This window comes from Malaclemys terrapin, chromosome 7 (assembly GCF_027887155.1).
Source record: "Malaclemys terrapin pileata isolate rMalTer1 chromosome 7, rMalTer1.hap1, whole genome shotgun sequence".
Taxonomy (NCBI): domain Eukaryota; kingdom Metazoa; phylum Chordata; order Testudines; family Emydidae; genus Malaclemys; species Malaclemys terrapin.
Window position 1 is genome coordinate 59,835,729 of NC_071511.1, and position 226,409 is coordinate 60,062,137.

The 226,409-nt window shown below is 47.0% G+C and overlaps 1 protein-coding gene across 2 annotated transcripts; it reads right to left on the reverse strand.

Annotated features, from left to right (window-relative positions):
* Nucleotides 1-50,689: 50,689 nt before the first annotated feature.
* On the reverse strand, nucleotides 50,690-182,771 carry FRMPD2 (FERM and PDZ domain containing 2). Of its 2 annotated transcripts, XM_054033323.1 has the most exons (46): nucleotides 182,648-182,771; nucleotides 179,542-179,699; nucleotides 177,371-177,436; nucleotides 175,794-175,979; nucleotides 173,915-174,032; nucleotides 172,190-172,315; nucleotides 167,370-167,454; nucleotides 164,771-164,921; nucleotides 161,897-161,968; nucleotides 157,589-157,763; nucleotides 156,698-156,848; nucleotides 156,461-156,599; nucleotides 154,894-155,046; nucleotides 151,404-151,589; nucleotides 149,953-150,109; nucleotides 146,177-146,387; nucleotides 143,758-143,861; nucleotides 142,238-142,336; nucleotides 139,497-139,604; nucleotides 139,268-139,384; nucleotides 137,591-137,826; nucleotides 135,651-135,755; nucleotides 133,739-133,832; nucleotides 133,168-133,253; nucleotides 132,850-132,997; nucleotides 130,808-131,022; nucleotides 123,598-123,696; nucleotides 121,531-121,898; nucleotides 117,335-117,620; nucleotides 116,889-117,047; nucleotides 115,912-116,086; nucleotides 114,788-114,998; nucleotides 103,067-103,104; nucleotides 95,671-95,757; nucleotides 95,140-95,204; nucleotides 93,268-93,429; nucleotides 84,237-84,405; nucleotides 82,297-82,385; nucleotides 80,124-80,197; nucleotides 78,221-78,339; nucleotides 67,053-67,201; nucleotides 60,149-60,239; nucleotides 58,025-58,359; nucleotides 53,729-53,944; nucleotides 53,423-53,485; nucleotides 50,690-52,897 (listed from the first exon to the last, which is right to left on the reverse strand). In XM_054033323.1, exons 1-46 carry the CDS (start codon nucleotides 182,769-182,771, stop codon nucleotides 52,817-52,819), a joined length of 6,606 nt encoding a protein of 2,201 aa, XP_053889298.1. In that variant the 3' UTR covers nucleotides 50,690-52,816. The 2 variants fall into 2 exon arrangements, with proteins under 2 accessions (XP_053889298.1, XP_053889296.1); XM_054033321.1 differs by lacking the exons at nucleotides 130,808-131,022; nucleotides 132,850-132,997; nucleotides 133,168-133,253; ... (21 more) ...; nucleotides 179,542-179,699; nucleotides 182,648-182,771 and adding an exon at nucleotides 126,853-126,932.
* Nucleotides 182,772-226,409: the final 43,638 nt, after the last annotated feature.

Genomic DNA, 226,409 nt, shown 5'->3' on the forward strand with positions numbered 1-226,409 from the left:
AGAAAAGTACTATTATTAGAAAAATTTGAATAAACCTAGTTTAATTTGCATTAATTGTGAGGGGTTTGGGTCTCTTCTGTTCACCTCTGGTGTTGGGAGGGATCAAGGCTGGGGAAGTCGGGAGCTGGGAGAGACATGTTCAAAGGAGGCTGGTGATGTAGGGTGACAGAGAGGGAGGGGGTGTGGCAGGTGCTCAGATGGGCTACAAAAAGGAGCCCTATATCGCCAGTGGCATGTGGCTCCTATTGAGTTCAGGGCTTGTGGAGACAAGGATCTGGAGTTATCAAGTTCATCTCCAGATTGATTTCCATTTGTCACAGATCAAAGCATGGTATCTTGGATGCATCCTCAGCTCTAGGGAGACAAGATCCCTCCACCAGGGACACCCGCTCCCTGAATCAGCTGGGACGTGCCTGTGGAGTGCAGCTGTCACATGGGGTATGCACAGAGAGGCAGGCAGTGAAATAGGTAGCTCACTGAGAGCTTTAACAATAGGCCCAGGACCTTGAAGTGGGTCTTCGGCCTGTCAATGTGCAGCATGGAGCACCTGCGCAACGTCGTCTGGAGGAAGCAGATTGTTTTGTATTTTTGACCACCTGGAACTGCTGGGTGGTCTGTGCAGGTAGAGTGCAGCAGTCGCCTAGATTAAACCCTGTATTATTGTCCTAGGCTGGTGGCCAAGGGGAAAAGGTATGTCCTTCTGGCCAACGGAAGAGAGATAAAATATATTTCTGGTCACTGCAGCTACTTTGGTGCCAGGGGCAAGAGAGGGAGTTCAAGAGGACAACACCTCATCAATTTGAGGGCAGATGTCCTCCAATGAGGGTGATGTCATAGCTCCAGTTAGTTCCCTGAAGTGCTTTCCCTTCTGCCTTATTTTGATCCAACTGCTTTCCATCCAGACCTTTATTTCTACCAGGCAATGGGATAGTGGCATCATCTGTGATAAATGTTGCAGAGGGGGTAGACAGGGCTGGGTGTTCTAAGCAGATTACTGGAAGCTAATTCTACGTGTCTCTAGTGGACTGATCAGTGGAATGTGTTAAATAGGAGAGGGGACAGGAGTGATTTGTCACATAGTCAATGAGAAAACCCTATGGTAAGATTTTGTTTTTGTAAGTCACAAAAAGACCCACCAGGGCCACTGAAACATTTAACCTCAGATCATAGTGTCCTGCTAAATAAACAGGTCTTTAGGCACTTTTCAAAGAGGTCAGATCTAGAGAACTTCATAGGCCAGGGACCAGAGGCAAAGCCATGGACTACGAATCTTCTACTCCAGTGGGCTCTCTGAACCAAAAAGCCCCACTCAGGGGGCTCCCAAAGCACCTGCAAACTGTATGGCAGGTAGAGCTGAGTAAACTTTTTTTCAGATGAAACTTTTTTCCCAGCAAAAAATGCTAATTCAGGCCAACGGAAACATTCATAAATTAGTGCGGATCCGGACATATTGTTTCAATAAAAACAAAAACAAAAACCCTAAAAAAAAATTTCCAACCATCAAAATGTTTCATTTCAATATTTTTCAAAATGGCCCATTTTAATTCGTTACTTTTTTGTTTAGAAATTTCCTCCAATTTGATTTTACAGTTGTTAAAGTTACATTTAAGAAGCTCAAGTTCTAAATGAAACCTTTTGTTTTGAGTTGAGCAAAATGTTTCATTCAACCTGAATAAACATTTTTCGATGTTTTGATTTGCCAGGTTTATGTAGAAAAAATGCCAGTTCGGGTTGAATGGTAGCGGGTGACAGCACAACGGAAGCAGGGACTAAAGTATGATTTGTATCATGCCACGTGCCCTAGGTGTACACGGAGATTCACAGGTAGCTCCCTGACCCTGAAGACATTTCAGCCATCGGGTCCCGATCCTACAAAGCGATGTATCTACATCGACCCACATGCCCATGTGGAATCCGATATAAAGTCCATACTGCTTCAGGCCAGGCCTGTCCAGCTCCCTTTGACCCTAAGGGGTTAGATGATTGTGTATAGGGTGCAAGTAGCTCAGTAAGGTAATGGGGACTCAGACTGTACAGGTTCCTGCTATGAATGGGCATGGTACAGCAAGACACTGGAATCTCTCCTTCCACACAGGTAGGGCCTCCCAGATTCAAAACCTGAGGTTTAAAGGGTCTCTGGAAGTATTTACAAGGCACACTCGTCTTTCATCTCCTCTCAGATACTTTCACATGAGGCTCTCGTGTCCTTACCCCCTCTGGTGTGTCTGTCAGCTCTTGAAGAGGCAGCAAAACCAAACCAAGCAAAGGAAATTAAAACATCAAAGCAACAGGAAGGGCAGGACCCAAAGTCAAACTTTCCCTTGGGAGGTTTTTGCTCTCTCGTCTTTAATTCCAGAGGGTCGCACACTTCGTTGCTTCTGCAAGCCAAGCACATTCCACAGCCCAGCAGCTCCTTGCCTTCCTCCAATCCCCCCACAAGCTCCCTATGGGCAGCCCTCCCATCCCTCTCTATTCCAGGCACTCTGCAATGCCTCACCCACTCATGTTGGGGGCTCTGTCCTTTTCCCATGTCCTCCATTCCCTTTATCCCCACCCCAAAGCCAGAGGTGTTTGCTGATCATGATCGGAAGGTGAAGGAAGTTCACTTCAAGCACTTGGCCTTTCGCAAAGTTAGTTTGATAGCAGCCTAAGAAAGGCGCTGTTTGTTAAAGTAGAGGCTCCCAGCCTTTTCCAGACAGCAACCCCAACCCCACGGTACAACAGAAAACAGTTCTGAGCTGCCCCCTCCCAAAGTTTCATGTTCTCCTCCAATTAGCCATAACAAAAATATGGGTGGCAGCAATGCCCCTGGATCCGGTAGTGTCTCCTTATGGGGGAGGGGGGCACTACCCTGAGACTGAATATGCCTGGCCTGGAAAACAAACCACCAGTAGGACACAGGCTGTCTCTGAACAGCAGTCTGCCGTTCCACCTCATGAGATGCCGGGCAGCTCCGGGAAGTGCTGAGCGCTATCAGCTCCCACTGAGGTGAGGCCGCTCAGGACTTCTAGCGGTTGCCCCTCACCTTGTAGGATAGAGCTCTCAGAGCTATAGCCACTTTTTCTTGCTCCATTCACTCATTGGAGGGTTAAACTTCATCAGAAATCGCATGCTAATTTCCACCCTTGAGATATTATTAGTATAAACCATCTGTGGAATAGTAGAATTGATGCTTCCCTGTCAAAGAGAATGATTGATAAACTCCATTATATCCATACAGTTAAATACCTACACTTCAAGCCATTTGACTTCTATCCCATGCTCAGCTGGTGAAACGGCTCCCCCTACCGAACCTACCAAAGCTATTCTGATTATACCAGTGTGCCTCAAGGCTGTTTGCCAGAGCACGTTTTTGTGGGTAATCTTCAAGCAAACAAAATGTGGGCCAGATGAGTTGGCACACGTGTGTCAGGAGGGCATGTTGTGTACCCGCTTCCACTACATCCCAGCTGTTGGCCAGAGGATGCCCGGTTTGCAATGCACCATCATTAGTCTCATTAGTTTCATGCTGCAAGTCACAACAGTCATCCAAAAACAAGATGTTTTCACTTACAGGCTGAGAAGCTGACTGGGTTTTTTTTTTCCTTTCTGTGTTATCAGTATTGTACAAGATGATGGTGAAATGTGCCAGATTACATCTTGGAGACTGAAACCACTCGGGGTAGGAAAGTTGGTGGCCTGGGTTCAATTTCTGGGTCAGTTGCAGATTCCGTGTGTGTTCTTGGGCAAATCTCTCTGTAAAATGGGGATACTATTCCCTGGCTTCACAGCTGTACAGCGAGGTAATGCCAGTAGTGAGCATGAGCTGCTCAGATGCTATGGTGACGAGGGCCATGTGGTATCTACATCGATAGATCAGGAGCACAGTGTCTAATCCCATGTCTCGGTGGAAAAACTGCCAGGATTTCAGTAGGGCTGGCACAGGCCCTAAGGGAAGAGTCATCCTGTTACTTCTTTCTTTATCACCGAATTCCTATGGGTGGTCAGTGAAGGGTGTGTGAGGGCAGGCATGTGTTTGCAATGTACTGTATCCTCTGGGACATAACAATACATAAACCGAAGATTGCACATCACGCCACAGGCCCAACACCCCATCCACTGGGAACACACATAGGATAAGAGTTAAAAAAACACACACTGGAAGAGGAAAAGTGTCCTGCCTGCTCCCTTCAGCCAAAGAGGCTTGTTATAATCTGTTGACTGAACTCCTTTCGGCTTTGGTTCTCAGGCACCCTCGTGGTCTGCTCATTCTTCCTGTTATCCTACAGCAGGCGAGATCAGCCGAGCTGGCAGCCCCCAGGCTTGTACATCAGAGAGCTGGTGGCTGGTCCCCAGTTGACTGACTTCCCCAAAAGGCTTTACCATGTGCCCGGGAGGTGAGCGGGGTACTGAATGGGGAGATCCATGGCATTGGGGGAGTGGGGGGACACTGACAGTGTGGGTGTTGGGCTGTGAATTCAGTGCAGGTGGTGTATTAGAGACACTGACAAAAGAAAATAAATAAGAGCCACAAACCAGCCCTCTCCCTGCCCCCGGACTAACCCCACACTCCCGTGGGGGTTTCACGGGGACTGGGAAATCATGCGCATCGTGCACTGGACTTGGAACTGGCGCTGGGTGGATGCAGAAGGGAGTTGAAAGCAGGAGCAAGACAGGGCAGCACGTCTTGTCCCCCCAGCTTTCAGCCCAGAGGGACAACGTGGCCTTTTGTGCCAAATTGGGGGGTCAAGGGGTCCAACATTCCAAAGCTGCTGCTCATCAGAGCCTCTCACCCCGGTTCCAGCTCAGATCAGCCAAGACTGAAGATGTGTCACTCTAGCAAAGGAGGGACAGGGCCACGGAGAACTGCATGGGGAATTTTGCTGGGGTCACCGCCCTACCAGCCTGGCAATCCATCTGTCAGAGTACCCACCCCACTAGCATACAGGAGCGAGGGAGAGACCAGCCCCACCAACTCCCCATCCCCCAGCCTGGAGCAGCAGGACAAGGGAGGCCGAGAGCCCAGAAGGGAGGTGGAATGCCTTGGCGTAGGGGGAGAGCACAGAGAGGGGATTGAGGATTCCCGGGCAAAGGGGGCAGAAACAGAATGGGCATGACCGAGGGGTAAAAGGCACCGGCAGGGAACACAGGGAGGCAGGGGATAAAGAGGCAAATGGTGGGGTGTCGGGAGGAACAGAGCTGAGTTACCTGTGGGGAGCGGAAGGGGAGCAAGAGACTGGAGGGGAGTGCAGGAGAGAGGGACAGGAGACAGAGGCTTCTGGGGGGCAGGGTGAGAGCACAAGGCAGAGGAGAGACTAAGGGAATTAGAGGTTTGGGGAGAGGAGAGTATGACTGGAGAGGCAGTGTGGCCTACTGGACAGGGCTGTGGACTGGGACTCAGAAGACCTGGGGTCTGCTCCAGCAGCTGCCTCTGACCTTGGACAAGTCGTTTCCCTTCTGTTTCCCCATTGGCCTTGTCTATTACATTTGTAAGGTTTTTGGGGCAGGTCTTCTCACTATCTTCACTGCAGTGTTAGCCCGGTGATCGGCACCAGGACAGCCTTGCCCAGGCGTGAGCAGCCATCCTGAAAAGCCCAAGTGACCATGTCCTCACTGGTGCTGCACTGCCCTGTGTGTGGTGCTAGGATATCTGGGAGCACATCCCAGGGATCTTAGCGCTGCCGTGAGCTGAGCCGCTCTGACACTTTCCCAGTGAGGTGTGGTAGAACTTGTCTGTCCCTGTAGGCACAGGAGAGAATTGTGGGAAGGCACTGAGGATTACCAGCAGTCGTGTAGTTTAGATAATGTCCTCACTACAAAGTGGGCAGGTTACCAACCCGAGTGCAAGCAGCAGCTGGGCTTTAGCCTATAGCCCAGCCAGCGCACATTTACTACAGCTATGTCCTCTCCCCCCCCCCCCCCCCGACCCACACCTGTAGCACACACCATAAAGGTGAAGGGGAGAGACAAATCACGTCATTCGCTGCTTCAGCCTCCACATCCAAACAGCAGGGCCTGAAAGGAGGCGATTTTACCCAGGAGAGACTATAAGGGAACAAAACCTAGCTTTGTTGCATGTTCATCTCCAGGGACATTTATACGACAATACAGTTCTTTTAGGGGAAGAGAAATTTACTGACATTTGACACTGCCAGGATCTGGGGACAGCGTGGAGGCAGGGTATATAACAGACGCGCCATGAGGACAGCACACAACTGGGCGGGGTGTGAGCGACAGACAGGCTGCAGGAATTTTACTAGATGTTCTAGTGTTTTACTAGATTGACTCAGGCAGAGTTAAATTTATGGCGCAAGGCTTTGAAATGGAAACTGTTTGCACAGGCCAGATCAGCCTGTTTTGAGCATGGCTTAGCCCTAGCAAGAGGCGCCGCCTCGGAAGCTCAAAGTGGCTCCGGACACAACGCAAGAAATAGGCAGAATTGGTAAATGCCAGTTTGGTTTCACTAGCACAAAGAGACCTGAGATCGCGGACATGCCTCCCAAGGACCTATAATGAGACCTGCGCAAGTTGCCATTTCATGTGAGTGAGCAACTCTCCTGTCACTTACAGCAGTTTTACACCATTGATTTAAAAGGATTCACTCCTGATTTACCTCAGACTAAATGAGAGGCGAAATCAGGTCATATACATAAATATACATACACACAAAGGGAAAACAGCTGGCTTTGTGGACTGGGCCTTGGGAGACCAGGGTTCAGTTTCTAGTTATGCCAGAGACTCCCTTTCTATTGGCTTGGGCAAGTCACAGAGTTTAAGGTTGAAGGGACCACCAGATCATCCTGTCTGGCCTCCTGCACCTCACAGGCCACCAACGCCACCCAGCACCTACACACTAACCCAACAGTAGAAACGAGACCATAGACGCTAAATGTTTTCTTGTTTCAGTTTTCATCAAAAAGGTTAGTAGCAATTGGATGTCTAACATAATGTATGCCAGTAAAAATGAGGTAGGGTCAGAGGCTAAAATAGGAAAATTACTTAGACAAGTTAGATGTCTTCAAGTCACCAAGGCCTGATGAAATGCATCCTAGAATACTCAAGGAGCTGACTGCAAAGTTATCTGAGCCATTAGCGATTATCTTCAAAAAAGTCTTGGAAGATGGGAGAGATTCCACAGGACTGAAAAAGGGGAATATGGACAATCTGGGGAATTACAGACAAATCAGCTTAATTTCTGTACCCGGAAAGATAATGGAGCAGATAATTAAGCAATCTATTTGCAGACCCCTAAAAGATAATACAGTGATAAGAAACAGTCAGCATGGGTTTGTCAAGAACAAATCATGTCAAACCAACCTGGTAGCTTTCTTTTGACAGGGTAACAAGCCTTTTGGATGGGGGACGGAGGGGAGGAAGTGGTAGATGTGTTATATCTTGACTTTAGTAAGGCTTTTGATACTGTCTCACGTGACCTTCTCATAAACAAACTAGGGAAATACAACCTAGATGGAGCTACTATAAGGTGGGTGCATAACTGGTTGGAAAACCATTTCCAGAGAGTAGTTATCAGTGGTTCACAGTCAAGCTGGAAGGGCATAATGAGTGGGGTCCCACAGGGATCAGTTCTGGGTCCGGTTTTGTTCAATATCTTCATCAATGATTTAGATAATGACAAAAATGCTGAGAGACGGCGCAGCGAGTGACATTGCTTGTTGTAGGGACCCATACCAGGTGGCCTGCCCCTTAAGGCCTACAGTCCTGGGGCCAGCCAACCCTGCTTACTAAGGAAGCACACCTGAACAGCGCTCACTTGGTTCCCCTACAAAGAGTAGTAGAAAGCTGAGTGGCGGGGTGTACTGCTAGAGGTAGGTAGACTCCAGCAGAGAATCCTGGGGCTGAGACTGCAGGCAGAAAAGGTCTGGGAAGAGCCCTGATAAGAGGGTAAATACATGGACTTGAGGAGACTTTAGTTTGAATTTGATTTGGTGGGAAAGAGCCCAGGAGTAGGAAAAGGCTCCAGCCAGGTAGGGAATTCCTACTGAGGCAGGGAATTCCTGCAGAGAGCAGATTTGTGGACAAGAGAAGCCCCTGAGTTTTGTTTTCAGTTAATGTCAGTTAATTAGACTGTGGGAGAAGGGTCATCACTAAACAAAAATAGCCAGTGTGGAGTTCATTTGAGGAGCCAAGAGGGAAACTGAGGCAAGGGGCTGCTTACAGGGCTGCACTGGGGCTACTTGTTCCCAGGACTCATGAGGATCAGAGCTCAGAGGGGAATCTCAGCTGCCCCTTGCTCTCCCCCAGGAGGGGGCAGAAGTGATGGCAAAGCCTCTGACAGGTTTCACATCAGACGCTGTCTGATGGGCTGCCCGGGCAATGAGCACTGAACTCCCACAAACACCACACCAGTTGCCATTAAACAGGAAATTGCAGAGAAACTGCAGGGAGCGAGAAGAAGCTTCTGCAAGGAAGACCCTGATACCGGGGAGTTGAGTAGTCACAGTCAGGCGAATTACACCCAGCTCTGCCACGGAGGGCTGAGAACTCCCTACCTAAAAGGAATGAGACACTGCACTGGGGTTGGGGCCTGGAGGGCCAGTGTGGACCCACCAGATAAATAAACTGGATCCTAGAAGGGGCGTGATTCAATTACCTTTGGATTGAGTGGATTATTAAGGGGCCCTGAAGAGGGGGAAACAGAGGCAGGGTGCCACTGAGTAACCTCTAGCCACAAAGGGGTGCTCAGGAGGCGGCCTGGCCCTGCTACAATGCCTCTATATGGGCTTAGGCTCCTAAAGCATTTAGGTGCTTTTGAAAATGTTACCTTAAGTCCCATTTTCAAAAGTGACTCAGGCACTTAGGATCCTAAATCCCATACTTTCCATGAGATTTAAGGGCCTTTGCAAATCCTAGCCTAAGGAAGTTGGGCATCCAACTCCCATTAAATGTCAATAGAATTTGGGTGCCTAACTCCTTTAGGCTCTTTTGAAAATCCCAACCTTAGGCTTCTAAGGGCCTGAAGTCACTTTTGAAAATGGGACTTAGGTGCTTTGGAAAACCTAGCCTTGGGGTCTTGGCTTTAGACTCCCAGTTTTAAGACGACAGCCTGCCAGGGCAGAAGATCCAGCTTCTCCACCATAAGATCCTAAGAAAGGCCAGACTGTGCCTGATAAACATAAGGTCCATAGGAGCCACACTGAGCTGGGGATGCTCCAGGAATGATTGTGCATCTCAGGAAGCCCAGAGGGAATGCGCATGTTCCACCATCTCCTAGGATACTGTGACAGACCCAGACCAGTGGGGTACAGGAGTCTGGTAGAGGCAAATATAGTGGTCACTGGATGAGTAGTTTTCTGTTCCCTGAGTGACCAGAGAAGGGGCTGCACTAGAGTAATCAGGAACCTGCTAGAACCAGTTAAGGCAGGCAGGCTAATTAAGACACCTGGAGCCAATTAAGAAGAAGCTGCTAGAATCAATTAAGGCAGGCTAATCAGGGCACCTGGGTTTTAAAAAGGAGCTCACTTCAGTTTGTGGTGTGAGTATGAGGAGCTAGGAGCAAGAGATGCGAGGAGCTGAGAGGGTGTGCTGCTGGAGGACTGAGGAGTACAAGCGTTATCAGACACCAGGAGGAAGGTCCTGTGGTGAGAATAAGGAAGGTGTTTGGAGGAAGTAGCCCAGGGAGTTGTAGCTGTCATGCAGCTGTTACAGGAGGCACTATAGACAGCTGTAGTCCACAGGGCCCTGGGCTGGAACCCAGAGTAGAGGGTGGACCTGGGTTCCTCCCAATTGACCTGGACTGTGGGTTCTTCCAGAGTGGAAGGTCTCTGGGTTGTTCCCCAACCCACATGGTGAATCTCTGAGGCAAGAAAATCTGCCAATAAGCGCAGGACCCACCAAGATAGAGGAGGAACTTTGTCACAATACCAAGATGTGGGCACCCTGTATGACAGCCTCTCCCTGACAGGTAAGAAGGAGAGGTGAAAAGCCAGGTCTCTTGCCCATCTCCTTGGGTTTTCTTCTCCACGCCACTAGGGTGCTAGGAAGAAGCAGTCCTTGCATTCTCCCAAGCAAAGAGCTGGATGGTACACTGTTTTCCTGCACCAGGACAAAGTCAAAATCTGTCTTTTTTTTCCCCCCAGATCCTGAAAATTTTTGAGATTGAGTCAACCATAACATTTTTTTCCAGTGTTGATCCTTATTTTAACTATAAATTAATGTAAATTTCTAAACAAAAAGTTGTTTCAAGCAGAAAAACAGACCTTTGCATTTAGGAAATGTCCAAACTGACGCTTTTTCAGGAACAGTTTCGAGTCCAGCTAATATGGACCCACGTGTACAAACTCCATACAAACGTGCCTGAGCAGAGAAGATCCTACCCCTCCTTGTCTCGACCAGTAGCCTGTCTCCAGCAACCACCAGTAAGGGGTGGAGGACACTATACTGCATCCAGCCAAAGGTATAGCACTGCCCAGGGGGATGGGGATTGCTCTCCGACTCTACAGGCTCTCATCTTATATCTTGAAGCATGAAATTTGATTATCCTCATAATCCCAGGGGACATAGCTACTGATATGTCTAGCCATTCTAAAACCCAGTCACAAGGCTTAACTTGTCCTGCAGCAGAGAACACCATAGGCCAACTATGCTCTACATACAGTAGCCTCTCTTTCTATGTGAATGCCTTTGAATGTCATTGACAGACCCCTTCTCTTTTCTTAGGGGATGGGGTGCAAGGAGAGGCTCGATTAGTTTGCCCTCTCTCCTCCCTGATTTTGAATTCCTCAGCCTAATGGTTCTCCTTTCCAGGCTAAATAAACCATCCTGGATTTTTGCCACTCTCATCAGATGTAAATCTAGCCCATGCCTCCCATCTGGTTATGTAAAAAATGGGGAGGGAAGGCAGATCCCCAGCTGATGTAAATCAGCATCAGTCCACGGAAGTCAATGGAACCATGCTGATTTACTCCAGCTGAGGATCTAGCCTGTTCCATGTAGAAAGTGACACAGGGTGATGATAACCATGCTGCTTTGGCGAAGGTCCAAGAGAACTTCATGTAGGAGTCAGTCGGCATCTGAGTGACATTAGCAAAGACACATCCAGTTCCCAGTTGGGGAAAACCTGTGTCAGCCATAGGCCATAAAGAAATCCCAGATTTCACAAAACAGATCAACACTGGCAAAAGAAAGCTGGGAGGCAAAAAGAACGTGCATGTAAAGGAAGCCATGGTAAGACTGCTTTTTACCCGGCCACCTGAATGGCCGGCTGCCTTCAATAACATAAACCCGTTGACAAGAATGGAAAGTGCATTTGAACACCAGAATTACAGCAACCACAAATATTTCCAGGCAGATGCAGATGAATTTTGCACCAAAAGTAGAGAATGGAAAGATACAAGATTTGGAGAAAATGAAAGGCAGACACTCTGAAATAACAAATAGTGTCCCCCAGAAAACTGTTTGAAAGAACAAGCTGGTAAATCAGTGTCGTTGTTCAGAATCATTTAAAGTTGCTCAAAAAAACAGGAATTATTTTCCTAAAAAAAAAATTTCAAACAAAATGAAAAATTTTCATTCCATTCAAAAGGTTTTGGTTGACTTCACCAATATTTCATCACAACTATCTGAAATTAAAAGGTTTCACTTGGATTCCAAACAAATGGAATGAAACCCGAATTTTTTTTGTTTTGAGGGGGTGGAGGGTTGGTTCCCCCTTTCTTCTTCTTTCCCTTTCCCTTTTTGAAAAGGTAAAAAGAGGGGAAAGTGTTTTGAGTCAAATTTTTAAATGAAAATATTTAATTTTGAATGATTTTGTTGAAAAATCAGACCATTTTGAACAATAATCAAAATTATACACACGCTCCATTTTTTCCCCATGAGTATTTCTCTGCCTCTGCACCTTTCCCCACTCCCTTTGTCTTCAAATTTCCATGCTGATTTTCCACTGGATAGTTCTTCTCTGAGCCTTTTCTTGTTGAACACAAACCCAATATCCATTTCAGTTCTAGTTGAACTTTGCACAGCCATACATGTTCAAAAATTAGGAGAACTCACCTTCAGAAAGCACGGTGGGAAATATCAGGTCTTCAACAATCTTTCTGTTCCTATCAACCTTCCTCAGTGCTGAAAGGGACTTGGATACCTCCTTGAATGGCTGAGGGAAAGAATCATCATAGACAAGTCTCCGAGCAGCAGCCGTGTTAGTCTGTATCCACAAAAAGAACAGGAGTACTTGTGGCACCTTAGAAACAAATTTATTTGAGCATAAACTTTCGTGAGCTACAACCCACTTCATCATATGCATAGAATGGAACATATAGTAAGAAGATATATATATATATATAGATATATATATATATAGATATATATACACACATATACAGAGAACATGAAAAAGTGGAAGTAGCCATACCAACTCTAAGAGGCTAATTAATTAAGATGAGGTATTATCAGCAGGTACCATGCCATATTGAATCTAAGTATCCTCACACCTTCTTGTCACCTGTCTAAAATGGGCCATCTTGATTATCACTACAAAAGTTTTTTTTTTTCTCCTGCTGATAATACCTCATCTTAATTAATTAGCCTCTTAGAGTTGGTATGGCTACTTCCACTTTTTCATGTTCTCTGTATATGTGTGTGTGTGTGTGTGTGTGTGTGTGTGTATATCTTCCTACTATATGTTCCATTCTATGCATATGATGAAGTGGGTTGTAGCTCACGAAAGCTTATGCTCAAATAAATTTGTTTCTAAGGTGCCACAAGTACTCCCATTCTTTTATCATAGACAAGATGTCCTCTTATGATGTCCTTATGACATCATCTGCTGCGGTCAGCCAATCAGAGCCCATGCGGTGTGTGGCTAATGCTTAACACAAAGTTTTCCCCATGGCTGGCCAAGAACAACCCGTGTTTCAGGGCCCTGGTTTGGGGGCAAGGTCCCCATGCGTGGAGTTGTATGATCAGTAGGAGGACTCCAAGCAGAGCCAGATTACTCTGCATTTGCTCTTACCAGAAGGAGCAGGCCTAGAATTAAACAGATCTCAAGTACTTTGCCCTTGGAAAGATTGAAGGGTCTCAGCACCACAGTGGAAGCAACACTAGAAAAGAAGCCACACGAGCAGTTCTCTGGCAAGGATTGCAGGCCCCCCACCCCCACCCCGGTAAAGTACTGTGTTTGGCCCTTGCTGTCAGTCTGTTGAGAAACTCGGCTGCTTTTTCTGGTCTTGGCCACAGTGTGGGTGGTTTCCATATGAAATCAGAGTGATGTGTGTGTTATGAAATAGCTCAGCCACAAAAATATTCCTAAATCATCTTCTGTTTCCCTGACTTCACTCCTAATTTGCACCATCCCATTCCAGACATCCTAAACACTTTCTCAAGGCAGAATCCTACGGAAATACCCTTGTCTCGTTTTGAATCTCCACATTTTGATCGACAGATTTTCCATATCACCCCAACTGAGCCTGAAGTTTTAATAAAGTGGGGTAGGGGTGCTGGAACTAGGGGTGCGAGGGATGCGGCAGCACCCTCTGGCTTGAAGTGGTTTCCATCATATACAGGGCTTACAGTTTGGTTCAATGGCTCTCAGCATCCCCACCACGCTAACTGTTCTAACACCACTGATATGGGGTCACCTTGCACTGCTAGGGTTGTTCCTATATGTCCCAGAGTACATTCTTTCGGGGAAAGTAAAGGGCAGGGGGGGAATGTCCTGTTCGATCTCTGACTTGCCTCCATCTAGTTCCATGGTGCTATCATCCGTTCTTCTAAACCACACGTGGAATTGTTTAAAATGCTTTGACACTTTTGCATTTCCTTTGGACATTTCTGGGGTTAAGTGAAAATTAAAGGCTGAATCACAGGAAGGGGCTAAGCCGGAGGACCTCATGGAGACCTCTCCTCCTGCATTTCAATGCGGGGGGAAAGAGTTCATCCCACTAGGGAACAGGCTTGCAGCCTGCAAACCCCATGGATTTCTCCAGGTTCTGCTTACCAGGAGGCCAGGGCCATCTGTGCAGACGTCCCATGCCTCTGCTCTGGGTCTCCAGCATACACTCACTGGCACAAGAGCTCCCAGAGCGGTAGTATGTTTCTTCCCTGAGCTCTCATGCCATCACAGTCCCAGCTGTTCCTCCCCAGTTTTCCTACTTCATGGTCCTTGCCCATTCACAGATCCCAAAGAGCCCTTGGCAGGGGCCAGGGGAAGGGAAGAGATGCTGGTTTGAAAAGGGCTGATTCCCCTTTCCAAACAGCGTGGGAAGATCCACATACAGATGAGCCCTTTTACACATGGATCTTAGTGGCATGTTCAAGGCCAAAGTCATGAGTATATTCGTGTGTTATATGCTAGGACACTGCAGAGATACAGGGCCCTTCTCTGAGTCATCCTGACAGCCAGACCAGGTGGGTGCTATTGGCTTCAACCTAGAATATAAAAAGGGTTTGTGTGCGACCCTAAAGCAAAGGGAAATAATGGCAGGGACACTGTTCAGGGTCATGAGCCTGCTAGGAATCTGATGCAAAGAACCAGCTATCAGGATCTCATGCCTTTTTAAGGTTACCTGAGGTGTCCAGGGTGAATTGCTACCACCTGCTTACAGCTTGAGGGAGCCTTGTTTGTACTCAACAGGGGAAACCTTCCCCAAGTACTGGCTGCTGGCAGCACAAGCGCCCCACCCTGGGCTCTTCAAGCCCTGCTCTTTCTCGCTCAGCAGGCTAGCAATTTTCTGTCTGATAAGGTATTTCTCACCCCATGGTCAGTCCAGGCAATGGGATCCACCTTTCTTGAGACACCCTCATTGGCAGAGTTTCTCTTCTGTAATGGATCCAAGCTTTACTGTTTCTTCATCTCTTGCACAGTCATAGACCATTGTCTCTTGCCGCAGGAGGTCCCCTATCTCAGAGACTTTTCTTGGGATCTTTTGTCTTTGTAAATTCTCAAGCCCCTTCCCTGGTCCTGGCGGTAAACAAAGTGCAGGCTTCATAAACGTCCATTGTTCTGTGACTCCCTCTCGTCAGGTGTATACATTTTACTTCCAACAGATTTGGAACACAATATCCTCCATGTTGCATACCTCTAAAATTATTTCAAACATCTCACAATAACCATGGCAATCAGCCGATTCTTAGCTTTCGCCAGAGACCGCACACGACCCTCTTTCATTCTAATACCGAGAAGATGGTTGGACACAGATATGATATACCTGCCAGGGCACGCCTGGGTCACAGTCAGCTCTTGGGAATCTCAAGGAAATATTTGGCCACACTAACTTGGCTTTCACCAGGCTCCACAGGCTTAGTTTGCCAGCTTGGGAACTGACATGTGCGGAGTTTGCTACAGACGGCGCCACTGCTGTTCCTTGCATGCAGGAGAAAAAACATGCTGAGAATTGCAAGGACAGCCTAGCAAGAAAAAGATGAATATGAAGAGTGCAGTTCCAGTCTTCTGTGATTTCAAGCAGTGAATGAGATTCTGCATCACATATGGTCTAGTGGTGGGGAAACCCCCTAAGGTCCAGAATGTGGCTTTGGTTTGGATAAGCATCCAAAAGAAAGGGGTTGCCATAGAATTCAGAGCTCATAACTCTCATGCCTTAATGGTTAACCAAAAGACTGTTGATATCCTCCAGCCCACAGCAACATAGTACCCTTGCTAATGTGCTGGGACATTAGTTTGCTACTGCCATAAAGGGAATAGCATCTGCAACAGAACAACCAGCACCATTCCCACTACCATCTCGATTGCCCTTAAGGGTCTCCTATCTGCACATCACACAGATCCCTTGTGCCTTAGCTTGTGAAGCCCAATGAGAGCCTGACCCAATGTGGAATGAGAGCAAGCAGGCATCGTACTTTGAACTCTTCCTGGAACTGACATGAAAATGCAGCAACACAGACATCTTGTACGCTTGGAGGCCTGAGAGAAGAGATCTGGCCCAAGCAAGCAAAGAAATCAGGACTACTGAATGGAGTGGACTCCCACTCCTGCACTGATGACTTGGAGTGGGATAGCTGGAGATGGTTCTGGGCATGTGTAACTAGCAGAGTTCCCAATTACCCTGCTGATAACCCAAGCAGACACTGACCTAGCCAGTAACACAAGCTAATATTTTCCTTCAGATACACTGTTCCCAAGCTCGTTCTCCACAAAGCACACGAGCTTCATGTCCATCAAATGGAAAACTGCACTCAGTAGTGTTCGGAGTTTCCATTTGCTGTGGAGCCCTCCTGGAGGTTCCAGGACCACGCAAGGTCGTTTGCTGTACTACTAGTTCTGCCTCATGCAGCTGGAAGCTGATTTCTCCTGATGTGGGTGACCCAAAAAAGACAGGACCTCACCCTCCACTGAAGGGGGTGAACTGCCGCCCACCCAGCAGGATGGGGAGAGAGCTGCTGTTCCAAGGGCATCAGAAGCAGCAAGGTGAAAAGCACGGCGATCAGCCTGCCCCAGGGCAGTCCCTCCACGCTGCTATAGTCACATACAAGTTGCTTGTGCCTGCTGCTTTCCCAGTGGATGAAATGTAATATGCAGCGGTGGCACAAGTACAATTGCTAGTTGTGGTACTATCATCAATCACCCAATACACAGTAATTAATAAGGCCTACTTCAAACAATGCCGCTGGGGCTTTTTTATTAAATCAAAAGGTCTGTCAAATTCTGACAGATGCGCAACAAATTGAGAGGGAAGAGAGACAGTCTGCCCAAGGGCCCATCCACTCCGTTGCTGGCAGTTCATTTACAGTCGTCCCTTTTGTTCCTCAGCAAAGGATACAGCCTGTCACAAATAACTATGTACCCCTTTGCTTCTTCAATCCACATCTCCAGCAGTGTCACTGGCTTCCCTGGAGGGCCATCGAAACTGAGAGCTCCAGTCTGAATTCCTTAAAGAACTCAGAACATTCATGACACAAATAGCTTCCCCCTCCCCACCCCAATCCACCTTCCCTAACTCAGCTACTTCCTCATCTTCACCTTCCTTCCAAACACCATTCATTATTAAAGGGCCACCCTCTACCTGAAATCTAAGCAGTTTTTAAATGAGTCAATAGCAGTGTCAGGTATTAGGTCAGCCCCTCCTAGTAACTTCTGTGGTTTTATAATCACATCTTCCTTTTAAAAAAACAAACAAAAAAACGTTAAAAAGCAACAGAGGGTCCTGTGGTACCTTTAAGACTAACAGAAGTATTGGAGCATAATAAGACTTGCGTCTGATGAAGTGGGCAATCACCCACGAAAGCTTATGCTCCAATACTTCTGTTAGTCTTAAAGATGCCACAGGACCCTCTGTTGCTTTTTACAGATTCAGACTAACACGGCTACCCCTCTGATACTTAAAAAAAACTTTGTCTCTGTACTGCCGCTGTGTGAAAATCCCAAATGGGGAAATGGCTGACTATGCAAAGGAAACACAGATTCACAGACTTTAAGGCCAGAAGGGACCATCGTGATCATCTAGTCTGACCTCCTGCACATCACAGGTCACAGAACGTCACCCACTCCTGAAATAGACCCCTAACCTCTGGCTGAGTTACTGACGTCCTCAAATCATGGTTTAAAGACTACAAGAGACAGAGAATCCATCATTACACTAGTTTAAACCTGTAAGTGACCCGTGCCCCATGCTGCAGAGGAAGGTGAAAACCACCCCAGGGTCTCTGCCATCTGACCAGGGGGAAAATTCTTTCCCGACCCCAAATACGGCGATCAGTTAGACCCTGAGCATGTGGGCAAGACCCATCAGCCAGACACCTGGGAAAGAATTCTCTGTGGTAACTCAGAGCTCACCCCATCTTATGCCCCATCACCAATCATTGGAGCTATTTACTGCTAGCAGTCGCAGATTGGCTACGTGCCATTGTAGGTTGTCTCATCAGACCATCCCCTCCATAAACTTATCAAGCTCAGTCTTGAAGCTCAGTAGGTTTTTGCCCCCACTGCTCCCCTTGGAAGGCTGTTCCAGAGCTTCACTCCTCTGATGGTTAGAAACCTTCTAATTTCATGCCTAAACCTGTTGATGGCCAGTTTATATCCATTTGTTCTTATGTCCACATTGGGGCTTAACTTAAATACCTCCTCTTCCTCACTGGTATTTATGAGGGAAATTAACTATACACAAAAACCCTGGTTCTCATCTAATTTGCATCAGACTTACACTCCTGCAATTCTATTGCCAGTCTCATGATATTTGGTATTTTTCCTAAAGCCTGAACTGTGGGACTTCAAATATTGCAAGAGAATCTCAGCTTTCATTTGCAGAAAAGAATTATTAAAAAGGAAAGTTTTGTAAAGAGGCAATAAGAATCAGTGGTGTTACACCTGATTTATAGCAGTGCAAATGAGAAGAGAATTGGCTGTCATAGCAAACAAACTGGAAACAGAAAGAATAAATATTTATTCTGAGATGTGTGTCAATTGGAACAATAGTAAGCGCAACATTTTCAGAGAGACGCAGACAGGTCTCTTTAATATCAAGAACCTTGCTCAAATTTTCAAGGTAACTATGCAGCACTGACCTGCTCTGTTTACCTAATTAAATCTTAATTAGATAATTAAGCTTAATTAAACTTTCTCTGACTCTGGTGTAAATCAGGAGTAACTCCCCTGAAGTCAGTGTGGTTACAACATGTGCAAGTGAGACAATGAGGCCACTTTGGAATCTCATTTTCAGAAAATCAAAATTGTATTCCCTTAATTAAAGATGTTAGCCAAATTCAGATCTGTTATAATCAAGTAATTCCAGAGTAACTCCATCATTATTGCTTGTATTTATACAACCAAGATCAGGGCCCCATTGTGCTAGGCACTGCACATATACAGAGTTAAGAGACAATCCCTGCCCTGAAGAGCTCACAAACAGAACAAAAGGGAGAAATAGTTCCCCATCTGTAAAATGGGCATAACAGTCCTAAGGCACACAGAGATTAATAACTTGACCAAGGTCATGCAGGAACTCTATGGCAGAGCCACCAATCAAACCTAGATTTCATACGTCCCTAATCACCAGACCATTTTTCCTCTCCATTAAAGGGCAATGAGGTTACACACAATTTACACTGATCAGAATTTAGCCCCATGCAATTGCATACAATGTCTATTATGCCTTTGCAACGGCATGAAGATTGGGAACAGGTGATATGGACTTGGCCAACTTCTTCATACAATGAAAATACGGCCATAAAGAATGAGAGGGGAAATACTTTCCTCCACAGAAATGTGTGCAAAGAAAACAAGGGTATTCTTAGCTGCAAACCCACTTTCCTGAATTTGGCTGCTTTGCAAAGAAGTGAGAAAGCTCAGAAGGTTTTGGGGGGTGTTTTTTGTTTTCGGAGGAGTGAATCATGACAAGATTCTGGAAACTTGGTACCTTCCTGTCTCCCAGCCCTGGCCCAGTGCCCGACCTGTACATGGAAGGAGTGAAAAGCTTTTCAGTTCCTTCAGTCCAATTGAGGAGGCTGGAGTGCACAAGTTGCCACATGTGCGCTGTTCGGACGTCTCAGCACAGCTGGAAATAGTGCCTGTCACAGAATAGAGGAGCTCATTACCGCTGATGCTGAGCTTCCCAAGGATTAGCTGTCTGGGAGTTTATTTATAAACTGATCAAAGCCGTGAAATGGGGCGGACTGGCTAATGCTTGGGTATTCCCTAATGCAGCTCAAAGCAAACTGGAGGAAGAGCGAATGAGGAGGAGTTTGAAAGCCACAAGGAAGAGAGGCTTCCAGGCCTGAGGTTTCTAACCCCCCTATTAATCAGCAGTCTTTTCACCATTAAATTTTGGTTCCACACGGCAGCTGGACCCATGTCAGGGATCTGGTCCTTCAACAGCGCCCCCTTGGGGTGTGGACAGGGTTGTAGACTCTCTCTGAATCTGGTTACTCAAGTGGGATGCTCAGGAGGGGATGGAGTCTCAGACCTCCAGCCAAGTCCTTCTGGATGCTCACCCTTTCTGGGGAGTCAGGGGAACCACACAAACAACTGAGGAACAGGCCAATAAACGAAGGAAAAGGAAACATGCAGTCAGCGCCTGCAGGGTTACTCCCTCCCTTCCTTCCGAGGGGCCTTGCCGGGCTGCAGTAAGGCACAGAGTCCAACAGAGGAGAATGGTAGAGCCCCTTTCATCTCAGGGGACTTGGGCCATCTTTAGGCAAGGGAGTAGGTTCTGCCCTGTGCCAGGCCAGGCCTCTCCCTGGGAGCTGGGAAACTCGGCACTCTGCTCCCCGCCAGAGCCGCCAGCTACTGAGTTGCGCTTTCCCCCTCTTGAACTCCTCCTCCGTTCTTGACATGACTTGCAGATGCAGTGGGGCAGGGCCACTCCAGCCAAAAGCAATTCCTTAACCCCTTCCTGCCAGGTGCAGGGTTTATATGCCCTATCACAACTCCCCATAGAGAAAATACCTCCCCGGTGCAGCAACGTGAGTTTACACCAGCTGAGCATCTGGCCCAAGGAAACACTCTACCCGGTGCTTCAAAAAATGGCACTAGGCACCTCTTGAGCCCATGTTCGATAGTGTATAAAACACACATGAAAGCTCAGGGAAATGACTCATTTTTCATGATACTCAAAACAGTGCAAGTCAAGAGAGCTGCCTCTGCTCTTGTTCTCTCTGGAATGACGCAGGCACTGAGCGCCTGCAGCTTCCATTGAGTTCAGTGGGATTTAGGGGGCTTAGGGTTGGAAAGTTTGGCCTGAATTTATGGGAATTAGAATTCCTCCCCCACACACACACACAGCATGATGTGCTACAGAGAACGATGCAAGTGATCGTCGAACTTCCACCACAAAGTGACTGCAGTGTGGGTCACAGACGGGCTAGGTGACAATTGCCATGTCATTACCATTTGCTAAACGAAGGGCATGTTTAGGGATACAGGAACTGACTCAAACCTTTCCTTAAAAGTCTAACCACATTTTTGCCTTCTGAGTTTTATTTTGTTCTTGACCAGAGGAACAGCATGGGAGATGAATTCTAATCTAGAGTCTTGGTGTGGGATGATATCTAAATACACTCACGCGTTCAAAACCAAATCCCCTACAATGGCATAGACATTACAAAGAGTGTAAACTCTTGGGTGCAGAGACCGGGTCTTTCAATTGTGTTTGTACAACACCTAGCACAGTGGAGCTCCAGTCCTGATTGTGGCCTCTGGGCACCACGGTTAATATTAAATCAAATAAATTGTTATGAGCTAATGCACAGAACACACCCAGAATACGGAAACATGCCTCCAGACGCAAGGACTAAATCCCATAATGAACCCCCTTCAGACCCTACAAAAATAAGAATGACTTTCTGAATTTGCCAGTACAATCAGACACCATAGCGTTCCTCAGCATCTCGCCGAGCTGGATGCAGACCCCTGGCTTTCCAATTCTATTATGACTCAGAGGATCTCAGTTAAAACGGGTTCTGCAGCTCATTTTGCACTGGACCTTTCTGGAGGTTCAAAAGAGCCTGGTTTCTCTTTTTGTTAATAATTTTCCTTTTTCACGAATGTCTCTGCAGCCTCTGGTTCCAACCGTATGTCTGAATTGGACATACTGTGCCAGTGCATCACAAGATCAGCTGGGAGCATAGCACAGTCCCGATAAAACACCAGCTCCTCTAGAATTCTTTGTATCCTAAAACAGTTACTAACAGCAGCTTTAGCTTCATATGATGGCTGTATCCCAGAAAGTCAGTGGGCCAAATTCTGCTCTCAGTTAACCAGCGTGAATCTGAATGAACTCTAGCCAAATAAATGGAGCTGCTCCAGATTTACACAGGTCTAACTGAGATCAGGATCTGTCCCAATGTCTTAGACTACTCTATTCATTTCTGAGAGTGGATGTGTCAGATTTGGTTGCTGATACAATGGGCCAAATTGATCATCAGTGTAACACCCCGGACTTCATTAGTGTTATGCCAAGAGTGAGGGTGGCAGAACAGGCTGAGGCTTTAGTGGTGTTAAATCATTTTGCACGTGTTCGATAATTTAGGGAATACAGAGAAGAGAACAAACCTATTATCATCATACCCACAATCAAACTAGCGATGAGGGAAATTTCCCTCCACACATTTGTAGAACTGAATATAAACCAAGCTTTTGGAGCGTCTCCACTATTGGAATGAGATGTTCTTTTACTCTCAGTTTCCAGCTGGGTCTGTAGGCTAAGAAACCACATGCTAAGAAACCACAAGCTGAGACTCTCACATACTGCAGCTCACCATGACCAGAGATTGGTCATGTCCCCCAGAAGGAGTAGATGTGTTACAAGATCAGTGGGCATCACCACACAGACTTTTGAGCCGGCACCTCAAAATGCACCCCCTTTGCTACTGCACATGTCCAAACTTCTCTGAACATACCTCCGGAGCATGTGCCAGGGGGCATGATAAGAAGAATCAGGCCAGATGGAGGTGGATGCAGAGGGCAGACGATGACAAAGCATTGTACCGCCCTGCAAGAGATGTAAAGAGATGTCTGGGTCTCAGCGGCTCTTAACTATCTCCCACATTCCGGCTAGCCCTGTGCGTTGCTGTTAACATCACAGCTGTAGAACATTATCATGCACACAGAGGCCCTCGTGGGACTTCAAAACAACCGGGGGGTCTGGTGCTATTCTGTAATTAGCGTGAACTTCGGGAAGTGTGAGGCTGGACAGCACAAAGGTGTCGTGACATCTGTTACATCTGTTAGCGTAAGAGCATTCTTAGGGCTTCTGTGTGCGGCAGCTAAACCCCCCCTCTGCCAGCTCCCTTTGCCCCGACAGCTTTCCCTCATTAAGGGATTAAGGATGTTATTGTAATATTGTTCATAATGTATACAATCTGCAGCACCCCATCTGTTTTCTGCACTTGGTATCTAATCAGCAAGACCTCCATTTATGTTTGCCTTGGAGATATCCAGGCAGGATACCAAAGGGTTCTTGGACAGAAAGGAAATAACAGAGGGCTGGTGTAATGCACTAATTAAAAACTCCAAGGTCAGGCGAGAGGAATCCAGAATGCCGTGGGGAGATGAGACTCCAGCGATGGACACCCCTGCCCTTCTGTTAATGGGGCAAACGCGATCAAAGCCTCATGATCGTCACATCTCCGTGAGCTTGCTCGGCTCCTGACATTCTCAGCCAAGCATTGAGGAGAGATGACACGCTTTACTTAGCGCACGAAGGGTTGTAAGGAGAGCTAGAAGCTTGCTAGAGCAGGGAGTTCATGCCGTTAGTCAGTTACTGACAAGTCACAGCTGACAGAGTCAAACCCTCCCCGCATTGACCATTCAGTTGTCTCATTGTCTTGGCCTCAAGAGCTCTGATTGGATGTGAAAATGTAACATTCGGAGGCAGAGCGTATCCACATTCAGTTTTTACTTTGCCTTGACATGCTGGCATGGACTTCCTGTCACATCACTGACAGTAAACCGAGTGGAGGAAAACAGGAGTTAGGGGTATTGTGGTAGCATCTGATTGTGAATCAGGGGCCTATTGCTCTAGGCGCTGATCACAGATGTAATAAATAGCAGAGCCCCTACCCCAGAAAACGTAGAGAAGAGACAACAGTTAAATAAAACAAACAAACAAGCAACGAAGGTGATTGGGATCAGTGTAAGTATCAGCTGTTACGGTGTGACAGCCGATAGCTTGGCCAACACACTCGCTCTTGGGTTCTCCACAGCTGAAAGCATGAGCTGGTACAACTTGAACAAAAGAGAGAGAGAGCACGAGTGAGTGCCAGGCTTGGTAGCTGGGGCTGGGACAGACTCACTCCTGTGCAGATCGGACACAAAGGGGGATGGGTAGCGCACAGCCTCCAGGAGGTCACAAACCACTCCAGCTGCATAGCCATCGCCCAGTGTTCAGCAGGCATCATGGCAGAGGTGAATTTTAAGGCGAGATTTGAAGGAAGACAATGCAAGGGCTCCGGCTGCTCCCAGGGCTAATCTGGAGGGTTTAGCAAGCGTGCTGGTACCAGACAAGCAACTGTGTCAATGTTTATTGGTACAAAAGACAGTCTGACTCAAGATCTTAGATTCTAACTGACCCAAACTTCAGAGCATTCAAAATACAGACCCAGCACTGGAGTTTGCAAGTCACCCCTGGCCCAGGCCTCTCTCTTTCCTACTGCGAGGGGCCCTGCAGTTCCTGCCTTTATCCTGGGCTGGCTCCAGATCTGACTGCACCTGAACCCAAAGGTGTTTGAAAACCCAGGGCATTTAGCAGCTCAAACACATGTCTGATTGCGAGCCTGCATCTTTGTGAGGACCTGAGATGGGGATTCTGGAGTTTCCCTCCCCTCTCCCCCAGGAAAAGGTAATGCTGAAGCTCTTTAAAGTCAGAAAGGGTAATGGGTTTATTCCAGACAGAGCTGGAGACTGTCCCAAACCAGCACCCCTCAACTTTGGGGATCCAGGTGAAGAAGAGCCAGGGCTGAACCCTTCTTGCGATCGGTTTTGCAGAGTCCCACTGTGAGAGGTCTTCCAATGCCTACCTATTCCTAACCCTCCCCTCCATGGAGACACGTACCTCCCCCGTCTGTCCACAGAGGACATGCCAGCTGAGGAACAGAATACAGGCGAGTGGGTTTACCTCCAAGAGCAGAGCAGGGCAAATATGTACTATTGATTCTAATGCTCCCTTTTGCCTTTCAGAGCCAAAAACGTGACCCTGGGATTTGTGCTGTTCCCTAGTGGATAGAGCACTGGACTGGGCCTCAGGAGACTTTGGGTCTATTCCTGGCTTGCTGGGTGTCCCTGGGCAAACCACATCCCCTCTGTGCCTCAGTTTCCTCCATCTGCAAAACAGGTATAATGCTACTAACCTCCTTTTCAAAGCGCTTTGAGAACTGCTGACGAAAGAGAGATAAGAATTAGGTATTACACAACGGTAAGTCCGGGAAGCACTGAAGTACCATTATCTAGACATCAGAGGCAACACTGGAGAGTTTATCAGGGTGCCCACCATGGCAGTACAGGAGTTTGGGGCCACATCTTCAGGTATGCAGGTGCCAAACTCCCGTTCTTTTAACCAGGAGCTCAGCACCTCATGCTTTTGAGAATCTGGGCCTGGGGTCCGATTTAACGGTGAGATTAGCGAACCCAGGATCGTGTCCCTTCTTAGTCCTACTACGAGGCCTCTTTCTCCACAGCATTCTGCCAGGCCCAAGGCCTCCTTGCAGCGCCTGAGGCAGGACACTCTAATCCAGCGCAGAGCACCAAGGAGTCCTAAGTCGGCTAGCTGTTGAGCGTGGTCCGGCTGCCTGTCTCAGTCACATGTTAATCAGGGAAGGGTAATTTCTGAGAGTGTTAATGAATACAAATTACTCCCCAGGTTCAAGCTGAGGACCGCAGTCCATTATTTTATCTCTCCACGATAACAGCCTGATTATCTCGCCATGAGAGGCTCCTGTCAGGGCGCTCAAGGATGGCCACGTTTGATGAAGACAAATGATCGCCTTCAAAGGAGCACCGCGCCTTCCCTTGGCTTAATAGCTCACTGACACTGAGCATGGATTTAATCAGAGCCCCAGCATCTCTCATGCCTGGGCCTTGAAGTTGGGTAATTGGAGGCAGGTGCTAAGTACAATTTAAATGAAATGTCTAGTTAATAAGGACAGTTTACAACAAGCAACTTCTCCCCCTCCTTGGGGAATGTGGAAGCAGCCAGCTGTGCAGAGGAACAGAATGACTTAATTTCTCAGCCCTGCCTCATTGCCCCCTAACTCTTTGCTGGTTGCTCCAAGTTCTCCTCTGGGACAATGTTGGGGAGCCACAGGAATCTCACAGCTCAGCACACTTCAGTGCTGGAGGGGGAAGCCAAGTTGACATCCAGAGAGAAAGTCAAGCCAGAGGATTTGTGGCAGCATCTGCCTTTTGAACACCCCAGCATCCCTGAGTAGAGCTGAACCTAGGAACAGAGCACAGTGTCTTGCTAAAACATGTGCACTAGCTCAGCCACAAGATATGGGCTGGATGCAGGAATCACTGGGTGACATCCTCTGACCTGTGTTATGCAGGAAATCAGCCTAAATAGTCACAACGGTCCCTTCCGATCTTAAAAATCTATGCAAATAAACAGGGCTTTGGAGCAGAGCCCGGAGCAGCTCCGGAGCAGTGGAGCTGCAGGTTTTTGCCTGGAGCTGGAGCGGAGCCAGAGCACAGCTCCAAAGCCCTACAAATAAACAATTTCAGACTCGATGAACAAGATGGGAAATCCATTCTCCCACTGTCTCCTTAAGGGAGCATGAAGAAAGACTGATGGAGAGGTATTTTTTCCATGTAATAGCGCGTTAATCTGCAGAACTCACTGCCACAGGGTATTATTGAAGCAAACGGGTCTGCAAGTTTCCAGTCAATTATATGAACAATAATTGTGTCTGCCACTGTGATGCTAGAGGTCTCAATTCTCAAAAAATATATTTGAATTAGAAATAGTACAGAGAATGGCAACAAAAATGATTAGTTTCCATCTGAGGAGAGATTAAAAAGACTGGGACTGTTCAGTTTAGAAAAGAGACAGCTGAGGAGAGATGTGATAGAGATCTGTAAAATCAGGAATAGGGTGGAGAAAGTGAATAGTGAAGGGTTATTTACCCCTACACCAGAACCAGGATTCCCTGATGAAATTAATAGGCAGCAGGTTTTAAATCAACAAAAGGAAGTACTTCTTCACACAGCACACAGTCAACCTGTGGAATTCATTGCCAGGGGATGTTGCGAAGGCCAAAAGTATAACAGGGTTCAAAAAAACTAGATAAGTTCATGGAGGATAGGTCCATCAGTGGCTATGAGCCAGGATGGTCAGGGATGCACCCCCATGCTCTGGGTATCCCTAAGCCTCCGACTGCCAGAAGCTGGGACTGGATGACAGAAGATGGATCACTCAAAATTACTCTGTTCAGTTCATTCCCTCTGAAGCACCTGGCATTGGTCACTGTTGACAGTCAGGATACAGGGATAGGTATTGGTCTGACCCAGTCTGGCCGTTCTTACGTTCACACTCAGCCCTCACTCTTTGTGAGATGATCACTATCACAATCTAACTGCCCCCTGACAATCCTGAAGGAGGCAGCCACAGGTTAGTGCCTCCTCTCACCATGGAAACACGAGAGGGAAGTGTCCTCACAAGGTGATTTCCGAGATCCTCCAAGGAAACAGTCCATAAAACAAACCACTTGCTTCTTCGTTGCTTTCCTGCGGCCATCTGACACTAACCTTGAGACCCAGGGAAGGGATCTGAGAGGGAAAGTAATGATTAAAGAGACATCTGAGGAGACAGTGATCATTCTCTAATATGTTTCAACAGGCCAAGATGCTTGCACAGCCCTGACAGTCCAAGGAGCAGGCCTGGAGGAGGGGGGGGTCCTCAGGAGAAGACATGATTGGTGAGGGAGGTGCAAGGACACAGAATACTTTTAATTATACGGGGGGGGGGGGACTTTTAAGTAGCAATTAAGGACTCTGAGAAGCCAGAGCTGATCTGTTCCTCTTCCGGACCTCAGGGCGTAGGCCAGGGTTGAGCCTGGTTGGGTGGATCAGAACCTGCTTCCTCCCACAGGAATTGCCCCTCTGCACTTAACCGGAATTTTTCAGAAGCTCAGGTTAACATTTTTGCAGCTTCCTCTGAAGAGAGTTTTTCCAAACACCACAATGTGTCTGGCTCAGTCAGAATTCGGGGGCTCCAGGGACTTTGTGTCCCCAACCAGAGGTGGATTAAGGTTTCCTGGGGCCCTGGGCTAGAGCAAGTGGGGGGCCCTCCCCATCCCTTCCACCTGCAGTCCCCTCAACCTGTGGCCCCGCCCACAGCTCCACCCCCTTCTGCCCTTTCCCTGGGGCTCAGCCCTCTTCCACCCAGGATCTCCCCATTCTGTCCCCCCCCCCCCCCCACTGCAACCCCACAACCCATTTGCTACTTTCTGGCACATTTTGCAGCCCCAAGACAGAGAAGCTCTGTCCCCCTGTCACTGCTATAGGCCGCAGCGGGGAGTGAAAGCTCCTCCAGTCGTGGGGCTACAGAGAGGGTCCCGGAGCTGGGGCTTTCCCCACCACCCCCTGCGCTTCTGCAGGGGACCAGGGTCGGGGCACTGGGGGCTTACCCTGCTGCCCCCCAGCTTCTTCCAGGGATGGGGGGTACTGGGGCTTCCACCATCCCCTGGCTTCTGCTGAGGAGCAGGGTCGGGGCGCGGGGGCTTCCCCCACTGCGCCTGCCTGCCCAGCACTGCTACCAGGAAGCAGAGTCAGGGAGCAGGGGCTTTCCCTGCCCCGCCTGCCCAGCAGCTGGGGGCCTGGGCCCCCATAGTTGGCCAGGCCCCCTAGGCATGGGCACCCTAGGCCCAGTAGCTAATCCACCACTGTCCCCAACTCTCACAATTTTATCATGAGACTCATGATAGTTGCTGGGTTTCTTTTATTTGGAGCCCCAGCTCCTGGTTTCCTGTGATTATGGGGGATCTCAACTTTCTTTTAAAATAAAAAAAAAGTTTCTAGCCCTGCTGGTTGCGGAGAAAAGTTTGAAAACACGACCTCTAATGACAGCAACACGAGAAGGCAAAGAAAAACCAGTCTGTCTCCTTTTAGAAATCTCATGCTTTTTAAGTCAATGTCATGATATTTTGAGCTAGGGCTGTGACCCGTTATTTCCAAACACACACTGAGCATAGCCTTTTTATGGGTGAGCCGAGCTGAGTGAATCAGCGTCAACGAATTTGTTGGACGACTTCAGGCTTTGTTCCTCTGCCTCCACTGGTGAATAGACAGGAGATCAAACAGGATTTCTACTATGTATTGCTGGGGCTGGAGAGTAGGGAACCCGGAGAGGGTGTTTTGATTGTAATTACAAAAGCATAACAAGATACAATGGCTCGACGCATTACCTCCATCCCAAAGTTATACGTTGAAGCTAACAGATTCCAACTGCAAGTAAGACCCACACTTCTAGTAGATTAACCACTGCAGCAGATCCCCAAGGGTAGGGGTAACATTCTCCCTCCCTTGACATATTGTGTGTAAACTGGGTTGTTTTACACCAAAAAGGACTGCAGGACCCGAACCACTAATCCTGGCCCTTCTGAAGTCAATGGGAGTTTTGCCATCGACTTCTGCAGGGCCAGGTTTCACTCTATCAGCCATTAAGGAAATACCCTGCCAGGGGCTTAAGAGAAAAGCCGGTGTCTCCAGCAGTCTCAAGTTCCCTCCGATAGCGTTAATCTTTCGCTTCCCTTCTTCCAGGCCAAGTTGCAATTCAGCCAGCTGCCTCCCAGAGATAAGGGGTTTTTTATCTCCACCTGACATGAAAATAGCATCGTACTCACTCTGGGGCACTTAAGTGTAGCACCTAATATTTGTCTTTGTTGAATTTCATTTTGCTGTCTATAGCCCAGTTCTCCACTTTATCAGGATTCTTTTGAATCTTAAAAAGCAGCAAAGAATCCTGGGGCACCTTATAGACTAACAGACGAATAGGAGCATGAGCTTTCGTGACATGCATCCGAAGAAGTGGGTATTCACCCACGAAAGCTCATGCTCCAATACGTCTGTTAGACTATAAGGTGCCCCAGGACTCTTTGCTGCTTTTACAGATCCAGACTAACACGGCTACCCCTCTGATACTTTTGAATCTTAGTTCTCCAATGTATTGGCAGCCCCGCCTAGCTGTGTGTCATCTGGCCATTATTAACCTAGATGACCTAGAAGTGAAGGGCTGAGTTGCCAGCCCCTCCAGATAGCTGGTTCACTCTGCATGTGTTGTACACTCCTGTCACTGGTGAAGTAAGCTCAGTGAATCCATGTCTCTCCTGACTCATATGGAAGAGAATGGCGACATCTAGTGGACAATCCCAAACTTTTTCTTCTCCCTCTCACCTTCCTCCCCTCTCTCCCCCCACCCCCATTATCTATTCATCCTGGGGGTAAGCAAAAAGGGGCGGGTGGAAGTATCCTCAGCTGAAAGATGCTGATCACAAATTTTTCATCAAAAATTTTTTTTAAAGGGTCTTCAATAGAAATAAGTTTAAGTGAAAAAATTCCTTGGAAATTTTCTGATTCAATGGAAAAATCAAAACTGGAAAGAGTTGGATTTTGGTTAAAACATTTTTTACTTTCCTTAGACTGGATATTTTTTTTTTTTTTTACCAAAAAACAGGTTTGTTTGTTTTTCAAAAGCAGACACATTTTGTTTGGTTTTCTTATTTTGGTTTAGTTTTCCTTGAAATTAAAATTAGAAATAAAAAGAATTTTTTTTTATCTTCCCCCCGCATACAAAAAGTCATATCCATCCGAGAGTTTCCACTGAAATCACTGGGCTCTGGATCAAATCACCACAGGGCCAGATCATGCCCTCAATATGGGCATACAATTCCTATTGAATCAGTGAGGTTAACACACTGTATAAAGGGCACTGTCCTAAGTGGCAAAGGACTTATTACTGTAGTTGCACATAACATAACATAGCTGAGATTTGAAGCACAAAGTACACAATAAATACCAGGCTGGCATATGTCCCCTGGGTCTTGCCACTTGTACTTAGCCCTGCCTTGAGTGCAGGGGACGGGACTAGAAGACCTCTTGAGGTCCCTCCCAGGCCTATGATTCTAAGGTGTGTCTGCCTTACATCAGAAAGGCAATTGGATCTAATATAGTGCCCAGTTCTGATTCTGGCTTTACAGCAGCATAGCTCTGTAGAGCTCAGTGGAGTCACTCCAGATTCACAGCAAGGAAGGGGAGGGGGAATATGAGTTCCCAGAGTTTCCCCCTATACTTAGAAAGGAAACAATTGTGCTAACTGTTGGCAAACGCTAACTTAATAATGGCAGCCACCGTACATATCATCCAGTCAGACATAAGGTCAATTCATGTCCATCCCTTCTCCAATGAGATTGAGCCAATGGGCCTCATTCTCCACTGTGTTACCTTGATTTTATGCTGATGTAAGCGGGGGAATGGTCCTGCTATTGTGGGAACTCTCCTGGCTTATACACTATCCCGCTGAAATGGGTTAGCAAAAGGGGCTGAGTCCTCGCTCCCACTTCCTTTACCCAGAGGCCTGCCTGACCTCAAGGGCTCCCCTTCCACTCTCCTGTGTGGCAGAGTCCTCGTAACCCCAACAAGGCTGGTCCAGGATTCCTGGGGGGCTTGACCCCCAACCTTGTCATGGTCACTTAGGGCAGGGGGTAGGGTGTCCCCACTCCAAGGTGCTCTCTTCGCACTTCCCTGACCCACTGTTCATTACATACAGTTCAAAACAAATTCAATTTATTTAAACAGCAGTCAATTTTTGGAAAAATAGGAAAGGTTAAAGGAAAACACAACTCCGCTCTGTGGCACAGGGACATCACAAACAGCTGGTTCTGGAATGTAAGGGCAATTCACAGTCTGTTCCTCACACGGCCCAGACCTCCTTCTCAGGCCCTGGCTGTGCTGCAGGGATGCTGTGGGTCAGACGCTTGCTCTGGGGGTGGCCACACGCCTTCAGGCTCTAGGTCACAGGGTTCTTCATCCCAGTTTTAATCCCACCCCCCTCCTCAGGGTTACGATCCCCCTCCGATCCCCCTCCAAGTCTGGCCTGCAAGGCATCTTGGTGGGGACAGCTCCCTGCGCTGGGCCTGCTGCCCAGGGTCCCCCTTGCTCTCCCCAGCTACTCACCGCACCCGGCTCTGGACTGCTCTAGCCCCAGCTCCAACTCCACCACTCTGCCTCAGCACTGCTGCTGCTCTGCCTCCAGCTCCCTGGGCTGCTTCTCTGGCCCCCCTGGCTCTGGTTGCTGCAGCTCCCCTCCCAGCACAGGTCTCTGCTCTGTGGGCTGCTTCTGTGGTTCTCTCTGGCTGGCACAGCTCTGCTCCCCAGTTCAGGCCCCTGCTCTCTCCTTAGCTCGGCCCCTACTCTGTCTGACCCAGGCAATTCCGGCTCACACAGAGGACGGACACCCGCCTCCTGACTCCCTCATTAGCCTGCCCGCCCTGTCAATCAAGCTGACCTTTGGCCTCTCTCCACAGGCATTGGCCTCTCCCCATTCCCCCTGGAGACTGTCAGTCTTAGGGTCCTGATTTCCCATCGACCCTTCTCCTTTCTTGTGGTACTGGGAACTAGCCAACCAAAAAACCCCCACTGAGTTTCAGTAAGGGGCCAACAGTCCCCTTACACTGGGGTAACTCCACTGGTGAAATGCAATTGTAAGCGGGGGAATGGTCCCACTATTGTGGGGAACTTTCCTGGCTTCTGCACTATCCCGGTGAAGTGGGCTGGCGAAAGGATCCGAGTCCTCGCTCCCACTTCCTTTACCCAGAAGCCTCCCTGCCTTTGAGGACTCCCCTTCCACTCTCCTGTCTGGCAGAGTCCTCGTAAACCCCGACAAGGCTGGGCCCAGGATTCCTGGGGGGCTCGACCCCCAACCCTGCTGTGGTCACCCAGGACTGGGGCTAGGGTATCCCCACTCCGGGGTACTCTCTTTGCACTGGGCACCTCCCTGACCCACTGATCATTTCATACAATTTAAAGCAAATACAAGTTGTTTAATTAACAATTAATTTTAAAAAAGAATAAGGAAAAATGGGAAAAGTTAAAGGAAAACACATCACCCCGCTCTGTGGCAGGGAACATTACAAACAGTGTCTCTGGAACGTCAGGGCAGGTCACAATCTGTTCCTTGTAGGTTTCAGGCTCCTTCTCAGGCCCTGGCTGTGCTGCAGAGACGCTGCAGGTCGGACACTTGCTCTGGAGGTGGCCACACGCTCTCAGGCTCTAGGTGGCAGGACCCTTCTTCCCAGCGTTGCCCCCGCCCTGCAAGGGTTACGATCCCCCCTCCAAGTCTGGCCTGCAAGGCCTCTTGGCTGAGGCGTCTCCCTGCGCTGGGCCCACTGCCCAGGGTCTCCCTCACTCTCCCCAGCTGCTCACTGCACCCGGCTCCGGACTGCTCCAGCTCCAGCTCCACTCTGCCTCAGCGTGGCTGCTGCTGCTGCTGCTCTGCCTCCAGCTCCCTGGGCTGCTTCTCTGGCCCCCCTGGCTCTGGTGGCTACAGCTCTGCTCCCTGGACAGGTCTGCTCTGCAGGCTGCTTCTGTGACTCTGCGCCCAGCTCTGACCTGCTTCCTGGCTGCTTGTCTGGCCCCTCTGGCTCTGGTTACTGCAGCTCTGCTCCCAGGGCAGCTCTGCTCTCTCTGAGCTGTGCTCTGGCTTTGGGGCTGCAGCTCTGCTCCCCAGCTCAGCTCGGGCCCCTGCTCTCTCCTTAGCTCGGCCCCACTCTGTCTGACCCAGGCAATTCCAGCTCACACGGAGGACGGGACCCCCTGGCCTCCTGTCATGCTGATTAGCCTGCCCGCCCTGTCAATCAGGCTGACCTGGAGCAATGGCCTCTCCCCATTGTTCCTGGGGACTGTCAGTCTCAGGCTCCTGATTTGCCATCGACCCTTCCCCTTTTAGTGCTGGGAGCTAGCCAACCAAAACACCCCCACTGAATGTTAGTAAGGGGGCAACAGTCCCCTTACACAATGAAAGCTCAGCCCTCACACTCCCATTCAGCAGTGACTTCCCCAGACAAGTAAGTTACATGCTGAGTCAACCTGGTCAGAATGCCAAGGCCCAGGGGACACAGGCCAGCCTGATAAGGCACAAGCAGCAGCTGCCTCTGAAATTGATCAGGAGCCTGGCAGCTGCTCATTAGAAATCAGGTTTGGATGCCTGACTCCAACATTTAGCTCAGAGATGCACCTGAAAGTGATCACGAAAGGGCGGTGACTGCTAGAGAAGCACATGGAACCCTGCCTTGGGTTTATGCCAGTCTGGGGAGCGGTGGGAAGTGCTGCTGTGTCCCTCAGTGTTAAAGGTGAGCGATCCGGTTGGGTTTGTGCCCTTAGATACAGGAAGGAGGATGTAAGAGTTTCCTCATTCCCACCCTTTTTTCCCTTTAAGCCTAGAATTCTGAGGACTCACCAATGCCCTTCACTTTATAGCACCTTCTCACAGTGTCATGGAAGGGACAGATGAGTCTTTAATAAAGACAACGCACCCAGGGTCTGTCAGGCACTATATTAAATCGGTGGCTGGAGGCTGTCTCACCAGCCCAAAAGGACCAGTTCCCCAGTCAAGTCTATACCTAGTCCATACCTCCAGGCACAACTTATTGGTCAGACACAATGCTCACAAGTAACATCAAGCAAAGAAAAGCCCTTCCCCGGGCCAATGCTGGCCGCAGTCTCAAGCAGCTTCCCCCTGACCGGCCTCCCACAGGTCTGCCCTCCCTGACATCTTCCTCTGCCCTCCTCCTCTCTGATCACAGGCTGCTCTTCTATCCCATCAGGCCTGGGTTTGGGGTACGTGCTCCCTATCTTGTGACCCTTTTTTCCCCCGGAGAGGCCTGACCCAAGCGCAGCATGGAGGCCCATCCTCCTTAAAGGGCCAGCTCACTCTGCAGCAGTGCCCACAGATAAATCAAAGGCCTCCCTATCTTCTCTAAGGGCTTTGAGATCCTGGCATGAAAGGCAGAATAGTCAGAAATATTATCGACCATCATCATCCTCTTCTTTACCAATGCCTGCTAAGGTCTGTAATAGGAGGAGAAATAAGGGTCAGGAAAGAAAAAAAATAGAGGAAACTAACAAAATGATTGGTTGAGTTTTTTCAAAGGGGATTGCCCGGGCTGAGCCAGCATCCCTCTGCAAGGCCTGATTTCCAAAGGGGGTGCTCAGCATTTTCTGAAAATTAGGCCCCTTTAAGGAGTCTCAGGTCCCACCCACCCACCCCCATCACTAGTCCCTTTTAAAAGTCATTGGCCATTGCTTCAGTCCACTTGCTACTTTGTATTTCAGCAAGGAAGGGCTGGAGGCAAGGGCTAAAGCAGGGGTTCAGGGTGAAACTCAGTGAGTAAGATGGGGGCAATTGTGCCTAGTGGGTAGAGCAGGCATTAGACCTAGTGGTGAGAGTAAGGGTTGGCACCAAGGGCCAGAACCAGGGTCAGATGCCAGAGCCGAGCCTCCCAGCCGGAGTCAGGAGTTGGAGCTGAGGGTCAGAGCCAGGTTATCTGGAGTGAGGTGAGGCCGGAGCAGGGCTGGCCCAAGGGTGGGAACAAGGCAGGTGTAGAAGCTATCACAGTCCCGGGCAAATGCTTTGACCAGCTACTGAATGGCTGCTGCAGCTGGGTTTAAGAGCTGCTCTGTGGACTCTTCCCTTCAATCAGACAGGGCAGCCAATCAAGCAGCCTGCCACAGGCCAGCTGCACTCATTAGGCTGCCCAGCGACTGGCTCTGCTACAGGCCCCGATTCCTGACGGTCTTGGCCCCATTGAACTCAATGGCTAAACTCCCAGCCCCTACAAGGTAATCTGGATTTCACCCAGGTTTAAGGTTCCCTGTTCCACAGGGCTCTGCCTCTCTCTGCTCCAGCCCCAATCTGCACTAGTGCCACGACAAGGAACACCATTGCTGTTAACCTTATCACCACTGCCAGCCCTCTCGTGTAGCCCAGCTACCCACCTTCCCAGGGGACTCAGCCTGCCACTGTTATGTGCCACCATGGCCCTATTGTTAGTGCTAGGTGATCTCATTCATTCTAGTGGGCCCAAAACACATATCCTGCATGTGGCAAGATCCCATCTGACAGGCCATTGGCAGCACCCTTGTTACCAGGGGACATCACTGATAAAGTTTGCAGAGGACACAAATTGGAGTGGTAAATAATGAAGAGGTCACTGACTCAGAGCGATCTGGGTCACTGGGTGAGCTGGGCACAAGCAAACTGTGTTTTCTAATATGGCTAAATGTAAATGTAGACATCTGGGATCAAAGAATTTAGGCCTTACTTAAAGGTTGGGGGACTCTATCCTGGGAAGCAGAGACGCTGATAAAGATTTGGGGGTTGTGGTGGATAATCAGCTGAACACGAGCTCACAGCGGGACGCTCTGGCCAAAGTAGCTAATGCAATCCTGGGATGCATAAACAGGGGAATCTTGAGTAGGAGCAGAGAGGTTGTTTTACCTCTATCTTGGCACTGATGTGACTGCTGCTGGAATCCTGTGTCCAGTTCCGGTGCCTCCAATTCAGGAAGGATGTTGACAAATTGGAGAGGGGTCAGAGAAGAGCCACTAGAATGATCAAAGGATTAGAAAAGCTGCTTTATAGAGATCAACTCAAGGAGCTTAATCTATTTAACTTAACGAAGAGAAGGTTAAGAGGTGACTTGTTCACAGTCTATAAGTACCTACATAGGGAACAAATATTTTATAATGGGCTCTTCAGCCTAGCAGAGAAAGGTCTAAAACGATCCAACGGCTGGAAGTTGAAGCTAGACAAATTCAGACTGGAAACAAGGCTTACATTTTTAACAGTGAGAGTAATTAACCATTGGAACAATTTACCAAGGGTCATGGTGGATTTTCCATCACTGACAGTTTCTAAATCAAGACTCGATGTGTTACTAAAAGATCTGCTCTAGGAATTATTGTGGGGCAGTTCTCTGGCCTGTGCTGGCGTGGAGCACTCTGCAATGGGAAGTTGCTATGTCCGATTAGACCCGTTGGCAAGAACAGCATCACTCTGCAGGGACTGGGAACCTCAAAGGGAGTTAGGTGCCTACACTGATCGGTGTCTGAGCATCTCCATCGGCTGGTGACAGGGGCCTGACCACCCCGGGTGTCGTTGCGCTCCCCCTACCACTAGCTTTGTCTGGGCTAAGGTCGAAGGGCTGGTGCTAGATGGTGTCACCGGGCTTGGTCTAAAACTCCAGCAAAGCAAAACTAGTGACACTTTAGCTCGTACTAAGCGGGTTGAGTTAAACCCCAGGAGGAGTCTGGGCTGTACGACTTAGTCCTGCTCCACACACACACTGCACTGGCAGAATCCAGCTTTTCCCAGTGCAGACAGAGGTGGGTCTGTACTCACCTGCTGATAAAACCAGCAGCTGTTGTGAAATAGATAATCCCCTTTTCGGAGCAGCACAAGCCCCTGGCCGGCAGAGTTATAGCACCACAGCAGCCAGGTGGATGCACATTATAGAGGCATAGCAGCTACCGCAGTAAAAGTAACTAGGAAGTGCTAATGTGCAGGATATTTTGCACTCCTATAGCATCTTTCTCCAAGGCTCTTTCAGCACGTTGCAAACATTTGCTAAGCCTCATATGCCCCCTGTGAGGTGAGCGAGTATTATCCCCATTTGACAGATGGGGAAATTGAGGCACAGCAAGGTAAAGGGCTCGCCTCCCAGCAAGTTGGATTCTCCATCACAAAGCAATTTTTAAATCAAGACTTTTGGATTTTAAATCCAAGATTTTTGGAAAATATCTGCTCTAGTTCAAACAGGAATTAAGTCAGGGGAGTCCCTGGTCTGTGTTATGATCACCATGGTCTCTTCTGGCTTTAGAACCTAGGAGTTCTGAGCACAGTGAGGGAGGGACCCCAGGAGTCTTGGCCAGAGATGTGCAACACTAAGCAGTGTCATTTAGCGACACAGTTTCTTCCCCTTTGCTCCAAGGGGATACACATTTCCAGCGCTCACCCTGAGTTTTGGGTTCAAACCAACCCAAGAGCCCAAACCAAAAGTCACTTAAAACCACTGAGCTTCCCCTAGCTCCTTGTAAAACGCACGGGTGCAAGTTTCAGCTGGTTTCCATGACCAAAAGGATACAGCTTGGGCTGGTAGTTAAGCATTGGCGAGAGCTGGGTTTGGTTCCTGGCTCTGCTGTGAACTCCCTGTATGACCGAAGACAAGTCCATTGTTCTGTTAGTGCCCCATTTATAGAGCGGGGATAATGCTGATACATACGAACATAAGAATGTCCATACTGGGTCGGACCAAAGGTCCATCTAGCCCAGTATCCTGTCTTCCGACAGTGGCCAATGCCAAGTGCCCCAGGGGGAATGAACAGAACAGTTAATACCTCCTCTTCCTCTCTAGTTTGGGAGCCCTTAAGGGAAGGGCTGTATCTTGCTGGGTGTTTGTATGGCGCCTGGCACAGTAGAACCTTTCGGTGCCCTGTCATGTGATTATTAATAGTAACAGGTTCCTCTGCTGCCCCCAGGCTGAGTTGGTGATGAAATCCAAGGCCAGGTGAGCATGCTTTAAAACCTCATTGCAAACATTTTGCAGTTTTGGACCCAGCTCCCAGCCAATCAGAAATGCCTGCCCCTGTCTGAGTTAGCAACGAAAGAAAGAAGAGTTAAAGTAAATATAGGTGTGAAGGGCAATTATATGAATTCAAAGAAATTTGGACGCCATTTCTTGATACATTTAGATAAAGAATCCTGAGATAGCACAAATAATACCAGACTTCCATTCCACCTGACCTCTCTGCTTTTGCCCTCCCTCTTGCAGCCCCACCCCAATTCCCTCCTTCACTTTTTTTTGTTGATTTTTGTATCTTTTTTTGTTTGTTTCTACCCACCTTACCATGTTATATCTATATCCAATATTGCTGGTTTTGCATTGTCTGGTTTTACAGCTTTGGCAAGTAAGATAATTGCCCAATTTAATCAGTGACGTGGAATGAGCAGCCTTTGGTAAATACGGAAGCTGTCAGTCAGTTTACCTTATTGTATTTCTTATTGTTTGTTTCTTTATGCTGGTTTGTGGCTAATGAGCTAGGAGCCGTGGACAGGAAGTATATAATTCCCATTGTGCCTGTCACTGGGTCAGGGCTGTACAGCCCGAGGGTATCTTTGTCTTATTTTACATCAAATGGTTTAATTCACAAGCTAAGTAGCTGCAATATTCAGAGCAGGATCTCAAAGATCCCAGGCCCCGGGCTGCACTGACTGGTTTGGTGCATGACAGACAGAGCAGCAAGTTCTGTGCTGGCCACCTACCCCCTCTGAAAGTGCAGGGTACAGCTTGTACTGCTGGGATAGAAATGAGACATGGGATCCAACCCCAGACAACACAGAGCCCAGACATGAGCAGGTCTCACACACCTCTGAGATGCACCTCGGGGGCCTGCTGCTTTTGTAACCTCTGCCAACACTTGAAGGACTTGTCAGACCATCTAGTCTCATTGAATCGAAGTGCATCAATCTCTGCCTTTGATTCAGTCTCCGCACATCAGCACCAAAATGACAGACAACTTCAAAGGTGTCCACCCTAACGTGGACTCCGTAATTGACCGGAATAAGCTATATAAACATTGTTATAGCTCTATGTCTGCCCTAGGGGACGACACTAATATAAATAGATCAGTTCCAAAACCTACATAGTTTATTGGTGCAAAAGTTGTGTGTAAACCAGCCCTTATTACAAGTGCATTTATAAGGCACATGCCAATCACAAAGCCTCTAGGCAATTAAAAGAACAGATTAGTAACTGATTCCCAGTCCTGTGCTTTGTCTGTTTCAAGTGCGAGCGCTAATGATGGGTATGTCTACACTGCAATCCTAGGGTGTCATTGCAGCTTGTGTAGATGTAGCTGAGCTAGTTTTTATCTAGCTAGCTCCTGTACTGGAGCAGGCTTCAACACGGGCTGTACAAGCTTGCCAGAAACTCTGGGTAATTACTAATGGGGCTAGTTCGCACTGAGGCACATGTTGCCAAGGCTCCACGGCTCTGTGATCCGAGCTAGCTCAATTAAAGCTCAATCAGTCTATGCGAGCCGCAGTCGCACCCTGTGCCTGCAATGTAGACATACTGCAGATGTTTCTAGTGAAGAGACCTTAGCAGAGGTGTCTAAATGCTGCTGTAGCACTACAAATCCACTACAAGTAGGCAGCCAATCCCCACATTAATCCCCATTTCAAGGATCTCGGCAACACCATCCCCAGGAGCAGCTAAGACACAAGGGCCCCCCTCCTCCAATCCTTGCTCAGGGCAAAGGCCTGACTATCCAGGCGGCGGCTGCACCAGAGCCAAAGGTCAGGAGAACTGGGGGGGGGGGGGGGGGGAGGGGAGGAGGGAGAGACCCGGGAAGCCCGGTTAAATGTTTGAGAACCTGCACTAAAAATGCCTCAGCCGGAGGCAGAGCTTAAGCATCAGGCTTACGAATGGTTCATCTAAAAACACCCATCAGGAGGAAATAAAAGAGAGCTTCATAAAACCAGCCTGTGAAATGCCCAATAGGAATTTTCCCTTTGTAATGTCCGATCATTTCTAAACAAGACTGAAGCGGGAAAAAACACCTCTCAATTCCAAAAGCTGCCAATGCTCCAGTGTCTAGGCGCTGAATATGACCACAGTTAATGGTGTTAGTGTTTGTTATGGGCCAAAAGGTGGCAGTGTTTACTAACTGTTATAATCTGGCAACATTGGTGGCATTTACATTTATTTGCTAATTGTTCTGCCATGGGAGACAATTATCATTAACTCAGGCTACGGCCCCCAACCTAGAAGACACATAGGGAAAAGGGGCTGAACATTGCCCCCTGGGTTTTTACATAAGTTCCCAGGTAGCTTATTCAAGGTGTTACTGCAGGTGACCCAGGTGTCTAACATGCCAACCCCAATATTTATCCACTGCAGTCTGGGTTATCCTTTCTCAAGAGGATAAAATTGCCCCCTTCTCTCAGAGGCAGAGATAAAATCCAGGGTTCCTGAACACTAATATTCTACTGGTGCTTGGTGAATAGTTTGGGTAACCCACTGGGAAAATGTGTCCAGTAGCTGCGCTACAGTAGGGTCAGTAATTACTCCTGTAGCTTAATCATTAATGTCAAAGGTAGGGCTCTGAAGATCAAGGGGTTCAAACTCTGCTGGTGCTCTCTGTGGGGGGTGGCATTGTTGCATGTGATTCACACGGCAAGACCTCTTCACATCAGGTTACTTTGATCAGCAGCATAACAAGGTGCAAATCCCCAAAACCCACGTGTTTTGCACTTCTGGCATTTGTTGCATGGTGCTTGAGTAACCCTGCTGCCAGTCTTTTTTGTGAACGAAAACAGCTGGGTTTCAATTAGCTAGGGGTTCCTGCTGAAAACCTAAATACCGCTGGCTTGAGCTCCCCTGCAGAAACCTGGGGAAATTAAATTACATCCCCTGGGCACCCTTGATAAGCTATGCTTCCCCCTTACAAACACTGAGCTTAGGGATTTCAAACAAAGAGGACTTTACTGGAGGAGAAGGTAGAAAGGGAGACAGAGAATAAACTTGGGAAAGCCAGCAGTTAATAAATCTGCAATATCTACAAGGTCAGACTCCCACCACCCAGGGTGTCTAGGCAATAGCCTTAGTCCTCCTTCCCTCATTGTGAAGACTACTGAGGCAATGCCTTCTACCATTAGGCACTCCCTTCCTCTACTTACCATTTGTTAGCCAGAGTTCAAAACTCAGGCAGGTCCACCTCCAGTCCCAAAGAGCAGTGCTGCCTCCAGGCACTCTACCATCTAACCCAGCTGAAGCAATTGCAGTTTTGGTGCTAAATATGGAGGCACACACTAGAGTCCCTCAAACAGGCAGCTGTTCTCTGCCAGTTCAGCCCAAACCACCTTACCATCATCTCTCACCTTGAAGTTGCCTTGAAGCCATCTGCAAAGCCCCCTCTTACCCAGGAAAACTGTTTTTATGCTATTAAGCTGCTTCTACAACATCACTTTTTTTAAAAAGTCTTTAGAAGAGTTCAATAGCATATAGGACTCTGAATAAAATCCTTACCCTGGGGAATGCATTTACTTACACCAGAAACTAACAATACCTCTCCTTTCTTTGTTGGCTTTGTCCAGACTCTGTCACCCAACCATAACAAACTGTCCTTTTGGTTAGAGTGACCACTCACCTCATTCACATTTGGTGCAGTTCACTGGTCCTTTAGTTTCCTGATAGAGATACTAAGGTTGTATTACCCCCAAATATAAAACTTACCTGAATTTTGACAAAAATGCCCCCAAACTGTCACATAACGGGGGAAATGCAAATGAGGCCTGGCCAACTCAGTCATTTCCTCTTGCTCACCAATAGATGGAAGCAGAGAGCTCCCTCCCCTAAGAAGTTTTTGTCCCTTGGTGTTCTCAAGCAGCTCTGAGCTGCTCTTCTCCCTGTTCACCAACAGGTGTCAGTAGCAAGCTCATGACTCTCCAGGGCTTCCAGCCACAGGCTTAACCTAGTGTAACTGGCTGGTCAGTGTGTGTGTTATATGTTCCCCTCTGTGCTTAATCTATAGAGGATGTGAGGCCTTGACAGCTCTGAGTTTGAGGCCCTGGCCCTTCAGCACAAACTGTAAAGACTCCTAGTTCTGGAGGTCATTGCCCAGCCTTTCTGTAACGGGTTGGATCACAGAAACCCCCTGGGGCTGCCAATTGATATGTCAAGTCTACTTCTACCCCTGCTTTCCCTGCCAGCTTGGGACTCCAGCACCCTGTCTTGTTGAGCCAGACACGCCAGTCTGCTCCAACATAGACCCAGGGTCTGAACCACATGTCCCAAAACTGCAGACGTAACTGAAAGCAACTTGAGAAGTGTTCCTGTCCTTAACACTCAGATGCCCAACTCCCAATGGGGTCCAAACCCCAAATAAATCTGTTTTACCCTATATAAAGCTTATACAGGGTAAACTCATAAATTGTTTGCCCTCTAAACACTGATAGAGAGGTATGCACAGCTGTTTGCCCCCTACCCCAGGTATTAATACATACTCTGGGTTAATTAATAAGTAAAAAGTGATTTTATTAAATACAGAAAGTAGGATTTAAGTGGTTCCAAGTAGTAACAGACAGAACAAAATGAATTACCAAGTAAAATAAAATAAAACACACAAATCTAGGCCTAATACAGTAATAAAACTGAATACAGATAAAATCTCACCCTCAGAGATGTTTCAATAAGTTTCTTTCACAGACTGGACGCCTTCCTAGTCTGGGCACAATCCTTTTCCCTGGTACTGCCCTTGTTCCAGCTCAGGTGATAGCTAGGGGATTTCTTATGATGGCTCCCCTCTGTGTTCTGTTCCACCCACTTACATATATTTTGCATAAGGCGGGATTCCTTTGTCCCTCTCTGGATTCCCATCCCTCCTTCTCAATGGAACAGCACAAGGTTAAAGATGGATTCCAGTTCAGGTGACATGATCACATGTCACTGTAAGACTTCATTACCCACTTGCCAGCACACAAGTAAACAGGAAGACTTACAAGTAAAACAGAGCCATCTACAGTCAATTGTCCTGGTTAATGGGAACTATCAAGATTCCAAACCACCATTAATGGCACACACTTTGCATAACTACAATAGGACCTCAGTGTTATATTTCATATTCGTAGTTTCAGATACAAGAGTGATACATTTATACAAATAGGATGATCACACTCAGTAGATTATAATCTTTGTAATGATACCTTACAAGAGACCTTTTGCATGAAGCATATTTTAGTTACATTATATTCACATTCATCAGCATACTTTCATAAAATCATAGAGTGCAGCGTCACAGCCCAGCCCTTAGTGTTGGCCAAGAGGGCATCCAGTCACCATCTTTTTAGGTGTCCCACACTGGTGGGTTTATACGTAGTGATGAGTAAGGCTGCATGTCTGTCATGGAGGTCACAGAAGTCATGGATTCCATGACTTTCTGAGACCTCCATGACTTCTGTAATGCCCGAGCTGGGCAGCCCCTGGGCCAGCAGCAGCAGTTTGGGTATTTGGGAGGGCTCAGGACTGGGGGTTGGAGTGCGGGGTGGTGCTTACCTCTGGGGGGCTCCTTGGCTTCCACCAGCATATCCCTGCAGCTCCTAGGTGGAGGGGCGAGGGGGCTCCGTGCACTGCAGTTCCCGGCCAATGGGAGCTGTGTAGCTGGCGCTTGTGGCAAGAGCCTCATGTGGAGCCCCCCTGGCTGCCCCTCCCCCTAGGAGCTGCAGGGACATGCCAGTCGGAGCCGGGTAGGGAGCCTGTCAACCCCACCAAACCCTGCCCCCAGCACCAGCAGGGGTCCCCGCCTGCCCCCCCAGCACCCCAGTGCCCCTGGACCGCCCCCCGCCCCCGAGCACCTGCAGCCCCCTGGTCCAAGTTTTAGCTAGAGGTATATAGTAAAAGTCATGGACAGGCCAGGGGCCGTGAATTTTTGTTGACTTCCCATGACCTGTCCATGACTTTTACTAAAAATACCCATGACTAAAATGTAACCTTAATGATGGGGGTATCCCTCAGACTGGCCAGGATGGGGGCGTGCAGTGGGCAGACTTGCTGGGTGGCCAGCTCCTGGCAGTATCTAACTTCCAGAAGGCCACGAGAGGCTACAGAAAGTTTTAGGAAGTGAGCTCCAGATCCTCAAAGGTACAAAGACACCTAACACCCATTGATTCACCCCAGAAGTAAGGTTTCAGAGTAGCAGCCCTGTTAGTCTGTATCCGCAAAAAGAAGAACAGGAGTACTTGTGGCACCTTAGAGACTAACAAATTTATTAGAGGAAGTGGGCTGTAGTCCACGAAAGCTTATGCTCTAATAAATTTGTTAGTCTCTAAGGTGCCACAAGTACTCCTGTTCTTCTTTTTCCCAGAAGTAAGGTGACAACATACCTCTGAGGAGCTAGGCCTGAGCGATGACCCAGGCTCCTTCACACTGGTTCCCTCCAGCTGTCAGAGATGCTGCCATGTCTTACCAGAGAGAGCTGCTCTGGCTGTACTTACTTTCAGTAATTTGTAAGCAGAGATCAGATGTTACAGCCACCAAGAACTAACTGAGGCCCATCTCAGCTTCTCACACCTTCATGAGGATGGGCACAGCCAGAAGCACCAGCAGCAGCAGCATAGCTTCTCCCTCTTATTCCCAGGCCGGGGCAGCCCCCGCTTCTCCCTGACTCTGGGGTCACCAAAGCTGGAGAAGAATTAAGCAGGCAACAACTCTGTTTAGTGGCACTTATGGGGGTGGCAGGACATGGTCCTTGCTCCCAAATGTTAAAATCAGGGAAATCAGAAGTTAAGAGGACAGACTTGTGCATTCATGTCCACCTCTGTTTTGCCTGCAACTCTATTGATATAAACCCCAAAGCTGAATGCAATAGGAATCTTCTCCTCACCCCCTCCCTAAGTTTGGGGGTGGGCAGGGGGTGCATTCAGGGCTAGAGAACAACAGCACAGCAATCCCTAGGGGAGCAGGATTCCTTAGCCAGTGCTGCATTACGGCAACCATCACTATTCATGGTTCTATACGTCTCACCATCCATGTACCAACTAGCCATCTGTGTTACGGGGTATGGCCTGGGTACAGAACATACGCTCCCCATCTCGCCACTACCATTCACAGTCGGACACTTGCTATTCCCTAACTCAAGGCCCCAAGTCAGTTTGTCCATGGTGGATGCTTGGGCTGGGCCACAGGTGCCTCCACAGCACTGGTTCCCTGGCACTGCACCAGCTGCAGCACCAAGAGCTTCCAACAGCCTATGAGCAGCCATCAGTTCGTCGCTCTTGCCAGCTTGTTCCATTTTCAGTGCCTGCACAGGCATGTTTATTTTAAGGGTTCTGTCACCTAAAATACCCCCAAGGCACTGTATTGCATGAACAATAATACACTCTAACAGCAGGTCCAGTGGCCCAGCTGTGAGACATCCCTGCTTTCCATCCACTAAACCTAGCCCCATTCCCCCACAAATCACTATAAGTAGCTACCTAGAAGAAGGGGGTGCAAGCTGGGGGTGCTAAATGGTCATGGATATACCGACCCACCCAGAGAGCGCTGTGAGCAGTCACAGAGGGACCCGGATGGTCCAGAATGGTCTGAGGGAAAGAGAGCCACAAATCACTACCTTACCACTGACCACAGACTGAGTCTCAGGAGAGCAAGTGAGGACACCCCAGCTGAGCTCAGTTGCCTCATGGGACATAAGGAGAAAGATGGTCCTGCAGGTACCTTGCTCTCACATGATTATGGGGGACACTGGCTCCCTTCTGCCTCTAGCCAAATGGCAGACCTATGCCTACCGTGATGACAGAGGAAGGCTGGATTTAAGGTTAAGGCATTGAACAGGAAGGCTGGAGATCTGGGATCATTTCCCAGCTCTGCCACAGACTCTCTGTATGACTGCGGGCAGGTCAGCTAACCTCTCAGTGCCTCAGTTCCCCACGTGTAATAAATCTTCCTTCCCATGTGCTGCTGTCTTGTCTCCTTAGGTGTGAGCGCTTAAGGGCCGGGACTGTCCCTTGCTACATGTAAGTGCAGCACCGAGCATGATGGGGTCTTGATCTCTGCTGGGGCTTCTCGATGCTACTGGAATATAAATAACATTAAGTCAATGGGTGTTTTGCCTAAGCAAAGACTGCAGGACTGGGCCCATCATGTGTGTTTGACTAAGTTCAGCCTTGGGAATAGAGTGTAATCCATGAGGCTCTTGGCTAGCATGGCTGCGTGTGGTGTAAGGGTCATGGTAATTTATCTCTGAACCAGAAGATTCATGTGGCAAATGAGGAGCCTAGCTACAAAACTAACAGAGCAGGAATGCTATCGATTTAGACAATAGGGAAACCACTAAGTGGGAATACAGCCAGCATATTTCACCCCAAAGTAGGTGGAGAATGACAGGCTGGTTGTAAATTACAATCTTCTCAAGGATTAGTAGAACTAAAATCAGTCAGTTGTTTCTTATCGCAAAGAAATATCGACTACTGAATTAGCAGGGGGTGGAAGCATGACCCGTTGTATTTCTTTCTGATAAACACCGCGGAGCATCAAAGTAATCATTTCTCTGCTTTGCACTCTGATCAGCATTTTTGAAAGGGCAATTTGCACAGAACTACCACAAAGTCTACTCATCTGACAGCCAGCTGCAAATTCCCATTTAGAATGTGATGTACACTGAAGACTCAAGTCCTTTCTTACAGCCATGAGTATCTCTCTCAGCGAGCTCTGCAAGGGCAGTGAATGTATTTTATGAGAGCTGGCAATAGGCAAACAGGTCTGTGGCATCAGGACTATCCCTAAACAGTGTTGATGTTAGGGGCAGGGTGGTATGTGCCATTCCAGCATTTATCCTCACTCAGAAACCTGCTTTCCATATGCCTGCTGATCCACAGCAGCAACTTTGGCCTCATAACAATTCTCCCCTCTTTCCTTCTAGAGGTGGAGCTGCTGACAAGATGGCCGTCATTCAACAGCAGCCATTGTCCCAGATGCTCAAAGGTATTTAGGCTCCCAACTTTCATTGATTTTAGTGGATGTTATGCACCTAAACACCTCTAAGGATGTGGATCTAAAAGTCCATATTCAGGTACATCATGAATCGAGGTGTCTAAATTTAGATTTAGACTCTTAAGTTTAAAAGTATTGACTCCCTCACAGCTGAAGTTCCTTGAGGTTATACTGCACTTAGATGATCTTCCAGCTGCCATCTTAGGTATATCTATGTTGGTACTTCTATGGGCCCCACCTTCATAGTATGTGAGCACCTCATAATTTTTAATTATAATTAATTTTTTTTTAATTAATGGAGATATCCCATCTCCTAGAACTGGAAGGGACCTTGAAAGGTCATTGAGTTCAGCCCCCTGCCTTCACTAGCAGGACCAAGTACTGATTTTGCCCCAGATCCCCAAGTGGCCCCCTCAAGGATTGAACTCACAACTGTGGGTTTAACAGGCCAATGCTCAACCCACTGAGCTATCCCTCCCCCTAATAATACAGCAAGCAGACCTATAAGGTAGGGAAATACTGTCCCATGGTACACATGGGGAACAGAGTCCCAGAGAGGCTAAGTGACTTGCCCACAGTGTGATGAATTGGGGCTGTATCTGGTCAACTGATGAATTCTGATTGATACTGGGAAATCTGCTCTGTCATGAATGCCTACATGTATGAGGATCCGCTGCTGTTTCCAGGTCCTGTAGCAGATACACCCCAGACCAACACAATGGGAAATAGTTAAGGTTAATGACAGCACTTAACCGTTACAAAAGGTTATGCTAAAAAAGCAGCTGAATCCTTAGAAAAATGAGCCTAGCATACTCCCCTGAAGGGTGGGGAAAAGGTAGGAGCAGTGGAAAGTTACCAGGAGACCAGAAAAGGCCAGGAGACCAGGAGGGTTTAAATAAACAAACACACAGGAACAGGGGCCAGACAGGAAGAGCTAGTGAGAGGAGCAGGAGAGAGCAAGAGCAGAAGCTGGGCAGGGGCTCCCTGAGGGAGAGAAAGACCAGCTAGCATGCCACATCCTGCCTTCCTGGGCCCAGATGTTCCCCCCAGGACTCACAGGGGAAGGGTGAGCTGCAAAGGGAGGGCCATGGTGGTTTCAGATGTGTATTATTTTGTATGAGCTGTACTCTGATGAGCTTTACAGGACGAAGGATAAAAGAGCAGAAAGGCGGTAGACTGTGCAAAGCATGCGCACGTTGACTGCATCTGTCAAGGCTGGATCCCCACTTTGAACTTTAGGGTACAAATGTAGGGGCCTGCATGAAAACTTCTAAGCTTAACTACCAGCTTAGCTCTGGTTCGGCTGCCACCATTTCAATGGATTCCATTCCTGGGAAACCTTGAAAAACCTTCACCAATTCCCTGGTGAATACAGGTCCAAACCCCTTGGATTTTAAAACAAGGAGAAATTAACCATTCCCCCTCCTTCCTCCCACCAACTCCTGGTGAATACAGTTCCAACCCCCCTGGGATCTACAACAGGGAAAAATTAACCATCCCCCCTCCTTCCTCCCACCAACTCCTGGTGAATCAAGATCCAAACCCCTTGGATCTTAAAACAAGGAAAAATCAATCAGGTTCTAAAAAAGAAGGCTTTTAATTAAAGAAAAAGGTAAAAATCATCTCTGTAAAATCAGTATGGAAATTAACCTTACAGGGTAATCAAACTTAAAGAGCTCAGAGGACTCCCCTCTAGTCTCAGGTTCAAAGTACAGCAAACAAAGATAAACACTCTAGTAAAAGGTACATTTACAAGTTGAGAAAACAAAGGAAAACTAACACGCCTTGCCTGGCTATTTACTTACAAGTTTGAAATAGGAGAGACTTGTTTAGAAAGATGTGGAGAACCTGGATTGATGTCTGGTCCCTCTCAGTCCCGAGAACGAACACACTCCCAAACAAAGAACACAAACAACAGCCTTCCCCCCCCCCAAGATTTGAAAGTATCTTGTCCCCTTATTGGTCCTTTAGGTCAGATGCCAGCCAGGTTACCTGAGCTTCTTAACCCTTTACAGGGAAAAGGATTTTGGAGTCTCTGGCCAGGAGGGATTTTTATAGTACTGTACACAGGACAGCTATTACCCTTCCCTTTATAGTTATGACAGCATCATAGCTACCGCACTCCCTTATGAGAGTTAAATAGTAAGCCATATGCTTCCCACCTTGGGGGGAGGGGGGGAGGAGCTCTGGGAGAGGGCTGGGGTTAAGTAGGAGATCACTGGTGCAGGTGGTCTGAGGCACCGTGTTTCTGAGGAGGAGGTAACACACAGAGTCAGAGCCCATGAAATGCGCCAGAGAGGAACCAGTGCTTCAGTCTACTGAGACTCCAGGAGCTTGAAACGTCCCAGGGGACGCAGAGCACAGAAGCTGATATTCCCCTCCCAGGGGTCCTCGTCTGTAGCTGGACGGGGGATGCTCACTAGGGTGTGCAACACAAGATCTCTCAGGACAGCTGTGGCAAAGCAAGGAATTGAATCTAGGTCACCTGAGCCCAGTGGCTAGTCACTGAATCACTGGACAATCCATCCTCTCTTGAGCTTGGCTTTTAGCCATGTTGAAGGAGGAAGTTGAGGAGAGGTTGTGCGTCAATGCCCTTGGGAGCAATGGGGGAACGTACACAACAGCAGCCTCTGCTGCACCCTTTACAAGGGTGCAATGTGTACTCCTCCAACTGCCGGGGCTACTCCTCCTCAGGCCTCCCCTCTCTGGCACCTAGCGGGCGTCTGGGGCTGCTGTGTCCTCCACTCCCTGAACACCATGAGCAGCAAACATGAACAGGTTGTGCCTACGCCTTTGCATTCTCTGACCCCAGCTGATTGCATTCACAACCTATTCCTGGCCATTTGCAACTTGCTCAGTATGTGTCCACATTATCCCTCTCTTGCTTCCTGACAGGTGCCCACTCTGCAGCATCGACCCTGTGCCATCAACTCTGCTGATGTCCCATCAAATGGAGGTGCAGTACAGGCCCTGTCTAGATGTGCATAGTATTAACTGAAGTGGCTTTAGGTCTCTCGATGAACAAGGCCCTATTTTCTGTTCTAGTTCTGATGGCCATTTGTTGTACCTCAGACTGCGCTTTCTGGAGGGATAGCTCTCTCCCGCCATGCTGTCCATGCTAAGCATCCCAGAGGATAGGAAGACCAACTCTGTAGAACGGTGTAGCCCTAACACTAAAGTACATTTTGCCTATGTACAGATGGCAGGATTGGACCCATTACTATAGCACTTGTCGCAGAGGTTAAGATGTTGAGGAATCAATCTTTGACAACGTAGGAACTCAGGGGTTGCCAGAATGGATTAGACCCAGATCCATCTAGTCCAGCATCCTGTCTCGGACTGTGGCTGTAGCAGCTGCTTCAGAGGAAGGTACAAGAAGTGGGGGCATATGTAGGACAGTATGCCCTCAGGGAATCAGAGAAATGTAGGGCTCAAAGGGACATCAAGAGGTCATTTAGACCATCCCTCACGCTGAGGCAGGATTAGGTATCCCTGGCCCATCCCTGACAGGTGTTTGTCCAACCTGTTCTTAAAAACTTCCAATGACGGAGATTCCACAACCTCCCTAGGTCACCTGTTCCACTGTTTGACTATCCTCAGAGCTAGAATGTTTCCTTCTAACCCCCAGGATTTAGAAGTTGTTTTATGCCCCAAGGCATGAGGGCTTATATCACTCCCAAACCTCTTGTTGCTAGTTTAAACTCTACTATTATTATATCTATTTCATAGCAAGAGACTGAAATGAAACGCAAGCCGGTTTTGTCAAACATCTCTTACTTTAATATCTCTGTAAAACAGGAAACATTTATATGTTCAAACAGCTGTAAAGATGATGCACGCGTAAAAAGTGGAGCAACACAGGTTACCACCAAGATTGTCTTTACAAATCCAATAGGTTTGTTCACAGCCATGTTTGTACAAAGTCCAAAACATTTCCATTGTGAAACTGGTTTAAATCAGTTTAGTACAAAAAGTGAATTGTGCATTAGGTTGTGCAATTTTATCTTACATAGCAATACATGTACAGTGCAGTAAATAAAACCAAAGTGAAAGGCCAAAACCCAATAGAGGTAACAAATTTATGAACACTTGGCTAACGATGCTTGACAAATCTGTGCAAATAACGGCTATTCTAGATGCAGCATGCAGAGAGTAAAACAAATTCATAATGCATGGAGAATAATGCTTTCTAGAAGGCTCAAACTCAGTTAATTCAAGATAGAACACCAGGTTCTGTTCTCATTTACAGCAGTGTAAATCTGGAGTTGCTCCACTAACTTAATAGGAGTTCTATCACTGTGACTGAATCAGCGTCTGGCTTACACTGTAAATTCTACTCCCGTTACTCTTGGGTAAACCCACTGGAGCTGGGGGCAGAAAGGAGAAATTGACATGGAATCTTAGAAGAACTTTATAAGGATGCATTTTTCTGAAAGTCAGATTTTAAATTGTATTTAATGCCATATTCCTCTTCCGCCATAAATCTATCACTCTGATCCATAATAAAATGAAACAAGAGTATTTATTATCTTGTAGCTTGCAGAGTGGCTTTGTATGCAAATATCTCTTAATATTACTACTGTCTTGAAGTCAAGGAAGCAGTTTTTATACACACATTGCTGTTAATATATTTCACCACTGTGTTGCCTATTTTTAACAAAAGGTAATCTTCTGTTGCATTGCTAATAATTCTACTTCCATAAATATAACCCTCTAGGCAAACGAGTTACAATAATATCATAGCAGTAGTTTGCAATTTACAAACATGAACAAATGAACCCCCACAATGCCCCAGGCTGTGAGGTAGGTAAGATATCCCAGAGAATTTTCCAGTTTAATGCAGATTTCAGTCTCATGGGATGAATTGGAGGAGAGGGGAAAGCAGGAGAGATTTGCTCAAACTGGAACTCTCAGAAAGTGAACCAGCTTTCACGAAAAAGTGTATAGTACAACAGAGCTATTTAATGTTGCTTAAGGACCAGATTCAACCCCCATGCCCCCAAATTCAATGGAGCTTTCCATCAACTTGAACTGGAGTTGGATCAGGCCCTAAATAAGGGACTATTAGATAGCAAATCAATGGGAAGGGAAGAATTGCACGTTTAGTGTGACAGTTCTATATACACACACTCACAGAGCTGGTTTAGTAATACTTTCCTTTTGACATGGGTACAGAATGAAAGGAGCTAATGATATCTACATAGCTGATATTGCTAGGGGAAAACCGCCATCCATTCCAATTGTTGGAGCTCTGCCTGCTCTGAAAGTAGCTCACTAGAGCTTTGGGGTCATGTCCTGCCATCAACTTATTTATGAAAACTTCCACCAATGGCAGTGGGCCCTAAAGCTAGAATGATGGCAGAAAATAGCTCTAAGTTGTTCAAACAACCAGAAGCAAATGAATTGGCACCCCCACTTGAGAGCATCACTGGGAGCAGAGAATATTGATTCAAAATACAGGAGCAAAAGTCTAGAGTGACATAGGAGAGACAACTGACCTTCAACTTGAAACAGTCATGGTCTCAGAGCTTCCTAGCTGCCCTTCCGATATTAAAGCTAACTGAATACAGCTGCAGTCCATGATAGGGTACGTTACTTCCTAGCCACCAGCCAAAGTCATTCTCCTGGCCACCAATATGCTGTTACGCAGAACATCCAAATTACTCTCTGAGGCAACTTATCAGTGATGCTGATCAATTCTCAAGCCAGTGAGCCAGCGTATAAATAATTTACCAACCTATTTTATGCTGGTTTAGAAATGCTTTAGAAATCAACATTTCCTAACACAGCGTGACAAGTGCACGCAGTACAGCGCCTGTCCATGCTGGTCTGACAGCCCGTTAGAATAAGTCTCAAGTAAGAGGGCGGTCTCCAAGATGAGTGGCAATAGCAGAGGTTCTTATTGGAGGAGATGGGATTCCATGGTTTCAATGTTCTGCAGCACTTGCAGCACTACTTCGTAGCAGAATAGGTACTGGTCCTGGACATGTGGAGAAAACAGCATGGAGTCACCCAGTTACATTCCGTAGACACATAGAAAAGACTGCCTGGCTTGGGAGCACATCTGTAACATGAATATAATCTAGGGCTGCATGAAACTTAGGGCTGCAAGAAACCCACTTTCTTGCATTCTGTCCTCCTTAGCCTTAAGGTCAGTGCTTAATTTCTAATGAAAGAGGTACTGGGGCTCAAGCAATTTTTTTACATTCAGAACTGATGCAGCAAGCCCAGAGGTGCTGGGGCTCTGAACTGCCGGGCCCAGAGGTGCCGGGGCTCTGATCTGCCAAGCCCAGCGGTGCCGAGGCTATGAACTGCCAAGCCTAGAGGTGGCGGGGCTCAGCCCTCGCAAGCCCTGGCACAAATTAAGCTCTGTTTATGGCCCCGATTCAGCAGAGAACTTGAGTACATATTTAAGTCTCATGAACTTCAATAGAAGTGAAGCATGTGCCTTGCTGAATCAGGGACGTTAGAAAAAGTTGGCCTGGTCTCAAGGTGGAGACCTTACCTTGGTCTGAATCATGCCAAATCGCTGATGCCTCAGCTCTCTCACTATCTGCTTGATGTTGAACTGTCAGGAGAGAACAGTGTTATTTCATTGCAGGCCAAGTTATTAAAAAGAATATGCTTGATGGGGAAGTGTAAGGTTGTTCCTTCCCTGCTTTAGTATTAATTATTGTCCCTACACTCAACAGGAATCAGAACTTAATACCATTTCCTTTCGAAAACTGACTTGAGTTGATTTACCCTGGGACGAATTGGTGTCCCTTCACAAATAAACCCATGGTAAATGATTTGGTTTAGATATACTCACACATAGATCTTTTTCAATGCAGCTCAGCAAAATATCAATACAAAGCAGAACCCCGCTCCTTCCAATCCCAGCGCTGCAGTGGGCCGTTATGGGGCCCGTCTGGTGAATTTTTCTCATGTAGCGAATGAATTTGACGAGATGCTCTATCAGTCTGGGAGTACCGTGATCTGGCCAAGTGGTAAACTGCAAGTGTTTTACGAAGCGTCTCTCTCCTGTCTGGAAAAGAGCAATCACCAATGTGAATTTCATTTAGGAGTTACTCCTGTAAAGTCAACGAGAAAACTAAGGACTGTGGCTTCCCACGTGGAATAAGCAATAAAGAAAAAGAGACTCTGCTTTCAAGACAGGTAGGGAGAGACTAGGATTAACCATTCTAAACAATCACAGAGACACTGTGGTGCTTTAATATTTTTAAGTGCTCTGAGATCCTCAGATAGGAAGGGCTATGAAAGTGCTACAAGTTATAACAAGCCATATCCTGAAGCTTTGTAAGGACTTTGGCCAAATGTTAAAAGTATTAAAATTTCAATTTCAAGTAATCATTTTTCCTTCCTGCTCAACAGGCATTTAATGTCTGATGTGCACTTCGATTTCCTCAGCAGTAATACATTGTTGCACCTGTATAAGTACCCTTGGGCTCGCCGAGGTTTCACACAGGCATTAAAGAAGAATAAATAGGCTTCCATGGGTCAGTGACTGATCTTCCTTATGCCAGTGTAAATGAGATCAGCTTCTTTGGCACAGTCTACTTCTCTTCATGGTTTGAGCATTGGGCATCTGCACTGATTTTGTAAATCTGGCCCGTAGTTCAAAGGTAATGAACTAAATGTGTTCACCAAGCGTACAAACAATTGCTAGGTAGAGATCTCTACTTCAGTGTTTTCCATAATACCTATCACTGTTAGCAGCCATAATGGACATCTTGGGATACTGAAGGCGTGGATAATGGGAATAGTGCTTTGGACAAAAGACCTTCATCAGAACCTTTACCCAGAACTCAAAATGAACCTTTTGGACTCAAAACTGTTCCATTAACTTCTGTCCACCCCATGGGATCCCTGCATCTCATGGTTCTGGCTAGGGCAGACAGTGAAATGTCCTGGGAAGACCACCCTAACTGTATTTCTATGCCAAATGGAAGCAGGACGGACTGGACATCTTGGCCAAGAGCCTGTTCTCATCCAGCAGATTCAGGAATCTCCAAACGTTTGGACATCACTAGAGCCCTACCAAATTCACAGTCCATTTTGGTCAATTTCACAGTCATAGGATTTGAAAAATCATAAATTTCATGATTTCAGCAATTTAAATCTGAAATTTCATGGTGTTGTAATGATAGGGGTCCTGACCGAAAAAGGAGTTGTGGAGGGTTGCAAAGGTATTGTAAGGGGGGGTTGTGGTACTGCTACCTTTACTTCTGTGCTGCTGCTGACAGTGGCACTATCTTCAGAGCTGGGCAGCTGGAGAGTGGCGCCTGAAGGCAGAGCCGCCACCAGCAGCAGCACAGAAGTAAGGATAGCATGGTATGGTATTGCCACCCTTACTTTTGCTCTGCTGCTGCTGGGGCGCTGCCTTCAGAGCTGGGCCCTCAGTCAGCAGCTGCCACTCTCAAGCCATCCAGCTCTGAAGGCAGTGCAGAAGTAAGGGTAGCAATATCGCAACCCCCCCTAAAATAACCTTGCGATCCCCCTGCAACTCCCCTTTGGGTCAAGACCCCCAATTTGAGAAACGCTGGTCTCCCCCATGAAATCTGTATAGTATAGGGCAGGGATCTCAAACTCAAATCACCACAAGAGCCACATGAGGACTAGTACATTGGCCCGAGGGCCGCATCACTGAAACCTTTTCATACAATGATACAAAAGTATAGTCAAAAATGAAAAAAATTAAGAGTAATATTGTATGCTATTAAAAGTCAGTGTATTAACTTTTTAAAAACTGTAATGCAAAAAGTCAGTGCTAATTTTGACAGTCATTTCATTTTTGGCCACTTAGCTGGCAGCATTTTGCATCAACCAGAGCATCAATATTAGATTTGGTATCCTGAGACTAAACCAATCTCAGTGTTGCTTGCAAATGTTTGTCAGTGAGCCTTAACCTTAACACAGATTTGTTAATCTTCATGGAAGAGAAGAACTGTTCATATATATCTGTACTTCCAAACATTGCCATTATCCTTGCGGAAGCAGAGAATAACATGGGAAATCTTTCTTGTGAAAGAAACTGGTAGAATTCTGGAATTCCAACATCTGTATACTTCTGCTTCAAAATGGTATCACACTAAAGCTCCACTAACACCATCTGCATTTCCTCTGCAACATTGTCAATTTCCACAGCAAATGGTGTGGAAAAAAGTTGAAAATGTGGTTCAAGTGCCTTGAAATCTTTAAACCGCACATCAAACTGTTTGCGTAAGTTAGAAATGATATCTGCATATTCTTTCAAGGATTTGGGTTCAACTTTTCCTAAGGAATTCAGAATCGAGAAATGGACCAAATTGCCAGCAGTCAGCTGTTTCCCTCACAAAGTAAGCTTGATTTTGAATGACTTACCACTGTCATACATCTATGGCTATCACCTGTTTTCTACCCTGAAGCTTCAAGTTCAGTGCATTCAGGTGATGAGTACATCTGTTCGAAAAGCAAGGTTGCCGATAAAAGTGGAATCAGCAAGCTATGGAACCTCCTTGTTTTTCATTTTCATGAAGGAATCAATTTCCTCGCTAAGAGCAAAAAAATGCTTCAAAACATTTCCATGACTCAGCCATCTAACTTCAGTGTGATACAGAAGTTCCCCACATTCGCTGTCCATACATTGACTTCAGTGGAGCCAGGATTTCACTCTAAACAATTAGGGACAAATCTGGCAAACTCCTGTTGAGACAGATCCTTTGAGGAGCTGAGCATGCCCAACTGGAATTTAGGATGTTCAGGTGGTACTTGGTGTATTGCAGGATGTTGCACAAGTGACATTTTTCCTGAGTAAAAATCCTGAATCTCAGGATTTGATATATGGTCAGCATTTAAAAAAATATATATAATAAAACAACAACTGGCCGACCTTTATAGCCTATAGGATTTCTATTTAAGTATGTACAATAGAGTACCTGAATTTGAATGTATCTTATTTAAGACACTGAAGTTAAGCCAATGCATGAATTTAATTTTAATTAATAAAAATCTTAGTATGTTTGCAGACAATTCATAAACAGGAAGAAGGCTATAATGACTGAATAGTTCACCCAACTCTGCTGTCAAACAAGCACCTTCTCCTGTTATAATGAGAGCATAAATGTCCCCGCATCTGCCTCTGGCCCCACCCCCACCTCACCCCTTCCATGAGGCCCCATCCCTGCCCTGCATCTTCCCACCCCTTCCACATCCCCATTCCAACCCCTACCCCAAAGTCCCCACACCAGCTCTGCCCCCTCCCTGCCCCTATTCCAACCCCTTCCCCAAATCCCCGCCCCGGTCCTCCTCTTCTCCACTTCCTTCCCTGAGCGCGCCGTGTCCCCGCTCCTCCCCCATCCCTCCTGGAAAGTCCTAAGCACCACCAAACAGCTGTTTGGCAGTGGGAAGCGCTAGGAGGTAGGCAGAGGAGCGGGGATACGGCACACTTGAGGGAGGACTGGGGGGAGGGGAGTTTGGCTGCCAATGGGTGCAGAGCACCCACTAATTTTTCCCTGTGGGTGCTCCAACCCCGGAGCACCCACAGAGTTGGCATCTATAGCAATCCACAGGAAATAACTCCGCGGGCTGCATGCATCCTGCGGTCGCGTGTTTGAGACCCCTGGTAAAAGCATGCAGAAGACCAGATTTCTCATCAGGAGACCAGATTTCACGGTCCGTGATCCATTTTTCATGACCGCGAATTTGGTAAGGCCCTAGACATCACACGTGGCTGCTTCTCTGAACTGAGTGTGGATTGCCCATCAGTGTAGCCAAAGAACCGCCCCCTCCCCCAACCACCACAGTTGTCCTTACTGAGGACACAGATTTATAAAGGTTCTAATCCGAGCACATCCTGCAAGTGCCCTCAACACCCACTGCCATTAAAGCCCTTCAGTCCCTGTCCTGAAAACTGCAGGGTCAGATCTACTGTTTCTGCACAGAGCTAAGGAAAAATCATCCACTCTATGTGCACTCGTATAATTCAGGTTTTGATAAAGCTGAAAAATAACCAGAAAATGCTACAGAAGAAACTTACTCAACGCTGCTCTAAATACTGCCAGGGAGATACAATACGTAGTGTCTGAGTCCCCCTCTTCAGGCATACAATAAAATATATTTAATTTACCTGCTTGTTAATTATTTCTATTATTCGGATGATAAAATATTCCAAGATCTGGCAGTTGTCCAGCCTCAGATGGAATTCACTGAGGTCTAGAGAGTCCTGTGGAGGTTCAGGCCAGTATCTGTGACACTTGACTTTTCCAAGCTCCACTTCTTTTGTCATCATGGCAATCACATCTGACTCATTCTCCCAAATCATTTGCCAGAAATCAGCCACAGTGCAAGGGAGAGGCCCTTGTGTTGAAATATAGAAATGTTCCTCTTCTCCAATATGCGTTCGGATGTAACTTGCATTAATATAGCCCCTGGTTGCTCCAAGAGGAACCCGTGTCGCATCATCTGGACAGAAAGAAAAAGTCCTCTGAAGTTTTGCTATTTCAGCTGGAGATCCAAATTCATGTCTCTATCTAGGATCTAAGGGGAGCTTGAATATCAAGCAGTTGAATGTTGTCTCAGTGATATTCATGGTGCATTTGGCTGGCCAAACAGCACTAATATCCCTGTTAGCAGGCAATTCCTACAATCGTATTACATGATTCATCTCTTCCTGCTAAGAACTATATTGTTTCTTTAATGCACTTCTGTCACAATCTGACAAGTCTTATAACAGGGTCCTATGGTAATAGTCCAAAACGCTGCAGCTCACCCTACTGTTACCTGAACCAGTACCATATGATACTGTAAAGTTTCTATAACACAGGGAACTTAAAAAACTTGTAATATTTCTCCAATATTACAGAACACTGCAATGCAACATATCCTGTATTTTTATTCCCATTGTTACAGATTACAAAGAGGTCGGTGTGTAAATGAAAATGGCATAATGCTCTATTAATAGTGAACATTCTGCTGTGGCAATCAAGTCTTCATTCCAGAAGCCAGCTCCGATTGGTTGTGAAACTTTTGTGCCTTGCTTGGATTGATCAATGGGGATTTGGGGTCTGCAGGTTGGATCAGAAAATATATGTTCTCTGATGCTTGGGAAAGTAGGAAAGAATTTTACCCCTTTTCAGGGGCCTCAATCATGCTAGGACAGAATTCCACTGTATCAGAGTCAGTTGACTGGCTTTAAAGCGCAGCCATTACAGTTAGGGTTAAATCTTCCTGTGCAAAATTTAGGAAGACATTCTATGGCAGGGGTGGGCAAACTTTTTGGCCCGAGGGCCAGATTGGGGTTGCAAAACTGTATGGAGGTCTGGGTATGGAAGGCTGTATCTCCCCAAACAGCCTGGCCCTCACCCCCTATCCACCCCCTCCCACTTCCCGCCCCCTGACTGCCCCCCTTAGAACTCCCAACCCATCCAACCCCCCCTGCTCCTTGTCCCCTAACTGCCCCCTCCCCATCCACACTCCCGCCCCCTGACAGGCTCCCCATGACTCCCACGCTTATCCAACCCCCCATTCCCCATCTCCTGATCGCCCCTCCCCCCCGATCCTCCACCCCATCCTCCCTGTCCCCTGACTGCCCCCCCAGGACTTCCCGCCCCTTATCCAAACCTCTGGCCCCGGCCCCCTTACCATGACACTCAGAGTTGCATGCCTGGCAGCCGTGCCACCTGACCGGAGCTAGACATGCTGCAGCGCTGCCCTGCAGGAGCGCGCAGCCCCACCGCCCAGAGCACTGCCCGCACGGCGGCATAGCTGTGGGGGAGTGGGGAGAGCAAGGGAGGGGCAGGGGGCTAGCCTCCTGGGCTGGGAGCTCAAGGGCCGGGCAGGACGATCCTGCGGGCCAGATGTGTCCCGCGGGCCAGATGTGTCCCGCGGGCCATAGTTTGCCCACCTCTGTTCTATGGAGACAGAGAAGGGACTAAATCCCACATTTCACCTCCCACCTCTCCTGCACGCCTGGGGACAATGTCTGGAGAATCTAGACAGCAGCAAATTCATTGGCCTTACTCTTGCCTTACTCCCAAAAATGCACTGTAGAGGGGAAGAGCAGGGGTCCAAACCTCCTGCATGAACCCCACCAATTCTACCCACTACCTGTGTACCAGATTCCAGTTTCTGGAGCCCACCATGACAAGAGGAGGGGCTGGATGCACCTGCTATAACTCAGCCTACCAGCTGTTTTCCTTGGCTCCCATGTATTCTTCAAGTGTTTTTAAGGTCTGTTAGTGTACTTGCTTACATGGAAGGATATCTCGGTATCTGTTTTTCTCCCGGTTTTCTGGCGCTTTCCCAACTTGGCAGCCATCGAGCGGTTTCATGTGTTCTAAAGCCTAGATCAAAGGTAGACAATCAAGACACTTCATTTCCTGCCTCCAAAGAAAAGCTGCAGGGTTAGCATTAGGACTCGCCATCAATGTATGTGACCTATGACTAGGAAACAGAGTTTTGTTTGGAATACACTCAATACGCCCTACTCTATATTTTCAGGTAGGACGGAGGCCCAAAAGCAAGGCACTTTCATTTCCCATCTTCTAAATACTTTGAGACCCCCAATGACATCCTTCAGCTCCCAAGAGTGAGTATTTCCAGGGATTTCCCATGAGATTTCAAACAAGGTCCTGAGCGCGAGTGTGATAAATGAAGGGGTGGGGGCTAGCTCCCTTTTATGGATACCCAGCCAGCCAGCAGCTATAAAATCCCCCTTAGTAGCTGTTCTCTAATTGCCCTACTTGTAAAGGGTTAAAAAGTCTCATTGCTATGCATAGGGAAAAGGAAGGGAGTTAGCACCTGGCCAAAAGAGCCAATGAGAAGGCTAGAACTTTTTAAAATTGAAAAAAGACTCCCCTTTGTCTGTCTGTCTGATGTTCTCCTGGGAGAGGCAGACAGGGCAGCAGCTATGCTGTAAGAAGCTTGGGCCAGGTATCAAAAAGTTATCAGTATCATACCTAGAAACTACTCATTTAAAACCCCAGATATGTAAGTAGATCAGGAAATGTCTAGGCAGGCACGATTAGGTTTAGCCATTTTATTTCGTTATGGCTTGTGGATTTCTCTGTGCTAACCCCAGGTGCTTTGGTTTTGCTTGTAACCTTTAAGATGGACCTCAAGAAAGCTATTCTTGGTGCTTAATCCTTGTAGTTGCTCTTTTAAAATCTAGCAATAGCCTGAGTTCCCAGATGTATTTTCTTTCTTCTTTTTTTTATTAATAAAATTTATCTTTAAGAACAGAATTGGATTTTTGTGTCTTAAGAGGTTTGTGCACATATTGATTAATTAGCTGGTCGCAACAGCTGATTTCCTTTTTTTCTCTTTCTCAGCTCTTCCCCGGGGGGGGGGGAGGTGAAAGGGCTTGAGGGTACCCTACAGGAAGAAATTCCCAAGTGCACCTTCCTGGGCTCTCAAAGGGGTTCTGCACTTGGGTGGTGCAGCATCTACCAATCCAAGGTCAGAGAAAAGCTGTAACCTTGGGAGTTTAATACAAGCCTGGAGTGGCCAGTATTAATTTTTAGAATCCTTGCAGGCCCCCATCTTCTGCACTCAAAGTGCCAGAGTGGGGAATCAGCCTTGACAACATGTCATTAAAGATCCTCTGACGTGTTAGTGAAGGGCGTGTTCATTCTGGTGTCTCGGCCACATTCCAGCATGGATAATAAACAAGCTCCTGACCTAAGAAACGCTTGTAGTTGCTAGCGCAGAGCAGGTGTCGCATTTCCACCCCAGTGGTGGCTGCATTTCAGTGATGGGGGGAGTGATATGTATAGGGCACAATTCAAAGGTAGGCAGTGTAATTTACGTGATCATAATTGTTTGTACGTAGGTATAAGGTTTAACTTGATATAACAGACACAATAAAGAACAGGAAGGTGTCAGTGAAAGTAGTTTCACTGACACCTTTTTACACTTTCTTGTTAGTTGCCTTTCCTGTTCTACGTCTTTAACGCCATGGCGAGAGTTACACCAACTTGCACTCCCCAATACCTACTTACACCCTATCAACTTATATGCTTATATGATAACTAGGGGTTATCAAACTTCTTTGATGCCCACCTGCAACTCCCTTCTGACAATAAAAATTACTACACAACTCCAGGAGGGGGGACTGAAGCTTGAGCCTGCCTGAGCCCCACCGTCCTGGGGTGGGGGGGCAAAGCCCAAGAGCTTCAGCCCTGGGCAAGGGGCCTGTAACCTGAGCCCCGCCACCCAGGGCCGAAGCCAAAGCCTGAGCTCTAATAAGGGTACCATGGGCCCAGGCCTCATTCAGACAAAATGCAAACTGGTTTTGAATGTGTGACTCAGGACTCAGCTGATAGCTGCTGTATAAAAAATGGAAACTAGGACAGATTACAAAGGATGAATATAGGCAAACAACACAGGAATGCAGGGGCAAGATTAGAAAGACAAAGGCACAAAATGAGCTCAAACTAGCTACAGGAATAAAGGGAAACAAGAAGACTTTTTATCAATACATTAGAAGCAAGAGGAAGACCAAAGACAGGGTAGGCCCACTGCTTAGTGAAGAGGGAGAAACAGTAACAGGAAACTTGGAAATGGCAGAGATGCTTAATGACTTCTTTGTTTCGGTCTTCACCGAAAAGTCTGAAGGAATGCCTAACATAGTGAATGCTAATGGGAAGGGGGTAGGTTTAGCAGATAAAATAAAAAAAGAACAAATTAAAAATCACTTAGAAAAGTTAAATGCCTGCAAGTCACCAGGGCCGGATGAAATGCATCCTAGAATACTCAAGGAGCTAATAGAGGAGGTATCTGAGCCTCTAGCTATTATCTTTGGAAAATCATGGGAGATGGGAGAGATTCCAGAAGACTGAAATGAGGGCAAATATAGTGCCCATCTATAAAAAGGGAAATAAAAACAACCCAGGAAACTACAGACCAGTTAGTTTAACTTCTGTTCCAGGGAAGATAATGGAGCAAGTAATTAAGGAAATCATCTGCAAACACTTGGAAGGTGGTAAGGTGATAGGGAACAGCCAGCATGGATTTGTGAAGAACAAATCATGTCAAACCAATCTGATAACTTTCTTTGATAGGATAACGAGCCTTGTGGATAAGGGTGAAGCTGTGGATGTGGTATACCTAGACTTTAGTAAGGCATTTGATACGGTCTCGCATGATATTCTTATCGATAAACTAGGCAAATACAATTTAGATGGGGCTACTATAAGGTGGGTGCATAACTGGCTGGATAACCGTACTCAGAGAGTTGTTATTAATGGTTCCCAATCCTGCTGGAAAGGCATAACGAGTGGAGTACCGCAGGGGTCTGTTTTGGGACCGGCTCTGTTCAATATCTTCATCAACAACTTAGATATTGACATAGAAAGTACGCTTATTAAGTTTGCGGATGATACCAAACTGGGAGGGATTGCAACTGCTTTGGAGGACAGGGTCATCATTCAAAATGATCTGGACAAATTGGAGAAATGGTCTGAGTTAAACAGGATGAAGTTTAACAAAGACAAATGCAAAGTGCTCCACTTAGGAAGAAAAAATCAGTTTCACACATACAGAATGGGAAGAGACTGTCTAGGAAGGGGTATGGCAGAAAGGGATCTAGGGGTTATAGTGGACCACAAGCTAAATATGAGTCAACAGTGTGATGCTGTTGCAAAAAAAGCAAACACCATTCTGGGATGTATTAACAGGTGTGTTGTGAGCAAGACACGAGAAGTCATTCTTCCGCTCTACTCTGCTCTGGTTAGGCCTCAGCTGGAGTATTGTGTCCAGTTCTGGGCACCGCATTTTAAAAAAGATGTGGAGAAATTGGAAAGGGTCCAGAGAAGAGCAACAAGAATGATTAAAGGTCTTGAGAACATGACCTATGAAGGAAGGCTGAAAGAATTGGGTTTGTTTAGTTTGGAAAAGAGAAGACTGAGAGGGGACATGATAGCAGTTTTCAGGTATTTAAAAGGGTGTCCTAAGGAGGAGGGAAAAAAACTTGTTCACCTTAGCCTCTAAGGATAGAACAAGAAGCAATGGGTTTAAACTGCAGCAAGGGAGGTCTAGGTTGGACATTAGGAAAAAGTTCCTAACTGTCAGGGTGGTTAAACACTGGAATAAATTGCCTAGGGAGCTTGTGGAATCTCCATCTCTGGAGATATTTATGAGTAGGTTAGATAAATGTCTATCAGGGATGGTCTAGACAGTATTTAGTCCTGCCATGTGGGCAGGGGACTGGACTCGATGACCTCTCGAGGTCCCTTCCAGTCCTAGAATCTATGAATCTATGACACTATGGCCAAGAGTGACCTAGGGCACCCTCCTGCCTGAGTCATTGATAGATAGGAACTTCAGAGGCTGTTGGGCTTGTGGGATGATTAGCAAACACTACACACTTCTGTCAAACACCTTTGTGTTGGTGGGATTTTGTTACTGGACGGCAAGAGCTGGACAGCAGGTAAAAGGAACAAAGGAACATATAAAATAGGAATTCCAAGGAGACCAAGGACAATTACCAGATTCTTCAGAGGAAGGTCCAACCTTGTAACAGACAATTATAGAATAACTTGTCTGTAAGGGAAGTTTATGCCTAGCCCCCATCGGTCAATGGTTGGCTTATGCTCTGAAGCAGGAGAGTTTATAACTTTTATCATTTTTATCCCAGCTACTGTAACTTTGCATGTTCTTATTATCCATAGAAATGTCTGATCGTCTTTTGAATTCACAGAATCATAGAACTGGAAGGGACCTTGAGAGGTCATCTAGTCCAGTCCCCTGCACTATGGCAGGACCAAGTATCATCTAGACCAGGGGTCGGCAACCTTTCAGAAGTGGTGTGCCGAGTCTTCATTTATTCACTCTAATTTAAGGTTTCGTGTGCTGGTAATACATTTTAACGTTTTTAGAAGGTCTCTTTCTATAATTCCATATTATATAACTAAACTATTGTATGTAAAGTAAAAAAGGTTTTCAAAATGTTTAAGAAGCGTCATTTAAAATTAAATTAAAATGCTGATCTTACGCCACCAGCCTGCTCAGCTCGCTGCCAGCCTGGGGTTCTGTTCACTTAGGCCAGCAGCGGGCTGATCAGGGCCTGCAGCTGGGACCCCAGACTTGGGGGGGGGGGTGTTTCAGGGTTCAGGGCAGAGGGCTGGGGGAGGGGGTTCAGGGCAGAAGGCTGGGGTGAGTGTGGGGGGGTTCAGAGATCAGGGCAGAGGGCTGGGGGGGATGCAGGGCAGAAGGCTGGGTGTGGGGGGGGTTGAAGGATCAGGTCAGAGGGCCGGAGGTTGGGGAGGGTGCAGGGCAGAAGGCTGGGTGTGTGTTGGGCTGTGGGGGGTTCAGGGCAGAAGGCTGGGGGGGTGCAGAGCAGAAGGCTGGGTGTGTGTTGGGATGTGGGGGGTTCAGGGCAGAGGGCTGGGGGTGTGTGGAGTTCAGGGCAGAGGGCTGAGTGTGTGTATGGGGTTCAGGGCAGAGGGCTGGGGGTGTGTGGAGTTCAGGGCAGAGGGCTGAGTGTGTGTATGGGGTTCAGGGCAGAGGGCTGTGTGTGTGTGGGGGGGTGCAGGACAGAAGGCTGGGGGTGTGTGGGGTTCAGGGCAGAGAGATGGGGCTGGGGGGGTGTAGGGCAGAAGGCTGGGTGAGTGTTGGAGTGGGGGGGTTCAGGGCAGAGGGCTGGGGGCATGGGGGGTGCAAGGCAGAAGGCTGAGTGTGTGGGGGGGTTCAGGGCAGAGGGATGGGGCTGTGGGGTTGCAGGGCAGAAGGCTGGGTGTGTGTTGGGGTGGGGGGATTCAGGGCAGAGGGGTGGGGGGTGAAGGGCAGAAGGCTGGGGTGCTCAGCTCATGGGGGTGCTCCCAGCCCCTTGCCCTGAGTGGCTCATGTCAGGGGACTGGAAGGGATATGCCTGTTCCAGCCCCTTCCCTCAGGCTCCGTCCCTACCTCTCTGCATCCTCTAGGGAGCTGTGCGCACGCTGCCGCTCTTCCCCCTCCCCCTCGCTAGGGCCATCAGCTGATCGGCGCAGGGAGGGGTGGGAGGAGGGGCCGGAAAGCACCATGCTGGGGGAAGAAGCGGGGGATGGGGGAAGCTTGGCTGCCGCAGAACCAAGTTTCTGCCTCCTGCCCCTGCAGGGGAGAGCGGTGGGCGGGGGAGCTGGGGGCCGGGACTGCGGCAGGGAGCTGCGTGCCTCTCAGAATCGGCTCGTGTGCCGTGTTTGGCACGCGTGCCGTAGGTTGCCAACCCCTGATCTAGACCATCCCTGACAGGTGTTTGTCTAAATGGCTCTTAAAAATTTCCAATGACAGAGATTCCACAATCTCTCTAGGCAATTTATTCCAGTGCTTAACCACCCTGACAGTTAGGAAGTTTTTCCTAATGTCCAACCTAAACCTCCCTTGCTGAATTTAAGCCCATTGCTTCTTGTCCTTTCCTCAGAGGTTAAGAACAATTATTTCCCCTCCTCCTTGTAACAACCTTTTATGTACTTGAACACATTTATCATGTCTCCTCTCAGTCTTCTCTTTTCCAGACTAAACAAACCCAATTTTTTCAATCTTCCCTCATAGGTCATGTTTTTTAGACCTTTAATCATTTTTATTGCTCTTCTCTGGACTTTCTCTAATTTGTTCCCATCTTTCTGTGAAGCTTTTGGCCTCAATGGTCTCTTGTAGCAATGAGTTCCACCGGTCAATCATGCATTGTGTAACAAAGTATTTCCTTTGATCGATTTCTAATCCTGCTCCCTGGGAGCATAGTCAGGAATTCTTCAGTCTGATGCCACCCCTGGAATCCCCCCAACACAACAGCACATCAGATCTGAGAGTGCTCTGCCAAAAAGTTAATACACCTAAGGTGATTCCCAGTTGTGTCAGTTGGAGATGTACAAATACCCACTAGCCAATAGAGTCTAGGGACATAGGGAAAAGGCCATCAAGGTGACTGAGCCCTCCCCTGCATGGAAAGAGGGAGAGCTGCATGTGGAAGATCTCCTCTGAGCACAGATCATGGGTCATAGTCTAGCTGGGAGTGATTCCCTGACCCAATGGAGTCAGAAAGGAGCACCCGCACCCACAGATCTCTCCTCCAACCAGTGGGGATGTGCTAATCCTTGAGAGATTGGGTTTTTTCACATACAACTCACTTTCCCAGCTGTGCCAAACACTTAGGCCTACAAAAGTCAAGCAGCACATCTCACCACAAACTCTTTCAGGATCTCTTGCTCTTCAATCTGCCTCCGAAGGCTCTGGATCAGAACTCTGAGACGAGACCTCAGATCTACCCCAGTCAGCGATGGCATAATGTGAGTCAGCTGAGTCAGCTCGTCTTCAGAAACAAGTGTTCTGCCTAGGCATTGACAACAAAGAGGGAATGAGTTTAATTTTTGTAGTGCAATGCGCACACACTGCTGGCTTTGAAAAGGAGGGGATTGCTAGTCTTCAGTGCCTTTTGCCACCTACTTTTTGGAAGCAGAATCCAGAAGCAGTTTCTCAACCTCGTTTATGTTCCCAGCTGACACAAGCATAAGTCAAAACCCTGTATCTAAACCCCCAAATTTCATGGAAGCTGGATCTTGAGCCAAACACTGCAGCTCATGGCCACGTGCAGTGGCTAAACACAGCCTAGACTAAATACAATGTTACTGCAGAACTGTATACTTCAATGCCTGCTTAAACTGGTGCAAAAGACTCCACCCACATCTTCACTGTAAATCCTCCACTTTCTACAGCAGGGGTCAGCAACCTTTCAGAAGTGGTGTGCTGAGTCTTCATTTATTCACTCTAATTTAAGGCTTCACGTGCCAGTCATACATTTTAACATTTTTTAGAAGGTCTCTCTATAAGTCTATATATTATACAACCAAACTACTGTTATATGTAAAGTAAACAAGGTTTTCAAAATGTTTCAGAAGCTTTATTTAAAATTAAATTAAAATGCAAATCTTATCAGTTTAGTGTGATCCTTGCCCTTGCTTTTCCTTGCTGAGCTTTCCAATGTCTAGTATTTGGATACTTTAAGCTGCACACAGGCTTCTGAGTGATTAGTTGTTAACCAGCTGGCAGGAGGTCAGCGACTGGAACCCCAGATCGGCAGCTGAGGTGAGTGGAGCTGGTGGCTGGTATGGCTGAGCAGGGCCTGGACCCTGACCGGCAGGGGGCCTGCATTGAAACTCCAATCGGAAGCAAGGTGAGTGAGGCTGCGGCAGGGACCCCGTCTAGCAAGGGGCCAGCAGCCGGAACCCCAGAGCAGCAATTGAGCGGCTCAGCCCACCACCGCTCTGGGGTTTCGGCCGCTGGCTCCTGCCAGCTGGGGTCTCGGCCCGCTTCCAGCCTGGGGTTCCTTCAGGCCAGACTCGAAGCGGAGCCAGAAGCGGGCGCTGAGTGGGACCGGCAGTGGGACCCCGGCTGGCAGGAGCCAGCGGCGGAAACAGCTGAGCGGCTCAGCCCGCCGCATGCCATCAAAAATCGGCTCGCATGCCACCTTTGGCATGCGTGCCATAGGTTGCCGATCCCTGTTCTACAGATTAGTGTGGTCACTTTCCTGGTTCTAGCAATAATCACCGTACATTAACTTTTTTCCCCAAATCAGGAAATATATCATGTTCTATTTTTACCTTTCCCTCCCGCTCAAGGACTTACAATTTTTCAGCAAGTTGGCTGCACCAAAGCAAAGATGAATTTTTATTGGTTGTAGCCCTACCTGAGATAGGTGTCTCAATTTGAGACTGTGGTCTATTGAGCACATGGGTAAATGGTTAAAAAACCTGCATAAATGTCAAATATTCTTACATGAAACACTGCTAGGTCAATGGAATATGAAGACTCACATTTGGTCTATTTGAACTCTCGTGCGACAATACAGTGAGTCTATGTTCAGACCGTTGGTGACACTGGAACCAGAGATGCTGAGGTGAGTTACTCTGCGGCTTGTCTTTATGAATATGGTCTGCATATACTGAAATTGAGGGACCCTGCCTTGATTTGACCTAATATTTCAAGGCTAGGTCATGACTTGGACTAAGCACCTGTGCTGGGGAGTAAATACCGTTTACACTTCTGTGTGTGACCTAGGGTCTAGATACACAGAAGTTAGTAGTTGCTGAATGCTCATTTACTGTCCTAGCCCAGACCAAGGGAGAGGGCAGTAGGCAGGGAAGACTTAGACATCTGTGTCTAGTGGTATATGAGGCAACTCATTTTTCCCATTGCTGTCAGTCTGGAGTAAGGTATTTGACTCTATCGTAAATTGTCTCCATGATGGCAGCAGCCTTTTCAACTGTCCTGCCATAGGTCATTCCTTGTCCTCCCCACGTTCTCTTCCTTCCAGGTGGAAACCAGTCTAAGATATACCTTGTTTTTCTGCCATGGGATGGCCTGATGACACAGAAGCCATCTCTGTCTAATTACTGAGTCTGCTGACTCGTGCAGCACAGCACTTCCACATTGGTCACACAATTTCTCCAACAAATTCGTCTCAAACAATACTGGTGACATGCTGTGATACAGGAGGGCCAGGGAGCAGTGGGAAGTGGTAGAAGGGAAGTATATAAACCCTAGGTTAATTAAGGCGTGGTTCCCTGTAGACTAGGGAGGGTTGCTACAGGATAATTGGAGCACCTGTAATCAATTAAGGCCCTGTTAGAAACCTAATAAAACCCCCTGCTTCAGGCAGTCAGGGGGAAGGAGGAAGGAGAGAGGACTGGAGCTTGGAGGTGTGCTGTTAGACTTGGAGGAACAGAAAACTGGAGTAAGGGAGACCCTGCCCCAGCAGGGGAGGGATATTCCCTCCCCCAGCATTTAAGGACTGAAGGTACCCCACCCAAGGGAGAAGAAGGTAAGAGCCTGCAGGGGTTGAGAGGGGCTGGGACTCAGAGTGAGGAGCAAACCCAGACCCCTCCCCCACTTCCCTCCTTTACCACCTTCCTGGGCCACTAGTGGGGCCCTCGGTGCCACAAGAGCAGGGGTAAGGGGTGGTATTTTAGCCTCCATACTATATCGACCATCTTGTCACACATGCATTCAGTTCGCTGTTGTGTACTCCCACTAGCTGCCATGTTTGAGGCATACAGTAGTGTTGAAAGGGCAATAGCGTTATATCGCCTCCTCTGACTCTTCCAGATGCTTGATAAATGGGTAAAGCATCCAAAAGCTTTACTGATTCTTGACTTCACTTCTTCAGCAAGCTGGCCTTCAGCAGATATTGCACTTCCTTGATAGACAAAGTCATCCACTCCTTTGTACTCTTATCACTCTGCCTGCATTGACAGCATTCTCTCCTATCTCCCTGGCCTTGGTCTTCTGCTTACTGATACAAAATTCCACTTTAACAGTATCTGCTTTTATGCTCATAAAAAATCTTTTCATTCCATCCAAGTTGGTAGCCAATATCACTAGATCATCTGCAAAACTGAAGTCTCACAGCTCATCTCTTGCCCAAGCAATGCCCACGTTCTCGGCAGCAGCCATCACTTTTCTCATCACACAGTCTATGACAATGCAGAAGAGAAGCGGGGGGTCATACGCAACCTTGCCTTACACTAGAAACTATCTTAAACCATTTGGCGTCTCTGCTTTGTGTCCAGATGCAGCACAAAGTTTTTAATCAAAGTAATAATCTTTGCTGGAATTCCCTATTGTCTCAGGATCTTCCAGTAGGCGTCTCTGTGGACACTATCAAATGCTTTCATAAAATCAAGTGGGCAGGAAATGGATGGTGTTTTGGCTATGTGCCCCTATGCACCAGTCGACAGAGCTGAGCCTGCACAGGGCGTGTCGTACTCTGCTGCTGGTGAAAACCATCCATCAGCAAATTACTGCTTCTGCAGAGGAAAGGGAAGCTGAGTGGAAACTGCACCTTACAGCAGTGTCTGAGATACTCCTGGAGTGGCGCAGCTAGGAGTCTAAGGGCTAGTCTACACTACCGGCCCAGATCAGCAGGTAGAAATCGATCTCTCGGGGATCGATTTATCACATCTCATGTGGACGGATAAATCGATCCCCGAATCGACGCGCGTACTCCCACCTTGTCAGGAGGAGTAAACGCCGTCGACGGAGGAGCCACGGCGGTCGATTTGCCGCCATCCTCACAGCAGGGTAAGTCGAATAGGATACGTCGAATTCAGCTACGCTATTCACGTAGCTGAATTTGCGTATCTTAAATCGATCCCCCCCCCCCCCAGTGTAGACCTAGCCTAAGGGACCAGTAGGTCAAAGTGCACTAGGGAACTTTTAGTGTGTGGTAGCAGGGTCCACACGGACAGTTAGCGCATGGCATGCTAGTGCACTGTAAATTTACATCCCAGCTTGCAATCAACTAAGTGTTCATCTAACAAGCCCTCAATCATCACCATCCCTTGCTCAAGGTATTCTTCTGTATTTGGCATAGGAGCAATTGAACTTCTCACAAGACAGATAAGGCTGAGTCCTGCTGTGACTAGGGAGTCTTCTGAGGCCTTTGGAGACAGGTTCAGCCCCTAATGCACCAAAGGATTTAACTTCAGTGCATGAGCAGTCCCATTGATTTCAAGGAGATTACTCACACGCATAAAATGAAGCATATGTTTAAGTGTTGGCAGGACCAAGACCTTAAATTAGAATTGGTTCTTTCCCCCTTTCTTTGTTTCCTTCAGTAGTCCCTGTTTGTGTTTTTGGATCAAGTTTTCTGCAAGATCTTCCGGTCCTCTTGTAACCCTGAGCATTAAAAGGCCAGTATGAATTTTGTAGCATTGTACTGGAATTCATTTCAGTGCTTCTCCACACTTTGTGTGATATTATCTTTCAGGTGAATTACTGTATTTATCCTTGGAAACGAATTTAAAATTAAGATGAAAAAATTAGTGCATAATTTGTAACTCTTCCATGGTGCCCATAGAACCTTCCCTTTTGCATTAAATAAATCATAAATGTAATAATTCACTTGGAGTCTTTAAAGTAAGACTGGATGTCCTTTTAAAAGAACTGCCCAGAGGTTCTGCTAGGGTATTCACCTCCGCAGCAGGAAATAATAATTCCCTGCACTGCAGGAATCAATGATGAGATTCTCTGGCTTGTGTTATACATAAGGTCAGACTAATTGATCTAATAGTCCCTTCTGGCCTTAACCTCTATTACATCTCTTTCAGCAAAACAATGTATAGAACTGGCTAGTGTGAATGTGTACCACTGCCCTCTAATGGACAAAATCATGATTGCAAGTCGAGGTGATTAAATAGGGCAGTGTTTCCCAAACGGTGTTCCGCGGAACACGATGTGAATAGGTGTTCCGTGAAAGAATCATAATTAAAAAAAAAGGGTCTTTAAATTTTTTTAAATTTTAAATTTGGCATATTTGAAGCGTAGTTTACAACTTTTTGAATGACTATAATTTAACATAAAACTCTTTTTCCAGTTATTGATAGATCTCGTATTGAATATCATGGCGTAAAGAGAACGTGGCACACAAGCATGTTGACGTCTACCCCTTTCGGGCACGTTTCAGTTAGTGACGTTGTACCCCTTCCGCTCGAGGCTGCGCGAACTGCAGTGGTATGCACACACCATTCTCTTTATGCCATGTTGAATATAACATTCACTCAACATGTTCAAAGCTGTGGGTCTTTACCGTGTGTGCAATAAGTACAACTAAACTAGCTTTGCTTGAAACAATATAAATATTTGTGACAAACAAAATTTGACAAAAATCAGTATTTCTAAATATTGTTACTAAACCTAATTACCATGAATTTGTGGCTAAAAGAAGGAACTTTGAAATGAAAAGCAAGTTCTTCTGGTACTCCAACTGTGGCCGAAATAAACGAGCAAAATATTGTGACACTTCAAAGTGAGGATGAACAATCGCAGTCTTTTGTTGCCGAAAAATCTGTTAGTACTAGTGAGTTATCCAAGGTGAAAGAATTTCCATTGAAGTATATCAAAAAACAAGAAGAAGCAGGTGTTAAAAGACCATAATGAAAGTATGATGAAAGTTATTTGTCTTTCGGTTTTACGTGTGTTGGAAATAAAGATGTTCCTGATGCGCAGTGTGTCGTGTGCAACAAAATACTAGCAAACAGTTCATTGGCTCCTGCTAAACTTCATAGGCATTTGGAAACGAAGCATGCTGAATACAAAGACAAAGATATAATATTTTTCAAGAGCAAACGTGACTCCTTTGAAATTGTAAACTTTCGACGATTAAAATTGCTAAAACAGACAACAAAAGTGCAACAGAGGCATCTTATTGAGTAAGTTACTGTATATCGCTTGCCGGAGAAGCTCACACTATTGGAGAAACGCTTATCAAGCCTTGAGCAAAAGATATTGTAACGTGCATGTTGAGCGAACAGTCTGGTTAAAAAAATTGCTGCTGTACAGTTGTCAAATAATACTGTTGCACACCGTATTAAAGATCTTGCTGATGACATAGAAAAAGAGCTAGTTTGCTGACTGAAAATTTGCCATGAGTATTCATTGCAGCTAGATGAGTCCACTGACGTTTCAGGACTTGCTGTGCTACTAGTATTTGTCCGATATAGATTTAACAATATTATTGAAGAGGACCTGCTCTTATGTGAATCTCTGCAAAGCAACACAACTGAAGAAGAAATATTCAATTGCATCAACAATTTTATCAGAAAGTATGAAATTAGTTGGGGAAAATGTATTGATGTATGTACTGATGGTGCTCGGGCAATGATCGGGAAGATGAAGGGAGCTGTAACGCGAATCATAAGTGTGGCACCAGAAAGCAGTAAGGGCCATTGTGTTCTACACAGACAAGCACTTGCAGTTAAAAAAATACCAGCATATCGGAAAATTGTGCTTGATAAAGCAGTACAAATTATCAATTTTGTCAAATCTCGACCACTTCAATACAGGTTATTTAAAATTTTGAGTGAGGAAATGGGTAGTCAGCACAAAGCACTTCTTTTACATACGGAAGTGAGGTGGCTATCCAGAGGAAAAGTGCTTGTGAGGCTTTTTGAGCTTCGTAATGAACTACTGGTATTCTTCACTTCAGATAATTCAGGACAAAAATGTAATGACTGTCTGACAAATTCCTCATGGCTAATGAGACTTGCGTATCTTGCAGATATTTTTGCAAAATTAAATGAAATTAATCTGTCACTGCAAGGAAAGAATGACCATTTTTACTACAATGGATAAAATTTCGTTGTTAAAAAAGAAACAGGAATTCTGGGCATCTTCTGTAGAACAGAATAACTTTGATTGCTTCCCTACAGTCCATGAATTTCTGTCTGAAATAAATTCTACAGTCCATGAAGAAGTTTCTAGCACCATTTTATAGCACTTATGTGACTTGCAGGCCTCTTAATTAGAATATTTTCCTACAACTACTGATGATGATGTTTGGGTTCGAAATCCGTTTGTAATTACAGCCAAACCAGTCGGCTTTACTGTGCACGATTATGAAAGCCTAATTGACTTAATTTCTGACTCTGATTTGAAACAAAAGTTTAAGGATCTTCCGCTTAATAATTTTTGGAGCAGCTTAATAGAAGAGTACCCTAATGTGGCTAAACGTGCAGTTCAAGTGCTCCTTCCTTTTGCTACAACTTATTTGTGTGAGACGGATTTTTGTATTATACTGCAACAAAAAACAAATATAGGAATAGACTTGATGCTGCGCATGAGGATTCAACTTTCCAGCATTATTCCTAATATTAAGCAGAAACACCAATCCCATTAAATCCAGATTTGTATTTCTGTTTATAAAAATAGATTTTCCTAGTAAAAATCTAATTTGTTTGGTGTTTGTGTATATATAAAAACATTTTTTTTAAGTAGAACACTGTTTTTAATTTTGACTCTTGCACTTGATTTTTGTACTACTTTATACGCGCTTTCCAGTTAGAAATTGTTAGTTCAAGTTATTTTAAATTTGTATTTTTGTTTTGTTTTATAAAATAAAATATATTTGAGCATAAATAACACAATTTTTTATTTGAAAACCAAACGACTAGAAAATAATATTATAAGTGTTCCGTAATAGGCTAAAAAGTGTTCCGTGGCCAAAAAAGTTTGGGAAACACTGAAATAGGGTATAACTGAATTTGTTCAACAACCTATCAGAAGCCTGCATCCCAAGAAAGGGGAAAAAATTCATAGGCAGCAACTGTAGACCAAGCTGGATGAGCAAGCATCTCAGAGAGGTGATTAAGAAAAAGCAGAAAGCCTACAAGGAGTGGAAGATGGGAGGGATTAGCAAGGAAAGCTACTTTACTGAGGTCAGAACATGTAGGGATAAAGTGAGAAAGGCCAAAAGCCATGTAGAAAGGGAATTAAATTTCCCCGTGCAAAGGGAATTAAAACCAATAGTAAAAGATTCTATAGCCATATAAATAAGAAGAAAACAAAGAAAGAAGTGGGACTGCTAAACACTGAGGATGGAGTGGAGGTTAAGGGTAATCTAGGCATGGCCCAATATCTAAACAAATACTTTGCCTCAGTCTTTAATGAGGCTAATGAGCAGCTTAGGGATAATGGTAGGATGACAAATGGGAATGAGGATATGGAGGTAGATATTACCACATCCGAGGTAGAAGCCAAACTCGAACAGCTTAATGGGACTAAATCGAGGGGCCCAGATAATCTTCATCTAAGAATATTAAAGGAACTGGTACATGAAATTGCAAGCCCATTAGCAAGAATTTTTAATGAATCTGTAAACTCAGGGGTTGTACTGTATGACTGGAGAAGTGCTAACATAGTTCCTATTTTTAAGAAAGGGAAAAAAAATGATCCGGGTAACTACAGGCCTGTTAATTTGACATCTGTAGTATGCAAAGTCTTAGAAAAAATTCTGAAGGAGAAAGTAGTTAAAAACATTGAGGTCAATGGTAATTGGGACAAAATACAACATAGTTTTACAAAAGGTGGATCGTGCCAAACCAACCTGATCTCCTTCTTTGAAAAGGTAACAGATTTCTTAGACAAAGGAAACGCAGTGGATCTAATTTACCTCGATTTCAGTAAGGCATTTGATATGGTTCCACATGGGGAATTATTAACTAAATTGGAAAAGATGGGGATCAATATGAAAATTGAAAGATGGATAAGGAACTGGTTAAAGGGGAGACTACAACAGGTCATACTGAAAGGTGAACTGTCATGCTGGAGGGAGGTTACTAGAGGAGTTCCTCAGGGATCGGTTTTGGGACCAATCTTATTTAATCTTTTTATTACTGACTTTGGCACAAAGAGTGGGAATGTGCTAATAAAATCTGTGGATGACACAAAGCTGGGAGGTATTGCCAATACAGAGAAGGACCAGGATATCATACAGGAAGATCTGGATGAGCTTGTAAACTGGAGTAATAGTAATAGGATGAAATTTAATAGTGAAAAGTGCAAGGTCATGCCTTTAGGGATTAATAAGAAGAATTTTTGTTATAAGCTGGGGATGAATCAGTTGGAAGTAACAGAGGAGGAAAAGGACCTCGGAGTATTAGTTGATCACAGGATGACTATGAGCCGCCAACGTGATATGGACGTGAAAAAAGCTAATGCGGTCTTGGGATGCATCAGGCGAGGTATTTCCAGTAGAGATAAGGAGGTGTTAGTACTGTTATACAAGGCACTGGTGAGACCTCATCTGGAATACTGTGTGCAGTTCTGGTCTCCCATGCTTAAGAAGGATGAATTCAAACTAGAACAGGTACAGAGAAGGGCTACTAGGATGATCTGAGGAATGGAAAACCTGTCTTATGAAAGGAGACTCAAAGAGCTTGGCCTATTTAGCCTAACCAAAAGAAGGCTGAGGGGAGATATGATTGCTCTCTATAAATATATCAGAGGGATAAATACCAGGGAGGGAGAGGAATTATTTAAGATCAGTACCAATGTGGACACAAGAACAAATGGATATAAACTGGCCATCAGGAAGTTTAGACTTGAAATTAAACGAAGGTTTCTAACCATCAGAGGAGTGAAGTTCTGGAACAGCCTTCCAAGGGGAGCAGTGGAGGCAAAAGACATATCTGGCTTCAAGACTAAGTTTGATAAGTTTATGGAGGGGATGGTATGATGGGATAGCTTAATTTGGGCAATTAATTGATCTTTGACTATTAGCGGTAAATATGCCCAATGGCCAGTGATGGGATGTTAGATGTGGTGGGATCTGAGTTACTAAAGAGAATTCTTTCCTGGGTGTCTGGCTGGTGAGTCTTGCCCACAAGCTCAGGGTTTAGCTGATCGCCATATTTGGGGTCGGAAAGGAATTTTCTTCCAGGGCAGACTGGCAGAGGTCCTGGGCATTTATTGCCTTCCTCTGCAGCGTGCTGCACAGGTCACTTGCTGGAGGATTCTCTGCACCTTGAATTCTTTAAACCACGAATTGAAGACTTCAATAGCTCAAACATAGGTTAGGGCAGTGGTTCCCAAACTTGTTCCGCCGCTTGTGCAGGGAAAGCCCCTGGCGGGCCGGTTTGTTTACCTGCCGTGTCCGCAGGTTCGGCCGATCGTGGCTCCCAGTGACCGCGGTTCGCTGCTCCGGGCCAATGGGAGCTGCTGGAAGCAGCGGCCAGTATGTCCCTCAGCCCATGCCACTTCCAACAGCTCTGATTGGCCTGGAGCAGCGAACCGCGGCCATTGGGAGCCGCGATCGGCCAAACCTGCGGACGCGGCAGGTAAACAAACCGGCCCGGCCCACCAGAGGCTTTTCCTGCACAAGCGGCGGAACAAATTTGGCAACCACTGGGTTAGGGGTTTGATACAGAAGTGGGTGTGTGAGATTCTGTGGCCTGCGTTGTGCAGGAGGTCAGACTAGACAATCATAATGGTCCCTTCTGACCTTAAAGTCTATGATTCTATTAAATGGAGTGACATTATTCAAATAAATTAGGTAATTAACTTTTTCCCCTTTATTTGCTCAGCTTGTAGATCTGGTCAAATCATATGCAACTATAAATGAGGAGTAATTGATTCAGTAAATTTAATTACATTGTTCAACAAATAATATCTCCATTGGCCCAGCTTTGGTCATAGACCCTGTCGTGCTAACAGCAAATGGCGATTCCTCATTAGCTCAAGTTACAAGGGCCTGTACTGTTGGAGCAGGACAATCTAAGCTCTATTCCTGCCATTATCATGAAGTTCCAACGGCCATAGCATGCAGCATAATGATGAAAGTTGTGTTCCAAGAAGCCACAGGTGGGATAGATAGAGAGAGAGCCTCAGCTGGTGTCTGACTATTATTTATATCAGTGTAGCATCTAGGGGCCCTACTTACAGACCAATAGTGTTAGGCACTGTACAAACACAGAACAGATAGTTCCGGAATGGGCCTAATTCTATTGAGCTCATTAAAGCTATACTGGGAATCTGGGTCAGTATGTTAAAGAAAAGAGAGAGCCTTTCACACATTTACCTCTGGGTAGAACGGAAATCCTCCGGGCCACTTCATCTTCCTCACTTATCCAGCTGTCAGTCTCAGACTCCTGACTATCTGTTCTAAGGCTGCTTTCACACCTGGAGTATTTCTGTGATCTGTAAAGCAACATTCAGTTAACATTTTAGTTGGGAGTGGGAGCCACCACTACAGTGAAGGCTGCATAAGTGTTTGAGTTCTAAGCTCCTTTTTAAACTACTCAGCACTTTCACTAACTTTCCGTTTTCAGGCACTGGCATGAGTTTTGGATGTCACAAGTCCCGCACAGCAAAGGGTCCCCTTGTCTGTAGCAGCGTCTGTAAATACAGCAGCTAACAGTATCTGCTGTTAACTTTATGGAGCTTAATTTTAAAAGGCTGAGGAGACCTTATATGTAAACCCAAACAACTCTTTAACAACAGTTAAAGCATGGTAAAGTTATGAGCAACTGAAAATAGAGTCTTATAATAGAAGAAGTGTTAACCTACCTTAGCTAATAGGCAGAGCTGGTAGGGCTTCCTAAAATAAATATCCCCCAGAGTGTTTTACAGCATGGAACAGAGATAGCCCTGAATAGAAAGTCCTAATCCAAACACCACTTAACTTTGGAAAGTCTGGATCTGAATCCGAACTTTGAGGCTACTTTTAACTCTTCAATGGGCCAAACCAAAACCCCAGATCTAAATCACACTACATTTTGGGAAAGTTTGGATCCAGAGCCACACTTTTAGCTGGAACCCATTTCCAGTGTAAATGGTGTATTCTCTGTAAGCTGAAGTATTTAAATCGTGCTGTGAGGACTTCAGTAACTCAGCCAGAGGTTATGGGTCTATTTCAGGAGTGGGTGAGGGTCTGTGGCCTGCAATGTGCAGGTGGTCAGACTAGATGAACATGATGGTCCCTTCTAGCTTTAAAGTCTATGAGTCTAGTATAGAACTAAACATAAGAAACATTAGCTCATCTTGAACTACAACAGTCCACAATGAAACGGCACTAGCAGGTCACACCAGGGTCACATTCTCACCTCTTAACTACACAAGGACCAATGCCAGATACAAATATTTGTCTGCTTTATCATAGTTGTTAATTTCAAACAGAAAAAAACAATTCCTGTGCCTTTAAGTGCAAGAAAATCACACACAATTTCTTTCTCCGCTTGTATGAGGGATGGGCCCCCTACTGATCTTGTGGAAAACACAACCCACCCACCAAACTTTCTACCAAAATTGCAGCTACATACTTCTGACGGTTATGAAAATGGCTGATTAACATTTTCTTTTCCGGTTCACATCCACATGTGTCTGCTGGAAAGTGGGGCCAACTATTTATTCAACCATATGAACTCTTTTTTCTGTTTGTGAATTATCCCCAAATAGACTTTGATCTTTATGGTTTTGTTTGTCATTTGATGAATGACTTATACAAATGTATTTTAGTCAATGGGCTGCTCAGATGAACTAATTCATTATTCATGTTGTGAGATGGCTGATCTCTGTCATGGGGGACTGTTTCTGATCACAGATTCGATGACTTCCAAGGTACAGCCAAGCAGAACCAGGGGACACCCAGCAATGTCAATGGCAGCTGAGGGTGCTGAGCATGAAAATCTGACCACCTGGTGCTGCACACACAACATAAACCTTAAGATGATTTTTGTTAGAGTACAATATGCCTTGATGTCCTTGTCCAAAATTCCCCCTCCCGTCATTGCTGTGGGGGGACTTGTTGGCATCCCCATTCCAGAGGTAGCTGCATTTCAAAAGTGCTGAATAATTATAGCTTGGGACTGACTATGGGATGGATGGTGCTGTATAAATCTATGATATTAGGATTGCTCAAAGAAATAGAACAAACTGGCCATGCTGTACATTGTCATGAATTTTTATGTGCTGGAAAGACTGACCTGTCTGCATTTGCCCCAAACTCCAGTTCAGTTGATTGACTTTGCAGGGGTGAACCACATTTACTTTCTGAATCCTGTGGAAACAAAATAAAACCATAATGAAAAATTAACGGAGGAAGCATTGAGAATAGCGTTAATTTTATCGATAAATTTACTTCTTATCTGACAAAAACATTTTCCCTTGTCAAAGCTAGAAAAGGGAAATGGAAAGTTTCCCGGTCAAAGATACATGCACGAATCTCAATTCAGCATTGCAGGACCTACTCAGTGTAAAAAGTCTCTTCAGCTGTATTTGCAAGCTCCACAACAATCCAGACATCTCTGTGCAAGTGCACATCCTAGCATGCATCACTGAGATCTGGAGGGATCCATATAAATTATTCCTCTCTGCTCTCACAATGAGAGTACAATCACTTACAGGATTTACGATCCACGCCATGCTCTCTGTCTCCCATATACTATATTAACTGGCAGCAGGAAGCACCATTGGATGAGCATGAACTACTTGCAATAACTTGCTTTTTAATCCCAGGCACAACAATGCCAGCTGTTAGTGGCACGGAGCAGCTGGTCTATGGAAGGAACACTTGACTGGCAGAGAAAGCAGACACTTGATTGCCCTCCAGATGGAGGAGAGAGTGTGCGTATCGGTGGCTGATTGTAAAGTTCCAGAGTGATAATTGGGTTCTGCATTTAGATTATGATACAGAACGTCTGCCTTTATTATATGCAAATTGATCCTTCTCAATTGTAACGTTTGAGAGATATTTACTTAGATTTCAGTTCAGGATGGATTTACTCTCATTCTTTCCCTAATTTGTATTTCAGATACAATCAGAAAACCATCTTTGCATGTTACAAAGTATAAACTGTTGAATCCCCAAAAGTACCTCTACAAAAGTCACCATTTCTGTCTTATTACCATATATTCAGGCTTACTTTCCCCCCCATCAGAAATACAAAAGAAGCATGAATTCAGTAATCCAATTTCTACACCTATGGACCAAATTGAGTGGAGAAAGCCATGGGGATTTTTGTTGGTCTCTTAGCAGAGAGAAGATATTTTGCTTTGCTCCTTTATTCATCCATTTTTCTCAGTACTGTCAGTTTCCAAAGCTACCCATTGGGAGCAAATGGCAGCAGTGGTTTTGAAAGTAAAGCATATACACTACCTGCTTGAAGGAGAATGGGCTCAAGACATGCTGAAAATAACCAAGAATAAGACATAAGTTTTAGGCTCCCATTCAGCAAAGAATTTAAATGTGGGTTGAATGCTAAGCATGTGCCTTGCTGAGAAGGGAGGGACTTAACCATATGCTTAAAATTAAACAAGAGTTTTAATATATTGCTAATTGAGGATTTTATTTTATTTTGGGGGCATACTGATTTGCTAGATCATATGCACAGCATATATGTGAGTCTGTATTTTATTGATCTTGGACAGTTAAGTTCCAATCTCCATTCTAATCCCTTGCTCAAAACTTTGTCAAACAAATTCCTCCCACCCTGAAATTTTCTCAGCTCGATTCAACTCAAAGATGCTTTTAAAAAAAAAAATGAGTTAAATTGGTTGAGCCATTTTTTAATCATTTGAGCATGGAAAGAATTACACTGTGGTCATATTTTGTTATCAGCAATGTTACAGCTGTATAACTAAAAAATGGCCAAAGCTACAAAACTTGGCATATTTGGTAGACCTTGCTAAGGCTTAGATACCAAACTAAGTTTTAGGAAGTTAAGTTTAGTTGTTTCAAAGGCAGCAATTGGAGGTCAGTAAGGTGCAACTTTTTAAATATGTATTTAATTAAAAAAATGACGTTAAAAGAATGTTAAGGTTACAAAGTCAAAATTCAGAAGTTAGGAAATGCCAGATTAAAGGTTGTCCGTGCAGTTTGAATTCAGCCCCCTTGTGTGTCTGTGTTATGAGACAGTCTTTAATTACAAGATCACATACTATGCTTTTTTCCATATGATCCCTGCCTCAATCCGGAGCTAACAGCTCTGCCTATAATAGCCCATTCCCTTCAGCATGGTTTATTGCTTTATTAGAATATGATCCTCCCCAGAGGGGTGGCCCATTAACTGATTTCTCTTCATTTCCCCAAACCCATGCCACTGAGACACATGTAAACAGGTCACCCGGTAACATCTAGAAATTCCACTCAGGCTTCACCTTGCTGCACATCTGGCTGGATTCCTCTTCCCCTCCTCTGAAAGTGAATGAGTGCTTGGCTTCTAGGCTTCCCTTGTTACCTTGTTCATCTGAACGCAAGAGAGTGAGAGCAAAGAAAAAGATCTTTAGAATCTGAAAGGCAAGTTCCTCCTCTTCTGTGCAGTGTGACACTGGCAGCTGGGCCGTCGGCATGGAAAGCCCACCAGCAGAGAGCTACAGAAGCAGGCACTAGCTGTAAACCCCCCAGGCTCTGGACAAGTGAGCTTCTGGCTCCTTCAACTAGCACATATAGGGTGCAATCCTACCCACACTGAAGTCAATGGGAGTTTTGCCAGGGACTTTGTGGGAGCAGAATTTCCCCAGGCTGTGTATCTGGCAGCTCTTCCCCATCTGCCCCTCTTATCCCTACTCCCACACTGAAGATGAGAGGGGAACTGGTCACCTCTTCCTTCCAGGCCAGCACCTAACACAGCTTCCAAGCCCTGTGGAGAAGAGACTTTTAATGTGACTTGTAGGTTGGGCTTGAGCCCTCAGCCTGATGCTCAAAAGGACTGGAAAAGAGGGGGGGGACATAAACCAGCTGCTCCCTATATCTGACTCCAATTCACCGGGTTCACCTGGGGGCCATGTCCCTCATGATCAGCCTAGCCTGATGGACCCCCATCCCCATCCGTCCTGACTCTTTCCTCAACTGCCGCCAACTGTCACCCTCTGGTAGAACCTTCTCCCTCGGTCTCTGTGACATCGCTGGCTGGCACCCCCCAGCACCCAGCCTGGGTGAGAAACCTCTCCCTACACGGCACACCGGCAGTACAGTCTGGGCAGCATTAGGGGAAGGATGGACCGGCACTTAGAGAGCAAGCAAGGCTCTCAGGAAACCCAAGTAGGATTCCTTGCTCTGCCTCAGCCTTCCTGTGTGACCCTGGTCTCAACAATTTGTCTCACTGTGCCTCAGTTCCCCACACTGCCCTACCGGAGTGTGGTGCTGAGAGAATAAATGCACTGAAGATGCTCAGATACCATGGTGACGGAAGCCAGAGATAGACTCAAAGAATTAATGGCCATCCAGAGCCAATGGAATGTGGAGATGTCAGAACGAGCAGACTGAGCACTGACATGGTTAACGTAAGGGTAATGAGCAAGGGAATAAAGTCCCATGTGGATGATGATAGCAGGGAAGAAAAGGAAAACCGCCTCCCTCCTTCTGCGTAGCAAGATGAAACTGCATCTAGATCCCAGGACTGGGAAATGCTTGCAAGGCTTTCTAGAAAACTGCAGCACTACAAAATCCCTATCCCTACAGTGCACTAGCTCAACCTAAAAGCACCAGTCCCTTGACCCCTGAAGTCATCCACTCCTACCTTCTTTGATGAGCAAGCCAAAAAATGGCCCCAAAAAATCAATCCATAGCTCATATCCCACAAATCCCTGGACCTCAAAAGGATTATGGGATATCTAGGGCTATTTTCTGACCATTTATCGGATAGTGGACCAACAAGGCTTGAGAACCACTGACTCAGTGACGCCAGTTAGATGTTAAATGGCCAGTTATATATGTAAATTACCACAACTTTGTATACAGCTTTGTCTCTGCACTCCAGCTATTCCCAGCTCTGGGAATAGCCCACTGGGAACAGAAGAAACCAGAGCTAAGTCAGTGCATCCCTGAAGTTGCTATAACTTTGCCCGCAACTATCCCCAGAATGAGGCTCAAAGCCACCATTGCCTGTTCCCTGGGGTCTTGTGCCACGCACTGTTCGGTCAGAGCGGCAAATCAGGGGAAGTGGGCCCAATTTTACTCTCATTTACAGTGGTGTAAAGCAGGAGCGACTCCTTTGAAGTCAATGGAGCTATACTGGTGTCGCTGAGAGGAGAGTCAAGCCCACGCACAAAAACTGCCCACTTTGAACATGCAAGGAGTGGATTGCGCTAATGCTTACCCGACTGGGCTGTTGTGCTCTGGAGGGAAGAAGTATAACACTGGCTGCCTGAATAAGCCCAATGCAATGCCACGCTTCGGCAGACAGTGAGCTGAATGGTGCCTTGAGCCGTGCGTAAGAGGTCAATCACCGTATTGCGTGTCAAACCAGACACTAAATCTCCATTCACCTGGAAAGCACACAAAGACAAATGCCTTTACAGCCCTGGAGCAGAAGGGTTTCATATCGCACACTGGCATGGAGCACATGTGCACACCTCGCCCGCAGCTCAATTGGCTCTGATTGTCCGCATCCCCTTCACTGTTAATAACTCAGTAGAACCTCTCTCCTAGGTAGGCCCTTGTACAGAGCAGTACCACCAGAAAGCCACCACCCTCTAGGAACTGACACATTTTCAGTTTTCCATGTTTTGCCCCTTTATCCAATGGAAAGAAGAGAGAAAGGGAGCTGTGGGGATGAAATATGAACAAGAACAAATTTGGGGATATAGGGTTTTTTCAGCTTTTTGTTAAAAAGAGGGAAAAATTTGGGAAGAAAAACAAAACAAAATCTGCAAATGTTCGGTCTGGAGCAAGAGGCCATTTTCCGCTGGAAATGTGTGACCAGCTCTTCAGTGATCCACCCCTTGCGCTCCCTGGGGTGCCCTCCTGCATCTCTCCCAACCTTCCTGGCAGTTGGCCCCAGCCCACACAGGAGTCCTCCTCATCCTGGACTCCTCTGTCCTCCAGATTGCTCCCTCTGTGAAATCCCCAATATCTCCTCCCTCCTCCACACACTTGCCATCCCCAGCGCCCCCCCCGCCAACCTGGCACTAGGGAGGGAGGAGAAAGAACGGTTACTTACCTTCTGTAACTGTTGTTCTTCGAGATGTGTTGTTCACGTCCATTACACATTAGGTGTACGCGCGCCGCGTGCACGGATGTCGGAAACTTTTTCCCTTAGCGGCTCCCGTCGGGCCGGCAGGGCCCCCACCTTCCCGCCAGAGCGGCGCCCCGCTCCAGGGTATATATATCCCTGCCGACCCGACCCCTCCGGTTCCTTCTTGCCGGAGACTCCGACAGAGGGGAAGGAGGGTGGGAAGTGTAATGGACGTGAACAACACATCTCGAAGAACAACAGTTACAGAAGGTAAGTAACCGTTCTTTTTTCTTCGAGTGATTGTTCACGTCCATTACACATTAGGTGATTCCCAAGTTTACCATTGGAGGTGGGTAGGAGTCAAGGTACAACTGACTGTAGTACAGCCCGACCGACCATCGCGTCCTCTCTGGTCTGATGATGGATCGCGTAGTGGGCTGTGAACGTATGTACGGACAACCAGGTGGCTGCCTTACAGATCTCCTGGATCGGGACCTGCGCCAAGAAGGCCGTTGAGGACGCTTGGGCTCTAGTCGAGTGGGTCCGGATCTCAGGGGCCGGAACATTGGCGAGCTCATAACAGGTGCGTATACAATGCACAATCCATGCCGACAAGCGCTGTGTCGAGATAGGCAAGCCTTTCATACGTTCCGCAGTAGCAATGAACAGCTGGGGTGTTCTGCGGAACGACCTGGTCCGTTCCAGGTAAAATGCCAACGCCCTTTGGACATCCAGGGTATGTAGGCTGCGGTGGTGAGGGTCCGTATGGGGTTTAGGAAAAAACACCGGTAGGCAAATGTCCTGCCCCATGTGAAACTGTGATACCACCTTTGGGAGGAATTTAGGGTGCGGCCTCAGTTGCACCTTATCCTTATAGAACACTGTATAGGGTGGTTCCGAAGTGAGGGCCCTCAATTCCGATACCCTTCTGGCCGACGTGATGGCCACGAGAAACGCCACCTTCCACGAGAGGTGCGTGAGGGAGCAAGTGGCTAGGGGCTCAAAGGGGGGACTCATGAGTCTTGTTAGGACTAGGTTCAGGCTCCACGCCGGGACAGGCGGGCGCGAGTAGGGAAACACCCTTTCCAGCCCCTTGAGGAATCGGGCCACTGTGGAGTTGGAGAACACTGACACTTCCAACTCTCCCGGATGGAAAGCCGAAATAGTGGCTAAGTGCACTCTAACTGAGGCGGGCGCAAGCCCTTGATTCTTGAGGTGCAGTAGGTAGTCCAAGATCGACGGAACTGAGGCTTGTAGAGGCTGTATGCGTTGAGGCTCACACCAGTGGGAGAACCTTTTCCATTTTGCCAGGTAGGTCGCTCTTGTAGAGGGCTTCCTACTATTAAGGAGGATTTGTTGAACTTGGTGAGAGCACCTGTGTTCTGCATCATTCAGCCAGAGAGATACCACACCGTGAGATGTAGCGAAGACAGGTTCGGGTGGAGTAGGCGACCTTTGTCTTGCGTGACTAGGTCGCAATGGAGAGGGAGGGTGATTGGATCGGCTATGGACAGCTCCAGCAGGGACGTGAACCAATGCTGGCGTGGCCAGGCCGGGGCGATAAGTATGATCGTCGCCCTGTCCCTGCGGGTCTTGAGGAGAACCTTGTGTATGAGTGGGAACGGAGGGAAGGCATATCTCAGGCTCCCTCCCCAAGGGATCATGAAAGCATCCGCTAATGATCCCCGGCTGAGGTTCTGGATCGAGCAGAACTGAGGGCATTGGCTGTTGTCCCTGGTGGCGAATAGATCCACCCGGGGAAAGCCCCACCTCCGGAAGATCGAATGCAGGATGTCTCGCCTCAACGTCCATTCGTGCATTCTGTATGACCGGCTGAGGCGGTCTGCTAAGCTGTTTTGAATCCCCGGAAGATACGTCGCGATGAGGTGTATCGCATGGGCTATACAGAAGTCCCATAATTGGAGTGCCTCGCGACAAAGGGGAGAAGACCGGGACCTGCCCTGCTTGTTTATATAGAACATGGCGGTAGTGTTGTCCGTCAGGACTGCCACGCTGTGCCCTTTTATGGTGGCGCAGAAGGTCTGACAGGCGAGGCGAACCGCTCTTAGCTCCTTCAGATTGATGTGAAGCAGCCTGTCTTCTCTGGACCACAGCCCTTGGGTCCGCAGTTCCCCCAGGTGCGCCCCCCAACCCAGGTCCGAGGCGTCTGTTACCAACGTCAGAGTGGGCTGTGGGGCAGCGAAGGGGATCCCTTCGCATACCTGTTGGCGATCGAGCCACCAGCGTAGTGAGCTCAGCACCTGGTTTGGGATCGTGACTACTTGATCCAATGGGTCTCTGTTGGGGCGATGCGTGCGGGCGAACCACAACTGCAACGGCCGGAGCCTCAGGCGGGCATGTCTGACCACGTGTGTGCAAGCTGCCATATGCCCCAGAAGCTGCATGCAACACCTTGCCGTTGTCGTGGGGAATTTTTGGACCGAGCTTACGGCTCTCTGAATTGACATGAACCGTGCCTCTGGCAGGCTCGCCTGCATGGTTATCGAGTCCAGGGTAGCACCTATGAAGTCCAGTCTCTGTGTGGGGACTAACGTGGACTTGGGCACATTGACCCGGAGGCCGAGCTTGTTGAACGTTTGCAAGGCCAGCGTCATGTGAGATCGGACCTCAGCCTCCGACCTGCCCGCGAGTAGCCAATCGTCCAGGTACGGGAACACACGCATCCTTCTTTTTCGAAGGAAGGCTGCTACCACGGACATGCACTTCGTAAACACTCGTGGTGCTGACGCCAGGCCGAAGGGCAGGACCGTAAATTGGAAATGGCGCTGGTTGACAACGAAGCACAGAAACCGTCTGTGGGCCGGATTGATTGCGATGTGAAAATAGGCATCTTTCATATCGAGGGCAGCATACCAATCCCCCGGATCCAGGGATGGGATAATAGTTCCAAGGGAGACCATACGGAAGCGCGCTTTGATCAGAAACTTGTTTAGATCGCGCAGGTCCAAAATAGGACGGAGGCCCCCTTTCGCCTTGGGGATCAGGAAATATCTGGAATAGAATCCTTTTCCCCTTAGGTCTGGTGGGACCTCTTCTACCGCTCCTGCAGCGAGAAGGGTCTGTACCTCCTGTATGAGGAGTTGCTCGTGAGAAGGGTCCCTGAAGAGGGACGGGGAAGGGGGATGGCAGGGAGGGGGCGAGGAAAACTGGAGGGTATAGCCCGCCTTCACTGTGCGCAGGACCCAACGGTCCGATGTTATGCGCAACCAGGCCCAGTAGAAATGGGACAGGCGGTCCCTGAAACCCAGAGGAGGATCCGGTATATGAAGTGGTACGCTGTCCTCGGGCGTAGCTTCAAAAGCCTGGTTTATTTCCCGGCTGCGGCTTGCCCTGGCCGTGACTCTGGCCTTGGTTAGGCGTATTGTTACATCTCCGCCTGTTATCCCTGCCTCGACGGCGGTAAGGCTCGTGCCGGGGGTGAGGGTGGTATTGCCTTTGCGGTGGCTGGGGCTTAAAAGGTTTACGCTGCGTTACCGGGGTGTGCATACCCAACGACTTAAGGGTCGCACGCGAGTCCTTAAGGCTATGTAGCCTGGCATCCGTTTGGTCGGAGAACAAGCCCGAACCTTCAAACGGGTGGTCCTGCAGTGTGGTTTGTACCTCTGGTGGAAGACCTGAAGCCTGTAACCACGCCGAACGCCTCTTTACGACTCCTGAACGCGATAGTTCTAGCCGCAGCATCGGCTGAGTCGAGGGAGGCCTGCAATGAGGTCTTGGCCACCGCCAACCCCTCGTCCACCAGGGCTGTGAACTCCTGATGCGCGTCAGGTGGGAGGGAGTCCTTAAACTTGGCGACTGAAGCCCAAGAGTTAAAATTGTGTCTGTTCAGAATCGCCTGCTGATTGGCGATCCTCAGTTGAAGGCCCCCAGAGGAATAGACTTTGCTCCCGAACAAGTCCAGTCGTTTAGCTTCCTTGCCCTTGGGGGCCGGAGCTTGCTGGCCATGGCGCTCTCTCTCATTGACCGCCGAGACCACTAGCGAACAAGGGGACGCGTGTAAAAAGAGGAAGTCGAACCCTCTAGATGGGGCGAAGTATTTCCTCTCCACGCCTCTTGCAGTCGGTGCACTGGAGGCCGGCGTCTGCCACACCGTCTTATAGTTGGACTGTACTGTCCGTATGATCGGGAGAGCGACTCTGGAGGGTCCCTCTGGGCTCAGGATATCGACCATGGGGTCTTCCTGCTCTACGGTCTCCTCCGCTTGCAAGCCCAAATTAAGGGCTACCCTGCGAAGCAGGTCTTGGTGTGCCCGATGGTCAATCGGGGGAGGGCCGGACACCATGGTGCCCGCTACTGCCTCATCTGGCGAGGAGGAAGAGGTCGGAGCCTTCTGCCCCTCCTCAGTGTCCTGCAACCCGGCATCGACCAGTTGCTCCTCTGGGGCCTGACCCGCAGTGTGGGACTGGGACGGTACCGTACTTGGTGCCGAGTCCACTCCTTCCCGCTCCGGGGGTCTAGAGACCGTTGCCTCCTTATGTGATGGCGGGCGGTGCCGTGGGGAGCGGGATCGGTACCCCGGTGGCCTAGATCTCGAGGCCCTCTATGGGGGCCCTTGCTGGTGGTAGGCCCAGGGTGTCCAGAATGGCCATTGGCTTGGCTGGCCCCATTGAGAATGGCCATAGTCTCTGCTGGCCTGCGACCTATGGCCATATCCACCGTACCGGTCCGAGTCAGTCCCCGAGACCACGGACGGTGATCTGGAAGGCCACGGTGGAGCCGTAGGATGGTGCCGGTCCGGGTTTGGGGAGTAGCGTCTCCGCGACCAGGATCTGGAATAGCGTCTCGCCGATCTGGACCTGGAACGGTACCGGCGGTCGCAGGACCGGGAACGGCTACGGCTGGTCGGCCTCGGGTAACGTACCGCCGACATTTCGCGGTGCCGACTCGTGCTAGGTTGCTGAGTCGGTGCCGACCGCTTGTTGAAGCCCGACTGCTGCGGTGCTTCCTGCGCCGAGGGCAACCGGGAGTCCACCGAAGCAGAGCTCGATCGGGACCGGTTCCTGAAACGGTGCCGAGATGGCGATCGTGACGGGCGCACCATCGCCGGCTTGCCTCTATGCAGCAGCTTCGGCGGAGCGTCCTCAGCGCGAGCCGGGGCCTCGACGGACAATGCGATGAGGTCCTTAGCTGCCTCAAACGTGTCCGGAGTGGAGGGCTGTTCCAAGAGCTCCTCCAGCCCTTCATCTTCACTCGACGCGCCCATCCCGGGGCTCGACGGGCCTTTCAGCGCCGGGTCCACTACCGGGGTCTGTGCCGGGGCCGTACCGGCCTTAGGGGCACTCGAGGTCTTCACCGGTGCCGCCCTCTTGTGCGGGGAGCGTCCTCGGGCCTTAGGTTGGCCCTTAGCTTTTGCCGGCGAAGACGACCGGCGTCGTGTATGACCCCGTTGGGCCGGTGCCGTGGGCTTCATGTGACCCGCCGGCGCTGGTTCCCGCACCGATGCCGGGGCGCTCCGCACGGAGGCAGACGGTGCCGTCGAAGTGGAGGGCTGTAATGCCGTCTCCATGAGCAACTGCTTAAGATGAAAGTCTCTTTCTTTCTTGGTTCTGGGCTTAAAGGCCTTGCAGATCTTGCAGCGCTCTTTCTGATGAGCCTCCCCCAGGCAACGGAGACACGAGGCGTGGGGGTCGCTCAATGGCAGAGGCCTGCGACACGTGGCACAAGCCTTGAAGCCTTGGGCGTGCGGCATGCCCCGCCGCCCAGGGCCGGTGCCGGGGTTGAACAAACAACCACAGTAAGAACTTTAAGTACCCTAATGAGCTGTTAACTACTGCTCAACTCTACAACAACTAATGATAACTGCTAGATAACACTAATGACTGTTACTAAGGGACACTCTCAGACGAGAGACAGAGTTGTTCCAACGCCGCCACGGACGGTAAGAAGGAACTGGAGGGGTCGGGTCGGCAGGGATATATATACCCTGGAGCGGGGCGCCGCTCTGGTGGGAAGGTGGGGGCCCTGCCGGCCCGACGGGAGCCGCTAAGGGAAAAAGTTTCCGACGTCCGTGCACGCGGCGCGCGTACACCTAATGTGTAATGGACGTGAACAATCACTCAAAGAAGAAACCGCAGCTCCTGCCAGTGCTGCCCCTCCTGGCTTGGCCAGACTTCTGCTCTGCTACGGTTACCATATTTAAAAAATAAAAAAAGGACACACTCTACGGGGCCCTGGCCCCACCCCTTTCTCACCCCTGGCCCTACCCCAACTCCGCCCCTTCCCCAAAGTCCCCGCCCTAACTCCGCCCCCTCCCCTGAGCGCCCCACATTCCCCCTCCTCCCTCCCAACCACGCGAAAAGGGCAGAAGAGTCAAGGTAGGGAGCACAGCAGCCGCGGGAGGGGAAGTGCCCGGCCAGCGGTATTTTTCCCGGACATGTTCGGCTTTTTGGCAATTCTCCCCAGATGGGGGTTTGATTACCAAAAAGCTGGACATGTCCGGGAAAAACCGGATGTATGGTAACCCTATGCACTGCAGTCACTCAGCCAAGATTGGGGTGTGGGGGGAGAGGGGAAGAAACCAAGGCTGGCAGGGAGTTGAGTTCAGCAGAGAAAAGCCCCAGCAGGGGACAGAGTGACTTGTACAGGCAGCAGTGCAGCTGCCTCCCACCTACCTGAGCCCAGGGACATGTTGCTCCACAAAGCAGCTTCAGACTTTCCTCTTCACCTCACTCTACTGCCTGCCTTCCCCACCCCCGCTCACTCTCCCCACGGCCAGCCAGAAGTTAGACAGGACACAGATAACACTGCTGCCTCATAGGCTGGAAGTTGTGAAGGGCAATATATCTCCCCTCCCCCACAATCCTGCCCATGCCCATCACTCTGGTATCTGGGTGTCTGTCAGCCTGGCTGTTTAATTATCTATTATAATTACAAGGGCTGGCGTGTGCAGTCTCTGCAGAGAGTTGCTCAGCATTTCAGTCTGGGGTTTTGCTGTCTCAAGCTAACTCATTAACAGAAGCCAATACTAGGGTTACCATATTTAACAAATAAAAAAAGAGGACCCTCCACCGGGCCCTGGCCCCACCCATTTCCCACCGCCAGCCCCGCCCCAACTCCGCCCCCTCCTTCCTCCCACTCCCAGCCACGCAAAAAGGGCTGCCCGAGCGCTACCGGCTTCACGGTTTGCCGGGCAGCCCCCAGACCCTGCGCCCCCGGCCGGCGCTTCCCCAGCACAGCTGGAGCCCGGGAGGGGAAGTGCCCAACCGGGGGCGCAGGGTCTGGAGGCTGCCCGGCAAACCGTGAAGCCGGTAGCACTTGGGCTTCGGGCAGCCCCTATGCCTCTGGACCCTGCGCCCCTGGTCGGGCACTTCCCCTCCCGGGCTCCGGCGGCACAGGGTCCGGAGGCATGGGGGCTGCCCAAAGCCTGTAGCGCTCAGCTCTTAAACAGAGCCGAAGAGTCAGGGGAGGAGCAGAGCCGCCGTGGCTGTCTCTGCTCCTCCCCTGACTCTTCGGCTCTGTTTAAGAGCCGAGCTGCCCGAGCACTACCGGCTTTGGGCAGCCCCCATGCCACCGGACCCTGCGCCACCGGAGCCCGGGAGGGGAAGTGCCCGGCCGGCGGCTGGGGTCCGGAGGCAAGGGGGCTGCCCGAAGCCCATAGGGCTCGGGCAGCTCGGCTCTTAAACAGAGCCGAAGAGTCAGGGGAGGAGCAGAGCAGCCACGGGAGGGGAAGTGCCCGGCCGGCATTTTCCCGGACATGTTTGGCTTTTTGGCAATTCCCCCCGGACGGGGGTTTGATTGCCGAAAAGCCAGACATGTCCGGGAAAAAACGGATGTATGGTAACCCTAGCCACTACAGAGAGGCCAGCTGATCTGAGTCACAGAAGCAGGCCAACCCTTTTCTAGAAACTAGCGGCCTAACGCAGGCAGTAGCACAGATACACCTCCTTTGCAGTAACTGGTGCCTGCCCTTACGGGAAGCACTATGCCCAGGAGTAGGAAACTCAGCTGCAGCCAGGCTAGCACCCCCACACTCACGAGAGCCTTCCCAAACTTTTGACATTTGCCCAGGCAGGTGACAAGTCACGGGAACCCCCAATTATGATCTGATTACAGTGATCATGTTCGCTGTTTGGTTATGACTGCACAGAGTAACACAAACTCTCCCTAAACTTCCAGGGCAAATCTAGACCAAAGCAGCAAAGCCAAACGTTACCTTTAGTAAGATGTCACCCACTTGAAGCCTCCCGTCGAGATCAGCGATACTTCCTGGGCTGATGGCTTTAATTAGGATAGCCCGGCCATTTCTGCCACCTACTAGCGCAAATCCCAGACTCCCATTGGCAGTTTTCTCCAGCTCAATCTTAATGATGCAGTCCTGCAATACAGAAAGGCCCTGTTCAAAATGGAGCTAAGTCAGGAGCCAGATGAACTGACAGTGATCGTGACCGGAAATTCCTAATGTGCTCTTAACCCCACAGGATACAATGCGATTTACAATCTTCACTCATTGATGGTATAAATTATAGGGCAAATTCTTCTCTTGCATAGACACACAAAGGGACTTAAATGGCAGCTGCACATACGTACCAAAGAGATGGTATGATAGATATTTCCATAAAAAATAAACTTATTAAAAACAATTAAAGTGTCTTGAGGGGAAAGCCCACCCACATAAACCCTTAAAAGCAAGAAAATGTCTAGTTCAGGGATTCTTCTTTAACAGGTCAAATTTCACTGATGGGTAAGTCACATATACCTCCAACATGTACAGTAACACAATACACAGCCTCTCCACTGGACTATAATGCAAAACCTTAGCTTCAGCAACACCACTATTCATGTCTGTTAGGCATTTGTGCACCGGTAGATAGTATGATGAGTTACTTTCACAGGCAGAAGTTTGAGGTCAGAGTTAAGGTTTTGGCAGACAAACTTATATCAAGTGCAATGCCCTGGAATTGTTTACATTTTGTTCCTGAAAAATATGTAGAGTACATTGATAATGAGGCACATTCTCTAACACTTGTGGCAATCTGTTCCACTCCAAAAGACAAAGAATTGCTCTTCAGAAATATTTTAATGAGCTACCCGGATACAGATGATGATGATGCAGGAGATGAGATTGAGATGATGTAGGAGAATCCAGTGATTGGGGGGGGGAGCTTCATCAGAAGCAGGGAAGTCATTCCAATTTCCCCTTGAGTTTGGTGGTTGAATTTTAACAAGAGGCTCCCAGAAGCCCCCCTCCAGCAAACCACCAGCTGCATAACACTAGCAAATACATCGCCATAAAAATGCCACCCCCAAAATGGGCAATTTTAATTTCAAGCCTCTTTGCAGCCCTGATATTTTTGCAGAAATGAGTATGAGTATCTGCAGTGAGACACGGAAATGTTGTCCATTTCAGTGAGAAGACTGATTTTCCTGTGAATACACATTTCTAATCTGGAAATTCAAAATTTCAAATACGTCACCTCTCCTGCTGGCAAGTCAGACTATATTTTTAAGATAAAGCCATTTTGGACCAAAAATATTTGTAAAATTCCACAGGTTTATCACACCCTGGACCAGTTCAACAATCTCATAATGACATGCAGAAATCTCACGTTCCAAGGAGTTCTGGGGACTCTCACACTGCAAAGGTGTTTCACAGCCCTAGTTACATTCATTTCCGCAGAATCCCCGAGATGTACTGTTAGATCTCTAGCGTCTGTGCCATTTTCTTTCTCTGTTCGGGCTCGATCTTGTGAGGAGCTGGAAATGCTAAACTCCTTGTGAGTGCTCCCAAGAGGGCACTGTGTATGATCAGGGTTTTTTATACTACAGAGCTAGTAATATAGCGATATTACACATAGAAAAATAGCAGTAGAGGGACCTAGTCCTGTGAGCGGCTCAGCACCTTCAAGCCAGTGATTGCTCTGCACCTCACAAGCTATGGCCCTCATAGAATATGCTTACACTTGCAATGGAACAGAAGATAAAGCAAATACATTCAGTGTCACTGTAGAAAATCCCACTGCCGAAATCTGTATCGCAATCCTTCTGTTTGGCAGGCTGCCTGGCACTTGACAAAACGATGACTTACCTCATAATCTGCTGAGTCAGATGTGCTTTGCTCAACCCCACCACTTTCTTCCTCCGAGTGCTTTGCTGTGAGAAAGCAGGATGGGTTCTTACAAAGCTGCATTAGCGGTAGGTTTTACAATGTAACACTGGACATCACACTACTATTAGACATAATACAAGTTATTTTTGTTTTCACAAGCAAAAGACCACCACCAAAAACTCACTCTGCACTTACACGGTTTGCTTGTTCAGTTCCACTTCTTGAGCTGTTAACTGAACCCTGTGCCTGTCCTCTACTGTCCTTTTACCTCCCACATAGCAGTTTCCCAAGCAACTCTTAAAGCTGCACGTCACAGGGTCGGAAACATCAGTTGGACAACTGATAATGCACAAATATGTTCTCTGATACTCCAGGGGAGGCAGTTTTGCTTACTAATAATTAATCTTTTCCATTCACAGCCAGATGCACTTGCAGATTTTCTTTTTCTTTGAAAGAGATGGCATGAAACATTACAAAGCCAGATTGAGAAATGCAAAGTAATTTCCTTACTATGTTGACGGGGTAGATGTTGTTCTTGGAGACTCACGTTTTCATTTGAGAGAGATACTTTGACTTCCTCTGGCTCAGCAGGTGGCTCTAAAAACAAGCGTGTAGATTTGCTATAGCTGATAGGCACCCTGCTAAATTTAATGTATGTGAGAGAGTGCAGACTAGGGTTTAGATTAGCCAACTAGTTGCCAGGACTCCTGGATTCTAATCTCAGCTCCAGTACTGACTCACTGTATGACCCTGGATGAGACACTTGGGGTATGTCTATAATGCAATGAAAAACCCGTGGCTGGCCTGTTTCAACCAACTCAGGCTTGCATGGGGCTTGGGCTGCCGGGCTGTTTCACTGCAGTATAGACTTTCAGGCGCAGGCTGGAGCCTGGGCTCTGGGACCCTGCGAGGTGGGAGGGTCCCACAGCTCCGGCTCTAGCCAGGGGTGTCTAGTTGCTGTGACATAGAGTCCCTGTCCTGTGCTTAAGTTTCCTCATTTGCACAATGGTATAATTAATACTTGCATAACTCATGAGTATATCATGCAGTTTAATCACCATAATTAATGTTTTTAAAATGCTGACAACAAGCACAGGGCAAAGTTAACGTTATCTTTGGTGAGTGCAGTCAAGTCGGGTCAATTTGCTAAGGGAATGAATAGTATGTGTTTGTGAGTGTATATGTGAAAAGGCAATCTATGTAGATATATAGCTTTACAGTACACTATATTCCCTAAAAAAACAACGAGGAGTCCTTGTGGCACCTTAGAGACTAAAAAAATGTATCTGGGCATAAGCTTTTGTGGGCTAAAACCCATTTCATCAGATGCATGGAGTGGAAAATACAGTAGCGGGTATAAATTCACAGGCCAGTCCTCGCTTACAGACAGCCCCCAACCTGAAGAAAATACTCACCAGCAACTACACACCACACAACAAAAACACTAACCCAGGAACCAGTACCTGCAACAAACCCCATTGCCAACTATGTCCACATATCTATTCAAGGGACTCCATCATAGGACCTAACCACATCTGCCATGCCATCAGGGGCTCGTTCACCTGCACATCTACCAACGTGATATATGCCATCATGTGCCAGCAATGCCCCTCTGCATGTACATTGGCCAAACTGGACAATCTCTACGCAAAAGAATAAATGGACACAAATCAGACCTCAAGATTGATAACATTCAAAAACCAGTAGGAAAACACTTCAATCTCCCTGGACACTGAATAACAGACTTAAAAGTGGCAATTCTTCAACAAAAAAAAACCTTCAAAAACAGACTCCAACGAGAAACTGCAGAATTGGAATTAATTTGCAATCTGGACATCTCAAATTAGGCCTGAACAAAGACTGGGAGTGGATGGGTCATTGCAAAAACTAATTTCCCTCTGCTGATACTCTCACCTTCTTGTCAACTGTTTGAAATGGGCCACCTTGATTGCATTGGCCTCATTTGCACTACAAAAGTGATTTTCCCTCCCTAGGTATTCACCCCTTCTTGTCAACTGTTGAGAATAGGCCACTTCCAACTTAATTGAATTGAATTGTTAGCAGTGATCCCTCACTTGGTAAGGCAACTCCCATCTTTTCAGGTGCTGTGTATTTATACCTGCCTACTGTATTTTCCACTCCTTGCACCTGATGAAGTGGGTTTTAGCCCATGAAAGCTTAAGCCCAAATAAATTTGTTAATCTCTAAGGTGCCATAAGGACTCCTCGTTGTTTTTGCTGATACAGACTAACACAGCTACCGCTCTGAAAACTGTATTTCCTGTTCCTTTCTGGTTTTGAGTTTTGCATTATTATCCCTTAGCAACTTTCACTGGCTTCACTACATGGGTTTTTTTATGTTTGAATTATATAAGCAATAAATGTTCTATTGTGTTATTATGGAACTCAAATAATGTAAATTAGTACATTCATAGGCCAGAAGGGACCACTATGATAATCTAACAGACGTCCTTATAACACAGGCTATAGGACTTCCCTGTATAAATTCCTGTTTAAAATACAGCAGATCTTTTAGAAAAACATACAATCTTGAATTAAATTTTTTCTCTGATAGAGAATCCACCACATTCCAAGGTAAATTGTTCCAGGAGTTCCAATTGTCCACACTGTTAAAAAATTGCATATTATTTCTAGTCTGAATTTTTCTAGCTTTAACTTCCAATCATTGGATTTTTTATACTTCTGGCTGCTCGACTGAAAAGCCTTTTATTATCAGCTTTTTGTTGTTCATGTAGGTACTTATAGACTGACAAAGTCACCCCTGAACCTTCTCTTTGTTAATCTAAAGAGACTGAGCTCCTAAAGGCTATCACTATAAGGCATGGGTTTCCCCCCGAATCTTTTAATCATTCTCATGGCTCTTCTCTGAACCTTCTGCAATTTACCAATATCCTTCTTGCATTGTGGCCACCATCACTGAACACCAGTGGTCATACTGGGGCCAAATACAGAGGTAATAAAACCTCCCTACTTCTTCTCAAGATTCCCGTTTATACATCCAATGACTGTATTAGCTTTTTTGGCCATGGTGTTGCATATAAGGAAGGTGTCAACACAATAAATGCACTGAGAAGCAAATTATTATTATTTTTAAAAGGCCTTTGCTAAAAGGAATCATTTGGGATTATAAAAAGAATATGTAATCAAGGAGATGAAATTTATTGCACCTTTGAGTTGTATTATTGTGATGATAAACATCTATGGAAAGAGAATAACTGGTTTTGAAAGCGTCCTGGGAAAATTCATGGAAAGCTAAAGTCTCACTAAGATGAATGAAATATGGGCTAGTGAGACATTTTGGTCCAGAAGTGACTTTTTCAGGCGTTCCTCATGTGGATAAAGATTTCAGGTAGCCAATCAGGCATCAGAAACATCATCACTTGACTTAGGCCTCACCTACATTCAGGTTTTGCACCAATTTAACTAAAACAGTTGAAAACCAGATTTAGTTACATCCATGCAACCCCCTAGTGCAGATGCAATTATCGTGCTAAAAAGGGATTTATAACAGCGCAGTTTGTTTCTGTTTTTCTATCAGTGTGGTTACACTGGTGCAGTGCAGACAAGGCCTTAGATGACCAATCACATTGTGCAACAGTGAAGTATGGATAGAAAATAGTCAAAACAGTCTTAGTGAATCGTTTGCAATCAACCCAGAGACTAAAATATTTTTGCAGAAAACTTCCATCCAATCTGTCTGAACAATGAACAAATTCACCAAAATCTGAGCATGGAGAATTCAAACATGGGTTAAATTCCTTGAACAAATTATTCTTGGCCAATAGTTCACCAAGTTCTACATTTTCTCTCTTTTGGTAAAGTGCTGTGTAATTCTGTTCTCACCGTGGGTGTGATTTTAGTAGAAATAATAAATTAAAAGTGGTAATTTATCCATTGCATATTTTAAAATGCAACGTATCAACATAGACATGTGGTTAGTGAGATGAAGGCAGCTGGGAGATAAAGGGAGTTCACCAGCGAAGGAATGCAGGTAACTAGGGTTATTGTTTTCCTTCCCTTAACTTACAGGTACTCTACAAGGAAGAAGGACAATAGGAGGAAAATGGTGTGCCGCTAACAACACTGCTAGCTCTTCCTTTGCTGCAAGGGTGGCCTGGCCAACCAGGTGTCCTCCTGACCCTGGAAGCTTCTATCCAGGTCCTTGTCTTGACTTGCTGGGAATACGGCCTGCATGTCCCTGCCAATGAAAGCCAGGCATGAGGAACCACCTGGTGTCTGTTGATGGAGTCCCTCGGGAAGCAGGTAAGAAAGCTGCAGGAGGAAATGGTACATCCGTGTTGCATCCAGGAGCATGAGGACTATGAGGATGCACATGGAGATGTCCAGGATGGAGGAGTTAGCTGACTACAGATTGCTACAGCAGCACCAGAGAGGGAAGGCGCCTCTGCAGGAAAGAGACTGGCTGCCGGCCGCAGTAGACAGTGCTCCACCCCCATCCAGGTTCCCCATCCTTCGCAGTCAAGAACCAGTATGTTGTACTGGCCACAGGCAGAGAAGGTGCCACCTGCCCCCAAAGCTGAGAGGGTCATGGCCACCAGACCCAAGAGGAGGAGGCATAGGGTGCTAGTGGTCTGTGACTCCCATCTGAGGGGGCTGAAGACATCCATCTCCTGACCTGACATGAAGTCCCAGGAAGTCTGCTGCCTGCCTGGAGTCCACGTACAAGACATTATGGAAAGGTTATTGAGACTCTGATCCACTGATGCTGGAAACATTATCCCTCTAACCAGTGCCCCATGCTGCTTATCCACATGGGCACTAATGAAACTGCCATGTACGACCCTGAGCAGATCAGCAGTGACTACAGTGCTCTAGGGATGAGACTGAAGGAGTTGAGGGTGAGGCTATGTTCTCGTTCATCCTCTCGGTTGAGGGTAAGGGCCCAGGCAGGAGCACACATCCTGAAGATGAATGCATGGCTGTCCCGATGGTGTCGACAGGTGGGCTTTGGCTTCCTTGACCATATGATGCTGGGAAGAGATGGGTCCACCTGACTAAGAAGGGGAAGAGCATCTTTGGATACCAACTTGCCAACCTTGTGAGGAAGGCTTTAAACTAGGTTCAAAGGGGGGCATATAAACCCATAGATAAGCATAAAAAGGCGACTTTAACAAAGGGTTAGATGTTGGGAGCGGGAGCAGAAATTTTTTTTACAATTGGAGTCATGGGAGCAATAACAAGGAAATCATTGGGGGAATCTGCTCAACATCTTAGATGTCTATATACAAATGCAAGGAGTATGTGGAATACACAGGAAGAACTGGAAGTATTCATACACAAGCTAAATTATGACTTATTTGGCATCACAGAGACTTGGAGGATAAATCTTATGACAGGAATATTGGCATAGAAGGGTATAGCTTGTTCAGGAAGGACAGGCAGGGAAAAAGTGAAGAGGTGTTGCACTGTACACCAAGAATATATTAACACTTGTTCTGAGGTCCAGCAGGAGGGGAGAGGCAGAGCAGTTGAAAGTCTCGGGGTAAAGATAAAAGGGAAAAAAAGAGGGGTGATGTCATGGTAAGGGTCTCCTATAGACCATTACATCAGGAAGAGGAGGTGGGTGAGGCATTTCTAAAACAACCACAATATCCAAAGCACAAGACCTGTTAGTAATGGGAGACTTCAGCTTCCCAGACATCAGTTGGAAAAGTTATACAGCAAAATACAAATTTTCCAGTAAGTTCTTGGAAGCTATTAGGGACAATTTTTTTATTCAGAAAGTGGAGGAAGTAGCCAGCGCGGCAGCCATTTTAGACTTGCTTCAGACCAACAGTGGAATTGGTTGCAAATCTGAAGGTGGAAGGCAATTTGGGTGAAATTGATTCTAAGGAAAAGAAGGAGCAAAAGCAGCAGAATAAGGACAACAGACTCCAAAAAGAAGACTTTAATAAAACTCAGAAAACTGGTAGGTAAGGTCCCAGGGGAAGAAAGGATAAAGGAGAGCTGGCAGTTTCTCAAGGAGACAATATTAAAGACAAACGGCAAACTATCCCTGTGCAAAGGAAAGATAGGAAGAATAATAAAAGACCAATATGGCTCCATCAGGAGCTGTTTAATCACATGCAAAATCAAAAAGGAATCCTACAAAATGTGGAAACATGGACAAATTGCTCAAAGGGGAATAAAAGAATAGCACAAGCATGTAGGGACAAATACAGAAAGGGGAAGGCACAAAAAGAGTCACACCTAGCTAGGGACGTAAAAGGTAATTAGAAGAGGTTCCTTAAATACATTAGGAGCAAGAGAAGAGGAAGGAAATTGTAGGTCCTCTACTTAGTGGGTAAGGAGAGATAATAACTGATGACATCAAGGTTTTTAATGCTGATTTTGCGTCAGTCTTCACTAAAAAGATTAATGGCGATCAGACACTCAACACAATTAATTTAACAATGAGGGGGAAAGAATGCAAGCCAAACAGGAAAAGAACAATTTCAAGAATATTTAGATAAGTTAAATGTATTCAAGTCGGCAGGGCCTGATGAAATTCATCGTAGGGTACATAAGGAACCAGCTGAAGCAATCTCAGAACCATTAGCAATTATCTTTGAGAACTCATGGAGGATGAGTGAGGTGCCAGAAGACTGGAGAAGGGCAAACATAGTACCTATCTTTAAAAACAGGAACAGAGAGGACCCAGGGAGTTATAAACCCATCAGCCTAACCTCGATACCTGGAAAGATACTGAAACAAATGATTAAACAATCAATTTGTAAGCACCTAGAGGACAATAGGATTAGAAGAAATAGCCAGCACAGATTTATCAAGAACAAATCATGGCAAACTAACCTAATTTCTTTCTTTGATAGGGTTACAGGCTTAGTGGATGGGGAGAAGCTGTAGAGATGCTATATCTTGATTTTATTAAGGCTTTTGACAGAGTCCCGCATGACAGTCTCATAAGGAAACTATGGAAATATGGTCTAGAAGAAATTACTATAAGGTGGGTGCAAAACTGGCTAAAATACCATAATCAAAAAGTAATTACCAGTGATTTGCTGGCAAACTAGGAGTGCGTATATAAAGAGGTCCCACAGGGGTCTGTTTTGGGTCCGGTACTTTTCAATAGTTTCATTAATGACTTGGATAATGGAGTGGAAGGTCTACTTATAAAGTCTGCAGATGATACCAAGCTGGGAATGGCTCCAAACACTTTGGAGGACAGGATAAGAATGTAAAACCACCTTCAGAAATTAAGAGAATTGATCTGAAATCAACAAGATGCAAATCAATAAAGACAAGTGCAAAGTACTGAACTTAGGAAGGAAAAATCAAATGCACAATTACAAAATTGTAACTGTGTCCAGTTTGGGGTGCCTAATTTGAGGAAAGATGTGGACAAATTGGAGAGAGTCCAGAGAGAAGCAACAAAGATAATAAAAGGTTTAGAAAACCTAATTTACTTGGAAAGGTTACAAAACTGGGCATGTTTAGTCTTGAGAAAAGACGACTGAGGGGTGACTTGATAACAATCTTCAAACATGTTAAGGGCTGTTCTAAAGAGGATGGTGATCAATTGTTCTCCATGTCCACTAAAGTTAGGAACAGAAGTAATGGGCTTAATCTGCAGCAGGGCAGATTTAGGTTAGATATTAGGAAAAACTTTCTAACTCTAAGGGCAGTTAAGTTCTGGAACAGGCTTCCAAGGGATGTTGTGGAATCCTCATCACTGGAGGTTTCTAAGAACAGGTTGGACAAACACCTGTCAGGGATGGTCTAGGTACTTGGTCCTGCCTCAGTCCAGAGGACTGAACATGATAATCTCTTGAGGTCCCCTCCAGCCCTACATTTCTATGAGTCTATGATTCCCACATTCAGGCCTGTATTGTGAACCCATAAATAAAAATATAACTAGCATTACTTACTATTCTGCTGCTCTGTGGGAACCACTGGATTGCCATTTCTGCCAAAAAAAAAGAAAATGTTCTGAATGCTAAGAATTCCAGACTTTATAATGCAAGTATGAGTACTATATGTTTAAAAGGCATATAGTTTAGTAATATTTTTTACATCTGTACTTCCATTATTGTTATTTTTAAAATCATGTTTTATAAAGAACTTACCTTTAATGAATGTATAGATTCTTATTCCATATTTACCCAACATCAGTACTCCTTAATCATATATTTTTGAGAAAGAAAGCACCTGTTATATATTGTCTGTCCCAATGTAGGGACATCCACAGTGCATTTGGTTGAATCCAACCTCAGTTCCTCATCTGTAACATGTGGATAATATCCCTTCATTTCATTTACCCTTTGTTTGGCTTGTCCATTTACATTGAAGGCTCCTAAGAACAGGGGGTGTGTCTACCTACGTGAATGTGCATCTCAGTTGGGGCCTTTAAGTGCTACTATAAAACAAATAGTGGATAATAATAAATTATTCAAGCTTCATGGAAATCCTATTGGGCATACTGCAACAGACTCACTAGTCAGTTCTTTAAGCAAGGTAACTCTTTTTGGTGTATTTATATTATTCGATTTTCCACCTGAGATATCCAGGAGTTGTTTCGGGGTATCATGCTATAGCCTAGGGGTCTCAAAGTCCTGGCCCATGGACCATCTGCGGCCCGAGAACCTGTCCACTATGGTAGGGTTACCATATTTTGAGTGTCCAAAAAGAGGACACTCCATGGGGCCCCGGCCCCGCCCACGCCCCAACTCCACCCCTTCCCCAAAGTCCTCGCCCCAACTCCGCCCCCTCCCCTGCTTCCCGCGAACATTTGATTCGCGGGAAGCCTGAAGCAGGCAGCAGGTAAGCTGTGGGGGGAGGAGGCGCGGCCCAGTCTGGCCTCCGCAACCGAGCGGCTCCCTCCGGCGGCCGGCCCCAGCCCCAGCGTCTCCAGCCTGGCTCGGCTCAGGCCCTGGGGTGCCGGCCCCAGGCCAGCCCCCGGCCAAGCACCCCCAGGCCAGCACCGCCGGCCCCAGCCCCCGGCCCAGCACCGCTGGCCCCAGCCTGGCCCTGGCCCCCGGGCTAGCACTGCTGGCCCCGGCCCCGGGCCAGCACCCCCGGCGCCTGGCCCCGCACCGCCAGGCCCCGGGCCAGCCCCTGGCTGAGCACCCCCGGCCCAGCACCGGCCCCCGGCCCAGCACCGCCAGCCCCTCCCTATTTTCCCAGACATGTTCGGCTTTTTGGGATTTCCCCCTGGACGGGGATTTGAGGCCCAAAAAGCCGGACATGTCCAGGAAAATCCGGATGTATGGTAACCCTACACTATGGCCCACAGAGGAGAGATGCATGCAGACAAGCTGCCGGCAATGGCTGCTGTAGGCGCCGTCCCCCGCAGCTCCCATTGGCTGGGGGAGAGGGACAGAGATACCATCACTAGTCGCCGGGCAGAGTCAGCCATGGAGGCAGCATCATTAGTTGCCGGGCACAGTCAGCCATGGAGGCAGCATCACCTTTTTCCACAATGAATATAAACAAGTCAAAATGCCAAACACAGCTATCTGATGCACACCTTGCTGCAATCCTGAAGGTTTCATCAGCTCAGTCACTGAGGCCAAACATCAACAAACTGACAGAACTGAAGTGTTGCCTGGTGTCTGGCAAACACTAAAAACTCTCTGGCAGACGAAGAATTGTATAAAGTTGTATGACAGTTTTATTATTTCTAAGAAATTCGAAATAAAAAATACAATATAAACGTTTTCTTTTCTGAACACCATCTTCAGTGACATTATTGGCCCGCTAGGAGGATTTGAGGACTGGCCCTGGCCCTAAGGTAAATTGAGTTTGAGACCCCTGCTATAGCCTGTGCAGGGCTTCATTGAATCAGGGACCAAAATAAATTCAAAGTGCAATCAAGGCCTGATGAGAGGGGCATGTGCCACAGTTTGAAAATTTCAGTGCCAAATAAAAGGGAGAAATCTGGGAGAGCAAATGACCCCATATCCCCCCCACCCCAAATTTCCGCCCTTGCAGCTTTGCACCCAGGGCAGCTTCCCCTCTCACCCTGCCCTGGTTACGTCCCTAGTCCAGCTGCAGCATGGGAAACCACAGAGCTGTAAAGTCAGGTCTTGGCAAGTATACAAAGGAGTAAATGCTTTTTATTTTTAGATGGGCCTGAACAACCCATGACTCTCAGGGTAGTTAGACCCTGATCCCACTTGTTGATCTCAAATAGAAACCAATTCTGTAGAGACTCTTGTACTATTTTCTTTGTTTTTAAGCATTTCACTTCACCTTTAAGAAAAGAAGGCAGTAATTATAGATGGTTGGGGTCACTGAGTTTGGTTTGCACCTGCTAAGAGCAGGAGCAGAGGAGAAATTCCTCTCGGGTCCCATTTACTGCATCTGTAAGATGCTTCAGAGTCCAACGATGATGCTAAGAGCAAACACCAAGGAAGAAGGTGCATCCTACACACCATCATTTTATTCTGTTGATTGAACAGATGGGAACAGGCCAGTGATACTCAAACCTCAGTGTTTCCGGGGCCAGATTAGCAATCAACATTACCCAAAAGAGCCACAGTTATGTGAATTCATTGGTTCATTTACTATAGTACTATAGATTCAACAGCTCTTCATGAGTAAGGAAACATGTGATCATAGAAAAAGGATCCTGATTGGTTAACAATGAAATCACACAGTGTTTTAATATCATATGCTGCAAAGAGCCACAGGGGAGACTTTAAAGAGCCACTTGTGGCTCCCCAGCCTCAGTCTGAGTATCACTGGAATAACCCATCCAGCTCCTAATCCACTTTTCTCCCCTACCAGGCAAAATCCCTCCAATGCCTATCTCTGCAGTAATCTTTTGCTAAGAGAAAAGTAAATTACTACCTCCTAATAGATGGGTAACCCAGGAGAGAAACGTGAACTACAAATTACAGTTAATCTGCTACTAGATCAGAAAAAATGACCACTTCTCCTGATAAGAAATAGACCCAAACTGAAACAACAAACATTCCTGGGAGTTTGGGTCTCAGTCTGAACTTGATGACTGGGGCCAGTTCTATCAGACAGATCTGAACTGGAACACTGGGAAAGCTTGAATCCAAATCCAGATTAAATTTTTCTGGTTGGATCCATAGCTACTATAAATGTTTGCCAGCGAATTGTTCTGCCATGCATTCAGCGTAACGACATGACACTGCTCCACAGGACAGACTGACATTCTCATCCACACCAATTAAGTTGCATTAGAAAGTGATGGCTTGACAATGGGTGAGGGCTGAAAATGAAGTGATGGCTATCTGCTCCACCTAGGAGAAGACTGGTTTGTCCATGGCTCCTTGTTACCTTTACCACCACCTTCCTCACATCACAGCCATCTTTGTTAGAAAACACCCATACCACCTCTCTCATGCACTGCCTGCTGGGTAATAATAAGCAAGGACTCCATGTTTCTAATAATAAACTGGATCTTTATTATGAGAACTATTTACAGAAGTGCTGCAACTGCAGCAGGCATGCCAGCCATGTGCACATAGACTGGCTTCCTGATGCCTCCTGTGAGCAATCATAGGCCTTGAATCCAGGCCCACAGGAAGTGCTCAGACCACAGCTGCCATCTAGCAGCTCACCTGAACAACTGGAGAAGGGGGCCAGCAAGGCTGTAGCTTGCATGAAACTCTTGATTGGGGGAGACATCCAGCTTCACTGATTGGCTGGGAAGCCCTACTTAAACCAGAAAGAGGCAAAGGCAGTTGTCTGAGCAACTAGAAGACTCCTTGGCTGGCTGTTACTACAGATCTTGCCTACTTGCCTTCCTGCCTATCCCTGTCCTCCTTATCCCAGACCCCATCAGTTCCCAGTTCTGGCTTTCCTGCCTTGATCTAGGTCCCTTTTCCTATCCCTACGCTGACTCCAGCTTTGACCCCTGGCTTGGCAATTGGATTTGGTTCCAGGCTCCTGATTCTAACCATTAGGCCTGACTGCCGATGCCCCAGTCCCTATACCTCCTCCAAATCTTTCCCTCCTGCAAGCTGTGCTCCTCCCTCTAAGTTCCATGCAGCTTACTACATTTCCCAAAGCACATTTAAAGTACTAAGGAGAAGTTTGTATTAAGATAATTGGCCTGAAGGTCACAACCAAGGAATAATTGGATGGCCAGCCAGTTGGCTGGGAGGAACTTGAACTCGAGTCACCTAGGATGATCCACCTACAATCTGAGAGTTCACATTGGTACTTGTTAATCAAATACGGGGCAACAGGCTGGGGTGAGTGAGGTGCTTCCACCAGTAATATTATTTCTTAAGCCCCTGGAGGAAGGACTCTGAAAATGAGGGTCTCTCTGCACTAACCATAGTCTAGAATGAATTCTGCCACCTGGACTAGAAACATTTTCCTTAGTAAATGATTCACCAGCAATTATTTTAATATTTAAAGTAATTTAGAATCAAATCCTCCTTTATACCCTCTTGCAACCCCACTGTCTTCAGAACTTGGCCCTCTAGTAATAACTAGCTCAGTGAAATTACCTGTAAAACACACGTGTCTGACGAAGTGGGTATTCACCCACGAAAGCTTATGCTCCAATACATCTGTTAGTCTTAAAGGTGCCACAGAAAGAACGGTTACTTACCTTCTGTAACTGTTGTTCTTCGAGATGTGTTGTTCACGTCCATTACACATTAGGTGTACGCGCGCCGCGTGCACGGACGTCGGAAACTTTTTCCCTTAGCGGTCCCGTCGGGCCGGCAGGGCCCCCTCCTTCCCGCCAGAGCGGCGCCCCGCTCCAGGGTATATATATCCCGGCCAACCTGACCCCTCCGGTTCCTTCTTGCCGGAGACTCCGACAGAGGGGAAGGAGGGTGGGAAGTGTAATGGACGTGAACAACACATCTCGAAGAACAACAGTTACAGAAGGTAAGTAACCGTTCTTTCTTCTTCGAGTGATTGTTCATGTCCATTACACATTAGGTGATTCCCAAGCTTACCATTGGAGGTGGGTAGGAGTCAAGGTACAACTGACTGTAGCACAGCCCGACCGACCATCGCGTCCTCTCTGGTCTGATGATGGATCGCGTAGTGGGCTGTGAACGTATGTACGGACGACCAGGTGGCTGCCTTACAGATCTCCTGGATAGGGACCTGCGCCAAGAAGGCCGTTGAGGACGCTTGGGCTCTAGTCGAGTGGGCCCGGATCTCCGGGGCCGGAACATTGGCGAGCTCATAACAAGTGCGTATACAATGCACAATCCATGCCGACAAGCGCTGTGTCGAGATAGGCAAGCCTTTCATACGTTCCGCAATAGCAATGAACAGCTGAGGTGTTCTGCGGAACGGCCTGGTCCGTTCCAGGTAAAATGCCAACGCCCTTCGGACATCCAGGGTATGTAGGCTGCGGTGGTGAGGGTCCGTATGGGGTTTAGGAAAAAGCACCGGTAGGCAAATGTCCTGCCCCATGTGAAACTGTGATACCACCTTTGGGAGGAATTTGGGGTGCGGCCTCAGTTGCACCTTATCCTTATGGAACACTGTATAGGGTGGTTCCGAAGAGAGGGCTCTCCATTCCGATACCCTTCTGGCCGATGTGATGGCCACGAGAAACGCCACCTTCCACGAGAGGTGCGTGAGGGAGCAAGTGGCTCAAAGGGGGGACTCATGAGTCTTGTTAGGACTAGGTTCAGACTCCACGCCGGGACAGGTGGGCGCGAGTAGGGAAACCCCGTTCCAGCCCCTTGAGGAATCGGGCCACTGTGGGGTTGGAGAACACTGACACTCCCAACTCTCCCGGATGGAAGGCCGAGATAGCGGCTAAGTGAACTTTAATTGAGGCGGGCGCAAGCCCTTGATTCTTGAGGTGCAGTAGGTAGTCCAGGATCGACGGAACTGAGGCTTGTAAAGGCTGTATGCGTTGAGGCTCACACCAGTGGGAGAACCTTTTCCATTTTGCCAGGTAGGTCGCTCTTGTAGAGGGCTTCCTACTATTAAGGAGGATTTGCTGGACTTGGTGAGAGCACCTGTGTTCTGCATCATTCAGCCAGAGAGATACCATGCCGTGAGATGTAGCGAAGACAGGTTCGGGTGGAGTAGGCGACCTTTGTCTTGCGTGACTATTTCGCGATGGAGGGGGAGGGTGATTGGATCGGCTATGGACAGTTCCAGCAGGGACGTGAACCAATGCTGGCGTGGCCAGGCCGGGGCGATAAGTATGATCGTCGCCCTGTCCCTGCGGGTCTTGAGGAGAACCTTGTGTATGAGTGGGAACGGAGGGAAGGCATATCTCAGGCTCCCTCCCCATGGGATCATGAAAGCATCTGCTAATGATCCCCGGCTGAGGTTCTGGAACGAGCAGATCTGAGGGCATTGGCTGTTGTCCCTGGTGGTGAATAGATCCACCCGGGGAAAGCCCCACCTCCGGAAGATCGAATGCAGGACATCTCGCCTCAACGTCCATTCGTGCATTCGGTAGGATCGACTGAGGCGGTCTGCTAAGCCGTTTTGAATCCCCGGAAGATACGTCGCGATGAGGTGTATCGCATGGGCTATACAGAAGTTCCATAATTGGAGTGCCTCGTGACAGAGGGGAGAAGACCGTGACCCGCCATGCTTGTTTATATAGAACATGGCGGTAGTGTTGTCCGTCAGGACTGCCACGCTGTGACCTTTTAAGGTGGCGCGGAAGGTCTGACAGGCGAGGCGAACCGCTCTTAGCTCCTTCAGATTGATGTGAAGCAGCTTGTCTTCTCTGGACCACAGCCCTTGGGTCCACAGTTCCCCCAGGTGCGCCCCCCAACCCAGGTCCGATGCATCTGTTACCAACGTCAGAGTGGGCTGTGGGGCAGCGAAGGGGATCCCTTTGCATACCTGTTGGCGATCGAGCCACCAGCGTAGCGAGCCGAGCACCTGGTTTGGGATCGTGACTACTTGATCCAATGGGTCTCTGTTGGGGCGATGCGGGTGGGTGAACCACAACTGTAAAGGCCGGAGCCTCAGGCGGGCATGTCTGACCATGTGTGTGCAAGCTGCCATATGCCCCAGGAGCTGCATGCAACACCTTGCCGTTGTCGTGGGGAACTTTTGGACCGAGCTTACGGCTCTGTGAATTGACATGAACCGTGCCTCTGGTAGGCTCGCTTGCGCGGTTACCGAGTCCAGGGTTGCACCTATGAAGTCCAGCCTCTGTGTGGGGACTAACGTGGACTTGGGCACATTGACCAGGAGGCCGAGCTTGTCGAACGTCTGCAAGGCCAGCGTCACGTGAGATCGGACCTCGGCCTCCGACCTGCCCGCGAGTAGCCAATCGTCCAGGTACGGAAACACACGCATCCTTCTCTTTCGAAGGAAGGCTGCTACCACGGACATGCATTTCGTGAACACTCGTGGTGCTGACGCCAGGCCGAAGGGCAGGACCGTAAATTGGAAATGGCGCTGGTCGACAACGAAGCGCAGGAATCGCCTGTGGGCCGGATTGATTGCGATGTAAAAATAGGCATCTTTCATATCGAGGGCAGCATACCAATCCCCCGGATCCAGGGATGGGATAATAGTTCCCAGGGAGACCATACGGAATCGAGCTTTGATCAGAAACTTGTTTAGATCGCGCAGGTCCAAAATAGGACGGAGGCCTCCTTTTGCCTTGGGGATCAGGAAGTATCTGGAGTAGAATCCTTTTCCCCTCAGGTCTGTTGGGACCTCTTCTACTGCTCCAGCAGCGAGAAGGGTCTGAACCTCCTGCGTGAGAAGTTGCTCGTGAGAAGGGTCCCTGAAGAGGGACGGGGAAGGGGGATGGCAGGGAGGGGGCGAGGAAAACTGGAGGGTATAGCCCGCCTTCACTGTGCGCAGGACCCATTGGTCCGATGTTATGCGCGACCATGCCCGGTAGAAATGGGACAGGAGGTCCTTGAAAAACAGAGGAGGATCCGGTATGGAATATGGTACGCTGTCCTCGGGCGTAGCTTCAAAAGCCTGGTTTATTCCCTGGCTGTGGTTTGCCCTGGCCGTGACTCTGGCCCTGGTTAGGCGTATTGTTACGTCTCCGCCTGTTATCCCTGCCTCGACGGCGGTACGGCTCGTGTCGGGGGCGAGGGTGGTATTGCCTTTGCGGTGGCTGGGGCTTAAAAGGTTTACGCTGCGTTAGCAGGGTGTGCATACCCAACGACTTAAGGGTCGCTCGTGAGTCCTTAAGGCTATGTAGCCTGGCGTCCGTCTGGTCGGAAAAAAAGCCCGAACCTTCAAACGGGAGGTCCTGCAGCGTGGTCTGCACCTCTGGCGGGAGACCTGAAGCCTGCAACCACGCCGAACGCCTCATCACGACTCCCGACGCAATTGTTCTAGCCGCAGCGTCGGCTGAGTCTAGTGCGGCCTGTAATGAGGTCTTGGCCACTGCCATTCCCTCATCCACCAGGGCCGTGAACTCCTGATGCGCGTCAGGTGGGAGGGAGTCCTTAAACTTGGCAACTGATGCCCAAGAGTTAAAATTGTGCCTGTTTAGAATCGCCTGCTGATTGGCGATCCTCAGTTGAAGGCCCCCCGATGAATAGACTTTCCTCCTGAATAAGTCCAATCTCTTAGCTTCCTTGCCCTTGGGGGCAGGAGCTTGCTGGCCATGCCGCTCCTTTTCGTTGACCGCCGAGACCACCAGCGAACAGGGGGACGGATGTAGAAAGAGGAAGTCAAACCCTCTAGATGGGGCGAAGTATTTCCTCTCCACGCCCTTTTGCAGTTGGCATACTGGAGGCCGGTGTTTGCCACACCGTCTTATAGTTGGACTGTACTGTCCGTATAATCGGGAGAGCGACTCTGGAGGGGCCCTCTGGGCTCAGGATATCGACCATGGGGTCGTCCTGCTCTACAGTCTCCTCCGCTTGCAGGCCCAGATTGAGGGCTACCCGGCGAAGCAGGTCTTGGTGTGCCCGATGGTCAATTGGGGGAGGGCCGTACACCAGTGTGCCCGCTACCGCCTCGTCTGGCGAGGAGGAAGAGGTCGGGGCTTTCTGCCCATCCTCATTGTCCTGTAATCCGGCATCAGCCAATTGTTCCTCTGCGGCCTGACCCGCAGCGTGGGATTGGGACGGCACCGTACTCGGTACCGAGTCCACTCCTTCCCGCTCCGGTGGTCTAGAGACCGTTGCCTCCCTATACGATGGTGGACGGTGCCGCGGGGAGCAGGATCGGTACCCGGATGGCCCGGATCTCGAGGCCCTCGATGGGGGCCCTTGCTGGTGGTAGGCCCAGGGTGTCCAGAATGGCCATTGGCTCGGTTGGCCCCATTGGGACTGACCGTAGTCCCTGCTGGCCTGTGATCTCTGGGCATACCCGCCGTACCGGTCTGAGTCAGTCCCCGAGACCACGGACGGTGACCTGGAAGGCCACGGTGGAGCCGTAGGATGGTGCCGGTCCGGTTTTGGGGAGTAGCGCCTCTGCGACCAGGACCTGGAATAGCGCCTCGCCGACCTGGACCTGGAACGGTACCGGTGATCGTGGGACCGGGAACGGCTACGGCTGGTCGGCCTTGGGTAACGAACCGCCGACGCTTCGCGGTGCCGACTCGTGCTCGGTTGCTGAGTTGGTGCCGACCGCTTGCTGAAGCCCGACTGCTGCGGTGCTTCCTGCGCCGAGGGCAACCGGGAGTCCACCGAGGCGGAGCTCGACCGGGACCGGTTCCTGGAGCGGTGCCGAGATGGCGACCGTGATGGGCGCACCATCGCCGGCTTGCCTCTGCGCGGCAGCATCGGCGGGGCGCCCTCAGCGCGTGCCGGGGCCTCAACGGACAAAGCAATGAGGTCCTTAGCTGCCTCAAACGTGTCCGGAGTGGAGGGCTGTTCCACGAGCTCCTCCAGCCCTTCATCCTCGCTCGACGCGCCCATCCCGGGGCTCGACGGGCCTTTCGGCGCCGGAGCCACTACCGGGGTCCGTGTTGGGGCCGTATCGGCCTTAGGGGCACTCGAGGTCTTTACCGGTGCCACCCTCTTGTGTGGGGAGCATCCTCGGGCCTTAGGTTGGCCCTTCGCTTTCGCCGGCGAAGACGATCGGCGTCGTGTATTTCCCCGCTGGGTCGGTGCCGCGGGCTTCGGGTGACCCGCCGGTGCCGGTTCCCGCACCGATGCCGGGGCGCGCCGCACGGAGGCAGACGGTGCCGTCGAAGTGGAGGGCTGTAACGCCGTCTCCATGAGCAGCTGCTTAAGGCGAAAGTCCCTCTCTTTTTTAGTTCTGGGCTTAAAGGCCTTGCAGATCTTGCAGCGCTCTTTCTGGTGAGCCTCCCCCAGGCAATGGAGACACGAAGCGTGGGGGTCGCTCAATGGCATAGGCCTGCGGCACGTGGCACAAGCCTTGAAGCCTTGGGCGTGTGGCATACCCCGCCGCCCAGGGCCGGTGCCGGGGCTGAACAAACAACCCCGGCAGGAACTTTAAGTACCCTAATGAGCTGTTAACTACTGGCTCAACACTACTACAAACTAACTGATAACTGCTAGATAACACTAATGACTATTGCTAAGGGACACTCTCAGACGAGAGGCAGAGTTGTTCCAACGCCGCCACGGACAGTAAGAAGGAACTGGAGGGGTCGGGTCGGCAGGGATATATATACCCTGGAGCGGGGCGCCGCTCTGGTGAGAAGGAGGGGGCCCCGCCGGCCCGACGGGAGCCGCTAAGGGAAAAAGTTTCCGACGTCCGTGCACGCGGCGCGTACACCTAATGTGTAATGGACGTGAACAATCACTCGAAGAAGAACTCTCTGTTGCTTTTTACAGATCCAGATTAACATGGCTACCCCTCTGATACTGTAAAACAATGACATCTAAATTGGAGATTCCCCCTCCCTCAGGAGTCTGAACTAAGGCCTACACTGTGGAGACCTCCCATGTTCTGAAAGACTGACCCCAGGCACATTTGGGCAGCCCAAGTCAGGTCCTACATTTTGTAACCAACTCCTTCCTCTCAATTCACCCTCTATGATTCCAGCCATGAATGTGGTCTGTAATGGCAAAGGACTGAGATGAAGCTTTTCAGATTGAGATTACAAGCTTCTCTTTTTCAGATGCTACTGTGTGTTGGAAAAACTGTGTTAAAATTACATGCTGTTACTTTAAATTGTAAGGGTCCTGCTTGCAGGCTAGGGGCTCTGAGGGAAGTTGTGTGAACTGGATTCTCTTTGGGAAGTCTGCAAAGAGCCAGCCTAGAGTAGGGTGGGTTGAATTGTGCCTGCCTGCCTTAGGGAGCAGCCTGCTTTGTCTCACTCTGGTTTGGTTGTGATGCGTTAGGGTGCTAGAATCTAAAATATAAAGTGGTGTTACATTTCTTACTTCCAGAAAGCAAAAAACCAAAACACACTAACTTCTCTGTGTGTATGTCATGAACATAACAGATGCTAACACATCTGAAGAAGTGGGTTTTTTACCCACGAAAGCTTATGCTCAAATAAATCTGTTAGTCTTTAAGGTGCCACTGGACTCCTTGTTGTTTTTGTGGATACAGATTAACACAGCTACCGCTCTGGTATTAGATGTCAACACAGCAATATGACTTACTGAGAGCAAGACTGACCTCTCCCACTCACACCACAGAGCAGTGGAAAAGGGGAGAGAGGAGCAGCAACAGACTAAGAGGAAGAGAAAAGAGAGGGAGATGGGGCACTCCACGCTGCACTAACCCATGGAAGTCTCATTAAAGCATCACAGAGTCAGATTTACCTTGTTGCCCTGATGCAGACATTGTGGCTGGCAGCCTCACACACTTGCACTGCATCGTCCAGGCTGAGGCCCTCCGTCCATAGCCCGCAGATGTAGACAATCTGATCCCGTGGCTGCAAGCTGCCTTCTATACTGGCGGGAGAGCCTGGCACGATCTCAAGCACGTAGATACCCTGCAATTTGCTCCCGGCTCCTCCTGTTAACTTCAAGCCTGGAAGGATACAGATAAGTGTATTGTGTCACAGTGGTTTCTGAACGTTCCTTAGCGTGAGACTAGGACAGTGGAACAGTCTCCCACAGGAGACTTGGCTCCACTGACGCTTGGCTGGACAAACCACTGGATAATATCCTGTGGGGAACAATCCTGCACCAGCTGGACTAGATGTTAGAGCACAGGCTGGGGCAGTGAAGCACAGGGACATGTTACTGAGAGAAAGGTAAGAACAAAACAATGAAGGGCCTACCCGCACCCAACTACTGGAGTGTAGCACTTTCTATTGGATAGTTATTGAAATCAGACTAGCCAAGGTACTTATACGGCTCTCGTTATCTCAGCACCACTCTTTAATTGATTTAACCTCAGCACTTTTGTGAGGCAGGATTATTATCCCCATTGCACAGATGAGGAAACTAAGACACAGAGAGATGAAGTGACTCACTCATAGTCACACAGGAAGTCTGGGGCAGAGCAGAGAATTGAACCAAAGACCCAGGCTAGCATCCTAACCACCAGACCACTCTTCTTCTCAAACACACGCTTGTTTTTTTGGTCTAATGTTGCTTTATATATCTCAGCTGACGGTAGATGCCAACATCTAGGCATCTGGACTAAGCCCCTGATATCCCAAAATCTGATATTGCAGAGATGTCCCAGAAAATATATCTAAAGCCAGATCTTACTGCCACAACAGGTGTTTTGCCCCGACTTCAGGAGCAGCAGTGTTCAGCTCCTTGTGTGATAACAACGATCTATAGACCTGGGCCAGCCTGAAGAATGGCATTGGGAAGCTGGCAAGCTAACCCACCAATGCACAAATCTAGGATTGTGACAGTTCTCATGCAGCTTACCACTAGCACCGTCCTGGCCTAAAGAAGGGGCAAATTTCAGTCTCCGCACCACATACCCAGTTGTCCATTGTCGCCTTTTGTGAGGGTGATTTCAGGAATCTCATCTGGTCTAACAGAGGCATGGGGGTCCTCGTTAACCCGGCCAACCACCAGGCTCAAATCGGGAGAAGAGCTGTACAGCAACGCCAGGGTTTCATCAAAGGAGAATGCTGTGACATCAACTCCGTTCACCTAAGAGACAGAGAGCAGCTATAACCATGTCCTAGGTCTTTTATTAACTGACCACACATTCCTTCCTTTTACAAAGCTCGGTATATGGGCTTCAGGCAGTCTCCATTCTGGTCTGACTGACTTTTTATAGCATTCACTCCTATAAAATTCTCTTTTCAAATAGACTTTCCATGCATTTTGGCCTTGTTTTTTTCTTCATGATGTATAAAGAAAGTGTGAAAGACATTTTTTAATGTCTTCCTCTGTCTTTTTACATTAGAAATATCAGCTCTTATCTACCTTATTTTTGTTGAAGGCCTTTATGGAAGATGGGAGAACTAGCAGGATGACATCAAGAAACTAGGTATGGAAACCCCAGATATTCAGACGGGAGGGAGAATCTGGTCAGACTGTTTAAAACTCTTTGGGGTTATTTTTTTCTTTGCTTTTTGTTAACATATTAAACTCAAACACCTGACATACACTTGCAGGGAAAGCTGCCTTTGTTAAAGATTCAAACATTCCCAACACTCATCAGTTTGAGGACTGAAAAACCTCCTGCTCCACTTCTCTACTCCTCCAAGGAGTTCTCTAGCAGCAACAAGGAAGACAAGGCTTAACACAACAAGCTGAGGAAGAATCTTCAAAAAACTAGGCTTTGTTTATACATCAAAGAAAGAAAACTATTATGTTAATATAGCTTGTTACATTTAATATAGTGAATTAATTAACATTTCTGGTGTCTTACACTCCTGCTACAAAGCAAGAAGACACTGGTCTACTAGTGTCTGTTCCTCCTTTTTAATTCAAAGGATTTCTGTACCATAATGAGTCGGTCCCCTCTTCTCAGTCTTCCATCAGACAGGGCAGGCTCAGCCAGGATTTCCTCCACATACAGGCAGTTGTCCAGTTTGTTAGGAACCACTGTGAATCCGTAACAATTGTTCTCCGATCTTGTCACACTGACAAGCACCTCCGTTTCCTGTCAAATGCAGCACACAATGTGTTTTAACACCTTTCTTTCTATTGCCTCCTTCCTTCATGTTTTAGATACAAATTAGGGGACAGATCTTCAGCTGGGATAAATCAGCATCAGTTGTAGCTACGCCGATTCACAGCAGGTGGGATCCTGGCCGCAGGTCTTTAATGCACCAAGCAATACACAGATTCAGTGTTTGGGACCTGGTCAGATCAGACCCTGTATTTTGGACTGTAATAAAAATAAGGGTCACAGCCTACGATGGGGCTATTACAATAGTTATCACTTACCCTGGTATATTCCTCTTCCTTCTCCTCTCCCTCTAGTTCCTCAAAGTCTTCCCACTCGTTGTCACTATTGCCCGGTTCTCTAGCAGGGAAGGGTGCCGAGAAAGGATCACGTGGCTGCGGGGTGGCAATAGTGGTGGAGGCTGTGTCTGAGCTCCCGCCACATGAGAGCGAGGTCAGAGATGTGGAGCTGAGTGTGAGATACTCCTTATCAATAGGGGTGGGGGAGAGAATGTCAGGGACGCAATAGGTGCTGGCGAGGTCATCATCACTCCTCTCAAAGGCAGGGCTGGGAAAGAAAGAAAAACCCGTATGATTGCAGGGCAGGAAGGACTTGCCCCCCAGATACTTCACCAGCAGGACACTGAAACCTCTGCTGTAGGTAAATCAGCTCCCTTTTGTCTTATCTAAATACTTATAATACTAAACTGCTCTCCATGGCCTCCGGGAAGTATATAGCTACACAATACAAGCAATCAGTCATGAGAACAAGTACTGCATTTTGTACACTTACCCAAATCATTTCAGGCTTCAAAATTTGTCTGTAAAACACAGATATATTTTTCACAAAGCATTTTCCACAAAATTTAATAAAAAAACTAGAACTAGTCACAAAATGAGGAAAATTGGGAAGAGTCAATAAAAAAAACTTAGCTCTTATCTAGCACTTTTCATCCCTCGATGTCCAAGTGCTACACCAAGGAGAGTAGCTTCATTATCTCCATTTTACGTATGGGGAAACTGAGGCACATGGCAGCAATGTGACTTGCCCAAGGTCACCCAGCAGGCCACTGGCAGAACTGGGAACAGCACCTAGCTCTCCTGAGTTGCAGTCCAGTGCTCTGTCCCTCAGGCCACATTTTCAGTTACTCTGCTAGCATTATAAATTCATTCATTTGCCATTTAAAAAAAAAATGAGCAATGTCTCATCAGTTTTCATCTCCACCTTCTTATTTGAAAGGCAATGCCTAACGCATACAATTCTTTGCATGGCAACAGTTGTTCATGGGACCAACAGGTACGTTATGATGAGGCGGTCATCTCTCTATAGTTAAGGTGATAAATAACTTCCCATTACAAGCCTGCTCTTGACCCTGTTGTGCTTTTTTGATTAAAAAAAAATGATGAAAAAACATTTAAAACAATCTCAAAATGGGCTTCGACATGTGTCATTTACAAAGAACCCTGTTTCACAGAGGATAGACATTTTATTAATATTTCGACATTCTCCCCATCTCTTTGATTACAGATTGCATTGTTGCCTGGCATTCAAAAGCAAGTGAATAAATGCAATTAAAGGGAGTGTAAGTCACTCTATCCTTTCCTATATTATGCCCTAGGGCCTAAATGCTAAGATTTGTTCAAGCTGCTATCTGTGGTTGGCCAGAAAACTGAAAAACACAGAGAACCCTTCTTAGCTCATGTGAGCCATCAAATGGTACCAACAGCTGTTATGTGGAATGCCCCTGTGGAATGAAGACCCGTTCCCATTGGCTCCAGTGGGTTTCCTGGTAAGAGTAAAAGTGGCTAATGTGAATGAGGAAGAGTTTGGAGGAGCGGGGTGTGTATGCAGCTCAATGAAGAGAGCAATAGCACTTTATTAGCTTGTCACTATAGAGAGGAAAGGGAGAGGAGCCAGCCATTTCAAATAACACTGCCACACGGAGAATGAAACAGACAGTGTGTCAGTTCAGGTACTTCGATAGGGTGACAGATATTTATCATGTGCTGGAAGAGCACCTCGATGATTTAATGAAATATTTAAGAAGGGCAGCACACAAGGCCTGGGGAGAAGGAGGAGGTCACAAGTTTAACAGAGATCTCAACCATTAAGCATATGGTAGAGGCTGTGTTACATGACAGTGAGGCACTGGGCCTGGAAGGTAGTTGGCAGAGCTACAAATGCTCATGGCAATCAGCCAAGTAATGGCTCATACCATTGCAAGCAAAGGCTGCTTCTAGCCCATCTCTCTGGCAGCAGGGAAGACACCGAGATCCTGACCCTGCTCTCCCTTACAACAGCATAAATCAAGAATTCTACCGAAATCTATGGGCTGGATTCTGCATAGACTGTGTATAATGAGCACTACAGCTGCAGTTTCCTTGGTAATTCTGGGCATGTCTACATTGGAGCTGGAAAGTATAATTCCTAGCTCAAGGAGACATACCCACGTTAGCTCCCATCAAGCTAGCACGCTAAAAATAGAGGGTAGCAGCGTGAGGGGCCAGCTGCCCATAATATGTATCTAGTGTTTCAGATGGGAGTGTACCTGGGGCAATGCACACTACTGTGGCTGCACTTCTGTTTCTAGCATGGCAGCTCGATCAGAACTAGCACAGGTATGTCTCCTCAAGTTGGAATTTACACCCAGTTTGAAGTGTAGATGTAATGCCCACAGACCCTGCTCATCAGCAGGCAGAATTGAACCTGGAATATCTGAAGCTTAATGCATGAGCCTCTACTGCATGAGCTAAAAGCCACGTGGCACTTAGCCAAAGCTATAGCAGACTCATTAGTGCCACACCAAGCAGGCATGAGTTACATAGACATAACCAAAGTTACATCATCCTGATTCTGCAGGAGTTTTTACTGGAATTGGTCAAAAAATGTAATTCTTTCCCATGTGAAATTGTGAATAAAAAAACAATGAGGAATACTTGTGGCACCTTAGAGACTAACACATTTATTTGGGCATAAGCTTTCGTGGGCTACAACCCATCTGATGAAGTGGGTTCTAGCCCATGAAAGCTTATGCCCAAATAAATTTGTTAGTCTTTAAGGTGCCACAAGGACTCCTCGTTGTTTTTGCTGATACAGACTAACACGGCTACCCCTCTGAAACCTGTGAATAAAAAGTCTCTTCTCCAGGGGGAAGTTTTGAACCAATGGGAAATTAAAATTTTCATCCCATTTCAAATGAAAATGACAATTTGGTTCAGTTTTTTTAAACAGAAGGCTATCTGAAGTTGAAATGAAATGAAAATCACCCTTTTGAATGGACATTTTGACATAAAGTGTCAATTTTGTTTAGGGTTATTTAAACCCAGAAGCTGAAACAAAATCACTTTTTAAGTTGATACCAAACTAAAATTTCTATTAGACTTTTTTCACAGGAAAAAATTAAAAATCATCATTGGAATTGCCATTTTCCTGCAAAATCTTCCATTTTTGATTAAACTATTTTCCGCCAGGAAAACTTCCAACGCAATAAATGCCAATTGGCTGGAGTTTTCACACTATAAATGCTCGAATGCATAAACGCACGAGAGTTTTTTGGGGAATGGGTGAGCTAAAGGTGGTGGGGCATTGCAGCCACCCACTGAATTGACCGTGAGCAAGGATACTAGAATCCCTGAATTTCTGGTACTGTCATTGCTGCTAAGGGAATCTGGACAGCCACACCAGGATCTCAACTGGCTGTATGTGAGAATAGGCACAAGTACCTCCTAAAGCAAATATCTCATAAATCTGCAGAAGAAATGGCCCTCTGGAAGAGCTCTCACTCCTATGCTACAGTCCCAGAGCTTCCCCCACCATCCGCAGCAGAGCACTCATTTCAAGGCGTCTCCTCTCCCATTTCTTTCGAGATGGGGAGGACGGCTGGAGAATTTCACATTGCAGAATGGTACCTGAATGAACTTGGTATTCTTTCCTCTGTTCTTTTAACAGCCATTCCTTTCTTTAAAAATTGTACAGAATCTGGAAATAGAGTCTTATGAACACTTTATGCTTTTAATATTGGTGAGCTTCCCTTTGTACTTAGTACGAAGGGCTTGGAAAAGACCATAGGCCTGATTCTCATTTACTCTGTAGCCCTTTATTACCACTCTGGTAGTACACAGGAACCTTAAACTAGATCTCAATTACTTTAATTCCCAGTTAAGTCAATAGGGGTCCTTCCGCTGAGTTCAATGGAAGCTGCATGAGGCCCTGGCTAGACAATGCAGTTTATTTCCATAATGCATTATTCATTCAACTCTCTCACAATGCAGCTTATTGCACAGTTCCAGAAAGGAGGCCGGAGAAGGTGGAGACAGCAGGCTGGGACAGGCATGAATAGCTGGTAAGGGGAAATGTTGGTTAATTAACACAGCAGTTAAAAGCACAGAACCCTGTGTTTAACCCCCAGCACTTCACTTGGGTGCAAAATTCTAAGGGCCAGTGGAAGCAGCACAGGGTGGAGTTCTGCACTTCTTACCTTTTAGCGCTTCCACTCTCACATGGTGAGTAGCAGTTCCGCATCACCTCTTCCTCCAGAGACAGGAACGTCTCAGAGGCAATGGCTTCCCAACGCCATTTCCAGAGGTGCTTGTAGGAGTGCTCACTGTGGGCTCCAGGCCTGTCATGTGGCTTCTCTTGGGAAGGTTCCGTGCCCTGCTCCTCAGGAGACAAGTTCTCCTCCTCAGGAGGGTCACTGCAAGAGGCCACTGCTTCAGAATCCATATAGTCTTCCAGTTCTGGAGAAGTACTGTCCCTCTCGCTAGCAGCATGATCTGCACCACCGCTGGGCTCTGGGGTAGCTGGTGTCACAGTCCCAAACTCCTTAACCGGAGAAGGCACTGGGGTCTATCAAAACAACAGAGAGAGGGATTAATCTAGCTTTGCCTCCCTCTCCTATCACTCCTTCACCATCTTCCTCTATTACAGGCCAAGAGGAACACAGCAGAGCCAATATCAACCAGCTCTCCATTGCAGGACACCACAGTGCTGGTGGTGTGGTGGAAGAACAGCTCTGAGAGACACTATAAAAATCTGAATCTCCAGGGAAGGAAGGATATGGAAAAACTTTTCCCCAGTGAACGTATTGCTAGTGTGAGGTACCCGACTCCCCACTCTGGAGACTAGCCTGGAAGTTCTCTTCAGCAAATAGGTGCAGTATGAGCAGCAGCAGGATACATTTTTGGGCCCCACTCTCCTCCCCCTTTCACTGCCCTCTGGTGTGTGGACAATCTCCAGTTAGCAGTAAGTGGCTTCCAGCCAATTTGACCCCTGTGCAGCAGAGTGCAGAAAGAAGAGCAGACAGGCCCCGGAAGCACAGTAGTGTGGGGATCTGTTTGTCCCATGGGGACTACTCTAACAGTGATCTCCATCCACCCAGGCCCTGTGGCAGTGAAGACTGGCATGATGGGGGACCACAGGGTGGTCAGCCTGGCCTGAATCAAGTCTAAGGCATGTGCACTAAGGGAGGGCTTGTGTGTGGACATGAGATGTGGTACAGTGCAGGAGGAGTTTGTCTGGTGCACCAAATTTCTCTAGTGTGGACATGACCATAGAAGGAAATTAGGTTCAGGCTCCTCAGCCCATTCACACTTTGGCCTTTCTGCTGTCCCTGCTAATCAGTACTAGTCATGACAGTGGTTTCTGAGAGGTGGACATTGCACACAGGAAACTGGACTGAGACGACTGGTGGCATTTCATGAAGTTCACTTAACTGGCAGCCTAGATGTCAAAGGTTCAATATCTCAGTCCAATCTCAATAATGGTCCAGTCTACTTAAAGCTCCGGATTAGCACCCAGAAAACTGCTGCTTAGAATGAGTGCAATGTTTGGCTTAGGCTAGAATGCCACAGTTCTGCCCCAGAACACTGCAATCACCCTTTGGCTGGTTCAGTGCTACAGTGCCACAAGAAGATCAGACTGGAAACACCAGCGGGGCAGATCTGCTCCCCTCTTACTACTCCGGCTACTGAGAAAGTTGCTGCTGAATTGTGGGAGCAGGGTTTGTTGCTGGGAGAGTGTACCAGGGTGGGCTCAGTCGCAAGCTGGCTCAGCACCCTGCCACTCAAATCCCCACTCGTTTATATTAACTGAGCTTTGAAGGTGGGCAGTTGACAAAGCAGGCCAGTTATCTGAGTGGAGAGACAGCTGAGGGGCTCACTGGGTGGAAGTGTCCCCAGCAGCTAGCACTATATAAGCACACAGGAAGGAAGTGCTGCTCAGAGAGTGGGGGGCCCGGAGGAAGGCAGAAGTAGGTAGGATGAGCTGCTGCTACTGTCCCTTCCCCAGAAGCAAGCGGGGAAGCTGGCTACTGATTGTAAATATAATATATTCTAAAGCACAACAGTGGTTAAGAAGAGCTGGTGGTTTTGGTCAATGGCTGAGGCTGGAAAGTTCTCTCAGAGGACCACCCCAAGACAGAAAGAAAGGGAAAAGAACAAAGCTGCCTGACAGAGGGGGGAATAATCCGTGTCCTTCTTGTTTGAGACTCACTAGCAAGTGCTGCAGTGAGCGTTTCCAGGTGCAGTACTAAGAAGGCTTGTCTTACCAGTGCGCTCTGGTCTATTTCTGGAAGAAGACCTTTTGGAGGCCTGCAGAGAAGAAGTGTGACTTGTCGAGGAGCTCCTCTCAGCAAGTTGAGGACATCCTACACAGGGGGGAAATACTGTTAGCCTGGTAAGGTAATACACAGCCCCCAAGTTGCAGCACATCCCTCTCTGCTCACAATTGAAGGAGCAAAGGTAGTTGTGTCATTAGTCAGCAGCACTTCAGTGCCCACAATCGCTGCTCTAGGACATGCATTAACCCTTTTATACTAGCTCAGGATTTGGCCTTCCAATGGCCACCTGGATTCAATGGCGCTTTGCTTTCAGTTGCAGTGATGGGTGTAAATTACACCCAAGGGGTGTACACCATGTAACCTATAACTTAGTTGAAAAAACAAACCCCTTGGGCACAAACACCCCCCCACAAGTTTCTCCTGATTTGGTACCTTCTGTAAGAACTGCAGGCCTTGCTGGAGCCCTAGGCATAACTAACAGTGTAAACCAAAGGCTGTGAACCAGAGCAGGTCTAGTCTTGGCAAAATAACAACACACCAGGTATTGGCTAACCAAGGAAGCACATTCCTGACCACAGAGGATGGTGCAAGGACACCCAGAGTTCTCAAGTAGCTACGTAAACAAGTTCCCAAGGGATGGTACAGACAGGGCCGGCTTTAGGAACTGCGGGGCCTGATTCGAATACCCGACAGCAGTCCGGGTCTTCGGCGGCACTTTGGCGGCAGGGGGTCCTTCACTCGTTCCGGGTCTTCCGCAGCACTGAAGGACCCCCTGCCGCCAAAATGCCGCCGAAGACCCGGAGCGAGTGAGGGACCCCCCTCTCCCCCGCCGCCAAAGTGCCGCCGAAGACCTGGACCTCCACTGGATGAGTAAAAAAATTAAAAAATTAAAAAGGCGCCTAAGGCACGTGGCCCTCTTAGGCGCAGGGACCGATTCCGGGGAATCGGGGGAATCGGCCTAAAGCCAGCCCTGGGTACAGGAACCCACTGGCCCCTCGTAAGATAAGGATGGGATGACAGGATAATGGTTGAAGATGTTTTGTTCAAACTAGCAGGTACAAGCAGAAGAGTGGTAACTAATCATGTCTGGAGTGTAATGAGTAACTTGTTTGTATCAGCGTATAAAAGGAGAAGTCATAGGAGGGGCACCTTTGCACTCACCAAGGGGACAGCGTCCTGGTGCGCTGACTGAGCAGGCACCATTGTCACGGGAAACACATGTTAGTGTACCTGTAACCAAGGAGCCAGCGCACTAGCACTGTGCTTCATCAGCAATAAATCTGGCCGGGTGCCTTGGCCACTGAACTGAGCCTGTGGTCTTTATGAACAACATTGATGTTGTTCATAAAGACCACAGGCTCAGCTGCACTCTCTGATAGCGCAGCTGACATCAGAGTTCCAACAACAGCAGCACTGAGCAGCCACAGCAATTCTCCACAGCACTAATAAGAACAAGTACCTAAAAGGCCAAATCCTGATTTCTGTGCACAGATTGGATAAAGGGGCTGTGCACAGGGACACTACACAGGGAGCTGGAGGAGAGGGAACACTCTTCCTCAAGCCAGGGGCAGGGCATGACATACAACTGCAGACCTCCAGAGTCAGCTACCACAGCTGCTGCATGTGGGTTTTGGACCTATGTAGTCTCAGTTCAGATCTCCTCAGACTGGCCACAACACAATTTTTTTCCTCTGCAGACCTGCTGCGGAGGCCTTCGAGGAGTGGTGCTGATTGGTACATGGAGTTAGGGGAAAATCCCACTGCCTGGACTCTCTGTACTCTGCCTCTCCACACACAGAGGAACTGTGCTGAATCTGCTGGGTTCGCCTCTGCCTGTGCCCTTCCCATGCCTGGGATGATCCGTCCCTAGCAGCGTACGGAAAGGATGTCTAGCCAGTTATGGGGAGGCCATTGACCAGAGGGGATGCGAATTCAGCACACAGACAGAATGCCTGAACCAGCACAGAACATCTTAGCCCCAGCCTTGCACAGTGCATAGCGAGCACTGCCAGAGACCCTTTTCCACAAACACAGCGTGAAGACCCAGGAGCACTTTTCCTGCCCCAGCTGCACGTTGAAGGCCTTGCTCTAATCAATGCTACAGTACAGGTTACATCATCATAGACGAAGAATGGGCAAACCTCCCGGGGCCTGGAATTTGAACAGGAACCGAGACGCTAGGATGCTCTTCAAAGCCCTGGGGGACTTCTAGCACAGCTTTCTTCTAACGAGACTGAGGATGCTGCGGGAACAGCCCCTCCCTCGAGCCATTCCCATTTCCAGCCCTGGCTAAAAACTGGAAATGTGGAAAGGAGAAAAATGCCACTTTCCCCCTTCAAACTTGTTCTCTGGGTACGTAGGGGAATATCTGCCTGTCTGAGCACTGCAAGGGCCTTGGAGAGCCCACCAGGAATGCAGCTCCCCATACTCATGTTGTCAGCAGCTGCAGGCAGGATCTACACTTTGGGGGCAGCAGTATGGGGAACTATAGAGCACACTGTCTGAAAGGCCCCCTTCCATACACAAGGCAGAATTCCTCCAGATCCCTCAGGCTGTCAGCACTTTGCTCCTCCCTCCCAGCATGCCTCGCTCTCAGAGGGACGAGGACTGGAAGCAGTAGCGGATTTACCATGGCGCCAGGCCCACACTCCAGCTTGGTGCTGCTGGCACTGAGGCTCCTGCTGCAGTAGGGCAGCCAAGCTCCCCCTCCCCTACCTCTTCTCACAGCGTGCTGTGTCCCATCCTCCTCCTCCCTGCCGCCGATCAGCTGTTTGCCGATCAGCTGTTTGCTGGCAGGAGGGAGGGGGAAGAGCAGAGCCACAGCATGCTCGCCGCTGGGGAGAGGAGGCAGAGAATAGGCAGGGGCAGGGCCTTGGGGAAGGGGGTGGAATATACCTATTCTGTGAACGCAGAGCTGCGCAGCCCGGCTGAAAAAAGAAGGTGCTGCTCAGCTCCCTGGACTTTGCAGCTGGACACCACCTTCTGGGTCCTAGTGCTGGTTGAGCTCCCTTCTGTGTGCTGGGAGCCATCCTTCATTTTGTACAACAGTGAGTGCCCACGGTGCGGCAGGCAGGGCAGGGGGACAGAGGCAGTAGGGAAGGAAGGGGGTGGGATGGGGAGGAGATGGAGTGGTGGGGAAGGGACCTGGGATGGGAAAGAGAAGGCGATAGGGCAGGGATCAGCAACCTTTGGCAAGCGGCCCGCCAGGGTAAGCCCCCTGGCGGGATGGGCCGGTTTGTTTACCTGCCGCATCCGCAGGTTCAGCTGATTGCGGCTCCCACTGGCTGCAGTTTGCCGCTCCAGGCCAATGGGGGTCTGCAGGAAGTGGCTCAGGCCGAGGAGAGGAAAGTGATCAGGAACAGTCAGCTTGGATTAACCAAGGGCAAGTCATGCCTGACTAACCTAATTGCCTTCTATGAGGAGATAACTGACTCTGTGGATGAGGGGAAAGCAGTGGATGTATTGTTATTCCTTGACTTTAGCAAAGCTTTTGATACGGTCTCCCACAGTATTCTTGCCAGCAAGTTAAAGAAGTATGGGTTGGATGAATGGACTATAACGTGGATAGAAAGCTGGCTAGATCGTCGGGTTCAACGGGTAGTGATCAACAGCTCCATGTCTAGTTGGCAGCCGGTTTCAAGTGGAGTGCCCCAAGGGTCAGTCCCGGGGCCGGTTCTGTTCATATTTTCATTAATGATCTGGAGGATGGTGTGGACTGCACTCTCAGCAAGTTTGCAGATGACACTAAACTGGGAGGAGTGGTAGATACGCTGGAGGGTAGGGATAGGATACAGAGGGACCTAGACAAATTAGAGGATTGGGACAAAAGAAACCTGATGAGGTTCAACAAGGACAAGGACAAGTGCAGAGTCCTGCACTTAGGACGGAAGAATCCCATGCACTGTTACAGACTAGGGACCGAATTGCTAGGAAGCAGTTCTGCAGAAAAGGACCTAGGGGTTACAGTGGACGAGAAGCTGGATATGAGTCAACAGTGTGCCCGTGTTGCCAAGAAGGCTAACGGCATTTTGGGCTGTATAAGTAGGGGCATTGCCAGCAGATCGAGGGACGTGATCATTCCGCTCTATTCGACATTGGTGAGGCCTCATCTGGAGTACTGTGTCCAGTTTTGGGCCCCACACTACAAGAAGGATGTGGAAAAATTGGAAAGAGTCCAGCGGAGGGCAACAAAAATGATTAGGGGGCTGGAGCACATGACTTATGAGGAGAAGCTGAGGGAACTGGGATTATTTAGTCTGCAGAAGAGAAGAATGCGGGGGATTTGATTGCTGCTTTCAAATACCTGAAAGGGGGTTCCAAAGAGATGGATCTAGACTGTTCTCAGTGGTACCTGATGACAGAACAAGGAGTAATGGTCTCAAGTTGCAGTTGGGGAGGTTTAGGTTGGATATTAGGAAAAACTTTTTCACTAGGAGGGTGGTGAAGCACTGGAATGGGTTACCTAGGGAGGTGGTGGAATCTCCTTCCTTAGAGGTTCTTAAGGTCAGGCTTGACAAAGCCCTGGCTGGGATGATTTAGTTGGGAATTGGTCCTGCTTTGAGCAGGGGGTTGGACTAGATGGCCTCCTGAGGTCCCTTCCAACCCTGATATTCTATGATTCTATTCTATGATTCTCGCAGCCCCCATTGCCTTGGAGCGGCGAACCGCAGCCAGTAGAAGCTGCGATCGGCCGAACCTGCAGACACGGCAAGTAAACAAACCGGGCTTACCCTGGCGGGCCACGGGCCAAAGGTTGCCGATCCCTGGGGTAGGGGAAATGGGGGCCCAGCATGCGGATCCCCTGGGCAGCAGCTGGGGCTCCCCTGTTAAGCAGGCCCATCAAACCCTCACCCTGACAAGCCCCACCTCCTCTGCATCTGTACCACCCCGATAAGCCCCCCCCAGACACCCAATCACCTACACCTAGACCCCCACCCAAATGAACCCCACCTCCCCTGCACCCAGACTCTCCCCCCCCCCCCGCTGAGCTCCAACCACTTTCAGTTGGTCCCCCCTGCAGACTCCCATTGCCCCTGGACCTAGCACCTCCCTGTGCATCCTGATCCCCTACTGAGCTGCCTGCACCCAGACTGCCCCCCACAGAACTCTCTTACCCCCATCTGGATACCCCCACACTAAGTCCCTCCGCACCTGGATCCTGCTGCCGGGCTGAGCCTCCCTGCCCACATCTGGTGTGCCTGGTGCAAAAGGGGCGGAGCCCCAGGTGTTTCTGTGGCAGGCATGGCCTTTGTTCTGTGTCAGGGTCAGGTTCAGCCTCACTGGGGGTTGGGGAGGCTGCAGGGTGATCTCCCACCTCCATGCAGACAGTGGCCTGTGCTCCCCACTGCCATGGTGGAGCTTCTACATTTATTTATCGTAAAAAAAAAAATCAGAATTTTAAAATATTATGCACAGAATTTGATGCAGAATTCTCTCAGGAATATGGGGCGCTGTACAGCTGTGATGGTGGGACTGTGAAGGGGGTGCTGGACAGTAGGGGATCTGTGAGTGGGGGAGCTGGGCAGGGGGTATGGTGTGCAGGGTGCTGTGCAGTTGTGGTTGGAGGTCAGCAAGAAGGGTCTCTAGGCAGGGGGTGCTGGGCATAGGGATCTGTGGGGGAAGTCTCTGGGTGAGGGGGTGCTGGCATAAGGGCAGGGGGCAGTGTGGAAGGGGCACACTGGCAGCACAGGACTGGGTGGGCCAGTGTGCATCTAGCAGTTGTGGGTTTGTAAACAGTGCCCTTGTGCTGGGCTGAGTGGGGCTGCTCCCGCTGTGCTGAGCCTCATTGCCCGCAACCGGTCCCTCACTCTGCAGACCGCCCCCCATCACATGCCCTATTTCCCCAATGGGGGGCCCACAAATATGTTTGGTGCCAGGCTCACAAAAAGTTAATCCGGCCCTAACTGGAAGAGCCATGGAAGAGGCTTTAAAGTGTGATTCTACCATGTAATATGGCAGCTGGGGTTCTATATTCCCTGGGTGTCACTGATTTCCAGGTCAGAGCATCCCTGTTTGCCAATCAAACTATGTTTTTTCCTACAGCCAGCTGTGCAAACTCAGCTAGGATCTGAGAGTCAAGCTGGGCTCTCTCTATCTTGGCCATCAGTAGTGGCAGGGAAGATTGGGTAGGCCATATTACGTTCACTACCTTCTGTTTATGCCCTCAGTGATGTCAGTGTTAACCCACTTGGCCTTCCTCAAGTGTCACTGGAGGACTAATTTGGCCTGCAAACCCTTGCTTATGGCGATGATGCAAAATGAGCTTGACTTTCCAATCCCAGCTGGCTGTTTTCAAACCATACTTTTAAATGTCACTTGAGCAGATCTGAACTTGAAACCAGTGCCACATGGTGAATACGGAACTCTATGGTGTCATTTATACAAGGTCATTTTTTAACATAGCACCCGAGTAAAACAATAATATACAGTTATATAGCTCCCTCCATCAGAGAAGCTCAAAGTAGGTCAATAGTGTATTATTATCTTTATTTTACAGATGGGAAAACCACTGCATGGAAAATGTAAGTGACTTGTTAATGTTCACATAAAGTATCAATGGCAGAATTGGGTATAGAATGCAAGTCTTCTAATGCCCTGTCTCTTGCTCTAACCATTTAATCACACTGCTATGCATCAATAAGAGAGTTACATAACATTACCCATCACCCCTGTTCAGCAATAGGCATCCTCATTAACCATGATTTTATTCATGTAGATCTATCAGATGATTTCACAAGGAAAGAAAATATTATATTTTGAAAAATAAACAGTAAAGATAGAACTTAGAGCCAAATCCAAACCTATTGGTGTAAATCTGGAGTAATTCTCATTCAAGACAAAGGAGTTACTCCAACTTTATACCTTTATACCAGAATCTGGCACATGGTATTTAGCATGACATTATAAAACACACGTGAATCCGAGGGGAAAGTGTGTCAACTCATGTATCTAAAAGCAACACAGACTGCAACTAATTAAGTAACTGGCGTGTGTTTGCCAATAGATTTTGTATGTCAATAGTGGAGAGCAAGGAAATTAAATAGTGAAGGAAATTCTGCATTACGATTTTATCCAAACTCAGTAGAGTGCTTCTTGTATTGAGCCCTTTGGGCAAGAATAAAATAGTGGGGTGAAACTTCATTTACACTTAATTAATATGTTACACAGCGGGAGGCCCATTCAGAGCCCTGCTTGGTACCTGATACGAGAGTCCTTGAATAGGTTTCTCATTAACAGCTAAAATGACGTCTCCGACTTCAATCTCTCCATTCTCTTCAGCTGGCTGCCCTGGAAACAGTCTTTTGATCCTCACAATCTCTCCTCCGAGGTGTTCGCAAGCCTCTCTTTCCATCTGCAGAAAACTGAAGCCGAGGCCTCCGGAGTTCTTCATCAGCTTGACTTCAAACGTATTATCTGTTCAAAGGGGGGGACAGGAACCTGAGCGTGCTCCACAGCGCACGCATCCCATAAAGTGCCGTTCAGCTCTGAAAAGTGCCTATATAAAAACGATGCCCTCTGCCTCAGCAGATCTGCTCCTGGTTTGCAGCAGAGGCAGCCTGCTGTCAGTAATGACCAAAATAACATTTGTATTCCTTTCAACTCCAGTGAGCTCTGTAGTGTTGACTCAGTTCAGAGGGTCTGAGCTGCATTCTGTTCCACCATGTGCAACCCCAGGTATAGTAAACCCTAACTGTGTATGCCCACTGATTGAGAGGAACATTGCCTTGGGGCAGATGAGGACAGAATCTGCACCTGGTCTGGACTCCCTGTAAATACTTCGCAGACACCAGATGTGATTTATAGTATATTTACTGAGCCTAATTCAGATGTCACTCGCACCAGCATCAGTCAGGAGTAAGGGGGGGCCACTAGAGTAAATCTAGGGTCGTGCAGAGCAGAATCAGACCTGTTGTTTTCTTCCAGGCTAGACAGAGGGACATGCCCTTCTCCCAAATATATAGGGCTAAATCTTGGCTTTTGTCTCAAGAGGGGTGCTGGGAAGGAGGTGAAGGAGCTGGAGGGTGGGGGCACCCTGCAGACTGAGTGCTTCTGGGGGAACTGAGAGGGGGACCTGCTAGACCGGGGTGGGCAAACTACGGCCCGTGGGCTGGATCCGGCCCACGAGCCATTTTAAGTCGGCCCACGAGCTTCCGCTGGTGCGCCGGATCGGGGCCACACCATGTGGCCTGGCCCCGCTCCAGTGCTCCAGCTGGGGCGCTGGGTCTGGGCTGCACCACCTGGCTCCTGGAAGCTGTGGCATGGCCCTGCTCCGAAGGTCAGGGGCTGCTCAACACCTAGGAGCTGGAGAAGGGACATGCCACTGCTTCCGGGAGCCGCTTGAGGTAAGCGCCGCTCGGAGCCTGCACCCCTAAGCCTCTCCCCACGCCCCAACCCCCTGCCCCAGCCCTGATCCCCCTCCCGCTCTCCAAACCCCTCAATCCCAGCATGGAGCACCCTCCTACACCCCAAACTGCTCATCCCCAGCCCCAACCCCCCAACCAGAGCCCTCCCACACCCCAGCCCCAATTTTGTGAGCATTCATGGTCCACCATACAATTTCTATTCCCCGATGTGGCCCTCAGGCCAAAAAGTTTGCCAATCCCTGTGCTAGACCATCAAAGAAGGGCAGTCTCTTTAGCTCTGGTTTCCTGGCAGGGTAAGTGCATCATAGGCCACACCCCTGCCCCAGGCACTCCTCCTTTAGCAAGAGTGACATGGCCACGCTTCTCGTGCTCATGGCAGTGTCTGGCTGCCCCTGGCATGAGGATGCGGTGGAGGAGGAGAAAGGGGCTGTTTGCCCCATCCTGACTAGTGCACCCCTGCACAGGGAACCATTATTCATCCCTTGATCAATTAACTGTGCATATGTAGTGCTTCAGCCAGGGATAAAGCAAAAAGTGCCACTCACAATACCTGCCAGGCCTGATTTTGCTCTTGCATACACCAGGAGTCACTCTACTACTGACCTCAGTAGGGTTACACTGGTGTAAATTAGCTGGTGTATCCGAGTTGCAACACAAAATGCTTCAGAAATAACAAATTCATTTAAAATCATGGCACTATCATCACCTGTTATGCTTCTATTTATTCAATATGTAGTTACACTGTATAATCCGCAGGAAATATTCTGGCATATATTTTTGTGACCAGGGCAAATATCATATGATTTTCCATTCACTTCCTACAGAACGAATGAGTAAGTGGGAGGAAGACCCCCCGAGTGCCTTTATCATCGCTCACCGTCTGTTGCAAAGGAGTAGCCGTTGGGACCAGCTGACAAGGGCGTTGCCAAGGAAACGATCACAGATTTCTCCTCCATTCTGTCTTTAGCAGCTGGACACGGCTCTGCAGATTTGTGACGTCCCCTTTCTAGAAGCAGCCTGACAACCTAGCAAGATGATGGACAAGTTCCCCTGACACTCTGCATAGTCAGCATCCGCTTTTCATTTCTCTCCAACCAACAGAGCAGAAAATAAATGTTCCTGGGCCCAGTTCTGCCACCCAGACTCACATGAAGTAGCCCCTTGCTCCATCATTGAGATCTCCCCTTCTACAAACCTGGCCAGATTTCTTCAGGCATTCCACAGCCTGCTTGTGCGTGATGCCACAGAGGCTGATCCTGTCCACCTCCAGCAGCCGATCACCTGAGGCAGACAACAATCGGGGCAAGTCGCTTTGGCGTTTTAATCTAACAGGAATGAGCTACTAGCACTTTGCCAATTGTGACTGATCTTGGTGAGTTAGGCTTTACAACTGTATACCGTTACTGCTGTGTTTGCAGTATTTCCTAGATAGCTCTTGTAATGAGAGACCCTTCAGATTATGCACTGATGTGATCTAGTTACCAATGCAACACTGAAAGATGTTCATGAGTGGAGTCACTGAACATATATTTGAGAACCATTGGTCAGATGTGTGGTTATGTAGAGTTCCCTAATCTGCAAAAGGACACCAGGTATTGCCAGTGTGAGCTACAGGGACTGCATATTCTGAATCCCAGACAGCTGGAAGTTAATAGTTGTCTGCCCCTCCAACTTGTAACTGTTAACACATTTCAAAGACCCCTAGAGAGAATGCAGAGCCAAACATTTAATTCTGCAGTGCAGAATTGCACTGTCAAATGTCCTACCTTTTTTTATTTGTCCATCCTTATCAGCTGGTCCTCTGGGGATAACTGACTTCACGTATATTCCACCATCACGCACGCTAGTGTTGATCCCACCCTGCAAATATTCACCCACCATTTACATTAGTGCCTTAGCATGATTTTCTCTTCCCTTTGTAAAATCAAAGCCATATTTTGATGTGTCGCCAAGCAAATTCTGAACAGAGTTTTTCAGAAATCAACAACGGCTTCAGAAATTACATATTTTTAAAATGGGGGTGGGGTGGACTGGAAAAAGATACTACTCCCCCACTTTGTACCTCATTTGTAACATGCTCCTCAAAGCAACAGCCATGTCTTATTCTCTCTCTAAAGCACTGTGCAGATCGATAAGGCTACACACAATTATTTAATCATATTCATTCATAAACACTTCCCCATGCCATTGGGAATGTGGTTACATCTCAAAGCCTGCTAACAGCCCCAACTCCATAAATCTGTTCAATGCACTCAATGGCTATTAATGTTTCAGAGGAGATATAAAAACAAGGTTGTGACTCCTGACCACTTGGAGCCATTCACAATCCTACGGCACTTTCCCCAAGAATAGAAATGTTAGTCCCCAGGCCTTGGGCAAATTCCAAATTCACTTAATTCCATTCTGCCAAACCGCAACCCCAGGCAATTTCAAGTGGACAAGACTGGACGCCTTTCTGGAAGATATACTTTAGCCACAAGTTATTGGGCTCACTAAGTATCGAAGCCATAGGATGGGATTCTCTGGCCTGTGTTACACATAGGTCAGACTGGATGATTGCAGCAGTGGCGGATTAGCCACTGGGTCAACAGGGCCCATACCTAGGGACCCCAGCCAACTGGGGCACCCCCACGACCTGACCCGCTCTGCCCACCTGGCACTCCTGCCGGGGAGCAGGGTGGGGGCGTTCCTGCCAGGGAGTGGGGTAAGCCTCCGCATCCTGATCCCACTCCCCGACAGGAGTGCCAGGCAGGGGGTGGGCCTAACCCCAATCCCATTTTGCCCATCAGGAGTGCTGGGAGGAAGGGAGGGGACTGCAGGCAGAAGAGGTGGGGTAGAGCCTCCACTTGCTTTGGCCCAGGGCCCCACAAACCCCTAATCTGCCTCTGCATCAGAGTGGTCCCTTCTGGCCTTAAACTCTATGAAATCTATGACACACTATTAAATGGCTGTTGCTTTCCACCCCAGTGGCAACTGCTTTCAGTGGCGGGTGAAGTGATCCTGGATCTATAGGGACGATCGATTAATTCCCCTGATGCAGTAGGGGGTGTTATCGCCCAGTGAAATAATATGCAGCATTGCCATTTCTGCCCACCCTGGCACCTCTGAACTAGGGAAGGAAACATTACGTTCCCACTGAGACCCCATGGTAGCCTCTCTAGTAGATGCTGTCTAGGGAATACACCTCTACCTCGATATAACGCTGTCCTCGGGAGCCAAAAAATCTTACTGCATTATAGATGAAACCGCGTTATATCAAACTTGCTTTGATCCACCGGAGTCCACAGCCCCATGTTATATCGGGTCGTGTTATATCGGGGTAGAGGTGTACTCTGAATTGGTGCATTTCCCAGATGCATTGGCCAGGCCTCCCTGGCATACCCTGACACTTTCAAGTCTCCAGCTGCATTAGGGTTTCATAGTGCTTATGCTGCTGTAACCTTTATCCAGGCTGACTTTCTACCACTGCAGCTCCTCAGCCCAGGTTCTGATGGTGGGAATCAGGATGACTAGAACTCATGGTTTATAATCACTTCATCAAGCACTGGGATCTCAGGCTGAAATTCCTGTGCTGGGTATCGCAATCAGTTCATCTTCCTTGAGAGCCACACTTTGCAATGTGTACCGAGTAATGTCACAGTGTTAAGGATGCATTGTAAGATCAACAATTATACTTGCAGTCACACTGATTCCAAGAGTCCCGTCTTCTTTAACCAACTCCACAGAATAGATTTCATCTGAATTGCTTTCGGCAGATGGTGGAAAGTGAGAGGAGTTGGCTTCCTGTCTCAAAATATAAACACTAATGAGACTGTTATACGGGAAATCAAGAAAAATATTCCAGCAGAAATAAAGGGCTCAATCATGCTCTCATTTACGCCAAAGTAAATCCAGAGTAACTAACACCACTTATATTTACAGCATTCCTCCAAATTTACACCAGCGTCACTCACAGAAGAATGTGGCTCAAAACACGCTGCAGACAGATGGGGAGGTCAGTCAAGGCTAGACCCATAAGATTTTCTCTCTGGTTTTCTAGAACTGGTTGAAATTTTCTGCAAAAACGTCTATCAAAATTGTGATATTTTCACAGAAAAAATAGGGAAAAAAACCCCAACAATGCAACCTTTTCCCCCAATTTTTGACCAGCTCTAGACTTGGCCAATATTTCCCAGTTTCAAAATTTTGACAAACAAAATCAGAAGATTTTTTAAGCAAAATTTTCCCTTAATATTTTCCCCTCATTTTTTGACCCAGGGCCAATGGGAAGAAAGCACAAGGGGTGCATAGGTTTTACAAGGATCCCCTGTGTCAGATATATGCACAAGAGTGCACTGAGGGGTGGCATGTGAGGTGTCTGCTGAGAGCCAGTAGCCCACTGGTCATCGTAATCATTGCAAAATGTATGTATGGGTAATATATGTATCTATAATGAAAATATGTTCTCAAGGTCTTGAAGTTAAGGCAGGTCACCAGGAGGTGATGTACCGTGGAAATGTTCCTTTCAGACAGGAGGTAACAGACACCTGTCTCTCTGCCTGTTCACTTGCGTATTGTATGCTTCATAATGTATGCCTATTTGCATACTGAGCAAGTGATGAAATGAGAGATTGTGAAATTGACAAGACGACACAAACAGCAGCGGGTGTTTCCTATTTATGAATAAAGACAAAGGATTGTTCTTGTATATCTTGGAGTGTAAGGAATCACACTGAGTCCTTCAGCTAGGAGGCAAGCCGACAGCATGTCTATCTCCTGAAAGGGGGGGTCACAGCCAAACCTGGCTCTAAAACGCTGCAAGGATTTTGGGTGAACAATACTCTATCAGACATGAGAATATCTTGTTAATTAAATCTAGGCTCTAGAACGTGTGTTATGATTTTGGTTTATATGTAACCATTTGTTTCTAATACATCTACTGTTATTACTTGAATCTCCGCGCTTTGTTAAAGAAACTTATACTTGATTTCACTATAAACATATATAAGTTCTGCGTGTTAAGTGGAGCGGTGATCTGAGGTGGAACTGGTAACCTGGGGTGTATTGTTCCTTTGGAAGCAGCAAATCTGCAAATATTGTGAGTGTGCAGTGGACCTGGGGTTGGACACTTCAGGGAGCTGCTCGGCAGGCTAGAGCATTGGAGTGTGCTTATCGCTAACTTGCAGAGTAACAGCAGGGCCTATGAGGTCTAGAGAGGAGTGGTTGTGTTGCCTGTAGCCGGTGAAGTCAGGGATTTGACCCATGGCAGGCAAAGACAGGGCTTCCTCATGCTAAGGGCAAGTGGTAGCGAGGTGCCTCACAACTCTGGGTACCCCTGGGAAGTGTCATAGTAGAAAAAGAAGGAATCAGCTTAGTTTGCACAAGAAAAATTTAGGTTACGTGTTAGGAAAACTTCCTAACTATAAGGTTTGCTAAGCACTGGCACAGGTCACCTAAGGAAGTTGTGGAATCACTAACATCAGAGGTTATTAAGAACAAGTTAGAAAAACACCTGTCAGAGATGATCTAGGTTTACTTAATCCTGCCTTTGTGCAGGGGGATGGATCCTTCCACTAACATTTCTATGATTCTTTATTTGACGTAGTGTCACAGCTGAGCAATATCAAAACTGTGGTTACCTCAATATCCAGGCTGTCAACTGAAAGAACAGGAATCTTGGGACCCAATTGTGGTGCTAAATTCCAAGAAAGAACCTTCTCAAGTTCATCTGTATTCATGTCTACTTCTTTGGAAGGTGCTGTATGACAGTCTTGAATCCTTTTTCTTCCACTGTCTGCACAAGAGATCTCAGACCCACTAGTGCTGTTTTTTCTTGACAAATTCTTCTCCTCATTCAGTCCTTCTTCAGATATGTCTATGAAACCAGACCAAAAACAAACATTGCCAACTGCAAAAATCTGGAGAGAAAGACATTATTATATATTGGCACAGGAGGAGTAGATAACTTCAATAGTGGCTTGGTCCTGACATCTCAATGAGATCTACAAAACAAGCCAAGTTTGAGTAATATTGATACAGCCATTGTGGAGATAAGCATTTCTGCTTAGAAAATGTGGGGCAAGTGTATTCATTTCACCCTTGCAGGACTCAAAAATTTCAGAGAATATTTTGCTGAAACTTTAAATAGAATAAACCTTGTCCTTGCACTAAAATGGAGCATGGAAACTTTTAGTACAAAAAGAACTTTAAAGAAACTATTAGCTCCTGAAAGGGGCAAGAGTGGATGGGATTTATGAAGGAAATCACATTTCAGTCTTAATTATTTTGATTGATAATGCAACTGCTTTAACAATCTATAAACATTTCTTACCCATATCATCTTTTTTGATACAACCAATCACTATTTATTAAATACTGTAGTTTCTGAAGGTAAGCACCTTTTCTTAACCAATGCAGAACATCTTTAGGATTTTATGATTTTACATGTCCAAAATGTCATCGTAGTTGGGTTTTTTTCCCACTTTTGAGTGAACTGATTGCTGGTCTGACAGCCCCGGGGACTGAATCTCCTTATAGCCACAGAACAGGTAAAGCACAAGCCAGTAGCAACTGTGTAAGCTTTACAACAGTACCCTTCCAATGTGCCTCAATACGGCCCTAGAGGGAGCACCAAGAGTGGATTAAGAGAGGAACTTTCTCCTCATCTCTATTCAGGCTCTTATACTGTGCCCTTCACCTTGGCATATGAGCTCCTGAGTACCTGGACGCTGGGATCTAGGCCTGATACAGCAGTTACTCTATGAGACATCAAGACCCTATGGGAATGCTGAGAAAGAAAGATCCATTAGATGGAGGAGGGCCAAAGAAGATGAGTCAGAGAGCTGGAGGATGTCTAAGGTATCTATGGGGGGACTGATGTTTTCTGGGAATGCAAAGTATGGTGCATTTGGGCCCTGGTTAGTTTTAATCTGCCGTTTGTAACCAACTCTATGAGCCCAGACTCAACGGCACATTCGTTTCTTGGCCACTTGTGAGGGGCGGTTTGCGAGGTGTACACCCGCTGACTAAGAACTGGACAGTGGGGTCAATCCTGAATTCATAGAAGTCAACAGCCAAGTTCCCATTGACTCTTGTGGTGCTGGCTCAGGTCCTTAGAGCATCAGCTCATTTCACAATGACTGCTGGACAGCTGTCCAGGGTATCTACTTGCAGTCACATGCACTCACTACCAACCTGGGCTGAATTATAACCTGCAGTTTAGAGGCAAAAGCCTCCAAAGGTATCCCATTACCAGTGCCCTGAGCCAACCACTCCCATGGCCCATAAAACCATTCACCTCCCAAGCCTTATTGTACCTTTGGGTTGAGAGATGATCAGTTCCACGTCATCAGGAGAATTCTGTATAATTTTAACTGCAGTATTAAAAGAAACACCCTCGAGGCTAACATTATTCACGGAGATGAGTCGTCCCCCTAAGAACAGGATTAAAACAAAACACATCAGGACGGGGGAAAATAAGGCCAGATCAGTCCATTTTAAACCATGAAAGCATTTGAATTCTAATTAAAAACTGGGGATGGTGACCTGGTTTGATATGTCCCGCTCTGTCTGCAGGTCCCCCGGGGATAATTGATGCGATAAATATTCCAAGGTCTAATTTCCCCACATTTTCTCCTCCAATAATTACAAAACCTGCAAAAATGAGATAGCATGAGAAGTTGGAAAAGCTGGTGCTAGAAAAATGAACCTTAGGAGAACAAAAGCATCTTTTCCATTGCCATAAGTTATCTACATACTCTGGGGAATGGAGCATTTTGATTTTGCCTCATCGAGGCCCTGGTTCGGGAAGCACTTCAGTTTGCATTTAACTTTAAGTATGCACTTTTTTTTTTTTTCATAGATTCATATATTCTAAGGCCAGAAGGGACCGCTGTGATCATCCGGTCTGATCACCTGTATAACACAGGCCAGAGAACTGCCCCAAAATCATTCCTAGAACAGATCTTTTAGAAAAACAGCCAATCTCGATTTAAAATTTGTCAGTGATGGACATTGTTCCGATGGTTAATTACTCTCACCGTTAAAAACATACACCTTATTTCCAGTCTGAATTTGTCTAGCTTCAATTTCTAGCTGTTGACTCGTGTTAGACCTTTCTCTGTTAGACTGAAGAGCTGATTATTAAATATTTGTTCCCCACTGGACACAGCAGTTCCAGTAGCAGTTGAACCAGTGCAAAATACAGAGGTAAAATAATGTCTCGTCTCCTACTCAAGATTCCCCTGTTTATGCATCCCAGGACTGCATTAGCCCTTTTGGCCACAGTGTCACGCTGGGAGCTCATGTTCAGCTGATTATCCACCATAACCCTCAAATCTTTTTCAGAATTAACGCTTCCTAGGAAAGAGTCCCCCCACCTAGCTTGAGTATGGCCAATATTCGTTGTCCCTAGTGGTACACCTTTACATTTAGCTGTATTAAAACGCACAGTATTTGCTTGCATCCAGTTTACTAAGTGATCCAAATTGCTCTGTATCACTGACCCGTCCTCCTCATATTCATCACTCCCTCAATTTTTGTGTCATCTGCAAACTTTATCAGTGACGATTTTATGTTTTCTTCTATGTCATTGATAAAGATGTTAAATAGCTTAGGGCCAAGAACCAATCCCTGGGGGACCCCACTGGAAACAGTCCCGTTCAATGATGATTCCCCATTTACAGTTACATTTTGAGACCTATCAGTTAGCCAGTGTTTAATCCACTTAATGACTGCCATGTTAATTTGATATCGTTCTAGTTCTTTAATCAAAATGTCTGGCAGTACCAAGTCAAATACCTTACAGAAATCTATGTATATTACATCAACTCTATTATCTTTATCAATCAAACTTATGACCCACTGACTTTAGCGCAAATGCTTAGGTGCCCTTCCTGAATAGGGGTGCTTTCCTGAATCAGGGCCCTGAAGAGCCATGCTCCCAAGTCATAGAAGCCAGTGTTTCCCAAACCCATCAGTGGGTTGCAGGAAAAGTCCAGGTGGTTGTGCCTCCCTGGAGGTGTTCATCCTTCCCCTGTGCTCTCACTGCCCCTGCGCAGCAAGCAGCAGCATGAGGAATGAGATCCGGGCAGCGGCAGCCCAGAGGAAGCACCTCCAGGACATGCGCAGGATGGGGACAGATTACTGACTGCTGGCCCACTGGCTCCATCCATTTCCTCAGCGCTACTGCTGCTTCCTGGATCCAGCTCTCACTTCCTCTAGCAGCAGCATGGGGAGTGGGAGCAGGGCCACCGAAGAAGCAGACGGAGCCAGCAAGCAGCCAGTCAGCAGCCTGGTAGCGATTGCAGCCCCTTGGTACAGCTGGGAGTAAAACCCAGATCTCCTGAGTCCCAGGCCAGTGCTCTACCCACTAGACCACACAGCTGTGCTGTCTGGATCCAGATCAGACCTTTCACAAGATTCAAGTTTGTTTGGATCCAGGCTTTAGTTTTGGGCTTAGCTCTAAATAATAATTCTGTATACTTTAAGAACTCCCCACATGGGTTGTCAGCTGGTTTTGAACCCAGAACTTTCAGTACAGATCTCTGTCATTTAAGACTTCAAAGAGTAACTGTGTTAGCTGTCTGCAGTAGTAGGCTGCTATCCTCTAGTGAGCCAATAACTAATAGTGGATGCAGCACACACTTTGCCAGTGTGTTACATAATATAATATTAAGGTTGTACAGTCGGGCATTTAAAAGTCAGATAATACCCGAGTTAAGGTTGCATAGTCACTATGCAGCTAAGTAAGCTACTTATATAACTTCACAGTGCATCCATTCATGTCATATGTTGGCATAAAATGCTAAACAAAACAAAACCTAAAAAAAAAAAAAAAAATCACATTTCCTAGGTGACAGATGTCTGTCCAGAACCTAGCACTTTTGGTTCTACACCCAATGCCTACCCCATTAGGCCACCACAAACTTCTGTGCGTTGACTACACCTGCTGAAAAACTGGCTAATAATGATGCTTTGCCATTTTCAACCTGTGGACCTCAAAGTGCTATGCAACCGTTGGCAGTCACATGGGATCAGCAAAATCAAGGAAGCTACTGACTTGCCCAATTTCACACGGCAAATACCTTTGGATAGAGACAAATTGACAACATTTCTGTAACTGCTAATACTCAGTCTGGGAACAGCTTATCCTGTTTGCCAGATTTATTTTTCTAAATAGATGTCTAAAAACTGTATTGAAAAGAAAGAAAGAAGTACATCTAAAGGCCTATATACATGGTCGGACAGTCCTGGTAACAAACATACCATTCATGCCCCTTACTCACCAAAGCCATTTTTAGGATCTCGTTTTAAGGTGACACAAATGATTTCTCTTTCTAATCCAGACAGCGCATTCTCTCTTTGGTTGATTGGGGAACTTGGGGCTGCAGAAACAAACAGCTGGAATAAATAGACAAGTTCAGACAAGGGGAGGACACTTACATTCTTTGACCATACAGGTGTTTAGGAGTTAAGACGCTTTCCTCTTAATTTCAACAGCATTATTCCTTTTTTTACATGAATATGCTGGAAATGAGAGGTGCTAGATGGAGAGCCCTGGAGACTGGCATCCTGTATGTAGCTACAGAACGGGTAAGCACTACAGTTCAAGCTTCCCCCACAATGTCCCACCTATACATATTTCCCCTCACTTGGAGGGACCACTTCTATTTAGACAGTCAGGGACCATCTTTTTGTTCTGTGTTAACAGAGCACAAGAGGGTCCCAGTCCATGACTGGGACTACTAGACACTACTGTAATACACCTGGAAATGTACCGTGCCTTGCACAGTGGGGGCCTGGTCCATGACTGGTGCTGATAATATAAAGAATAAATAGCAGTAAGGGGGCGGGGCCAGGCTGGGATCTTTAAAGGAGGTTATGGGAATTAGGTATCCAAATCCCACTACGCCTAAGGCCTGGGATCATAAAAGGCATTTAGCTTTTGCTGCGCTCAGCATTGCAACACCTAGCAGATTTAGCAGCCGAAGTACCATCGACTATCAATGGGATTTTGGCTGCCATCCTTGTTGAAAATGAGATTTCGGCTCCTAAATCAGTTAGGCATTGCCATGCCGAGTGCAGCAACGCCAAAGCGCTTTCTCAAATCGGGGCCTTCATCTCCATGCCCTTCCTGCTGGCTGAGGAGGCAGGTGCTGTTATAGGATCCAAATAGCACCAGTTGTGGCGATGGCTTTTTGGTTGGGGTCATACCATGTCACTTACTGCAATGTGGACATTGAAAATGTGGCTCTGCTCTGAAAAGGGTCTGTGTAAAAATGACATCTTCATCAGATCACCCCCGGCGTGTCTGAGAGTCAGAGTTGTTGACTTCAGTGCCTAACATCGGTTTCTATGGCTTTTAACTCCTGCAGTGCCAGCACAGGCATAGGAGGAGGAGCTGTGTTCTCTGCCACCTCAGGCATCAACTACAGAATTGTTATTATATTTCCATTGGAAAGCCAAATTCCGCCCTTACTGACACCTGCGCTGCTTCATGTCAGGCATTTAGATACAACTAAGCAACCTCACTGAAGACAATGGGGCATCACTGGAGGAATAGCCTGCCGGGCCCTTATTACTAGTGTCAATGCAGGGGGAATAAAGAACCCAGCTTGAGTCGCTGCGCCCAGGGTTAGTTTGCAGGCCTGAGCGTGAGAACAACAATCTTTTACATTGTAAAGTGAGTACATCTGATCTGCCATCATTGAGACATGATGAACCTGGAGCCCCATGGTGCCAGTTGTTATGTTTCCTTTTCAGATCACTGCTGCACTCTGAGTGCGTCACAGACTAGCATACTCACTGCTGGCTGTATTTGGTGTTGAATGGATAGAGAGATAGTCATGACTCCGTCGTTTTTCATTCAAACTAATGTGTACTTCTGACTGGGACAATCCAGAGTGGGAGCTAGGGGCAACAAAGGAGACTGACATTAATGTAACAAATCAACAACAGCACTCTCCATCTTCAAAAAACTTTCCAAAGCAGGTCAGAGCCAAGATGGGAACAGAGAAATTCCTGGATCCGTACATATGCTCAGGCCACTAGATCTCCTTATCAGAGAAGGCTGGGCTTAGTCTGGCTCGCATTAGCTTTCAATTGATATCCACTACTCAACCGTTCATTAAAGGACTGCTATGGGGTGCCTACCACACACAAGCCCTGAGCGGGTTAATGTCGGCCCGAAGGAGCCAGTTAACCATGGACGCTGCACCTGGAGGGGAACCAGGAATTGTTAAGCATGAATGGCAGGTAAAGCCCAACTCGGGAAGGAGCTGGGCTAGGAGTGTAAAGCCAGGAAGTGAAAGCAGGAAGGAGGGCTGCAGTCACTCCCTAGAGGGAAAGGGAGCTGGCCAGGGACAAGGAGAAGATCCAGGGGGAGAGTAAACGCTGGGTTCCTGCCCTGGACTGGGGAGTCCAGTGAAAGGCCAAGAAGGGGAGCAGAGGACGCTCCCAGAGATAGGCAAGGAGATAGATAGGTGGGGTAGAAGGGGTCTGGGGAAACAGCAACAGGTTCTGAGACTGAGCAGGCCTGGATTGCTACACATATGGTCCCTGGGCTGGAACCCTTAGTAGCAGGCAGGGCTGGGTACCCCTACCAACCACTGGGAAAGTGGTACTGGACCTGTAGTCAGAATGGAAGACTGCCTGAAACGGCATATGGCCAGCTTGTCTAGTGGGACTCTAGTACCCTGGAGTGGGGGGACTCTATAGTGATCCTCTCTCTTCTGAGGCTTTGTTCTACTTCATAGCACTTCAGATGGCATTCAAATCTCTTAAAGGCCTCAGGAGCCCTGTGCAGCTACAGCAACCACCCACACATTGGTGCATGTAGTAATGTCAATGAAAGGAGATGCTCTCATTCTGTTTTCTGTGTACTGCACCTTTAAACATAGAATCATAGAAGGACGGGAAGGGACTGAGTCCCCGGCACTGAACCAGGTCTAAGTATTATCATTCTAGACCATCCCTGACAGGTATTTCTCTGACCTGTTCTTAAAAACCTCTAATGACAGAGATTCCACAACCTCCCTAGGTATTTTGTTTCAGAGCTTAACTACCTGACAGTTAAGAAGTTTTCCCTAAGGTCCAAACTAAACCTCCCTTGCTGCAATTTAAGCTCATTGCTTCTTGTCCTGTCCTCAGTGGATCAGGAGAACAATTTATCACGTTCCTCTTTGTAACAACATTTTACGTATTTGAAGACTGTTATGTCCCCACTCCACCTTCTCTTCTTCAGACTAAACACCCTGCCCTTGTGCATTCAGGCCAAATGCTACCTGTCACAGAGGAGACACACACACTGTGCTTTCTCATGAAGACTTCACTTTTGTTCTTTCTTTTCTTCATTGCTTCCCTTAATCCAAAATTAATGGCATTCAGTCCAAAAATAAATGGGTTGCTCTTTGTGTCTGGAAACGAACGTGACACCAGTTCTGACTCAAGTTCTTACTTGTTAGATTGTTTGCTCTTTGTCTTCCTCTGTGTATGTACAGCACCTAACCCAATATAGAGAACCTATCCTGAGGGGTGCGGCCTTTGGGCGTGAACACAATACAAATATTAACTAAGGGTACAGGCTAGCTCTGACTAGACCATGTGGTGTAGAGCAGGAAACTGGTGCTAAACAAATAAGTCCCCTGCCCATAGTACAAATTGGTAGAGAAGAGGACAGCAGAGAAGCAAAGTGGTGGGTGGTCACTGTAGGTGGAATGCCTCACAAGTTAACATCTGAAGGGAGAGGATGCACTTTGGTGGAAGCATATTGTGAAGTGGGGTTGTATGACACTACAGAAAAGGCCAAGTAACTTTAACCACACAAGTCCAGGCAGAGTTCCCACCGTGCTCCATATAGAGTATGCACACACGAGATCTCTCTCTTTGCCTTTATTAACTTAATTAACAATATAATATAAACCTAAGTTTTCTCCTAAATTTGGCTGCTTTCTAGGGTTTCTCACTACAGGACCTCTTCTGTGTCTGCCCCTAGTCCGCTCTGGCTCAGAGATTTTCAAACCTTTATATGCTCCAAGATTGGAGCTAATAGGACCCTCCCGGTCTGACATCAGAGTAAATCAGCAAAAGTAACACTGCACCTCCATGCAGGGTCCTAGAATCTGACACCCTGTCAGACAAAGGTTTTAGGTAATAATCACAAGCCCAGTTGTTGACCAACATCTGCTTTTAGACCCATTCAGAGGAAAAGGCCAATTTAAACTCACCTGCCTAGATTGCTTTTGTCCCCAATCCCATTGTTGGTTTCCACACTGAGGTTATCGCAAGACTTGCTCATCATCCCAGCAGACATATGCTCCAGGCTGGCCCCATACAACACATTTTCTGAGCAGGACAGTCTCTGAATCAGGGCAAGATGTTCGTTCTGAGTTGCATAAGCAGAATTTGATTTGACTATTTCCATAAACTTGCTGTCCTCTGAGGGAGAAGGGCAAATGAGAAAATGATCAATCTACTGACTTTCTTCCAGCCTTTTATGTTCAGAACTGCTTTCTGTCTAGCCTTTTCAACATACCAGCCTTACAAAAAGCCTGACATTATATATAGTTGTTCTGATATTCCTAAAACTATCGAGAGGCTGGAGTGTGAGAAAGGGTTTTCAAGCATTTTCTATTATATCACAGGAGGTATTGTGTTTTTCATTTGGATTTGGCTTTCATTCATGTGAACTTAGCTGCAAATTCAGTCTCCACTAAGGAAGATGCAGTGTGCAGCCCCATTAAACCTGAATGCATCTCTGAAACAGACATTTAAAAAATCTGTCAATGGAACTGGAAGGTTCTGTCTGCAGAGGTCTGGAGCAGCTATGATCAGCTGATGCTCACCTGTGTCATGGGCCACCAGCCCAACACATGTGTATCTGAGGAGACATGCTCCCACGACATCAGAGAGGGATCAGGGAGCTGGTCCTCAGCCCTGCACACTCTGTACTAGTGAGGAAGGGATTATTTTGGTGGCAGTGAACGACATCTAACTTTGCACCTCTAAGTGAAACCACCAATTCCTTATTGATAGTCAGATTTGGGATCTGCAGCACTGGAGAGGGGTCAGAGAAGAGTCATAAGAATGACTGAAAGATTAGAAAACATTCCTTATTATAGACTGAAGGAACTCTAGCTTAATAAAGAGATGGTTAAGGGGTGACTTGATCACAGTCTAAGTATCTACATCGGGAACAACCATTGGATAATGAGCTCTTCAGTTTAACAGAGAAAGGTCTGAAACACTCCAATGGCTGGAAGCTGAAGTTAGGCAAATTCAGACTGGAAATCAGGTGTCAATTTTTAACAGTGAGGTTAATTAACCATTGGAACAACTTACCAAGGATTGCAGTGGATTCTCCATCACTGGCAATTATTAAATCAAGACTGGATATTTTTTCCTAAAAGCTCTGCGCTAGGAATTGTTGTGGGGCAATTCTCTGGCCTGTGATAGGCAGGAGATCAGACTAGATGGTCCCAGTGGTCCCTTCTGCCATGGGAATTCTATTAATCTATTTACATCCCTGCCTCCAGGCCCAAGGAAAGTCTGGATATAATTTAAAGCTGACGGAGTCAATATTAATTTATTCAGGTTCCCTCTCAATGGGCTGGAATACTCCTTAAAGTGGACTTGGGGGCAGCTGATAGTTAAGGACACACCTAAAAGTACAACAGAAACCCTGCTGCCATGACGATGCGAGTTGCAAGTTGGAGGGCTGGAAATCAATATGGCTGCACATTCCCCACTCCCTCCCCTGTTTGACCCTGATCTCCAGTGCCTCTCACTACTAGACATTTTTGTAGCTCTCTGGAATGTTGCTTTTTAGTTTCATTACACCTAAGCTGCCCGTTTCCTCAGTGGGTTTGATCAGAGGCATTTGTTAAGAGGTGTTGAAAGGGTTAACTGTCCATCTTCGCAGCAAAGCCTGAGAGTTGCCATAGTGATGGCTGAGTCCGGGAGCTGCATTAAGATCTGCAGAAAATGTGGCGGATGCATCTGAGCCAGACAGCAGTAAAAGGAGAGCTCTCCTAGCCACTCGCAGGGAAGGGATTCTGCCTTGCTGGGGAAAGACCTGCGCTGGGTTGCAAAGAGGGTCTAATTCTGAACAAGGGTCACTGCTGCCTGCTTCAAAGAACCAATCCATCCAGGAGGACCCATAAGGAAAAGCTAACTCTGCACTCAGGATCCACTGCCCCAGCCCATCGGGCTAATCGCTTGCAAAAGACTGAACAGTCTGTGATTTGAAATGCTTGTAATCAGGGCTTGCATTATAATTTTCCTGCCTCCTAATTAATTTTGCTCCCTCATATCTTGAATGTAATCATTTTCATTACAGAATATTGCTGCTCAACAAGCCTGATGGTTCAATCTCAGGTCTCATTTGTACATTGCAGATCACAGCTTCCTGGCATTAAATCAGAAATAAAAGGAACCTTAAGACACAGGGGGTTCCATGGACATAAGTAGGGCCCTACCAAATTCAGGGTCCATTTTGGTCAATTTCACAGTCATAGGATTTTAAAAATATAAATTTCATGATTTCAGCTATTTAGATCTGAAATTTCACAGTGTTGTAATTGTAGGGGTCCTGACGCAAAAAGGAGTTGTGTGTGGGGGGGGTCACAAGGATATTGTCGGGGGGGTAGCGGCACTGCTACCCTTACTTCTGTGCTGCTGCTGGCGAAGTGCTGCCAATAGCCGCCGCTCTCCAGCCACCCGGCTGTGAAGGCTGTGCAGAAGTAAGGATGGCAATATCACAACACCCCTAAAATAACCTTCTGATCCCCCTGCAACTCCTTTTTGGGTCAGGATCCCCAATTTGAGAAACACTGGTCTCCTCCCCCTCTCCCCCCTTGAAATCTGCATCGTATAGGGTAAAAGCGCACAAAAGACCAAATTTCACAGGGGAGATCAGATTTCAGTCCGTGATGCATTTTTCATGGCTGAGAATTTTGTAGGGACCTAGACATAAGCCTCCTTTCTGCTTCTTTCTAACAGCTCTGCAGAGTGATTTCCTGTTAATTAAGTTGTTCAACAAGAACTTTGTCTCCTATGAAAGAATTTTGGAAATAAACTGATTAACCATTCTGAGCCCATGATATAACCTCATTGCCCAGCATGCAACACTTCCACTCGAGAGGGGGGCAGTCTGACCTAATGGCTAGCAAACTCGTATGAGAGTCAGGGTTCCTAGCTCTGCCACTGACTCACAGGGCCAAATCTGGAGCTTGCAGAAACTGGCATAACTCCATTGAAGTCAGTGGGCCAGATCCTCAGCTGTGAATCGGTGTAGATCCACTGAAATCAATAGAGGTAGTGAAACCTTGGCCAAGTTATTTCCCTCTCGTCTCTGCCTCAGTTTCCCCATATATTACATTTACCCACCTTTGCAGAATACTTTGAGAACTGTGGATGCAGAGTGCTATATAACATCATAGAAATGTCAGGCAGGAAGGGACCTGAGAAGTCATCAGGTCCAGCCCCCTGCGCTGAAACAGGACCAAGTAAACCTCACTTTTGGTCCTCACTCAGGCAAAAAATTCCTAATGGACTAAATTCAGCCCTTGCACAAGTAGGCACAACAGCCATTGACTGCAATGGAACATGTCTCTGCTTGTACCAGGGCTAGATCTGATCTGTTGTCCTTAAAATTCCCAGCAGGGTTCCTGCAGCTAAGTATAATAAAGCTTATTTCATACTAACCTAGTTTTATGGCACACGTCACCAGAGCACCTCTCAGATGTTAATTCAGCCTCAGAGCCCCCAACCCCTGTGAGATCAGGAAACATTACAGAGGGACAATTGAGTCAGAGTGAGATGAACTGATTGCACAAGGCCCATGGGAAGTTTGTGGTGGAGCCAAATGGCAAACCCAGATCTTCTGATTCCCAGCTCAGTGCCTACCCAGCTGGCATCTCTCCTCTCCTTGAGCTTCCTCCATTCCTTACCAAATCTGCCCTTGCCTATTCCCCGTGTGACAGACAGTATCTATTACACTCACCAGACGAAGCTTGCTGAAGCTGCCTGGAATGCATCTGAGCATTAAATTTGTGCTGGGCAGAGCAGAGGTCCAGTATATATTTACAAGTCTTTGCCGTGTCGGTGACGAACATATGTTTTTTGCCACTGAAGTTGCTTTCGATCATGAACTTTCTTCTCTAAAGGAAATAAAAATGCACCTTTCACTATATATTCCACCCAGGACATTACCCAGGGGAATGCAAAGCTTCCCGATAGAATCATATTAGTTTGTCCAGGCATATATCTGGCCTGGGTGTATGCTCTGTAAGTGCAATGAACTCCTTCCACAACTCTGATATGGGTGAGTGGGGTGTCACTCATTTGCATTTGGGTCCTATCCTGACATCCATTGAAATCAGTGGGACTTCTGACATGGACTTCAGTGGCAGCAGGATCAGTAGGCATGAGAAAACTTGGACCTAAGAATGATGACATTTTAGCCAGTCGGACTGCAGACTGCAAATGCATTAAAGGGGCAAGCAGGCTAATGGTGGGAAGGGAGTGGATGGCTGTGTGGTGATTGGCTGATACACTTCTAATGTCAGAATGCCATGGCAGGGTGGGGGGTGGTATTGCAGTCCCACAACACTGTTCATAGCACATCAGCATATAGAGAGGCGGGGGAGGGGAGAGGGACGGACAGAGAGAAGGATCTGAGAGAGGAAGGGACAATTGCCACAGTGGCCCAATATAGTAGCAGAAGGGTCAAAAAAAGGGAAAGGTAGAGAGGAGAGGGGAGAGAGAAATGGATATGGGTTAGAGCAGCAGGCTACCAGCTGTCTGATAGAATCCCTCTGCTATGGCCCACGCTGAGGGCTATGCTAGAGCCATGTGAATAGCTGATTGTTCAGTTTGGTGGCCAAATTAAAAAAGTAAAAAAAGAAAAAAATTAATGTGGGATCAAATGAAATATTTTGTTTCATTTCTGGGGGTGGGGGGCATTAACACATTTTCACATGGTTTTATAGGATGTGTTTCTCCAAGATTTGGCCTTGGAATCTATGAAAACTGGGGGAAATTCCAAAACAAAAAATTCTGACATTTTCCCCCCAAAAAACTTTCCCTCCCTCCCGACTGAAATCAACTCAAATTTGTGAACTGTTTTGGTTGACCTCAATATGCATTTTTGTCCAAAAAAGGTTTTGCATGAAAAAATGTTCCCCAGGTCTAGGTAATGCAGTCTTACAGGGCGTGAACATCAGCCCCTAGCAGTGGGTCAGAACTCAAGATCCAACCATCACTGAGCATTAGGATGCTCAGAACCCCACAGCTGGCTCCCAATGTTTTTTGAACTGGGTCAAAAATGGGCATGTCTTGTGCATAATGATTCTGAGCCTGGCTCTGAAGTAGATGTTTGTATTTACCAAAGGAACAGATGGAGGGGGAGTAACCCAGAGTGGAGGGGTAGGGGATCAGTGGGATCACACTCACGTGAGCTGAAATCCTCTCCATTTCCCTCCATTGAAATCTTAAACTGGCAATTCTGGTGTGGTTTTTCATCTCGTACACAATGATGCCCTTGGCACAGATTCCCAGGACGGTGTCCCCTCCGGCTGCCTTCTTCTCTTGGGACACCCGATGGAACAGCACCCCATACTCTGGGAGTTGCTGAGTCACCTTTGCAGAGAGGGAGAGGGGTGCACTTACTCAGCGTTATGTGCAATGAATGCTAAATATCACACAGAGCCCAGTGCTGCGATCCCAGGACGTGAGCAGAAAGGAGCAAACCCAGGGGGAACCAAGGCAGACGATGTGGAAGCGAGATGGGGAGCAGTGGCTCCCTTGCGTGCTCCCACTCTCTTTAAGCTTTGGAAACCCATTCAAAATTCTCATCCCAGCTCTCTCACTGACTCACCATTTGATCTAGGGGATGTCAGGTCACCTCTCCCTGCCTCAATTTCCCATCTGTAAAATGGCCATACCCTTCCCCTCCTACCTCACAGGGGAGGCTGTGAGGACTCGTTACTTGTCTGTACAGTGCTCTGACAATTACAATGGATGCATGCACTCAGTATCACTACTACTTAGACACTGTGCAGATTCCTGAGTAGAAGTCTGCTCCGGGGTTAATGCTGCTCCACGAACATTCAGTTTTGTTCCTTTCCACCTTCTTCTCTGGGCCTTTGTTCCCATGATCAGACCAAAACAATACAAAATGCAGTAAACACACCGATAGTGCTAAAACTGCTAAGAGATTGATATCAGGAGTCAAGGCTGCCCCGGCACTATGTGATAGTGGAATTTGCTTTATGTATTGTAAAAAACCTCTGGAAATCTTAGCATCAAGGAAAGAACAGCTCTCTGCCTTCAATAATCTCACTTGGAACTACTGCCCCATGGTTCTTCTTTCTTTTTTTAAATATACATTACAAGCTACTGACTCACCTCAGCTCCAGGGCTCGCTAAATTTTAATTAAAGTGCAGGCCAAGCCTGACAGCAGCTTTGGGGAGGGGAATTTGGTTCCCACCAGGACTCCACCGAATTCCAGAGCAGTTGTTCAGCCCCATGCCCTTCCTGCACAAGGCTCAGCTCCAGGGGAGCGGGAGTAGTGCTTCAAAGAGCCAGCCACTGCAGCTGGGGGGACCAGCACTGTCCCTGCCCCGGAGCTGAGTATGTAGGCTGGAGTAGAGTAGGAGAAGCATCCAATTGTCCCCTTATTCTACAACCCCTCACCCCAACATCTCTACACCTCCTCACCCTGCCACAACATGTTCAACAATTATCCTGTGACTCAAATCTTACAATCCCTTGCAAAGGGCTGGCGGAATATGGCAAGCCACAGGGTGATTTTTCATCCATTTTGTGAGTTGTAGGCCAAAGGAAGGCTGAGAACTTGTGGTCTAGTCCATTCTCCGGCAGGCCAATCCAGCCTCTTAGCCCAAGTTTCTCAAAATATTTTGGGAGACCAACACGAGTCACTTTAAAGGGGCCTGGTTTTCAGAACGTGCTCAGCGTCTGTCCTTTGAGAATCAGGACTGTTTACGGTGAGTCAAACTGGGCACACAAAATCTGAGGCCTTCAAAACCAATAGCTAAATCTTGGCCTTAGTCTTTAAATCCCGTTTCATATTTGGAGGAAGAATTTGCATGTCCTTGCTTTATGCACTAATTTTCTCACCGAGTGTATGGCATGTTGGTGACACTTTATACAGACATCGTCATTGAAACACAGACTAACAAAGCTATTTTTCTTCACTGGATTTTCTATGCATGATGGGATGGTCATTAATTACCACCAAGAAAACTAATACCATGAGAATCAACAAACAACATGAAACACCAGGAATACTTTCTGCAGCTAATGGAGAAGAGGCCTGTTAATTCACGTATCTTGGCAACACTGTAAGTACAACAGGTGGAACAAACGAAGACATAAAGCCGAAACAGCGAAACCCAGACGTGCCTTTGTAACTCTAAAGCTGACCTGGAGAAACAGAAATCTTGCCCTCCAAACTAAACTTTGAAGATTTAACACCATTTTAAAAATCGGTCTTATGATATTGTGCAGAAACTTGGAGACTTATTAAGATTTTGCTATCTATACTACGAGTTCTCATAATCAGCTGCCTCAGATAAATCCTCAGTATCAGATGGCCAGAAAGAATTCACAAATGAAGAACTCTGGAGGATGATGAAACAGAAACTGATAATACAGGAAATTATGGAACGAAAATTGAGATGGCTTGAACATACATGGAGGAAAGACCGAATAACATAACGAGACGTGTTGGACTGGAACTCTCAGGGCAAGAGGGGACCAGGTAGACCAAGGATAACATGAAAAGGCACAGTAGAAGCAGAATTGAAAGCTATCAAAATGACATAAGACGACACAGACTGCAGTAGGAGACCTGCAAAGATGGAAGGCAGCAGTGAAGGCCCTACGTTCCACATGAAATTGAATGGCAGAAGAGAGAGAGAGAAATCAGCCCATCTAATCAATTCCAGTGACAGTGTTAGACAATAAACTAACACAATTAAGCAGCAACTCAGCTGAACTGATTATATAAATAAAGGCATGTGTCACTGCTGCAAAATGGCAATGTTCAGAGAAACTTTGATCCCAGATATTTCAGATGTAAGGGGAGGGAAAAGACAAGGTAAAAATCACACACACAAATAACTCACACCTAGACCAACGGTGGTGTTGTAGCCACGTTTGTCCCAGGATATCAGAGAGACAAGGTAGGTCAGGTAATAACTTTTATTGGACCAACTTCTGTTGATATGAGAGACAAGCTTTCGAGCTACACAGGGGCTCTTCTCCAGGTCTGGAAACGGTACCCAGAGTGTCACAGCTAAATACCAGGTCGAACAGAGAGTTCATCCACTGCAGTAATGGGGAGAGGGTTGCAGGAATGGACCCCAGAGCAACTAAAATTTTCCCAAAGAGAGGATCCTGCTATCAGGAGAGTGTGTGATTGGAAAATCAACTGGCAAATGCAGCCACTCTGGAGAGTAGCATTCCCTAGCACTACCACAGTGAAAGCTTTCTGGTCACAATGGGAAAGCTCGGAGATGAAAAATTGTATAGGAGATGGGAGAAACCAGCATGTGATGGATACAGGTACCCGCAGCTCGCTCCTCTCTGCCCCCTCTTCCCCTGTCACTCGCACTTAAGGCAGGAGAAAAGTAGGAGTGCATAGCAATAGAGTAACCGCAATCAGCCTTTAGGTGTCTTGTCTGTTTATCCATAACTCTGAATGTCCTGGTTTTTCCATGGTTGCTTTGCTAACTCCAATGTCTTTGAAAGGACTTCTATCCCTAACCTGCCGATACGTACTCTCAGCCTGCACACATGTTCTGCCACCTTTCTGATGTCATATCAGACCAGCGACAGGGAAACGACACCCCAAGGAAAAAGAGACAGGGCCCTTCTACTGCAAAATAAATAAATAAAGTTGGACGCATTGGAGGATACCCTTAAAAATTCCAGCTCGGCTTCATCTTCAAAGAGGGAGTGGTTCATGCGGTGCAGCTTGGCAAGTTCTCGCTGTATGTACGCCAGGGTCATTTTCTCTATCCGGCTCGCGGGAACGTAGTCTTCAACGCGAAAATAGTTCTTCCCATGCATCTGCGGGAGGGAAATGGAGAAACGAAAGGGGAAAAGGTTAGTTCCCAAGGCGCTGTAGATAGGGCTGAAAATACAGTTCACACAAAAGCGGAAGAGCTGTCCAAGGGAGGATGCAGCAAACTCCAGCGTGCAACATCACACTTGGCGTGGGGCCCCATTCTGGCTTTTGCTGCTGGAGGCGTGCTGGGAGGGATGGGATGCAGAGCCATAGCGGGCAGATGCAAGGAGACTGCCTCAGAGGAGTGTGAGGAGCACAGCTTCTCACATCCACCGCATAAGTGTGCAGCATCTCTCCCTCTGTATGCCGGCCTCTGAGTACTAACTGGTTCATGAGGGGAGAGGCTCTGGCTTCCATTGCTCTTGGAGCACCATTAGTTCTGTCAGCTGGCCCCCAACGTGCTTTCAGAAAACTAGCCCCATTCTGTCTGGGTCCTGTGCAGGTGTTCTTGGGAGAGGGTGGAAGGGAGGCCAACAGCCCTTCTTCCCCCTTTCCTTCCCCAAGACAACTGCACAAGACAATGCAGAATATAGCCTACACCGTAGTCTGGAAACTCTATCTGTATTGTCCAGTGTACATGGCAACATGTAGTGACTCTGTTCTCTGTGTACTGCACCTTTAAATTCTAAAACTGCTTGTGGCCAGAGACAGCAGCCATTCTGTTCTCAGAGTTACTGCAGCTGTTACAGAGGACAACACTCCCAGTGAGCTCCCTATCATGGGTACTTTACTTCTGTTCTTTCTTGACCTTTTAGATTAGATTAAGGAAAACAACAACAGAGACTGAGAGCCAGATCCTCGGCTGGTATGAATCAATGTACTTCCATTTCAGGTGATGGAGTCACACCAGCTGGAGATCTGGCCCTGGACTTAAACAGCTGCTCTTTGTATATGGAAAAAACATCATTTATTATACCCAGGGATTGGATAGCTGGTTCAGAAATATCTGCACTGACAACCCTGTACCTTTGCCTCTTCCTACAACCCAGCCCAAATGGCAACTCTTAGAAGGGGCTGAAATGTTCAATTTCAATCTCTTCCTTATTTTTTCCATCTCTGCAAACCCCTCTGCACTTCTGAGTTGCATCCATGGCTGGAATTACTCTGGAGATCTTCTAGGATTTCTGGCCTTACCATGCAAGCAAGAAGTACCAGGAATCTCCCAAGAAGGACCAGTCTCCAAGATTTCCAGCCAAGCTTGGCAGATTCAGGAGTGCTGCATACTCAGGCAAACTTTAGGGACAACTAATCTGAACCTGAAACGTGAATCCTTTCGGGTTCACTCACTCTACTGAGAAATGCCAGCAGAACTGAAATCAAGGTGCCATTTAACTTTCATCTTAACTGTAAGTGATGGGGAAAGCCGCACAGGCTGATGGCGGACACCTCTAAGAAGAGGTGTATTATTTACCGTACCTCAGGAGCATAATTTCCAAGTTCTGCCTGCAAGGCTAAAGCACCTAACTGCAGGGAGGTCTCGTCATTGCAGTACAGCCGCTCCTCCAGAATATCTTTACGAAGCTGCAGGTAAAACTGATGCCTTGTCAGACCATGTCTGGAAAACAAGAGAGACTGGGAATGTCACAAGAGCTTCGAACCCCAATATTAAATGCCACCTTCCTCTTTGGCTGCCGACAGAACCCTGGCACTTACTGGATGACGTTAAAGTGGTTGACAAAGAATTTTATCCTCAGAAAGAGCGTGAAGTTAATAATGAAGGTTTTCTTCTTGGGTTGGTCATTCCAGCCCTCTGGGGCCACTTTGTAGAGTTTGGTCTCATCGTCCAAAAAGAAAAACTCTTTACCTGAAATGAGAAGTTGAGGTTGCATGATGAGCGAAGCAGAAGGAGACCATTCGATACAGCAGAATTCTGGTGCTTTTCATCCACCCCTTGCACCCCTCCCTTCCTTCAGCAGATCACCAGGAAGGGCTCAGAGAGTCACAGACCACAGCTGCCCTCCACGATGGTTATTGATGGCTTATTCCACCCTGGAAATACCCAGGATAACTCCCTGTACAGCTAGCCAGATGTTTGATGGGGCTGGCCCTTTGTTGACACTCAAGAGGTGGGGAGGGCATAAAACGATCCTGACACTTCACACAATCTTCATGCTGTGCATGCAAGGACTGCTCCCTATCAGTGCTCTGTGGGTGCTAGCCACTCCAAAGGGCCAGGGGTGGGCACTTTAAGGGGAGTAGCTGAGATTACACTCCCCCTCTGTACAAGGAAGCTTTTGGAGGCATGTGGCCCACCTGAAGCACAGAGCTTCCTGGAACTCCTGATGGGACAACATGGCTCTGCCCTACCTCAGGATAAGTCTGGGTCTAAGGCCTTATCTACACTGAGATCACGTAGCTGCACTGGTGCACACTCCTGCTGTGGACACGGTTTACACCAGAGGGGCTTAATCCTGTTTGAAACTGAACTTCTAAAATGCCTTCCACCTGAGGATGTCAAAGGGTTCCACTCACATTAATCAGTACAGACTAGCATGACTCCTATAGTCACGAGCCACTGTGCAGCCACTAGACATGGCCATGTACCTTTCAGGTAAGCTAAGCCGAAGTAGAAATGTTCCACCAGGTTTGCGTAGGCCACGACCGTATTGAAGACATCTCTCGCCTTCGACTTGATGTCACATTTCACCTCGAGGCACTGCCCGCTGAGCAGAATCACACTGAGGTCCCTTTGAGACAAATAGGATTTCCCTTTTTTAGTCTGAAAACACAAACCGGAGAGGGGAGAATGAGTGCCGTGTTCATGCAGAAACACCTGCCGGACTCCTGGTCTCTGGGTCTCCTGGTCCCATGGCCCAACCGAAGGGAATCAGTTGCAAGGACTGCTGCTGCCTAGTCATGTCACAAGCATTCAAACTTTTCAAAAATGTATGGAGTCCCCAGGCAAACAAACAACCATTTCCAGACAGTGTCTGGGGTTCTTTCAAGTTGGATCTTAGCTCCTGGGTTTCCAGTACTTGTTTATTTCATAACACTGATATTCCTGTCAGGATTTTTACCACAACATTCCTGCTATGTGCTCTCAGCCTTAGCTCCAGCTTAATGAAGTTTTTTGTCTGAGAAATACACTACAGGTGTTCACTGCTTTAGCATAGGCAGCATAGTGTACATGATGTGCTGTGTAATCTCAGAGGACATCTATCCTCCTCCCCAAAGTTTTGCATCAAAATGACCTTCCCTAACTGAGGCTTGATTATGAGGCTCCATCTTGGACTGCGTTGCAGACAACTTATTTCAAAAGGTTGAAAAAGCTACTGGGGGGAAGTTGTTCTAGATTTGATTTTAACAAATAGGAAGGAACTCGTTGAGAATTTGAAAGTAGAAGGCAGCTTGGGTGAAAGTGATCATGAAATCATGGAGTTCACAATTCTAAGGAAGGCTAGAAGGGAGTACAGCAAAATAGAGACAATGGATTTCAGGAAGGCGGATTTTGGTAAGCTCAGAGAGCTGATAGGTAAGGTCCCATGCGAATCAAAACTGAGGGGAAAAACAACTGAGGAGAGTTGGCAGTTTTTCAAAGGGACACTATTAAGGACCCAAAAGCAAGCTATTCCGCTGAGTAGGAAAGATAGGAAATGTGGCAAAAAACCTCCTTGGCTTAACCACGAGATCTTGCATGATCTAAAAAATAAAAAGGAGTCATATAAAAAATGAAACAATGAGTTTCACACACACAGAATAGGAAGAGACTGTCTAGGAAGGAGTACGGCAGAAAGGAATCTAGGGGTTATATATGGAGATATACCTATCTCACAGAACTGGAAGGGACCCTGAAAGGTCATTGAGTCCAGCCCCCTACCTTCACTAGCAGGACCAAGTACTGATTTTGCCCCAGATCCCTAAGTGGCCCCCTCAGGTACTGAACTCACAACCCTGGGTTTAGCAGGCCAATGCTCAAACCACTGAGCTATCCCTCCCCCACTGGAACACAAGCTAAATATGAGTCAACAGTGTGATGCTGTTGCAAAAAAAGCAAACATGATTCTGGGATGCATTAACAGGTGTGTTGTGAGCAAGACATGAGAAGTCATTCTTCCGCTCTACTCTGCGCTGGTTAGGCCTCAACTGGAGTATTGTGTCCAGTTCTGGGCACCGCATTTCAAGAAAGATGTGGAGAAATTGGAGAGGGTGCAGAGAAGAGCAACAAGAATGATTAAAGGTCTTGAGAACATGACCTATGAAGGAAGGCTGAAAGAATTAGGTTTGTATAGTTTGGAAAAGAGAAGACTGAGAGGGGACATGATAGCAGTTTTCAGGTATCTAAAAGGGTGTCATGAGGAGGAGGAAGAAAACTTGTTCACCTTAGCCTCTAAGGATAGAACAAGAAGCAATGGGCTTAAACTGCAGCAAGGGAGGTTTAGGTTGGACATTAGGAAAAAGTTCCTATCTGTCAGGGTGGTTAAACACTGGAATAAATTGCCCAGGGAGGTTGTGGAATCTCCATCTCTGGAGATATTTAAGAGTAGATTAGATAAATGTCTATCCGGGATGGTCTAGACAGTATTTGGTCCTGCCATGAGGGCAGGGGACTGGACTCGATGACCTCTCGATGTCCCTTCCAGTTCTAGAATCTATGAATCAGTTTCACTTGATCGCAGCAACAGGGATCACAACATAGCAATGTGAGGTGCTCACCAGTCTTTAGGGTCTCAGTATGCTACCTCTGCAGGACTCCCATCATGGGGAATACCGGCCTGGGAATTAAAGGCAGGTCTTACAGGGTAGCATGGAGATTTAATCTAAGAGTCACCAGATTAGGCCAAGTATCAGGGGGTAGCCGTGTTAGTCTGTATCTACAAAAACAACAAGGAGTCTGGTGGCACCTTAAAGACTAACAGATTTATTTGGGCATAAGCTTTCGTGGGTAAAAACCTCACTTCTTCGGATGCACGGAGTGAAAGTTACAGATGCAGGCATTATATATTGACACATGGAGAGCAGGGAGTTACTTTGCAAGTGGAGAACCAGTGTTGACAGGGCCAATTCAATCAGGGTGGATGTAGTCCACTCCCAATAATAGATGAGGAGGTGTCAATTCCAGGAGAGGAAAAGCTGCTTCTGTAATGAGCCAGCCACTCCCAGTCCCTATTCAAGCCCAGATTAATGGTGTTGAATTTGCAAATGAATTTTAGTTCTGCTGTTTCTCTTTGAAGTTTTTTTGTTCAATGATAGTGACTTTTAAATCTGTAATAGAATGACCAGGGAGATTGAAGTGTTCACTTACTGGCTTATGTATGTTACCATTCCTGATGTCCGATTTATGTCCATTTATTCTTTTGCGGGAACAAATCTACATGGACACACCCCCAGAACTCCGATCAGGGGTATTCTATCTGCTACCCAAGATCCATAAACCCAGAAACCCTGGATGCCCCATCATCTCAGGCACTGGCACTCTTACAGCAGGATTATCTGGCTATATGGACTCTCTCCTCAGACCCTACGCTACCAGCACTCCCAGCTATCTTCGAGACACCACCGACTTCCTGAGGAAACTACTCTGCATTGGTGTTCTTCCTGAAAACACCATCCTGGCACCATGGATGTAGAAGCACTTTACACCAATATTCCACATGAGGATGGATTATAAGCTGTCAGGAACAGTATCCCTGATGAGGCCACAGCACGCCTGGTGGCTGAGCTTTGTCACATAAACATCACCCTATACCAGAAACCTACTGACCGCTATACGTACCTAAATGCCTCCAGCTTCCATCCAAGACACATCACACGATCCATTGTCTACAGCCAAGCCCTAAGATACAACCGAATTTGCTCCAACCCCTCAGTCAGAGACAAACACCTACAAGATCTTTATCAAGCATTCGTAAAACTACAAAACCCACCTGGGGAAGTGAGGAAACAGATTGACAGAGCAAGACGGGTACCCAGAAATCACCTACTAAAGGACAGGCCCAACAAGGACAATAACAGAACACCACTGGCCATCACATACAGCCAAACCTCTCCAGCGCATTATCCACGATCTACAACCTATCCTGGAAAATAATCTCTCACTCTCACAGACCTTGGGAGGCAGGCCAGTCCTCGCTTACAGACAACCCCCCAACCTGAAGCAAATACTCACCAGCAACTACACACCACAGAAACACCAACCCAGGAACCAATCCCTGTAGCAAACCTCGTTGCCTACTCTGTCCCCATATCTACTCTGGCGACACCATCAGAGGACCCAACCACATCAGCCACACCATCAAGGGCTCATTCACCTGCACATCCACTAATGTTATATACGCCATCATGTGCCAGCAATGCCCCTCTGTCATGTACATTGGCCAAACCGGACAGTCCCTCCGCAAAAGAATAAATGGACATAAATCGGACATCAGGAATGGTAACATACATAAGCCAGTAAGTGAACATTTCAATCTCCCTGATCATTCTATTACAGATTTAAAAGTCACTATCATTGAACAAAAAATCTTCAGAAACAGACTTCAGATAGAACCAGGAGAACTAAAATTCATTTGCAAATTCAACACCATTAATCTGGGCTTGAATAGGGACTGGGAGTGGCTGGCTCATTACAGAAGCAGCTTTTCCTCTCCTGGAATTGACACCGCCTCATCTATTATTGGGAGTGGACTACATCCACCCTGATTGAATTGGCCCTGTCAACACTGGTTCTCCACTTGCAAAGTAACTCCCTGCTCTCCATGTGTCAGTATATAATGCCTGCATCTGTAACTTTCACTCTGTGCATCCGAAGAAGTGAGGTTTTTACCCACGAAAGCTTATGCCCAAATAAATCTGTTAGTCTTTAAAATGCCACAGACTCCAGATTAGGCCAAAATTCCAAACATTCATATTTACCACAATGGATCCAGGCAGTTGTAAGGTCACTGGTGGTTCACTGGACAGAATGATAAATTCTGGCCCTGAAAACTGGGAAGAAGCAATTTAGAAAGTTGTTAAAATGATTCATTCATATTCTAAAGATCCCAGCTCTCTTTCTACACACACCCAACAAAGCAGGGACATGAACCTGGCTCTTCTACATTACAGGTGAGTCCCTGGCCTCCAGGCTATTGGCTATAGTAGGGAGCAGCTTGCTCCCTCATTTTGCACAAGAAAGCGCCAGTTTCATCCTGCCGCATAAATGGAAAATTTTTGAACTCTCAAAATTAACTGTAGGCTGCGAAAGCCCTGCCGAGCGCTACCCTTTACTCCTTCAGCGGCCAAAAGGGGTGGGACCAGCTGAGGCAACCCTAGGTCTCCCACTCCTATCCAGAGAAGCACAATAGCTTTTTTATCTTTCCTTCACTATTGTTTTATACTTATATTGTCAGCTGTATGGGGCAGAGAAGCTTTTTGTGCTATGTATTAGGGTTACCATATTTCAGCAAGCAAAAAAGAGGACGGGAGGAGCCCCGCCCTAGCCCCGCCCCTCCCACTTCCCGCCCCCCCAGAACCCCCAACCCTCCCCCCGTTCCTTGTCCCCTGACTGCCCCCTCCTGGAACCCCTGCCCCTAACTGCCCCCCAGGACTCCACCCCCTATCTAAGCCTCCCTGCCTTTCGTCCCCTGACTGCCCCAACCCTTATCCACACCCCCACCCCCAGACAGACCCCTGGGACTCCCACGCCCCATCCAACCACTCCCCACCCCCTGACAGCCCCCCCCCCCCCAGAACTCCCAACCCATCTAAACCCCTCTGCTCCCTGTCCCCTGACTGCTCCGATCCCTCTCCCCACTCCTGCCCCCTGACAGCCCCCCCCAGAACTCCCAACCCCCCACCCCCCCAGCTCCTTGTCCCCTGACTGCCCCCTCCTGGGACCCCTGCTCCTAACTGCCCTCCAGAACCCCACCCCCTACCTAAGACTCCCTGTGCATTGTCCCCTAACTGCCCCCTCCTAAGACCCCCCCCAACTGCCCCCCAGGACCCTACCCCCTACCTGTACCCTGACTGCCCAAAACTTTCTCCACTCCCCCCAAAAAGCCCCCCCCCCCGAATTCCCGACCCCCCCGCCGTTTCTTGACTGCCCCCTCCAGAACCTCCCTGCCCCTTCTCCTGCCCCCTGGCCCCCTTACCCTGCTGCTCAGAACATGGTGTTGGGCTCTGTGCGAGCCGGACACGTGGCTGCGCTCCCCAGCACAACACAAAACCCGGTCCCTGGCCCTGCACAGTGCTGCCGGAGCCGGGCTGCAGGGGAGAGCTGCCGGCTCAGAATGCAGGGCGGAGCTCCTCTACAGCTGCTCCGGAGTCCAGCCCGTGACTTCCCTGCAGCCCTCCCAGCTCTGCTCTGCCGGGGGAGGGGGGAAATCCCGGACATTTTGAGTGCTTTACAAATTCCCCCCGGACGCTATTTTTAGCACAAAAAGGAGGACATGTCCGGGTAAATCCAGACTAATGGTAACCCTACTATGTATGGACAGCACCTAGCGCAGTTGGGGCCAGTCCATGACTGGGGGCTCTGAGGTGCTACTGTAATATAAACAGTAAATAAATAATAGCTTGCCCTGCCCATCCACTTCACGCTCCCTCTTTCTTTTCCCTTGCAAAGTGTTTCATTGTGCGATTATTGGATTCCAATTACGAATCTGACCGCCCCCCCAAAAAAGGTAACAGTATTAAAATCTAAATTCCCCTGTAGAACAATTATTTTTCTCTCTCTAACAAGCTCCAAGTGTGGACGTGCGTGACTCTTGATCTTCAAAGCCCTGCTACTGCTCAGGCCCGAGATGGGCGGGAATTTGAATTCTCTGGGAGCAGCAGCACTGATTTGAAAGACAGAAGAAAGAGGACAACAGCAGCAGCCCAAGGGGCCATGCAGGCAGCAACAAACTTGAGTCACTTAGAGGAAGACTGAAGAGTGGACCTGGCATGAAAGAAATAAAGTGACCTGAAAAGAGAAGTGTGTTTCCCAGCTCCACAGAAATCTGCTTGCCAGCATCTCTTGCTGCAGCGTTATGCAAACAAAACCACCCAAATTAAAATAGCGAAAAGCTCCTCTCTCTGTGTGCACATGCAGCTGGGTGATTAACAGTTCTGGAGGCTGACCCCCTCTGCTCTAGGTAGCACAAGGATACCACCCTCAACCACAGCTGAGGATGAAAGGAGAACTAAATCCCAATGGCTCATTTATTCCTTGGCTTCTATGCTCAGACTGCTAAGCAAGTATCACCAGCCCCATTTTACAGACAGGACATTCACAGCCACAGGTTATACAACACCTTAATGGTGGCACTACCAATAGCTCCAAGCTCACCTGACTATCCCATCAGTGTGTTAACTTCTAGGCTATGCCTTCTGCCTGGGTGTATATTGTAAAAGAAGAGCAACATGGGACTGTTCTAAAGCTGTTTGATCCCTATTGACTGCAATGGGCTTTGGATCCAGCCCTTCTCTGATATGTTGAAGGCACAGCTAAGGTGACTGATAGAAACAGCCCTTAGTATGCATTAATGGTCACAGAAAGCATGACTAGAACCCCAAGCGGGAAATTTGGCCTTTTAAGGTTCAGTCCTACAGCTCCTAGTCCTTATGCAGACAAAGCTCCCATTGACATCTCTGGGAGTCTGACTGCCGGACTGAGCTCTTTATCACACCCAGATCCTATGGTGCCCTTTCTGGGCTCGGCCATTCTGATGAGCTGAGTCAGCTATCCAATAGACCCTACACCGTTGGGGGCAGGTATCTGTGCGGGCTTTACATTTTGCAATCAGTGCGCTCATTGTCACTAGTCACCTTTTCTTTTCTTTGGAACAAGCACCTCAGAGACGCAGCAGCTGCTAATGAGTCCTTGGCAGACACCGAGAAGGTAGAGCCTAACTTCAGAAGGTTGGGCTTGTCGTTCTTCTGAGTCCCAGCAGGGATTTCATCCACAGCACTTGCTGATCTTCAAAGGAGTGAGCAATATTTCAGATTGCGAATCCAAAGCAACAGACAGAGAGTTTAAAAGTCTTTGAGTGGCACTGGCTTATGCAATAAAGGACAATCTCCATGATCTACATGGCATGACCCCTACAGAAAAGTGTTATATGGATAAAACTGTGAAGGTTCTACAGAAATTAATCTAAAAGCCTATAGGGTTTAAACAGAGGATGTGTTCCTTTCTATACTGCCTGGGCCAGATCCTCAGTTTCTGAAAATCAGCACAGTCCCACTGAAGTCAGTGAAGATTTTGCCAATTTACATCAGCAGAGGATTTGGCTGCAGGTTGTTTGAATTATCCTCAAGAACCTACAGCAAGGATGACATTTTCTATTAAATTCTACAGGGTGGTTAAAAAACAACAGGGGAAAGGGTACCATTCTTCATTACTTTCTATAGGCTATTTTCAGGATGGGAGGCTTTGAATCTAATCAAATAATTGAGGTTTCAGATAATCAAGGGGATTGTCAGTGTAATTAACAGATGTTGAGCGCTGCGGAAAATCAAGGTTCAGATAATGACAACAATACTGGAGATTTAACCCTTAAAACACTGATGTCGTCCACACTGCCAGACAAATGTACGCTTAGCAGAAATATATAATGCATATGAACTTATATATAGGGAATGGCCAATGGCAAGCTGCAGGTATGAAGGTTTTGCTGGCATTAGTTTGGGTTAGTTGTGTTATTAACAAATGACAAAGTGGTGAGTGAGCTATGCCAATCATTCCAAACTTCTATACCCACCATGCTATCATTTATTCTGTATATACCACGTGTATTACAGCAAATCTATTTGAGAGATGTTTCGGAAGGTTTTTAAATGTTTCCCTGACAATATTTGTTGTATCTTGCTGCCTGGTAGGTATCTTTTTTACCATCAGTCCAGCCACAGAGGGAGAGAAAAATTAAAGCCAATGACCTAAAATAGCTTTTCTAGACATAAAAATGTCATGAGTTTGAAGCCCAATGCCAAGCATAGTGGGTCCAGTGGGAAGATGAGAATCTCTCCTTGCCCATGGGAGAAGGCTGCCATTTCTCATCCTGCAGGGGGTGAGATATCAGACTTCAAAGCTGTGACATTTTTATGTACAGGCTCCAATCCTGCATACACTCGTGGACATGCTTCATTTGAATACCCTGAGTAGTCCCACTGAAGTCAATGTGGTAAAGTTAAAACACATCCTGTGGGCCTTCAGGATCAGAGTCATAGATCGTAAACCCATCATGGGCCCAGGATGCTATATTGCCCGTCCAGGCCCTGGACCTTAGACCATAGTCATTTGGAAAATGATTCCACCTTTGGGCAGAGTTGACAACAAAAGTGTCAGCGTGTTGACTTGGAACGCCCTGGCAGGGACGGTTGATTGGGCAGAGGGCCAGTGAGGTGCTCAAAAAGCACATGATAAATACACTGATCAATTTAACATGTGACTATCACCTCTACATGATACCCATTCCCCACAAAAAACACTGTCATCCTGGGGCATGAACTGCAATGATTTCTTACTGTACGTACAGGGGAACATGGAGTAGCTCATAGCTCTGGTAATTGTGGTTAACTGTTGGCTGTTTAATAGGAAGTTCAATCAGTTTACTCAGGACGTGGTTAATGGAGAAATCTAAATGCAGCACTTCCCATGGTTCTGAATTAAGTCAATCATGCTTGATGGCAGGAACTCCTGTTTAACTGGGATAAGAATTCTGCTTAACTGGGTACCTATCATGGATTAAGAGGTAGGTAAATAGGGGATTCTGGTCTTTGTGATGCTCAGAGGCTAATCATTCTTAGGCCTTGTCTGCATTTGGAATTAGCCCCAGCTGCAGTTGCAGCATGCTAGCCCCCTGCTTTAGACATCCCAAGATAGGGAGAGGTGCAGCGTACTCTGTTTTCAAAAAGGAATTAGCTCCAGTGATGCAAATCACAGCATCCCCGGTCTACACTTGGGGTTTGCACTGGAGCAGTCACAACTGGCTGCTGGTCACCCATGGCTAAATCGAGGCCAATCCCCCAAGTAGAGACAAGCCCCCTATCTTTCTGTTGGTGGCATCTGTCGGTTACCTTTAACTCTTTAGTGATCCAGGGGGGTTGAAATAGTGACTCAGTCTGAGAACCTATAGGAAAAGTTAAACGTTACTCTGAAAATCACGTACTGCAAACTTGGCCTTCGCCCTTATTCAGGAAAACACCTCCTGAAGGGAATCAGGGGTTTTCTCTGAGGAAGGACCAAGCAGGAGTGCAGTGAAGTCTTCAGGATTTGGCTCTAGATGAACAGTGTCTGCTACCACGTGGCTAACTAATCCAGTTGCTCCCTGTAGTTTCACATCAGAGCACTGGCACACTAGATCCCCTGTGCCTCCTGCAGTCATAAAAAGACCCATCTTTTAAAGACAAAAACTTTACTGATTACCTGTTAATGAAGAGCTTGTAGCTACTGTGTGTCCTCGACCCACTCAGGTTTGGGTCCCACGCCTGCTGTGCTTGCGGAGCTTTCCCTAACGTTAAATCAAGAGAATAGCACAATCACTGTCACTGAAGCAGCGCCAAAGGTGGCAAAGCTTGCTTTACATAGGGATGGGAGGGGGAGTAGGGGTGGGTGCTCTGCCTAGGGAGCGAAGAGGGGAGCTACTGAGACTCGGTGGGGTGGGACAATTGGCTCCAGGCTGGGAAAGGGGTCCTTGCGGTTCATGTCTCGCTTTTGCCAGCCACCAGATGTAGCTGCTCCCAGCTCCAGCCCAGTCATCCCGGTTCCCACCTGCTCCCCGGCCCAATCACAGGCACCATGGTGGCTGCTCCAGCCCCTCCACCTCCAGCTCTCACTTCTATCACCCTCCTACCTAGTGCATGTATTCATTCCCAGAATGCAGCAGAACAACACATGTGGGTGGAAACATAGATCTGCCCCCTCCCCAATATTTCCATTGTAAGGTCACTAGCCCCAAATGCTCCCCAGTTCCACCTCCCCTGAGGTGCGCACAGCATTAGATCCTGGGACAATATGGCAGGGAGAAGATTTGGACTGGCTGTCCCGTATCCTTGTTTGGGGGACATAATAAATGACTGCATGACAGAGCTGGTTGAACACTGCATTAACAGCGTCCGTGAATAATCCTTCGTATTGGGACGGGCTGTTTGGTTCAGCTATGTCTGAAGCCCTTGTTACAGAACTTTGGAGCTGTGCTCCGGCTCCTCTCCAGCTCCAGGCAAAAACCTGCAGCTCCGGAGCTGCTCCGCGCTCTAGCTCCGGGCTCCGCACTCCTGCTCCGGGCTCCGCTCCAAAGCCCTGCCTTGTTATTCACTGTTCATGGACGTTCAGATAAATGAGTTTGGGGGAATGGCTGTCTGTGTGTGAATCCCTATATTTGCATGAATATGAGGGTCCTGTGTGCAAACAGGAGCATTTATTATTCCACCGATAGTCCTTATTCTTCTGTTTAAACGTTTTCCAGTCATCCGATCAAGGAAGAGAAACAATATTATGTGACATAAGTCGCCAATCACACCCCAGCAATACAAAACAGCTGAAGTGAACTATTTGCAGGATATTTGGCCAATAGTTTGCAGAAACGATTTGGTGAATACTTCTGAATAACTAATACAAGCACAGAAACCAGGGTTTGTTGGGGAGTGATTTGCAAATGGAAATAAGCTAGAGACGAGCAGGGTCTAATTCCCTCCAATTACGGGGGAGCTAAAATCAGATGCAGAACCAGAAATGAGTGTTATTATTGAGGCCTCTTTCTAAATAGCAACACAAAAATACAATGCTGGATTCCAATAAAAGAGCTGCCATCTGAAGCATTAAAAAAAACAATAACTCAGAAATCTACAGTTAACTTATGTTAAATAAATAAAGCTGAATAGTCACAAACTTTGTGGAAGTTTGGCTCTGAATCCAGACACAAACTCTGTGGGTCCCTCTACACTGCAATAAAAAACCCTCGGCACCAAGACTCAGAGCTTGGGTCAGCTGACTCAGCATTGTGGGGCTTGGGCTGCAGGGCTAAAAATAGCAGTGTAGACCTTCAGGCCCAGGCTGGAGCTCAGGCCCCCTTGCAGGGTCTCAGAGCCTGGGCTTCAGCCCAAGTCTGAACGTCTACACTACTATTTTATAGCCCTGTAGTCTGAGCCCCTAGAGTCGGAGATAGCTGACCTGGGCCAGTCACAGCCGTGCTGCGGGTCTTTTATTGCAATGTGATTCCTAGTCCCTTGATACACAATACTAACTATTCAAATCTTGTGGAAACCCAGATGCAATAGGGTAATTGACATAGAATCCATAGTGACAAGTGACTGATTGAAGACCACTAGGTATTAGCCCAAAGATGCTTTTCTAATGAAAATCTGAGCCTCTCTCTCACAAGACAGGTCATATCATTTTAATTAAGAAAATTAATTGCTTAAACATAAGCCTGGTGAACAACAACAACAATGGCAATATGCAAAAACAAACGAATACGTAACTATACAAAAAGAGACTAAAGAAATCAGTGTATTTTCTCAAACAGCAGATGGCAGTATTGCAAAGTCAGGCTCTTTGGGTGACTCGGAGGTGAAGATGCTGGCAGTGAGAAATGAGAGGGTGTGACACATGCCTGATATCAAGGCCAGATCCTACTCTGATATCAGTTAACATAGGCCTATTGAAGTCAACATAGCTGTGTCGATGTACACCAGCTGAGGTTCTCAGGAGGGCACATGTTTACACTCCTTTCTGATAAGACAGCCTTGCAAGTCTCTACTCGCCTAGGGCAAGTTACCTGTATGTATTCTTTGACAAGCACTTCAAATACCCTTAGCATTTCATCATCCTGGTGGGATGACCTGACTAGTTCACAGGCCTCGATGCCATACTTTTAGCACTAATCAAGCCCATTCCTTGTTCTGCAACAGCCTTCCAGTAGGAACAGTGCGGAGAAACAATTTATCAAGAGCCATCAGAAAACGAGTTAAATTTATGAATGGGATTATATGATGGGGTTGCTTGTGATTGGGTTCGATGACCCAGGAAGTCCCATCCAGTCCTATATTCCTGATTTAAGACTAGCATGTGGCTCCTGAAGAAGTTACTTCCATGAACAATGAATTTTTAAATGCAAATGAGCTTCCAGAGTACATGCTGGAATACTAGCAAAGATCACTGAGGATATGAATCTCCCTTGATCATAGTGGTCTTTTTCTGGACTGTAATAGCCCCATGGGGAGGAGAATGTCTTTTTTGGATATATTATCCTGGGAAAGGACGGCTACGGTGAGCAAATTCTCCGAGTCTACTTGTGTTACTTTATATACTGTATTTTTAGGGCCCGCTCCTGCAAAGTACTGAGCACTCTCAACTGCCATGGACTCAACAGGAACTGAGTGTACGCACCATCCCACAGGACTCACCCTTGGTTCTGAGCATTACAGCCAAGATCTTCAAAAAGGGATTAGCCCCTAAATCTATATTCAGGCACCTCGATAAGTAGTGGCTCCCACACTGCAGCATCCATCTGTTGTAGGTTTATATTGACTACAGTTTTGGAGCTTTAAGTATCCACCTCTGTTATAGGAAGGAAGGATCTTTTTTCCCCCTTAGTGATGAGACAAGAGGTGGATTCTGTGCTGCGCATCTTAAAGGTGCACCCAGAACTCAGAGCCCAAGGAGTGGGAGGGGGACTAAGGGGGCATTAAGACCCCTTTACACCCTCCCAGACCTGGGCTGCTCTGGGACCTGTAACAACTCCTGGCCCAAGTTAGACAGTCTGAGGCCTGTCTAATTGTGGGCAGACCCCTCCGGCTACCCTATGGGTCTCAGTGCTACCCCAATGCCTTCTCCCACTCTCAGCCCCACTCAAGACAATCTGCTGTCTAAGGCAAAACTTCAGTGGGCCGCTCCCCTCCTACCTGCCTGCCTCAGCTCAGCCACGGCAGTCTCTCTGCCCATTGCTGATTAACAAATCCTATTGCACCGCTGCCACATAAAGGAGAGCTGTGCCACCAGACTCCCTCCTCCAAGAGCCCACTGCAATCCGTAGAAGTTTGTCACCAGTCAGGCTGGGAAGGGCCTCTCCAAGACACTATTCCCCCTGCCCTGGAGTGTCCAGCACAGCCCATCAGCACAAATGTCCTTAAATTAGAGCTGAGTTGCTGTGTGTGTTATCAGCAAGGATGCATGCTGCAGGCTGCTCCCAGTTTGCACCACTGCTCCGTGCAGGCGGCTCCGCTCTAAGCTGTGCCCCGGGGGTAGGACTGAGCAGGTCCAGGGAGATCAGAATTTGGGGGCTCTCCCAAATGACCATGGTGCTGAAGACTCTGAGCCAGCTCTGACCCCCTTACGGCCAGCTCCCAGGAGCAGTTCGCCAGCAGGAGTCACACACGGCAGCCCTCTGACTCTAGTGGGGTCAGGATTGGGCCCAGAGCCACACTCAGCAGCTTGACCTCCTCTCTCCCCCAACAGCTAGGGTCCTGGAGACCCCGTGTACCTGCCTCAGCCACCCGCCCCAGTCAGTTCCGCTAAGGGCAGGAGCAGATTGTTACACACACATGCAGGCTCTTCAGCCTTAACATTCAGCTTGTTCTGCAGCAGGCCCTCTGGCCGGCCTGGTTTTCAGCATGCTTGCTTCGGGGGGGTGACTGCTGCAAGGAGCTTTTCCCCACTGGGGAGTGGAACAGCTCCGGCCACCTGGGCTGAATGGGAGAGTGAAGAGTGGCCGCAGGGCAAGGGGGCATGAAGGGGACGGAGATGACAGGGGAAGGAAGGGAGGTATGGGAAGGCTAAAGAGGGAAAGGGGCCGGTGGGGAGGCTGAAGGGGAAGCCGGGATGTGTGCGGGGGGGTCCCCAGCCCAGCCCGCAGGCCCTGTCTCATGCAGCATTCAGCACGCTGGCAGTCACCAGCACTTAAAATCTTTATTTTTACATAAAATGTTCATCTGTGGCTCTGTCAGCACCGAGCAAGCGAGAGACCCAGCTCAACTCAGGGTGGAGGGAGGGAGCAGCTTCTACTATTTCAATTGCCTTTTACGCACGCAGCTCCCCCTACACCTCCACACACAAAACAGAACCAGCAAAGTGGTTTTGATAAAATTTCGGGATCAATCAACTGGTTTTTGCATGTTTGCTGGCACAACGTTGGCCGTTCAATACCTTTTCTGATTTCTGCTCAGAGGGAAACTGGAAGTCAGTCTGGAGGTGATCTACTGCAAGGATAAATCATAGTAACAATTTCAAAGTAGAAATTTGAATAGTACCTCTCCTGCAGCCCCTGTTTGACAGTATCAAAGATGTGCTCTCCGAAATGCTGCTGGAGTCACAATAATCCACAGAGAGTTGTCTGTAATCCTCTGCCGACTGACTATAATTCAGTAACCTGGCCCCTGTGTTTGGAAACAGAAAAGAAGCCTGGTAAATCACCATATTCTCTTTTGACTCTAAAATTGCTGTATCCAAGTGCTCGCTTATCTATCACTTGGTCTTGGCTCACTTTGATCGAGTCGTCTTTGCTGTTGAATGTCTTGAGTGCTTTTCACTTCCATCAGGAAAGCATTCACCAGCCCTTAGCAGAGCTGCTTCTCTTCCCTCGTGCTTTTTAGAGCCCCACTCTGACAGAAAGCAGTCCCTACAGCCCCTTCAATGATCCCAACCAACATGAGCCTAATGTACACATTATTTCCATTAAGTTTTAATTGAAAAGTGTCAGGAAGGTTCAGGTAGCCAAGGAGCAAGTTCTAGCTATTTCTGTCCTTCAAAGTCACATGTCCGAGAGACCCCAGCTATCTCCTTCAGGAGTGCTCCACATTGAGTGCCAAGATACAGATCCACCATACAGTGCAACTGCAGCAATTCCCCAAGAATGGTGACCCAAAACATCATGAAGTTGCAGCCCCTCTCTTTGCTTCTATTATATCTTACCCCTATCCTTTTCCCGGGCCTTACAACTTGGGGTGGTAATTTTTAAAGCGGAAAAATATTCAATGAAATGCACCCTCAATAGAAAATGCACCCCGAATGTCCACACTTTAAAATAACAAAGGTACTGATATAGCAAAGCATTCAAGCAAGTGTTTAACTTTAAGCATGTGCTTAATTCTATTGAAGTCAATGAGACATAAGCATGTGCTCACATGATTTGCTGAATAGAGACAGGGCTACTCGTATGTTGTGCATAAGAGCTTGCTGAATTAGGGGCAAAACCAGGACAGAAATACACTGATATTAACTTCTGCTGAGGTGAACATCAAGATTTATTGACCTGAGAGGAAACAAAAGGACATGAAGCCGAAGTCAATATTTATCTTGCAGCAGAGTTTTACCCGGAGGGACAATAACATCTTGAAGTTCAGTTAAAGTGAATCATGAAGTCAGGATGGATTGCTGCGTACATTGTGACCAGGGATCCAAAAGCATGAACCCCGCTTGCCTTTCTCAGGTGGGTTGTCTAGTTGGCTACCGTAGGGCTGCCTTCATGGATATGATGAGCAGAATTTGGCCTTGTTTCTTAAAAGCACTCTAGGAGTAATAAAAGTAAGAGTAAAAAAAATCTTTTTGAAAGGAAGATGTATGCTGACCTTTACTGGACTATTCAAGAAGGAAATATGTGAATATGCTCTTGAAATGGCTTGAGCATGAATTCAGGGGAAACTATTCTTCACCTTTGAGCATTCAGTTGGAGACAGAGTACCAAAACAACTTTTTTTCGTATAGTGTCTTTCATGTGGACTGTTTTAAGGAGTTAAATATATGCATGCTGATCCCTTAACATTGCTCCCTAGCCTTCAGATCACAGTCCTTGGAACCTGTAAGCAGTGAAAGTCTTGCTGAGTTGTCATAGATTTTTCTCCATCATATGCTCATTCAGACGCAAAGCAGTAAATATCATATTCAACTCTACATATAATTGACCCAACATAATTTGAAACAATTCACCTGGCCTGGAAGACCCTCTGAGAAGCGCAGTGTAAACCAGAATCCTTTACCTTGATGAAAATTCAGCTGGGAGGGCAATGCTGAGCTGTCAGATGCTTTCCCGTGCAGCCTTTTCCTTATCACATGGCTTCTGTTCAGGTGGCTGTCTTCAGTGGCTATCTGCTCTACCTGCAAACCAATTGCACTGCAAGTCAATGTCAGCAGACCAGGGGACTTCAAACCTTCATGAGGAAGTGCTCCTTGCCCTCAGCTTGGCCTACGCTCATCAGTGACACTGTATGTGAGTGTGTGTTAAATAAATGATACCGCCTATTGGGGATGGAAATAAACTATTTGCAAATGGACTATTGGATTATTATTAACTGGAGCTGATCAAAAAACAGGGGACATTTTATTTGAAAATCTCATTGACTTTCTCTTCCATTTTTTCCCAATCAAAATGTCAACAAAAGTGCTCCTTGAAAACGTAAATTCTTGAAAACAATTTATCAAGCTTATTTATTAACACCACCACCTTTCAGGCTTGATTGTGCCTTTATGGCCCAGCCCCATGGCAAAGGAGGTGCAGGGAGCTCGCAGATATTGTACCTGATATAGGTAGGATGTCTTTGAGCTCATAGAATGACGTAAACCAGAGTGGCAAGTGGAAACTCTTTATGCAGGGGGAGCATGCTCTCCTCCCTCGTGAAGCCAGTTCCATTAGCCAGTGTGAAGTCTCACAGCCTGTGGAAAAGCTACTATCACTGTGGCATTAGCCTGGAGCATGAAGTCTGGGCAATGATCCCATGGAGACTGGATTTGTATCTCTCTATGCGTGGAGGTACATTGTATGGGGAAACCTCTTTGCTTCATCCACATGGGCACACACCCACACAAGGCCACTGTCAACTGCTCTAGAGGCAGTCTCCCAGAGGTCCCAGCATTCTCCTAACTAGTCTCCCTCTATTCATCTCAAATTAACCCAATCCATCAATTTAACATAAAAATCAGTCAACCAGCCCTAAAACTTCAGGGCTTGCAATCTTCCTTTAGCATCCTGTCAGCCTGGCCTGAGACTCTTGTCCCTATGCTACTCCAGGCCTTTCTGCTTCCCTATCTCACTCTGTTCTCCTTGCTTTATAGCAGGGCTTGTTTTCCTTATTGGTCCCAGCTGTGGCTGCATGCCACCATGATTGGCAATGCTGGCAGCTGTGCTGGGGAGTGGTCAGTCTGGTTGCCTGAAAGTGGGGAAGATGCTCCTCTCCCTTCTGCCTATGCCCAGATGGGGTTTGTAAACCCAGGACAGCCACATAATCTGGTTTTGGGGAAATTAGAGCCAGTTCCTACTTCCTTTACTCTCACAAGTATTCCCTCTGAAATACAGTGGGGTTACTTGAATGGGTAAATCCAGCAGGATGTAGCCCATAACCCACAGCACAGTTGTTTAAAGGTACTTAGCTAGTCTTAAAAGTCATCCAGCATTCAAGGTTTTCACCATGCTCTGGGCTGGGGCTTTTACATCTGAGAATCCTAGGAGTGGTAATATTGCAATCCTGGGATTGGGGCCATGGCATCCCAATGTTGACAATACATTGTATTCCTAAAACGTAATGGCATCTGGGTATAATTTTCAAAACTGCCTAACTCTGTGACGTAGGAGCCTAAATCCCATTGATTTTTCAGGTGCTTTTGGAAAAATTCACCCCTGCTTCCATGGTGTCAAAAATATGTAGAAGCCTAATAGAAAAATGCAACCTAAACACTGAAGAAAGTACATGCACCATCTTCCATGGCACAAGAGTCACTCATTTCAAGCCATCATTGACTTTTCACAGGCTAACTTGCTCTCAAATATTCTACTCTACTGTCCATACTCCCTGCCCCGCCAAAAAAAACCCAACCAGGACTACTATAGTATTGTCACTGCTGGGAAATAAAAGAGGTACTGACCTCAGTGATGCTTCCTAGCACAAATTTGACCATTCTCTGGATGTAAACACTTGCAGGAGAAGAGGAAGATTCCTTCTGGTGCACTTCACATGCCTCCAAAATGGATTCTGGGGAAAGTCTTTTATGTGGCAGATCTTCACACAGCTTTAGCAGCAGGGCATGTAACTGATCACTCAGCTGAAGGGACTGAGACAACAGGGAGATAATGGTAAATAATAGCTCTCATTTAGATAAAACACTGTAATGCTCCATGAACTTGGGCTGGAATTTTCTGAAGGACCTTTGAGTTTCAATGAGAATTCACTTAATTCCCTTAGCCCCTGGGAAATCCCAGTCTAGATACATAGAGTACCACTGAAATGAAGCCACCCTGGTAAGGAGGATGTCACTGAAGGTAAATGTCAGATATTATGATTCAGAACAGTGCATCATGGGGGAGATGTGGCTACTGACAGCCATTGTGGCTGCTCCACAAATCTGAAGTTCAGATCATTCATTTTTAATATCTCATCCTTAAGCTGCATGGCACTCTCTCAGTCTCAGAAGGGTCAAGAATTGAGCTACTCAAATCTATGTTTCTATGGAGACCAGATATTTAAATTCTACATGGTTATTTAGGTTATGGACTCCCTACACTGAGACCACGGAGAAGTAAAACATCCTAGAAAAGGAGCTCAGATGGACTAAATAATAATAGCTTCGCATATCACCAATGCGCAGTTAATAGCTTGAAGGATATGTTAGTGAAACAAGAGTGCCTCCTGCAAATCTTTGAAGAGACACTGAACTGGCTGAGCAGGAAATGGTTGGCTACTAATAGCAGTTCTGGTGGTAAAAATCTGCCCAGGGCAGAAAGAGAGATCGTTAGTCACTTCACAGCCATCCCATGCTTTGAACAAGTCATCTTCATTTGCACAGAGCTGTGTGTCCAATACTGTATACATACAAGTCACCAAAATGATGCAGATGTGACTTTCTTCAGCATAAGAACATAAAAACGGCCATATTAGGTCAGACCAATGGTCCATCTAGCCCTGTAGTCTGTCTTCCAACAGTGGCCAATGCCAGGTGCTTCAGAGGGAATGAACAGAACAGGGCAATTATTGAGTGATTCATTCCCTGTCGTCCACTGCCAGCTTCTGGCAATCAGAGGTTCAGGGACACACAGAGCATGGGGTTGCTTCTCTGACCAGCTTGGCTAATAGCCATTGATGGACCTATCCTCCATGAGCTTACCTACCGGTAATTCTTTTTTTGAAACCAAGCTTGAAGCCCTATTTATCTTATTTCTGGTATGAAGGAAATTCCCCTCCCCTTGCCTCATGGGATGGGCTAGGGAATCCTGACTCTTAAAGAAAGATACAATGCAAATGCAAATCCTGGATTTGGATAATCCTAAACTTTGGCATCTGGCTCTGAACTTCCCAGCTGGTCCTGATCTCTCTAATGGGCCAACCCAAAACACCAGCCATAAACTTCCCACCTGGACTATGGAAAGTTCAACTCATACCACCCAACTTTCCAATCTGTTAATGTGTGACAAAATAAAGGAAAACAAAGATATTGATATTACTGACCTGGTTTGGAGGAACCTGATAGTCTGCTGACCAATAGAGGGTCATTCCCAAAGAATACACCAGCATCTGGCAAACAAGAACACCCAACCAACCAGTTATTAATTATATGTCAATAATTACAGAGAACTCACCTGGCAATGAGATCTCTGAAGCCGTGAGCCGTGATTGGGACTTTTAAAGCTGGACTGGATAGAGCACATGTACAATGGGACACAGCCCTGACTAGCAGAGAGATGGAATAGGTGGGACATAATAGATCTTCAGCTCTATGGGCCAGATTGTCTCCTATGCATGAAAACACATGCTGGGGATGGTTTGACAGGCTGGCGAGCCAGCAGCTGACCCATGCTATAGTCACTTAGGCACTAACTAGTTCCCCAGAGAAGTCCTGACTGAGGGGCGGAAGACAATTACCTAATCAGACTGTGGGCTGATGTGCTCAGGGGCTACTTATCCCAACAGCTGAGAAGGTGGTTGTAAAGCACAAGAAGGAAGTGCAAAGGAAAGAGAGGGGCTAACAGGGGAAGCCAGGCCTGTGGCTGATGAGACTGCTTCCTCTCCTTGAAGACAGCGCTGAGGATTACAGTGCTGCACTAGGACTGTGATGGCAGCATGGTGGTAGGAGCATCAAAAAACACTCACAGAGGGGTTGGCAATCAAGAGGCATCCAAGAGTGTTTGTGAGTGATCCCAAGGCAGGAAAGGAGCCTCTGCACACCAGCTGGGGTCGCGAGCCACAAGGGTGCATAGATGCTGTTCACCTTCCCCTGGCTGGTAGGATTCCTGGAGCACAGCACTGTCAGCGTCCCTCACCATAGCATCGGCCAGGACAAGATCTGGTGCATATTCCTGTCTTTGGAGTTAGGCCCCCACCCGCCAGGGAGCAATGCTGCTCTACAGCTTACACAGGAGAAAGTGGGTCCGTTCACCTCTCTTTCTGTCCTTGCATAGCAGAAGATCTGGTCCCCATTGCTATATGTCTTTTTCCTCAGCTCTGCCATGGCCATTTCCTGCACTTCTAGCATCCTGAGGAGGTTTCCGTTCTGTTCTGCAGCCCTGACGTTATCCCTGTTTATTACCAGCTGTGATTTCATTTGCCAGCAGGCTGCCACAAGAACAAACCCGGTAAAGATGTCTATTAAAATGTTTATTAGCCCCATCTGCTTCAGAGGGCCGGAGCTCAGTTTGCAAATCACCCCAGCAGAGCAAAGCTGCCAGAAACACCCATTTTGCAGGTTGTCTATTCAACAGTTATTAAGCAAAATCCGTTTGGAAGATTAGCACATTCCTGTCTCATGTTTATACAGACAAACTGCTTTCAATTAGCCAGGTTTCATACAGTCATTGATTTAATAGGGGGACTTGACTTTAAGAGACTATTCCTCTCTAGCCTTACTCTAGGATCCCTCTTTGCCATGGAAGGATGGGAACCCAATCCGTATAGGGCTTCTGCATCTCCACCTAATGGCTCCCGGCCCCCCACAGCTCTGCCCAGCTCCCGGACAGCCCAAATCCAATGAAGCCAGTGGCTGTCTCTGGGACCCTCTCTTGAGCAGAGAGGTGCTTCAACTAGAACAGTCCTACAGTTTCTGACCCACACTGAATTAGCCCATCCTGCCATCAGCCCTCCTGCTCTTTCTATATACCCCAAAATGGCAGGGGGTCCTCTGTGGTAGACAGTGCTGAGGAATAGGCTATCCATCCAGGGAGAGGTGAGATAGGCATGGAAGGACGCTCTGGATGTGAATCAAGGGAACACTATCCTCCCACAGTATCTGGCATTAAAATGACCTTATTAGATAAAAGTCTTTTTTTTAAATATTCCCTTCACAATATGTGTGTGGGGTGACTGGAAGTGTAGGGGGTCACTTCTCAGATGGGATGAGGTGGCTGGTGCAAATCACTTTGGCCCATTTCCACCAGACTCGTGGGACCGTGGGATGATGATTGAGATTGCAGTAGAATCCCAAATGCCCCTTGATTTCAGGGGGGTTCTAGGTTCCAGACAAACCTTTCTCGCAGCCTTAACTACAGTCTAACTTGGTTTTGTTCACTGCCCTTGTGAGAGGGAGTCTGATGTTAGATGCTGGGTCTGTTGTGTTGACACATTTGGACCGGAGTATTTTGCCTAACAAACTCCAAGGTACAATCAGGCTGTTCAAAAACCCACACCTTTGTCAATCCAACATGCTTGTTTTTACTCTGTCCATGGAGCAGTTCTGGTGCCCTGAAAGGGGCAGCTTCTTGGTGAGACACATTGTCTTGGAAAGACAAACTTCCTCTGGCTGAAAGTACCATTGACCATGGGCAAATCACATGGATAAGTGGATCTGAAAAACAGGATCAGCAGGAAAGCAGGGTTAATATTCAGAGGGGTTGGAAAAACTAGCATAAGTTTCAGAGGGGTAGCCACATTAGTCTGGATCTGTAAAAGCAGCAAAGAGTCCTGTGGCACCTTATAGACTAACAGACGTATTGGAGCATGAGTTTTCGTGGGTGAATACCCACTTCATCGGATGCATGTAGTGGAAATTTCCAGAGGCAGGTATAAATATGCAAGCAAAAGTGAGTCAGGCTAGAGATAACGAGGTTAGTTCAATCAGGGGGGATGAGGCCCTCTTCTAGCAGTTGAGGGGTGAACACCAAGGGACGAGAAACTGCTTTTGTAGTTGGCTAGCCATTCACAGTCTTTGTTTAATCCTGAGCTGATGGTGTCAAATTTGCAGATGAACTGAAGCTCAGCAGTTTCTCTTTGGAGTCTGGTCCTGAAGTTTTTTTGCTGCAGGATGGCCACCTTTAAATCTGCTATTGTGTGTCCAGGGAGATTGAAGTGTTCTCCTACAGGTTTTTGTATATTGCCATTCTTAATATCTGATTTGTGTCCATTTATCCTTCAATCTCCCTGGACACACAATACGTCTGTTAGTCTATAAGGTGCCACAGGACTCTTTGCAGGGTTAATATTGTTTAGTTCACTCTGCTAGGACAATGAGCTTCTGAGGCTGTAGCATCAAACTCACGTGGACAAATTCACCCATGGCCTGGCCAGGAGAACTAAATTGTGCCAGGGCTGATTTTGTCACATGGACGCTCAGAGATCTGATTTTTGTCTCATGTACACCACTTTTACATCTACATAACCCCACTGACTTCAGTGGAGCTATTTCTGATTAACACCAGTGCACATGAGAGGAGAATCAAGTCAGTAACACGTGCAAACAGTCTGAACTCTACTAAGACATTTAATTTGTGATTCTTACTAGGCCTTGTGGGTCAAAACACATGAGGCTACATGGCAAATAGGGGTCATCTGCTAGTAAAGCATTAATTTTCAAAGAGGCCTAAGAGAGGTAAGCACCCAACTCCCATTGAATTTCACCACCAGGATACTGAGCTTCGCCATTTGCTGGGCCATTTTTTTGCTCTACGCTGTCGCTCTACAGTCAACCAGCTCTGCATGTAACCCTGCATCTTACAATAGTGACCCTGCAGTTGTTGACCAATTACTGTCAGATACTATTGTGTTTTTTAAATGGAAACTCCAGATCCAAACCACCCCGCATGAACTTTGGGGAAGTTTTTATCTGTATCCAAGTTTCACAATTGCCCCATAAAATGGGTCAAACCAAACACTTGGATCCAAATCCCTGCTACTCTTGGTACGTTTGTATTCAGGTTTTGTGGCTCAGCCTTCTCTCTGCTTTATATACATAGTATATTTCAACCCAAAGGATCCGAAAGCACTTTACAATGGAAAATTAGGCTCCCAAATCCATATTTAGGCATCTAAAATAACTGGCCAGATTCTCAGAACTTCAGAGCAACCAACAGCTCCCTCTGGAGTCAATGCTGAGTTTTGCTGAAGTGTAGCCCACTCTGGCATGAAAATGGAGTGAATTCAACCAACCCATAAACACACAACATTCAACCAACCCATAAACACACAAACAAACGCAAAACAGAGTGTGTATGTGTGTCCATCCGTCCATGTGAGTTTGACCAAACACAGCAAAGAAGATGGGTTCAAATGTCCGTAAACACAAGACAGGGCTTTGTCAAAAAGACCCACACAGACTCAACTTGGTTTATTTCCATTCAAAAGAAGAAGGACTGAGTTGACTCTGGTAGTATTTGTACTTGGGACTCCTGGCCATGTACGTAATAGAAACAGGAGACTTGGGCTACTAAGCCATTCTCTCCAGCCTAGACCATGTAGCAGGAACGAGGGTCTCGAAAGGATAAAAGCTAGGGTGTAAACCCTACATGCCTCTATCTTTAGGCATTTTGACAAAAAGATTAATCATCTTCAATTTACACCTGAAACATGGCTTGTGCGTCCCAGACATAAGGACAAGGAAGGAAAGGTTAAGGAGTCATACAGCCACAGGGATACATAGCCAAAGCAGCTACACACTCAATACCAGTGGCAAGTTCGTAACAGCATTTCTTAAAAAATTAAAGGCCCTTAAAATAATAATAATCAATTAACCCTGTCCCCATCTCCTTTCCCCCTCCATAGCACTGTATCAGAAAGCAATTATTGTTTGTAGAGAAGCTTGTTTGTTTTATCATTTTAGTTAAAACCAGAGACATTCAAGAGGCTTAATAACGCCTCAAAATGTTGAATTCGCTTGGCATGACCAATACCTAAAATGTAAGTGACAGAATACTCAGCCTTGCACCAACCTAGACTTCTGCTGCTTCCTGTTCCCTTTCATCATGTCCTGCCTCACTATTCTTAAGCCCATCTGTTTATCACCAAGAAAAATAAAAGCCTCCTACTAGCTGAATGGGTAGCCACCTGAATTTGTCTTGTCTCTCCTTATTGCCAACACAGGAATGTTAGTTACACACTTTGATGGCCTTGCACTTTGTGTTGTTGTAGCAGGGTGTGCCAGCTTTTTAACACAGGACTGGAAGAGACTTCCTGGAAGGGACTTCAAATCCTCTGCTGTCACAGACAACTCCGCCCTAAAGAATACCTGTGGGGACTCTAGGCAGAGGACGTGACCTCAGAGCAGCAATTTAGGGCTTGGGCAAAAAATCAAGGCCACTGTCTTGTAATGAACTCCCTGCTGGTGTCCGAGCAGATTACACAGAGATAGCTGTCACATTTAAAAACGTCTCCGTCTGTTTTGAAGGATCCTGTCTTTCTCATCACTGCTCTCTGTCTTGATAATGGGGAATCCCAGGAGTCCTTCAGAACAATATGAATGTTCCAGGGTGACCAGTGTAGGCAGGTAGATGGACAGCTACCAAAACATAACCATCCACTCACCTTTGGGCAGGTCCTGGAGAAGATTTTCTGTGCCCAGATGTAAGAGAGCCCATATATCTTCCTCCTCCAAAGGGCTTCCCTTCAGCTGCAGGACCTCAGCCAGAGTCACACAGGAGCTGCTCATCCTTGCTACAATAGAAACCAGACAGCTAGAGCAGATTGAACTGTTCAGAACAAATCACATTCATTGCACACTTATCCCCTTTTCAGGGTAGCTAACCGTTCATGAACCTGATTTCTTAGACCTTAGGCAGCATCAATGGATTGTTTGGGGCAAACGATTTCCATCTACCAGATTTTTTGTGGAAGTTGCTGGTATGATTATTCATTATTCAGGATGCATGAGAGGTCACCTGAATCATATCTGCTGCCTGATTGGATGACTTACACTTTCTAAATAAGAGGCATGGCTGAACAAAGCATTGCTGTTGTGATTTTCCCCAGGGTGGTGGATGGGCGAAGGAGGGAGCATCTGAGAGTGAGAAAGAGCTGGAGAAGAAAGAGATGTCATGAGACAAGAAGGTCTATTAAATGTATGACATTTAAAATCCTGTCTTTGTGCTTTTTTGCACAAGAAAGAGCATAATATCTGGCTATCTACATGGACTCAAGATTAAAGAAATGCCTGCGTTCCTTCCTGGTGAAGGAGAGGTGAACATAAGAACGGCCATACTGGATCAGACCAATGGTCCATCTAGCCCAGTAGCCTGTCTTCTGATAGTGGCCAATGCCAGAGGGAATGAACAGAACAGGCAATCATTGAGTGATCCATCCCTTGTCGTCCACTCCCAGCTTCTGGCAATCATAGGCTAAGGACAGTCAGAGCATGGGGTTGCATCCCTGACCATCTTGGCTAATAGCCATTGATGGACCTATCCTCCATGAACATTTTTGTACCCTATTATAGTTTTGGCCTTCACAACATCCCCTGGCAATGAGTTCCGCAAGTTGCCTGTGCATTGTGTGAAGAAGTACTTCCTTTTGTTTGTTTCAAACCTGCTGCCTATTAATTTCATTGGTGACCTCTGGTTCTTGTGTTATGAGATGGGGTAAATAACACTTCCTTATTCACTTATTAACCCCCCAACCTGAAGCAAATACTCACCAGCAACTACACACCACACCAAAGAAACACCAACCCAGGAACCAATACCTCTAGCAAACCTCGTTGCCTACTCTGTCCCCATATCTACTCTGGCGACACCATCAGAGGACCCAATCACATCAGCCACACCATCAAGGGCTCATTCACCTGCACATCTACTAATGTTATATATGCCATCATGTGCCAGCAACGCCCCTCTGCCATGTACATTGGCCAAACCAGAGAGTCCCTCCGCAAAAGAATAAATGGACACAAATCAGATATCAGGAATGGTAACATACAAAAGCCAGTAAGTGAACACTTCAATCTCCCTGATCATTCTATTACAGATTTAAAAGTCACTATCTTTGTGTAACTCCATTGACTTCTGTAAAGTTGCTCCTGATTTTTACCAATGTAAGTGAGAGCAGAATTAGACCCTTTTGCCTTCTGCCACCAATCTTAACATCCAACTCACATGCACACATGAACATTATAAGAAAAGAGAATTTCTTTAGGGCAGATTCTGCCACTCATACTCATGTTGAGCAGCACCCTCTTTAGAAACAATAATTGGACTACTCATGCTACATAGTGTGAGTAAGGGGAGCAGAATCTGGCCCTTAGCGACCCACACCTAAATAACCTTAACTCTGCCCCTGTGTTCTGCTAATCTTTTTCTGTGCCTTTTAAATGTGAATTTTGGGGAATGCAGTAAATGCCTATATTTTCCACATGGAGAATTGAAAATGTGATAGATAGAACTTATTTGCATAACTGAGATTGTACATATCTGTTCAGTATATTAAGTGTGATAATTTGTTATGACACTACCAGCTGATGTTTTAGCATAAAGGACAGAATATTATGCTCCTACATAGGAGTTAGGAGTAGGATATGATTTCATTACACATTAGCTTTGTGTCTCATGATATGGGTACATGGCATTGTTTGGCCAAGGGGGAAAACACTACTGATGGCATGGTATTCAGATAGTCTGGCACTGTTATCACAGCTTTGTTTTCTCAGACTGTATATAGTTGCATAGAAGCACACACTTTGCATGCATAAGCGTGAGTGTTAACTCTGCATGCACAGCCACGAGAGGAAATTTTGCAGGCTATATATGCCTTCTGTGTGCCACTGGGCGTGGTTCCATGGGGCTCCGAGCACATTGTCCTAAATGAGTCGGATATAGGAACTGCCATTCTGGCAAAGGCTGGTGGTGCATCTAGTCTGCTGTCCCGTCTTGCCAGTGGACAACATCAGATTCTTAAGAGGAAAGTGCAAGAAACTCCACAGTGGACAATCACCACAGGGGCAGTTTCTTCCTAACCCCGGGCAGTAGAGGCTGACTTGTATCCTGAAGCATGAAGGCTTATATTCCTCAGCATGCTTTATCCCATTGAACGAAACTGCAGATATTTTCATTATTCACAGAAGAGTCTAATTCTTCTCTCACTGACCCCATTGTTATGCTGCTATTTACTTCAGTGGAGTCACTCCAGATTCTCACTGGTGGAAGTAAGATTGAATTCAAACTGATAAATGTCTCATCCTGTTTTGGAATCCTGCCAACCTCTTGTTCTCAATAATCTCTTGTGGCATTGAGTTCCACAGGTTAATTTTGTGTGTGTGTGTGTGTGTGTGTAACAGCTTTGTATCGGGTGGGTAGTGGCAGGATAGTGGCATGCTGGGGAAGGGTGGAGGGGACGGATTCGCCACTGTCTGTATCCAGCCGCTATTGCCATCCACGGAGAAGAGGTGTTGGAGCCAAGGATGGTACTGCAGCTTTGCCTTCACCCCACAGCCTGAAAGCTCTGGCCTTTTGGGACACCCCTGTGCCTAGCCCAGTTGCCACAGCTGCTTGCTTTCTGCACAGAGAAGAATTTGGTAAGTCCAACAGCCTGTTCCTCAGCCAGGTTTTTCTTTATAATGCAGTATTCACCAGCTCGCTCTGTGTATGCTTTGGTGTTCTGCATTATTTTCACTCTGTTCCAAGGGGCTCTGTCCCCCAGACTCACTATCTTCCAAACCGGAAGCCACAGCATTGGTAGTAAACTGAGCTCTCAATTCCCTCCCCGTGGTTTTCTCAACCAACTTGTTGGCATTTCAAATGGGACCCAAAATACAAATTTTAGTCCATGTGGCTTCAAGGGACAGTAAAGCTTCTTAAGGCCTAACCTTAATTAGAAAAGACAGACAAAATCTTCTTAATCTAAGCCATCTCCATTCTCTCCTAGTAATAAATTGCTGGGGCAGCATTTCATTTAACTCTGTGGTACTGGGACTCAGCAGCCAGTTCAAATCCCCAATGCTAGAATTAAGATGTTCTTCCCACCATAGAGTTAATCCACCATGCAGCTTCCTCCTGAAGAAAGCTGCTGTATCTATTTTAGATGGAAACACTTCTGCCAAGTTAGTTCAGCATAGATGCTTCTAACTAGCTTAAATGGCTTAATAAACTAACGCGGAGGGTCAAGGCCGCCCTCGGTGGCACCCGGCCACTGAAGCAAGTGGAGTGACACCAGTTCTACTTAACCTTCAGAGGGCACGTTTCTCTGGGAAGTCAGGCACGTGTCCCGGATTGATATTAAGCATAAGTTAAATAAATTCTGCTAGCACTGACGTGCAAAGTTCTCCAAAGAAAGTTATTAGGTTGTGTGGGCAGGGACATCAGAATCACTTTAAAGAGTAATAAATTGTTGCTTAATGCTCCTTTTCACTGCAGAGTCAATGCTTAAGCAGTGTTATTTTAAAAGCAAATTAGCAATTGATTTTTAAACACACAACCCAAGTGCTGTTTATTTATGGAGTGTACTTTTGATTTTTGACTTTCAGGGTCAGTGGGAAGTGATATTTCTATACCATGTTGGAAACAAACACAAAACTGTCCTCATTTTCAGGAGTGTATGCATTTTGTCTTTTTCCAGCCAACCGGGAACTTTTATATAAAGCAGAGGAGCGAAAAGGAGATATTCTCATTGAAGTAGCACACATGTGCCTGGTCTTTCCAATCAATGAAAGACATGATCCATGCCCCAGGGGGTTTCAGTCTTTAGTTGGACATAACACAAGTGATAAGACACAATGGCTGGGTTAGGAGGAAAGGCAGACAAAGTTAACAACTGTGCAGGCTGAGGATCTAACAGCTCACAGTGACTCCATATAATAGGAAGTGAAGAAGAGTAAAATTGAGCCTCCAGGGGGAATGTAGGTCAGCAGAACGTAATCACCCATATGGGAATTTGGCCAGAACGCTGACGTTAATATCCCTGCTCTGTGAAAAGTAACAAAGGACCTTTAATGCCTAATCCTGCTGCCACTGAAGTCAGAGGCAAATCTTCCATTGACTTCAATGGAAGTGGGGGGCAGCTCCTTCACCTCCAAACGCACAGATCTCAGTCTGGAAAAACCAGCGTGAAGGACCCTCCCATCCAAACCCCCATAGCACAGATTCACCCATTGCATAATCCCCCTGAGATTAATGAAGAATTTTGTCTCATATGTTTGTGTAGCTCTCAGTAGTGCAATGAGAACAGACCCCAAAGGTCCATCCCCCAGTACCCACATGTTTATCGTATTCCCTTTTATTTTGATATATTTCACATTTTGGCCACTGGGGGTCTCCTCCTATGCACACATCTATCTCCCTGTGAACATTCATGAGATTTGGGGTCAATGAAGGTAATAGAATTGATTATGCAGGATAATGAACTACAGCTTTGTAGCTGAATATGACACTTCATATCAATCAGCCATTGCTCATTTCATACGCCAGGGTCACTTTACGTGCAATTTGGCTTTATTAGATTTGACAATGTGATTAAGTAGCATGTACGGGAACAAACTCACTTTTGTCAGCCCTCTCCTTTATTTTTGCTATTTTATTCACAGTGTAACAGAGGAAAGAATTGCAAATTATGATTCCCATGCTAGTGAAACAGGCTTTCCTTTGGCAGACACAGCTAGGTGGATTTAAAAACCCAAGAGAATGGGGATATTTAGAATCCTAACTAAGTGAGAGGCATTTTTCATAAAAGCCTATCAGGGGGACTTCACTGGGGATTTGGTTCAGCTGTGAAAGAAGATTCTATATAATAAAGGCACTGCTTGAGCCATGTCCTTGATAATATAGTAAAAGGCAGCTGAAAGAGAGACCACAGGACTCAGTCAGTCCTTGGCAAGGTGCTGGGGGAAGAGTGGGATTCACTGGCTCAAATGTTTCCCTGCTGTAGCTTCAAAGAGCTTGCGCCAGGGATGAATTTGGCCCATCAAGTTATTTGAGCAGCCTGAAAGAGACCAATAACGAGGAGGAGATGAACAATGAGACAAATGCTTTGTGCACAAATAGTGGGGGGGAATTAAAGAATCCATCCCAGGCTACAATCCAGCCCTCTGTGAACTGACAGGGGACTCTGCCTGCTCCAAGCCATCTCCCAACTTTCACTGCCAAGCAGGGCCGGCTTTAGGCCAATTCCACCAATTCCCCCGAATTGGGCCCCGCGCCCAAGAGGGCCCCGCGCCCAGTGGCAGGGCTGCCCAGAGTGGGGGGGAAGTGGCAGAGAATCCCTTCTTTGGCTAGAGGTGCCTTTTTAATTTTTACTCACCTGGCGGTGGTCCGGGTCTTTGGCGGCAGGTCCTTCACTCGCTCCGGGTCTTTGGCAGCACTTTGGCGGCGGGTCCTTCAGTGCCGCCGAAGACCCAGAGCGAGTGAAGGACCCAATGCCAAAGACTAGGAGCGTGGCCTGGTGAGTACAAGCCCCATGTGTTTTTTTTACGTGTTTTTTTTTAGTCATCCCTGTCGGGGCCCCGTCGAACCTGTTCGAATCGGGCCCCGCACTTCCTAAAGCCGGCCCTGCTGCCAAGGAGCCATTCCTGGAGAGTGCCTTGCCTTTCCTCTGACCAGGCCTCCAGTCTCCAGCCCTGCTTCATCACTCCATCCCCTACAGCTGTGAAAGATCTGAGACAAGACCTCCAGTAAGGTCAACAAGTGAGATTGCTGCCTTGTCTAAACACACAAGTTTCACCAGTTAACTAACAGGGTTTTTTTTATATTCAATGTGGTTGTAGCTGTGTTGGACTCAGGATATCAGAGAGACAAGGGGGATGAGGTAATATCTTTTATTGGACCAACTTCTGTTGGTGAGAAAGACAAGCTTTCGAACCACACAGAGCTCTTCTCCGGGTCTGGGAAAGGTACTCCAAGCATCACAGTGAAATGCAAGGTGAAACACCTCAGAGCTCCAGTATGAAACTGGAGAAAAGCCTGTTGAGAGTCTTTGGGTTAAATTTAGAGGCGAGAGCAACAAGGGTGATGTTGTAGTGGGCATGTGCTATAGACCACCGGATCAGAAGGATGAAGTAGACGAGGCTTTCTTCGGACAACTAACTGAAGTTTCCAGATCACAGGCCCTGCTTCTAATGGAGGACTTCAATCACCCTGACATCTGCTGGGAGAGCAATACAGCAATGCACAGACAATCCAGGAAGTTTTTGGAGAGTGTTGGGGACAAGTGCTGGAGGAACCAACTAGGGCCCATGCTCCTCTTTACCTGCTGCTTACAAACAGAGAAGAATTGGTAGGGGAAGTAGAAGGAGTGGCAACCTAGGCAGCAGTGACCATGAGATGGTTGAGTTCAGGATCCTGACAAAAGGAAGAAAGGAGAGTAGCAAAATACGGACACTGGACTTCAGAAAACCAGACTTAGACTCCCTTAGGGAACTGATGGGCAGGATCCCCTGGGAGACTAATATGAGGGGGAAAGGAGTCCAGGAGAGCTAGCTGTATTTTAAAGATGCCTTATTGAGGGTGCAGGAACAAACCATCCCGATGTGCAGAAAGAATAGCAAATATGGCAGGTGACCAGCTTGGCTTAACAATGAAATCTTCAGTGAGCTTAAACTAAAAAAGGAAGCTTACAAGAAGTGGAAATTTGGACAGATGACTAGCGAGGAGTATAAAAATATTGCTCTAGCATGCAGGGGTGTAATCAGGAAGGCCAACGCACAATTGGAGTTGTAGCTAGCAAGGGATATGAAGGGTAACAAGAAGGGTTTCTACAGGTATGTTAGCAACAAGAAGAAGGTCAGGGAAAGTGTGGGACCCTTACTGAATGGGGGAGGCAACCTAGTGACAGATGATGTGGAAAAAGCTGAAGTACTCAATGCTTTTTTTGCCTCGGTCTTCACAGACAAGGTCAGCTCCCAAACTGCTGCACTGGGCAACACAGTATGGGGAGGAGGTGAGCACCCTCAATGGTGAAAGAACAGATTAAGGACTATTTTAAAAAGCTGGACATGCACAAGTCCATGGTGTGATGGTGCCACCCATAAGGCTTTATGGAAATATGCTTATGAATGTGTATATATATAACAAAACTAGAATGTGTTTTATGCTACATATACCAGGTAACATATCTCTGTAAAGGTCATGATCTACTGAATCTATTAATCTTATTTGTATGCATGTATCATTTTTGCATTCGAAGTTATGAATATTGACTGCATACTTGTTTGATTCTAAGTAAGCTGTAGTGAAGCAGTTAGTCAGCTTCCTGAGAAAAGACTATTCTCAGTAAGTGCCCCATCAAGAAACCCTAAAGCCAACAATGAATTTGGAGACCCCAATCTACATCTGGATTTTCCCAGGAATGTGGCTTGGCTGCTAAGGAACTCAGTCATGCATGGATATGTGACTTGCCCAGGTGACTCCAATACTCCATTTTGTAGCTGGACTTTGCATAGGAGAGAGAAGGGGGTCTCCACCCACAAGAGAAAGTTTATTTAAGCCCAGGAAAGACCCCTCCATTTTGTCTTCAGCTGGCTAAAGAAAGGGCCTCTCCACCACCAAAGATACCTGAAAGAAACTGGAACAAAGGACAGTGACTGCAAGGGGTGTGAGTGATTGCTGGACCCAGACTAAAAGGAGATTAGTCTGTAAAAGGAAGCATTCTGGAACTGGTGAGAATCTTATCTGTATTCAGTTTCTTACCATATTAGACATAGATTTGTGTGTTTTATTTTATTTTACTTAGTAATTCACTTTGTTCTTTCTGTTACTACTTAGCACCACTTAAATCCTACTTTCTGTATTTAATAAAATCACTTTTTACTTATTAATTAACCCAGACTATGTATTAATACCTGGGGGGGGGGGGGCAAACAGCTGTGCATACCTCTCTATCAGTGTTATAGAGGGGGAACAATTTATGAGTTTACCCTGTATAAGCTTTATACAGGGTAAAACGGATTTATTTGGGTTTAGACCCCATTGGGAGATGGGCATCTGAGTGTTAAAGACAAGAACACCTCTGTAAGCTGCTTTCAGTCAAGCCTACAGCTGTTAGGGGACGTGATTCAGACCTGGGTCTGGGTTTGCAGCAGGCTAGCGAGTCTGGCTCAAACCAGGCAGGGCACTGAAGTCCTAAGCTGACGGGGCTGGAAAGCAGGGGCAGAAGTAGTCTTGGCACATCAGTTGGCAGCTCCCAAGGGAGGTTCTGTGATCCAACCCGTCACAGTGGCGTAGTCGAGCAGGGTCTGTGCACAGCTGATTGCTTTGAGATACTGGTAGTGATTTAAGTGGTTCACATTCTAGTTATATATATTTTTTTTCCATAAAGCCTTATGGGTGGCACCGTCACACATGGGTCCAGATCTAATGCATCCAAGGGTGCTGGGGGAGTTGGCTGATGTGATTGCAGAGCCATTGGCCATTATTTTTGAAAATTCGTGGCGATCCTGGGAGGTCCCAGACAATTGGAAAAAGGCAAATATAGTGCCCATATTTTAAAAAGAGAAGAAAGAGAACCCGGGGAACTACAGACCAGTCAGCCTAACTTCAGTTCCCGGCAAAATCATGGAGCAGGTCCTCAAGGAATCCATTTTGAAGCACTTGGAGGAGAGGAAGGTGATCAGGAACAGTCAGCATGGATTCACCAAGGGCAAGTCATGCCTGACCAACCTGATTGCCTTCTATGATGAGATAACTGGCTCTGTGGATATGGGGAAAGCGGTGGATGTGATATATCTTGACTTTAGCAAAGCTTTTGATACGGTCTCCCACAGTATTCTTGCCAGCAAGTTAAAGAAGTTTGGATTGGATGAATGGACTATCAGGTTGATAGAAAGCTGGCTAGACTGTCGGACTCAGTGGGTAGTGATGAATGGCTCGATGTCTAGTTGGCAGCCAGTATCAAGCAGAGTGCCCCAGGGGCCTGTCTTGGGGCCAGTTTTGTTCAGCATCTTTATTAATGATCTGGATGATGGGATGTATTGCACCCTCAGCAAGATCACAGATGACACTAAACTGGGGGGAGAGGTACATACGCTGGAGGATAGGGATAGGGTCCAAAGTGTCCTAGACAAATTGGAGGATTGAGCCAAAAGAAATCTGATGAGGTTCAACAAGGACAAGTGCAGAATCCTGCACTTAGGAAGGAAGAATCCCATGCACTGCTACAGGCTGGGGACCGACTGGCTAAGCAGCAGTTCTGCAAAAAAGAACATGGGGATTATAGTGGATGAGAAGCTGGATATGAGTCAGCAGTGTGCCCTTGTTGCCAAGAAGGCCAATGGCATATTGGGCTGCATTAGTAGGAGCATTGCCAGCAGACTGAGGGAAGTGATTATTCCCCTCTATTCGGCACTCGTGAGGCTACACCTGGAGTACTATGCCCAGTTTTGGTCCCCCCACTACAGAAGGGATGTGGACAAATTGGAGCGAGTCCAGCGGAGGGCAACAAAATGATTAGGGGGCTGGGGCACATGACTTACAAGGAGAGGCTGAGGGAACTGGGGTTATTTAGTCTTCAGAAGAGAAGAGTGAAGGGGGATTTGATAGAAGCCTTCAGCTACCTGAAGGGGAGTTCCAAAGAGGATGGGCTGTTCTCAGTGGTGGCAGATGACAGAACAAGAAGTAATGGTCTCAAGTTGCAGTGGAGGAGGTCTAGGTTGGATATTAGGAAACACTATTTCACTAGGAGGGTGGTGAAGAACTGGAATGGGTTACTTAGGGAGGTGGTGGAATCTCCATCCTTACAAGTTTTTAAGGCCCGGCTTAACAAAGCCCTGGCTGGGATGATTTAGTTGGTGTTGGTCCTGCTTTGAGCAGGGGATTGGACTAGATGACCTCCTGAGGTCTCTTCCAACCCTAGTATTCTATGATTAGCATAAGTAGTTAGCACATAATATAAGGGACCATTCAAGGTAGAGTGGCCCATTTTAATTAATTTAGTTGCACTGGTGCAAAGCCCCGTGTGGACACTCAGTCGATCTGCAACTGGCTAATACTGATCTAGCTTAATTCAGGCACTAAGCTTTGAAGAAGCATCTGAACTTTTGGGTGCTGTTCCAAATCTAATAGGATGACTCTTTTGAGAATCACCTCTTTTGATGAAGGATAATTCCATCGCTCATTTGCAGGGACAGTCCTAGACACAGGCTAAGGAGGCAGCTGCCTCTGGCACCATATCTGAGGAGGTACCTACAAAGCTACTCACCAGCAGACCAGTCCTGGACCAGTCTTCTTTAGCTATGATGTCGCTGGCCTTCTCATCTACCCCTTTCAACAAGTGTCCTAAACTTCTCAGCTATGGGCTGCAGCAACCTTTGGGTCACCTTTGCATTGTCTGCTATGGCCTGATTTTTGAAGCACAGCTGCAGTAAGGACAGGGAACTTTAAGCCCCCACTGCAAATAAGTGGACAGAAACAAGGGGACTCAATACATGTCAAAGGTGAAACTCCAATTAATATCAGTGGAAGCAGGATTGGGCCCAAAGACAGCATTTTGGAAGAAGAAATGACACCATCCTATAAGGTTGCTGTGAGCACTCCACTTACAAGTCCAAGCAGGACTAAACACCGAGCAGGTAGCAGGAAGGGAACTTGGAGAGATCTTTCCTAACGCAGTGACAGAAACCAACTCCAGTCTTTATGTTGAGGGACTGATTTTACTGCCTTTGAAAGATGTGATTGACGGAGAGGTGTCTTACCAGTCTAAGCATCTACTCTGCGACACCAACATTCTCCACAGCCACAGGTTGCAATTCAGTCAAATCAGCCTTTATTCTTCTTGGGGTGGATCGGGTTGGAAATATGTATGGGGAGATGAAACTTTAAAAAGCCTAATTCTGTAAAAGGTCTCACAGTGCTTCGTGTTACATACTCAGATGCTACACTTCTGGGGTGACATCCCAGTCCCCTTTAAGCCAATGGCAAAACTCCCACTGACTTTGATGGGGCCATCCTGCCTCTATACAGACTTAGTTCAATGGACAGCTGTAGCTCAGTGCTGCTCTGTGTATGTAGTTTGGGAGGGAAGGGGCAGTATAAATGTAAACTACTTTAATTGTTATTTTAAACAATTCAGGGCAAACTTCTCCAATTCAGATGCCCAAAGTTGGGTTCCTAAATCCATATTTAGACACCTAAACAAGTGGCCTAATTTTTGAGCAGCAGTCCACTTCCCTCCCTGCAACTCCCCTCTCTAGTCTCACCTTATCCTCATTCCCACACACCCCGCTTCTCTGATCTAGTTCCCACCACTTCCCCGCCACTTTGCCTCTCTCATTCTCTGATCCCGGAAGACTATTATAATGTCACACCTCTGGTCTGCACTGGGAAAAGGTGTTAATTAATACACCTTTAGCTAACTCATTTGCTAAACACACCTCATTCTTTCCTGTGAAATGCCTTGTGCATAAACAAAAGCCTGTGCTGATTTTGCAAACAGCCATCTCTGTGAAACAAGGCGCTCAGAAAACCACCCCTGGGTCTGAAAATCCATGGGAGACTGGGGAAAAAATTGGATCACAAGAAATATCTGATTAAATACAAACAAATATCTAATGCTGAGCCTTCCAAACTCTGAGAGAAAATCCTTCCAGCCGATCTCAAACACCCCATTATGCAGATAAATCAGATACTCCAATTTAAAGTTAGAGGGGGTAGAAAACAGGGCAAAGGTGGAAGTCTAGACTCAGACATAACTCTGAAGTCACTACCAGTGCCTCCGCATTAAGAGTATAGGTTTGAGACATATTGATAAATGTGAATACACGCAATTTTACAAGTATCAAAATTAGTCAATTCAAATTTATACATATACAAATTAAATGCTTATAATTTTCAAGAAAATGTCTGGAGCAGGATGTGGAGGTGGGGCAGTGGATGGAGGTGGAAGGATTCATAGATTCTAGGACTGGAAGGGACCTCAAGAGGTCATCGAGTCCAGTCCCCTGCCCGCATGGCAGGACCAAATACTGTCTAGACCATCCCTGATAGACATTTATCTAACCTACTCATAAATATCTCCAGAGATGGAGATTCCACAACCTCCCTGGGCAGTTTATTCCAGTGTTTAACCACCCTGACAGTTAGGAACTTTTTCCTAATGTCCAACCTAAACCTCCCTTGCTGCAGTTTAAGCCCATTGCTTCTTGTTCTATCCTTAGAGGCTAAGGTAAACAAGTTTTCTCCCTCCTCCTTATGACACCCTTTTAGATACCTGAAAACTGCTATCATGTCCCCTCTCAGTCTTCTCTTTTCCAAACTAAACAAACCCAATTCTTTCAGCCTTCCTTCATAGGTCATGTTCTCAAGACCTTTAATCATTCTTGTTGCTCTTCTCTGGACCCTCTCCAATTTCTCCACATCTTTCTTGAAATGCGGTGCCCAGAACTGGACACAATATTCCAGCTGAGGCCTAAGCAGAGCAGAGTAGAGCGGAAGAATGACTTCTCGTGTCTTGCTCACAACACACCTGTTAATACATCCCAGAATCATGTTTGTTTTTTTTGCAACAGCATCACACTGTTGACTCATATCTAGCTTGTGGTCCACTATAACCCCTAGATCCCTTTCTGCCATACTCCTTCCTAGACAATCTCTTCCCATTCTGTATGTGTGAAACTGATTTTTCCTTCCTAAGTGGAGCACTTTGCATTTGTCTTTGTTAAACTTCATCCTGTTTACCTCAGACCATTTCTCCAATTTGTCCAGATCATTTTGAATTATGACCCTGTCCTCCAAAGCAGTTGCAATCCCTCCCAGTTTGGTAGCATCCGCAAACTTAATAAGCGTACTTTCTATGCCAATATCTAAGTCGTTAATGAAGATATTGAACACAGCCGGTCCCAAAACAGACCCCTGCAGAACCCCACTTGTTATGCCTTTCCAGCAGGATTGGGAACCATTAATAACAACTCTCTGAGTACGGTTATCCAGCCAGTTATGCACCCACCTTATAGTAGCCCCATCTAAATTGTATTTGCCTAGTTTATCGATAAGAATATCATGCGAGACTGTATCAAATGCCTTACTAAAGTCTAAGTATACCACATCCACAGCTTCTCCCTTATCCACAAGACTCGTTATCCTATCAAAGAAAGCTATCAGATTGGTTTGACACGATTTGTTCTTTACAAATCCATGCTGGCTGTTCCCTATCACCTTACCACCTTCCAAGTGCAGATGATTTCCTTAATTACGTGGTCCATTATCTTCCCTGGCACAGAAGTTAAACTAACTGGTCTGTAGTTTCCTGGGTTGTTTTTATTTCCCTTTTTATAGATGGGCACTATATTTGCCCTTTTCCAGTCTTCTGGAATCTCTCCCATCTCCCATGATTTTCCAAAGATAATAGCTGGAGGCTCAGATACCTCCTCTATTAGCTCCTTGAGTATTCTAGGATGCATTTCATCAGGCCCTGGTGACTTGCAGGCATTTAACTTTTCTAAGTGATTTTTAACTTGTTCTTTTTTTATTTTATCTGCTAAACCTACCCCCTTCCCATTAGCATTCACTATGTTATGCATTCCTTCAGACTTCTTGGTGAAGACCGAAACAAAGAAGTCATTAAGCATCTCTGCCATTTCCAAGTTTCCTGTAATTGTTTCTCCCTCTTCACTGAGCAGTGGCCTACCCTGTCTTTGGTCTTCCTCTTGCTTCTAATGTATTGATAAAAAGTCTTCCTGTTTCCCTTTATTCCTGTAGCTAGTTTGAGCTCATTTTGTGCCTTTGCCTTTCTAATATTGCCCCTGCATTCCTGTGTTGTTTGCCTATATTCATCCTTTGTAATCTGTGCTAGTTTCCATTTTTTATATGACTCCTTTTTATTTTTTAGATCATGCAAGATCTCATGGTTAAGCCAAGGTGGTCTTTTGCCACATTTTCTATCTTTCCTAACCAGCGGAATAGCTTGCTTTTGGGCCCTTAATAGTGTCCCTTTGAAAAACTGCCAACTCTCCTCAGTTGTTTTTCCCCTCAGTCTTGACTCCCATGGGACCTTACCTATCAGCTCTCTGAGCTTATCAAAATCCGCCTTCCTGAAATCCATTGTCTCTATTTTGCTGTTCTCCCTTCTACCCTTCCTTAGAATTGCAAACTCTATGATTTCATGATCACTTTCACCCGAGCTGCCTTCTACTTTCAAATTCTCAACGACTTCCTCCCTATTTGTTAAAATCAAGTCTAGAACAGTTTCCCCCCAGTAGCTTTTTCAACCTTCTGAAATAAAAAGTTGTGTGCAATGCAGTCCAAGAATTTGTTGGATAGTCTGTGCCCCGCTGTGTTATTTTCCCAACATATATTTGGATAGTTGAAGTCCCCCATCACCACCAAATCTAGGGCTTTGAATGATTTTGTTAGTTGTTTAAAAAAAGCCTCATCCACCTCTTCCACCTGGTTAGGTGACATGTAGTAGACTCCTAGCATGACGTCACCCTTGTTTTTTACCCCTTTTAGCCTAATCCAGAGACTCTCAACACTTCTTCTTAGGACTTAAATCAGGGTCTCTGGAATAGAGCTGGCTGAGGAAACAATCAAGGCTGCTTTGTTTTGAAGCTTACACTCTCAGAAGAGACAGCTTCAAATGATGCTGAAACTTCTTGGTGCTCAAGACTGCAATGTTCTTGCTGCTTCATGTGCAGCAGTGCCATTGAAGTCGTTAACTGCTGTACAAGCTAGCATGCAACTATGGGACCTTTAAGGAGCAGTGACAGTTGGGGGTCAACTCATCTACCAATGAGACCTCTCGACACATGAGTTCAGTCTCATGTAGCTACCTGTGAATGTGAGGATGAGAAGGATGGAGAAACTGAGTCAAACACTCCAGCTGCCATGATCCACTGTCACAATGCAAGTCAGCTCTAAACCCAGGTCAGTTGTCCAGTATGTTCTGACAGCTTTGTGCAGCTCTGGAATGTCACAATTCTGCCAGAGCACACAGGTGAATCTAGTCCTAAAAGATCAGCATTTTAAAAATTATTTAAAATTGATACTACATATCTTCAAAACATCAGAACTATCACATTCTTGTTGGGTTTCTTGTTCGTGTATGACATTTTTAATCATTAAAAAAACCCAAGTTAATTCTCAAACAGAAACCATGTTAAGACAGAGCTAAGAAAGATGGTACGTATCAATAGTTGAAGGTAAAATACATTGCGGAGGTCGAAATTATCCCCAGAACAATGCCCTTTAGTGCCATCATGAGGGAGGAAATAGAAAACATCTGTGCCTTTAAAAATAGTTTCCTCCCACCTCCCCTTTTGCCCAATACCTAAGTCAAGGGGAAATAGCATTAATTCCAAAGTCCTCTCAGAATATCTGTCTATTAAGGACTGGCTCCTGTCATTGTTTTATTTTCCCCAAACATCTCTCATAAAGAGCAGATGTAAAAGGAGAACCTTTGAAGCAACGTATTTAGCTGATGGCCGACAGTTAAATCCACATTCTAATGCATGCCAAGATTAACCCTTCAGAGATTTGCTCCCCATCCCTACAAGGCCAGCTGTGATAGGGCAGTAGAACTCACATAGTGCAGTATTATTTCTCTTTTCCATTTGTGGATTTTTATGCATCAAAAGATCCACCCCTCTTCCCTCTAGGCTGCTATCTTTTACCAACACCTTTATCATAATAATTCTTTGCAATGAGGTGGTGTCATCCCTTGGATAGTATACTGAACTAAGAGTCAGGAGACAAAGATTATATTCCTGGCTTTGCAATCAGCTCTGTGAGCTTGGGAAAGTTTCTATGCCTTGGTATCTCCATCTGAGAATGGGGACCATGAGATTTACTGTCTTTGGTTATGTACTTTGAGATCTTTGGATATAAGAGTTAAGAGCTAAGCATAATTATTAGTTGTACTCCCTTTGGGGATCTTTCATCTAAAGATTTCAAAATGTTTTACACTTATTAGGTATGCCTCACAACATCTCTGAAAATAAGGATTAGCCTTATTTTACAGATGGAGAAACTGAGGCACAGAGCAGCTAAGTGACTTGGCTAAGGCCAAGTAGTGAGACAGTAGCAGAGATAGAAACAGAAATTGGAGTTCTGGTGCCCTTTCTGCTCTAACCACTAGAAAACACAACCTCCCTTTCTTGGGTCTGCAGTATAATGGTTAAAAAAATATTGTGCATTACAAGTCCATGAACAGTAATAATAGAGTCTCTCATTAAGTTTGACAGATGAGCTACAGTCATTATTATTATTATATTGTGGGTACTGAGACCACAAAATATAATTTAAAATGGTTTTATGGAGCTTTTTGAGTTATGTTATATAAATGTAAAAATATTCAGCATTATCTGTGCCAAAAGAACAAACACTGTCCAGCAATTTCTTTTCCTTCACTTTAAAGATTTATATCCAGATTCAGCCCTGGGATGGATGTTTCCAACTTCTGTTGAAGTCAGTGGGAGCTGAGCAAAATCTGGCCATCCTAAATTACTGTGTTTAATACAAGCAACCATCCTGTACACTCTAAGCAGCTAATGGTCTGGGAGAAAAGAAATTATCTTTATTCTAAAAGCCAGGATAGCTATTAAATATTGCTGTCCTAAGCGAGGAAACCTCCTAATTCTTATTTAATCAATAATGATATGAAGAGAAACATACAAGAAACTACCTGCAACAGATGGACAGATGCTGCATCCAAAATAGTCCAAAATCTCGGATAGCTTTCCCTGAAACCTGTAGCCTAAGTCTTCATAGCCACAAACTTCCCAGTGAAGTGCAGGGTTGGTTTGTTTTTTGATTTCTTTCTTTTTGCTGCTTTGTTTATGTTTCGTAACTAAGCACTCAGTAGTCTGGCAAGTGGCTAAGCAAGTGAACAATAAGTTCCCTTCTCTCAGTTGCACGCCCAGCCTAGCACCTCCTGGGTTGGAGTTGAGGGCAACGACATGGCTGCTGCATGTTGTTTATGCTTCCCTCTTTTTTTTTTTTTTTTTTGGACAGTTCACCCTCCAGTTGAAGCAGTCAGCTTTTAGCAGCTGGCTGAATGGGAATCTGTGGGGCCATGGGCATGTAAGAACTCAATTGGATTACCTGACGCACAAGGCAGCCTTAGCTCCAAAGCTCAGCAGCCAGTCAGCAGGCTGATGTCACTTTCAGACCACAGCCAGTCCAAAGAAGGAGAATGTGCACCAAAGAGGCAACTGACAGCCTAAGGTGGACAGCCTTTGTTTTATGATAAGGAAAATTGTCAGTCCTGAAGGATACCGATGAGGGCTTTGGAGACACATCCTAGGAGAAAAAACAAGTGAAAGTTACAAGGGAAAACAACTGATTGGATTGCAATGCAACGCTCAAAATAGGAAGAGAAAAATCAAAGAAAATCCTGTAATACCACAGGACAGGTCTGACTGGGACTGGAGCACATGGAGAGGAAGGGATGTGAAAGCAGGGAAGCTCCCTGCAAGGCAGGTCTGAGGTGAGCACCAGAGTGTAGAGAGGAAATAGCAACATAGGAGAAGGATTTCTTGGACTGATTTGATCAAACCCTCACATTCATTGTTTTTTTAAAAACTCTTCCAAAATATATTTCCTTTAACATTTTATTTCATTCCTTCAGGCTTTGAGTAGTTTCCTACTGGTTTGAGTTGAATGGTGTAAAACAGGTGATTTATTTTGGAGATTTAAAATAAAAGTTACATCAATAGATATCTTTTATCCCAAAATACCTACACCACTACCAAAACACAGCCACCTCTGGGGTAGCATTGTGGGAAGGAATGAAACATACTGAGGCAAACATGGCTCTTGTAAAAAGAACCATGGCATCTTTAAAGTTCATGCAGCGTGGCTAGAACCTTCTTTTTAAAGAATATTCACAGAGAGTACATCGCATGGATTTCGATTTCATGACACACCAGAATGAAGACATGATACAACACAGAGCATATGGACGAAAGGCCAAAATTTATATTAACAAACTACCCAAAGGTAATTGTTAGCTAGCCCTTGCAGTCCAGTTATAAGGCAGACACGAGTCAAGACATACTTACCACCTTCATTCGAGTATCAGAAGCTGAAGCAAACCCTACTCCGTTCTCATCCTCCTCAACTTGTCAGCTGTCAGCTGCCTTGGGAACGGTTGATCATACTTTTCTTCTTGATATTTTGTCCTCCCTTGGCTTCTAAGACTCTCTCCGCTCACCTCTCTAATTGCACCTTCCACAGGGCTCTGTCCTTGGTCCCCTTCTCTTCTTCCTCTGCACCTCACGTCTGAGGAATCTAATCCGCAAACACAAATTCAACTTTCATTTCTATGCTGACAACTCACAGATCTACCTCTCTACTCCAGACCTCTCTCCTTTCATCCAAACTAAAATCTCTGAGTCATCTTTGACTCAGCCCTCTCTCTAGACCCTCACGTCCAGGAGGTATCTAAAACTTGCTGAGTCTTTCTAAATAACACCTCTGAGATACAGCCCTCCCTATCCATCCACACAGCTAAAACTTTTGTTCAGGCTGTCATCATTTCATGTCTCAATTACTCCAGCCTCCTCTTCTCTGGCCTTGACAAATGCAATCCTGACCTGCTCGTATCCATTCAGAATGCTGCTGCAAAGATCATTTTTGTAGCTTACCATTTTACCTGTATCACCGCTCTCGTTGCATTCCACCACTAGCTTCCTTTTCTCCATTGCTTGTCTTCTCTTACAAGGCCCTTCATAGCCTATCCCCAACATACCTAGCACGTCTCATTCACTATTGAAATGTCAGCTCCCATCTCCGATCTCCTCATGAGGCCAGCCTCCATCACCCACGTCTTACATTTTCAAACAAGCCCTTCCGAGCTTGCTCCCATACAAAACCCGCTCAAAAATGGGTAGGCAGCTGGTGTTCTGAGGCCATCCTGCTGACCATTACTGTCTCATTGTTTCTTTGTACTCTCCTCTTTGTCTCTCTGAATTCATCTCTGGTCTCTTGTCTTGTGCTTAGATTGCAAGCTCTTTGGGAGCAACGACAGTCTGCTTTGAGGTTGTACAGCACCTAGCACAATGGGGTCCTGTCGATGACTGGGGGTGCTAGATGCTACCATAATACAAATCATAAAGTAGCGTCTGAAGATTAGGATTCAAACATAGTTCTCTAGCAGAGTCAACCTGATTGCCTTTCTCAAGGAAGTACCTGTCAGGGTCTGTGGAAGACCAGTGTCAGCCACCAGGACACGGGCAGTGTGGCCTGATGGTCAGCACAGTGTTCAGGAACTGGAAGCCAATGGGCAGTACCAGTGTCAGGAGCCAAGTGTCAGAGCTGTGGTCAGACAGGACAGAGGAGCGAAGCCGAGGGGCAGTGCTGAGTCAGATGCCAAAGAGCCAAAGCCGGGGGTCAGAGGTGGAGAAGTTGGACACCAGGGTGACAGGGTTCAGGGCTGGAACAAGGCTAAGGGCAGGAGCCAGGAACAGGGTAGGGTGGAAGTCAGGAATCCAGGACAAGGCTAGGAGCCAGGTGGCAGACAGCAGGGTTTGTAGCAGCAGCAAGCCAGGATCCACCTTATTGCAAAGATAATTTCCTGTGTCTCATTCTAGTTTAAATAGTGTACTCAGCCCAATCAGGGACTCCGGAGCTCCTCCAATCAGGTGGGCAGTACCTTTAGTGGAGCATAAGGCCTTAGGGCTCCCAATTCTCCAGTGATTAGTAGAGCCATTACATAATATTGTGGATGGGGCAGTGGCCCAAGAGTCTGTGGGCCCAGGTCAGGACCCGCACATCCTCACACTACCTCAATTTAGGGAAAAGGTCCCCCCATCAATCCATTCCTGCTATAGGACTACACAGCCAGCCCACCAAGAGACTCAGCTAGTGCCCTGTATGGCTCCAATCCCCCCACATGCATAAAAAAAACCCTTCTAACCATGACCACATACCCACACTGAAGGTTTCTAACCAACTGCTGCTCCATCTCTGTACAACATTCCTTAAGAACTGAACACTAGAGACCATGGGTGATGTGCATGCTTGGGTGACGGTTGGGACCCTGAACATCCCTCTATCATGTTGCAGGCCACAAAGTCTTTCCAATAGGTCCTAATGCCATTCCATTTGTGAGAGGAGAGACAGCGGACAAGTGGAAGGCCACTGTTGAGCTAGGGAAACCCTGAGCACCCGGCTGAGTGCAACATGGTCCTCTGGTGTGGGCCACTCCTACGTGTAAACATAGCATAAAAGGCGTGTGCCTGCTTTTTCTGTGGATAAGGACAGTGGGGAATAGATAGCACTACTTATAATGGTTTATTTGGGAGGTCCCAAATGAAGTTTATGGTGATAATTCTATAAGGGTGTTTGTACAGTTAATAGTGAGGTTTGCTGAATCACTTTTCTAGAAATAACTGTTGTGTGAGTTTGCCCTATTATAATAAAGTTAATAATAATACCTACTATGTCAGGTGCAAACATACTATGTCAGGTGCAAACATAGATTTTATTAACTAATAAACATATCTAAATATTGTCACCCCATTGCTATAATAGACTTAACCATCGCAGTTATGAACCCCTGGGGCCAGATTCTAATCTCACCTCCCAGGTAAATCAAGACTAGCTCCACTGACTTCAACAATTATTCTGGGTTTACACCTTGTTAATGAGATCAGAATCTGGCTCATGGTTTGTCTTCCTGTGTCCGAAAAGAACTTTCCTTTGAAAACAAAGCAATTGTAGAAAATTCATTCATGCGTTGCACAGGTTTGAATCTAAATGGTATTTCAGAGTCATAAACACACGTCTCTCAGAAACAGAATATTACCATGTGAAACCTGCAACTGGTTTATTATGCATCCATAGTACCCTTTATTGGATGACAATGATAGATGCGCATGGCAAAGTTTACATAACTAGACCACTGTGTAAGAAGGTTAACTAGATTGAAAGGTTGTTTATCCTGGTGGAGGAATTGCAGGACGAAGGCTTAAAACTCCCTTATGTTCCATCCAGCTTTCTGAGAACTGGCAGGGGTCAGAATCCAATTATTCTCTGACATTAATGCCTTTTCATCCCAGCAGTGAGGCCAAAGAGTGGGAAGCACTTAACATTTACTTAAAGGTAAGGATTATTATTTACACCTCAGCAAAGGCTGGTTCCGACAAGCTGCTAAAAGGGCAGCCACAGGACCGCTCAGGTCCAGGGGGACTCACACTGCTAACGTAGGGTTTATTGCTTTTGGTCTAGGGTTGCATAGTACAAGGTGTAGCCGTGCCTTTGTGAGTCACAACTCAGAATGCCAAATTCAGGACAAACTGCTGAGAAATAGGGCAAACAGAACCCAAAACCAGTGGTTATTCTTCCATAAGATATACCAAACCAACAATAAAAGTAAACTTCTGTCTCACACACTGGCTAACAAGAAGTCAGGAGAGCAGTTTCCTTAGATACTTCAGTCCTTGTATCACCACCAGAAACACTGGATTTAAAGATGAGTGGTTCTTTAAAACCAGGCTCATCAAACAAAAGGTACTTCTGATTCCCAAAGGACCAGCCACATACCCGAGTCAATATATAACTCAGATCTTACCCAAAAATCATGCTGTTGCCAATCCTTTAGTATCTAAAATCTAAAGGTTTATTTATAAAAAGAAAGGTGAGAATTAAAATTGGTTAAAGGAATCAAATACATACTATAAATGCAAAGTTCTTGGTTCAGGCTTTTAGCAGTGGTGAAATAAATTGCTGGCTTAAGTCAAATCTCTGGTTGCTTCCAAATCATTGGAAGGACCTCAGTCCCTTGGTTAGAATGCTCCCATTAGTATAAGTCCATAGTCCAGAGGTTTGAGCAGGAAAGAGGTTGGAGCAGAAAAGAGGCAAAATGGAGACATTTCCAGGGCCTTTCATAGCTTCTGCCATGTGGAGGGAAATCTATTGTTTCAAAGCTCTCTGTGGAAAATTACAGGTAGCAACATGGTGTTTGGAGTCACACGGGCAAGTCACATGTCCATGCATGACTTCACTTAGTCATAGCAGGAAGCCATTACCTATACCCCAGACTAGTGGTGGGCAACCTGTGGCCTGCAGCTGCATGCAGTCCATTAGGGTAATCTGATTGCGGGCTGCAAGACATTTTGCTGACATTGACCATCTGCAGGCACAGCCCCTTGCAGCTTCCAGTGGCCGTTACCGGCCAACGGGAGCTGTGGGAAGCGGCAGCCAGCCTCCTTGCACTTGGGTTATTCTTCCAAAGCCAGATACACTGCCTCTATGGCTAGATTCCACCAGAGGTGCGGCGTAAGGCAGCCACATTGCATTGGAAGATCTGGGCAGCTAGTTTTCTTTAACTTTATCACCCTTTGTGAGGATAAGAGGGAGACATGGGTATAAATTAGGGCTGTCAAGAGATTAAAAAAAATAATCGCGATTGATCGCACTGTTAAACAATAGCATACCATCTATTTAACTATTTTTGGATGTTTTCTACATTTTCAAATATATTGATTTCAATTACAACACAGAATACAAAGTGCACAGTGCTCACTTTATATTTATTTTTTACTACAAATATTTGCACTGTAAAAAACAAAAAAATTGTATTTTTCAATTCACCTCATACAAATATTGTTGTGCAAGCTCTTTATCATGAAAGTTGAACTTAAAAATGTAGAATTATGTACAAAAAAAACTGCATTCAAAAATAAAACAATGTAAAACTTTAGAGCCTACAAGTCCACTCAATTCTACTTCTTGGTCAGCCAATCACTCAGACAAACAAGGTTGGTTACAATTTGCAGGAGATAATGCTGCCTGCTTCTTGTTTACAATGTCACCTCAGATTTTGGACGGCACTTCAGATTCTTAAACCTTGGGTCGAGTGCTGTAGCTATTTTTAGAAATCTCACATTGGTACCTTCTTTGCATTTTGTCAAATCTGCTGTGAAAGTGTTCTTAAAACAAACATGTGCTGGGTCATCATCTGAGACTGCTATAACATGAAATATATGCAGAATGTGGGTAAAACAGCAGGAGACGTATAATTCTCCCCCCAAGGAGTACAGTCACAAATTTAATTGATGCATTATTTTTTTAACAAGCATCATTAGCATGGAAGCATGTCCTCTGGAATGGTGGCAGAAGCATGAAGGGGCATATGAATGTTTAGCATAACTGGCATGCTTTTAGGTGACATTGTAAATAATAAGAAGCAGTCAGCAGTATCTCCCATAAATGTAAATAAACTTGTTTGTCTTAGCAATTGGCTGAACAAGAATTAGGACTGAGTGGACTTGTAGGCTCTAAAGTTTTACATTGCTTTGTTTTTGAGTGCAATTATGTAACAAAAAATCTATATTTGTAAGTTACACTTTCACGGTAAAAAAATTGCACTCCAGTACTTGTATGAGGTAAACTGAAAAATACTACTTTTTATCATTTTTACAGTGCAAATATTTGTAATAAAAATAATAATATAAAGTGAGCACTGAACACTTTGTATTCTGTGTTGTAATAGAAAATCAATATATCTGAAAATGAAGAAAAACATCCAAAATATTTAATAAATTTTAATTGGTATTCTATTATTTAACAGTGCGATTAATCGCGATTAATTTTTTTAATCACAGTTAATTTTTTTACATTTATCACGTGAGTTAACTGTGATTAATCCACAGCCCTAGTATAAATTAGAAGTGTTGGGGGGGGAAGAGAAGGGGGAGGAGAGGCAAGAGATTTGTGAACTCAACTGTGCAAACTTAAGAGATCCACAGATCCATATATTTACTACTCATCTTTCCCAGGCAATAAAAAAAGCATACGAGCAATTGTCTGTGGCACACCGACATTTGGATGTATTGCCAGGATCCAGCCCTAAATATCTACCCAAAACAACAGCAAGCCCAGTTGTCCAATGTTCTGGGCATATGAAGCCAAATCCTGAGTTCCTTCCTAAGGCCTGGTTCACACTCAAAAATTAGATCGACCTAGCTATGTCGCTCTGGGCTGGGGAAAATTACGTGCCCTGAGTACTATAATTAAGTCAATCTAACCCCGGTGTAGATGTGGCTAGGTCAGCAGAAGATTTCTTCCATCATCCTAGCTACTGCCTTTTGGAGAGGTGTATTAATTGCATCAACAGAAAAACCCCTTCCATTGACGTAGAAAGCATCTACACTATGGCGGCACAGCTGCTGTGCCGTTGCTGTGCTACTGCAGCAGCTATTGAGCAGATATGGCCTTGGTTTTTACATAGTCTTTACCCAAAGATTACTCAAACTTCCCCTGAGTAAGGACTAATAGTGAGGGTATGAAAAAAGAACCCACAGTGTTGTTGTATTATAATGCATATATGGAAGTAAGAAGAGTTTAGAGTGGTATCTTAAACCCTGAAATCCCTTTCTTCTTTGGTTTAAGACAGACCTCTTGCCCCTTAATAGTTTACAGATATTTCAGGCACATTCACATTGCTGCCAAACACACTAAGTACATCCACTAATTTAAATGGACTGTTAAAAATGGAATTGTAGCAGCTCAGGAAGAAACACACAGGGCCAGAGAAGAGGTTAACATACATGGCATTTCAAGGAATGTATGGATTTCCTGGCTGGACATATATCAAAGTCACTTTTGCTGGGCTGTAGTATAACTTCAGTGATCTCCATGAACAAGGCCCCGTACTCATGTTCATAGCCTGTCCCAGGGTGCCCCATGGTGGCTGCTTTCCATCTACTACACTAGGCAAACAGCACCTACTTAATTTATCTGGACACTTAAGAAAGCTCCTAAGTCATGCTTCTTTGCTAATATCCATTATAGCAGAATACAGCAACATTTTAAAATAAGAAACTGTTTCTTAACAACAGTTATTGTTAAAGAAGGAATGATGATTTCTTCCCTCCAGTTACCTGGTCTTTGACGTTATATAGTCATTAAAGAGACAGGTTAAAATAATCTATTTTTAAAAACAAACGTATTTACCGTGGTCACTACCAATCCCTTAGATGATTACACCTGAAAGAATTCTCAACATTTAACTTACTTGCCACCAGTTAAGATGTGTGTTTCTTTTTTGCATTTTTCTCAGTTTGGCCAGTGATAATGGACCAACCAGTTTCACTTTTCTTTATAGTCAGTTTCTAGTGAATTTCAATTTCTCCTCATGCAAAATGTTGTAATATTTAGATTCCAAAAAAGCTTATTAATTTAAATCAAATGATTCCCACCAGATATGTGGAGGGGGGGTTGTCTTCATGGAAACACTCTTATTAGTCCTAGGTTTTTGTAGAATTTGTTTTAAAATCAAACCGATGTTTTGTCCAAAATTTCATTTCTTACTCAAGATACTGATTGATCTGTTCTTATAATGGAACATGGATGGGGGTGCTGATTCTGGGCCTGAGTCTACAGCCCTTATGAAAGTGCTACTCAGCATGCGTGAGAGTTGCAGAGCTGGGCCCCTGAGAGTTGCTGAGCACCCACAATTCCTGTTGATTTCCTCTCAGTTAGGCCATTAGTGAGGAAGGTACGTGATTACCAAACCAAAGGCTTATGTTTTGTAAATTTCTACATGACTGCTTTCACTGATGTAAGACACCCAAGTGCCTTTGTGATAGGAGCCAACATATATGTCTAAAATAAATAAATGATAGAGCCAGGAAAGCTACCTGTTTGTACAGATACATCAGCCTGGAAATTGAAGGAGATGTGATTTTTTTTCCCCTTCTGGGGAGGACTGGTTAAAAGAAGAAATATTAGGAGCCATCACTATTATCGCCCTTGCAAATATATATGTATTAGGGTTACCATACGTCCTCTTTTTCCCGGACATGTCCGGCTTTTCGGCAGTCAAACCCCCGTCCGGGGGGAATTGCCAAAAAGCAGAACATGTCCGGGAAAATGGCGGCTCTGTTTAAGAGCCCGGCTGCCTGAACGCTACCGGCTTCGGGCAGCCCCGTGCCTGGAGACCCTGCGCCGCCGGAGCCCGGGAGGGGAAGTGCCCGGCTGGGGGCGCAGGGTCTGGAGGCACGGGGCTGCCCGAAGCCGGTAGCTCTCGGGCAGCCCGGCTCTTAAATAGAGCCGCCGGGACTGGAGCCTCCAGCCGCCGGGGCTGTGTGTAACTGACACAGTGTCAGTTACACAGAGCCCCAGCCGCTGGAGGCTCTGTTTAAGAGCCGGGCTGCCCGAGCGCTACCGGCTTCGGGCAGCCCGGTGCCTGGAGACCCTGCGCCCCCAGCCGGGCACTTCCCCTCCCGGGCTCCGGCGGCGCAGGGTCTCCAGGCACGGGGCTGCCCGAAGCCGGTAGCGTTCAGGCAGCCGGGCTCTTAAACAGAGCCTCCAGCGGCTGGGGCTCTGTGTAACTGACACTGTGTCAGTTACACACAGCCCCGGGGGCTGGAGGCTCCAGTCCCCGCGGCTCTATTTAAGAGCCGGGCTGCCTGAGCGCTACCGGCTTCGGGCAGCCCCGTGCCTACAGACCCTGCGCTGCCAGCGCCTGGGAGGGGAAGTGCCGGGCTGGGGGCGCAGGGTCCGGAGGCACGGGGCTGCCCGAAGCCGGTAGCGCTTGGGCAGCCCCGCTCTTAAACAGAGCGGGGGCGGCTGGAGCCTCCAGACCCCAGGGCTCTGTGTAACTGACCCAGTGTCAGTTACACAGAGACAAAGAGGAGAAAAGCCTCCAGCCCCCGGGGCTCTGTGTAACTGACACAGTGTCAGTTACACAGAGCCCCAGCCGCTGGAGGCTCTGTTTAAGAACTGGGCTGCCCGAGAGCTACCGGCTTCGGGCAGCCCCCTTGCCTCCGGACCCTGCGCCCCCAGCCGGGCACTTCCCCTCCCGGGCTCCGGCGGCGCAGGGTCTGGAGGCACGGGGGCTGCCCAAAGCCGGTAGCGCTGGGGCAGTCCGGCTCTTAAACAGAGCCTAAGAGGAGCAGAGCCTCCAGCTGTGGAGGCTCTGCTCCTCTTCGGCTCTGTGTAACTTATACAGTGTATAAGAGTAACTTATACAGTGTTACGCAGAGCCGCCGGAGCCCTGGAGGGGAAGTGCCCGGCTGGGGGCACAGGGTCCGGAGGCAAGGGGGCTGCCCAAAGCCCGAGCGCTACCGGCTTCACGGTTTGCTGGGCAGCCTCCAGACCCTGCGCCCCCGGCTGGGCGCTTCCCCTCCCGGGCACCAGCTGCGCTGGGGAAGCGCCGGCTGGGGGCGCAGGGTCTGGGGGCTGCCCGGGAAACCGTGATGCTGGTAGCACTGGGGCAGCCCTTTCCCCCTGGCTGGGAGTGGGAGGGAGGAGGGGGCGGAGTTAGGGTGGGGGAAGGGGCGGAGTTGGGGCGGGGCTAGGGGTGGGGAAATGGGCGGGGCCATGGCCCGTGGAGGGTCCTCTTTTTTTATTTATGAGATATGGTAACCCTAATATGTATAAATATTGTGATCCATTTGAAATAGATTATTTAACTACCACAAATACAAACTTTTTCATATATGCAGCAAACAAAATATCCACTCTCTAGAGCAGCATATCTGAATGGTGCTGTCAGAATGGAGAGAGGATGGTCTTGTAGTTTGGCACAGGCCTAGGCATCTGCAGACCTGGGTTTTACTCCCAGCTTTATCGCAGAGTGATTATGTGTTCTTGGGTAAGTTATTTTATAATTTTCAATTTTAGATACCTGGACTTTGTAATGCGCAGCTTTAGGCACCATGGGGACATGATTTTCAGAGGCATTGATCAGATCCCAGTGACTTCAGTTTGCGTTGTGGTTGCTCAGAACTTTTGGAAAAGTTAACATATATTACACCACCACGCAGTACCCAAAAAAGCAGTCACTACTAAAGAATGTAGTTGGTGTGTTTAAATAATTATAAGCAGGTATGGTCTACGTACACTTACATAAACTTACATTGCCATATAACTGCCAAATTTCAATAAAACAAACAGATCAATCATTCTAATTCTATTGTTAAAATATACTTCCACACCAACACATTACAGGGAGAAAACCTGAAGTAGTTTGACATAATGCAGAGTTCCCTGGAACTATGTTCCTTTCAAAATCATTACTATACACATACTAACAAATATTTTTAATCAGCAGTATACAGTGTTTCTCAGCCAGAGGTCCTGGGGGTTGTGGGATGGGTTTGGAGGGGATTGCAAGCAGGGCTGGAGTTAGGGGGCAATTAGGAAGCAGGGCAATTGCCTGAGCCCCCGTGAAACTAATTTATATGTTTTAGCCCCGTACCACATGGGGCTGAAGCCCGAACCCCCGAGCTTAAGGCAGGGGGTTGCAAATTTTTCTAGTAAGAGGGTCACGATTTATTTTTTAAATACAAAGGGAGTCGCTGGCACAAAAAGGTTGAGAGAAACTGGTATATTTCAAAGAGTCTTTGGCATCTTATAGACTAATAGACGTATTGGAGCATAAGCTTTCGTGGGTGAATACCCACTTCGTCAGATGAATGTAGTGGAAATTTCCAGAGGCAGCTATAAATATGCAGGCAAGAATCAGTCTAGAGATAATGAGGTTAGTTCAATCAGGGAGGATGAGGCCCTCTTCTAGCAGCTGAGGTGTGAACATCAACGGAGGAAGAAACTGCTTTTGTAGCTGATAGCCATTCACAGTCTTTGTTTAATCCTGAGCTGATGGTGTCAAATTTGCAAATGAACTGAAGCTCAGCAGTTTCTCTTTGAAGTCTGGCCTGAAGTTTGTTTTTGCTGCAGAATGGCTATCTTTAAATCTGCTATTGTGTATCCAGGGAGGTTGAAGTGTTCTCCTACAGGTTTTTTTATATTGCCATTCCGAATATCTGACTTGTGTCCATTTATCCTTTTATGTAGGGACTGACCAGTTTGGCCGATGTACATAGCAGAGGGGCATCATGCTGGTACATGATGGCGTATATTACATTGGTGGACGTGCAGGTGAATGAACCGGTGATGTTGTAGCTGATCCGGTTAGGTCCTGTGATGGTGTTGTTGGTGCAGATATGTGGGCAGCGTTGGCATCGAGGTTTGTTGCATGGATTGGTTCCTGAATTAGAGTTACTATGGTGCGGTGTGTGGTTGCTGGTGAGAATATGCTTAAGGTTGGCAGGTTGTCTGTGGGCAATCACCACCTCAGAGAAAACACAATCTTCACCTGGCCCCATTCAATACACATGTAATATCCATCTGTAGCGAGGTGGTCACCCGCTCCTGCCTGGAAAGGCTTAAAAAAGCCCTGGAGGAGGGCTGTGGCAGGGGAAAAGCTGGGCTTATTGGGAGGAAACAGGCTCAGCTGGGGCCATGCCCCAGTCAGGGCCCAGGTGGCCCTATAAAGGCTTGAGCCAGGAGCTCAAGCAGACAGTCTCTCTCTGCATTCAGGCTGCAGGGAGCTTAACCAAGTACCTGGAGTGGAGCAGGGCTGGGGAAAGGCCAAGGGAGCCGGGGAGCTCCGGCCTAGGAAAGCCCCAGGCTGCAGGCCTGGTAAGGCCTATTAGGTACTGGCTTGTAGGGGGCAGCCCATGGGTAGGCAGAGGCAGCAGGTCCAAACCCGTTTGCCTATGATGAGTGGCTTATACTGCAGTCTGCCCCAGTGAATGGGGGCTAGATGGAGACTGGGCAATAGCCAAGGCTGAGGCAAGGTGGGGATAGGGGGGTGGGGAAACCCTGAGGCTGAGGGGTTACTGCCAGAAGGGCAGCACCCCAGAGAAAGGGGCACCGGGCTCCGGGAGGGACACGGGGCCAGCGGTAAGGTGGATCACCAACCTGCAGAGGGCGCTCCCGGGTTGATGAGCTAATTCCCAGAAGAGACCAGCAGGAGGCGCCGCAGGGGTGAGTCTGCGCTGCTACATCATCACAAGCAAAAGCCTCATCTCATCAAAGCTTGATAAATGCCCCATATAGTGATGCTGGCCTACAGTCGTCAGTTCTTTGCTCCTTTCTTTGAGGGTGTTTTTTTTGTTTTTTTTTTTAAACCAACCCATCTGCTGTTCACACAATTAAGGATGTCCATAGCCTTACTTTTAGAGGTGTGGTACTTTTGGATCTAGTAATTAGGAGCATAAAAAGTTCCCAGTTCCTGCTGAGGTTATCTTTTAAATTTTTTAAAACCAATATACTGATATGTAGTGAATATACTTCTATCATGCTCCCATCTTCCCTTCATAAATCCTTTCAATATTCTGTAGTCTATGGAAACTAACATTAAAATATTAACACCTCTATTTGCCCCACTAACCGTAGCTCTCTTTGTGCAATTTGTCTCATCATTCTCTAGTGCAGTAGTTCTCAACCTGGGGTAGCATATCCCTGGGGGAATGCAGAGATCTTCCAGGGGGTACATCAACTCATAGAATATCAGGGTTGGAAGGGACCTCAGGAGGTCATCTAGTCCAACCACCTGCTCAAAGCAGGACCAATTCCCAACTAAATGATACCAGCCAGGGCTTTGTCAAGCATGACTTCATCTCAATATTTGCCTAGTTTAAGAGCAGACTATAGAAAAAGCACTAGTGACGTCAGTACAAACTACAATTTCATACAGACAATGACTTGTTTATACTGCTCTATATACTATACACTGACATGTAAGTACAATATTTATATTTCAATCAATGTATTTTATAATTATATTGTAAAAATGGGAAAGTCAGCAATTTTTCAGCAATAGCGTGCTGTGACACTTTTGTATTTTTATGTCTGATTTTGTAAGCAAGTAGTTTTTAAGTGAGGTGTCACTTGGGGTGGGGTACGCAAGACAAATTGGACGCCTGAAAGGGGTACAGTAGTCTGGAAAGGTTGAAGGCCACAGGTCTAGTGTTTATCAGGTGAGTATGCATGCTCTTAATGTGTGGTGGCAGAGGACTAAATTTTTTAAAGAGGTCATTTAAAAATGTTTTTTAACTAAAGATATTACTTTTTTCACTGATACAGAGAAGTCAACTGGCCCATGAAGGACTGTGTGAAACTGGGACCCTCACTCCGACTTCATGTTCTATTTTAACAGGACTGTAGTTTTTAACTGCAAATCTCAGTGCAACTTTAACTACTGGGCAGCTGCTAAGGTGCCGCTACAATAAGGAAGGAACAAGATATTCTTGATATTGTTAGGGGGTAACATGACTGATGTGTAAGATGCCTCAACAAGAAAAAATCCACGGAGAAAAAAAAACTGGCCAATTCAAATGAGGGGCAGTCCCTACCAAAACTTTGGAAGGCAGAGAAATTGGACTCCTCTATCTTGGAAACAAAATCAAAAGCATGGAGAAATCAAAACAGGAATCTGTCCTAGAGGTCAAGTCCAAGCAATAACACTTTTTGATTGTGTAAAGGACCGTGTGACTGGCCTGCAGCTGTCTGTAATAGAAACATCTCATGAAGTGAATGCTGCCTTGACTTGAATCAAGTGAGCCTTGACATGGCCTTCTAATTACAGACCAAACAGGTTACACCAGTGTGAACTGAAATCAGCCAGGCATTTAGACATGGTCTTCTTTGTAATAGTACTGCCCAGCAAACTGGTGTCAAATAAAATAAAAAGTGGGATGGGCTTTCTGTGGACTTTACTCTGCTCCAAACAGAACTTCAAAGACTTTTTAATGTGGAGTGTTTAGAGAAAGGCCTCACTGAGATGAGTGTGTGAGCATGGGGAAAAATATTAGCACAATGACTGACTCATTAAGGGGTCAGAATTGACACTCCATTGGAGAGGAATTCTGGATAGGCAGCACCACCTAGTTCTCTCTAAAAGATGGCAGTATGTGGATCGATGACAGCAAGAGGAGAGGGATGCCAATATAAAAGGTTTCCTGAAAACCTGATTCTGTAACCCACCAAATAGTGCTCAACACTCCTTTGTCTGAGCTGACCAGGGCACACCTGGGATACAAGGCTGACAAGTTGTTTGCAGTGACAAGCTGACTATAAGCTTGGGAACCCATCAGAAATATTCAGGATTTTGTTGCTAGGTGAAAAGGGCTTTAGGTCCCTTTACCTTTTGTTAGCACTGTTGGGGCTAAGCATCCTCTGAAGGGTGGGTACCAAGCTCCCTGGAAGCCAGGCATCTGTGAACACCAGCATACAAATGGAGCTTTTCCCTTCCCTCCCCACTGAGGGTGCACCCAAGGGACAAGTCTCCTTTGTCACCTACTCCCCAAGGAAGTCCTCTCTGGTATAAAGCAGGCCTTCAAGCTTCTTTTGGAGCTCTTGATAGAAACCGGAGACCTATAGCCAAGCAGATCCACACCTGAGGCAACAACTTTTGCCATTGCATCACCTTCATCAAAAACTGCCTGGGTCAGATTTGCATGCTTTTGCACAAAGTTCTTCAGTTCCTGGTTTGTTTGTTTTTTTTCCCCGTCCTGCTTGGGGAAAGATTCAACCACAATGAACACCTTCTCTCTTTCATCGCTCCATCTGATCTTTAGTCATGGATAAACCATGATTCTGAGTGCTGTAGCCATGAAATAGTAAACCCAACACCCCAAAAATCTCAGTCCCAAGTATCAGGGTTCTGGGTGGGTTGCTACTGCAGCCTCCATCACCAAGCTGTCACGTTTCAGGGCGAGAGACATAGAGTAACTTCATAAAGGCAATTCTTTTTTTTTTTTTTGTTAGCAACTTTTGAGATGCAGAGATGCTGTGCAGCAAGGTGTCTTCCACACATTTTTAGTTAGTTGGTTAAAACAGGATGGGGGTGGGGTCTTGAATCAGGTACCTCTTAGCGGTGGCCTTTCTAGATTCCTGGACTGGTTTCAATTCAGGTCAAAGTTAGCTGTCCTGGATTTCTTTTGTAAAAGCTGGGGAAGAGTCTGATCTCCTCAATGCAGAGTTGCCATCTTGGTTTCCTCTGCAGGGAAGATGATGTACTTGGTATCTGAGGGATCCTCTGGTTCCATTGAATCCCAGTAACATCCCTGGAGTGTTGAGTGATTCAGGAGGCATTGAGACTGGCTGAAATGTTTTCCCCATCACAAGAAGCAGCCACTAATGAGGCCAGAACTTTCTGCCTCAGACCACTGACTCCCAGGGCACGAACTTGGATCTCGGCAGAAAAAGTGCTCCCACCGCTGGGGGAGATTACCTTGAAGTTAATATCATACCTCTCACTCTTGAAGCCTGTCATTGTATGATACAAACCATTGAAACGTGACAAATGACCATAACATGGAACAGTTGTTTTTTCAATTGTAGCTCATGCCATAACTGATTATATATATTTACAATAAAATCTGTTTGTAAGGGTATTTTCTCATTGTGTAAATTAAACAAGTTTTAAATAAAGAAAAGGGGAAAAGCAGAATTTCCATAAGGACCACCTTGTGGGTTTGAAGCCTGACCTTTAGATCCCCAGCACAAATCTCTGCCACATCAGCTAAAAGAGTAACCGTTAGCCTCCAGGAGGACCACCTACTAGAAGGACACATGGCGTACATTTTGCAAGTGGATTATGCAACTATTTGTAAAACAGCAATAGAATGCTGGGAACCAGGATTATTTAGGCTCTAATCCTGGCTCTGGGAGGAGTTTGTGGTCTCATGGCTAGAGCAGTGGTTGCAGATAACATAAGCCAAGCAAATAGATCTGGCAAATGCATTTAGTCTGAAAGGCAGCATAGGTGAATAGAGGTGAATTGCATCTACCGTGTTTGAGACCTGGATTCTAGCCACAGCTCTGCTGGAGGTTGGCCTTTTGCAACCTGTCAGTTCGTTATTTGTAAAAAGTGGGTAATGCTACTTGCCTGCCTTTGAAGGGTATGAGTGAAGCCTTGCTCTATAATAAGGGCTGTGAAGTGCACAGAAATATAAACAGCCACCAGTGGAAGAGATAAAATATGAACTGATGATATGTTGGTTCCTACTTCCAATAGGCTAAGAGGTACGGTCTGTCTCTCGTGCTTCTTTGCTCTCTGTGGTGACGCAAACCAAAAGAGCCTGCTTCTGCTGAAAAGCCCCATACGGAGGGCTTTGTGACAGAGAACCAAGTGGTTATCTCGATAGGTCTCTATCACAGGGTCTGGTCTATGCCCCAGCCTTCAACCAGTCTTCTGGAAATGGGCTGGCCCCCAAGGACCCATAGAAAAGACCTATGACCTCCAAGTCTGGGCCTTTGGCACCAGAGATCCCTGTCTCTCTGTGTGGCTCCCTGCAGCGAATCCAGCCAAGCCAGACTCCTGTGGGAGGCTTGTACCTTAGCCCTTCAGGGCAAAATGCTTTCAGTGAGTATTTATAGTGTCCAAAGAAAAGGTAACCATTTATTAGTCACCTGCAAGTCCTTAGGTTAGCACAGGGAGGCAGAAGTTAAGTCATAGTCCACTCTGGTCAGACCAGTGCCATGATGAGCCAACCAAGCTGTGATGGACTCCACCTCTTCCTCACTTGTTCTCTCTGTTCCTCCCTTTGTCTCCTCAGTTCTGGCTCCTAAGTCACCTGACATCTTGTTTTCCAGCTTCATTCCCAAGTCCCACCTGCAGGGGTTTCCTGCTGTTAGGTGTTGATTGTTCAGTCGTGGGGCATCTCTTTGTTTTGATGGATCCTCTGTTGATTTGGGTCAGTTTGAGCCAGTTTTTAAAGACTGTATTTATTGCCCCCAGACAGCAAGGAGACACACAAACACTTCCTGCCATAGGGAGCAATCTAGAGGCTTCATAGCTATGCTGCCAGGAGTCAAAGTCCTCGAGAGTGGCATGTCAGAATATGTCTATACTGCAGTAAAACACCTGCAGCTGGCCCATGTTAGCTGGCTCAGGCTCATTGGGCTTGGGCTGCGGGGCTATAAAACTGCAGTGTAGAAGTCTGGCCTTGGGCTGGAGCCCAGGTCTGGGACCCTCCCACCTTTGGGGTCCCAGAGTCTGGGCTCCAGCCTGAGCCCAGACATCTACACTGCAGTTTTATAGCCTTGCAGCCCAAGCCCGAGTCAGCTAACATGGGCCAACTGCAGCTGCTTTATTGCAGTGTAGACATAACAGCAGGGCATATAAGAGCTAGCACATCAGAAGGAAGGGGCTGCCCTTCTGAATGGCAGAGTTTGGGGGTTCTGCTGCTGCAATCGTTGGAAAGCACGGCAGACATCTCAGCTCTCTAGGATGCTTCAGAGGAGAACACTGAACACCACGCTCATTCATCTGCTTGCGGGAGGGTAATTCTCACTTGCATACAGAGAGTGTGTCACCAGCTGCCACTCTTTCACTGAGGACAAACACACACCCACGACGTCACAGGGGGAGTACAAGCCAAGTCATCACTGGGGCAGAGCTGTCATCGCCTCCCTGATCCTGAGGTCCCTCCTTACCTGTGGATTCCACCTACCTGGATGGAGTCCAGAGCTGTCCTGTCGTCGCGAGAGCCCTCAGAGGTGCGGGACATGGTAGTGGTCCATTGATCCTCCATCCTCTTACCTGGGTCCCATCCTAGGGGAGGGAACTTACTCTCAATCAGAGTCAACATACTACTGGCCCTGTACTTACCTTTATATCACCTGTTGTGGGGGTCCTTGATTTACCTGTGTTCCTATTCATTTAGTTCACCTCTGGTTTACCTTGTTTAGAACTGTTAATGGTTTAATAAATATCTTGGTTGTTTACACCCCCACATCCTAGTTGGTTTATTTTTTGTAAGGGTTTCACAACAGATGTGGGTAAGGGGACGTTCCTTTAGTTTAGACTGACTCTCTGTCGGCCTTACTAACCAGTCAACAGTTATGGCAACCGCGGAAGGACCTCGTTTTTAGTTTGTTTTGGCTCTATCTGGCATGTGTGGAGCTGGATAGACACAGCTCCACAAGCTGTCCAGATCAAAGATCTCAAGACTCAACTGTCAGCAAGGGATTTGGAAAATGAAAGGCTGGGATTTAAGGTGGAGGGTTTGGTGACACAGAATAACACCCTGATGTCACAAGTTGGGAGACTGGAGCTCAAAGTCCAGGATTTCAGCGAGATGTTGGGTGAGCGGGAGGAGGAATTGCTTTCAGCCCATGTCTGACAAGGGGAGTCGTAGGCAGCGGTCTGGGAGCTCTTGAAGGAGCTGCGCTCAAGCCAATTTCAGCCGGCTGAGCGCAACAGCTGTCTTCCGGAAAGGGACAAGCTCCGGGATAAGCTAAGAAGAACTAGGGGTATGTTGCAAGCTTTGGATAAGACTCCTGTGTGCAGAACTAAGACCAGCGCGAGTGCTAGCAGTAGCCCAATCCTCTCTGAGGAAGAATTCTGCCGTGTTTCCTTGCAGGATACTGGTGGCTCTCGATGCCATCAGCTCCTCCACAAGAGGCTAGCGAGGAGGGGTCAAAATTGCCCATGGCACTGGTCATGACTACCGTCGTGAGCTATGGGCCGGGGTCAACTAGACTTCCTGAAACTAGACAGGAGCTGAAAGCATATACGCCTGAGCAAGCTCAAGCAGTGGGGAAAACTCTGAGACCCCTTACTTGGGATACGGCGCTAGATTGGTTAGCACAATTGTCCTTACTACCTGGGGTTTTAAAAGAGGATGACGCATCCCTAATGAGGGAGTGTATGGCAGGAGATGACTTCAGCGCTCTGCCATGCCAGCTACAGGTGGGGGATGTTGATTTGTGACTGCAGCTGTAGGAGGGCGTGATGGGTTTTTTTTTCCTCCATCACAACCTGATTGGGAGATACTATTCAGAGCGGCAGCATCTGGGGGAACGCTCAGAATGCTACTTAAACAGAAAGAAATTTGTTTTGGTTGGCAGGGGCACTCTCCTGCGACACGCCGGAGTTTGTTGAGGCGGCCTTGCAGGGTTTAAGTCCTACTTTAAGGATTGCCCTGGGAATGGTCAACCCAAAACCATCTCTCTAAAAGACCTAGAGGACAGCCTCTGGGTAGCTCATGAGCTGCTACAGGAGGCCTTTCCATCAGCTTCCAAGGAAAAGGTCTCGATGGTGACCGAGTCCGGCAAGCAGGAATATACCAGGCAGCATCCGTCTAGGAAACAGAACAGCCCCCGCAATAGCCCCAAAAGCCCGCAACCTTCCAAAGGCCCACGGCCCACCAAAAGTCCAGCCCTTCTACACAAGACATCCGGATTGGCAAGCAGCAACTTGGCTTAGGAAGAGGCCAAGTCTTTTTGTAACCTGATCTGGAAGCGGCTGCGCCAGTTCGAAAAGAAAGGACATTGACAGGTTATTGACTGAGGAGCTGCTGCAGCGTCTGGCTTGGAAGAAGAAGAAGGAGCAGCCTGCAGCAACATCCGCGCCGTCGTCATCCGACCTGATGTGACGGGGTTGAGCATTCCCACAGCCCCAGAGGAAGGCGCCCATCCACCTGGATCCCTGGGGCAGGCCTACAACATTGGCAGTCATCAAGGGGAAGTTTGGACAAGTCAGCCAAAGGCTGTTAGTGGACACTGGCGCCTCTGTTTCTATCCTTTGTTCAACGAGAGACCCCATTGTAAATAGAATCCCCGTTCAAGACACTAAAGTATTGGAAGGGTATGCAGGGGGCAACAACACTGTCCTTTTCCAGTGACCTGCAAGATTAAGGACTTTGTCACTGAGATCACCTTCGGTATCTAACATTTGGGTGGCCAAGGGATCTTAGGAATCGTGGATCTTCCCAATGGCCAACTCTTCCAAGCAGCAGACTGCAATCAATATGGGGTAATTGAGGTGTCTCACTGAGTGGCAGCCCTCAAAGCAACTGAAGACATCGAGAAGCCCCAGTGGGAAGCCAACTTGTCTGCTATAGCTCAGAAGTATTCTGGAGCGTTTGCCAGCAACAAGCTCCAATGTGGCAGGATCAACACCGAGGTCCAGGTAGACGGCCTGGATCGAAGGCCATTAAAACAATATTGATACCCTGCCACAGCTGCAGAAGGCCTGAAGCCAACCATCGAGGCCCTTTTGCAGCAAGGAGTGCTCATAGTATTGGACAGTCCATGCAATTCTCCAATTTGGCCCGTTCTGAAGGTGGACCAGAAGACTTGGCACTTGACTGTCGACTATTGGGAGCTCAACCGAGTTACACCCAGGTTGGCCCCAGTTAATACCAAAATACAATGAGATTATGGCAGCGATCTCAGCAGGTGCCAAGTGCTTGTCGGTCCTGAACTTACCCAACGCCTTCTTTAGCATCCTTCTACACCGGTCATCAATGAACAAGTTTGCCTTCATGTATGAAGGAAGACAACTAACTTTTACCAGGGTTCCACAGGGGCTACACAACGCTCCTTCCATCTGCCATCGTTTTATGTCGGCCATGCGGAAGTCCCTGAGGAACCGGTGTAGCACTCTGAGCTATGTGGACAGCATACTGATTGCCACCCCAACCAGGGAAGAGAACCTGGATGTATTGGAAGAGGTCCTGGGGAAGATCCAGGAGATGGGCTTTTTTTGTAAATCCAGCAAAAGCCCATATGGCTCTGGACACTGTAACTTACCTAGGAATCCATCTGGGGACGGAGGCCGGATCAGCAGTGCATGGAGCTGATCTGCAAGCTCCCAGTCCCACGTGATGTATCGGCCTTCTGGTCCTTTCTAGAGCTCACTGGTTTCTCAAGGGAGTTTATTGGCAAATATGCAGAGACAGCTAAGCCACTATACCAGTTACTTCAGAAGGAGCGGGAGTGGCAATGGGAGGAAAGCCATCAGCAGGCTTTCAGTATGCTGAAGCAGGCTCTGGCCAAAGCACCAGCCTTAGCCTACCCTAAACCCATTGTCCCTACTATTCGCAACTGTGAACAGCTGATAGTGGCATCAGCGCAGTCCTCTTGCAGGATCAGGGGACTGGGCTGCAGCCGGTGGCTTATGGCTCCAGAGTCATGAGTGAAGTCGAGAGGCAGTTCAGTGCCTCCGAGCGGGAGGTATTCGCCTTAGTTTGGGCACTCGGCCACTGGGAGTACCTGATGGGAATATCCCCTGTCATCCTCAGGACTTCCCACACCCCAGTATGGTACACCCTTCTCTGGTCAGGTGAACCAGGACAGAGTGTCATCCCCTCGTTTGGCCAACTGGACCCTCAATCTCCTGAATAAAGGCATCACAGTGCAGAGATCACCCCAGTTGAGCATACTACCGTATGCACTGCTGACCGAAGAACAGGAACATGAGTGCCCACTTCCAGCACTGGACCCAGTCATCGTGTCACCTTTCCGAATCGAACCCAGATTTAGTAAAGCAAAGGAGCAGGCTTTAACCATCTGGGCTGTGGATGGAAGTAGCTATTACCAGGATGGGCACCCAAGAACTGGGTATGCTGCTTTTCAGCCCTCTTCCCATAGAGTGATGCAAGGAACTACCAAGCCCCGTTCAGCACAAGTTGAGGAAGTGGTGGCAATAATAGCAGTACTGTATGAGGACAGGAGCAAGCACCTGTGCATCTGTTCCAACTCAGAATGTGTGGTGCAAGCACTTACATCCTGGATGCCCATCTGGATGCAGTGGAGCATGAGATCTGCTGATGGAAAGCCAATCAAGTACGCAGCGTACTTGAGACATGCATGGGAGCATGCTTCCAACCATGAGGGAAACACACTCCTGTGTAAAGTAAAGGCTCGCCAGAAGGCCTCCAGATCAGAGGCTCTCAAACCCTGGTCCACAAGCTCCATTCAGGTGGTCCGCGGACACTTCCCTCTAAGGCAGACGTGGGCAAACTACTGCCCGCAGGTCCCCCCTCCGCCGCAGCCACGCAGGCCACTCTCTGTCCCGCCGCTCCCGCTGTGCAGCGTGGGGAGCGCAGCTGGCTCTGGCCGAGTGTCGCGGCTGTGAGTAAGGGGCAGGTCTGATTATGGCCTTAAGAAAGAACTCCGAAGAGGCTCTCCTGGTCTTGGTACTTCCATCATGCCTCTATAAGGAGATGGTGACCCTCCCTCACCAACTGGGTCATTTTGGTGAGGACAAGACCACGGACAGAATCGTCCATATGGCCTGACTTAAATAGAGATGTGGCTATGCACATTTAGTCCTAAGTTATGCTGAAAACAATGTGAATAGCCGCACTGTGAAAGGCCCACTGCAGCATCACCTGGACGAGGGCCCATGGTGCCAATTGCAGACAGGGCCAGCTCCAGGTTTTTTGCTGCTCCAAGTGGCGAAGGTAAAAAAAGAAAAAAAAAAAGATAAAGCCACGATGGCCAGCACTTCGGCAGCAGCTCTACCGTGCCGCTTCATTCTTCGGCAGCAATTCGACGGCCGGTCCTTCCCTCCGAGAGGGACCAAGGGACCCACCGCCAAATTGCTGCCGAAGACCCGGACGTGCCACCCCTTTCCTTTGGCCGTCCCAAGCACCTGCTTCCTCCGCTAGTGCCTGGAGCCAGCCCTGGTTGCAGATAGACTTTACTGGACCTCTTCCTCGCACCGGTCGTGGGACTCGATACTGTCTAGTGGTTATAGATGTCTTTACCAAATGGACTGAGGCTTATCCTACCTGGAATTACCATGCCAATGTCCTCTTAAATGAGACCTTTACCCAGTTCGGTCTCCCCGAAGTTATTGACTCAGACCAGGGACCGCACTTTGTAGGCAAGATGACCAAGGTTCTTTGCCAGGCTCTTGGTATCAGGCAGAGGTTCCACGTAGCCGGTCATCCTCAGAGGTCGGGGATCATCCAACACATGAATCAAACACTTAAGGCAGCTCTGAGGAAGACCATTGACCATCAAGGCAAAGACTGGGACATTAAGCTCCCTTTGGTCCTCATGGCGGTGAGATCAACGGTAACAAGACGTGGTTTCACACCACATGAAGCCATGACTGGCAGAGCAATGAGGATTCTGGAACTCTGGTGGGTAAGGGGCCAACAACCAGATGAGTACCAACCCAGATTAACCCTAGACAGGTATATGAAAAAGATTTTGGCAGATATAAGTGCTATACAACACCAGGTAGCCGTGTGACTAAAATCCAATGCACATGGGATGGATAAGCGGCTAGAGCATGTAAAAATAATCAAATGGGAGGTTGGGGACCGAGTTATATATACGTACTACTCGGACCAATGCCATGTTCTTAATCCACAGTGGGTGGGCCCAGCCCTTATCATCAATAAGGCTAGACTTTGTGTGTACCAGCTTGAAATCCCGGGGAAACGAGGAAAGAAAACCAAATGGTTTCATTCTAGCCAGAAGAAATCCTGGAAAGATGCTGCCAAAAATGATGCAACCTCCTAACTATGACTTTCTCTGTGTTTGTGCCGTAGGAATCCCACTATCACCATCTCTTCTATCGGCATGCACTTATACTTATTGTAACCATTGTAAATAGAGTACGGGGGTGTTTTTTGTTAGAGCAGGGGATCACTTTTATTGTGACCAGGGGATTGCATCCTTAACACCTGAGTCAGAGAGTCAAAAGTTTATCAGGATTTTCCATGGCCACCATCAGGCTAAGAAGGTAAAGCCACTCACTGTTTTTGGTTATGTGGGTGGACCCAAATGTGTCTTGCTGTGGGTCCTGGAGACAGAGAATTTCTACGATTCTATCATGGGGCAAGCCTCGGGGTCTTATCTCACATCTGTTCAGGATGCAGGGCCATTGGGACAAGTAAATCAGATCCCAAAGACGTGTGTATGGGAGGTTACCAACCCTTTAGTTAGACGCTCTGGCGGGCCTCTTACCACCAGACCAACAAAGTGCATCTGTTTTTCTACTAACTTGTCATCAAGCATCCAGGAGGGGTTCCTTACTATTCGAATTTCCTTGAGTGCTCAGTTTGCGCTTCCTAAGTTATGGTTCCGGATGCACACTACGCTCTGTTCATTTAATAATGTTGCGGTTAATTGTAGTGCCAGTTTGCCACATTTTTGTAATAATACAAACAATGTTAATGGGTTCTGCTCTGTGCAGACCCAAAACAAATTTGTAAGCAAGTGCTATGGAGACATCTCTATTACCACTGATTCTAGTGAATCTGGTACGTGCCACATAGTGGGACCTTATGGGGCTCTCCAGACACTCAAGGTGACCATCCTACCTCACCCACGGGTCAGTCACATCGGACCCATAGTGGTAAATGAGAACTTGAGACGTCTCGTCATCTCAGACCCTCAGTATTCCGTCAAAAGAGTCAACGTTAGTCTGCAGGTTTTAGTCAGCAGCATAGAACTTAAATGCTTGTCTTTTGTAAGAACTGCAGTACTAGGTTGGGAAGCCTGGGTTCGAGGTACGGAGCCCAGGTACTGGGATCGTGGGAAACGAGACCTTGCTGCTAAGATCATGGGAGGAGTTGAAGCTGGACTTGGGCTTGTAAGCTCCATAGGAATGGGGTCCCTAGCCCTTAGAGTTAGCAATTCAGGTCGGGAAGTGGCCACATTAAACCAGCCACTTTCTGAGGCCATTAATAAGTTTGTTGACCTTGGGTACGACCTGTCCACCATCATCAAGGACTGGTACCGTGCCCAAAAGCAGGACTCCGCCAGGATCCTGCAAGATGTTGAAGGTCTGCAGGGTAACCTCTCTTGGGCCCTTGCTTGTACCCAGGTACAAGGATGGATACAAACCGTGTCCAGCAGTATCCTTAGGGCAGGCTTTCAGGGAACCCTACCTATAGAACTGAGGAACATCATGCATAAGGATGTCTCGCCATTCGAGGCTGAACATCATGCCTGGTTGAAGCTCCTTGACTTTGCATACAACCCATACACAAAGGTGGCCACAGCTCAAGTCTTAATAATTATGAATGGCACTGTCCAATGGGCATATCCGCTGCTCCCTCTTGGTATTATAGCAAATGGCACCATTATGATGCCTACAGATCTCCCCCACTGGGTAATCCAAGAAGGGACAGACTATCATGCAGTAGATATCAGCTCATGCTTATAGGAAGATAATCAGGGGTACCAATATCAATTGGAGGTATTCCTAGGGAAGCACATCTGTCTAAGCACAGATGAAGGCAGGTGTCATTATGAGCTACAGCATAAGACGTCAGAACATTCTCAGGTGGTGGTGATCAATGACAACTACCTATGTCTCCGCAGTGCCTGTAAGTCTCTGGTGGTAAACACATTTTATGTCATCAACAATAATGTATATCCAAATTTGTGCTTATGCTTTGTGTTGATGATTAAGGGATGTGATATCGATTTTCAGTCGGAGCAAATGACATCTAGAAACATAAAAACTTTGATTTACATATATGACCATGTTGAACCTGTCAATTTGTGCCTTAATACTTTGCTCATTAGTCAACTAAAAGAGCATCCTGAGCTGACTAGGCATGTGAAGCGATGGAACGGGGTAGCTCTACCTTAATCACCGTCCACCACTCGTCCAATCAAATTGAAGCGGTCCTAAAAAGGGTTAAAAAATCTGCTGCAATCAGCAGTTGGTGGAGATCTTTGTTCTCCGACCCCACCAAAGTGGCGGATACCTGGCATTTGCTTGCACATGCCTTGTCTGTTTTGTTTGTGTTACAATTTGTAATGATTGTACTGTCTCTAGCGCAATGCAGGTGGCCGCAACATACATTTGGTAAACTGAGGCACAAGTCTAGGTGTGCCAATGTGCCCCCGTGTAATCGTGTGCTGGCATCGGAACTCCCGATATTGGG

Bases quoted from the DNA above. Each gene is read 5' to 3' on its own strand.
- FRMPD2 (XM_054033323.1), bottom strand. From the start codon at position 182,771: ATGAGCAGCTCCTGTGTGACTCTGGCTGAGGTCCTGCAGCTGAAGGGA. The intron at 133,833-135,650 runs GCAAGTATAATT...GAATATTTGCAG, and splicing joins CTCTTGGAATCAGTGTGACT to GGTGGGATCAACACTAGCGT. The intron at 93,430-95,139 runs GTAAGTCATCGT...TCTGTATTGCAG, and splicing joins CTGACTCAGCAGATTATGAG to GACTGCATCATTAAGATTGA.